Source organism: Panthera onca, chromosome C2 (genome assembly GCF_046562875.1).
Source record: "Panthera onca isolate mPanOnc1 chromosome C2, mPanOnc1 haplotype 2, whole genome shotgun sequence".
NCBI lineage: Eukaryota > Metazoa > Chordata > Mammalia > Carnivora > Felidae > Panthera > Panthera onca.
This window is the reverse complement of record NC_138347.1, coordinates 44656413-44900205: the sequence shown is the minus strand read 5'-3', so window position 1 is coordinate 44900205 and position 243793 is coordinate 44656413. Positions and strand designations below refer to the sequence as shown.

The 243793-nt window shown below is 34.7% G+C and overlaps 1 long non-coding RNA gene and 1 pseudogene across 2 annotated transcripts; both read left to right on the top strand.

Moving 5' to 3' along the window:
• Positions 1-286: 286 nt before the first annotated feature.
• LOC132683813 (uncharacterized) lies at positions 287-204041 on the top strand. 2 transcript variants are annotated; one of them, XR_014138147.1, is made up of 7 exons: positions 287-452; positions 902-1054; positions 5085-5231; positions 128701-128791; positions 129885-129951; positions 201642-201739; positions 203886-204041. It is a non-coding gene; the product is annotated as an uncharacterized LOC132683813 (long non-coding RNA). The 2 variants fall into 2 exon arrangements; XR_009612393.3 differs by lacking the exons at positions 201642-201739; positions 203886-204041 and adding an exon at positions 131996-132081 and having other exon boundaries at positions 290-452.
• A 170-nt stretch (positions 204042-204211) lies between these two features.
• On the top strand, positions 204212-205359 carry LOC132684335 (microtubule-associated protein RP/EB family member 1 pseudogene; annotated as a pseudogene).
• Positions 205360-243793: the final 38434 nt, after the last annotated feature.

The following is a 243793-nucleotide window of genomic DNA, read 5'->3' as shown; positions in this document are numbered from 1 at the left end:
TGTATTTCTTTCAGTAGATATTCCTGGTCAAGTTAAATTTCAACCATAACTATTTTTTCAGCTTAACTGTTGAAAATTTTAAATTGAAAATCCATTCTGTTTTGTTGTTGTTTCTTCGCAAATTATTCTATATTTGATATCCTTGATAGACTCTGTTACTTTGTCTCTGTTGACTTCAGTTCCACTTCCTGTAAAATGGCTCATTTTTGTTTCCCCCTTTGTTTTTATTTTCTCACTGGCTTTCTTTGCTTGCTCATGCTTTCAACCACAGTGATGTCACAGGCAATAATCATCCCTGCTAGCTTACATCACCCACCATAGGAATGGGAAATAACTCAGCTCACCTGAGCAGCTATATTCATGATCCTCCTCAATGTCAAACCATATCTGCTCTCTATTGTTTGAGAGTTATCTTGACCTCTGACACATAGCATCCATTCACTCTATTTCTGGTAAGTAAACAGAAATGCTTGTTTGTTTGTTTGCTTGCTTTTTTGTTTTTAGAGATAGAAAATCTGTTTCCCATTTTTCAGTCCAAATAATTTGGAAGAAAATGCCCCCACACTAAACTCTGGGTGAATATTTGAGTGAAACAATATTCAGCACATTCTATTTTAGGTAGCTCTGTTGATTGGCTCAAAGAATGGTCACATAGCTGAGTACAGGCTGTTCAGGCACAAAGCATTTATGAAATGAGAAATTTATTTCTCCACTGAGTTTATATTGGAAAGGAAAGACCTGTAGTGGCTGGAGGTGCTCTTCACATCATGCATAGCCTCACAACTCAACACGGATGAGAAAAGAGCTGAAAAACAGGCATACTTTGTGTACCTGAGAAACAGGTTGTTTGAAGCTTGTGTTACATCTAAAGTTTGTAATAGATGCCTCTTTGTTGAAAAAGGTCATCAAGAGAGTATGACTGCTGGTTCATCGCGAGCTCAAACCAGACAACACATCCAGAAGCTTCTCCTCACCCATCCCCCACCCTAGGAATATATGTTCTGTCCACCATTCCCACAGCAGGAGCTATTTTCAAGGATGCAACTTTGAGAGAGTAAGTGTTGTTGAGACCATCTGAACAGTATACTTGCCTAAACCTAGTTAAGGCCTCTGTATAAACATTTAAGATTCTGTTGGGTAGGTGCCGAGATCTCATCTTGTAGCTGTTGAAGACAAACCTCAAAGGTAAGTTCCCTTGATTGTTAAACCTGCCACCTACCAATGGAGTGGTCTGCTTCTTTCTTTGGTTTCTTCTTGCCCTCCATGTACAGGGGCCAGTTTGCAAACCAACACTCTTTTGTTAATGAATTTAAAGTATAATTTTTGAGTTATCATAAATAATGAATTTTCACCATCTGAACAAATTTGTGTAACTTAAGCCTAGGTCAAGAAATAGAACATTATTATTACTCCAGAAGCTTCTCTTATGCTCCCCACTAGTTAATCAGTAACATCCAAGGGCAACCCTGTCCTGTGGTCTCATAGTGTAGATTAGCTTCACCAGTTTTGAATTTTATATAAATGGAACATATATGAATTTTTTGGTCTGGATTCTTTGGCTCAATATTTTGTTTATGAGATGCATTAATATTGTCATGTGTAGTTATTGTTTGTTTATTCCTGCTGATATTCTGGATTCCATTGTGTGACTATACCTCAGTTTATTTATCTGCTTTTCTGCCGATAAGCATTTGGGTAGTTTCTGTTGGAAGCTATTATTTATAGTAATGCTCTGAACATACTGGAACTCGTTTTTCTTTATTTTTATTTTTTTAATGTTTATTTATTATTTTGAGAGAGAGACAGAGCATGAGGAGGGGAGAAGCAGAGAGAGGGAGACACAGAATCTGAAGCAGGCTACAGGCTCTGAGCTGTCAGCACAGAGCCCGATGCGGGGCTAGAACTCACAGACTGGGAGATCATAACTTGAGCCGAAGTCAGACACTCAACTGACTGAGCCACCCAGGCGACCCTGGAACTCGTTTTCCAATGAACATACGTATGCACTTCTGTTGGAAGCATACCTAGGCATGTAATTACCAGGTCAAAGGATAGGTACATACTCAGCTTTAGTAGATGCTGACAATTTCCTGTAATGGTTGTAACAGTCCACACTTTTAGCAACAATACATGAGAGTTCTGTTTCTTCCACAGTTTTGCTAATACTGGTATTTTCATTAAAGAATTTTAAAATGTTGAGTTTTCTGTCACTTGCAATAATTTTTTACTATTATAAAAAACCTGCCTGTTTTATTAGCTTTCCTCCTCTGGCTACTGTTTTATGTTACAGAGGGAAGATTGCTCATTCATGTCAAAATGAAGCTTCCATCTTTCTGAAAAATTTCTCGTATTTTATTCCTTTAAATATAAAAATATATATTCTATGTTGTATACTTTGCTGTTATTTTCAAATAACAATAACTACACAAAGGCAATGTTCCCATTTTTGCTTTAGTTCTTTGAAGTTACACTGTCATGTGATGAAGGGAAGTTTCATCAATCAAACATTGACTCTGTCCTACCTTTGAGGATAAATTTAGACTATGTATTCATTCTATTTTTAAACAATAAATAAATGAAAAGGAAAATAATTGTGCCATAATTGTTTCTTATACAAAACTGTGATAGTAAAAAATATATATATATGTGGGTATGGATGTTAAAAAAGAAAATTAAAGACATTATTCTAGTATACTTTTTATTCTTTTAATTGAAATGATGTTATAGATGTTGTAATTATTATAAACTAACATGTAGTTTCATTATTGTTGAACATGGGAATTCACAAGTAGATTTTTAAATCTGTTGCCTACGATCAAAGTTCGTAGACTTTTCAGTGATTCTGTCTCATTTTGGGGACTTAAATAAATGTTTTTAAAGAAATTCTGAGTAAATGATAAATATGGAATGGAGATGGAAACCTCTAGCTAAGAGTCTTCAGCCCTCTTATCAGCTCTGCTGTAGGCCAAATTAGAGTTTGGAGGTGTGGTCAGAAGAAATACCTGTTTGATTGTGGTTCTTGCTAAGTGTGTATTTGAAACCAGCAGATGGAAGAAGTACTCCTTATCTTGTAAAGAGTTAGATTCCGAGGAGTTCAGAGAGAGTAACCACCTTAGCTCCAGTCCTGGCCATCACCTCATGTTCTTGTTTCTGAGTTATGATAATGAACTAAACATCTTTTACTGTATCTTAGAATTTACTAATTTAATCTTTAGTGTTGATGCCTTCCCAGAGAGGTTCTAATAAATTGAATTAATTTTATCAGATACCATAGGCTCAAAGGTTTTGAAGGAAACCTCTTGTAAGAAATAAGACAATTGTAAAAGGGACTATGCAACAGTTAAAAAAGACTTAATCAGAAAAGATTAAGGGTAGAAAGATGATAGTATATTTCTAAGCAATGGTGATTACAGTTTAGGCAGCTAAACTCATACCTCCTTCATGACGATTTTCATGATATAGCCTTCATGATATTTTCAGACATACTATTATTTATTAATATTTACTTTGATCATGTTTAATTTGTAATTTTAAAATTAGGAGCTTTATTTTAATGTATAAAACATTACAGTTTCATGGGGCACCTGTGTGGCTCAGTCGGTTGGGTATCCGACTTCGGCTCAGGTCATGATCTCACAGTTTGTGGGTTCGAGCCCCGTGTTGGGCTCTGTGCTGACAGCTCGGAGCCTGGACCCTGCTTCAGATTCTGTGTCTCCCTCTCTCTCTGCCCCTCCCCTGCTCACACTCTGTCTCTCTCTCCTTCAAAAGTAAATAAACATTTAAAATTTTTTTAAAAAACATTACAGTTTCGTTAGAGATCGTAAATAATTTCATTTTTACTTTTTAATCTACAGATATTAATTATTGCTTGAAACTATCCCATTTTCCTTTCTTTTTGTGGCATAAGGGAGACTGAATTTCTTAGGTGCCTTGCTATTAGGTAGGATCATGTGCCTAGTTATAAAATATATAATGAAAGTGGAAGTGACATTTCCCAAATTTTTCTTTTTCCTCACTGTATCTAGTGTGTTGGGCTTTCACTGAAATTCTCAAGATCAAAACAAACTAATTTACTGAGTCACCTTAAAGAGGACAATTGTGTGGGCCAGTAAAAACTTGTTAAAAATTCAATAATATAACTTCTGTTTGTTTTATCCTGTAATACTTTGAGGTTGTTTCAGTATACCTTAGCCTGCCTCTTACTAAATATATAATGTACAGAATTACTAATAACTTTTCAGGAATTCACTTTTTCCTTATATTTAGACTTTTATGTGTGCAACACAGTGAAGTTCTCTGTTTCTTCCAATTTATTGTTAACCTATTCCTGTATTGATGATATGGTATTCAAGCTAAGAAAATTTTATTAAATTCCTTTGGTTGTTCATTGAATTTATAGAGTTGAAATATTTGAATATTTGCATTGATATTTGTTTTAACATTTTCTCTTATTTAAAGGGAATATCTTATGCTCATGTTGTATAGAAGTGCAATGAAAAGATTCTCAATATATATGGTATAAAATTCTAATTAATTAAAGGCAATGATAATCATAGCTTCATTTATTGAATATACTATACGCCAGATGTTACTAGTGCTTTACATATACTAGCTTATTTAACCCCACCCTGTGATGTACACACTATTATCTCTATGATATACATGAGGAAACTGAGGAACAAATATATTAATTTATTTACTGCTATGTACTGAATGTTTTTGTCCCCCAAAATTCATCTCTTGAAATCTAATCCCTAGCATAAAGGTATTAGAGATATTGAAAGTAGGGTCTTTGGAAGTTTATCATGTCATGAGGGCAGAGCTCTGATGAGTGTGATTAGTGCCTTTATAAGAAGAGACCAGAGGGGCTCCTGGGTGGTTCAGGCAGCTAAGCATCTGACTCTTGATTTTAGCTCAAGTCATAATCTCACTATTTGTGAGATCAGGTCCTGCATCAGTCTCCACACTGACAGGATGGAGTCTACTTGGGATGCTCTCTCTCCCTCTCTCTCTGCTCCTCCCCCACTCACACTCACATGTTCTCTCTCTCTCTCTCTCTCTCAAAATACTTAAACTTAAAAAAGAAAAAAGAAGAGGCCAGAGGGCCAGTTTTCTCTCTTTCTACCATGTGAGGATACAACAGGAAGTCAGCAGTCTGCAATCCAGAAGAAGGCCTTCACCAGAACCTGATCCTACTAAAACCCTGATCTCTACTTCCAGCCTCTAGAACTGTGAGAAACAATTTTTTCTTATTTCTAAGTGTAAGTCTTTACACTTTGTTATATCACTTCAATTGACACACTTTGCCAAGGTCAGCCATTAAACAGCAAAAGCAGAATTCACACACAGAAAAGATTCCAGAGACTAAGATTTATATGTTATGTTGAGTTTCTAAAAATGAGTACAAAACCTTACTTATTTAATAAATAAGTTTCGTCTTTAAAAAAAAATCAGTCAGTATGCTTTATTTCTCAAGATACAGTAAACAAGCCTCATATTTTTTGGCTCAGAAAACTTAAAAGTCCAGGGAAACCTCTGACTTCAGGTATGTCTAGATTCATACTCGAGAGATATGATCAGGGCTTAGTCTCTCCTTCTCAACTTCTTGGCTGTATCTTCTCTGGATTCATTACGTTTTCATGCAGGTTTATTCTGGGATCAAAAAGGAACACTGTAGGGGCGCCTGGGTGGCTCAGTCGGTTAAGTGTCCGACTTCGGCTCAGGTCATGATCTCACGGTCTGTGAGTTCGAGCCCCGCGTCGGGCTCTGTGCTGACAGCTCAGAGCCTGGAGCCTGTTTCAGATTCTGTGTCTCCCTCTCTCTGACCCTCCCCTGTTCATGCTCTGTCTCTCTCTGTCTCAAAAATAAATAAACGTTAAAAAAAAAATTTAAAAAAAGGAACACTGTAGGTCATATCCTCTTTTCCATGTAGTGAGAGTCTATTCGAGTGTCTTCCTCAAAAGACTAATCTTTTTTTCTCCTAGAAGCACCAGTAAAGATTTCCTTGGTTGTATCAGTAGCATAATCTGCTGACAGGCTAACGTCACTCAAGAACCTCATTCTCTTCCTTCTCTGGAGCCAAGGGTCAGGGCCATCTCTGAAACCTGGTGGCTGAGTAAGAAAAAGTGAATTTGTCAATAGGAAATTCAAATATCAGTGGTGGAAGAGTAAAGAAACCTGTCAAGGAAGAACCAGCAGCTGTCTATACCAGAAATTTTGCTTGTTTTAAAAAAATTTATTCCATTTCAACACTTAGAAAAAGCTAAATTAATGGATAATCACTTTTTAAAATGTGATTTTAGACTCTTGGTTAGAGTTTCCATTTCATTTTTGTAGCCATTGTTTATTCAAAACATCTTTTAAAACACTCAAAATGAATTAATATTTCACAATGTAAAGTGCCAGAAAAACTCAATAATTCAAAATAAACATCCATGTGTGCATTTCTAGAATGTCTGTCATGTTGGCATTCAAATACAGGCATGGTTTCCTTGATTTCCCAAATTATTCATACATATGGGATAAGCCAGCATAATCATACTAAAAATATACCTAGACAAGTCTAACAAAAATTAAGATAGAGGTATCAAAATGATTAGGTCTCTTCTCTCTTCTTATGAGAACAAAAGTTATGAAGCTAGTCATAATACAAATATTAGTGTTTAGTATTATTCTTCTTTAAATATAGTGATAGGAGGAGTAGAAGAGGGGGGAAATTCAGCATAGATTGAATGCCTGTTGTTTTTCAGATTCAGTGATATGTAGTGTGGTATGCAAATTCATGTATATCTCATTATAAACTCACACCAGTTCTGTGGAAGTTGGTATGATTATTCCTGCTATACAGTTGGAAAATTATATCTCAGTGAGTTATATAGTCGGCTAAAATGAACAAACTAAACAGTTGTAGATCAAACATTTAAAAGTAAGTCTCTAGAAAACCATAGTTCTTTTAAATTCTATCCAATCATTCATTCACACATCTATCTATTTAGTTATTTTTTGGCTGATTAGCTATTTGGTCAGAATCTGAAATAAGTTAGGCAAAATGATTGCTAAACTCTCATTCTGTTGTAATATATGCTATTGGAAAATTAATTTTTATGGGAATAGTACTTCTTATAAACAGTGACCTACAGATGCTATGTTCTAGATTTATAGACACATTAGTTCGGCAAATATTAAAATAATAAAATCACCAGACTCTTGGGAGAAACTATGAAATTATATATGCTAATTTAATAGCTCAGTTTCTGAAGTGAATACTATTCTGTAACAGTCAGCTGTTGCGATAATATTGCTGCATGACCAGCCATTCCCAAACTCAGGAGATTTGAATACTAATTATTTAATTTTACACCCAGTGGTCTGTGAATTTGTTGCTACTCATCTGATCTAATTTTGACTAGCTCAGCTCCAAACTCTGAGTTGGGTTCAAATCTGTTCCATGTATATCTAATTCCACTGGGACCAGGCTACCTGGAATCTATACAAGAAAGGTGACTGAAAGTTCCTAATGTCTCTTAAAACATTAGATCATAAATCTTTCCTCATTCAGGCAAGTCTACTCATTGATTGAAATTAGGGGCGCCTGGGTGGCTCAGTCGGTTGGGCGTCCGACTTCGGCTCAGGTCACGATCTCGCGGTCCGTGAGTTCGAGCCCCGCGTCAGGCTCTGGGCAGATGGCTCAGAGCCTGGAGCCTGTTTCAGATTCTGTGTCTCCCTCTCTCTCTGCCCCTCCCCCGTTCATGCTCTGTCTCTCTCTGTCTCAAAAATAAATAAACGTTAAAAAAAAAAATGAAATTAAGCAAAGTAGGGGTGCCTGGATAGCTCAGTCAGTTGGGCGTCCGACTTCAGCTCAGGTCATGATCTCACAGTTTGTGAGTTTGAGCCCTACATCAGGCTCTGTGCTGACAGCTCAGATCTGTGTCTAATTTTCTCTCTGCCCCTCCCCCACTTCTGCTCAAAAATAAATAAGTGTAAAAAAAATTTAGAAATTAAGCAAAGTGTTCACATGAAGGGGATACCTTACATGATGATGCTTGTGGTCCTCATGTGTTACCTCAGACTGTTTTCATTGCTTCTAGTGGAATAACTAGGTTAAATCTTTGTAAACCCTAAAGAGAGGGGTACTGTCACTACTGCTGAAAGAAAGTGATCATTCAATGAAAGTACTACTGCCTCTGGCTAACATACTTGCAATAACCAACATAATGTATTTGGGAATATGGCTTATAGAGATACTGGAGGACCAGGGAGGAAAGAATTTATAGTTGGATAAGATAAGGATTTTTAAAAATGAGAGTAGTCTCTGATAACTCTGGAAAAGGAACATGTTTTATATGTATATGCTGTTGGCTATTGAAATGGGACAGTTGGAAATTTAAATTGGAAAAATAGAAGGCTTATGCTTAAATGGGTGGGATTGCAGGACTGCCTTGGTAGTGTATTGAGGAAGGGCTCACAATGTTCAGAAAATTAGACTTGATAGAATTGACTTATTATATAAGACCAAAAAATGTACCATTTCATTCTACTCCCTAGGAAGGTCCAGAGAATTTGCCCATGTCTAAAATTATAAAATGTGTGAATAGAGTGGGGATACTCCATTGCATTGTTGAGTAGCTCAGTGGTGTATTTCTTTTGTAGGCCAGGGTTGAGGATAGGAAATGTTATGGAATGGGGCTCTCCGTTGTCATTGTGGCTTGTAAGTTTACAGAATAGCAGAGACCAGATGATAGCATTTAATTCAGTGGCTAGGTGAACATAATTGCGTAATGTCTGTAAGATCAGAAAGGCCTTGACATTAGCTAATAGTTCCTAAGGACAAGATAGATGAACAGTCATGAAGTATGTTGCTTGACTTGTATAATGCAAAGTGATCAAGACAAGCAGAAGGTTGACGTCAGATAACAAAATAGAAAATCATAGTCTCTTAGTTTGCGGAACTGAGTCAGTTCTTAGACATACAAAGTCCATTGATTAAAAGGGAAATTGTGACCATTGAAATAGAAGCCTGAAATGACATACAAATATATTCAGTAGTTCTTCACCCAATGCTTTGCCAAATGGACATAAATATATTTATAGAAAAATGAGAAATATAAAAGGAAAGAGAGATACTAATATCTTTTTAAGGTCTTTGGATACTGGATATTAGTTGACATTGACAACAGAGAACACAAAATGCCATCATATCTCCTTGTTAAAATGAGGTTGTAAAAAGTCTAGATGATAAATGAAAACCTGGCCTCTGTTCATGTCATAGTGGCCACAGATCTATAGTGTGGTCACTTGCTGGGTTCCAGAGTACAAAATTAGGCTGGATATAATTTTTGGCTGGTAGGCTACTTGTATTGGTTCTATGCCTTGTAAAGTAAGAGCTATTGTAGAAGGAAAGTCTGAGAAAAAGCAAATGACTCCATTGCTACTGGACAAGATAGTAAATAAGAAACCATATTGGAACCCAGGAAGAAGCATAAAAGTACATGGCACACTCAAAAATTTGAAGGATTCAAGTCGTACTCTTAATTATTTAAAGAAGGTATCCCTAATAAAAATTTTAATTCACTGTAATGACGCCTGAGAAAACCATAAGTACCATGGTCACTGCTGATGGACTATCATAAATTGAACCAAGGGTAGTGTAATCAGTCTCTGTGAGGAGGTGGTATCTTTACTAGGACAGACCAACATAGCGTCTGGTACATGGCTAGTCCTGTTGATATGGAAAATGTATTATTTTCTTATCTTGGTCAAGGAGGAGGATCTAATGCAGTTTACATTTATATTGAACACAGAGCTTTAGGGCTGTGCTAATCTCTTGCTCTTTAACATAGTAGACACAATATACATAGAAGGGATCTTGAATGTATTGACATTCTAGAGAACTTCATTCAGGTTCACCATTTCAATGCCAGTATTTTCACTGGATCTATAGAGCAGGCAATTGGACCTTTGGATGGTTAATATAAGTATCCTACCACATTTATTTAATATATACTAGCTATATCACAAGTATGTCTACATGATTACTCTCAAACAGGCTTACTCCCCTAATGAACCAGTATAAAATGATTAAAAAGTAAAATAGTCAATAGCATATAGTAAAATAGGTGAAGGAGATAAGAGGTACAAACTTCCAGTTATAAAACGAAAGTCACAGAGATAAAGAGTAGAGCATAGGGAATATAGTCAATACATTTATCATAGTGAGCACTGAGTAACGTATAGAAAAAAAAAGGAATTGTAGTCATGTTTTATTGATAGGTCTTTGCTCTGGAATAAGTCAATTCCAATATATTCCAGCCTATATATGTGTGTGTGTGTATATATATATATATATATATATATATATATATATATATATATGCTTGAGGAAAGTCTCTGTTCTTTTCTCTTCTTACTTAATGACCCACAGATATTTTAAACATTTTAAGTTTATTTATTTATTTTAAGGGAGAGAGAGCATGAGTGGGGAGGGGGATAGAAAGAGGAAGAGCGAATCCCAAACAGTCTCCATATTGTAAGTGCAGACATGAGGCTCGATCCCACAAATGGTGAGGTCATGACTTGAGCTGAAATCAAAAGTCAGAGGCTTAACCAACTGAGCCACCCAGGCACCCCATTGACACAGATACTTTAATCTATGAGTTAGATTGCCAAATAATATACATACTCTAGAAGTTTTGACTATGTTCAACTTTCTTCTGTCCAATGTTAACATTACTCACATAAATAATGTGAAGCCTTGTTTTAATATAGAGTAGAATTTTGGACATAATTTCTGATAAAGCACCCTTCAAAATAATTATTTATGTTGATCTGAATTCACACTTAGCTTATAAAACACATGCATTATCATTGTACTTAAGCCATGTGTTATAAATTAGTGGTAAATAATGGTATTTGGCGGTTCATTGGAAAATGGATTCTTTGTCCAAATTATGGTTTCATAAGTTATATTACATTAGTAAAAATCAAAATTAATTTTTAATAAAAGTCTACAGAATAATACATTGAAAAATGTTATAATTTTAAACATGTGGTACTTTAGTGTAGCTGTCTATCACTACAGAATTCATAATAGAAATGTAATTAGGCTTCTAAGATTGAAGAGGCAGAACCTTGGAGAATTCTCTCAGGATTTCAGCAAATATTGACCATTAGCAAATTCTCCCAACCTGAAAATTTCATTATGACTATTCAAGACATTTTTATAAAGCTATATAGTTATTAAAGCAGCACTGTGAATAAAAATGTCCCAGTGAATAAAAGTCTCTCACTGATATAATTCCTTCTATGTGCCTGTATCATTCAGAATTCTTGGTTGAGAACAATAGAGACAAATTCTGTTTGAATTCAGCAAAAAATGAATTTATTGAAGGGATATCAAATAGCTCTAGGAATCAATGGAAAGGCAAGAGGATTAGGCTCAGAAAACCACTAGGATCTGAGAATCTAGTTTGCACAGACAGCCAAATAATAGTTTTTTGGATGCTTGGCTGGGTGGGCAGTCAATATGGTCAAACTCTCAACTCCATGCTGGCCCTACTTTTGCCACAGTCACCATACTGAGTCATTCTTTGACTATTATTTTTGTGTTATGCATTATTTCTTCAATATATAAATTCCTGAGAGGTTTATCTGAGGGCCTAGTCATGTTCTGGCTGCCATAAAATAGAAAGGCATAACATGGACAAATAAATATACAGTTTTCTGATCTTTTCAAAACATCAGCTTGTTTGATTGAATTGCAACACAAGTGACAGATGTCCCTTACAGATATGTCAGAAAGGAGAATTTCGCCACCCAAATAATTCAGGTAGCTGACATTATGCTCTGAATGACACCACATTATGTAGGTCTAGAATTGTCTTCTTGATACTAAATACTACATACCATTTGTGTTGGTGGCACACAGCAGCTGGTTATCATCATGAGGTCTGACACTGAATGAATCTCTTACCTGGAAGTTAGGATAAGAAAAAATGACAGTTTATTATATTAAAATGTAGAACAATATAATTTTATAAGTGAGCATAACTGGTTGACATCATTTACTATTTTATTATATTTTCTATTTTGGCACACCCTTTCGGTTTTTGTCTTAAGTAATAGTACTATTGTAGGGTTCATATTAATCTTATGAGTCAATATTAAATCATGAGCAGGTATTCACATAATTTTTTTTTAATTTTATTTTTTATTTTTTAAAATTTACATCCAAATTAGTTAGCATATAGTGAAACAATGATTTCAGGAGTAGATTCCTTAATGTCCCTTACCCATTTAGCCCATCCCCCAGCATAATTTTTAATAAGAGATAAGTATTATAGAAATGACTTACATCTAGAATTATATTGATGAAATTCTTTATAAAGAGAGGGGCCTAAGTAAAAGTTACCATGATACTTAAAGCTTGGTCTATATAGGAATATAGTCCATTTATTCTGTATCTAATTAACACAATTCTGTGATACAATGGGCTCAGATCAAACACTTAAGCAATAGTTCCATCAACGTAGAAGATGCAAAGCTGCTGCTTTTTGGGCCCAAGGCTATCCCATATGGTTGTACAGTTTGTTAATAGCACAAAGGAACCTGGCTGAGAGAACTAGCAAAGGCTGACCTGTATCCCACTGTTTGCAAAGTCATGTCTGTCTGAGGAACATTCATTTGACCCAAGTGGGAGGTGTTGAAATCATTCCAGGGTGCTCTATGTACCAGTGGTGGACTAACAACTCGGGCTTCTCCCCAAGGTGTGAACTAATTTCATGTGGGTTGTGGCTGGACAAATAAGCATGTCAGGATTCCTTCCCTTTTTTCATGATGTTGACGTTTGACAGAGATCCATGGTAAAAAATTTTGTCCTAAGTGACTCCTTTGACATTAGCAAAAGAGTTCTTTTACAGTTGATCCTTTCCAAATGAGACATTGATAGAATGATATTGATTTATGTAAATGAAAACATTTGTGTGATCCTTAGAGAGGTTCTTTTATTTGACTTGGTGCCTCTGCTCCAGAACATGGGGACTAATTTTTTCCCTTTCATGATTTCCTGAAAGCAAAGTAACAATTCCAAACCTGTCAAAAGAGAGAATTGTGATTTTTTTAGTGGAAAGGACCTTGTTTCAGCAGAAATAACTTTACATATCAGTGAATATATATAGCCTTACTCTTTGTTGGTCTTTGCAGACTTGAAAGTATAGCATTTTTCCTTCTTTCAGCATTGCTGCACAGCCTTCTATGATCTGATATCTATGATCTGATATATTCTGCTAGAGTAGAATCAAGAAATGAATGGTTCTCTAATTTTAAGTTGAAACCCAAATCCATAGTCTTAGGTTTGGTGGCTCTAATATTTTCTTTGAAAATAGCAAGGCTACTGTCCAAAAGACTTTCAAAATGAGTCATATTTCCTCTTTCAAATGTTTGGAAGCAAGGAGAAAAGCAATGGTGAAATCATTTGCCCCTCAACTTTTGTGAAGAGGTAAAATATTAATATTACACAATTCTGGGAGACCTATAAAGACTATGAGGGAAACGTACTTAAGAAACAATTATTTCCTGACTTTTACCTTCTGTTAAGACATCTGACAAGGCTTATTTTGTTGTTTTTGTAACCCCTGAAGTATTTAACCATTTTTTCCTTAATGGGATAAAGAGCAGGATAATAGTGCCATGCAATGAGACCCTGTGTGCTGGGGGGATAGTTTTAAACATTTGGAATATGACTTACAGATCACTCCAAAAAGAAACTAACTTATTCTAAAAACAAAAACAAAAACAAAAACAAAAACAAAAACAAACCACTTTTTTATCTTATGTTGGACTGGCAATCAAGCTAATAAATTTCTTTTACTTTTAGCAGTAATAAGAAGTAAAGAAGTAATTTTGGAATCTCAAATTACTCAGAGTGAAGCACACATAAAGGCATTAGTAAACAAATGCAAATATATGCATCTGGGTGACACAGCCTTCTACAAGAGCAAATTGTGGGATATCTGTAATTGAAAATGAGTATCTTAGGTCATGCAATTGTCACAGATTTTCAAAATTCTAGTTATGCATTGAATTGACTTGGAGAACTCAAAGATTCTGACCTCTTAGAATTTATAATCCAAACAGACTACTAAAATAGGTGGTAGAAACAGATGTAAAAATAATTCAAACTGTATAAAAATATTAACATATAGCAGAAATATGTTTTATATGTATATAAATATATATATAATATATATATATTTGTTATATGTTTTATATTTATATCACATGTATACATGTGGTGTTTCACAGAATCTTTTTGCTATATAATATTAGCAAAAGGCAGTGCTCTTCCTTGCATGGGGTTTTTGTGATGACAAAGGAAGTAGGACAGTGGGGAATCCTGCCCAATCTAGGCTCATCACTGTGGGTGCTGTAGCAGAGGGCCAGCAGAAAGAGGTATGATCCCCATCAGGCCAGTGGGACACTGAGCCTTCAACTTAAAGATGTACAGTAAAGATGAGTGAAGTATTTCCAAATAATTGATGATTATTTTTGTAGTGTCATCATGCTGTCTTTCCCTTCTATGCAGATTTGAGCCATTGCCATTGCAACTAGCATTGCATTTTATCAGGAAAATAAGGAGAAGGAATCACAAATATTAAGAAACTAGATTGAATAAGTTGAAAACGGGGACCAGAGCATTCTTTAATTGACCTTCTGTTTCCCCTATCTCTGGAATTAAAATTCAGTGGGTTAAGACTCTGAAAGAAAAAGAAATAGTACATATAATTACATTTAATCAACTCCAAAATTTCCCATAAAAATAACCAAATGTTACTTTCATAAGACCATTTATTTTCAGAAGAAATTTTAAAAATTGTAGAAAATTCACATTCAGTGCTTAAATGTTAAAATTCTGATTTCTATCTTCCAAAGGGTGAGGAAAAAATTAATGAAAGTAACCATTGATGCTGCCAGATTGGAGTCATCTGTATGTGTGTATATGTATATATATATATACATATATATATGCAAATTATATCCTCTTAATCATTTGTGTAGTCATAATTTATAGAAGTTTACAACTAAAATGATTCTTTGCAGGTATGTGAATACATAAAAGGGCTTATAAGCTGTTGTATGCTGGCTCCCCAAATATCACCAACACAATCTCTTCATAAGACAGATTTGAGTTCATTGTTTACCATGGTAAGGGAGAAAACCATCTCAACAGAACTTTGTGAATGCCCCATGGAGGGTAGACAAGATTCAATTTTATTGAGTATTTGCAGTTTGATTTAAGATGGTATTTCCATGTGGAGAGTGAGGAGGATTGATTAGGGTTAGGTAAGAATCAGGGTATATCTGTCTAGAATTGGTAGAAATAGCAAAGCAAGGATTTGAGAGCTAAATGTTCAGAGTCGTAATAATGTAAACTGTTGATGATTATATTGAAGAATTTATGAGTCTTTCATGAAATTCCTCCTGTAAACAATAAATATATCTTCCTGTATAAGAAAGAGTCTTATGGAATAGTAAAGTTATGCTAATGAAGGTAACGGAATAATAAAATCATGTTATTATAAAAAATATGTTGCGAGAGAGGATAGTTTCAATCCTCAGTGTCCAAACTGTAATTGTTTCCCATCATTTCTTATATATGTTTTATTATTTTCTTTTTTTTTTTTTTAATTTTTTTTTAAATGTTTATTTTTTATTTTTGAGACAGAGAGAGACAGAGCATGAACGGGGGAGGGGCAGAGAGAGAGGGAGACACAGAATCGGAAGCAGGCTCCAGGCTCAGAGCCATCAGCCCAGAGCCTGACGCGGGGCTCGAACTCACGGACCGCGAGATCGTGACCTGAGTTGAAGTCGGACACTTAACCGACTGAGCCACCCAGGCGCCCCTGTTTTATTATTTTCTAATATGCCTGAAACATCCTTTCTAAATCCGTATTTATTTGCTTATTTACTTATTTGAAGTATAGTTGACATATCATTATACATTAGTTTCAGAAATGCCTAAATCATTCTTACTGTTATATTTGAAGCTGCTATCAAGCTTATGTGGTATGAAGCTTATATGATGTTGCTTTCTCTCATTAGAAAAGAACACAAAATCACGGAAAATAATTAGTTACATGGTTTTGAATGTTGTCTTTACTGGTGATATTTATATTTCGTTACTGTCAGGGTAAATCCATTTCTGAGTAGAGTGATACAACACAATAGTTAGAATTGTCCACTTGGGTTGCACCTTTATAAACGTAGAGTGAAGAGCTCCACCTAGGGAGAATGTAGGATGGTTGAAAACACAGGGCTTGTATTAGCCTTGGGAAAAAATAATCTAAGATATTTCAAAGATGTAGAAAAATTATGTCAAAGCTGAAGTGCAGGAGCAATTTAGAGTGTATTGGTCTCAGAGTCAGAATTGAAAGATGAAAACCAATTGACAAGCACAATGGCCACAGGTCAGACTGGGCAGGAAATCAAGATCAGAAAATCTTAAGAAAGGTGAAGACAATAAATTTGTTATTTGAACAAGCAGTGTGAACTGTAGAGATTGAGGAAGGAGAATTAGAAATTCCTTTTAGGACAATCTCTTTGTGGTCTTTATACAACATCATGAAGACCTTGATCCTAAGGTCGGACCAAGCTCTGGTCTTGATATCTCCATTATGCTTCAAGACAAATAATGAACCAGTTTTACCTCCCTGGATTTTAACTGGTGTTTTCTAAATTTAAGTCTTTTTTTATATCATCTTTACAACTTTAACACTGTCCAAGTATTTCCTGTCAGAGTGTTTAGTTTTCACTAAATCAACTAACTTTTTAAAACATAGATAAGTATTTTTAAAAATTTTGTGTCATTATTTTTAGAAACATTATCACTTACTATAATAGAAGATAGCTATGCAAAATAAATTCTAAGCAAACAAGATTTTAAAATTCCAGTCAAATATTGTTGCCTAACAAAGGCTGTAATAGCAAAGCCTGCTTTCTCTTCCATAAAAGGAGATTAGCAAGTATAAATGAGGTATAAAAAACATAATAACAGCACATTGACATTATCTTTGATGTAATCAGAAGATTGATAGTTGTGTGGATAGCTTTTGTCTATGTATTTCAGTGTTACTTAATGCATGTCAATTTTTTGCACATGTCTCTCATTGCAAAAAAAATTTTTTTTGTAAAGTGTCACTGCATTATCAAGCGATAATAGCACAGTACAATTTTAACCTCTCCACAAAATAATGTACTTTCCTTCATGCTTATAGCCCATATGGCTACCAGAGACATGATAATTTTCCATGAGCTAGCAAAATAAGTGATGTCAAATCAGACACTACTTCTGGTTTTACCCTTCAAAGATGCATTTCTCCGCATATAGCATTGACAGGTAGGGGGTAAGAAAAATCTGATAATGGAGCCCTACTCCTGCTGTTACATGAAATAATAGTCAATGAATATTTATTGTGCATCTATTATGTTGCAAGCATTAGCAATATAGCAAAGACTAAAACTGAAAAAATGCCTGCCTTATATACGACATTGACATACAGCCACAAAACAGACAATAAATAAATATCAAATGAATAAAATACATAATAAAATTTAATACATATAAATATAATCACATAAATGTGTACATAATAAACTGCAAAAAATAAATATAAATAAAATGATGGATGCCAACGCTGATGTTATATAATATCATTACTGTATAGTGCAATTATGAGGATCAATATCTACCCCAGACAATTTTGTACAATCTACATTATTCCAAACACTATCTTCTTTTAGCCCCATATCTAATAATGTCATGTGCTGATTGACATGATTTGCAAAAAGCTTTTGCCTGCATGAGGCTAAGGATATATACTGAGTTCTACTGCAATTACATCTCTAGAAAGACAACAAGTGTTTGAGTCTGTATCTTAATGTACTCAGAAGTTGTTCTTAGAATCTTCTGCTTCTGTCTCCCCCCATCTTTTAAGACTCCTTGGGATTTAAAAGTAGGAAATCTTAAAAGTAGGAAATCTTTCTCATATATATTTGTATTCCTAATAAATAGAAAATAAAGCTCTTGCCACACTGTAGGCCATTAATAGTCTTTGAATAAAGAAGTGAAGGAAGAATAATGATCTATATTACTTGAGTGAGGTCAAAACTTGACTGTAGACAAGTAGAGTAAACTATTTAGGCCTCATTAAACTACAAATGCCCCAGAATGTTAGAAAACTGAATGATTTTCAAGTCCAAATGTCCACTGCTGTGCCTCTGAACTCATGGAGATATTGTCTTTGGAAATCAAATATTGCACTGCCCAAAGTCAGAGTGTTTCCAAAGCAGCTGGTAATCAAACCATACTTTTATTTTATATGCTGTATTTTATAGCATGCTTTTAATTTGAGGGTAAAGAAAAAAAGGTAAGGAGTATGAATCCTAGGTCTTTAGAAGAGACATGTGGGAACATGTAACAGTAGCTCAGTCTTATTGCCTAATATCCAACCTTTGGTCAGATGGTTTCCTTACATATCCCATGATTACATGGTCCAACATATTAACTGAGAATTCTTCACTCCAAATGCATCATTTGGTTCTACAATTTTGTCTGTTCCCATCTTACTGTGACATCAACATATAACTCCTCACTTGATCTTAGTTTGAAAGTGATACTCTGGTGCACTTGGTGATTCTTTTCTCTTATGTCCTATTTGCTTTTCTCCCAATTTCATATCCTAATGCTTATCTTTGCTAATCTTCAACACTTTCATGTTATAACAGCCTATGGATGCCCCTCACTCATAGTGAGGCAGTGTCTTCTAAGGGCTTCCAGTTGAAGACTGCAACACAGGCAGAGGATTAGGTCTTCTGGGTTTTCATAGAGGTCTAATTACTTCTTGTGGCTGACCTTTATTAGTAAGTATCAATTAGTGTGGTTTTTCCTTGATTCTAATCTCCTTGATGTTTTGCTGGAGTATAGAAAGATAATTTGAGGTTAACAGTTGACTTCAGGATGTGTTTGCTTCCTAATCCTATCCTCAGAGACATCCTTTGTAGATTTGATTACTGACATTTACAACAATCTTTGAACTCTGGTAATGTCAGATAAAAGAATTTAACATTAGCTCCTGATTACTGAGAATAAGTTTTTCAGGGCTTTCTTTTCCTGTAGATCATAACCACAAAGTTTTAGTATCTGCCTTAAAACAAACACGTATTTTCTTGTTTTTATAGAAAAAAAATTAAAGGATCCGTAGTTTGGGAAAAAGATGTCTTTTATCTCTCTTCCATTAAAAATTGTGTTTTTTGGTTTTTTTTTGGTTAAGAACTTTCAGGCTTTGTAAATCCTTCATAAATTTTCAGAATGTACATATTACATATTTATATACAAATATACTGTGTATAAATATTTATAAATATTTTCAATTTGAAGTTATTTGTTATTTTCTCCATGGAAGGAGAATGAATTGATAGAAGAAATGCACATAACTGTAGCTGTAATGTCAGCATAATATTCACATATTTGGCAAATTCCTTCGTATTTTAGAATAGAGCCCATGTGGCAGAGCATAAGTGCTTAGATAGGTAAGAAAGAATTCTGAATTGGAGGAATGGGTATGATCTCTATAAGAACAAAGTGAAATATGGTATGATGGGATTAGACATTGTGCCAACTTCAATAATTATGAATAATGTTAATATTAATGGACATGAGCTGGCAGACTCATTGACCAACAGTTTTGTGGAGAGAAAGTAGAAGCACTGCTTGGCTAATAATTATTAAGATAGTAATGAACTCAAAGTTCCAGCTGAATGCTGGTCTCTATAAAGTAATTTTTTCTATCCTGAGCTTTATCACTGATAGTATCTGATATAGTGGAATTTCCGTATATGAAAAGATTATGTCTGTCCATATGGTTGGGGCAACTAGGGCACTGGTCTTAAAGTTGTATTTATACAATAAGCATACCAAGTTGTGTTTTCACAATAAGTATGCTATTTTTACTTATATTCTGCATTTGCTTGGGTATTGGTGTGTTTTGGGGGGTTATTGTGAAGCTTATGGCAAAAGCTAAGTCCTTTCTAAGTTAGCCTCTGTGAGCCACCTGATGTCAATAAGGGAAGCATTCATCGCTGACTAAATTTAACAACCAGCCTAGTTCTGGTTGCAGTAGATACAAATAGTCCTAACTTTGTAGTTTGGATAAGAACAAATTTCATTCACAACACTTTAGTTAACCCCGGCCCTTTGAAAATATGATTCAAATTTCAGTTACTACAGTACATTATCTGTGAATCATCACATAAAGTGCAAACATTGCTCCTACCTCTTCAGCCCACAAATCTCTATGTAAATAATTGGTGCATATCAGAATCAGTGACCAATCACATCACTTCTTTCAGAGTCTGTTAGTGATTGGCCACTGTGTGTGTGTTATTCAGTTCACACACAGAAAGCAAAGCTATAGTCACATTGCCTCTTTGTTTTCCCTGATAAACTCAGATGGCATTTTACAAGATGGATAATCAAAAGAGGAAACTGGCCAACAAAGATAATGCAGCAAAACAACAAAAAATGATAATGCTGGAAGTAGAATATTGTATAAATAAAATTCTAGAAAAGCCTGAGAGCCTTTAGGAGAATCTAGTGAGGCAAACTCATCAATGCAAATGAAGAAAGTGGTTGTGATAAAAAGAATCAAAATATCTCAAAGGAACTGACACTGGCCAATAACTTCACATTTAAAGGAACTTTGAAGATATTTCATGACCTTGAAAATAGAAAGGATAAATGTTTGAAACTGATCAAAACTTAGAAGGGAATAAGACACTTTTCCAAGTCATAGAAAAGATACTTGCTCCATACTGTAAGATACATGATGAAAAGAAGGCAAACACTATTCAAACTCCTGACATTTTTTTGTAAGAGTGAGTGGGGGCAGAGGGAGAAGGAGAGAGAGAATCTCAAGCAGGCTCCACATTCAGTGCAGAGCCTGATGCTAGGCTTGGTCCCATGACTCTGTGATCATGACTTGAGCCGAAATCAAGACTCGGATGCTCAACAGACTGAGCCTCTTAGGTACCCCTTGACGTGTTTTTATGAAGAAATAAAAACACTTTAATTCTTAATGTTTTACAGCATATAAAATAAATATTGGTTTTACTATTTTTTACTATTTTTTTACTATTAGTTTACTATTTTTAAAGGTCATGGGCTTATGTACTATAGTTTTCCCCATTTTTAGTAAGATCATTTAGCACAGTTAAGCTTGCAGAGTATTGTACTGCACTTTTACATACAGCAAGGACTGCTGATACTTTTTAAAATGTATAAATACTGGCTAATATCTGGTTTAAATTATGTTACAAATTAAATCTTTTTCTTCCAAATCAAATATTAATAGCTAGTGTTAATGAGTTGGATATTGGCAGATAAATATCTGGAAGAAAACATATTAGAAATACCCCTATGTACTACAAGTACTGAAACAAATTACTATGCTTTACCTTGGAGAATACATTAAACGTAATTATGTTCTTTTTTTTTTCACTATTTCCCAACACAATTTGATTAAATAATTTACTTTTCCTTATGCACAATTTGAAAACACTGGTGATCTTTCATAAACTAGGACAACAAATACATGCACTTAGTAATGATTTTCCGTTTGTACTGTAACACAAGCTGTAGTGGCAAAATATAATTGAGGGATGAATACAAAATATAGCAACTTTTGTTGCCCTCTGAAAACTATGCTATTATGTGACTTTTACTAATACCACTATTCCTACACCATGGCTGCAGCTATTTTTTCCCTTTCTCAAGTGGTAGATAATTCTATATTTTTCTCTGAATATGATTCTGATAGGAACACCAAAATAATCATCAAAAAATTCCAAATGGAAAAAGTCAAAGAAAAACTTCAAGAACATGTACCTGAATTCTGAATTCTTTTCCTAAATATCAGTTTAAATAGCCAAAGAAGCAAGGTTTTTCTGACTTTGAAACTTTCCCCACTATGAAATCCTGAACTCCATTCTCTACAGAGGCAAAGGACTAGAACAGCAACTTAAGCCTTTGTTTGTTAGAGTCAGAAAACTGCTTTTCTTTTTCTCTTTTCTTTCTTCTAAGATTGTATTTCTTTATTTTTAATGTTTATTTATTTATTTTTGAAAAAGAAAGAGAAAAATAGTGAGCTCATGAGCAGGGAAGGAGCAGAGAGAAAGAGGGAAAGAGAATCACAAGCAGACTCCACAGCATCTGTCCAGAGTCTGATGTGGGGCTGGATCTCATGAACTGCAAGATCATGACCTAGGCCAAAATCAAGAGTTGGATGCTTAACTGACCAAGCCACCCAGGTGCCTCTCAAGATTTTATTTAAATTCAAGTTAGTTAACATATTGTACATAGTGTAGTATTGGTTTCAGGAGTAGAATTTAGGGATTCATCATTACATATAACACCCAGTGCTCATCCCAACAAGTGTCCTCCTTAATGACCAACACCCATTTAGCCCATCCCCCCACTGACCTCTTCTCCGGCAACCCTCAGTTTGTTCTCTTTATTTAAGAATCTCTTATGGTTTGGATCCCTCTCTCTTTTTATCTTATCTTATTTTTGCTTCCCTTCCCCTATGCTCATCTGTTTTGTTTCTCAAATTCCACATGTGTGACTGACTCATTTCGCTTAGCATACTACACTCTAGTTCCATCCGTGTCATTGAAAATGACAAGATTTCATTCTTTTCGATGGCTGAATAATACCTTTCTCCCTAATTCCAGACCTGATTCCCATGATGGAAATCAAGAACATCCAGAATTAGGGTCATGATTCTGAAGGCAACCAAAGTAGCTTCCCCACTGCCTCTCAAAATTGTTCCTAATCTTTGAGCCCAGTCTTCCAAAGCATCTGAGCAGTGATAGGAGCCATTCAAGGAAGCGTCCCCGTTCTTGGATCATGATAGGCTTTGCCAGAAATCACATTGAAATTTTAAGATATATATGAGTTTATAGCTGTAAAAGAAAACTGCACTGCATTCCATATATATTCTTTAGAATTTGATCCAGCTCCCTGTTTGTGTAGAACCTTTGATTCTTATTCTGTACTCTAGGTGTGCATGAAATGTCACCTTATGAACTGATCTAGTTCTATCCCGCTAAGATAGGCCTATCACACAAAATGCAGAATACTTAGTTAAATTTAAGTTTCAGATAAGCAACAAAATATTGTTAAGTATAAATATGTCTTATGAAACATATAGGACATACTTATAATAAGACTTTGGGTTTGTTTTCACCAAGCCCTAGACTATTTGAGTAAAACAGACTCATACTTTTTGTTATAAACTTATTCTGATCATCTTGCCTAATTGAAAACACAGTACTACAGTGGTGCCTGACTGGCTCAGCTGGTGGAGCTTGTGACTCTTGATCTTGGGTTGTGGGTTCAAGGCCCACATTAGGTATAGAGATTACATAAATAAATCTTAAAAAAAAAAAAAGAAAACACAAAAATACAAACTGTGGTGAATTTGAGACGAAATAAATGTATAGGACCTCTCTCTTTCTTTCTCTGTAAGTGCAGGTGTATGTATAATATATATTATATAAGTAAGAACTAAAAGTATAAATTTTCTTTAAAGAGATGGTCATTTCAGATGATTTCTATATGTACATTCTATTAGAAATTGTATGAGAAGGGGTTAAAAAAAACGGAGATAGGACCGGTGTAATAGCAATGAGGAAGAAGTGACATTTCTCTGAGTATATCCTTTTTTGTGGCTCTGGACTCTTAGAACCATGGTGGTATAGCTCATAAGTTTCTTTATGTTTCTAAGCAAACAAACAAAGCCAACCAGATTATTGGGGGAATAAAAACAGAATATGAACACTAAAAAATAAACCTAAGTAAATTGAAAATTAAAAACAAAACCACACTTAAGTGGGTAGGGAAGTGGTGCCTGGGTGACTGAGTCAGTTAAGTGTCCAACTTGCGTTCAGGTCATGATCTCTTGGTTCATGAATTTGAGCCCCACATTGGGCTCTGCTATCAGCACAGAGCCCACCTTGGGTCCTCTGTGCCCTCTTGTGCTCTCAATCTCTCTCTCTCTCACACAAATAAATAAACATGAAAAAAAAAAAAACTCCCATAAAAAAATGAAGTGGGTAGGGAAGAAAACAAAAAAACTTTATTAACTTTGGAAAACTATCTTAACTGGAAACCTAAATGCAAAAAGAACTATACATAAAATGCTGTAATCTAGTTAGTAAATATGCTTCTCACAAATAGACGGATAGGTAGGTAGGTAGATAGGAAGGCAGATAGACAGATAAAGAAGTATAGATGTGTGCTTATGCATGGATTAGTGTGCATGCATACATTTCCTGGATATGTTTACTGAAAGTAGATAGAAGCAATGACATCCCAGTAGTGAGCATAAAAAGAACCCAGTAGATTCCAATAAAAGGAACTGTGGATTCTTTAAGAAGTAGTTGATTCCAGGGCTCAGGCAGGGAAAATATAATATGAGCTTGATATATCTTGTCCAGAAAGTATGAAAACTCTTAATAAAATATGGAAACCTGTTGATAGAACACAGGAGTCAACCACAAGGAGTTCCTCATGATCAAAGCTAGAACAATTTGAGCAATAAAATGCATAATAATGGAATTTTATTTTAACCATAAAACAGAATGAATATCATCAGTATATTCATAAGATATAATCAATATATATTATTTATAATGGCATAAATAAGTAATTAAATACATAAGTGAATTAGGTATCTCAGCCAGCCAGTTAAATTCTCCTTGTTTTTTCCATTTGGAGATGATCTTTGTTGATTATTGTCTCCAGTGGTCATATCTGATTGGAATAGTAAAGTGTCTATATCCACTGTAGAATATTTGGCTTTTAATATTTGACTGAAATATCTAGTCATATTTTCTTTAACATGGACAGTTACTTAAATGCATACAGGCATACAAATAGGTAACTCCAAAAGGAAATTGTCTATTGCCATTTAATCAATGAGACATATGGCACTAGTATTTCTAGAAGTGTCTGATATGATTCTATAATAAATAAATATAACTCTATAAGAGTTATATTTTATATACTGCATGATTTGAAATTTGCCATTGCAAAGGACACTCCATGTAATTCAAGAAACTGCCAGTATATGGGGAAGAGCTATATGGACATAAAGGCAGAGTAAACTAGCATTATCTTAAGTTCTCTTTAATGAAACTTAAAATACCATCAATAGTACTATTTTTTTTAACAAAAAATCATCCTGTAATGATAAGCTTTAGGAAATATTATAATTTAAAACCAAAATTCAAAAAAGCAAGATATATATTGTAACTGTTACAATTCATCTGCTTTTACTGTAAGTATCACAACTAGGTCAAAATCATAATTTTTTTTTACTATTTTTCAGGGTCAGAAGAAACTTGAGACATGTTTAGGTTCACTCAACAAACACTTGAAATCTCTGTTGTAACTTGGGGGCTCTGTTTTCGGAAAATTCCATGTTACTTTGATTATTTGAGAATTATAAGTTTTCGTTTTCATACTTCTGGTTTTGTTATATCTTTGTTACATTTCCCATTCTTAATTTATTTTGATGGCCTCATTTCTTAGCTTCTTAAAGCTTTGTGACAGATTGTTTATTGTCATCAACATCCAATCTCTCATTTTTCCATAGTAACAGTTATAAACAGGCCACATGGTTGACCAAATTAGACACTGTTTTTCAGCTTCTCATGCATTTTATTTATTTTTTTTTTTATTTTTTTTTTTTTTAACGTTTATTTATTTTTGAGACAGAGAGAGACAGAGCATGAACAGGGGAGGGGCAGAGAGAGAGGGAGACACAGAATCTGAAACAGGCTCCAGGCTCTGAGCTGTCAGCACAGAGCCCGACGCGGGGCTCGAACTCATGGACCGCGAGATCGTGACCTGAGCCGAAGTCGGCCGCTTAACCGACTGAGCCACCCAGGCGCCCCTCTCATGCATTTTAGGTGTGGACATTTGACTAAGCTTTGATCAGCAGAAGTGAACAGAAGTGCCTTCAGTCATCATCAGGTCTCCTTAAAAGGAATAAGCATGAACTTCTTAATTCCTTTTTTCCCTTCTCCTTGGTTGGCAGGTGATTAAAAAAAAGGAGTAGCTGGTTTGGATTCACACATGGAAGTCATATGTTAAGAATGACAGTGCCACTCTGATGAGGGAGCATAAAGCAAGCTGAGGGCAAAGCATAAGCTAGCCCTCCCCATCCAAGGTGGGGGGTGTGATACTCAGGCATTCCTGGCTGCCCAAGAACAAAAGAAAGGAAAGAAAACAAATGGGTAGCTGATAGACATCACTGTCAAACAGGACATGAGTTTCCATCAGTTTACAAATATTTTAGTAAGTTACAAGAAAAAGGCAATCTTAATCAATAGCCTAATCTCCAGAAACCTATAGACTCAGTTTCCTGGGGCCCCTAATATCACCTTCCCCTCCATAGTGATGCGGGGAATAAAGGCAAGAAGTAAACGGCAGGTAAAATTAAATTTCTTTATAACCTGCATCTCATTGACAACTACTTGAGGCAAATACAGTGTATAACATTTCTCCAGGAACCCCCTACTCTCTTAATGTTAATGCATGCTAGAGGAAAAACAACCTTAGCTTGACAATAGCAAAGCCTCAGGTATCTCATGAGTCCTCTTTAGCATATGAAAGTGCTTCTGGAGGCATCCCTTTTGCTTTTACCTCCCACAACTGCATAGTATATTACCAGTCACTCCTCACAACCCCAGTGCAGCTCTTTCTGTCCACAGATCCTGTCCCCATGCTTTAAAAAAAATTACCTTTTTTGCACCAAAGAAATCTCAAGAATTCTTTCTTAGCAGTCGGCTGTGGACAACCACCACTCCAAAACCCATCAACTCTACTTTGTCTGTACCTCTTACTAGTGTACTCTAACATTAGAAATAATATTATAACATTAGAAATAAACTTCTATTTAATTAAAGTGACTAGTATATCATCCCTGCTTAAAGCAGACTAACCAACACCCTAATAATTTACCAAATATTTAGCTAGGACTATTACAGTACTTGAGTATATGTTTGTGTACATACATTGTGGAAATACATGGTGATGAAGTTTTGGAGTGATGGTGGGGTGGTCCGGAGCTGACAGCCAAGAAAGAATTCTTGAAGAAGTCTTTGGTGCAAAAAGGTGATTTTATTAAAGCATGGAGACAGGAGCCATGGGCAAGAAGAGCTTCACTGGGGTCATAACTGGTAACTGATTACATACCCTCAGGTTGGGAGGGGTTAGGGAGAGATTAAGTCTCTAAGGAATTTTGGAAGCAAGGTTTCCAGGACCTTGAGGGGCTAGCTTTTGCTAGGCAAATGCCATTTATTATTGTTTAGTAAAACCTCAGTCATGAGACCCTTCAGATGTATATCAGGTGGCCATAAGTTTGGAGTATGATGACCGTACTTGGGAGAGTTGAGATAAAGGAAGTTTCCAAAGGAATTTTTATATGTTAAAGTAGACTAACAGGATCTTTGAGGTAGGGATAATGTTGAACTAAGATTCTCTTTTGCCCCCAGCAAAGTGTCATCATGAAGGCATCTGAGCTCCTAAAGGGAGGTCACTCTGCTGGTTTCAGAGACTTGTCAATGGGCTATAGGCAGTAAGGGAATTTAATTTTTTATTTGCCTTAGTTTCCCACATTGCCATGGCAAGCACTTAAACCCCTTTCCTTTGCTCTTGTGTAGCTAGGACTGTCTGAGGAATATCACACATATTCTACCTGTGGGGAGGAGGGGTGATGCTAGCTTATACTTTGCCCTCAGCTTGCATTATGCTCCCTCATCACATGGGATCTGAGTTAGAGAGAGGAAATTATTTTTCTGTATACACCATCTTTTCTTATCTTTGCTCATGGTCTGAAGATGGTAACATTGAACAAATGATTAAACATTGCCAGCTCTATAGTAACTACCATTTAAGATAGCTTCTGGGAGTTTAGCAACTCCCTCTTCTTCCCTTGACACTCATGGTGTCCCTGGCAGCCACATCTCTGCTAATGTGACCCACCCCCACGTTACAACAAGTTACAAGAATGACCCAGCTGGGAACTCTTGCCACCACCTCATTCAGTCTGTTTTCTGGTAATTTGAAATTTTGAATAGAGATCTGAACACAGAGGTGTTGAAGCTTGGTTTGTGAAATATTTCCTTGGATTAGTGAGCTAAGTGTATCATCTCCCACTGAGATTATTGGTTTCAATGACTTGCGACCAAATAAAAATCAACATTTCCAAGACCCAATTCTATGTTTTGTGGTGCTTAGGAAATCCTCGCTCTTTGCTAATGTGTGTTTTCTATAACAACGGAGATCAACCTCTAAGTACTCTCAGATTCCATCTCCTAAGACAAAAAGGCTGTCCAAGCAAGTATCCAACTATGTTTTCATTCTGCTCCATTCTTTCATCAGAAAGCGAATTATTACTATTGTCATTATTCTTTGTCTCCCCTTGCTCCCGTTTTAGGGGTCTTTATTTTGTCTATCTTATAAGGTTGTTTTTTTTTTAGATAGACACTGATATTTCATTGAAAAATAGTATGAAAGAATAGATATTTTTAACTTTCAGAATAATAGTTGCATGACATCAGACATAGAATTTTTATTCATGTTTTTATTTTATTTTGTTTTTTCATTTTTGAGAGAGTGTGCATGTATGTGTGTGTGGGTGCATACAAGCTGGGGAGGGGCAGAGGAAGAGGGAGAGAATTTTAAGCAGGCTCCATGCTCAGCACCTGTAAGATCATGCATGACCTGAGCCAAAATCAAGAGTCTGGTGCTTAACTGACTGAGCCGCCCAGGCCCTCTCAAATATAACATGTTTTTCATATTAGGCTATAAATCACTATGTGTAAGTGCATACATGTGAAGAAACAGAAATAAACCCAAATATATTCACCTATATCAGTAAAAAAAAAAAAAAAAAGAAAAGAAAAGAAAAGAAAATCAAATACCTGGCACATAAATAAGACTCATTTAAATAACATTCTTATAATAAAAAGATGAGGAAAATATTTTGTGACTTTATATGTAATTTTTCTTTCAATTAGGGGACCGTACAAGTTTTTTGCATCATTATAAGATTAGTGTATATGAAAAGGAGTGTGATGTGAAAGGATCCCAAAGTCATAAACTTTAAGAACAGCACCAGCCACAGATACTTTATACTATCTTGGATAAGGACAGGGCTTCCTTTTTCAGAGCGTCTAATGTTTCACATATAAAATGGGTTAATTTTTCAGCTAGCTGTTACTTTTATTTTAGCTTTCAGTAATGTTTATCAGTCTTTTATTTTTTGTAATTTGGGAAGCAGAAAAATAAAGTAGCAGTAAATGTGTATACTTTTATTCCATGGTAATAGTGGTAAAGATGAGCAGAATAATCACTGCACTTAAACTGGTTACTGTATTACTGTATTCTCGTTTTGTATAAGTTATTAGAAACATGGGGCGTCTGGGTGGCTCAGTTGGTTAAGCGTCTGACTTCAGCTCAGGTCATGATCTTGTGGTTTTTGAGTTCGAGCCCAGCATGGGGCTCTGTGCTGACAGCTCAGAGCCTGGAGCCTGCTTCAGATTCTGTCTCCTCTCTCTCTGCCCCTCCCCCACTCACACTTTGTGTCTCTCTCTCTCTCCCAAAAAATAACCATTAAAAAAAATACCTTCTATTACTTAGTGGAATCTTTGGGGGATGATGTGGAATTAAGTAGTGTTTTAACTGAAGATACATACCATCTCTTTAATGGGGACAGGTTTTGTGTATGGGTATTTAAAATCTTCCCCAGAAATACTTGGGGTGTTATAAGTAAGTTGAGATGTTAGGTGGCTTTCATATCTTTCCTCTTGGTTTACAACCTCCTGTTCTCATGGGAACTGGCCCTTCCTGGACAGGCTTAGGGAAGAAATGAGAATATCATTCTCTCTTATCTCCGAGGGGAGTATGAGTAAAATCTGTGTCTCTTTTAAGCTTTCAGGAATTATGGGAGCCTTTCTTGAAATGAAGGGATCATTGAAATTGTGCATAGAAGAACTGATTTCTGGCACTTTCTCACATGTCTTCTTCACCCTCCACCTCAGGTTCATTTTGTTAAGTGATGAGAAACATGTCCTTCTTCCTGTCTGAGTGACTGCCTCTGAGTACTTATTTGATGTTTACCAATTGAGCTTAAGGGTGGAGGAACAGATTATTCCCAATAATTGTACAAACCATAGAATGTTTTAGAAAATCAAATTCTCTGCCTAGGTTATCACTATATTTCAAGTACACACAGTAGTGCCTGGTTACAAAAGGTACCGAATGTTAAATTTATGAATAAATGAATTAATGGAATCAGATGTAAGAGAAAGAAAGTATTACATGATTCAAATGTTAATTGGTATCTTATTGTGGTTACCCAGTATTATAGAGTATTAATAGTATTAAAGAGACACATGCCAGGCAGAGTGTGAAAGCCATGAAACTGCCCCACTATGAAATTCTGAGCACTAGTTACACATCTTTTCTCTGACTACCTCCTTAGCTCCCAATTTTACTTACCAATCTTCTCTTCTGTTGGTAAAGGCTTTGTTTAGGTCTATTACCATTCTCCAGTCTAAATGAGATGAATTTCACACTCATGTTGCCGGGCCAAGTGTCTCCCACCCTGTTCTCTCATTGATTTCATCTCACTCTCTTAATTCATTTATTTTTCAATAATCTGTTTAATCTATCTGTCATCTGTCTGTATATAGTTAGGGAGGCAGCGTATGATAGAAGTAAAGAGCAGATGTCCTGGAGCCTAATAGCTACTGGTTCAATTTCCAGCTCTGTCATTTACTACTTGTTTTGGAATTTGGAAATATCTATGTGCTTCAGTTTTCTCACAGGTAAAATGGACATAACAATAGTATGTAGTAAGTAAATTAGTTAATATATATATGACCCTCTGGGGCACCTGGGTGGCTAGTCGGTTGAGCATGCGACTTCAGCTCAGGTCATGATCTCACTGTTCATGAGTTTGAGCCCTGCATTGGGCTCTGTGCTGACAGCTCAGAGCCTGCAGTCTGCTTTGGATTCTGTGTCTCCCTCTCTCTCTGCTCCTTCACTGCTTGCGCTCTCTCTCTCTCTCTCTCTAAAAAATAAATAAACATTAAAAAAATTAAAAAAATATATATATATATGACCCTTAAAATAGGGTATAAATGTATAAGTCAATGATGTTAGCTACATCTATTTCCAGTTATTTGGTATCACTCTTTGTAAATTGTTTTTCTAATTTAATTAGAGAGGTTTGGGAAGATTTCTGGAAACTCTGGGTACTGCTATATTATTTCATAAAAATGCTAATAAGAGTCATAAAATAATATTAAATATGCTTGAACTTATTTAAAGTTCTGGACTTTATATAGTTTTCCACTTAATCCTCCAGAATGTCTTATGAGTTGATACTATTATTTATATTTTAGTAAAGAAACTAACAGTTATATAACCAAACTCATGATGTATCTGAAACTTAGGCTCAGATCTGTCTTATTCAAAACATAGGTTAAGTTATGCTTAATGTAGTATATTGTTATGATAAAGCATAAATAATAATTTGTTAGGGATAACATAAAGATTATTTCCCTATTGCAAGGTAGATTGGAGAATAACCTGTAAGTTTTGAACATTAAACTTTTGTCATAACCAAGTTTATATAGATATTCATGTGTGCTATAGATCAAGTTATATATCATTTTCAAAATATAAATACACAGTATAAATTTTCTATAATAAGTTAAATATGGTTCTTTGTTATCTGATACTATAGCTATGATGAAATTCTATTGTTCTAATAATCAGTGTATCCATATCTACATGTCTGTCCTTATATTTATCTGTCTACTTATCTTGTTTCTTTACATATCATAGTTGAGAATTAGTATAATCTGTAGATCGATATTCTTAAAAATAACTTCCTCTCATTCATTTGTTTTTGCAATTTTGCTTTTGTTGCAAATCTGCTTGCAAAATACACTTTTATTTGCAATCTGCTTGCAAAATACACATAATCAGTAGTATATATTCAGGGAAGTTTTCTTCCCTCAAGTGTGTGCTACAAATAAATCCAAATAAATTTCAGAAACTTTTCAGATTCACAAAGAACATTACCATGATGCATATTTTAAGAAGTACTGCAAAAAAGAACTATCTAATTCCTTTATTTTCAACACTTCTTAAACTTAAGACTGTTTCAGAGTTTCATGTTCACTAACCTATGGAACCTTAGGGAATTTCAGTTCAGATATTTGTTACTCAGGCTATATTGTCGCCATGAATTTACTTGAGTATTATTGATTTGTAAAGTGCCTGAAGTTGGTTAAAATCATAATTTTGAGTTTTAATGATATAATTACATGTTTAGGTTATTTATTTATTTATTTATTTATTTATTCATTTTGCTCTTTGGTATATGAAAATATAATAAAGTTAGAGGTATTTGAACCAAGTAAAAACTATCACAGAAGGATCTCGGGTATAAAACTACAAATCATTACTTTCTGGGCCATTAAAGCACAGGTGAAAATTATGTTAATGTAACATCATGAATTATTGATACTTTGTCTACTCTGAAAAGTTACTGTTTCAAATTTATAAACAGAGCATAGAAGCATTTTAAGGTAAAATCAATGTCTTCTTGAAGGTCAGTTTATTAAAGATATTACATATTAATGAGATGTTAGTTAGGCCTATCAGTTTTGGTAGATCTGCTGCTTCCCCAGGTACCAAATTTCATAGATAATTTATAAATTCACCGGAATTTTTTTTATAGTAATGTTCTGAGGGTACTAAGCCTCTCTCATTGAAGACTTTATAGTAACCTCACTAGGGCCATTTTTTGGCAAGGAGAACACATATTTTTCTTAAAACCAACTACCTTTTGTGGCAATTTGACCAATAACTGGTGTAGTCTCCAAAATAATTGTGAATATGATCATACTTAGCTCAGTGACTTTAAATATCATCCATAAGCATACTATTTTCAAATTTTTATTTTCATCCTGGGCATGTCTCCTAAGATCCAACTGTGCTCTACTTGAATGTACATTAAATTTCTCAAACTTAACATGTCCAGAATAGAACTCCTCATTTCATCCACCTAACCTGCTTCTCCTGCAAGCTTTCTCATCTCAGCATATGGGAACTTGTTTCTTCCAGTTGGCAAGGGGGTGGGAAACCCCACTGTATCCATCCTTGGCTTCTTTTATACTTCATCATTAATCCATTAACATAGCCTGGATATATCACCATCAAAATAAATCCAGAATCACAGCACTTAGCACTATTAACACATACACTTTCACAAGTCACCAGCACTTCTTGCCTGAACTGCTGGAGAATTCTGCTCACATCTCTCCCTGCTTCCATCATTTTTCCCTTTCAGGCTATTCCTAACTCTACCCAGAGAAATTCTTTAAAATTGTAAGACAGATCATGTCTTTCCTCAGATTAAAACCATTCACTGTTTTTCATCTCCCTTAAAGGAAAAGACTAAGACTTTGACATGGCTTTAATATCCTACATGATATGCCCTTTCATCACCATCCCCTCTGCATCCCCAGGATTGCTAAATTAGCAAAAACAAAACAAAACAACAAAGAAAATAGACTCTCAGTTAAATTTGGGTTTCAGATGAACAAGAATTTAAATACAGATGTGTAACTATGTTTAACTATTATGTATAATATATTATATATTACATATATATATATTCAGAATAAACTAATACTAAAAAGTTTTCATTTATCTGAAATTCATATTTAACTGGATGTCTCACATTTATTTGACAACACTATTCCTCCCATTCTCCCACCCAAAACCACATTTATTTGACCTTATCTTTTAATATTCTCTTTGATCACTTTGCTACTTTACTGTAGCCACAATGGCTATGATGGCATTATTTGTAATCTGTGGATTTTATTGGATCATATAATTCAGTATCAAGCAGGACTCTCAGAAAAATTCAGAATATTAGGGTTTGGTCAACTTGATTTAGATTTTAGTAAAGTCCACATGAAGAGATATATTTAGCCTCACGCAAAGCAGTATTTCTAACATCACTAGGAGAGCACTTTCTATTTAAGGACTGTAATCACCAAATGGCTGCAAACCCAAAACTCTGGAGTTGAGTAGGTTTGGACCAGTTTGTCTCTGCCCCCAAACAAGGTGTATGGAAGCAAGATAATGGAGACAATAGATAGAAGAATTTGTGATTTGGGCAGAGGAAGAACAAGCTCCTACTCCTATCCCAAATATTGTACTTTCTCTTAAATTTTTCAATAATGGTTAAAATTACTATAGGAGAGATTATCAGAACACTGAAATTTGTTAGTAGTAGATTCAAAGACAATATGTCAACATGAGCGCTAGCTTTGGTTTGGGTATCATGGGATGCGATTGATAAATCGGTACCAAATTTTGAAGTAAATATATTACTCAGTTTAATCTAAAATTTTGTGACGTAACAGATTATTTTTTCACATTTCAGTGGTGTACAAAAGTCCAATTGCTTACCTTGAAATGAGACCAACTTCAAAAGGCTAATTTATGCATAGAATATGTACCAAATTGAATCTGAGACTTAAAATTGTATCCCGCTTAGTTTCATTCATTTCCTTATCTACTTTCTACACTTCATTGCTAGTTTTCTCTGAAAGTGTTTTCATGATAAATCACTTACACCTGAAACATTGACTCATTGTCTGCTCTGGAGAAGCAAATCCAATAAGCACCAGTTGAATTCTTTTAGAAGGAATAACCATTCCACCTTTGATTTGAGCTATATCTCTAGATGAATTTATTGGACTTTCATAGTATTTATATTAAACTGAATCTTTTATTAGAATTGGAAAATGTTTTTATTTTCCAACCTGCTACGTAAGTTCTAGACTTTCTGAGATTTCTATATTCTCTGTCAATTTTGTTTGCAAGCTGGACATTTTTCCACAGAGCTTTCTCCTTTTTTTCCCCTTTAATTTTATCAAATGCAGCTGTAGGGGCTAGCTTTCAGCATGCTTCCTGGTAATCCTCTTTCCTAAAGCCACAGATAATTAGGTATATTTATTATTTTCCAATTTGTTGTAGGTGATAGTTGTTACAAATGGTTGGCCATTATTTAACACAAATTTCTGGTTTTCGAGTTTAAGGTTTTTTTATCCTTTAATTTTATTTTTTTAATTTTTAATTTTTATTTTTTATTTTTTAATTTATATCCAAGTCAGTTAGCATATAGTGCAATAATGATTTCAGTAGTGGAATTCACTGATTCATCCCCTACATATAACACACAGTGCTCATGCCAACAAGTGTCTTCCTCCATTCTCCTTGCCCACTTAGCCATCCCCCCCACCACAACCCCTCCAGCAACCCTCAGTTTGTTCTCTATATTTAAGTCTCTTGTGTTTTGTCCCGCCTCCCTGTTTTTATATTATTTTTGCTTTCCTTCCATATGTTCATCGTTTTCTATCTTGTATTCCACATATGAGTGAAGTCATATGATATTTGTCTTTCTCTGACTAATTTCACTTACCATAATACCCTCTATTTCCACCCATGTTATTGCAAATGGCAAGATTTCATTCTTTTTGATTGCCAAGTAATACTCCAGTGTGTGTGTGTGTGTGTATCTTCTTTATCCATTCATCTATAGATGGACACTTGGGGTCTTTCCATACTTCAACTATTGTCGATAGTGCTGCTATAAACATTGGCGTGCATGTGTCCCTTCAAAACACCACACCTGTATCCTCTGGATAAATACCTAGTAGTGCAATTGCTGAGTTGTAGGGTAGTTCTATTTTTAATTTTTTGAGGAACCTCCACACTTTTCCAGAGTGGCTGCACCAGTTTGAATTCCCACCAGCAGTGTAAAAGAGTTCCCCTTTCTCCACAACCTTGCCAACATTTGTTCTTGCCTGAGTTGTTAATTTTAGCCATTCTGACTGGTGTGAGTTGGTCTCATTGTGGATTTGATTTGTACTTCCCTGATGATGAGTGTCGTTGAGCATATTTTCATGTGTTTGCTAGCCATCTGGATGTCTTCTTTGGAAAACTGTCTATTCATATCCTTTGTCTGTTTCTAAGTGGATAATTTGTTTTTTGTGTGTGTTGAGTTTGATAATTCTTTATAGATTTTGGATACTAACCCTTTATCTTGCTGGCACAGTTGGACAGGGCTTGGTGTAAAGGCTCTGTACTCCACAAGGTGGCGTCGCTTAGCTTACTGGAGTGGATTGGTGTGGTGTGTGTATGCACCTGTGCGGGAGAGGTGAAAAGGGAATCACCTACCTTCCCAATCTCTAGCATCAGAACTCTCCTTAACAGGCAATCAAGTACCCCTCCTTTAAAAAAAATTGTTTTTAATGTTTTTATTTATTTTTGAGAGCAAGAGAGACAGAGCATGAGTGGGGTAGGGTCAGAGAGAGAGGGAGACACAGAATCTGAAGCAGTCTCCAGGGTCTGAGCTGTCAGCATAGAGCCCGATGTGGGGCTCAAACTCATAGACCCTGAGATCATGACCTCAGCGGAAGTTCAATGCTTAACCGACTGAGCCACCAAGGTGCCCCAAACACACCTTCTTTGTCTCCAGTTTCCATCCATTCTCCACTTCTACACTGTCCACCACCAAGCCATCAGCCTGCCAAGCAGCACCTCCCTCCCGAATTTTATCACAGATGGGGCTATTTCCAAACCCCTCACTTCTAAGGCCCTTGTGGCTTGACCCTGCTCTGACCCTCTGGGGGAGGGTCTCCCCGAGCAAAGGACAGTGCCAGCCCCTCCCCCCTCCTGGAATGCTCATGCAGCCATGTCGTTGCAGAGGCCCAGAGTCTGTGACTGGTGCCAGCCCTCTGAACCAAAAATTTGCATAATCGTGTAGCAGCAGTGGTTCGGGGACTGTGGTAAATCCCAACACACATCTGGCACTAGGCCTCTCCGTACCCTAACATCTTTTTTTTTTTTTTTAAATTTTTTTCAACATTTATTTATTTTTGGGACAGAGAGAGACAGAGCATGAACGGGGGAGGGGCAGAGAGAGAGGGAGACACAGAATCGGAAACAGGCTCCAGGCTCTGAGCCATCAGCCCAGAGCCTGACGCGGGGCTTGAACTCACGGACTGCGAGATCGTGATCTGGCTGAAGTCGGACGCCCAACCGACTGCGCCACCCAGGCGCCCCCCCCTAGCATCTTTGATCCAACACAGCTAACCTGGCTGTAATCGGGTCTGCTGCGCCCTTTACCTACCTTCCTTCATCCTCTACCAAATTTCCTCCCAGCAGAAAATGCCTCTTCCCATATCTGTATTATTTTTTTTATCATGATAAGTGTACTCTTTAATCCTCATCCCTATTTCATACATTCTCCCCAACAATCTCCCCACTGCCCCCGTTGCATCAGGGGATATAGCTAGAAAAATGGCGCTACAGCCCATGTCAGAGAGATTACTGCCTGATCTTTCTTCAAGGATTTTTATGGTTTCAGGTGTCATATTTTGAATTTGTTTTCAGGTGTCTTTTGAATTTGTTTCTGTGTGTGGTGTAAGGAAGTGGTCTAGTTTCATTCTTTTGCATGTTGCTGTCCAGTTTTCCCAACACCATTTTGTGAAGAGACTTTCTTTTTCCCATTGTATATTCATTCCTTCTTTGTCAAAGATTAATTGCCATATGATTGTGGGTTTATTTCTGGGTTTTCTGTTCTATTCCATTGATTTATGTATCTATTTTTATGCCAGTACCATACTGTTTAAAAAAATTTTTTTAATGTTTTATTTATTTTTGAGAGAGACAGAGACAGAGTGTGAGCAGGGGAGGGGCAGAGAGAGAGGGAGTCACAGAATTGAAGCAGGCTCCAGGCTCCAAGCTGTCAGCACAGAGCCCGATGTGGGGCTCGATCTCACGAACCATGAGATCATGACTTGAGCCGAAATTGGATGCTCAACTGACAGCCACCCAGGCGCCCCAATACCATACTGTTTTAATTACTACCACTTTGTAATATAACTTGATATCTGGAATTATGATATCACCAATTTTATATTTATATTTTATTTTATTATTTTATTTTATTTTATTTCATTTCATTTCATTTTATTTCATTTTATTTTATTTTATTTCATTTTTAAAGAGGGGGAGAGAGAGAATCCCACAATGGGCAGAGAGAGAGAGAGAGAAGAGAAGAGAGAGAAGTGGGGCTCACCCAAAGCGTGGCTCATGTTCAACTGACACTGGGCTCAAGCTCACCCAATGTAGAACTTGAACTCACAAACCATGAAGTAATGAACAGAACCAAAGTCAGATGCTTAACTGACTGAGCCACCCAGGTTCCCCCTGCTTTTTAAAAGTAGTTTTATAATCTAATTTATGAATGCCACTGGATATAGGAAAATAGCACAACCTCACATAATGAAACATAGAGGCTTTTCTGAATTATAGACTTATAATAAACCAGAGATGTAGACACAGACAGAATTATAATTTTAATTTTCAAATATTAGCCATGAGTCAACAATAACCACAAATTACAAAACTCATTTGTTCATATCAAAGAACTATTCTTGTCCAAGTGGTACAAATTCTTTTTTTTTTACACAATGGTTACAAATTCTTGATTTAAGCTCAAAACAGCCAATATACAAACAGAAAATACTAACAGATTAGATTCTTTGTCATCTCTCACCCAACAGACATGATCTTTATAATCCATTAGTCTGTTTATAGAGTTCAGCAAGTGATGAGAGATTAAAACTACACTCCCAATTTCAAAAAAAACAACCATATTATTTGTTATATCTCATCCCACCTACATAGATGTTTATAAAACATTGTCTTTTTTTTGTTTTTTTAGCTTCAATTTTTATTTTAATTCCAGTTAACACAGTGTAATATTAGTTTCAGATGTAGATTTTAGTGATTCATTACTTAATATAGAACACCTAGTGTTCATCACAACCAGTGCTCTTAATACCCATCACCTATTTAATCCAGGATCCTTACCAATTTGGATCCCTTTTATTTTTTTTATGTTGTATAATAGCTTAGAGTAGGACTTCCTTAGAGTGCCATGTTGAATAAAATTGGTGAGAGTGGACATCCTTGTCTTGTTCCTAACCTTAGTGGAAAAGCTCTCAACTTTTCACCATTGAGTATGATATTGGCTGTGGGTTTTTCATAAAAGGCCTTTATTAGGCTAAGGTATATTCTTTCTAGACCTGTTTTGTAGAGGGTTTTTATCATGAATAGAAGTTATACTTTGTCAAATGCTTTTTCTGAGTCTCTTGAAATGATGACATGGTTTTAATCCTTTCTCTTATTGTTTTGACATATAACGTTGATTGTGAATATTAAACCACCCTTCTATCCAGGAAATAAATCCCACTTGATCATGTATAAGCCTATACAGAGAGAGACAGAGAGAGAGAGAGAGAGAGAGAGAGAGAGAGGACCCAAATCAACAAAATCACTAATAAAAGAGGAGAAATAATAACCAACACTATAGAAACACAGATAATTGTAACAGAATATTATAAAAACTTATATGCCAACCAATTGGACAACTTAGAAGAAATGGACAAGTTCCCAAAAGCATATAACCTACCAAAACTAAAGCAGAAAGACAGAAAATTTGAAGAGACCAATGACCAGCAATGAAATGAATCAGTAATCAAAGAACTCCCCCAAAACAAAAGTCCAGAACCAGACAGCTTGACAGGTAAATTCTATGAAACACTTAAAGAGGAGCTAATGCCTATTATTCTCAAACTATTCCAAAAAAATAGAACTGGAAGGAAAACTTCCAAATGCGTTCCGTGAAGCAATATCACCCTGATACCAGAACCAGATACCAAAGAAAGAGAGTTACAGGCCTCTCTCATGAGTACATGAATCTCATGAATCTCTCCTAGATTATATTTTCTGACCCCCACAGACAATGTTGTATATTGAACATTTTTAGTGTGACTGTACCCCAGTTCTGGGTACTAATTTTGGCACTGCCATCTATATTCTCAAAAATCTTTTGTGAGAAAACACTTCCACACTCAGTAGCATACAATGGAAAAACCTGTGTTCCTCACTCATGTCTCTGTGGTTTGGCTTAGGTAAGGCAGATAGATGTAAGCTACACTCAACTAGGTTGTCTCCAAGTGACATACTTCTGTCTTGATTATTCTGTGACCAGCGGACTTTCTAAGGTATGATCTCCTGATGGTGGTAGAAGCACCAGAAAGCAAATTCAAATAGGCACATTACAATCCTCTGTTTGAATCACGTCTATTAACATATGATTGGCCAATCAAGTCCTATTTCTGGACCAAATTAGTGAGGCATGAATATATATATGCTGCATCATGTGGGAGGGCCTGTAAAGTAATGTGACCTGTAAAGTGCGCAGATAAAGGAAGGAGTAAAGAAAGGGAGAAAATAATTTCATCTTACCATAGTAGTCTACATTGCTAAAATATCTTCAAGCAAGAGTGATACAAGCTGGATGATGATTTCCATTCCTTGGATTAAAGCACTCTTTTAATAAGAGTATTGTTAAATTGATCCAGTTCCCAGAAAGCATTTGTGTCTGTGCCTATACCAGCCATAGATATGGAGGACAGTGAACAAGAGCAGTTCTTCCAGAAAGCAAAACTAGAAGCTACCAGACTGACTGACCAAAAAAACCTTACTAAACTGCCAGAGTAGAGTCCTTGTATTACTGTCTAGTTATAATATGTGCCATAGTCAATGGATTCTATATATTCTACACAATTCTTCTCATTTCCAAAGTTGAGCTATTAATCATTTAATTATTATGATGAGATAATGTAAATGTTGTAGAAAGATAAACCTTCATTTAACCATATATCACTAGGCCATAAAGAGGCTTATGAAGAGGGCCTGAAAAAAATAATGATATATCCCTGGGGAGTCTGGCATAGGTATTAAAATTTTGGGGTTGGGTTGTCTCCTTTTGGAGAGAAAATGGATTGGTTTTATAATAGCTCAGGAATTTCAAATTTTTCTTTTAATGTTTTATTTATTTTTGAGTCAGAAAGAGAGCATGAGCAGGGAGGGGCAGAGAGAGGAGAGAGAGATAGAATCCGAAGCAGGGTTCAGGCTCTGAGCTATCAGCACAGTGCCTGATGTGGGCTCGAACTCACAAACGGCGAGATCATGACCTGAGCCGAAGTCGGATGCTTAACCGACTGAGCCACCCAGGCCCCTCAATAGCTCCAGCATTTCAAAAGGCTAATATATCTTCCTGTAAATTCTGTATGTCTTGATACCTTCATAAACCTTCATAAGCTTAAGAGCTATGATTAGATGTTGGGTAGACCCCAACATTCTACTCTTCTCTAATAAATCAGTAAGTAATAGGGTACAATTAATCCCACCCTCAAATTCAGAGTTGGGTCCTTATTGTTCTAAGTCAGTTAGGTTAATACCACCTATCTTTCCATCATGCTAAACTCAGAGTAGGCATTATCACAGAGAATTTAAGGTGGATTTCAGATCAAATTTTGTCTGAAATCTGACCTACACCTTGTCTTTTTAGTTAACAAAGCCAATAAACATCCTTTATCCTTAAGGCATGTTTCGTTCCTTCAAAGCATCTAAAAATGAATGAGGGGCGCCTGGGTGGCTCAGTGGGTTGAACATCCAACTTTGGCTCAGGTCATGACCTCACAGTTTGTGAGTTCGAGCCCCCCATCAGCTTTGTGCTGACAGCTCAGATTCAGATTCTGTCTCCCTCTCTCTGCCCCTCCCCCGCTCACACTCTATCACTCTAAAAAATAAATAAACATTGAAAAAATTTTTAAATGAATGAAAATGGCTAAGTACTTATGTTTTTATGAATTATAGAATAAAATCTTCTCTACTTGTGAATTCAATAGTTTAGGGCAATGTAGAAATGTATCAAGAACAGGAAAAATTAATCTGTACCGGAAAGTAACACAAAAGATAGTAAGAAAGTCCAGCTGTATGTTTTAAGATCGTGAATTGGCTGAAATCTTAAATGGAAAGCTTATTGCACAGATATGGTCATTTGCGTCCTGTGAGATGTAGCCTGTGAGTGATGTTAGTATTTACAATGAGATATTTATATGAAATGAAGAAATGAATAGTAAATCAGTCAGCACAGCAGGTGACCAGGAATTGAGAGACATAAGGAAATCAGGGAAGGTTTGGAGAGATCTCATATCTCCGTTATACATAAGCCAGACTCCCTACTGGGTCACAAAATCAGGGCCAAGTGGCAGCTGGCTACAGACATACATTGTTACATTGTTGAGTATAATTTGTTATTACAAAATGCTGTGTAGTCTGTGTGGGGCAACTAAGAAACAGTCTTTTTGCTATTATTTGATGTGATACTAGTTATTCAGTCCTTGAAGCAGCATGTTATTTCCCCAACTAGCTGGTAGGATTCACGACTAGCCAGTAGGATTCAAGTCTTAACAGAGTCAACCCTTTCAATGTATATAATGTACTATATGTTCTCTGGAAGACATTTCTGCTTCAAATTTACTACTGATAATATGTTTGTCTAGTTCACAAATCATTAGCATAGAAATCAAATGTAGTCCTTATAGCTTATATATTATCCTTATATATATAGCAAATGAGATAATTAAATACAGAATTTATTTTCATAGTTTATATATTGTCAGGTTTTTACATTGTATTAGATTTTTCTAGTTATTGAATGACTTGCATGAAGAGAAACATGAGATGATTTAAGTAAATTAACTATAACCACAGATCTTTTTAATAAGTTAAGTAATTTGGACATATCAGGAGCTGTGGCTGTATTGTGGTATAAACCTTCTTAGGTTTGCCAGTTTTTCAATCCTGACATGTAATCTATGGGCGTATGTTACTCCAGGGACCAATCAGTGCTTTGTTACTTAATTGCAGTGCTAAATTTGATGTCAGATTGCTTTTGTGCTACAGGATCCTGTTCTCTGCCTTTAAGTGATCTTCTGTCATGCCAGAGTTCACAGGGAGCAGACTCATGAGATTACTAATTTTTCAGTGTGAAGGAAAATATCTTCTTAATAGACATGTTGTTATATCTAAATAAGATTATTCTAAAAAATCTGTGTTTCTCTACCATTAGAAAAAGCTTTGTTGGATTTCTGACATAACTATTAATTATTAACACAAATAATAATTATTATATAGTGACCTAGATTCAAAATTGCAGGCCTCAGGCTTCATATATGTAAAAATGTGGCAACGTTTTTAGGAAAAATACCTAATTTTGGTCAATTCCAGGCAAACTTGGTCATTTTATATTTATACTATGTCAGTTCTTTAGTTCCTATAACCAGATTAGCTTTTAAGATTTATTGGGCTAAGAGAGCTTTATGTCATTATGTTGGTTAAGAGTTTAATTATTAGCCATGCTTACAAATCCAGTTAGCATGCATTGGGATGCCTCTGTTCTCAACTAGCCCTGAATATATTGCCCAAATGGGCTACTCTTTGTTCATGTTCTTTTCATAATTGTAAGATCCTTTCAGTCTGTAGGCACTTGACTCCTTTCAACTTACATCCATTAATTTCTTCAGAAATCAGAATATTGGACTGCTCTTTAAAACAACTCTCCTAAAACAACTGCTCCTAAAACAACTCTCCTAAAACAACTGCTCCTAAGATGTTCACTAGGATATCCTTTCCCTGCTTCTCTTTCAGCATCCCAAACAGGCTTGTACATAAGAAGATTTATTTTAGTACCCCTGTGATGGCCTGGTGACTATAGTTAAACTGCCGCCTCCTAAGGTTCTAGATGGGAAGAAGGCACTGGTTCCCTTCAGTCTCAGGTACCCAAAGACTTTAACAGACCTCTCGCATTTTGCTTGCCTTTTAACTTCTTTTCCTATCTAGTCTCAACATGAGCCTTTACATTCTTACAAGTGAGAAACACTTGTATGATAAGCTTTCTTCCAAACCTTTCTGTCTCATATCTTAGCCCTGGCTTTTAGTAATTAATTCTTGCTAAGTTACAATAATTTAATGCCTTTGCTTTAGTCAATTATATCAAGTCCTTTTTAGGACAACAGATATTACAGCCTGAATGAGGGAGGTATCTATGAGCAGACAGGGGATAGTTAGAGATGAGGCAATAAATACCTCACACAAAGATCTTGTCTGGAGTATGTTCTGTGTGCATCGGGCTAAGCATTTTGTAATCCTTATCTCAGCCTTCACAATCACACTCTGCATGTTGAAGGTGGTCTCTGAGAGGACATGACCTCTGGTTGTCCTGCAAGCTCGACCCAGACAATCAGAGGCTCCTCCACCCCCTTATTTTCCTTGGAATGTACATTCCGCCCATTATTCCCACACTATAAGGCACTTCGAAAATGCACCCTTGAGAGAGAAATTTGTGCTTGAGAATATCTAGACTGTTGTAACTGAAACTTGTTAAGGTCTCTGTATAAACTCTTAAGATTTTGGCAGGTGGAGACAGAGATCTACTCCTATTACAGCCACCTATGATAAGCCTTACATGTAAATTTGCTTGGTTATGAAAACTGCCACCTACCAATCTGGAGTGGTCTACCTCTTTCTTTAGTACCTCCTTGCCCTCTGTTTACAGGTACCAGTTTTGGATTTCATGTGGGGAACTCCCAACAATTGGCAAGCCAGCCACAAGACCAAGGAAATGGGTCTTGGGAAAGAGGTGTCCATTAAGGAAATCTCAAGTTGGCCATCAAGCTCCAAGTAAGGAAGGGTAGCCTGTATGTTAGTTGCTTATGGATTACTGTGTGAGTAAACACTAGCTGGTTTGATGAACTTGTTTGAGGACTGCATAAAGTGCACTGGGGCAAAGAAGGGGAATGAGTGGCTGCTGGGTTGGCTGATTTCTACTGTGGCAGCTTGGGTGATCACTGATGCCCCACTAGAGGCTGAAGCTTACCTAGGAAAAGCTGAGGTTAGAGAAGAATGTGTGGCTGCTCACTTCTTTGCTATCTTCTGGTCTGGCAGACAAAGTAGAAATAAGTTGGAGATTTTAAGATGCCATTTTGCAAAGCTAGGAAGGCACAAGCTGCCTTGGATTAAGATCTGAGTGCCTGATTGCGATGCTAACAGGTGGAATCACAGGGAAAGTAGTGAAGAAGACAGTGATGGTGATGACAATGAAAAGGACAAAGCACCTCAAGCTGTCTGACCCCTAATGCAAAGGAAAACAAAAGCCAGTAACAACCCAACTCCCCCCAGCAGGTCAGCCCCTAATTCAGGACATGTTCATGATGAGAAAATATAGGCCCACTGAGTTTATTGATGTAGCTGCCCCTTCAGTAGGTATAGCAGATTGAGTACACAGGAAGAGTGACCATTGTAGAGCTTAGATGGAGTGGCATATTGTCAAGGATGCTGGATTTCCCTGGGAAAACAGGGACTTGGTTAATGCAGTAATAGCATGTCCTGTGTACTCTAAATAATGCCCAAGGCAATTGCCAAAGGAGTCTGGAGCCATCCCCTGGAGTTCCCAACCTGCAAAGGATTGGCAAATTGATTACATTGCCCCCCTTCCTCCAAGAGAGAATTCTAAATATGCCTTGGTTGTGTGCACACTGTGGCTGGTCTAACCCAAGCTTTCCCCTATCTCCACATTAACCAGGCTGCCACTATTCGGGGATTAGAAAAGTTGAATACCACGTCCAGATACCCTCATTGAATAGACAATGCCAGGGATCACATCTATAAGGTCATTATATGCAAAGACTAGGAAAAAGAACATGTCATTGAATGGAGGCTCCATCTCCCCTATAACCTGCAAGCAACAGGGTTGGTACAAAAGAAGAATAAAATACTAAAACAGGAGGTTAAATTACAAACAGGTAAAACTACCTTGACCAGTTTGGACTAAAGTACTATCTCAGTCTTTAGTATGTTTGAATGATCAACCAGTAAGACTATTGCCCCATATGCCAGACTGGGGACTCTGCCAAAAGTCCCAATCCCATGAAGGTATAGAAGTCATGAGTGATGGCCATTGCTCTGATTCTCACCAGTATGAATGTGCTATGCTGCTGAGAATACCAAGCTGCATCATGCCTGGGAAAGGTGTGATTTACTGGAATTTGGATTGGGACATCCTGAAATGGGTGAGGTACTTTGCACCCTTGAGTGAAGAGGAACTAATACTCAGTTTGCACTGGATCTTGCTGTCCTTCAAGCTGGATCTGTTGAAAAACTCTATATTTGAAATGCCCCTCCCCTGTTCATGCTCTGTCTCTCTCTGTCTCAAAAATAAATAAACGTTACAAAAAATTTAAAGTTAAGAAAAAGAAAGAAAAAAAAAAGGAACAGAATGAGAGAACATTTGAAATCACATATCTCCGGAACAACTTGCTTCTACATATGTAAGAAATGTTTACAAGTCAATAATTAAAAGAGAACCTAACTTTTACTTATTTCTTCAACCCAACTTTCAAAAAATGGGCAAAGGATCTGAATAGACAGGCTTCCAAAGAAAATATACAAATGGCCAATAATCACATGAAAAGATACTCAGTATTATTGCCCACCAGGGAAATGCAAAGTCAAACCACAGTGAAATACCCCTTCATAGTATGATGGCTAAATTTGAAAAGGCAGAGATTAAGTGTTGGCAAGGATGTGAAAAAGTTGGAACCACCCGTCAAATACTGCTGGTAGAAGTAAAAATGGTGTGGTCTCTTTGGAAAACAGGATGGCCCTTTTTCAGTATGCTAAATACAGTGTTACCATATGAGCCAGCAATCCCTTCCTAGTTTTATACCCAAGAGAAATGAACACCTATGTCTACCAGAATTGATACATGAATGTCCATAATCTCATTATTCATAATAGCTCAAAGGTGTTAACAACTCAAATGTTCATCAACTGACAAATGGAAAAATAAAAATGTACATCCATAAAATAGTGTGTCATTTGGCAACAAAAAGGAATGAATTACCAATACATGCTACAGCATAGATAAACCTAGAAAAGTAGTACACTAAGTGGAAGAAGGCTGTCAGGAAAGGTCACATACTGTATCATTCAATTCATGTGAAATAGGGTGGGTAGGCAAATGTATAGGATTTACAACTCTGTGAATATACTAAAACCATTGGATTGTAGCCTTCCGTAGGTGAATTATATGTCATATGAATTTACTAAAGTGGATATATCCTGAAATTTCTTGTAGGATTTAAAGCTTCTCACTTCTTACATGATCCCATGCCATAAATAGGTTAGGAATACTACTGTGTGTTGTGACCATTCCACAGGTATAACAATAGAACCTATCGAGTGGATGCTATTAATTGGGAGGAGACTCCCAGAAGTACGTTTAAGAAATCAGGTGGTGAGGAAATCACCTTCATAGACTACTACAAGGAGGTAGGAAATGTCCTGAAAAAAAAAAAAAAAAAAAAAAAAAAAAAAAAAAAAAAGAGGAGAGAGGGTAGGTCTCTCCATTGAAAGAGGAGACAGGGTAGGTCCTGGTTTGACATATCCTTCCCCCAGTCTTTCTCCTGTTGCTGGCCAGTGCTGCCTCCCCTGGCCAACATGTATGGTATGTGCAACCAGGTCAAATTCCTAAACCTGCAGCCACATGTAAAGGATCAGGCTGCAAGTGTAATTCTTATAGAGGAGGAAGACTTTCCTGTATAATTTCCTACCAAATATATGTCTTTTCAGATATTTGGACTTTTTAGATTTTCTGCTGCTCCTATAATATCTAGTCACAGGATGAGCATCTGATGGAACTATCTTTCTATAGTGAACCCCATTATACACCTGTCAAAGGAATCAATGTGGACAACAGTCCTTCTCTGGCTCACCAGGATTTCCATGATGAGTATCAGTATTCCAGGGAGGGAACTTAAAGACACTAAAGGTACATTAAGGAAAAACAAGCTAGGACTGGTACTCTTAATTCATCTGATATTACCAATACTGATCCAGAAACCTGGCCTATAACATATATACTGTCAATAACACTGGTATTCTTTTTCTATCAAATTACATAGGTAGCTTGTCAAAATGTTAACTGGAGCGGTCCTAAAACAGCACCATTAGAACCATGGGAGTCTACACCCAGATTTGATATGGGTTCATGTGGCTTATTTTAGGCTATAGACTTTAGAGAACCTAGGCAATCCTATGTTGGGAATAGAAAAATCACTCTAAACAGAACCAGCTCAACCAGTTCTAAACAGAACTGGGAATATGGGATGGATATCACTGGAACACTGGAGTCATTCTGTCATATGAAAGGATAGCATCTATTTGGCACTTCCTGGTACCCCTACCCAGGCATTTATTGGGCAGCCCCTGATGGATTCCAGTGTTTTGTGGCATGAATCTTTGGCCATGGCTTCCATCTGGGTGGTGTGCCACTGCACCCTGGATATTTTCTGTGCACAGGCAAGAATCTTTCCCATAGTAACCACAATTGCCAACCTCCCTCTCCTTAAGGCCAGATAAGCACATTCTGTTTTCCACCAGTATGATCATTTGGCCACCTTCTTTGTTAATCCATTGGCTTGGAGAATGTTACAGCACACATACAAGCCTTTACTGCATTCACCCATCAAGCCCTAAATGATAGCTGGCAAAATCTGTCTTTACTAAACCCTGAAGTATCTCTAATGAGAAAATCTGTGGTCTTGGACATTATTAATGCCTCACAAGTGTGCTGTTTTCTGAAGAAAATGTTGCGTGCTCATACCTGATGAATCTACTAATGTATCATCGTTATTAAAACATGTAAGGACACAAGTGAATACCCTAAGTGATCTGATTTCGAGCGCAGGGGACTTAGTAAATCAGTGGTTCAGATTATGGGGTTTTTGGTGGCGAAATTTGTTAGTTGTACTGAGAATCGTTAACTTAACCTGTTGTTTTGTTTTGTTTTGTTTTGTTTTGTTTTGTTTGTATGTGCTTATATTGTGGCTGTGCCATTGGCCTCTGCTGCAACCAGAAAGCAGCCAAATAAGTCACCTCCATGGTGATAAAATACTTTGATGACTGCTCAGGGCACATTGCTGAAGAGGGGGAGCATGTAAGATTGCAAGTAGTCTCCAGGGTGCAGCATTGGAGGAAATTATTGAGAGGATGTGACTTCTAGTTGACCCGTGAGCTCCATCTGGCTATTGGAGGCTTCTCCCCCCACACCCTGTCTTAGGATCCTACCTTCTCCTGACTGTTCCCACAATGGGAGCCATCTTTAAGGTTGCAGCCTTGAGAGAATAATGTGTTGTTGAGATCATCTGTGTGGTATATGTGACAGAACCCAGTTAAGAATTTTAAGATTCTGGCAGAAGGGAGCAGAGATCCACTCATCTTGCGGCTGCCCAAGAGGAGCCTTGTATTTAAACTGCTGCCTACTAGTCTGGAGTGGCTTGCTTCTTTCTTCCATCTCTCCTTGTTCTCTCTGTATGGGAGACAGTTTCAGATTTTACCCAGGAACCTACAAAGAATTGGATAGTTTTACAAATGACAAAAATTCTCTTTCTCACAAGTGCGGGAAAAAAATCACCTTAAATACTTCCTATCAAATTTTCATTAACTATAATGTACAGGCAACAAAAAACCCCAGTTACCTTCTAATTGTGTGTTATTTCTTGTATGTAGTTTCTGTCTAAACTGTTTGAGTTGCAGTGTGGTATCTCTGGCAGCAGTTGTTGAGACTGACTTTGGATTCAAGATGTATGTTAAAGACGGAAACCTGTGAGAGCAAAGCACAGGAGTCAGACTCAGTTTTGCAAAAGTCAGACTAGACAAAGCTTGGACCAAACCAGCAGGGGCTCTGGAACAACACTTGCTGGAGTGTCATGCCTTGGGCTGAACTTTCTGTACCTCCCCTCACTTAGTAATGGCTTATAGGTTGCCCTGGAAAGAGTGTGACCTCAGACAAAGCTGGTCTTTATAGCTGAGGCAGATCCTGAAGAGGATGTTAGCTGGACAGTGTCTGGTGAGCATATTCCCCACATCAGGTCCTTCCCTTAAGGAGGGTTTGGAAGGCACATCTTCACATTTACCCTTGTGTACCAGGATCCACTCCATACATATTCAGATAGCAGCTCTATCTCACATGCTGGGGTCCAAGGTTTTCCTATTCAGAGCTCTGACTGCAGTGTAACTGATGTGCCTTTGGTCTTCTCAGTTGTTGAGCATTTAACTACTTGGTCTATTAGGTCCTACACTTGGTCTTTGGCTTTTTCTGCCCTGCCATGCAGATGATGAGAGTGACTTTGTAGGCAACCAAACAGGCCTCTGGCTTTCGTACTTGGCTTTGGGTTGCCTGGTACCTCAGCTGTTTGTTCCCTTTCTAAATGGAGCATCAGTGGCCTTAGCCATAGCCATCTTGTCCTGTTATCCTTACACCTGCTAGTTCCTCTCTAACCTGTAGCACTTGATCTTCACCTGTGTTAATGTACTCCCCTATTCCCTGGTACACCTTCCCAGTTTACCACTGGTAAAGCATTAACTGTCACTTTTCTGGGGAAATGTTCTTAACTTGCCACCAATGATGTGTCCTCATTGTCTGCAGGTTGCTTAGTCAGCTAGCCCCAGTACTCCATCTTAGGACCTACTTACTTGGACCCCATTTCTGGGTTCTCCAGGAGCCGAGATAGAGCTTGGGGTGCAAAGTGTTGATTAATTATCAACTTCTGTGAAGGGAGAAGAGGAAACACCTGGCCATAGAAGTCACTGAATTGCACTGTAGGCCTCACAAAACCCTAGCCAGCTTGGCAGGGAGCTCTGGAGTGAGTAATGCCCACCAGAGTGTCATATCCGGCCCAAATTCCAGGAACTTTGTACCTCACCTTGCTCAGTCAATAAATATGGGCTCAAAATGATGTGACTTCTGAAACTGACGCAGCCCCTGAAGGAGCGAAGAGCTGAAGCCTACCTGCTGAATATGCTGTAGCTTAGCAGCAACTTCATTCTTGAAGAGATTGTCTCTGGGCAGCACCTATCTGTGTCTACCACAGAACTCATGTTTTGTTGGTCAATAAATACATTTGTCCGATATAAGTAGACTTTTGCTTTTAATATTTATCATTTCAATTTTTGGAATTTCTGTTTATCCTTGCCATTCTAGTCAAATGCCACCTTTTCTAAACTTTCTTCTGCCTCTAATATTAATCTGATCTTTCTCATTTATGCCTTCACACATGAACATTGTCCTCCTCTGCCACATTTGTAATGAGATTATGGCCTAACAAGGATAATACTTATGAGAAATCGCTGTATGTGTTTTGCTTACTGGACATTTGAGTACTGATACCCTAGGTTTTAAACATTTAATCATTTATAGAATGTCTTAAAAATTTTTCCAAGCAAGATATTAGCTTTCCCTTTATAAATCTCTACATAAAATGAGAAAACAAATCAAGGCATTCAAGTTTCCTTTTGTTCTCCATTTTTTAAATTAAGTTTTTGTTTTAATTCCAGTAAATATACAGTGTTATGTTAATTTCCGGTGTACAATATAGTGATTCAACAATTCCATGTATCACCCGGTGTTTCTTAGCATTTTAAATAAGCAATTCAATATGTTCCTTATTTTCACTTTAGACAGGTCATCACTGTCAAGGTTTGACTCTTTTCCTGCTTTTTGAATCCCATTTTGAAATTTAGTGACAGATCTATCAAACTTGAGATTACTGGTCCCCAGCTGGAAGCAACGTCTACTGTGTCTGGAGTGCCAGCCACACATCCTCTCTAATTATGGGGACTCAAAAAAAGAGAGATACAGGTGGATGGTGAGATATTCAGCACATTCTATATTTATTTAATTTATAAGCAGCCTTACTGCTCTATGATTACATATTTTAAAAATGAAAATAGATTTTTCCCGGAAAATAGCTCTCTGGCTCCTGCTTTTTATCAATATTCTAAACAATTGAAAGAAAAATCCCCAAAGCAAAGGCAATACTATTTTTCTTGATAAATGACAAAGGGAGCCCTGGAAATGTACTTTTTCTTCCTTTTGAGAGATACATTCAAGTGCCTATCACCAGGGGATGAGCTATGTGAAGATATCTGACATACATTTATTTATTTATTTATTTATTTATTTATTTATTTATTTACTATAATTACCATTTTTAGCTATATTTGTAATTAATAAAGGGAAAAACATGGAAATTTATTTTGCTTTGTTTTTAACATGAAAATTTAAAAAAAATTGTAACTTGTTTTATTTTTTATTTTTTAAAAATTTACATCCAAATTAGCATATAGTGCAACAATGATTTCAGGGGTAGATTCCTTAGTGCCCCTTACCCATTTAGCCCATCCCCCTTCCCACAACCCCTCCCGTAGCTCTCAGTTTGTTCTCCATATTTATGAGTCTCTTCTGTTTTGTCCCCCTCCCTGTTTTTATATTACTTTTGTTTCCCTTCCCTTGGGTTCATCTGTTTTGTCTCTTAAAGTCTTCATATGAGTGAAGTCATAGGATTTTTGTCATTCTCTGACTAATTTCACTTAGCATAATACCCTCCAGTTCTATCCACATAGTTGCAAATGGCAAGATTTCATTCTTTTTGATTGCCGAGTAATACTCTGCTGTATATATATATACATATGTATATATATACATATACATATATATATGTATATATGTATATATATATATATACCACATCTTCTTTATCCATTCATCCATCAATGGACATTTGGGCTCTTTCCATACTTTGGCTAATGTTGATAGTGCTACTGTAAACATGGGGGTGCATGTGTCCCTTCAAAACAGCACACCTGTATCCCATGGATAAATGCCTAGTAGTGCAATTTCTGGGTCGTAGGGTAGTTCTATTTTTAGTTTTTTGAGGAATCTCCATACTCTTTTCCAGAGTGGCTGCACCAGCTTGCATTCCCACCAACAATGCAAAAGAGATCCTCTTTCTCTGCATCCTCGCCAACATCTGTTTTTGACTGAGTTGTTAATGTTAGCCATTCTGACAGGTGTCAGGTGATATTTTATGGTGGTTTTGATTTGTATTTCCCCGATGATATGTGATGTTGAGCATTTTTTCACGTGTCGGTTGGCCATCTGGATGTCTTCTTTGGAGAAGTGTCTATTCACATCTTTTGCCCATTTCTTCACTGGATTGTTTATTTTTTGGGTGTTGAGTTTGGTAAGTTCTTTATGGATTTTGGATACTAACCCTTTGTCTAATGTATTGTTTGCAAATATCTTCTCCCATTCTGTCGGATGCCTTTTAGTCTTGCTGATTGTTTCCTTTGCTGTGCAGAAGCTTTTAATTTTGATGAAGTTCCAATAGTTTATTTTTGCTTTTGTTTCCTTTGCCTCCAGAGCTGTGTTGAGTAAGAAGTTGATGTGGCCAAGATCAAAGAGGTTTTTGCCTGCTTTATCCTCAAGGATTTTGATGGCTTTCTGTCTTACATTGAGGTCTTTCATCCATTTTGAGTTTATTTTTGTGTATGGTGTAAGAAAGTGGTCCAGGTTCATTCTTCCTCATGTCACTGTCCAGTTTTCTCAGCACCACTTGCTGAAAAGACTGTCTTTATTCCATTGGCTATTCTTTCCTGCTTTGTCAAAGATTAGTTGGCCATACATTTGTGGGTCCATTTCTGGTTTCTCTATTCTGTTCCATTGATCTGAGTGTCTGTTCTTGTGCCAGTACCATACTGTCTTGATGATTATGGCTTTGTAGTATAGCTTGAAATCTGGGATTGTGATGCCTCCTGCTTTGGTTTTCTTTTTCAGGATTGCTTTGGCTATTCAGGGTCTTTTCTGGTTCCATACAAAATTTAGGATTATTTGCTCTAGCTCTGTGAAGAATGCTGGTGTTATTGTGATAGGGAGTGCATTGAATATGTAGACTGCTTTGGGTAGTATTGAGATTTTAACAATATTTGTTCTTCCTATCCAGGAGCATGGAATCTTTTTCCATTTTTTTTTGTGTCTTCTTCAATTTCTTTCATAAGCTTTCTAGTTTTCAGTGTATAGATTTTTCACCTCTTTGGTTAGATTTATTCCTAGGTATTTTATGGTTTTTGGTGCAACTGTAAATGGGATCGATTCCTTGATTTCTCTTTCTGTCACTTCATTGTTGGTGTATAGGAATGCAACCGATTTCTGTACATTGCTTTTATATCCTGCAACTTTGCTGAATACATGAATCAATTCTAGCAGTTTTTTGGTGGAATCTTTTGGGTTTTCCATATGGAGTATCATGTCATCTGTGAAGAGTGAAAGGTTGACCTCCTCCGGGCCGATTTGGATGCATTTTGTTTCTTTGTGTTGTCTGATTGGAGAGGCTAAGATTTTGAATACTATGCTGTATAACAGTGGCGAGAGTGGACATCCCTGTCTTGTCCTGACCTTAGGGGGAAAGCTCTCAGTTTTTCCCCACTGAGGATGATATTAGCTTTGGGTCATTCATATATGGCATTTAGGATCTTGAGGTGTGATCCTTCTGTCCCTACTTTCTTGAGGGTTTTTATCAAGAAAGGATGCTGTATTTTGTCAGATGCTTTCTCTGCATCTATTGAGAGGATCATATGGTTCTTGTCCTTTCTTTTATTGATGCGATGAATCACATTAATTATTGTGTGGATATTGAACCAGCCCTGTATCCCAGTTATAAATCCCACTTGGTCGTGGTGAATAATTTTTTTTAATGTATTGTTGGATCCAGTTGGGAAATATCTTGAGGATTTTTGCATCCATGTTCATCAGGGAAATTGGTCTAAAGTTCTCCTTTTTAGTGGGGTCTCTGGTTTTGGAATCAGGGTAATGCTGGCTTCATAGAAAGAGTTTGGAAGTTTTCCTTTTATTTCTATTTTTTGGAACAGTTTCAAGAGAATAGGTGTTAACTCTTCCTTAAATGTTTGGTAGAATTCCCCTGGAAAGCCATCTGGCCCTGGACTCTTGTTTTTTGGGAGTTTTGATTACTACTTCGATTTCCTTACTGGTTATGGGTCTGTTAAAATTTTCTATTTCTTCCTGTTTTAGTTTTGGTAGTGTATATGTTTCTAGGAATTTGTCCATTTCTTCCAGATTGCCCATTTTATTGGCATATAATTGCTTATAATACTCTCTTATTGTTTTTATTTCTGTTGTGTTGGTTGTGATCTCTCCTCTTTCATCCTTGATTTTATTTATTTGGGTCCTTTCCTTTTTCTTCTTGATCAAACTGGCTAGTGGTTCATCAATTTTTTTTTTTAATTCTTTCAAAGAACCAGCTTCTGATTTCATTGCTCTGTTCTGTTTTTTTTTGGTTTTGATAGCATTAATTTCTGCGCTCTTTGTTATTTCCTGTCTTCTGCTGGTTTTCGGTTTTATTTGCTGTTCTTTTTCCAGCTCCTTAAAGTGTAAGGTTAGGTTGTGTATCTGAGATCTTTCTTCCTTCTTTAGGAAGGCCTGGATTGCTATATACTTTCCTCTTATGACCGCCTTTGCTGCGTCCCAGAGGTTTTGGGTTGTGGTGTTATCATTTTCATTGACTTCCATATACTTTTATTTTCCTCTGTAACTGCTTGGTTAGCCCATTCATTCTTTAGTAGGATGTTCTTTAGTCCCCAAGTATTTGTTACCTTTCCAAATTTTTTCTTGTGGTTGATTTCGAGTTTCATAGTGTTGTGGTCTGAAAATATGCAAGGTATGCTCTCAATATTTTGTACTTACTTAGGGGTGATTTGTCTCCCAGTATATGGTCTATTCTGGAGAATGTTCTATGTGCACTGGAGAAGAATGTATATTCTGCTGCTTTAGGATGAAATGTTCTGAATATATCTGTGAAGTCCATCTGGTCCAGTGTGTCATTCAAAGCCATTATTTCCTTGTTGATTTTTTGATTAGATGATCTGTCCATTGTTGTGAGTGGGGTGTTGAAGTCTCTTACTATTATGGTATAACTATCGATGTGTTTCTTTATGTTTGTGATAAATTGATTTATATATTTGGGTGCTGCCACATTTGGCACATAAATGTTTAAAATTGTTAGGTCTTCTTGGTGGATAGACCCCTTGATTATGATATAATGCCCTTCTGCATCTCTTGATACAGTCTTTATTTTAAAGTCTAGATTGTCTGATATAAGTATGGCTACTCCAGCTTTCTTTTGTTGACCATTAGCATGATAGATGGTTCTCCATCCCCTATTTTCAATCTGTAGGTGCCTTTAGGTCTAAAGTGTGTCTTGTAAACAGCATATAGATGGATCTTGTTTTCTTATCCATTCTGTTACCCTATGTGTTTTGATTGGAGCATTGAGTCCACTGACGTTTAGAGTGAGTACTGAAAGATATGAATTTATTGCCATTATGATGCTTGTAGAGTTAAGGTTTCTGGTGGTGTACTCTGGTCCTTTCTAGTCTTTGTTGCTTTTGATATATATATATATATATATATATATATATATATATATATATACACACACACACACATATATATACACACACACACATATATATATATACACACACACATACATATATTTTCATCTTTTCTCCCCTCAGAACGTCCCCCTTAAAATTTCTTGCAGGGCTTGTTTAATGGTCACAAATTCCTTTAATTTTTGTTTGTCTGGGAAACTTTTTATCTCTCCTTCTATTTTGAATGACAGCCTTGATGGATAAAAAATTCTTGGCTGCATATTTTTCTGATTCAGCACATTGAATATATTCTGCCACTCCTTTGTGGCCTGCCATGTTTCTGTGGATAGGTCTGCTGCAAACCTGATCTGTCCTCCCTTGTAGGTTAGGGACTTTTTTCCTTTGGTGCTTTCATGATTCTTTCCTTGCCTGAGTATTTTGTGAATTTGACTATGGCATGCCTTGTTGATGGTCAGTTTTTGTTGAATCTAATAGGGGTTCTGTGCTTCCTGGATTTTGATGTCTGTGTCTTTCCCCGGGTTAGGAAAGGTTTCTGCTATGATTTGCTCACATAACCCTTCTATCCCTATTTCTCTCTCTTCCTCTTCTGGGATCCCTATGATTCTGATGCTGTTCCTTTTTAATGAGTCACTGATTTCTCTAATTCTTAAATTGTGCTCTTTTGCCTTCATCTCCGTCTTTTTTTCTGCTTCATTATTCTCTGTAAGTTTGTCCTCTATATCAATGATTCTTTGTTCTGCCTCATCCATCCTTGCCGCCACTGCATCTGTTCTGTGATTGCAGCTCAGTTATAGCATTTTTAATTTCATTCTATTTTTTACTTCTTTTATCTCTGCAGAAGGGGATACTAATCTATTGTCGACTCTAGCTAGTATTCTTATTATCGTGATTCTAATTTCTGGTTCAGACATCTTGCTTGTATCTGTGTTGGTTAAATCCCTGGCTGTCGTTTGTTCGTGCTCTTTCTTTTGGGGTGAATTCCTTCATTTTGTCAGTTTGAGGGGAGAAAAGGAGTTAATGAGGTAGAAAAATTAAAATTAAGAAAAGTAAAAAAATATATTAAAATTAAAAAATTAAACACACACACACACACACACACAAATCTAATAAATGATGCTGGATCCTAGGTGTGTTTTGGTCTGGGTGTTGAAAGTGGTTTGACAGATTAGAGAAAAAAGGGCGGGCAGGAAATCGTTTGATAATTTGAAAAAATGAATACACTGAAGTACACTAATATGAGATGATGGGAGTAAAATAGAATTTGAAAAAATTTACGGAAAAGTACAGAATATAGTAGAAAAAAATTAAAGAAAAGTATTTTTAATAAAAAAATAAAAAATGAATTTTTTCTCTTTCTGTATTCAAGAAAAGAAACGAAAAAGAGAAAAGATAGAAAAAAAGAAATCATTTGAAAATTTGAAAAAGTGAATACACTGTAGTAGACTAAAATAAAATCATGGAAGTAAAATAGAATTTGAAAAAAATTACATAAAAGCAAAAAATATAGTAAAAAAATTAAAGAAAAATATTTTATAGAAATTGAAAGAATGAAGTTTTTCACTTTCTGCATTGAAGAAAAAGAAAAGAAGTGAAAAAGAAAAAAGGAAAAGGAAAAAGAAAACAAGGAAATCGTTTGAAAATTTGAAAAGGGGAATACACTGAAGTAGACTAAAATAGAATGGAAGTAAGGTAGAATTTGAAAAAATTTACACAAAGGTAAAAAATATAGTAAAAAAATTAAAGAAAAAAATTTTAATAAAAATTGAAAATAAAAATGATTTTTTTCTCTTTCTGTATTCAAGAAAAATAAGTGTAAAAGAGAAAAAAAAGAAAAAAAAAGGAAAGAAAATTGAATAGATGGACCTCCTAACAGATTTAAATAGGACTACAATTACTTCATTTCCCCCAGAAGTCAGACTATGTACCGATTTATAGTCCATAAAGTATGTAAGGGGTGAGACTTGTGTTCTTGAAGAGCGAGGTTGGCCCAGTTGGGCGGGGCTCAGTGTAACAGCTCCGTTCTCCACTAGATGGCGATGCTAGCCACTGGGGTGAAGTGTTGTAGTGCTCGTAGATGTGTATGCGCATGCGTGGGAGTGGTAAAAATGGCACCATACAGCTACCCATTCTGTTCTCCGGGAACAGCAGTCACGCAACCGTCTTCTGTCGTCAGCTTTCCTCCACTCCCCGCTGTTTCACTCTCCCTGACCAGGCCCTAGGCAGTACCTCTCCCAAGTTTTGCCTCAGATGCGGCTGTTTTCCCCGGCCCCTTATGCGGCTTTGACCCGATCCGCCCCTCTGGGGGAGGGTCTCGCCAGGCAATGGCTGAATGCAGGTTGCACCCAGGAACACCTGCTGGGCCTTGCTGCTGCCGCCGGTGCGGCAAGACTGTGGCCAGGTGCCAGCCCAAGCCAGAAAAAGTTTGCGAGATAGCATAGCAGCAGCTTTTCAGGGATTATAGAAAATCACAATACACATCTGGCACCAGGCTTCACAGTTAATGACCGTGTTCTATCACCAGCAAATGTGGCCCCTTTCTGGGGTCTGCTGGGACCAGGTGGCTTCAACAGTCTCTACCAAATGTCCTTCTAGCAGAGGAACTGCTTTTCCCCGTGTGGCCCGAGAACCTCCCAGACACCACTCTGTTCCTGGGGATTCGCCCTTCCCACCAGAGCACCGCCAGGTATGGAGCTGCGGAGTTGCAGCCATTGCGCTCCCCTTGTTTACAGTCTTAATGAAATTTAAACCCTTTCCTTTCTCCTTTCTCCCTTTTTACTTTAGTCCCTGCGTCTGTTTCCAACTTTCCACTTTCTCTCCAGCTGCTTTTGGGGAGGGGTGCTTTTCCTGTATTCTCCCCTGGCCCAGTCTCCATCCTGTCTCAGCCTGCAAAGGCGTCTCCCTGCCCGCTGCCGGCTTCTCTCTCCCTAAGTTCACCTCTCTGCACCACGTACCTGCTGAATTCTGTGGTTCAGGTTGTGCAGATTTTTGTGTTTTTAACACTTACTTATTTTTGAGAGAGAGAGACAGAGTGTGAGTGGGTGAGGAGCAGAGAGAGAGACACACACACACAGAATCCGAAGCAGGTTCCAGGCTCTGAGCTGTCAGCACAGAGCCCGACACGGGGCTCAAACTCACGAACAGTGAGATCATGACCTGAGCCAAAGTCAGATGCTTACCGACTGAGCCACCCAGGTGCCCCAACATGGAAATTTTTAATACCAGAGATAAGAATCCAAGCTCAAGTAAGAGCAGGTGCTAGGGAGTGTCAGGGCAGGTGGAAGAGATACTGATTCTCAGGTGACAGAATGTCCTATTGTATACACTGTACTTTTGATAATTCTATCATGAAAGAAAAATACATGAAATCACTTCCACATTGTTTGTTGACCTTTAAATTACATATATGTTAAATTATAGCTCAAATGACATTTATTTAAATTGAAATGTAAGCATTGTGATTTCAATTTTTGTTCAATTTTTCTAAAAATTGCTTACTTTTCTTTTGTAAAAATAAGCAAAATGCTCTCTTTCTCTTTGGTGAATATTACACAAATATATCTATTGTATTGAAATGATACATGTTTTTATTTTTTAATTTAAATTTTAAATTAATTTATTCCACTGTGATTGGATTATTATTTCTCAGTCAACCTCAAATCTTTCCTCTCTCACTTTGGTTGAAACCATCTAATTTAAGTATGAGTTTGGCATGTGTATCTATGTAGAGTAGAGTATTACATGATTATTTTGGGGAGATGATTCTTTGCTGGGGGGCCTGGAGGCTGTCTTGTGCATTGTAGAATGTTTAGCAGCATATCTATTCTCTCCCCACTAGACACCACTGGCACCCTTTGAACTAGTTCTGATTAGCAAAAATGTCTCCAGACATTGCCAAATGTTCCCTATGCAAAATCTCCCCTAATGGAGAACCACTGATCAAGAGATAGATGATAGTAGTAGTAACATGTCTATTATGCTCTAGAAGCTCTCCAGAAGCTCTCCCATTATCCCCCGTGATATTCAGTTGACAAGATCTCAGTAGACCTCTGAGAGATGTTGTAGTGCTGATGTATTGAAAGTACTCACCTTACTTTCAAATTCCAGTTGTTCATTGCTGATATATAAGAAAGCAATTGACATTGGTATATTACCCTTGCATTCTCCAATATTGATATAATCATGTCTTAGAACCAGAAGGATTTTTTTGAGTATTCTTTTTTTTTTATAAACAAATGTGTCATCTGTGAACAAGCACAATTTTATTTCTTCCTTCCCAAGAGCTATACCTTATATTCTATTCTATTGTTTTATTGTATTAGCTAGTATTTTCACTATCATGTTTAAAAGTAGTAATGAGAGGAGCTATCCTTTGTCTTGTGTTCCCTAATCTTAGAGGAAAGCATCCAGTTTTTCAGCATTAAGTATACTGTTAGAAGGTAAGGTTTTACTGTGTGTCCTTTATCAAGTTGAAAGTTCCCCTCTAGCCCGTTTGCTGAGTCTTTGTTATAAATGGGTGTTGGATTTTGTCAAGTGCTTTTCCTGTGTATGATCATATGCTTTTTTTTTTCCTTTAACCTGTTGATATTGTGAACTACATTAATTTTAAATTACATTTGAACATTGTCCTCCTCTGCCACACTTGTAATGATATTATGGCCTAACAAGGATAATACTTGTGAGAAATTACTGTATGTTTTGCTTACCAGACATTTGAGCACTCATGCCCTAGTTTTTAGACATTTAATCTTTTATAGAATGTAGATTAAATTACATTAACTTAAAATGTTGAAATAGCTTTGCATAATTGGAATAAATTCTACTTGGTCATGGTGTATAATTCTTTTTATGTATTATTGGATTCAGTTTGCTAATATTTTGTTTAGCATCTATGTTCATGAGAGATATAGGTCTGTAGTTTTTCTCCCTTGTATGTAATATCTTTATCTGGTTTGGGTATTTGGGTAATTGATTGAATTAAGAAATGTTCCTTCTGCTTTTATTTGCTAGGAGAGATTATAGAGAATTGTACTTAAATATTTGGTGGTATTCACCAGTGAATCCAAATGGGTCTTTTTTTTTTAAAAGGATATTAATTATAGATCTTATTTCTTTAATATATTTAGGCCTATTCAGGTTATCTATTTGTCCTTGTGTGAGTTTTGGTAGTTTATTTCTTTCAGGAATTGTCAAATTATCAAATTTGCAAGCATAGAGTTGTTTATAATATTTCTTTAGTATCATTTTGATGTCCGTGAATCAGTAGTGATCACCAATATTTCATTTGTAATATTGATAATTTGGGTCTTCTCTCTTTTTATTTTGTTTAGCCTGACAAGGGATTTATCAATTTTATTGTCTTTTCCAAGAATCAGCTTTTTGTTTTGTTGATTTTTCTCTATTGTTTTCTTGGTTTCGATTTCATTGATTTATGTTCTTAATTTACTTTTATTATTTTGTGATTTCTTTATAGTTAAATTTCTATATTGTCCTAAGGCAGAAGCTAAGATTATTGATTTTATATCTTTCTTTATTTTTAATATATACATTTAATACTATAAATTTCCCTGTAAGCACTGCTTTCACTCTATCCTGTAAGTTATGATAAATTTTCATTTCAATTGATTACAAATATTTTAAAAATTTCTCATGAGATTTATTTGATTGATATTTACTGGTGTTTTATTTCATCTCCAAATATTTGGGGGAATTCTGACTATCTTCCTGTTATTGGAAGGCGGCTCCCTTCCAATGAGTCTAGTATAGTTTCAGTGTGGTCTGAGAACACACTTTATATGATTTCTCTTCTTTCAAATTTGTCAGTAAGTTTTATGTCCCCAAATGTGGTTTACAGTAGTGAATGCTCTTTGTGAGCTTGAGAGTAATGTGTATTCTGCTATTTTTGGTTGAATTATTCTATAAAGTTAATTAGGTCTAGTTGATAGATGGTACTGTTTTATCAACCATATCCTTAGTGATTTTCCACCTAATTGATCTATCATTTACTGGAAGAAGGATGTTTAAGTCTTTAACTATAACAATAGATTTGTTTATTTCTCCTTATATTTTTAGACTCACATATTTTGACACCATTGTTAGGCACATACACATTAAGGATTGTTATGTTTTCTTGGAGAATTGACCTCCTTATTATTATGTAATACATCTCTCTGTCCCTGATAATTTTTCCCTATTCTGAAGTCAGCTTTTTAAGAAATTAATATAGCTACTGCAGCCTTCTTTGGATTAGTGTTAGCATAATTATATTATTTTCTGTCCTATCATTGTTAACCTACCTGAGTGTTTAGATTTAAAGTGAGTTGCTTGTAAACAACATTTAGTTGGGTCTGTTTCTTTTTTTAAACCCATTTTGTCATTCTCCATCATTTAACTGATATGTTTAGACCATTCACATTTAAAATAATTATTGAAATAATTGATTTATATCTCCTATGTAAAGTTTTCTATTTGTTGTATTTGTTTTTGATTTTTATCTTCCCGTTTTTATGCATTTTTGGTTTTTTTAAAAATTTATATTTAAAAAAATGTGTAACATTTATTCATTTTTGAGACACAGAGAGAGACAGAGCATGAGCGGGGAAGGGGCAGAGAGAGGGAGGCACAGAATCTGAAACAGAGCCCGACACAGGGTTCGAATTCACGGAGTGTGAAATCATGACCTGAGCCGAAGTCTGACACTCATCTGACTCAGCCACCCAGGTGCCCTGCATTTTTGGTTTTAACAGACCATTTTATACAATTCCATTTTTTTTCTTGCCATATCAATTATAATTCTTTAAAATTTTTTTTTTTTGGTGGTTACCTTAGAATTTGCAATGGACCCTTGTAACTAATCTAAGTCCACTCTCAAATAGTACTACTGCTTTATGCATAATATAAGTATCTTATAAAAAATATTACTAATTTCTCCTTCCTGTCCCTTATAGCATTGCTTTCATTTATTTCACCTATAGGTGAGCTATAATCTCTCAATATATTGTTACTATTATTACTTTGAACAAAAAACTTAGCTATTAAATGATAAACTAAGAATAAGAAAATATTTTACCTTCATTTATTCTTCTCCAATGCTCGTCCTTTATGTCAGCTGAATTTCTGACTTATATCACTTTCCTTCTTCCTGAAGAACATTTTTTAACATTTCTGACAGGGAAGGTCTACTGGTGAAAAATTCTCTTTTATTATTTCTCTGAGACATTTTTTTCTCTGAGACATTATGTCTCTGAGACATTCACTTTTGAATGATAATTTCACTGCTTAAATCATTCCAGATTAGTTTTTAGAATTTTCAAAAAAAAAGTTTTATTGTTTTTGTTTATTTTTGAGAGACACAGAACGAGAGAGAGAGAGAGAGAGAGAGAGAGAGAGAGAGAGGAGAGAATGAGCAGGGGAGGGGCAGAGAGAGAGGGAGACATAGAATCCAAAGCAGACTCCTTGCTCTGAGCTGTCAGCATAGAGCCCAATGCCAGGCTCAAACTCGTGTACCACAAGAGCATGACCTAACCTGAAGTTGGATGCCCAACAGACTGAGCCACCCAGGCACCCCTGGGTTAGTTTTGTTTGTTTGTTTTCTTTCAGCACTAATATTTCATTTTAATGTCTTCTTACTTGCATGGCTTCTAACAAGGAATAAGTTTAATTCTCATTCTTGTTTCTCTATGGGTAGGATGTTTTATTTCTCTGATTGCTTCCAAGGTTTTTTATTTATGTTTCATTTTCTACAGTTTGAATGTAAACCATCTAATTCAGATTTTTTATTTACTCCATTTGGTATTCTCTGAGCTAGCTTCCTGTTTTGTGGTTTGGTGTTTGCCATTAATTTTGGAAAAAATCCTTCCAATTATTTCTTCAAATACTTCTTCAGCTCCACTATTTTTTTTTTTTTCTTTGCCTTCTGGTATTCCAGTAACATATAATTAAACATTTTGATATTGTTCCACAATTCTTGTATTTTTTTTCATAACTTTTTCTCTTTAATTTCAGTTTGGGAAGTTTCTATTCATCTGTCTTAAAACTCACTGATAGTTTCCTAATGAGCTCATCAAAAGGATTTGCCATTTCTGTCACACTGTTTTTGATTTTCAGTATTTTCTTTTGATTTTTTGAGTTTCCATTTCTCAGGTTATATTACCCATCTGTTCTTGCAAGTTGTCTGCTTTTCCACCAGAGCTCTTAGCCTGTTAATCATAGTTATTTAAATACGAAGTTTCATAGATCCAACATATCTCTATTATATCCACATCTGATTTTGATTCTTATTTCATCTCTTTAGAATGTATGGTGTTTTGTTGTTGTTGTTTTGTTTTGTTTTTGTTTTTGTTTTTTTGTTTTTTTCTGGTCTTAGCAGTTTTTTTTGTTGAAAGCCAAGAATGTCAGGTAATAGGAACTGAGGTGAAGAGGCATTTCAATGTGAGGCTTTATGTTAATCTTGTAAAAAGTTGGGCTGTGCTTGATGTTTGCTGTAGCTTCTGGTGTCAGAGGCTTCAATTTCCTCTAGTGTCCTTGTTTTTTGTTTCTTTAAAATTCTCCCTGTGTTTTGGTGTTTTCCTAACATTCCTTCTTTAATAGACTCTGAGCTTTGTGGCTCTTTTAGCTATAATCCAATGTTATTATACTGAATCCCTGTTGATACGGTAGCAAAATGTTGGAAGAGAAGTATTGTCCTCTGTTTCATTCTCCTAGTGGGTGTGTCCATGGTGGTCTCACAAGTGTTTCTCAGCTTTTTCTTTTTCCTCCATTAGGTGAGACAGAAAGGCTAGAGGGGCTGTAGCTGGTTAATTTCCCTTCCCCCATAGATAACTTATTGTGGATGACCAGTCTCATAGTTTTTCTCTTGTTGGGTAGTCCTTTACTGTGAAGAATAACATGTCAAAGTGGTTTTCCTCCCTATCCTTGCTAGAAACACAAGAGTATTTCTTGCTTCTTCAACATGAAAACCTAGTTGGGTTCCTGGACATTAAAATTATAAAAATGTGGGGATCACTAAGACTCTGAAATGTGAAACCCAGGAATTTCTTATTGTCATACTAGTTTATTCTCTGCTTCTAGCAATTCATCAAAATTATCATTTAAGCGATTCTATCAGTTTATGACTCTAGTGACTTCTGATCCAGGTAAGTTAAAGTAGCCTGTGCTTCTGTATATTTTCCTGTCTCTACAGATTTTAGGTTGGGCTTTATCCTGTGACCTCAATTCTCAGATGAGTCTAATTAAAGTCATTGATTTTTGTTTTATTCAGCTTTCCTTGGCTGTAAGAGGGAGTGATGACTTCCAAGGTCTTTACATGTCAGAGCTAAAACCAGAAGTCAATACTATTTGTTTTGAAAGAAAAAAAAAAAAAGAAACAATATTCTGCTGAGGCATGTAGTCTGGTATTGTAATTTAATATTACTCTAAAACATAATTTTTCCTTCAAGCAGACGGAAGAACAAAAGTGCAGCTAGCTGGGTCTGTGTAAAACCTTTGGTCTGCAAAACCTAGTCTGCAAAAACCTTTTTTCATGGATTGCTCAAAAGCAGTTATGATAACATGCCTATATAATAATTCATCCAGAGTTTACATATACTTTTAGACTGACCTTAACTTTGGTGTGTAATATTATAAAAAAAAATTGAAACATTTAACAGAATCATTCATTAATCCTGTTACATTATAATTTTTTATTAATAAACATCAAAATACCAAACTCATTCATTTTTCTATTTTAAATGAAAATAAGTGATTGAGAACATAGGTTAAATTGAATTTTGAAGTTAGCATATTGAGTGATTTGTTCATAGTATAACATAATTTTGTTATAAATGTTATTATACAAATGGCTCTGTATAATCATATTATTATACTTATTCATCCAGTTAATTAGAATTCTTTAACAAAGCATCTCTTTGGAGTTCATTTTTTTCTTAACTTTTTAAAATTATGAAACCATCAATTTAATTTTATTGATTTTTACATGGTTATCTCTGAAAATCATAATCCTATTCGTATCTTGGTATTATAGTATATTTTTAACATAAGACAATAAAAAAGTAACCTTGATAAACATGGTAGAAAAATAACCAAAATGAATTGAATTTAAAATGCTTAGAAAGTCATTTGATGTACTTCTTTAAGCTTTGACATTCAGATGTCAATGTTATCTATAATTAGATAACATTTCCAGATTATAAAATACATAACTGTTTTATCAGAGAAAGAATTCTGCATGATGTGTTTTCATTGTATAATATCCAACTAGTTGTATCCAAGTTATTTAGTTGCCCAAAGTTAATTACTGTCGTGAAGTATATAATAGATGTGTCCATATCGTGTTTTTCTGGCCTAGACTGCCTTTTGGAGGAGATTATAAGTCTATGTTTTTATGCTTATGATTTATGATACATTGAAGTTCTGCTGCTTTCATGTAAGCATTCTTGAATAGAACTTCTTTTATTCCTGTTGCACAAAAATAAACAATGATATTTTTTGCAGTATTGTCTATATTAAGGTGTTGAAAGTTTCTTTGCAAAGTTTAGATAGATCATAACAGTGAACATAAAATAAGAAAGGGAATATTTTGCATATGGTATTTACTTGAATGAAATATAGAGTTACAGCAGTAACAAAATTTTTAAAAATAAAGCATAAAAATCTTTATTACAATATGAAAGGCACTGTGGCAAAGGATTCTAGATTGACTGAAGAGAAAAAGCTTTCACAGGAGTTTTGTGGTACCTCCCTATTTTGATTAGTTGAAAGCAGGAAGAGGCAAACAACAAGAGAGATTTGTATCCAACACATATAAAGATACACAGTTATCTTCATTTTGCAGTAATATGACCATGAATATCACATGAAATAAGTAAGCTAACTCATGGCTGTGATGCCATGAGCTTAGAAGTATGGTCTATGGTGTACAGAATTCTAGGAGGATTAGAGCTGCAGTAGCAGTACAAGAGAGGACAAATGAAAGAATGGTCACATAGTCCATCATCATAGACAATGTTAGAAGCTGAATTATGAGGGTCTTCTTTTACACACATGCACACACACACACACACACACACACATGCTTTTATAGGGGTATATATAAGGAAGTCTATAAACTTGTTATTCATTAAATTCATGTTATTCTTGTTAATTGAATGGAATTTATTCAACAAATAGTTACTACTTATATTTTAAGTCATATTCCACCTTCATGGTGCTTATATTTTAGTGGAAAAATAGTTAATATTCAAGTAAACACAAAATACATACGTTTATTTCAATGCTCTAAGAGAAATATAAAGAACAATTGATTGGAGAGTTGGATATCTTCCAATTTCCTATTTCCTTCAAAGAACAGGGAGCCATGATATATAGGGGTTAAAGGCAGGATACTTTTGCATTGGTGCCATGACCTCTCTCTCTTCTTTGGATTCCACCATTTTGGGGTATTTTCTTGTTTGTGCATTAGAAGGATTTAAATAATCATGACTTGCTTCAGTTCACAAGATTTACCAATGTAGAAAGAAGTCATTGTGCAAATTAGCTCCTTATGCTCCAGGTTTTAGAGACGGATACTTTTTTTCTCATTTGCTTTCCCTTTCCTCTTACTGGTTTTCCTCTCCCTCATATGACTGTCATTTGTGCAGTAAGGAATGTGTGCCTGGAAGAAAGGGCAGGTATTGCTCAGTCATGTCTAATCTTGGCAAATGATGTTCCACATATACTGTAGGAAAGAATCTAGTTCCAAATATCTGGCAAACAAAAAGTATAGCAACACATTTTATGGTATTCAATGTTTTCTTTTTAGAATTTTAAATTCTGTGAAATAATTAAATAATTTTCCATCTTTTAGCTTATTAAGAATACATATTTCTTCTTATTGAAAAAGGTAACTTTTGCCTGTTGTAGAAACTACAAAAAGTATCACTAAACCAAAAGAAAATATCTAACTTATATTTCTACTACCCAATATTAAACCTCGGTTGAATTCTAGCAAACATCTATATTCATTTTTGTATCTCTTCATCAGGTTGAGTTGGAATGTTATCAGTTTTATCATGCACTTCTGAAAAGAAAAAGCTGGGAGGCCTAACTTTCTTCTGTTACCCAGGATTGTCCTGAGTTTTTTCTTGGCCTGATTACCAGTAGTACAAGTTTCCTAGAAAAAAACAGTAATTTCCTATTTAATGAAGTATTTATCAATATTCTAGTATATGCAGAAACTGTCAGATGTTGGGGATACTGCAGTGAACAAAAAGTCGGTGCTCTTGTGGAATATGCATTATACTGGAAGAGGACGTACAATCAACCAATAAATATATACATATGGAAATGATTAGGAAGTCAAATAGAAGTAAAATTAATATTTTATTATCATGTGGAGTTTTGGTATCAAGCAACAATATGGAACTCAATTAAATTGAACTATTGGAAGACTACACTATTCTAATATAGTTGGTCCTAAGTAGTCCTCTTTGTAAGTAATAAAAGAACAATACATATTGAGCACTTATAGTATGCCAGTATTTTAAGCACTTTACATGAGTTCATTTTGCATAGTAATTCAGTAAGGAGGGTAAATGGAGAAGTTAGATTGTTTGATTTCAAAGTTCCTGCTTTTAACCACTGAGTATTATATCTCTCTAGATAGCAAACTGTGTTTGGTAATAATGTTCAGAAGGTGAGACATTTGTAACAGAAAAAAAGTTGTATCAGGCTTAATTCATAGAAATTTAAATTATACTGTTGAAGCCTAAATATAATAAAACGTAACAGGAAGAGAATGATGTGATCAGCAAGATTGTCCTAGTAAATGAGATTCCAAAGAAGTCTGTGTTATTTTTACATGTCTGTGACCACTAGAGTTGGGTCAGTGAGCAAAGTCAACTTAGAAATCAAAGATTTAGGGCAAACATTGGCAAAGATTGAACGGTAGCGCACCAATCTCTGTTACCCTAACGATAGCCTGCCAACAACCTACTTTAAGTTAATGGTTGGAGAAAGATGGCATTATGTTACAGGATCACACATTTTTGGGCCAGTCTTTTATAACATTTGTAGTTCCAGACATAGAATACATTAAAAGTCTTTTTAAGGGTTGTATAGTGTATTTCTTAAGTGTCATATTTAATCAATTCAGATCATGAATATTTAACTTTTTTCAGAACAAAGAAAATTGAATTTGATAGTAGTATATGTAGGATTTTATCCTTAGAGAGTTTTTATTTCCTTTTGCAAATAGAAATATTGCTATACTGACTTTGGGTTTCAGCTGGTCAGCATATTTTAACTGAATATATGTAACTCAGAGTTAACAATGGACTGGTCAGTACAATCCAATAAATAAGTGTCTAGATATGCCATTTGTCCACACAGTTCAGCTAAAATAGCTAATATGAATTAGAGTCCCACTCTTTTGATTGGATTTTGGAAGATAATGAACCAGTGAGTGGAGATCCCCATGTTTCTTAACCAACGACATTTGGGAATGAGGACCAGTAAGACATTAGCAATACTGTAATGGGGGTGATGTGCTGTCAGTCACATAGAGAGCATCATAAAAATTCATTTCTCTAACCTTATACCTGGACTGTTATTGCCAGTAATCTATTTATCTAGAGGGAATGCAGCACAGAAACTTCACCCTATTTCTCTGGTTTTCTACCAAGATGAAAGATTAGGTACTTGAAGTTGAGTCTAAGGAGACATTATTTCCATGGAATATTACCTACATCCTTTCCCTCGTGAGAAAAATGCTTAACTAGGTATGTCTGGAGAGACTGTGTTCTTAGGGCCATATCTACAACTTTTTTTTTTCCTTTTGTCTATTGAAAGATAGGTTTCTCTTTTTAAAGTTTTAAAACACTGTTTTAGGGGTTGCCTGGGTGGCTCAGTCGGTTAAGTGTCCAACTTCAGCTCAGGTCACGATCTCATGGTTTGTGGGTTCAAGCCCTGCATCGGGTTCTGTGCTGACAGCTCAGAGCCTGGAGCCTGCTTAGGATTCTGTGTCTCCCTCTCTCTCTGCCCCTCCCTCACTCATGCTCTCTCTCTCTTTCAAAAATAAATATTAAAAAAAACTTAAAACATTGTTTTAAGTGTATAAGGGTTTAATGGTGTTGAAAAATATGTGCAAATTTAACAAGTGTATATAAATCACTCATTGCCTAAATTATCTAACACATACTAAATGAACCATGTAGCATGGGTTTGTATTTATTTATTTATTTTCTTTTTATGAAAAAACAAATTTTAACTTTTATTTATTTTTGAGAGACAGAGACACAGACAAAGTGCGAGTGTGGGAGGGCAGAGAGAGGGAGACACAGAATCCAAAGCAGGCTCCAGGTCCTGATGCAGGGCTCGAACCCACAAACTGAGATCATGACCTGAGCCAAAGTCAGACACTCAACCAACTGAGCCACCCAGGTGCCCATGTAGCATGGGCTTTTAAAAGCTTGAAACCTCTTTAATTTATTTACATTCTACCTAATACCAAAATGGATTTAGTATACCTGCAATATTGTGATTTATAGTAAGAAATATATATTTGATCTTTATCCCTGCTTCTGGCACAGAGCTCCTAAAACCCTTGGAATTTTCTAAATGAAGAGAGTGACAAAGCTGTCTTTTGTTCTGTTGATAAGGAGATTTTTGGACAGCACCTAAGGATGGGGCTTGTTTCAGGGGATCCAAGGTGATCCTTGGAACTTTTAGTCCCACCCCCCCTAATTTCCAGAGAGGAGAGAGGGGATGGAGTTTGAAGTCATGCCTATGTAATGCAGCCTCCATAAAATCCCAAAAAGTGAGGGTTCTGAAAGCTTCCAAATTGGTAAACACATGAAGATGCTGGGAGAATCTCACTAGGAGTGTAGAAGCTCTGATACCTTTTCCTGTACCTTACCCTATGCTTGTCTTCCACCTGGCTGTTCCTGATTATATGCTTTGATAATAAACTTGTAATGTAGTGAGTAAATTATTTCTCCTGAGTCCTGGGAGCTGCTCTAGCAAATTAATTGAACCCAAGAAAGGGGTTGCCGGGACTTCCAACCTATAGCTGGTACATCAGAAACACAGGTTGCAAACTGATTTTGTGATTGGGGTCTGAAGTGTGTGTGTGAAGAGGGGGGCAGTCTTGCTGATCTGAACCCTTAAACTACGGGATCTGAAGCTATCTCTAGGTAGATAGTGTCAGAATTCAGTTGAATTCAGCTGGTGTCAGAGAAATAGTTGGTGTGGGAAAACCCCACAGCACACATTAGAATTGGGTGCAGCACTCTTAATACCCTAAGTATATTTAGTTCTTGGAATATTTCAGTACTAGAGAACATGCACACACACATCTACACTCACACATAAAGACCACTTTATTTGAACACAAAGTTTAGAATTTTAAAAAAGAGGGCCTCTGGGTGGCTCAGTCAGTTAAGCGTCCAACTCTTTGGCTCAGGTCACGATCTCATGGTTCATGAGTTCGAGCCCTGCATCAGACCCTGGGCTGACAGTGTGGAGCCTACTTGGGATTCTGTCTCCCTCTCTTTCTGCCCCTCCCCTGCTTGCTATCTCTTTCTCAAAATAAATAAAAATAAACTAAAACAATTTTTTGTAAAGAAAATACTTTAAAATTTATTTGTGCAATCCCTCTTGCTTTAATTTTAAAATTGTGAAAAGTAAGTTTTAAAGAGTTTAACATGAAAGGATTAACCAAGGCTGGTTTCCTGAGCCCGTTCGTTGCTCTTTTCTCCCCAACAGGCATTTATTGCATGTGCATTTTTCCTTTCAGTCCCTATGGGAGCCACATGTGCTGCTTGTATCCTGTTTTCTCCATTTCCCCTTTCTCCACATTACTTTGTTTCTTTTATCCACAATTTATTATAACATTCTTCAGAAAGATAAGTCAGGATATTGTAGCAGTTCTTGGGTGCTACAGTCAGACTAAAAAGATATAAGGAAAAAGGAAACTACCTCTGTAATCATCTGTATGAATGACAGCTACAATTCTACTTTACCTTTCCTATTTCTTGCTGCTATAAACCTGTGTATGGGTATGTTAGTAAATCTTCCTCTTCTAGGTAAGTATATGTAAGGATTTATTAATGCAAGAGCCTGCCTCTAGGCAATTGACCTTATTTATTAAAAAAAATCTATTTTATAAGTGGAAGAATACCAACAAATTATTTTCAATGTCATTTATTTACTCATAATGCTAAAATTCATTATATTACAACTGACTTACCATAAATCATTAGTTATTACCTTTCTTACTATTTCCTTAATTGTGCTTTTTCGTGTTTGCCGCATTTATCCACATGACTGTACCAGTATTCAATGTTAGTTCTCAAAACTAATAACATTGTGTTTCACTGAAATAGCTTTTTCACTCCAGGGTAATTTTAAACAATACTACTCTCTATAGCTTGGTTCATCTAAATGAGATATGCTGCTATGATGGAGGTAGTCAATTATCTTTCCAGAAATTTAAACACATTTCTTAAAGATTATGTAAAAAGGCTCCTGAATCTATTATGAAGACCTACGCATTTCTTATACTTAGGCAACTTCAGAATGAATGATTTAGTTTTGTTTGAGATCTTTCTGTGTGACAATAAAACAGCTATGTCTAGGATTTGAATACATTTAAAGCAACCTATGGCCTGTGGCTATATAAGTTTTATGTCATTACTGTATAAAGTAAACACTGAGGTAAATTTTTGCAGACATTCAAGCTGAGAAAAGACTTAATAATCGTCTGGTTGAATGGCTTCCAATCATTTCCTGACTCAGACACTTATTAAGAAAGTGGATATCCAATTTCTTTATGACCCCTTGTCACCTGTGAACACCAAGACATTGAATGTACTTTAGGGATTACCCAATACAGGAATCTCTCTCTCTCTCTCTCCCTCTCTCTCCCTCCCCCCAGAATACTCTTTATATATTTTAGAGGGAACCATTCAGCTGCTGTTTGAAAAAGGTTCAGTAACAGAGAACGCTCTTTCTCAGTGTGGTCTGTTTCATTGTTTAGTTAGTGGAAAGTTCTTCATACCTTTTATTTTTCTACAAATTCAAGTTAACTTTAAGGCTAAAGAACTAATGATAACATTCAGTTGTTTGAAAGAGATAAAATGCTTCATTTTGTTGAAAAAGTCAGATTCATGTAAGCTGCGTTTAGATCTTAGTGAAAAATATTAGATTTTAGATTTTAGTGAAAGCTGAAGCATAAAATTTTACATAAATATCTTAATGTCTATAAAGGTCAATTATTTTGTAATTTCATTAATTTTAAAAATATTTGGCATGTTTATTCATGTCTGCATCCAGTTAGAAGTACATTGTTTGTTTATTTACTTATATACTTATTTATTTATTTATTTATTTATTTATTTATTTATTTATTTATTTTGAGAGAGCAGTCAGGGGAGAGGGGCAGAGGTAAAGAGAGAGAATCTTAAGCAGGCTCCATGCTCAGCTCAGTGCTAAGCCCCATGTGGGGTTCTATCCAATGACCCTGGGATCATGATCTGAGCTGAAATAAAGAGTTGGGCACTCAACCAACTGAGCCACCCAGATTCCTCAAAAGTAGGCTTTAAGACAAAATTCAGAGGTTTATAGGGGGTTAACAAAAATTAAGTTTCCATTATGAAATAGATTTGGGAAGGACACATGCTCTTGCTGACATACCCTATACTCACTAATTCATAAGATACATTAGCATATAAGAGGCTTTGAGAATTCATATGCGTATGAAAACTAAATTGATTTAACCCAAGTTTCCCAAACGCCTGTGGCCAAAGACCTTTTTAAAGATAGGAATAATTGTTAGCAACTGGAGGGACACTCATTACAGTGTGAGAAATGATGCTTTACACATCAGTGCTTACTGGATTGCTTGGACTGCCCACTCCTGGCCACAGTACCTTGACTTTAGGTTTTAGTCCTAATCTACTAGTTCAGATCTTTTCTAAACACTATAGAATGAGATTGCTTAAATTGGAAATTTGTAAAGATATTTAAAAATTAGATGAGGATGGTTGATTCTGCACAATAGACGGAGAACAATGTATAGTAATTTTCTATTTTGTTAATGAAATATTGAGACATGGTACCAAGGATGTTATCAAATTAGAAAGGAACTTCATTAAGGAATCAATGAAATTCATATCCAGCTAAAACTAAGGGAATTATTTCTGTTCCATCCAGCCAATTTTTTTTATAGTATCTACACTATATAGAGTAATGTATAAACAAATGTCCAACATAGGCCTTTGCTATTTAATGGGAAACATCACAGTGTTTGCTTTTTGACAATTATACCTCCTCACAGACAAGTTTTTATTCTTTTAGTTATATAAAATGTATGGTAACAACATTTAAAATTTAAGTATGGATTATTTATAATCCATGAAAATGTGCCCATTATTTTCTTAATAATACAATTTCAAATATGTTTTAGCCCTTCTGTTATTCCTTTCTGAACACATTTCCTTCTTTACCCAAACCGCCCCCCCCCCCCCGCCCCAGAAATAGCTAAGACCACAGATTTGGTGTTTATAATTCACATGTATTTCTTTGTAATTTTCTCTATATGTATGGATCCCTATGAATTCTGCAAAGTTGCATTTCTTTATATGAATGTGTTTTATATACTGGATGTATTTTTCTTCAAATTGCTGTTTGCATAATATTATGTTAGTGAGATTCATGTTTATGCTTTTACTTCTAGTTTTTACTTTTACTTCTAGTTCATTTACTTTTCCTTCTATATAGTATTAAGTTGTATGTATATGTCAAAATATATTTAACTGTATTCATTTTGATGAGCTTAAATTTTATTAAGATTTGTACTTTGTCCTTTCTTTTTTTCACTGGTTTATATAGTTTTTCTATTTGCAAATACTCTTGCTCTATACTCTCGTGCCTATAACCTTCTGTACATGTGAGAATGTTCTGGTTTAAAGAGCAAAATTGTGGGATTGTAAGGTATGTATTCAAATTCATGACATATGTTCAAGCTGGCAATATCATTGCTAAATTATTCTCTCGGTGATTTTATTTTATTGTCCAGATCTAAAGTCTGGATTTAACTCAGAAAGAAAGGGCTCATAGTGGTCCTCTCACTCATTCCTTCCCTACTTGGATATCTAAAAGAATGAATGTCCTGGACCAGACTACCTTCTAAAATGTCAATGACTTTGACAAGAAATATATAAAACCAGTTCAATGCTATGTTAGAGGATTATATTAGCAGGGTACATTTAATCTGTATTTTTATTATCAATAAAATATATATTTATGAATTTGTAGATTATGGATGGTCAGATTACTTACCTGTATATCAAGAGAGAATAAAGCAGAGGAGCCTCCAAACCAAAATGAATTCCCCAGAGAACATTTTTTACATGCATTATTCAAAACTGGCCTGTTAATCTGAAACCAAAATGCAGTATACAGGAGAAAGGGAACATTTTTGTAAGTTGCATCTGAAAGTTTCAGTTTCCTTCAAAAAGAAGTTTAGTCTATACCCAGTGCTTGCCTATGTTGAGTTCTTAGTCAAGTTAGGTGTTGGGTAAAATCTATGGTTTGTGTGAGTTTGCCTTGGCTATTCACTCTTTGCTATTAAAAAATCTAAACCTGCGTTTTATTAAATTTCTGCTGTCTTCTGCTTATAGTGGCTTACACTTTATTATGTGTTATGGAATGTTTTATTGTGAAATCAGAATTGGCTAATATTTGTGCGCAAGAAACCTAGAAACTCTGATTGTCTTATATTTTAACCAAATTAAATTCACAATTTCATGAATAATTTTGTGCAAAAACAAACCTAAAATAAAATACAGGTCTAGATGGATTCTGTTATGGAGTGAATAGTTGTGTTCTTCCAAAATTTATTTGTTGAAATCCCAACCCCTAAAGTGATGGTATTAGGAGGTGGGGCCTTTAGAAGGTGATTAGGTCATGAAAGTGGGCACCTCATAAATGGGATTGGTGCCCTTATAAAAGAGACCACAGAAAGTTCTCTCAAACTTTGTGCCTTGTGAGGACACAGTGAGAAGAAGCCATCTATGAACCAAGAGGTAGCCTCTTACCAAACATCAAATCTGTTGGCACTCAATTTTTGACTTTCTAGCCTCCAGATCTGTGAAAAATGGAACGTTTGTTTTTTAAGCCACACAGTCTATGGTATGTTTGTTGTAACAGCCTGAACAGATTAAGGCAGATTCCCTTATGAATCCTTCCAAATATTTTAGCAAGAAATGATACCAGTCTCAAAAACCTTATAATTTATAGATTTAGTTAAGTACTCAGAATAATCTTGCTTCAGTAGTGGGAAATAACTAGCCCTCAACTAAATTGTATTCAGGTCCTTAGTAACAAGTCTTAAAAGTAAGACCCAAATAAAAAGTTTTTTCCAAGTAATTTATCTCCAACACAGAACTAAGCTAAAGAGTATTTTATATGAATGTGAAATAGTATAGCACACAATAAGGTTGAGATTCCACTTGTCTGACATTCAGGTATGATTACCAGACATGCAAAGCAGCAGTAAAATGCAACGTAATAAGCCCCAAAACAACTAAAACCAACCCAGAACTAGAACTAACAAATGTTAGAATCGGCAGACAAGGACATTTAAACCTAATATTGTATTCCATATATTCAAAGAGTTAAGTAGAGCCATAGTGGATAAAAAAAAGAAATTCCAAATCCAATTTCTAGAGATGAAAACTACAGTATAGGAGATGAAAATATACTGTATAGAATTAATGGCTGACATGACATCACAGCAAGAGTGTTAGTACATTTGAAAAAATAACAACAAAGACTATCAAAACAAATATGTAGAGAAAAACAGAATTTTTTTTAATATATGATATTTATTTTCAAATTGGTTTCCATACAACACCCAGTGCTCATCCCAAAAGGTGCCCTCCTCAATACCCATCACCTACCCTCCCCTTCCTCCCACCCCCCATCAACCCTCAGTTTGTTCTCAGTTTTTAAGAGTCTCTTATGCTTTGGCTCTCTCCCACTCTAACCTCTTTTATTTTTTCCTTTCCCTCCCCCATGGGTTCCTGTTAAGTTTCTCGGGATCCACATAAGAGTGAACACATATGAGAAAAACAGAATTTTTAAAAATGAAAGGTATTAGTGAGCTGTTGGACAACTTTAACTGACTTAATATATGTGTAATTGGAAGACAGAAAGGAGAGGGAGGAACAGAAAAGAATGTTTAGAGAAATAATGTTGAAATATTTCAAAAAGTGGTGAAAATTATAAACTCAAAATCCTAAGAAGCTCAATGAACCAAAGCACAAGAAAAAGGAATTTAACTACACAAGGCACATTATGATCAAATTGTTTAAAACTGCTGATAAGAAAAATCTTAAAGCAGCTAGAGAATAAGGGCATATTATACATAGAGAACAAAGATAAAGATGCCAACAGATTCATCATCAAAAACAATGCAAGTCAGAAGACAGTGGTTTAAAGTACTGAAAAACAAAACAAAGCTATCAGCCCCAAATTCTAAACAGCAAAAATATCTTTCAAAAACAAAGGTAAAAAAACAAAAAAAAACAAAAAAAAACAAAAAAAAACAAAAAAAAACAACAAAAAAAAAACTTTTTCAGACTTACAAAAACTGAAAGAATTTATCACCAGCAGATCTACCCTACAAGTCCTTTAGACAGAAGGAAAATGACACAAGATCACTGGATAGAAATACAGTTTTTATTCTTAGGGATGTGGGGATAGTGACTTAACTGAAGCATGAGATGAGTTCCTATAGTGGTCCTGGGATTCCCTGAACTCCCAAATCATTTTTTAAAATTTTGGTTTACTCTTTGTGCTGTGAAGTCCTATGGGTTTTGACAAATGCATAGTGTCATGGATCCACGACTATAGTGGACCATACTGAATTGGTTTCATCACCCTAAGAAATCCTCTGTGATTAACATATTCACCACTCCCACCGCATACTCTTGACAACCACCGATCGTTTTTTCATCTCCATAATTTTGTTTTTTCCAGTATGTCATATATTTAGAATCAAACAGTATGTAGCTTTATCAGACTGGCATCTTTCTCTTAGCAATGTGAATTTAAGATTCATTACTGATGCTGCACAGATTGCTAGCTTATTCCTTTTTATTGCTGAATAGTAGTTCACTGTATGGATATACCAAATTTGTTTATCGATTAACCTGTTGAAGGACATTATGGTGGCTTACAGATTTTGGTAATTGTAAATGAAGCTGCATTCTCATGTAGGTTTTAGTGTGGAAATGTTTTCAAATCGAGTAATTATCTAGGAGTGCAATTGCTGGATCACATGATAAGATTATACTCAGGTTTATAAGCATTGCCAAACTGTCTTCCAAAGTGGTTTGTTGTTTTGAATTCTCACCAGCAATTGGTTTTGTCAGTTTTTGGATTTTAGCCATCATAATAGATGTGTAGTGGTATGTCATTGTTTTAATTTAAATATCCCTAATGACCTACGATATTGAGCATTTTTTCATACGCTTATTCACCACCTGTATAGTTTCTTTGATGAGATATCTATTCAGATCTTCTGCTCAATTTTTAATTGGGCTGTTTTCTTATTGCTGATTAAAAGAGTTCCATGTGAAAAATAGAATATAAAATAAAATAAAATGAAATAAAATAAAATAAAATAATAAAATAAAATAAAATAAAATAAAATAAAATAAAATAAAATAAAATAAAATAAATAGAAGAGTTCTGTGTACGGGTGCCTGCGTGGCTCAGTAGGCTAAGTGTCACTCTTGATTTTGGCCCAGGTCATGATCTCATGACTAATGGGATGGAACCCCGTTTCAGCCTCTGTGCTGACAGCACACCACATGCTTGGGATTCTCTCTCTTCCTCTATCTCTGCCTCACCTTCCCTCCCTCAAAGTAAGTAAATAAACTTAAAAACAAAAACAAAAAAAGAGTTCCTTGTATTTTCTGGATACAATTACTTTTTTTCAGATATGTGGTTTTCAAATATTTCTCCTAGTCTATGGTTTCTCTTGATTCTCTTAATAGTGTCTTTCACAGAGCAAATATTTTTAATTTTAATAAAGTCCAATTCACCATCTTATCCTTTCATAGACAGTACTTTTTGTGTTGTATCTAAAAATGCATAACCAAACAGAAGGCTACACAGATTTTCTCCTACATATTTTCCTTGAAATTTTATAGTTTTGCATTTTACATTTAGGTAAATGATCCATTTTAATTTAAATTTGTGTAAGATATGAGGTTCATATTTTTTTCCATATGGACTTCCATTTTTCCCAATATCACTTATTGAAAAGACTATTATTTTTTTCTGTATGCATTTTATACTTCCATAAATTTCTTACAAAGCAGTTAAAACCATAAGCAAAGATTAATTGATTTAAAATTTTTATTTAATAAAGTGCATCATGAACATTATGGAAAAAGTTAATAGAAAATGGAAAGATAAATATATATATTGTCTAAAACTGACAAAGGGTTAGTGTCTATAATCTAAATGGAATGTTTATAAATTAGAAAGTAGAAGGCAGGAACAGCAATAGAAAAATTGTCAAAGTTATATGCAGAAATTCATGGAAGTGGAATCTCAAAATGTTAAATATAATAAAGGAAGTGATAACTAAAATAGCCATGTGATATCCCTTTACCTCTAAGCCTGAATACGTCAGAAATCTGGATAATTCCAATTGTGTGGGGATAGGGCATTAGAAGTAATCCCAGGTCCTGCAAGTTGCATTTGAATTTGGAATAAACTTCTGGCACCTACCAAGTAATGTTAGAAGCATATCCCAACTAAGACTTATTCAATACAAATTCTACTCCTGGGTAGTATTTCATGGAAATTCTAACATAATACCATAAATGGGCACATGTACAGTTGTTCACTGTTCTCTGATTTGTACTTTCAGTAAGTTAAAAGGCAATCTGCAGGGAACTTGTACTGATTTCAAACCTTAGAGTATTATGCAGAGGTTTGAAACAACCCATTATGTGTTATTCCAGTTGTAAACAAAATATGACACATAGGCTTTAATGAAAACAGCAAAAAAAAATGGGATGCATATTTATATAATTAGTAATTACAATACTAATTATATAAATTCAATTTCATGCTCAAAATAGAACATATATTTTCAAGAACAAATAGAAGCCAAACATATAGAAGCCAAAACTAGAGTAGTTGCCTAGGGGATGGAAGAAGGGACTGAGAGTGGGATCTGAGAATAAAATATAATAAATAATAAAATATAATAAATCAATTAATTAATTTAAAAGGACAGTGAGGCAAGGTAGAAAAAATGAGGAGTTTCTCCAGGAAGCAATATGTGTGTGTACAAGCAAGTGTTGATGGGGTTGTGGAATCTTTGTATTGTTAATACCAAATACAAGACTGTTCAAAGCCTCAAATCAATTTCATGCTTTGAGATGATCAACATAATTGAGATTGGGAAGCTGGAGGATGCAAACACAAATACTATGGAAAAGAAACCCATACCTTTTTGTCCCAGTAGCCTTTTACTTTAGGAGTAGGGCAGCTTCCTTTTGTATTGAGCCAAGATCTTCAGAATATTTTTCAAACCTTTACTTAGCCCTTAAGATGAAACCCCATTTACTCTAGGATGATTTCAATTCCATATCATTCAGTAGCTAAACCAGGATTTTTCCAACATTTTAATTTGGCAATGTGCTTTTTATGTTTGAGAAGTGTTTTAACACACATTATGATTGCAGGAAAGATTGGCTTTTTTGTCAGATTGGAGTCCAAATTTCAGTACCCATATTTACTAACTTCATGGGAAAAATATAATATTGCTTAAAGTTTCTCATTGATGGTGTTATCAGTGTTGTGAAAATAAATGATAAGGTCGATGTTAAGAGTGAAACCTCAGAAAATGTTAATTCTTTTCCTTTATTCTCAAATTGAGTGGGTTATCCTGAAGCAGTGACCGTTATTTAAAACAACAACAAAAACAACAACAAAAGGTATTGTGAAATTCAACATGCAAAAACAATGTTTCTATACACACAAATGAACTATCTGAAAAACAGATTTAAAAAAAATCTCATTTACAATTGCATCAAAAACAATAATAATATGCTTAGGAATAAATTTAACCAAGGAGGTGATGGATCTGGGTTTTTTTTTTAATTTTTTTTTTTTTGTGTTTATTTATTTTGAGACAGAGATAGACAGAGCATGAATGGAGGAGGGTCAGAGAGAGAAGGAGACACAGAATCTGAAACAGGCTCCAGGCTCTGAGCAGTCAGCACAGAGCCCAACGCAGGGCTTGAACCCACGAACTGCGAGATCATGACCTGAGCTGAAGTTGGACGCTTAACTGACTGAGCCACCCAGGTGCTCCAAGGATGTGATGGATCTGTACACTGAAAACAATTGATGAAAGAAATTGAAGAAGACACAAATGGAAAGAAATCCTGTGTTCATGGGTTAGGAGAATTAATATTGTTAAATATTAATTTAACTAACCAAAGTAATCTATAGACTCAACGCGATCTCTATCAAGATCCCAATAGCATTTCTTAAAGAAATAGAAAAAATAATCCTAAAATTTATATGAAATTGCAAAAGATCTTAAATAGCCAAAGCAATCCCAAGAAAGAACAGAGCCAGAGGCATCGTATTTCCTGATTTCAAACTATATTAGAAAACGATAGTAATCTGAATAGTGTGATGCTGTCATCAAAAGAGACACACAGACCAATAGAACAGAATTGAGAGCCCAGAACTAAATCCACCATGTATATGGTCAACTTATATTTGACAAGGAAACCAAGGAGACTCAATGGAAAAAAAAGTCTCTTCAATAGGTGTCTTGGTGGAGAAAAGCTATTAGAAAAATATTGTGGTCAAAGAAAGTTTATCTTTTGAATATAGTATTTTAATTTTTTTGTGCTGGGAATGAAGCTCTCTTCCAAGATAATTACATTCTTAGTATTCACTAGAATCTAGTAAACTAATGTTTCATACTTCAACATTTGAAAAAAAAATCTCATAGCTATTGTATGCATATATTCAATACATTTCTGTTATCGTTATGCATTAGCAGTTTTTATCTAATGAACATATGTAAAAAGGATTAAAATTCTCAATTTTAAATATTATTTTGTAAATAAATTCCTAAATAATTTCCAAAGATTTTTTTTGTTTTCAGTTTGTTTATCAAATTTTGGCATAAACTACATTCAATCATTATTATGTTTTTTAGTTTAAAATTTCATTAAAACTTTTTATTAGTAGACTCCAATTTTATAACAGTTTTATATACACAAAAAATTGAGAAGATAGTATAGAATTCCCATATGCTTCCTCCCTCTACACAGTTTTCTGTATTATTAACATCTTACATTAGTATGGTACATTTGTTACAATTAATGAACTGGTACTGAAACATTATTGTTAGCTAAAATCCATAGTTTATCCAGATTTCCTTAACTTTTTATCTAATGTACTTTTTTGTTCCATGATTCCATTCAGGTTACTAGATTACATTTAGTTGTCATGTCTCCTCAGGCACCTCTTAGCTTTGACAACTACTCTGACTTTCCTGGTTTTTGGATGACCTTGACAATTTTAAGGAGTACTTATCAGGTATATTGTAAGATGCCTTTCTGTTGGAATTTCTCTGATGTTTTTCTCATGATTAGAATGGGATTATAGGATTTTGGAAGACAGCCACGGAGATAACATGTCACTTTCATCCTATTTTATCAACAGTATATGCTATTAACATGACTTAGCACTGTTCATTTGGCCTTGATCACCTGCTTGAAGTAGTGTTTGTCAGGTTTCTCCATGGTAAAGTTACACTATTCTCCCTCTTTCTGCAGTGTATTCTTTGGAAGGAAGTCCAATACTTAAGGAGTAGGGAGTTATGTTCAATCTCCTTTAGGGTCAAAGCATTATTATTTTTAAAGCATTTATTAAAAAACATACACAAAGTTTTCCCCTATACCTCAGAAAATCATATAAATTAGGATTGAAGGTGAAGTGAACCAGGGCCAAAAAGAGTAATTCTTTTGAGGTTTTTAATTCCATTCTCTTTTTGCTTTAGTCTCTCTGATCACTTCTTCCTGTTGATTTTCATCTATAGCTCCCAAACTAATCCCCAGGCTAAGTTTTCTCAATTTTGGCAGTATTGGTATTTTAGACAGATAATTCTTTGTTGGGGGGTCATGCCCTACACACTGTAGGGTGTTTATCAACATCCTGGCCTCTTACTAGATGCCATTAGCACATCCTCTATATTTTGCCTCCAACTGTGACAACCATAAATGCCTCCAGACATTGCCAATTGTCCCATAGATGGCCAAATGGACCTGGTTGAGTACACCTGCTATAGATTGTCACCCATCTTCTTAATTGGTGTCTAATTATTTCACCTATACATTTAACAAATACACTCAATTGTCAATAAATATCAATAAATATCCTAACACGCTTAAATTTTTCCCAGATTATTTATGCTGTCCAGTTATTTATCTTATTTGAAACTCTCACTACATTTTAGAAAGGGAGGATTCTGCCTTATGTCCCAATATCCTGAAAAAAAATATTAAAAATATTCTTCTGAACCTTTACAGCATTTTCCAATCCGTTTTATTTCTCCTTTGTTTAAAAATTCCTCCTCTAGAAGATAAAATTGTCTCATTATACTACTATTTTTCTACCTTCTAATAGCCACTAATTTCCAAACTCTTCTTTGATTCATTGAAGGGTTTGGCACGTGGCTCTCTGCCTCAGTCTCTGCTTGCTCTAAAGGAATGTCAATAGTAAAGATTATGTGTGACCAGGAACCAAAAATGCCGCAGCCAAATTTCTGAGTAGGTAGCTGCTTCCTTGTACCACATCCATTCATTTAGTTTGTCCTATGAAATCTCCTCCCTGTATGTCTTTAAACCTGTCTCCCAACACCCTCATGCTCTAGTTCATCATCTCACACTCTCTCACTGAATACATCTAGTAGCGTCATTTCTAATCTTTGTCCCTAGGCTCTATCCTCTATCCTCTTTAATTTATCTATACTACTCTGTCAGGGTAATCTTTTAACATTAGATTGGTTTTTAACTACAATGCTTTAAAAATCTTCTGTTGCTTCCCATTACCTGAAAAAATGAGGCATAAACACCTTAGTATGGCCAAAGGGCTTTCTGATTTGGTCCTTAGGTGATGGTGAGTTCATCTTCTGTGCATACTCTCCTTACACATAGAAACTCAGCACTGCAAGGTTTCTTTTGTTTGTTTGGTTTTTTGTTTGTTTTGTTTTTTGTGCTTGTGTGTGTGTGTGAGCAACTTTCCAACGTTTATTTGTGCTGTAATAATATGGTTTTGTTGCATAAAGCATAATTTCCAACATTAGTTCAGAAATAAATAACATTTAGCAATTTTACTCCGTGTTTGTTAAAATAGTGAACTGCGTCACAGTTGGCTTTCTTTGGAGAGATGGGTTGATCTACGATAACAAGGATAAGGAAAGAAAGTGAGGTGTGATGCAGTGACATTTATCACTGAGATCATCGACTAGGTCTGTAGCTAAGGTGAATACTAGTTACAGTCTTGGGAACACAAGATAAAAAATAACAAAAAAGTAAACTACTGAATTAGTATATTATATACATGATACATTAGTTTCCACTTTTATTTTCAGAGTTTTCATGCCTTAAAAACTTTACACTCAAATGAGAGTGATTTTAAAAGAATAACCAAGCTTCCAGAGGTCCTCATTAACAATAATAGTATCTAGATATATACGATGTATTTTAAGTGTATTCATTATCTTTATACCATTTTGTTCTATTACTTTTCCTAATAAGGCAACAAAAATTTCTTCCTATTTTCAAATCTTAAGTAGTAAAAGAACATTTACACAATGTAAGCTGTTTTATTTGAATAATGAATCATGACAATGACTAAACAGATTATAGTCAGGCTACAAATCTATCATATCAGTAAGTAAAATCGATAAGAACCATGAAGTTACTGGATTTATGGTTCTAACTAATTTATAATGAGGCACAGGTGACTAGTTGCTATTGTGAAGTGTTATATTTACTTGTTATAAAATGGATATATTACCATTAGTTATTGATTTAGTCAAACTTTCATATATTATTTTCTTTTGTTACAAATGAGGCCTGTTATGATCTTTCTCTCTTCCTCAAACCCATATATAATATTCTTACTCTTCAACATATTGTTCCCTAGACCCATTTTAGTATAAATGGGGAATGAAGAATTTTTCAGAATAAAATGCTGAATAAAATTTGCAATTCATCATAAGTATCAAAAAAATCCAATTTACTAAGGCAAATAAAGTATTGATACAAAGCAGAAGCATCTCATTAAATATAATTCTGAGGTTAGACATTTGCTATAATAGTTACTTTTATGATCATCGTCATGCTTCCATAGGCAAAATTGTCTAATTCAGTAAGAACTGACAAAAGAGTCTAAGATGTTGCACATTCAAGTGTAAATGAAAAACAAAAGAGACACATAGTGAATTAGATCATTACATTGATCAACATCCTTGAAATTTTACTGAACCTCACAGACAATTCCTTTCCTATGAAATAAAGGACATGTAGTTATATATATATTACTTTAAATTTACTATGGTTGAATGACTTAAGAGGAAAAATATCCTTGTAATTGAAAAAAAAAAGTTGGCTATTTCTTTCTGATACATATGATTTCTATAATGATACTTGCTGCTTTGGGTAGATTCTTTTTATTCAAACTTTATATAACTATACTTGCTATAGAAACGTAGTTTCAGTTAGCCAGGATTTTACATAGCATATCTTTGTCAAACACATGTAGTTCATTTGAGCATATTACATGCATCTAATCAATTCATCAAAAAGTTAAAAAGTAAAGGTTCTGTTGCTACTGTTACTTTTGATCTTTTGTTTCTTTTCTCCTTTCAGTGTTCTTATAAATATTTAGATTTAGGGGCACCTGGGTGGCTCAGCCGGTTAGGCGTCCAACTTCGGCTCAGGTCATGATCTCACTGCTGGTGGGTTCGAGCCCTGCCTTGGGCTCTGTACTGACAGCTCACAGATTGGACCCTGCTTCGGATTCTGTGTCTCCCCCTCTCTCTGCCCCTCCATGCTCGTGCTCTCTCGCTGTCTCTCAATAATGAATAAATGTTAAAAAAAAATAAAAAAATGAATAAATGTTAAAAAATATATTTAGATTTATGTTTAAATATTTACAACTTAAATAAATTGCAGCATGTATAGTTTAATTTTACTACTTATTAACAATAGTAAATGAATTAATACAGTTACCTGAGGAATAATTAAATAACATTTACCAAGGAGTATATATTTCCAAGGAATAAAGTAATGGCTTCATAATAATTTAGAGCTCATCATTTCAGATGTTCTTAAATTATATAGAACTAAGCATTGAGAATGTGAGGTAATTTTAAGGTATAGAGTTCAGTAAATCAGTATAGTTCAAGGTATTAGTTATGTAGGAGGTCATCTGATAAAGTCTCTAGCCTCTAAATAAGCCTGCATTTTAAGAACACAAGGCAATATTTGTAAAGTGTCTTTACTTCTAGGTTTTCTGCCAATGCCTCAATTAGGATCATGATGCTTCTGAATATAGTAACATTAATGGTGTCCTAGAATTACTCAGCTTGCTCTCAAGTACCTGAATACATTTCCTCAGAGTTCAACTGGATGGAGATGCCTCCCCTAGGACATACTCTAGTCAGGTGATAAATAGTGACTGTTTATAAGAATCACTATAGTTTTAAGCACTGGGTTATTTAATATTTAAAATGTTAATCTAAAATTTTTCTTCTAGTATGAAATATAAGAACCAATTTTTAGTCCATGGATTTATCCAGAAAAAATAACAAGAGAAATAGGCCAGGTTATGTGATGCCTGATCAGGTGTTTAGTCCATTCCTTCCACTCCCTTTCCATTGGTAAAAACTAACAAGGGCAAACCCCACTTCACTGGCCTAGGAACAATTCTCCTACTATAAATCACATGGCAATGGGTCAAAAAATGTCATATGATTATGCTTGAGTTCAAATGGGTAGAAAAGTGCAAATATTCTTGGAATAAGAGGACTGGATATTTGTGAATAACAAATTATAATCTTTGAGTTGCTGGCAGAAACTTTTTATTAAGGATGTTAGTTGAAAATTTTGCTTGGAAACAATCCTATAGTAGAATAGAATTTAAGTCACATAGTGTTTGTAGATTAGCACCAAATTAAGACATTTTTGTGGCAGCATAATTAATACTGTTGGAAAAATAATAATTTTGAAGGGAGTTTCGTACAGAAATTAGTTGTGAATTGAAAAATGTGCTCAGAGGCACCTGGATGGCTCAGTTGGTTGAGCTTCTGTCTCTTGATTTCGGCTCAGGTTATAATCTTGTGGTTCATGGGTTCGAGCTCTGTGCTGTCATTGTAGAGTCTGCTTGGGATTCTCGCTCCCTGTATCTCTGCCCTTCCCCCACTCATACACTCTGTCCCAATTATTTTGAGCACAAAAAGGAAAATGTGCTCAAAGTTATTCATCAGAATATTTAAGATTTATTTCTCATGAATAAATTAAATTATATATATGATTATCAATTATTATATATAATTTATTATATATTATTATATATTTAATTATAAATTAAAATTTATATATATGCTTTGCAATTACCCAATAGTTTCTTCTTTCATGGTACTTTTGCTAGGCATTGTTGGGTACATAATCCAAGAGCTACCTATTCCCAACATCTCAATTGCTAATCTTTAAACAGTAAAGCAAAAACATAAGACTAAGTATATTGTCATCTGAGTTGCAGCTAAGGTTGGCCATGGTTCCAGTTCTGGCAGATTAGAAGGACATGTAAGTGGAAGTCAGCTTGAGAGGCTTATAGATATTTTTCTTACTCTCACTGATAAATGAGATAAAAGTCCCATTTGCTTCTGACCCCACCCCGTTCCTGCTTGTGATTTTCTTCTCATTCATCATGCTAGGACCTGGAGAAATCAACTTGCAATCATAGCACAAAAGATACTGGAAAAGAAGACAAAGAGAAAAATGTAGAATCTTAATGATATTGTTAAGAGACTGAAGAATGTTTGGAACAGACTACTTCCTAATTCCTTTTTGTATCAGGATAAATTCTACCCTCCTCCCAACCTTGTTTAAATCTCTTTTAATTTTATTCATAAACATTGCTACATGGTACATTGTTCTCAGGAACTATCAAAACTAAAATTATGTTTGTGTCCATCAAAATTAAAACCATCTCTGTGAGCATTTTTTTTTTTAATGTTTATTTCTGAGAGAGAGAGAGTATGAGTGGAGAAGGGACAGAGAGAGAGGGAGATACAGAATCTGAGGCAGGCTCCAGGCTCTGAGTTGTCAGCACAGAGCCTGATGCAGGGCTCTAACTCAGGAACTGTGAGATCATGACCTGAGCCAAAGTTGGATGCTTAATGGACTGAGCCACCCAGCTGCCCCAAGCATTGGTTATTTTGCTAAAACAGAATCATGATTTACAGAAATTTCTAAGAAACTATAACGTAGTTCAGGTTCATGAATCCGTGTTTTCCTCATATTTCACTTGTATTACAAGTTTATATATATATATATATATATATATATATATATATATATATAATATAAGTCATAGCAAGTCACTTCTATAGATAAAAGCAAGTTAATTTCAAAGTATTGTCAATATAAATTATGTTTACTCAGAAGTGTTTAATTTTCTTACTAGTTTTGTATACAAAAAGAAGCATATGCTCCTTTTCTAAAGAATGATCAACATGAATAGAAGGACAACTTTTTAGAAACTTCTGGCATTTTTGATAATTGCATTGGTAATATTAAAATACTCAATAAATCCTCAAATGCTTGATTTAGAGTTTATTGATCTAGTGCTTGTTCAACTATTACTAATATGTTTTCTTTGCCTGTAGTGATGTTCAAACTGTCTTTTTAAAGAAAGAATGATCATTTTTACAATACAATACAATACAATACAAAAAAAGCCATTTTTTCCAGTTGTTTTCTCCATTAGGGTGGGTTTATGTAACGAAGCAATTCTAAAGGGTGACTTGGAATAATCTAGTTGCTTAGCTTAAGCTCCCAAAACATTTTCACTTGAAAAAAAACATTTTAGGGGTGTCTGGATGGCTCAGTTGGTTGAGCGTAAGACTTCAGCTTAGGTCATAACCTCATGTCTCATTAGTTCAAGCCCCGCATCTGGCTCTGTGCTGACAGCTTGGAGCCTGGAGCCTGCTTTGGATTCTGTGTCTTCCTTTCTCTCTGCCCCTCCTCTGTTCACACTCTGTCTCTCTTTCTCAAAAATAAATAAGACATTAAAAAAATTTTTTTTAACTTTTTATATTTGCTTACATTTCTTATTTTCAAAAGGCTTTCATGTATATTAAATCTTTGAATTTAAAATAATTTATGTTTGTCTAAAACATAAGGAGACTGGAGGCTCAGAGATGTTGAGTAATTGCTAAAGCTCATCTGGTTAATAAATGGCAGATCCAAACTTGGATTCAGAACTTTTGACTTCTGTGCCTGTGATTTTTGTTTTGTTTTGTTTTAGCTTTCATCATTTTCCCTGAGAAGTGGGTCAACAACACTGAAGTGGGTCTTCATTCTGTCATGTCATAAACTGGTCCACTGTACAATAATTTTGATGTTTATTATTATATTTCTAGATAGGGCTAAACTGAAATGAGAATTACTAATTTTATTTATTTATTTATTTTTAAACATTTATTTTTGAGAGAGAGAGAGAGAGAGAGAGAGAGTGTCAGAGTGCGAGCAGGGAGGGGCAGAGAGAGAGGGAGGCACAGAATCCGAAGCAAGCTCCAGGCTCTGAGCTGTCAGCACAGAGCCCAATGCAGGGCTCAAACTCACAAATCTCGAGATCATGACCTGAGCCGAAGTCAGATGCTTAACCAACTGAGCCATCCAGTTGCCCAGAGAATTACTAATTTTTAACCTAAAAAAAAGCACCGTAAGAATCAGAGTCATATAGTTTTTGTGTGAATGATGTAATTTGTTCACTTAGATCTGTTTCTACACTTTCAGTGCAAGTGAAGTTATGTGAAATATAAATAGAGTTTTAATCTCTAATTATAAACATAAATATGCAAATTTCAAACTATTTGCAGGAATTTAATATCCTGTAATTTTTTTTGGCAGAATGATGACTAAGGTAGAACAAATTGATTTAAATAAAGGAAATTATTCTAAATGACAATAGATATGAAAATCAAGGTTTTTTTTAAATGTATAAATTTGGTATTTTTCTTTCTTTTTCCAAACTTCTGCCAATTTTTTATCTTTAGCAATGATAATTACAGTACTGAAGTGCAATTACCAGAATACATTTTTTTTTAGGGTGAGATTAAAATTTGGGAAATATAAACGTTTGTATAAATATTAAATCTATTCTGTTAAATACCCCAAAGAGACTTGTCTTTTGAATAAATAAAAACAACAAAACTCAGAGTAATTTCTTAAAAATTATTGCAGAGAATAGGATCTAATTTACTTACAGTTTCTAGTTACAAATTTATTTTTATAAATCGGTGTCTCAGCCATATTTTAGATTGCTAACATAAACGTGTGCCAAGTGATTGCATGATAAGAATGAAGTGTAGACATAATATTTCTACCAGTTTTTCTTTTCTAGTTGACTTTTTATTTGAAAACCAACTGAAAATATTACATAAGAAATTAATTACAGAGTAAAAAATGAGTGATGCAAGTACAAAATAGTCTTCTATCTAAGATTCTTCCTTCTAAAAGGTACCCAACATGGTGCTTTCCTGCTTAGAAAATGGGAAAAATGAATAACACCGTAGACAAAAGTACAAATCCTCTCTTGTAAAAACATAGCACTTTGAAACTACATAGAATTTAAACAGATGTTTCCCCACTTGAGTTCTAAACATATTGTCATTGTCATTACAGAGCCAAAGCATCCAATAAAAGACTGTATTTCCAACTTCCCTAATATTAAAGTTCCACATAAAAAAAAAATGTTTATTATTTTTGAGAGAGAGTGAGCCCAAGTGGGGGAAGAGCAGAGAGAGGAGATAGAGGATCAAAAGTGGCTTTGTGCTGACAGCAGTGAGCCTGATGCAGGGCTCAAACTTGCTAACCATGAGATCATGACCTGCACCCAAGTCAGAGGCTCAACCAACTAAGCCACCCATGTGCCCCGATTAAAGTTATGCTTTTTAAAATCAGAATCAATAAACACATTAAAACATTATTCCACTTTAAATCCAGTACAAATACTTTATCAGTCGTGATGTAGAGAACAAAGGCAAAAGGCAAAAGGAAATGTAGACAAAATTAAATTTTCTTATAACTTGCAGCCATTGACAAGTATTTGAGAGAGGCAGAATATGACATTCCTCCAGGAACTACAGAATTAACATTCTGCCCTTGGGCCCTGTCCCTGTGCTTTAATAAGTCCATCTTTTTTGTGCTGAAAATGTATCAAGAATTCTTTCTTGACCATTTGCTCCTGGACCCTATGTCAAATCACATCTTGTCACACTTTTTGAGACTATATTAAATTAGTAGCTTTTTTTATTTGGTAGAATCAACTCCTGTAGTTGTAAATTTTAAGGGAAAAAGATTATGGTAGATCATTTATTTGAGAATCTGAGGGCAGAATGTGTTTTTAATAATCAAATCAATGTCTAATGAAGGGATATATAAAGTAAAATTAATAAATTATAAAACATAATTCATTAAGCAAGTACTTATTGAGTGTTTACTCTGTGTAAGGTACTGGTCTACATGCCTTCCTTTATTAGTTTTTACTCTCATTTCCATACATTTTGGAAATTTTTATGCAACTCCATACTGTAGTTTGCTCCATTGAGATCTCTGAACTCAAGAAATAATTGACCTCTAATCCCAAATTCCTCCTTTGTCACATCAACCTATGCTTTAGGAATAGTGTTCTTTTGGGGTCTAATGTAAACAAGAAGAAAATTGTGAATTAAACAGTGAAACTTTTTTCTTTACTTTCAGGAAAAATACAATTCTAGCTGAGAGTTAAATGGCTGTTTCTATGTGCCAGATATTGTTCTAATGGTTTCACAATTAACTTGTTTAATAAGGACAGCCAGCCTTATGCTGTAGGTCACCATTACCCTCATTTAAAAGGAGATGCTATGTCACTTTCCCAAAGTCACACAGCAGAGAGTCATTAAACCCAGTCTGGCTCCAGAGTCCCTGCTTCTCCTTCTGCACTGTACAACCTGTGATCTGTGACACAATATCTGTAGTTCTGGATGCTTCCATTTCTTATTGCTCTGGAAGTCATCTTTTCATGACTCACCTCTCCGTTTTGTATTTGATAGTCTTTTTAAACAAAAAAGAGGGAAGAGTTTGTCTCATTTTATCAACCACAAAACCTAACTTTACCAACCGCCTAGCCTAATTCCTCCTGTATAGTTTCTAAGGGAGGAGGTAGGCCGTTTTTACACCATTCTCATGGAAAACAACATAGGACTCATAATTATTTCTGTGAATTTTATCAGTATAGCTACTTAATTGGATTTTTTGACTTTGTTTATTATTCATGTTAGCTACTTATGATGATGAAAATACCCTTTTCTGCGCCCTTCTGGTGCTTTAACCTTGGTATAAGCCACCATCATCTTTTGCCTGTGGTCATATTGTAATTGTGTCCTACTTCTTCTTACTTCCACCCCAGTCCTTTTTAGTCTACATGCAACACTCTTTCTAGTATAATCATGTCAGGGCAGATGACATCATTTTAGCTCACAACTCCACAATGAGTTTGTGTGTATAGTAGATCCCTCATCCACAGGAATAGAGTCCAACACTCCCGTGGATGCCTGAAAACATGGATAGTGCCAAAACCCTATGTATGCTATGTTTTCTCCTATATATACATACCTATGATGAAATTTAATTTTCAAATTAGGCACAGTAAAAGATTAACAATAATAACTAATAATGATACAGAGAAACTATAACAATGTGGTGTAATAAAAGTTGCGTGAATGTGGTCTCTCTCAACATATCATATTGTACTGTAGTCACCTTCTTGTGATGATAAAATGTTCACATGGTGAGATGAAGTGAGGTGAATATCATAGACATTGTGACCTAGCATTAGGTCACTCTTGATCTTCTGCTACCAAGTCTGAGGGAGGATCATCTGCTTCCGGACCACGGTTTTCTGTGGGTAACTGAAAATGTAGAAAGTGAAATTGAAACCGCAGATAAGAGAGGACTAGTGTGAATTAGAGGAAAGTCTGCCCCTTCTCCTCCACCCTGTTCCTCTCCTGCTGTCCTCATTACAATTCCTTTGTGTTTGCCAGGCCAGCTCAGGAGTCAGGGCATTCACTCCTGGCTCTTTCATCTGCCTGGAGTGCATTTCTCTCCAATATCCACATATTTCACTCCCTCTTTGCCTTCGGGTTTTAAACTTATTGCCTCAGCAACGCCTTCCTTCTCCATCTCTGCCTAAAATATTATACTGCAATTTCTCTCTCCCTTCCTGATTTATTTATTTATTTATTTATTTATGTATTTATTTAGAAAACATCAGTATCTGATACACAACATATTTTGTTTATTTATCTTACTTCCTTATGTATGATGTCTGTTTTAGCCATAGCTGGAGCTTTAGCATGAAAAAACAAACACCGTCATATAGTAAGGACTTCATACATATTTGCTGAGTGAATCAAGAAGGAACTTTAGACGCAATACTGAATGAGCTGACTCACTCTGAGGCAAGCAGGGGAGGGTTAGAGAGAGGGAGAGAGAGAATCCCAAGCAGGCTCCACAATGTCAGGGTGGAGCCCTATGTCAGGCTTGACCCCATGAACCATGAGATCATGACCTCAGCCAAAATCAAGAGTGGGATGCTTAACGGACTGAGCCACCTAGGTGCCCATAAGGCAATATATTTCCAATCAATTTGAAACAAGTCAATGTTACCCATTCAGGTTAAAAAAAAAAAAAAAACAACTCAGACTAATTGCTAAATTGTTATTTAACTCTTTTTTTTTTTTTTTTTTTTTTTTTGTAGTTGTTTGGCTATTGTATTGTTGCTGAAGTCTATCAGTCCAGGGAACCACTTAGGAACTGTGAGATATATGCCTATAACTCCTGAACTGTACCATCCTGGACTATCACTGTCCCACTTGTGATCTCCTCTCTCTTTAACTCTGCTTATCGAATTTGCACAAGTAGTCCAAGTCACTGGCTGCATATAAGAAAAAACAAACAAACAAACAAAACAAAACAAACCCTATTTCCTTCACCTTATAGAAACACACTTAAAGAACAGTCTACTGAATAATTCTCCAGTTTTTTACCTTTGCATTATACTCCAAGTTCCCCACCACCCTAAAGAAAAAAGCAAAGACAAAACAGACAGAAACAAAACAGATTTTTCTGTTTTCTGTATATTCCATACCTTGGTCATGACTTCACAACTCTGAATTTGTCCTCCCCTATGCCTTCATTTTCTTCTTTTTTTTATCTCCCATCTCTCCAGGTAAATATTCCCTCTCAGACTGTAGAAAATGTTTTGGTCTTGTTCAACATTGGTTTTGTTTTGGTCTTATTTAACATGTTTACCAATTAGCCTGGGGTTTGAAAGGTGCTGGTGATTCATATTTGCTGACAACCTTCAATACATCTTTCAGGCCTCAGGAGGATTTGGAGGCCAAGGTCCTTTTTTTGAATTGTACGGATCTTGGTGTAGCAAATATTCACTACATATATTTTCACTTCCTGAACTTGAAACTTTTGAGAACAGCAATTTTTTTTAAACAACATTCCTGGCTTTACACTTTGTGACCAGTAAATATTAGCTAAGTGAAATAACAAATGTTAGAATCATATACAAAAACCAGAAATGGCAAATGTGAAAGAGAATATATTTTCCTAGATGATAGAGCTTTAAAACTATTTCAGATTGTGACAGGATATTTATTATCAGGCTATCTTAAAAAAGCCATTTTAATAACATAAGCTTTTACATAAAAATATCACCTTATATAAGCATGTGTGATTTTCCAAAAAGTAACTGATTATCTACATACTGAGCATGAAAGAGGAAAAGAAAAGTGGACTAGATAGAGCCAAATAGAGTGGAGAGGAGAGAAAACACTACAGGTATTAGAATATACCAAAATTTTAAAGTGAGACAAAAAAATTACGAGGTTTGAGAATAAGAATCAAATGCATAGGGTTTGACGTAAGAGAAGTGTGACAATGGTTCATCTGTCAGAAATTAAAAAAAAAAAAAAATCCCTGTCCATGTTTTTTAAAGTTAAAAACAGGGAGTAAAATAGAGGTGATTACATTTTATTTTAGTGTAAGTCTTGGCTTTACATAACACCAAAAGTTTGTCAAAACTACTTTATATTGTTGAGACTAAAAGTTACAATATTAATTATTTTACCTACAAAATAAGAAAAGCACTATTTTTTTAAAAAACAAAGACTAAGCTTTATGAATATCATGTTTTATTTCAGCAATATTCATAGCATGAATGTTTAGAACTCAGCCCTCAGCTCATTTTCCACTGAGTATTACCTGCATTATAGAAATTCTTCAGAGTACAGAGGAAAGATTTTTCACTGTGTAGATTTTCAATTATATCAACTCATAGAAATGTCAGAACTATAATTCTACGTAACAAGGTTTAAATTTGCATATGCTTTACACAAATGTTTTAGATAATCAAAAACAAGTGTTTATCCTTAATCCAATCATCTTTGTGTACAACACACTACTAAACACAACTTTTATTTCTGTTTTTCATATTTTTTTATTTCAGAAAGAGAGAGTGTGCAAATGGGGGAGAGAGGCAGATGGAGAGAGAGAAAGAATTTTAAGCAGGTTTCCCGATCAGCATGGTACCCAACGCGGGGCTCAATCCCACAACACTGGGATCATGACCTGAGCTGAAATCAAGAGTTGGATGCTCAACCAACTGAGCTATCCAGGCGCCCCACTAAATACAACTTTTAATTCAGCTCTATGATGAAATCTAAGAATCTTCATTGGGGATTTATGGTTTTTAGTTAACACTTTTGATGTGCAAAACCCTGGATTAGGAACTAGGAATATAAACAAAAATGTGTTTTGACCCTTGACTGCCAAGAGCTCAATCATTATTAAAAGAAGAAATATGTAGACATATAATTTGCAGTATAACCTGGTATGTATAAACCTTTGGCAAAACTCTTGTAAGAGTGGCAGGGAGAAAGGGAGGGTTTCTGGCCAAGGAATTGTTCAAAACAACTGAGTAAGGAAGGATAAAAATGGAGACTGGTGCAATTACACTGTGGCTGAATCTCAAGAATGATGGAGTTGTAGACGGAAAAGGTGCCCTGAAGATACATTGGAGCAAACTTTAAAAGGATGAGTGCCATGTGTGTAGTGCTCAAATGTGCTGAAAGCAAGAAAGTTGAGTTGTCAGATATCCAAGTAGCTGGTTAAAGGATTAAAGCTACAAGCCCAAAATTAAAGAGTTAAGCTTTTAATCACTTCCTGTGATGATATAAGCAAGAAGCTAAAACTAGAGAAAGTGTAGACTCCCTCTGTTCCATTTTTCCCCATGGAATGGTATACAGGTCAAGGGTCAGGTGGATCAGTGCAGATGTAGGTGGGAGTCATCTCACTATCAAGGGAGTCCAAACAAAAGATTCCTACAGTCAAGGGAAGGGTGGGAGGAAAGGGTTTGGATTGTAAAAATACTGGGAATAGGGTTAGAATAGAGGAAAGTGTCTTCAAGTTTTCCCCCTACTCTTCCCCATAAGGAGGCTTCTGCAGAGGTGCCTGAAAAGGATGTTTGTCCAAGGCCTTACAAAAAGAGATCTAGGATGAAAACACTTGGGCTAGGAATGCAGCAGTACAAAGAATGTGAACAGCCCTGGGAAGGTGGGGTGGAGGTTGACTCTTTGACTAACACTCTCTTCAACAACCGCAATGCTTTGGCTGTGCACTGTTTGGCTGTGGTTGAGGTAGGTGAAAGCAGTTTGGTCCTATGAGGCCTGCCAAGTAAAGTCTTTGTAACTGCCCATATTTGGGTCTGAAAAATAATGCAGAGGTTGGGCTCCTCATTATGGTAAGACAGTGTATACATAATGATACAGACAGTGGGGAAGTAGGAACAATTTTGAAGCCTAGGATTTACCTGATATGATAAAAGTTTCTGGAAAACAACCCTGATGAGAATTTGAAGAATGCACTAGTTGGGGGTGCTGTGGACAAGAAGAATAGTTAGGAGACCATCTCGATAGTTTAAGTACATCTTTCATTTGTTTGTTTGTTTGTTTTTTAAAATTTTATATATTTTGATAGAGACAGAGACAGTGTAAGTGGGGGAGGGTCAGAGAGAGGGAGAGAGAGAGAATTCCAAAGAGACTCTGCACTGTCAGTGCAGAGCCCGATGTGGGGCTTGAGCTCACAAACTGTGAGACCATGAGCCAAAACCAAGAGTTGGGTGCTTAACCACCTGAGCCACCCAGGCACCCCAGGTACATCTTTTAAACCTTAGGAAAATCCTTTCTCCAACCAAGAAGAGCCCCCTAGAACAGTTTGGAAGGTACTTTTCAGTCAATAAGTCCAGACCTGAGGTTTCTAAGGCACCATGCTTTCAATTCCCTTGTATTAAATAATAGGAAACTTGGAATTACAGTACTGGTTTTCTTCTTTGCTCACATCTGTACATGTTGCTGCCACTTTTTCATTAATTAATGATTGAGAAGTAGGAATTGGGTTCTAGAGTTCTCACATAGTTATTAAGGATTCCTATTTGGTATATATATACATATATACATATATATATATATGTATATATGTATATATATACATATATATATATTATATCTCTCAGAGCTTCTTTCCATACTTGATATAGAGATAGTAGAATCAGTGGAGTTTTTGTATAACATTGGGGTACTGAGATTAATTGTACTGAGATTAATTGGCTTTCTAGATACTTGTTTCTGCAGTTGAAATGATTAAAAGTATTTGTATCAGGATATTGTGTTTATTTTAAAAAGCAATAAAGTTACAGATGTTCAAATATAAGTTGGATGAGTCAATGGGTTTAATCATGAACTGATATATTCATACATGTATTCATAGTTCAAGAAATATTCATAGTTCAAGTAACTAGTAATAGTCTAAAATATATATTATTTTAGAGTTGCTATGGTAACTTGTTTTCTTGGAAAATCCAATAGATGTGTAGAGACCTACAGTGGTTGTTTATTAGCTATTGGAGAAATAGCACTGCATTTATTTTTTTTAAGTTATGTTTATTAATTGACTTTATTGTAAATTGTCATACATTTTCTCGGTATGAAGCATTTTCAATTGGCATTCATTAAAAGGAAAATGCAAAGCATTAATAATTAGTGTCAGTAAAAGTAATTTTAGAAAATTGTATCTATATCTATAAAATATTTATTGTTAAAATATTTTTGCAGGAATAAGTCCAAAAAATAGAAATGCTATATACAAGTTTTGTTTTTCACAAAGGCAGAAAGCTATTCTCTAATTGCAGTTATTATCAGGGTGAAGTATAGAGTTTGGGTTACATCAATTAGCTTTTACTATGTAAGGAATTATCCCAAAATTTAATGGCTTAAAACAACCATCATTTACCAACTCATGACTCTTTGGTTTGGGAATTTGGTCTGAGTTTAGCTGGGTTATTCTTCTGTTTTCTTTGCCTAGCTCACTCAAGCAACTGTAGTTAGTTTCCTGGTTAACAAGGGGCTTGTTTCGTCTTGGATGACCTCACTTATGTGTCTTACGGATGTCTTGAAGTATCTCACATGGTGACTGCATTTCAAAGCTACAAGAGAAGCAAGGCCAATGAGCAAACATTCTTTGTTTCTCCTTGTGACACATTTGATATAGTCCCGTTGGCCAAAGTATGTCATGCAGCCAATCTCAGCCTGTGGGAGGAAATACCCAAGGACAAAGAGCAACAAGTGAAATTATGATGGCCATCTTATGAATGATGTGTCTCATTCGTTCTCTGGATGCACTAATTTATACCTCTTTCATGTGGAAAATGTACTCACTCTCATTTAAAAATTGAGTCTTATGAATTCATCATCTAAATCAAGCTCAGATGCAGATGAAATTTCTTGGACAAGTCTCCTCAGTGATCTTTTCTGGTGTGACTACACTCTCTGAATGGTAGCTAGTTTCAAATAACTTCAAGACAGGGCAATCTCCAATGTACAAGAACTTTCATATTTCTGTTTATGCTACGTTTTCTAAAGTCCAGTACCCAAAGCAATCATATGACTAAAGTTGAATCACATAGATACTATTCAAAAATAAGGATGAAAGAGTAAGTTATGGTGGCAATTTTACAAACAATTTGCTAAAGTGAAGGCGGAGGAAATAGGGAAAGTCAACGGACTAAAACCATGAACTTAGGAGACTATATTACAAGGATCTTCTATGTATCATTTTAATACATTTAAGATATTTTTGTACACTTTAGATTTCTAGAAGTGGTTTAATTTAATTTTTTTTTTTTTTTTTTTTACTTGAGAGAGAGAGAGAGAGAGAGAGAGCAATCAGGGGAAGAGAAGCAGAGGGAGAGACAGCAAGATTCTTAAACAGGCTCCAAACTCCATTTGGGATTAAAATCCTAGGATCATGACTTGAGCCAAAATTAAGAGTCAGGCGCTCAATAAACTGAGCCACCTAGGTGCCCCTAGAAATGTTTTTAAAATAGAAAGAAGTAAATATTTTCTAAGAGGAATTTGTAGATGGGAGAAGAACACCCCTTTTTGGGTATTATGTGATAAGAGAGATTTACCTTTTTTGAATATTTTCTTCTCTTGGTTGCTGACTCCGTCATTGCATAGCATTACTGATACTGTGTGTTCCACATTTTAGTACCCATGAATTTTTCTCCAAATAGCTTTATCTGGAGGGCACATCTAGTTATAGTCCCGATGCAGACTTTGAGTTTTCTTATTAACATTCCAGCACAAGCAGCAAAGTAAGTGCAGCATTTGCCTAAGTAAAGAAAAAAGACAACCTATGAAACGGAAGAAAATGTTTGCAGACCATATACCAGATAAGGTGTTAACATCCAAAATATATAAGGAACTCATAACTCAGTTGTAAAAATACCAACAAAACAAAAAACAAAAAACAAACAAAGAAAGAAACAAACAAAACAAACAAACAAACAAACAAAAAACCCCCACAAATAATCCAATTAAAAAGTAGGCACCTGGAGAGATTTTTCAAAGAAGGCAGACATCCAAATGTCCAGCAGGTACATGAAATGATGCTCAACATCTAATCATCAGAGAAATGCAAATTAGAGCCACAATGAACTATCACTTCACACATGACAAGATGGCTACTATGAAAAAGAAAAGATAACAAATGTTGGTGATGATGTGGAGAGAAGGAAATCCCAGTGCACAACAGTGGGTATGTAAATTAGTATATGGCTATGGTTTAGCCACACTGGAAAACAGTATGGACTTTATTCAAGAAATTAAAAGAAGAGCTACCATATGATCCAGCAACTTTGCTTCTGTGTATATATCTGAAGGTAATGAAATCACTGTCTCAGAGATATCTCCACCCCCTTATTTATTGAGGAATTATTTATAATAGCTGAAACATGGAAACAACCTATGTGTCCATTGACAGAGGAATGGATAAAGAAGTGGTATGTGTGTGCCACCCAGGTACCCTGAGATTATTTTAAATTTAACAGAAGTTTTCCTATTGTTTGTATAAATTTTTGAACTAAGTTAAGCACTAGAAAAATATATTTTTTCATGAGAATATATATAATCCAGATTTTTCAGAGAGAAAAATAGGGATAAAGTAATACATGAAAGAAATGAAAAATTTATAAAAAAATATACTCTTTAAAACAACATAAGGATTAAACAATTTACACATCCAGATTACTTTTAAGGAAAGATAGTTCATAATGTAAAATTGTTTTAAAGAATGGAAAAGTTGAAAAATTAATCGTTTATTTTTTAAGCTATGATAACTCTGAAATCAAAGTTCTATAAAGATAACAAAAGAAAATTAAAATATAGATCAAATTAATTTGTGTATATAGATTCACCATTCATAAATAAAATATCCACAAGTTCACATCAGGAATACTTAAAACTGTGTCCTGAAGAAGTAGACATTTATCTGAAATGCAAGATTGATCCACATTAGAAAGTGTTATCAGTGTAGTCCACTGCAGAAGAGATTAAAAGAATAAAACATGCGATAAATTCCATGGATTTCTCAAGAAGTTAACAAAATTAAAGTCACATTGGTAGTGTTCTAAGAAACAAGGGTTCTTCAAAAACTTGAAAATAGATCTATCATATATGATCTATCTACTCCACTTCTGGTATATATCAGAAGGCAACAAAAAACACTAATGTCAAAAGATATCTGCACCCACATGTTCACTGCAGCACCACATCTAAGACATGGAAACAATCTAAGTGTACCTTGATGAATGAATGGATAGAGAAGATGTGGTGTATACATACAGTGAAATATTATTCAGCCATAAAAAAGAAGAAAATCCTGCCATACCATAACATGGATGGACCATGAGGGCATTTTGTTGAGTGAAATAAGTCAGAGAAAGACACATGCCATATGATCTCAATTATATGTGGAATCTGAAAACAACAGGAACAACAAAAACTGATAGATACAGGGAACAGATTGGTGGTTATCACAGGCAGGGGGTGGGCAAATGAGTGAAAGTAGTCAAAAGTTACAAACTTCCAGTTAGAAAACAAGTACATTTTGGGAATGTAATATACATATAAAATGGTGACTATAGTTAATGATACTGCTTTGTACATTTGCAACTTGCTAAGAGAGTAGATTTTAAAGGTTCTCATTATAAAAAAAAATAATAACTTGGGGTGCCTGGGTGGCTCAGTCAGTTAAGCTTCCAACTTCCGCTCATGATCTCACAGTTTGTGAGTTTTGAGTGCTACGTCGGGCTCTGTGCTGACAGCTTGGGGCCTGGAGCCTGCTTTGGATTCTGTGTCTCCCTCTCTCTCTTCCCCTCACCCACTCACACTCTGTCTCTCTCTATCTTTCAAAAATAAATAAATATTTAAAAAATCACTATGTGTTATGATGGATGTTAACTAGATTTTTTGTCTATATATTTTATAATATATACATATATTGAGTCATGTACACCTGAAAATAGTATAATATTATATGTCAATTATCTTTCTTTTTTTCTCGTAAAGTTTATTTATTTATTTTAAGAGAGAGAGTGTGAGCAGGGAGGGGCAGAGAGGGAGAGAGAGAATCCCAAGCAGGCTCCACACTGTCAGCCTGAGCCTGATGCAGGGCTTGAACTCAAGAAGTGAGAGATCATGACCTGAGCTGAAATCAAGAGTTGGATGACTGTGGCACTTGGGTGGCTCAAGTCAGTTAAGCATCTGACTCTTGGTTTCAGCTCAGGTCATGATCTCATGGTTCGTGAGTTTGAGCCCTGCATTGGGCTCTTTGCTGACAGTGTGGAGCCTGCTGGGACTCTCTCTCCCTCTCTCTGTCTCTCCCTGACTGGTACTGTCTCTGTCTCTCTCAAAATAAATAAATAAGCTTAAAAAAAAAAAACAAAAAACAAAAAAACAAAACAGAGCTTAACCAACTGTCACCCAGGTGCCCCGTCAATTATATCTCAAAAAAGGGAAGCTATCAGAATGGCTAATAAGTACATGAAAAGGTGTTTATTAGTCATTAGGAAACATCATTAGTCATCATAAAAATGCAAATTAAATTCATAATGACATATTTCATACCCACAGAATGTGAAAGAAAGGAAGGCAAGAAGGAGGGAAGGAAAGTAGGTTATAAATAAACTTGCACAATTTTGAGAAAACATATATAGCAGAAGTTTACATCAAATGTATTTGTCAAATAGTAGAATAATTCTAATTAAAGTCAGGAATAAGAAAAATATGCTACTGTTTTTACCGACATTAAAGATGATAGCAGAGTTCCTCACAGACACATTAAGGAAAGGAAAAGACATGTGAAGTATAAATATTGGAAAGAGAGAGTTAAAATTATCATTATTTTCAGATAATGTGCTTATTTCCATAGAAAACTCAATGCTCTCAGCTAATGATGTGATTTAAGATAATCTAGGAGGGTGGCCAAAAACAAGATCAAAATAAGAAAATTGTTAGTGTTTCTATATAACAAGAGTAACCAACTAGAAAATGTAATTGAATGGACATCCCAAAACAATTGAGAAAAAATTCTGGAATCTTTAATAATATACCCAATAAGAAATGCATAAGGCTTTTATGAGGAAAATTAAAAGCCTTATTGAAAGGAATAAAAGTAGTTCTAAATGAATAGAAACTAAATCAATTTAATAGATACAAAACTTTTAGAGATATCATTTGTATTCCATGTTAGTCTATAAGGTTATTACTATCCAAGTCAAAATTGCAACAGTTTCTTTTTTGGAAATTGAAGGGAGTCTTGAATACTTCTTATATCTGTAGATAGAAGTGTGATTGTGCAAGTATAGGCCAGACAAATTTTAGAGAGAAGAAAATGCAGGGCTGGGAAGAGGGGGAAGTACTTGAACGTTTCCTTCCAGCTATCAAAAATTTTTGTATTGTAATGTAAACAATATAATATCAGATCTGAAGGACAAATCAAGCAATGCAGCATTATGGAAAATCAAGAAATAAACACATGAGTAGATGAATATTTAGTATGGAGTGATAGTGGCTTTTAAACTGAGGATAATGATAGAATATTTAATTATTAAAATTGGAACAATTCTTAACTCATTTATAGAAACATTAAAATAAGTTCTTAAGTTCAACAAGTATTCAAACATACATTAAAGAAAAACCTGTAAAGTATTTAAGGAAAAAATTAGGATGTATTTAGGATCCTTATATTTTTCTCTATAATTTCAAAGATGGAAGAATAAATTTTTACCTCTATTATAGGAGAGGCCTTCTGACATAGGACAAAAAACTCATAGTAAAAAATTGAAAAGTTGCGAAGGCAATACAACTTAGAGAACAGTTCATTTTGAGAATAGGATTTTTAGGACTTAAGACAAGAGGCAACATTTGAATTAAGCTTTAATTTGGATTTTGAACAGAAGACAATCTGAAACAACTCAAGAAAAAAAATGGAAGCATAAAATTATAGTCAGGTTTGAAAAATTGTTCAGAGTGGCTAGAGTTCAAAATGTCCACGGGGTGCCTGGGTGGCTCAGTTGGTTAAGCAACCGACTTTGGTCCAGGTCAAGATCTCAAAGTTCGTGAGTTTGAGCCCAGCGTCAGGCTCTGTGCTGACAGCTTGGAGCCTGGAGCCTGTTTCGGATTCTGTGTCTCCCTCTCTTTCTGCCCCTCCCCAGCTCATGCTCACACTCTGTCTCTGTCAAAAATAAATAAACTTAAAAAAAAAATGTCCAGTGAGAGTCTGTATGTTAAGATTTTATGAGAGGAGGAAAGTTTTTCAATTTTGCATCTGATTTCTCTACTAAACAGTTCTAAAACTATATGTATTCAATTTAATTTTGTAGTACTACTTAGTAATACACTAAACTAGTCCAGTGCTAGTGTTTAGTAATACACTAAACATTAAAATGGACCCATTTATTTAGACTATAGGTTTAGTTGGATGGTTTGCTTGTGCATAAAAACAAAACCAAACAAAAGCGATCATATATGATTTTGTATGGATTTGGTAATCAGCTTGAAAATAGTCCACTGATCAATTGGGTTAGTCTTTGATTATATGTCAAATTATTTACCAATTAGCATAGTTAGGCAAACATTTAGCAATAAGTCAAGATTGGATTGGCCTATATTTTGATATTATTATGTGCAACATGTGTCAGCCTTATGACTCATGGTTCTGCTACCTTTTCAATAGGCTTCTTTGGCATTCTGCTTCTTATATTACCTATCTATATTTATATTACCTACCTACCTATATTACCTTCTTTATATTACCTAATTGAGTTAAACTTTAATTTTTTGTGGTCTTGGAAATATTAAATTTACAGAATTCTACAGAATCATGAGTTTACAAATATAAAATCTTAACATCACCAGAAATAGTATTTGAATGCCATTATTTTGTAGGCAGGTTTTGGAGTTATTTCTATTCACTTGTTTATGATATACTTAGGCATAAAAAAGTAGTATTAATATCATAAAGTAGAGGCTCCTGCGTGGCTCAGTCGGTTAAACGTCAGACTTTGGTTCTGGTCATGATCTCGTGGTTTCCGAGTTTGAGCCCTGCATCAGGGTCTGTGTGGACAGCTCAGAGACTGTTTTGGATTCTGTGTCTCCCTCTCTGTATGCCCCTCCCCACTCTCTCTCTCTCTCAAAAATGGACATTAAAATTTTTTTTTGAAAATATCATTAAGTCTATTAATCTTAAATTTTACATACCAAAACACATCTAGCAATTATTATATGCCTGTAATTATTCTAAGCACTTCACAAATATTAGCCCAGATAATTCTTGTAAGGTATGTATGAGATCAGTTCTAGTATCCTGTTTTCTGATGAGGAAGCTGAGGCACATAGAATTCAATAATTTGCTTAATTCTTACTGCACTGTAAGTGGTGGAGCTTGGATTGTAGCCTAGTCAGCCTGGCTATCTATAATCTGTTCTTAAACCCTGCCATACTACTCTGTCTTTTATTCTGTGAGAGAAAATTTGTCTGTTACAATTATTGGCCAAAAAAATGCATACATCCCAAGGAAACAACAATTACACTCTTTTATTTCATTCAAAAGAGATTATATATATATATATATATATATATATATATATATATATATAATTTTAAAATTTTAAACCCTTATATACATTTATTTCAATGTCTCTTTAGGGTTAACTGCATTATCTACTGGATACTCTAGAGGTCACTCTGAAAATTTGATATAATTCAGAAATACACAAATTTCATGAGCTAATTTTATTTTTTGGGTAATAAGCCAAAAAATGTTTTCTAATGTTTTCAGAAAATTTTATTTTCTATTTAATATGCTTTCTTTCTTTTTATGTATCCATAAGGTATGCTAAGCTAAGTTTTAAACAGTTTCAAATGCCATTCTAAAATAAATGCAGTAACAGATAACCTGCAGATACAGATAATGCATGTTTAAAAACCATTTAAAAGATCTAGCAACTATCATGTGAAATTCTGAAATTAAAATGGTGAATAGTGGGGAAAATTAATTTTATTTTAAAAGTTGTATGCTAAGATAAGCCTTATAGTCTGTGGATCTTCCCAAGATTAGGAAGGTAAAGTCAAGGCCACTAGATAAGTCCATTCTAGAACCTAATTTTTAGTCTAAACCTATAGGTATCTGTGAGATTATTTATGTAGCTAGAGGAAAAGATAGCAGTAAACACTTGGGAAGAAACAGCAGAGAAATATATATTAGGATATTTTTTACTTTATCCCACTGATTACAGGAAGGGTACAGAGAGAGTCAGCATGTTGTATGTGTAACAACAGTCATACCACACCTGGATAAACAATATATTTATCCTCTTGTGCTCTCTAAGGATGAGATACTAAATGAAGAAAAATAGCAGAATGGAAGCATCAATGTGTTTAAGTCCCAGGGGGACAAAGCTTGCTATAGAAAATGTTGTTGGAAAAGGGAGACATCTCATTGATCAAGCAGAAACACTGCTAAGCTTTATACAGTACTCTACTGGGGGAGTAGGAAGGGGGATAAAAATAAAAAGAGGATAGAAACCAACAAGTGTATTTTTGTCAACTGTGGACATCCCCAGAGAAGAAATAAAATAAACTTACTCTTGTAATCAATATATCGTGACCACTAAAAATGCAAGAAGATTAATCGGCAACAGACTGCGTAGCACATTCAAATACATTTTTTAAGGATCAGAGCTGATAACATTATTTGAGAGATCCAGTGCAAAATGAAAACACAGGGCCATTTGTTAAAAAAAGAAGGAAAAAGTTTCATTAAAGGTACAATTTGAAACTTTATAATTCCTTCCATAGTCTTTCTCTCAACCTATCTTGGTACTTTTATTTAATTTCTAAATAAAAAAAAACCCTACATATATTTGTAATATAATATATATGATATATGTGATATATATTATGTATATATAATATATATAAAATGTTACATATATACATGAATTATTACCATGGATTTTACCATTGATCTTTATAGTGTGCGAGTTTAGTTTTAATTTTTTTTAATGTTTATTTTTCAGAGAGAGAGAGAAAGAGGCAGAGTGCGAGTAGGGGAGGGGCAGAAAGAGAGGGAGATATAGAATCTGAAGCAGGCTCCAGGCTCTGAGCTGTCAGCACAGAGAGAGATGTGGGGCTCAAACTCATGAGCCATGAGATCATTACCTGAGCTGAAGTCAGATACTTAACTGACTGAGCCACCCAGTCACCCCTAGTGTGTACGTCTAGTTTTAAACACAAATATTAGAACATTGAACTCATATGCAGAATTCCTAAAATTGCACAGTTTGTATAAGATACCTTGTACATGCCTATATATTTCATTTTACAAGAATAGTGAAAATGCTGCACAAAACTAACTGTTTTCATTTCACTTCCTGATATATGCAGATTTTACTTAAAATATCTACCTTCAGCTTACTGGTAAGTAAGGAAGGACTGAAAAGAAAAGGAACTATGGGTTGCCCTATCTTTCTCTTCATTACCATGTGATTATTGTCAGCATAAGTGGCTGACTAATACAGAGAAATAACTAACACACATAAGAAAGGATTCTTTTACCATTAACATACAATTGCTTTCCTGTATTTGGAGCAAATTCTGGTTCTGATGGAAAGTGTGGCCTCTCTGGTTTATAGACAAAACAAGCTTATCTTTTAGTCACTCTGAGTCTCACTGAAGTCCCACATGTCATGTTTCCAGTGGAATTCTGTGCTCTGGGACCTCAAATATTATATGGAAATAGGGTGACAAGGAACAGTGGATGTGCATATTGCAGGTAACTTCTCTGCTGATGTGTACTGCCTATTCATCTATTGGAATTCACTCCAAAACCCAAGTTTAAAGATGAAATTATTAAGAATTTCAACATGGTGACAGCATAGCATTAAACCAAGCATGGAATCCTTCTCATCACGGGGGTCTGTGTTACTGCCTAGTGTCATATCCATGAATCTAGTTGTGTTAAAGGGAGTATTACCTTTACATAAGTGTATGAGATTGGATTACTTAATTTTTTAGAGTAGGTGTTTTATGCAAATACACCTTCTTCAGGGAAGAATTAAACTGTTAAGGAAAGACTCACTTGCAATACCTGCACAAATCAAAATAAATGCAGATATAAATTGCAAATCAGAATTTCTCTTAAAGCTAAAGCTAAAGAAGGTGGCACAGCTATGATGGGTCATCAGCAACACTAGATAATGAAGAGAAAAGCCAGCAGTGTTAGGGCAGAAGAGAGGAGATGGAGCAGGAAGTCTAAGGCACAGAGGGAAAGAGCCATCCCTGGAGTCCGGATGGGCAATCTGAAATAAGGCAGGACACAGCTGAGGCAAGGCTAGCTTATCATCCCTGGGAGCAAAATGTGGAGAGAAAGTAATTTCTGATGGATCCATTTGTTAAAAACAGATCCAGGGGCAAAAGTGAGGTTATCAAGACAAAACTGAGGCATTGAGGGAGAAAGCTTAGTGGGAAGTAATTGAGGTACATTAGCCTTATATCTGGAGAGTGATTGATCTACTGGGAAGAAATACCAGATTGTCAAAAGGGTGGGAAAGCAGTATAAAATTATAATTCACAGTAATGAGTGATGTGATAAAGGGAGCGTGGAGTTCTGTAACCGGGAGCTAAACTAGGGCCTAGAGCTCGCTGAATGTGGCACAGACTGGGTATGGCTGGAGTCAGACCCACAGGGCAGTGTGAGGTTGATTGTGATAGCTGCTCATAAGCATTGGAGTCAAAGCTAACCTACTAGCCTTTAGATTTAGGGAGTGAACTTAAATTAAAAAGCACAGGGTTGGTGTGTATGAGGCTCCTTTTTGTGTTCTGCTTAAACAGAATTGTCTTGAGACTGGATATTGTTGTCTTCATAAGGGTGTGTTACATGTGGATATCACTAAGAGAATGATGGAGGACAGAGATGATGGAAAAAAGATAGGTTATATTATCAAATATTGCAGTCAAATTTTTCTGGGACTAAATTATCCAACTAAATGCTTTATGTTTCTCTTCTCTTTTAAAAGTAGACCTTGATTTAAGTATACTAGATATTCAATTAAGCAAATTAAAAAAAAACATGTTTTAGAAAATGCATGAAATGTGTTAGAGGTTTTACAATGCATTTAAAAAATTTTGCCTGATAACCATGAAGTAAAAATAAGTAGGGGACTGTCGAAAAGGAAGATGTTTTCATATAAACAGACACATAACATTTTCTAGCCATCTGCTTAGCTCCTTTAAGACACCAAATTATAGTTAGAGCAAATTAAGTTACAGTACAGGAGGAAGTCCTTAACTTCTTAAAGGTTAGGTTATGCAATAAAGACATTTGCATATTGTTATAAATATTTACTATTTAATTTTCATGAAATGAAGAAATTAGAATATAAACTGGCTAATATGTAAACACTGTTATAGTATCTGCAACTACATATTATACAAGTTACTACAAGTTAAACATTAATTTATATATTATTTTATATGAGTATTGCAACTTACTAGTAAGGAAACTAAAGATAAGTTACATTATTATCAAAAACCAGAAACAGGATTTATGTCTGCTGATTTTAGAACCTAATAACTGTTAATAATATTATACTTTATGTATTTATGATAATACATAGAGCTTTTCAGGTTAGATTTATATGATTTTTTAAATGGATATAAAATGTGCACACAGTGATATAAGATTCTGTAAGGAAGTGTTCCATCCGCCTGGTCTATGCCAGATAGGAGAATGTTGTAGCCATATTGAATCAGAGTTCTGTGTTTTACCATTAAAAATCCCTAGTGTCCTAATCTCTGCCATATTAGCTTAAAAGGTGTTTCTGTTCGAATGTTTAGGCTATACCCCAGTAGTCTCTTCATTGTTTAGTATAAAGAGAAGACAACTGTGTTTATGCAATTAATAGAGTGCTATGGGACTTTGGGAAGTTTGGGCAGGACAACTGCTGAGGCATGTTCTTGAGTTACCTAATTCAAATTCACATATTTTTTTCCCCAATGTTTATTAATTTTGAGAGAGAGAGTGTGAGTGGGAAAAGGGCAGAGAGAGAGGGAGAGAGAGAATCCCAAGCAAGCTTTGTGCTGTCTGTGCAGAGCTGGACGTAAGGCTCAATCTCATGAACCGTGAGATAATGACCTGAGCTGAAATTAAGATTCGAACACTTAACCAACTGAGCCAACCAGGTGCCCCACACTTGTTCTTTTCAAGCATTTGTACTATTCTTTTGAGGAGAAAGGTAGACCTCTCTAATTGTTTAGATTATAGAAAGCCAATATTTTGGTGGGGAAAACTCTCTTCCATATAATCAAAGAGAACAGTTTGGAAGAAGCATGTTCCTGACATATTTCTCTAGGGGAACACATTCCGTTGCTGAAATACTGTTGCTCAAATGTTCCCTTTCAAAACATTCTTCAATATGTAGTCACAACCAGAGGAATATCCCAATACTCAAAAACCTTACCCATATTAAAAGAATTGGCATTTAAATTCAATATCTTTACAACTTCATTTTTAGAGTAATAGGTCTTATGGCTCAGAGATAACCAAGGGAAAATTTGCAATTTTCCTGGAAGTTAGACTAAACTAACCGGAAAGGAATCACAATTTCATAGTTCTAAAATAAGAATATATGTGATAAAAAGTAATCTGTTTGACAAATTCTATATGCTATTCTATATATGTATTTTAAATTATGAAGTAATTGATTTTCTAGATTATTTTGAGAGATTTAGAAAGTCAGTAACACATTTGAGAAAAGATTTATTGGATAATTTTAAAATATTTTACTAAGGGCATATACAATGACTAATGCCATGACTACAGAGGTTATGTATAAGAAAAATTCTATTTCCAAAATAATTCTATAGGAAAGGAAATTATAGGAAATAAAAAAAATATGTTGTGAGTTTATGAGCATTATGATGATAATATTTGCCTTTAAGGTATATTACAAGTATTAAAGTATTTGATCTGATTCTTAAAAACTACTCATTCTTACTCTCTAGGTGAATCAGTCTAAATCTTAAAACATGAGCAATTTTAAACTAGGAATTTACAAGTACATTTTCCAGAATATGTCTACAATTATAAAGTCCTTGAGGCGATTCTACATTCCTCAAGCTTGTTCTGAAAATAATTGACATTTTCATAGGCCATTGAATCAGATTAGTTATGCATTTTAATGCATAGTAAACTCTTGTTCACACAGAATAGTAAATTGGAATTATTTTGGTTAACTGAGAGCTATAGTGTAATCCATATATACATTATGAATTTTCAAAGAATTAGAATACATTGAAGTACATTTGACATAAAATCTAGGCTAATATAATCTGCCTTTTTTGACTGCTATTTTGCTTGTCTGATGATACAATGCATGTTGTATTTGGCAGAAGACTAATAATATACACTAGAGTATAAATTTATTTTAAAAACAAAACCATGATACCTTATTAGTTACATTTTTTTACTCAAAAATGTCCATTGCAAAGTTGTTTTGCAGTTTTGTGTAGCCCATTGTATATGTTCCTATTCTGCTCTTTTTTAGCTCTTTAGTGTATTTTCCTCAAGCATCATATATCTACAAGACTCTAACTCTCAGCCTTCATTGTAGCTTTCATCCTACATTGTATGTGTATATATGCATATATATTTGTATGTCTATATGTGTGTGCATGTCTGATCTTCTTTATTTCCTTTCATCTTTTACACATCTAACATTTCTCCCACCATGTCAAATTTACCAGTTTTGCATTATACTACTCATTGTTTCATTAATTCTATCCTTCCTTCTCATATAATATAACTTTTTTCCTCTGTGTTTTTTTATTTCCATGGTTTATAAATGCTTTCAAGCCATCCTTATTCTAAAAACAAAGACAAAACAAGGTTTTCCATCATCCCTGCCTTCCTGTGTGGTTAAATTCTTAGTTATATTTCCAGACTACAGAACTTTTTGGAAAAAAAAAAATCCTCCCTGCACCCAATACCAATACTCAGTTCCTGAACTCTTTTTTATGACTGCATAATGGTCAAATCCAATAACCTATTTTCAAAGACGAAGGGGAGTAAGTAAAATCAATTGAAGCACTCCACTTTCACAAACGAGTTTTATATTAGGCAGGTGGCCACTGTTGTAGTAGTAAATAAACCTGAGCAAAAATAATGCGTTCAACATCATAAATATTAATTTGTCATTCTTGTAAAGCCCCTAATGAGAGTTCTTGTTTGGCATGTGGCTTTCCTCGTCCAAGTCATGAGACAGGGACTCAAGTCAATTCCATCTTATAGTTCTACCATTTTTAGCATATGGACTCAATGTCACTCTGTTCATCTGTATAAAGATGCTGGAAATGTAGAGGATGCGGTATTGTATATCTAAGTTTTTTATGGTCTGACCCCAAAGTGATTTCCCACTTCCACTCATACTCTATTGGCTCGAACTTAGCTTTGGACACATTTAGTTGCAAAAGAAGGTGAGAAATACAAATCTACCCGTGTCCAGAAAGACGAGAATGAATTTTATGAGCATGTGCCAGGTCTCTGCCATACCACATCAAGATTTTCCCTCAGAGATTTCTGTTTCTTCCGTCCACCTCCTTAGTTTTAAAATTCTCTTTATTTCAAATGGAACCCTATCTATGGTTGACCCACCCATCTCTAACTCTGACTCTAATACTGATGACAAGAAAGAGCTATCTATTACAAAGTGCAACCCAAACCATTAACTTCTGCTGATCATCACAAAGGGCATAATATAAGTTTTGCAAAATAGAGGTTAATTTTCAACTCAAGTTATCATATGCAGCCCAACATTGTTTGAGGAATCCACTGGGGGCTCCTTTTACGTTCTACTCCTTAGTCACTAACTGAGCATGAAGACTTTATTCTCAAAACCAGGGACTTTCAGAATGATAGCCTTTGCTCTAAAGAGACCCATTTTACCTACTCCTCTTCTTTCACACCTCTTATTCTCAGTTCACATATATAAATTTTTATGGTTGACATGCTTAGAGATTAATAACCATTTACCATATTTTAGTGTTACTATTTTCCAACAGCCAGAGAGAGCAGAGTTGTCTTTTCAATACACATATTTAAAAATTTTTACTGTGGTATGAGTTCATTCTGAGACACTTCTCCATGGACAGATGATTCTGTTTATCATGTTTCTTATAGTCTTGTTTGCTTCCCTGTAGAAGAGAGGCATGAATCATATTGTAGCTCCTTTTAGTGTTAGAATCTTATAAATGTATATTTATTGAATAAATTTCCTGTTTCAATTTTTTAAAATTATTATATATATATATATATATGTGTGTGTGTGTGTGTGTGTGTGTGTGTGTGTGTGTATATATATATTTTTTTTTTTTTTTTTTGAGAGAGAGAGGGAGAGAGCCAGCAAGCCAGGGAGGGGCAGAGAGAGAGGGAGATAGAAATCCCAAGCAGGCTCCATGTTGTCAGCACAGAGCCTGATGCAGGTCTCAAACTCATGAACTGTGAGATTATGAACAGAGCTGAAACCAAGAGTCAGATGCTTAACCAACTGAGCCTCCCAGGCGCCCCTCAATTTTTTTGATTATTTAAACACTCATGAATTATTGAAGCACAGATAATTTTTATAAAATGCATTCACTATGACTGTACTTTGTTAATTACAAAGAAAAGAAAAGGCAATCTAATTAACTTGATCATTGTAAAAGTCAAAAATTACCTAGGACCAAAGTTATATTTTTGCATAGGTAATTAAAGTTTCTCATTGATTTTTTCCTGTCAAAATTTACAAATCTTTATTTCATTGTTTAATGAACAAAATACATTGTTCGATTTTATTTCATTGAGTTTTTTTTTTAAATAAATGATGTATCTCTATTCTAGGGAAGTAGAATTTATACAAAAGTTAATTTACTGTCCAAAATTACTTTAAAAATATATCAGCTTGAAATACCAATTTTATTTAGGATTTCAAATTTGAAGAGTTAGAGTAAAAAAAGCACATTCTCAGTGATTAGTGAAAAATATTTTGTGTTGTTTCATTCCAATTGTATGGTAACTTTTTTTTCAAGAAATTGTTCAATTCACTCTCCGTTGCATCTGATATTGCTTGTAGATTAGCACTAAACAAGGAATGAGTATAAGATAATAGAATGGTTCTTTTTTTTTTTCAATATATGAAGTTTATTGTCAAATTGGTTTCCATACAACACCCAGTGCTCATCCCAAAAGGTGCCCTCCTCAATACCCATCCCCCACCCTCCCCTCTCTCCCACCCCCCATCAACCCTCAGTTTGTTCTCAGTTTTTAAGAGTGTCTTATGCTTTGGCTCTCTTCCACTCTAACCTCTTTTTTTTTTTTTTTTCCTTCCCCTCCCCCATGGGTTTCTGTTAAGTTTCTCAGGATCCACATAAGAGTGAAACCATATGGTATCTGTCTTTCTCTGTATGGCTTATTTCACTTAGCATCACACTCTCCAGTTCCATCCATGTTGCTACAAAGGACCATATTTCATTCTTTCTCATTGCCACGTAGTACTCCATTGTGTATATAAACCACACTATGGTTCTTAAAGTATTAAGAATACAATGTGAATTTGTGAAAAGTGTCTTTATTGAGTTAAATAATTCTGTAATTTTAGCAGGACTGGAATTAGGCAGACATAGCATTGTAATTTTAGAATGTGAACAGAATTTAAATTGTTATCTCTTCAATGAATTCAATTTAGTGGCAGATTAAGATAAGGCATCAATGGGGTATGCTCATCTATGAGAGGTACCAATTTCCATGTGATTACAAGATTCAGTTTAGCTATGTAAAATTTATGACTGAAAACCAACTTAATTGTGGATAAAGTGATTATACAAGTTCTTTTCTTTGGAAAGTATAGAATTATACCATGGTAATTCTGGTATAATCATTTATAACCTCCCCCTTTAGTCTCAGAATGTCCTGATCTGAATAAATTATATACTTATTATTGGATGACACATCATATAGTTATTCTAATTATAATTTTTTAAAGTTATAAATATTCTACTTCGCATATGATTCGTGAGTTACTAAAAGTTAATGAAAGATGTACTTTATTTTTTATAGATAAAATTGAAAATAATTTTAAAATAAGAGTTGTTAATACTTTTTATGGATCTTTTTTTCTCATGACATTGTGCCACATATATAATTTTATCTACCTAATAACTCTATTAATGCAGATATTATGAATAACCCCATTTCATAATTGATATAGCTGAAGCTGTGAGAGTTTAAATTATATTCTCATGGTTACCCAGTTGGCAAATGGTGAAGCAGGGATGTGAATCCCTTCTGTTGGCACTAGAAGTAGACACCTTAACCATGTATATAGTTGCTTCTCTGAGAGACTAACTGAATCTAATTGTTAATTAGATACATAATGCTTCATAATACTATGAAGAATTTGGCCACTAGTGGCATTGAATTTGAAATGTTCTTTTATTTTTCTTATTAAAGAAAAAGTCTATTGTTATAAATATATCCAACTTTCAGGCTAAAGTGGGTTTTTAAAATCCTAATTTGAACATCAATGCTTTTTTAAATCTGGTATTATGCATCAATCCAATAATATAAATCAATTTAAATCCAGAATTTTCAATTCTGGAAAATTCGGTTGTTGTTTCTTCAACATTTGTTTTCCTTTATTTACTCTTTTTTCTTTCCTTCTGAAAATTCTGTTAGTCATATGCCTATTTTCTACAGTTTCTTCTCATCTATTTTTTCATCTCTTTTATGTCACTGCATTTCTTAATTCATTGTTAGTTACTATTTTATAATTCTCTTTTTAATCATGTATTTTTTAGTGTGTAGCCTATATATTCTATTTTATATATTTTGTTTTCTATAATAACGTTCATTTATGTATTCTTTTTTTTTTTATCTCTTTGAAATTGATATTGGCTCAGATTTCTGAAGCTGCATTTTGCCTTGTATTTCTCAATAACAATAAATTAAATGCAGTGTGTTTGGGTTGATAAGTCTAGTAAGTCATTGAAATGATCATCAATCAGTTCAAGACAGTTCAATCTGGGAGCTTAGAGTAATGACCATAATAGTCAAGGCAAGTAAATGAAGCACAATGATAGAGTTTAGCAGAACATTTGCAACTTGATGTCAACAAAGGAAAAGAAACTATTACAAAGTTCCCAGAGTCAAAAAGTTACCAGAGGATGAAAAGAGGAAAGGAGGAGAGGAGAGAGGCAGAGGAAGAGAGAGAAAGAGAGGATGAATTTGTGTTATAGAAGCAAACGGATGTTAATAGGAATAAGGGATAATAAGGGAAGGAGATGAAGATGTGGTTGGAGACATGAAGTGGACTGAGGAGCAAGTGAAGTTTTTTTTCTGGTTTTTTGATGGTTGATTATCTGTTTTATATAAATACAGACACACACCTATAGATTATATACATATATGCATACATATATATATATGTGTAGATTATTATTTATCTTTGAGAATACAGTTTGAGTAAATTGCTGTCATGGAAGCCATTTTGTAGGTTGATTTTTTGGAGTTCTTTTTTTTCAATCATTCATTATGAATACTATTAGATGTCTATTTGTCAAATATTATTCTAAGTGATTGGGGATCAAAGTGAAGTGTGTGGCTCAATGAGCTTACAGTCTAAGTGGAAAGGCAAATGATAAGCAGGTATAACAAAAATATACAATGTATTATCCTTTAGCAAAATGCTATTGATATATAATATGATTACACTTCATAAAATACTGTTTATCACTAAACCCTTGGAAGGGAATAGAAGTGGAAAAGAAGTTGTAAAGTATACAAAGTCCAGGTAAGACATTAAAATTCCGGGTAACAGTGGTGTGGATGGACTCAAAACACTGAGGCAGTCAGATTGCTATAATAGCAGATAAAAGCAACTCAATACTTCATTGAAGTTTTTGAGTTTTGGAGCATTCATATGGAAAATGATGTAGAAATATAACAACTTAAAAAAAAAGTCAGTACAAGCCACTGTCCTAAAGGAAATTGAGAAAGGACAATTAAAACAAACAAAGAAACAAACAAACATATCTTGCCCATGGAACCCATGAGCCTAAGAGATACACAACTTTGAATGTTTCTGCTGCCAGTGCTCAGGTCCTTTGACATCTGTGGCCAACCCCTGTGATAGAATCATTTAATAGACTTGGGTTACGGAGGAGGCACATCCCCAAAGCAGGGTTGTGTTAGAGACAGAACTTACATTTGGATGGCTTACACTTGTGTAGCCAAATGAATGCTCAAATATCGAACTCTTTCAGTATTAACTCCAAGCCATGTTGCCCCTATTGTAGAACTGCCCCGTTGTCCATCAATGAAAGAATTAATGGCACACATCTCTATTCTATCTCTATGGCTTGTCTTCCTTCTGTTTGGTCAGTATCTCTGCTGGTTTTAAAATATTTTATTATCTCCTGTATTAAATTTCCTTGGAAATCTGTGGAGGTAATTCTAGCAAACTCTTTTAAGGTATCCTCATTTAGAGGGATGAAAGTTGTAGTCTATGAACTATGGAGTAGATGTAATTTGTTCAATTTTGAGTCAGTTCCTTTGCCACAGAATAGTGTTATTTTGATTTTGTAAGTGATGGCAAAGTGGTGTAATAAATTCAGTTTTTACCTTTGAATGAAATAAATTGCTTGTTGCTTATTTCTTTTAATTTTAATGTTGCTATTATTGACATTTTACTTTTATGATTAGTCACATTAAATGTCAATTTAAATTAGTGGAGAAGAAAACATAATTACGGTATTTAGCTTCATTTTTACTCTGTCATCCTGGAATGCTTTAATTTGAATTACATCATGTTTAACCTTTATTGGCTTAATAGTTGCACATTGAGATCGATTTATGCTAGATCCTGATTGAAAAATTAATAATAATAAGCAAAATGTGTGCTTAAATTATGCTTGCACTTTACTTATTATTTAAAGACTGGTAAATTGAAATAATAATTGTAACAATTTTAAAAATGATTCTTCTATAAATATAAATATCCATTTAATTGAAACTAATGATAAAAACATTAATTTATTGAAATTAGGTTTATTCCATATTCCAAGACAAAAATACCCAACAATTGCTTGTTCTAAATGATAGGACATACACAAACAATGAACAAAATTAATAATGAAAAACTAATAGTGAAAAAAATACTGATTTCTCAATAGAAGAAAAAAGATACTAGTGTCTCTGCAGATAATCTTTAATAAAAACTGATTTTCCTAGGAGATAAATATGCCTATTCTTGCTTTTGATATATTTTATACTTGGTTCACATCATTGTTCCCAGTTCTCGTATTTTCGATTATGTTCATAATGCTGACCTTAAGTGAATAATATGTTTTAACCACAGGAGAGGGTTAGAAAGTTATGATATTCTGAACTGAGAATATATTAGTTTTTCTTCAAAATTTCAGGCAGGGAAAGATGTCAGAAGAGCAAACACTAGAGAGATCTTGCAATAAAAAAAATCCCTAGAAAACTAATCTTTAATAACATTCACTCAAGAACTATTCTTCAGGGCTCGTTTATTCAAATTCCATAGAAAAAGAAGTGATGACTAGACTTTTGTTTGACTATAATAGTAACCTTTGCTCAATGTAGATGCAACCACAGAATGCACCATTGGATTTTATCTCTTTTCCAGGACGGGCTACTAAAATTTTAAGTATGCACTGGAAGGCAGATAAAAAGAATGATAACTCTTCTAAAATTTGTCATATCCAGGGAAATGCTGCTAACTTTTTAAACAAATCACCCTCAATTAAAATACGATAAAAATCTTCACTATTGGAAACACTGCCTGTGTTTCTACTGGAAATAATTTTATCGTGTACTCCTGGCATTTCACCCTTGTAGTATTTATTGGCTTTAGAATATCTTGCAGGGTTATAGATTTTTAGAAAAGTTTTGTCTTTCCATTTCTGCCTCTCTCCAACCCCTAATAAAGATACGGTCTCTATAACTTCAGGTATGTCTTTTTTATAATTTGAAACTGCTTTCAGCAAGCAATCACTTTACTTACCCCGATCTTTTTGAACTGTTGCATGTACCTATTGAGAGCTGAAGTTACTAAATGACTTCTATACATGTATTAATAAGTTCGATCCTTGATTTTTCCTTTTTATAACTGAAAGCACAGTTTTATATTTATCTCTTTTTCTTGTCAACTTTATATCGATCAGGTATGTAAAACTGTAGAACATAGACTCATTTTCACAGTTTTAATCATCACTTTTACACCAGTTCAGAAGTAAGTGATATTGTTTTCTGTGTTAGGCTATTTTTGTATAATGATTTAAGGCAGATATGCATCTGTGATTTGCTCATGTATTTTAAGGAAAATAAGCCCTTATTACTGTAAGGTAGAACAATCAAAACAACAACAAAAGTCACACTAGAACTAATAAATCATACTAACTTCAAAACCTCTGTGACCAATATATAATTCATTTTATCTGCACCATTTAAAATGTAATAGCTACATATTTAGGATAATTTACTTTCATATTAAACACAATTAAACACAATAAAACACAATAAAAGTTAAACACAATTAAAAATTAAATTTCTCAGTCATATTAGGCATCTTTCAAATGCTTAATAGTCATCTCTGGCTACTGGCCACCATATTGGATAGTGCAGAGTTAGGACATTTCTATCATCTCTGAAAGTTCTGTTGGAAAGCCACTGCTCTAAATCATTGTGTGAGCTTTGGATAAGTATCAAGTTTGGAGTAGATAACTTTTTAAAGAATGGCCACATTAATACATAACAATTATAATTTATTATACTTTTTAATATACATTTTCTTTCAGAACAGTTGCAGATTTACATAAAAGTTGCAAAGATAGTACCAAGAGCTCTCTTATACTTCCCACTCAATTTTCTCTTTTATTAACATCTTGCATTAGTTTAGTATATTTATCACAATTAATGAACTAATATTTATACCTTATTATTTAATAATATTTAATAAGGAACCAAAGTTCATCCTTTTCTCAGATTTCCTTTGTTTTTCCTAATGTTCTTTTTCTGTTCCAGGATCCCATCCAGGATCCTACATTACATTTAGTTCTAATGTATCCTTAGATTCCTTCTGACTATAACAGTTTCCTGGTTTTTGATGACCCTGACAATTTTGAGGTATACTGGTCAGGTATTTTGTGGAATGTCTCTCACCTGGCATTTATCTGATGTTTTTCTCATGATTAGACTAAAACGATGGGTTTTTCAAAAGAAGACACATCATAAAATAACATTTTAATCATATTAAGGGTACATTCTATTAAATTGTCTAATATTCTTGATGTTAATCTTGATCACTTGGCTGAGGGTGTCAAGTTTCTCCAGTGTAAAATTACACTTTTTTCCCCATCCCCATACTGTACTCTTTGGAAGGAAGTTACTAGGCACAGCCCACATGAAAAATGTAGAGTTATGCTGTACCTCCTTGAGAGCAGATTATTTCCATAAATAATTTGTAACCCTGGGTGGCTCAGTCAGTTAAGTGTCAGACTTTGGCTCATGTCATGATCTCACAGTTTGTGAGTTGGAGCCCTGTGTCAGGCTCTGTGCTGACTGCTCAGAGCCTGGAGCCTGCTTTGGATTCTGTGTCTCCATCTCTCTCTGCCCGCCCCCCGCACCCCCCCCCCCCCCGTCTCATGCTCTTTCTCTCTCTCTTTTTGAAAAATAAACACTTAAAGTTAAAAAAATAATTTGTAATTCTTTTAGAAAAAGATTTGTCTAGACTATCAAAATGAGTTAACCTTTTCTACATGAAAGCAGAAATAGCAACTTTCATTTTTATTGGCTATGTGCTTTCTTGAGAAGAATTTAGGTATAGGCTCTAGGAATTTATAAGGGATACATCTGACTTAATGAATATCAGACATTGAATATGGAATTATTTGAAGAAATCCTTTCCATTTTTCTTGGATCAAATTTCTACGGAGACTCATTTATCTATTCAATTATTTTAAAAATATTTATCAAATCCCTAATATTTACCAGGACCTCTTCTGAGTTTTGGAAATACATTATTAAAAAAAAAAAAAGATGGTAATGCCCACTCTCATAGAATTTACATAATAGTGGAGGGGGATACTAACAAAAAATAATGAAATATATATTATAATATATTAGATGGTGTTAAGTGTTATGGAAAACATAAATCAGAGACAAGGACTTTGGGGATGCTTTTTTAAATAATTTGTGTTGAGATAACATTTATGCAGAGAATGTATACAAGTGAAGGAGAAAGCCAAGGAATATCTGGAGAAAGCATTTCAAGCAGAGAGAACAGCAAGTGCAATGACCTGGCATTTTCTATCATTAGTTAGGTGAAAGTATGGCTACAGCAGTATAAAATAAGCAAAGAAAATGACCTCTTTAACAGAGGTAGTGGAAGGGTGGTGGTGGCTAGATCATCTGAGCCTTTAGGCAATTGATGAATTTTGAATTTAAGTCTAATAGAGATGGGAAACTCTTAAGTGGTATTGAGAAGAGGAGAGATGGGACTGGCTTACATTTTAAGTGCAGGGTGCTAATTAAATGTACAGGGAGCGGGACACCTGGGGTGGCTCAGTCGGTTAAGGATCCGAGTTCAGTTCAGGTCATGATCTCTTGGTTCGTGAGTTTGAGCCCTGCATCAGGCTCTATGCTGACAGCTCAGAGCCTGGACTCTGCTACGGATTCTGTCTCCCTCTCTCTCTGCCCCTCCCCTGCTTGCACTCTGTCTCTCACTCTCTCTCTCTCTCTCAAAAATAAATAAACACTAAAATAAATAATAAATGTAGAGGTAGCAGAGATATCAGTTAGGAAGCTGTTGCAACTGCATAGGCTAGAATTTGATTGTGGCTCTGGCTTAGGGTGACAGCCTTTGACCACAGTGACTTTCTTTGATAGAAAAGTCCCAGTTTATTCCTGTTTTTCTGGTGGATTATTCTCAGTTTTTTCATTCCTGAAAGTGTACTAGTTGAGATAATAACTTTATGGTGACTTTATATAGACTAGTGTGATAGTTTAGAAGTGATAAGAACCGGTCATGATCTGTATATATTTGGAAGATGATACTAAAAGCGTAGGCTAATGGCTTGGGTAAAAGCTGTAAGAGAAAGAAAAGAATCAGAAATTACTTCTGGGGGCACCTGGGTGACTCAGTCAGTTAAGCATCTGACTTCAGCTCAGGCCATGATCTCAAGATTTGTGAGTTCGAGCTCTGCATCGTGCTCTGTGCTCACAGGTCAGAGCCTGGAGCCTGCTTCAGATTCTGTGTCTCCCTCTCTCTCTGCCCCTCCCCTGTTTGTGCTCTGTCTCTCTGTCACAAGAATTAGTAAACATTAAAAAAAATTTTTTTACAAAAGGGCCGCCTGGGTGGCTCAGTCAGTTGAGCGTCTGACTTCAGCTCAGGTCATTATCTTGCAGTCTGTGAGTTCGAGCCCCACGTAGGGCTCTGTGCTGACAGCTCAGAGCCTGGAGCCTGCGTCGGATCCTATGTTTCCCTCTCTCTCTCTGCTCCTACCCATCTCAAGCTCTTTCTTTCTCTCTGTCAAAAATACACATTAAAATTTTTTTTTTTTGTAAATTAAAAAAAAAAAAGAAATTACTTCTGGATTTTTGCCCTGAGCAACTGAAAGTTTAAACTTGCCATTTATTGAGATGCGATAGTCATGTGAAGGCAGGTTGAATAAGAATTTTAGCTCTGGCGATTTGAGATGTCCATAAGGGTGCTAGATAATCAGTTGTGCATATTCATTAAATCCAAGAGTGAAAGGTCTAGTTGGAGATGAATATTTGTCAACACTGTGTTGTGGAGAAAAGGAAAATCAGCCTTGGAATTGATTTAATAGAGAAGTGAGTGAGAGTAATTAGAAACTCAGAATAAACAGTGCTTTCAGAGAGTTTCACTTTCAGGGATTTACTTCGCAGGGTTTTTGTTAGTATTAAATGTTTTCTGAGAAGTGTGAGAGTATTAGAAGGTCACCACATTAGGTATTTGATATCACTAAATATTATTATGATTGAGTTCAGCATTTGACATGTAATCAAAGATGACCACTCTTTAAAGATAATTTTTCTGGGGTCCCTGGGGTTTATAACATAAAGCCAGTTCTTGCTTCAAAACAGGAAGAAGAGTGAAGATAATATCAAATGAGAATGGAAGTGATTCTTGTCATAAAGGACTGTTGAGTTACAGGAGGCAAAGTGACAGGGTAAGAAGTTTGGGAGAAGTGATATTGGGAGTATGTATGGACCAGGTCCCTTTGCGGGCAATGACTAGACTAATGGGCATAAAGAGAAAAGTTTCCATGAGCCCAAAGTGAGAGGTGGATATAAGGTTGTTGGTGGGGGGAGAAATGGGGAGAGTTCACCAGGTAAAAGAAGACCCCTTATGTTTCTTTCCACTTTTGCTGCTGTAGAAATGGAGCCAACCAATGGCAGTCTTACTCAAAGTAAATGGAATCCAGACATTCTGACCTTCCTCTTGCTGATGGGGATATGGAAGCCAGAGTAGGTGCAGTGCATCAGAATTGGTTTCTTCTTCACAGAGGAGCACATAAAATTGTGGGGTTGACTTTTTATTAATGCCAATAAAGGAACAGAGGCCAGTAACATACATAGGAAGCCACAGGAACATGTGTTTGTTGTATAGAGCATATCAGCATTCAGTAAGCCAACTGCCTCATCAAATGTCTCCAAATTTCTATTATATGAAAATAGTATTTCCAAGACCTTGTGAGTAATGAGGATATTATGATGGTAGAGGTGTCTCATTCTCACAAGAAAATCAGTAGAATGGAAGGAAGTACATATTTTCTAGAGAGCTGAACATGGCAGGTAGTATTTTTCAGGTTTTGGATATATATACCAAGAAAGAAGAGGAAGAAATCCTTTGATCTGTAGCAATGTGGCAATTAATGAACTGTACTGGTATAACTGAGAAATAGAAATTTTAGTAGTTGCTATAAGTTAGAAATAGTGGAAAGAGAAAGATTAAAAAAAAGATTTTTACGAACATTTGATATGTAATGAGCCCTGTAAACTCTACTCTTTCAATGAAAACCATAGTAAAAATCTGTATTATTAAAAACTTTCAGATGTTGCTTTTTAATGGTGGCACTCAGTTCTATGTGAATGATACTGAGTAACTTATTTATATATATCCAATATCTATTTCAAGGGAGAAATTCCTCTTTCTCTTTTTCATCTCTCCATGGAAACCATGTGCCTATCATAGTTAGCACATAGAAGAATCCTATTAATATTTTCAAATGAATGGATAAATGGTTAAATGGTTTCCTCCTGTCATCTAACTTCCATTTCAAATACATGCTACTTAAACAGAAATCGCTATTTGTGATAGAACTTTATGTGTTTTGCTTAACGTTTAAATAGGAAACTATATATTCACACAAAAAAGTAGAATGCTTAAACCTCAGGGTCATATAATAGTGTCAAAATTTCACTGAAAAGAAAAGAATACCTAGAATTTTCAAGTGAGTTAACAATGATTCTATCTCACAGTCTTACATTTTGCTTATTTAAAAATAATTTATTATCAATTAATAAAAAGTTATTCAATTCAAAAATATATTGGAAATAACATTTGCTTGAGGTAAAGAAAACAAGGTTCTAAAGTCTTTATGGCATTTATTACATCCATGGATTTGGGGATATTATTTATGAAGTTGAGAATCATTACAGCCCAATGTAATTGTGGTATTTTTTTAAGATGCTTGATAATCCGGAAATGCTGTGTCAAGGATAAAGCTATAATTGGCTTTATCCTTCTTGCTCCTTCTCACTCCTTCTTGCTCACCATAAACTAGACGACTTAAAAGTCTTTACATCATAATTTTATTTGAAATACTGAGAAGCTATTCTTTTTTTAAAAAAACATTTATTTATTTGTTTTTGAGAGAGAGATAGAGTGTGAGTTGTGTAGGGACAGAGAGAGGAGAGAGAGAAAATTCCAAGCAGGTTCCCGGTTTTAGCAGAGCCCAAGGCAGGACTTGATCTCAGTAACCATGTAATCAGGACCTGAGCTGAAATCAAGAGTTCACTGCTTAACCAACTGAGCTACCCAGGTGCCCTTGAGCAGTTATTCTTTTGAAAAGACACACTAAATTATAATGTAGTGATTTGTGTGTGTGTGTTTTAATCTTCTGGAAACAACATAAAACCAGAGCATCATTCAATGTTTCACTTTTTATGATATTTATTAGATACACACCCAATTAAAGTGTATACACAGTGGTTCAGATGTTGACAAAAGAAAGCCCTTTGGAGCATTAATTTCCAGGCAATACATTCAATAAGTACTATCTATATGTGAACACCAATGAAGAAGTATGATTTATATTCACTTCTCTTAATTGGTGCTATTAAGAAGAGAAATAGAAGCTTAAAATATCTAAATAGCTTAATAAGGCATTAAAGCAGAAATTCTATAAAATTTTCGAGTTCTAGGAGTCAGCCTAGACTTCTTTATAAGTTAAAAGTAAAAAGAATTTACATTGAATAGGCTATAAGCGAATATGAGATTATTCTCTGATAATGTATATGTTTGGCAACTGTTTATCACTGAAGATATGTCAGCTTATTAATGTCTTTCATTCTTACTGCTTTCGCTACATTTTTCTAAGTGAATATTTAGCTTTGGAGTAAAGAATTCCTTGCCAGAGACTAATGTAAATAAAAGTAAGTAATTATTAGATATACCTTTAATACTTTTGAATAATGAGATCCTCCACATGTAAATAAAGATTCTTGTCACAACAGACCCTAACATAGACATTTCAAAAGGTTGTGCCATTTCCTTAAAAAGAAAAATGATTAAAGCAATGAATATCTGAGTCGTGGAGAGGACTATGTGTCATTTATGCTTCCTTTTGATGCTTGTTTGTATTTTTCAGATTTTTAAAACTTTTCATGAGTTATTTAAATACTAAAGAAAAATCTGGTTTGTAAATAAATAAATACTTGTTTTCAAGAAAGAAACAAATGTTCCCTTTGAGCTCCAGCTGAGATTTTGAGGTTACTTTTCCACTGCATGACATTAGTGTCGTCAATTTTTTTTTTTTCAACAGAGCATAGCAAAATCTATCTAATTTCTTTTTTCTTCTCCTAGAATTCTTCTCCAGATAAAAATGGGTTGTTTTGGCTACTGATCTAGGGAACAATGCATGCTTTGAAGGAGCCTTCAGGGCCAGATCAGGGCTCTGTTGCTATGGTGATTTTACAACCAGCATAAGTATTGTTGGATTCTCCAGCAAGTGTTTTGTTGTACAATCTTAGAAGCATACACATCACTCATGTGTGAAAGGCAAATACCTTGGGTTCAAAGTAGTGGTATTCATAAGACTACCTAATACACCTAGGCTAATAGAATGTGATTGGCAAATAGTTTTAATTCTTTTAATTCTCTCCTAAGAGAGGTGATTTTATATTTAAGAGAATATATTGCCCTTTGCATGCATATATATATATATATATATATATATATATATATATATATGTGTGTGTGTGTGTGTGTGTGTGTGTGTGTGTGTGTATGTGTGTGTGTGTATATATATATATATATATATATATATATGTATATATATATATATATATATATATATATAACAGAGGGAAACAAAGATTCTGAGTGCTTGAGGGAAGCTTGGAAACTATTCAGTAAAATTTATTTGTCTAAGTGAGGAAATTGAGTCATAGACACTTAAATGAATAGTTTGAACTCGAACAAATGTATTAATTAAAACTGAGTTGCAGCAGTGATAACAATTCAGAGCAACTTAAAAACAAATAAGCAATATATTAGAAGGATACTAGGAATCACAGAAATAAAGGATGCATTGAAAAATGAAGTCAGCATGAAAGAACTTTCTGGAAGCAAATTAATCTGACATATTTACAAAAAATCTTCCCGCAGTAATTTTATTATTAAAAATTCAAATTATACAAAGGTAAGAGCAGTAACAGAAGTTAAAGATTCATTTTGGGATATATTATTATCTTTATGATAATGTCTTTTTCTATATATGAATATAATTTATTAGTCTATTTGCTGAGGTCTCTTTTACTTTCTAAAAATAATTTTATATGTAAAGATTTTGAAAATTTAGATTTATTCTTTTATACCATATGGGTTCTTGTTTCTATGAATTGGGTTTTAAAAATTTCATTTAAAATTAGTTTGCCAAAGCATAAAAACTGATGATTTGTACATTGATTTTATGTATTTTAACTTTGCTTATTCATCTTATTATTTTGTCTGTGGATTCTATTGACTTTTCCATGTAGAAAATTATTGAAGAAGATTATAACATTTAAAAACAACAAAATTAAAATTAAAACCACATCATTTTTATCTATTTTTAATTCCTGTATGCCTCATTCTTTTTTTTTTTTTTTTTAATTTTGCTGGCCTGCATAGGACTTCTAGTAAATATCCTATTGAATAGAATCCATGATAGTGGGTAATTTTGTTTTTTTTTTCAAGATAATATATTTACATGTTTTAATCACATATTTGCTAAAGAGTTTTGATAGGTAGTTTTTATTAAATTAAATTTTTTTCTTATAATTTTGTCTTAGTAAAGTATTTGTAAATGAGCTTTAAATTTTATCTATCATTTTTCTTCTAGCTACAGCTAAACTCATGATTTTCTTTTTCCTGTAACGATTCATTTGCCAAAATTCATAAAAAAAGATGTTCTCTACATTCCTAAGAATAATCTCACTTGATCATGGGGTGTATGTGTATGGAAATAAACATATATACATCCATATTACTGGTTTTCTATTATTTTGTTTATGTTTTTTGCATTTTTTTTCATATGGAGAATCACTCCACAATTTGCTTTCACTGCTCTATTACTCAAGGTTCTCCAGAGAAACAGAAGTAATAAAAGAGATTCGTTGTAAAGAATCGGCTCACACTATTATGGAGACTGACAATCCTGAGATCTGTCGGGTAAGTCAGCAAGCTAGAGTCCGAGGAAAGCCAATTGTATAGTTCAGTCCGTGCTTGAGGCCCAGAATGAGCTACTATTTGTTTCAGTTTAAAGTCAGGAAAAAGCTGATGCCCCAATTCAAAGCAGTCAGGAGGAGCTGTCCCTTACTTAGGGAAAGGTCAACCTTATTGGTCTATTCAGTCCTTCAAATGATTGGTAAGGGTTACCCACATTAGGGAGGACAATCTTCTTTATTCAGTCTACTGATTTAAATATTAATCTCATTCCAGAATACCCAGACACGCCCAGGATAATATTTGATAAAATATCTGGGTGCTCTGTGGTATAATCAAATTGGTACCTAAAATTACCTACCACAAATGCTTTTTTCTGTTATTACTATTACACTAAACTAGATGTATAAAAATACCTGTAATTTTCTTGCCTTTTAAAACAGTAAATCAATACTTTGAATGTTACAGTTTATCCAGTTTGTAAAGTTTCAGTATTACCTTTATATTATATAATCATGGTATTATCTTTGTGAATAGATTCTTTGTGTGTGTTCCATTTTCCATATATATATATATATATAATATAAATATTATATATATATATATATCTAAATATATATCTAAATATATATAATATAAATATATATATATATAAATATATATTTGTCTCTTCAGGTTTTCTTAATTTATTTGCCTTCTCAAAGAACTAGCATTTGACTTTGTTGTTAGGTTTGGAATACATTTCTAGGCTCAAGATGGAGCCACTCCTGTCCAGGATGCTAGCCACATCAGCAAACCAAAACTTAGTTAACTTTCTTGTCCCTATAAATGCTCTGCCTTACCAGAAACAGTATATCCAGCTAGCCAGTCCTCAAATGCTAACCAACTCTGGATCTTTTCACTCCAAAGAAGATTGACTATGCATCTCAAGCCTTTAGATATTTTCTGTCTTTCTCTTTTTCCTTATTTTTTATCCTATAAAAGCTTCCTGCCTTCTGCCCCATTTTGCAGTTTTCTGAAAGGAGACTGTCCACTTCCTGAATGTTAAACAAAGTTTGTTTATATCACCTAATTGTCTTCTTTAATTATTTTTTAACAGCTTTTGGTGATGAGGACTGGGATCCGAAGCACACCTCTAATACCCTACAGGATAGCAAGATACACAGGTATGGTGCCACTGATCCTTTTGAGTTTGATTATCGTGTCATTATTATTGAGGGCTGTGGGTAAGTCACTCTGGGATTTGAGCTCTGTTTCCTTGTGTGCAGCTCTCCAAACAAACTTTATTTGAAATACATATATATATATATATATATATATATATATATATATATGTATATAAATCATTGTTGGACTTCAAGAAATAAGGCAAGAAATCAGAATGTTTTGGCCAGCATAATCAAAATTTAACTAGGCACAAGTCAGACATTAAAAACTCTCAAGGAATCTGCCACTATAAAGAAATCTTCTTGTGATAAGAATAACAGATCTATTGCTAATGTATATCTTGGAAGCTAAAGCCACAAAATTGGTGGGCATGAGTGAGCACTTGTAAGCTATTAATGTGCTCACCACCTACTTCTAAGTTTCCCATGCTAGGATAAGTTGGCCATGGAACAACCATTAGATTGACATTAAATCACCCGCCAAACTCAAGAAAATTTCCATGTGAAAAGGTTCACTGTACTGCAAAACACCACAAAATCCCCGAGGCAATGACATATCTCTCTTAAGTATTAATTTGGCTCCCAGAGCCCTAATGTTTAGCTAAAGAAATGGGATTTTCAAGTTTCAGAGAATTTAGTGCTCTGCATTCTGCCACACTGGCTTGCTTTATATCTGAGGACTGTGGTCTTCAAGGGTGTAGATACCTACAAAAATGCAAAATCTTACTAGGAGAACCTAGAATTACAATGGTCATTATGGGAAACCTTCTAATTAGATAGGATTGTTCATTTAAGAAATGCACTTGAAAACAAGGTTTCCCAAATCAGTAAACTACTCTGTAGTAGTAGTAGTAGGATACCTATTTTAATTGACATGCGGAAACATCCAAGAGGTTTAATATTCCAAAATAGCTTCATTAAAAGATTCATTGTAGGGGCACCTGGGTGGCTCAGTCATTTGAATGTCTGGCTCTTGACTTCGGCTCGGGTCATGATCCAAGGGATCAAGCCCTGTGTTGGGCTCCATGCTCAGCATGGAGCCTGCTTGGGATACTCTCTCTCCTTCCCTCTGCTCTTCTCTCCCACTCTTTCTCTCTCTAAAGTAAATAAATAAATAAATAAATAAATAAATAAATAAATAAATAGATACATACATACAAACATACATAATTACATACATACATAAAAAAGATTCATTGCAAAAGGCTAACAAAATATTAAAGACACAACAGTTACCTAAAAAACTATAAAACTGATGCAACTCACACTACTCCTCTGTATCCTCCTTTACTCGAGTACTCATTTTACTGAGTTGTCTTTCCAATCTGAAGAGACTACAAGAGTAAACAAATGTCCACCAAGTTGGTGGTCTTACAGCTACGATAGTTACAAGACCAGAAGCCTAAAATATTTGGGCCTCTCCTATTACATGCTCCTAAGGGACCATTATCAAAACACCAACCCAGAAATGGGTGTGTCATTTGCAATCAACTGGGACACCACAGAAAAGAATATGTATTTCCCTTTGCATATATATAACAGAGAGGGAAAAAAAAGTTTCTGAGTGCTTGAGGGAATTTTGGAAAATATTCAGCAATATATTTTCTTACAGGTGGAGAAATTGAGTCATAGATGCTTAAATGAATAGTTTGAGCTTAAACAAATCTATTAATTAAAATTCTCTGAATTGCAGCAACGATATTGATTCAGACCAACTTAAACAAAAACAAGCAATATATTAGAAGAATACTAGAGAGTCACAGAAATAAAGGACGCATTGAAAAATGAAGGCAGCATGAAAGGCCTTTCTGGAGTGCTGAGAATTAATCTGACATATTTCGAAAAAATTTGTAGTTTTCCTCCTAATAATCTTAGGATCAAAATTCAAACTCAACAAAGATAATAGCAGTACAGAAGTTAAAGATTCATTTTGCAGATATGTTATTATCTTTATGATATTGAATCTTTCTATATATGATTGTCCTTAAAGGTTTTGTCAAATCCTTCTACACTAACTCAAATGCCCATATGTCTACCCTCAAAGGTGCATCTTCATCTGGACACCTCCTAAGATTGGCAGGACTTGGAGACTCTCTGGTAAACTGCTACCAGTTACTTCTTAACAGTCAGGGGGAAACTGAGATTAAAATTAATGGAAAATCTTGTGAATTCTGGTAGATACCTGGGCTACACTCTCTACTTTAAACCTACTAACTCAGACACCAGCAGATGGAATCTTGGGAAAACTAGCAGAAGCCAGGGAAAGGTGAGAATTTCTACCTGAGTCAGTTCTCTTGGATCTCTGGAGTGTCAGGCCAAGAAAGGAAGGTAAAATTTCATATCCCTTCCTTTCCAAGTCCAGACTCTTAAAATTTGGTTTTTCTTTCAAGGATAGCTATTTCCTTTTTATTTATCTCTTTTAGTGTACTGAGAAGTTGGCTTGGCTTCCTGTCTGTCTGGGGCATGCACATTGTCTGTTCTTGTGCATGCAGGTGGATCTACTCTTGTGTATGCAGGTGGGGGGCCCCCAAAATATGGCTGGAAAGAACTGTGGGCTGCACTTCATTTGTGGCTAGGGTCTTCCCAACTGTTGATAGCTCTCAGGGGGATTGTGTAAGTTCTTCTGTCTTTTTTTTTTTTTTTTTTTTTTTTTTTTTTTTTTGAGAGTGGCTCTCTGTCTTGGGAAGGTAGTATCTTTTGGAGTTATTCAACACTGCCAGGAATATTTACTTTTGGTCCTGGCTGAAACTTGATAAGATATTTGAAAAAAAATTTTTTTTGGCCTTCTCCCTTAAGTTAAAATGAAACTACACATCCAGAGGGAAGGAAGAACATTCCAAAGACAAAAAGCTCTAAATCTGGGACATAGGAATCTTCAGATTTCTATCTCAGTTAAAGATCTTTTTCCTGATATAAAGAAACAAATTGAAGATAATGTAGTCAGATGGGTGGGTCAACAACATTTGTATCATTCAGGTTGGAATCTAGTTCTTGGAGGAATTAAAAACAACTATCCTACAAATTGAGGACAGCTTGTATAAGTTGTGTAACAAGTTGAATCTTTACAAGAATAGAAAAAGTCCATCTATCCTTTTTACCAATCACAAAACCTCCTTTTATAGGCATATATACCTGTCATATTTATTTGGATTTTGAATAATGACAGTAATATTAAATACATTCATCAATTTTATAAAAAAGAAAAATTTACTCGCTTCAACATTTATTTACATATTGTGTGACTAGGATTTGCAAGTCGTATCTGTGCTTTCAAAAATTCAAATTTAGGGACACCTGGGTGGCTCAGTTGATTAAGTGTCTGACTCTTGATTTTGGCTCAGATCATGATCTCACGGTTTGTGTTTTCAAGCCTATATTGGGCTCTGTGCTGACAGCCTGGAGCTTGCTTGGGATTCTCTCCTTTCTTTGCCCTTCCCCTGCTAGTGCTTTCTCTCTCGTGTATTTCTTTCTAGTGTATTTAATATTACTCTCATTATTCATAATCCAAATAAATATGACAGAGAGAGTGCTTTTGTAAATAAACATTTACAAAATACTTTAAAAATTCAACTTTACACAGTCATGCTCTGACTGGATAGAAAGATAAGGTTCCTACCAATGTAGTCTCATAAATAGGTTTGTTAAATACTTGTTGGAGATACTCTGGACTGCATGGAAACTCTGAATTGAGAATTAAATTAAAAGTTTCAGGGATGCCTGGGTGGTTCAGTTGGTTAAGCATCCAACTTCAGCTCAGGTCATGATCTCACAGTTCATGAGGCCAAGCCCTGCATGAGGATCTATGCTGTCAGCACAGAGCCCAATTCAAATTCTCTGTCTCCCTCTTTCTCTGCCCTTCCTCCACTCTCTCTCTCTCTTTCTCAAAAATAAGTAAACATTAAAAAAAAAGAAGTTTTAGAGGTTCCTTTTATGTCTCAGAAATGATTTTATTAATACTTGGATTCCTATATTCCTAAATTCATATGTGTATAAATGACTATTCCAGCTTACAAAGATGAGCTAAATTCCAGGGTAAGGTCTGTAAAGTCCACCTATCAATAAAATCATCCACAGAATTTAAGTTTTCAAAATATTTTGGAACTATTCAACACACACACACACACACACACACGCACGCACACACACACACACACACACTTATTATGTAAGTTTGCCTGATGCTTAAAATGTAGTTGAGCTCCTGATCATATCATTGGTAATATATTATTCTTAGATAGGAAACATGTTTTACTGATTTTAATATGCTGCATGGTTTGTTATATTAACTGAAAACATGAAGTGTCATATTGGTAACTTTACAATTGTGAGGACACTTTACACTTTACATCTAGTGCATATGTGAGTAGAATTCTAATTGAACAGATGGCTGTTGCAGGTGAAGACTAAATAATGAAAAAGTCTTTTCCATGTATTGAAGAGATTTATGCTACAATATTTGATTAAACCCCTTCCAGGAAGCAGAAAATATTTAGAAGTATGTACCTTTAAAAGTTTGTAGAAGCAGCTTTATACATGAAAAAAACTCAAATCTCTTATCACTCATTCATTCAGTTGGTACAGGCAAATTCTGTAGTCAATTAACATAGCTTAAATGAAGTACTCATGTCTCAGCAATCATTATATTACAAATTAAATTTTAGTACAATTCAATTTGTGTAAATGCCATTGAAGAATGAAGTCTTATTGGCCAAAAAATCATTGCCATCTCAAGTATCTTTTTTTCCCTTTGATGATGTGAATCAGCCTCTTTTTATGACGTTATATACAAGAGAAAGATAGATCAAAGAATGATTCATTTTTCTGCATTTTTGAGTAGTTCACTTTAATAAATTTGATCTCAAATATAATCTTACACTGGTGTCTGAATAATCACAAATATGTAATAATCATGGGACTCTTTTATGGTGAATCTAATTTACAATTAAAGAGCACATATATCATAATTTACATCTTAAACCTGAGGAAGCCTTATGAATATATGCTGCATTGAACAAAGATCATACAGATACATTTAAATCACTTAATCTTACTCTTTTATGGTCAAATTCTGAATTACAGTCATTTTGAAATTGTAATCTGTGAGTAGAACAGATGTGTAAGACTTAGCTGGAAATAAAATGTCCATAAAAGTAATCTCAGTTGTCAAGTGACTGTTCATCTACTAAAGGAGCAGTGGACTTAAACCCTAGTTGAAATATTGAAGAAGCACCTTAAGTATGTGTTCTTAAAGCATGCATATAAAGTCAAGTGATTTACTAAGAATGGATATATTCCTTCACAAGCAGTGTTCATTACTGACCTGAGAAGGAAGGAATTTGTGAGATAAATATGCACACAAATGATAATCTCTTAGGGTTGAGTCTTCTCTTGCTAAAATAAATAAATAAATAAATAAATAAATAAATAAATAAATAAATAAAATAAATACACAAATAAAAAACCATAAAAGATTCTTTAAAAAACTTGACCAAAAAGGAAATAAAACTTAAATGTCTTTGAATGTTCTCTTTTTTAAACATCAGTCCTGTGCCCTTCAAAAACTTGATTAAATATAACTGATAATTGCCTTTAATATCTAAGAATTTTCTTAATTGTCACATTTTCAATTAAACTATCTTGTTAGGCCAAAATAAATAGAATTAAAAGAAATTATCCAATTAATTGTACTTGAACAATCCATGCAATTATTTAGTGATCAAATCTGCTGAGAGTCACACATTTAACTCTTTAAGGTATGTAGTAATTTGAAAGGACAGGAAAACCATTTTCTGAGTACTTTTCCTGAGTATTGGATAGTTTACACATTATTTATCTCCAAACACCCATGTGAAGAAAATAAAGGTTCTAAGTAATAACCAGTGTTCAAACTCAGGAGTCTGACTCCAGAGTCTTTGACTTTTAAAAACTATGTAGTTTGTAAAAGTAAGACAGACCAGGGGAGAAATTTTTGTCATGAAAGCTATAACCCTGAATGAATTAAGGTTTCCTGAAAAAAAATCTAAAATGTCTCAGTAAAGTCAAATGGACATTTAAAGTTTTATTTAAGGCAGAGAAGAGAAACAAGGAAGAAAAACTCTACATACAGTTTGGAATATATGTTATGATATTAGCAGACAAAAGGAGAGAGCACCTTTATTGATCGTTTGCTCTTAGATTTTGTAAAGAAAACTATGTTTATTAATTGCTTATGATTAAGTGAGAAAAAGAGAACATCATCCTGTTTGCATTCCCCAATCTTTCTACCCAGTCTCCACTCACACACTACTGGTAATCAATTTAACTTCTTTGTGTCATTTTTGTTTTAAATTAGTGGATAGATATATATTTTCTTATTTCTTCATTTTCCTTACATGAAAGGTAACTTATTATACATATGAATTTGCATTTTGCTTTTCTACTTAACAATATATCCATCCTGGATATCACACCATATTTGTATGTAGTGATATTCCTCATTCTTTTTACAGAAGCATAATACTCCATTGTGTGGGTTCTATAGTTTATTTAATCGTTCTTCTGGGTATGGGCATTTTTATTGTTTTCAAAATTTTGCAATTATAAGTACTGTCGCAATGAATAGCCTTGTATATATGCATTTTTATCTTGGAGTTGTGTATAAATGGAGTAAATCACTAGATTTACTGGATCAAAAATAAGTGTATCTGGATGAAAAAATAAGTGTATATGTAATTGTGCTAGCTTATTGGAAATTTATTTCCAGAAGGGTTCTAGCATTTACCTTCCCAGAAGCAATGTATGAATGAGAGTGCTAGTTTTCCCAAAGCTTTGTCAACAGAACAGGATGTCATTCTTATTAATTTTCACCAACCTGATAAATGAGAAATGCTGTCTTATTGATGTTGTCCTTTACATTTCTCTGTGAGTGAGAATAAATACCTTTGCACATGTTTAGGGCTATTTTTATACCTTTAATATTAATTGTTTTTATATCCTTCTCCTAATTTTCTTTTGGGTTTTTGATCCAGCATCCTCAACTTTTAAGAGTTCTTTACATGTTAGGAAAATTAACCCTTCATCTGGAATATGTATCACAAGCTTACAATACATACTTCCAAGCTTGTCAGTTGTCTTATGACTTTGTTTATGGTGGATTTTCTTATTTTGTTTTGTTGCAGTAAAATTAGCTGCCATTTCTAGGTCTCTGGCTTTTAAATTATGGTTAGAATGTCTTTTCCTGATGCTGAAATTAAAGAGGAATTCATATATGTTTTTTTTTTTATGTTTAAATCGATGATCCATTTGGAATTAAGTTCTTGAGTATGTGGTGAAGTATGGATCTAATTTTATCTTTTTCCAAATGGCTAACCAGTTGTCCCTGTGCCATTTATTAAAATGTCCTTCTTTGCCTTATTAATTTGAAATGCCATCTTTATCATGTGATATATAATAAATTTCTATATACACTTGGATCTATTTCTGGACCTTTATTCTATTCCAACAATCTGCTTGTCTATTCATGTGTCAGTACTATACAGTTTTGGTTCATAGAACTCGTAGCATAATACTTTTCATATTGATCCAGTTTGTTGCATGTATCAATAATTTGTTCTTTTATATTCCTGATAATATTCCATTGTGTGAATACAACATAGTTGTTTAGCCATTCCTTGTTGATGGACACCTGGAATATTTCCAAGTTTTATTATTTTGAATAAATCTGTGAGGAACATTCCTGTAAAAATATTTTGGATTATATGTTTCAAATTCTTTGGGTAAGTACCTAGGACTGGAATTGCTATACTTATAGGATAACAATTTTTTTCTTAGTTTGATTGTTTTGCTTTAGTTAGAGTTTTGAAAACAATTTTGAAAAGAAACTGCCAAATTTTTCTAAATGTGGTTTGCCATTTTACAATTCCACCAATGATGTATGAGAGTTCTTACTGCTCCACATCCTTGCCAATATTTGGTAATGCTTGTCTGCTTTTATTTTTTGCCTTTCTGATAGGTGTAGAGTGAGACCTCATTGTGGGTTTATTTTTTAACAAATACTGTAGGGCATTTTTCAGATGCTATTGACAATGTGTATGTCCTTTTTGAGGTATTTGCTACAATAATTTTCTTTTTTAAAAAAAGTATTGAGGTGTATATACCTATATATATGTCCTGGATATCAACCTTTTGTCAGCTATATGTCCTGTGAACATTTTTTTTCCAGTCTTCGGATTATCCTTCATTTTTTTAATGTTATCTTTTAATGTCATCACTCTGACGTTTCTCTCATAGAACTTTGCCTATTCTCAATAGATAAGACATCTCATACGCTTTCTTCTAAAAGCTTTACAGATTTAACTTTCAGATTGATGACCCATTTCAGATGTTTGCTTATGGCCTTCATTAGGAGTCAATGGTCATTTTTATTTTACATATATTCAATAGTTCCAGCACTACTTATTGTAAAATCATTTATTTAAATATTGTATTGTTTGGCATCTTTGTTAAAAAACAAATAACTGGGGAAATGGGGAGATATTGGTCAAAGAGTACAAACTCCAGCTTTAAGATAAATAAGTTCTAGGGAACTAATATACAACAGGTCAGTATATTTAATAATACTGTAATATATACTTGAAAGTAGCTAAGAGGGTAGATCTTAAGTGTTTTCAACCACATGCGCGCGTATGTACGTGCACACACACACACACACACACACACACACAGAAATGGTAATTATGTGACATGATACAATTGTTGGCTAACACTCTGGTAGTAATCATTTTGCAATATATGCATATCAAACTGAAAAGCTGTCTACCTTAAAACTTATACAATATTATATGTCAGTTATATCTCAATAAAGCTGAAAAAAAAACCCTCAAAAGACTATAAAAATATAGATGTAGTTCTGGTCTCTCTATTCTCTTCTACTGACCTGTTTGTCATTACTTATGCTGGTACCACATTGTCTTGATTACTGTAGCTTTACAATAAGTCTTATAAAGCCAGGTAGTATAAGTTCCCCAACTTCATCCTTTTTTTTTCAGGATTTCTTTAATATTCCTTTTTATCCATGCAAATTTGGACATCAGTTTGTCAAATTCTTGGGGAAAAATCTGTTGGCAGTATGATTGGGATGGTGTTACATCATCTATAGATCAATTCAGAATTTGTATCTTAAGTTTACTGTTTCTACTAGTCTCTGACTAGTACCTCTTTGACTAATACCTTTCCATTTGTTTGTATTTATTAATTTCTCATAGGAATGCCTTCTTTTTTTCTGTTTAGAGATCTCAGCTATATTTGATTAAATTTATTTCTAAGTATTTTATTTTTTTTTGGGGGGGGATACATACTCCTTGTAAACGGAAATTTAAAAATCATCTATTTTCCTATCGTTAGATACTGAAAGTAAGTACAAGGTTTTTCTTTTTGCATTGATTGTGTGCCTCAAGACATTGTTCAATTCACTTATGAGTTTTAGTAGCAGTTTTGTTAATTTCTAAAGATTTATCTCATAAAGAATTGCTATTTGTAGGGAGTGAGTTCTGTTTGTTGGTTTGTTTGTTTTTTAGATTGCCTTTTAATTCTTTTTCTTGCTTAATTACAATGCCTAAAGACTCCAGTACAGGGTTGAATAGAAATGGTGAGAATGGGCACCCTTGCTTTGTTCTTAATCATGGGAGGAGAATTATCCAATATTTAACTTTTGACTGTGATGTTGGCTGTAAATTTTGCATGTATGTTTCTTTATCAATTGAGGGAGGCTTTTATCTATTCCTAAGATTCTGAATTTTTATCATGGATAGATAATGCATTTTTACAAATTCCTTTTCTTAATTTACTACAATAACCATATGACTTTTCCTCTTTACTTTCTTAATGGTATACCTCCTGAACACAGATTTTCAAATGTTAAAGCAGATTTGCCTTCATGATTTCTTATCCGTTTTATTTTCTACTGGATGTTTTTGGTTATCATTTTGTTAAGTAGTTTTGCATCAACACTCATGAGGGGTATTGGTCTGCAATTTTTAAAAATTTTAATGTCTGTTGACATTTTGATATTAGGTCATATTGATAGCATGTAATAAGTTTGGAGATATTTCCTTATCTTCTATTTTCTGAAGAGTCTGTACTGTTAGTGAAATATGTTCAAGACATGCTGGTTAGAATTCATGAGTGGAATCATTTGGACCTTCAGTTTTCTTTATATGATCATGTTTGATAGTAAGTTTGTTTTCTTAAATAGTAAATGGGCTACTCTGGTTTTCTATTTCCTCATGTGTCAATGTTTGTAACTTGCATTGGGAAAATATTTTCCATCTCATTTAATGTCAAAATGTTTTTGGGATAGAGTTTTTCATAGTATTTACCTTTTATCTTTTTAATCTCTATATGAGAAGTAGTGATATCCCTGGTTTCATTCTGGATATTATTAATTTCAGTTCTTGCTCTTATTTTCTTGATTATTATAGCTAGGTGATTATTAATTTTTGTTTGTATATTTAAAAAAGAAAATTTGGCTTTGTTAACATTATCTGTCATTTGTCTGTTTTTTATTTCAACCATTTATGCTCTTTATTATTTTCTTCCTTCTACTTATTTTAGATATACTTTTCTCTTTTTTTCTGAATCTCCTTAAGGAGAGACTTAAGGTATTTGATTTTAGGCATTTCTTTTTTTTTCCCCCCTTTTAATAGTTTTATTTATTTATTTTGAGAGAGAAAGCAAAAGTGCAGAAGCGGCAGAGAGAGAGGGAGAGAGAGAGAATCTCAAATAGGCTCCACACTATCAGTGAAGAGCCTGATGTAGGGTCAAACCCATAAACTGTGAGATTATGACCTGAGCCCAAATCAAGAGTTAGATGCTTAACTGACTGAGCCACCTAGGTGCTGCTCTTCTTTTCTTATACAATAATTTTAAAGCTTTGATTTGTGAATACCTCAGCAATATGATTGACTCCCAGTCATATTATTTTAAAACAGGGATTGCTTTACACCAACACCATTGACATTTTGAACAGAATAATTCTTGTTCTGTGTATTTATCGTGGTGTGTTTAGCAGTATTCCTGACCTATACTTAGTAAATGTCAGTAGTTCCCCAACTAGTGGTAACAATGTTGCTAAATATTGCCAAATGTCCCCTGGGAGGCAAAATCACCTCTAGTTGAGTATCAGGGCTTTAAAGTATTCTTCATGCTCCCAGAGATTCCCATAAATTTTTATGGCATTACTTTAGTGTGAACTGACTACCAATAGCCACCTGACATTTGGGCAAAGACCCCACAATAGATAGTGTCTTAGTTTTAGGTTCTACCTGATGTAAACTTGAGACAGAGATTTCAGTACAAGTAGTTTGTTTGCGAGGTGCTCACTAGAATTACTGATATGGAATGGCAGGCTGAGAAAAAAGAGAAGAGTATATTGGCTAGATTAATGAGTAGGTTCTGATTATGGACAATTTTGATGTACTCCTGTTGAAGATCTCTGGGAACTTTCGAAATATAAGTGTTGTCATACCTGAGGTCAAAAAAGCTGATTTATTTATCTGCCAACTTTCATTGTTTGGGGATTGTTTTCTGAGGAATTAATTTGTTGGTATTTCAGCTCAGCTTTCTCCATGCATCGACTAAGGACTCAAGCCCAGAAACTTAGAATGAGCAATGAGAAGGAATTAGAAGAAGTGTAATGTAATGAAGAGATTTAGAGTAGGCTTCAGTGTGGAAGAAGCATTTAAGCTAAGGCATGCAGGATAAAGTCATGGACGATTAATCATTTGAGAAAAAAAAGTGCATTCCAGGTAGAAGAATCAGCATATACAGAATCCTTGAATGATGCCTGGAACAATCAAGAAATTAATGAAGATTAAGCGTGATGAAGTACAAAATGTAGGTAGGACATATTGAAAGATGAACTGACAGTGATAAACAAGGGCTAGATGCTTCAAGATTTTATAGATGATGTTAAAGATGTTAGTTTGTATCCTAAGGAAAGGCATGAGGATTGAGGATGATTGCATTAACTAAATTAAGTCTTTAAATAGGGGTGACTGGGTGGCTCAGTCGTTTGGGCATCCAACTTCAGCTCAGGTCATGTTCTTGTGGTTTGTGAGTTCAAGCCCCTCAAGGGGCTCCGTGCTCACAGCTTGGAGCCTGGAGCCTGCTTCAGATTCTGTGTCTCCCTCTCTGTCTGCTCCTCCCCTGCTTGCACTCTGTCTCTGTCTCTCTCAAAAATAAATAAACATTAAAAAAAAAAAAGAAAATGTCTAGATGGTTTCAACTATCGATTAAAGATTGATATAGAGTGAATAAAAATATCTAATTGGGTTGCCATAACTGTGGATCAGGTAAAGGACCGTGAGGGGTACATATAAATTGGAGGCATATTATCAGTGAAGTGGAGGGAAAGATGTAGAAAAAATGAGTTTAGAGATACTTAAGAGGAAAATTCATTGAATTGTAGTGGATATAAGGTTTTTAAGAGCAGTGTCTTGATTTCTGTCTTGCAAAACTGGTTGTATGATCGTGGTGTGAACTGAGATAAAGAACACTGGAAGAGGCAACCTTGTGTATATGTGTGTGAGTGAGCGTGTGTGTCTTTGTGTATCTGTGTGTATGCTTGTGTGTGTATACATATACCCAGGGAGCAACTGGGAAGACAAATTATATATTTGTGTTTTAGAAGTATATCATTGAAGGTCCAGTTAGGAGAGGGAAGTAATACTAGTTATATTAACTCAGTGAATTTAATATAAAGTAAAAGATAATGGTAACTAGATATTGAAGAACTGAGAAAAAGGACAAAAAAAATGAATGCTGAGATATCATGGAGATAGTAACTGCAGAAAGCAGCTATCCCTCCTGGGAGTTGTGGAACTAATGGAAAAGTTTGGAATTATTAAAAATTAAAAGCATAAGGGGACACCGTGAAGCTGGATCTCAAACTTGCAGATCTCAGACTTGCTGGACTGGTCCTAGTGTTGTGAAGTTGGGGGACAGGCAATGTGAGGACAGGACCACGTAGAATATGCTAGCTGTGGTACTGTTGTTTCTGAAGGGACCCAAAGGGACTATGTCTGGGGTTTCTGGAAAGACAACAGACTGGGATCAATTGCTGCTGCTGGTTTCAGTTGTCATTACCAGGATGAAAAACCAGTGTGAAGCTGACACTATCAGGAACTTGAAGGAAAGAGCCTGACATTGCTTAGTCCTCTATTTTTCCAGTCCTCTCTGGCATCCCTGATTCACAGGGGCTACTAGAAAGTCATCTATCCCTTAGCCAACTCTATTTCTTTACAACATTATTATTGCCAGATATTATATTATATATTTGTACATTTGTTTACTTTCTCTTCAGTGTCATGTAACCCCCCTAAGAATGTATTTTTTGTTTTATTTACTATTCTTTCCTTAGTACTTGGAGAAATGAAATGCACCCAGTAGGTGTTTGATAAATATTTGTATGTTAAGGAATAAATGAGTCCTTACAGCTCTCTTTGATGCCAGCTCTTCATTCTGGGATCCTGACCATTGCTTATGACAGAGTCCCCACCAGTACAAACTACTACCTGTTGCTGACTTTGGCTTCATATACCATCTTGTCCATAGGGGAAATAAAATTATATTCCATAATCTCATTTCACCTTTAGGTACTTGTTACTTACTATTAGATCTTTCTCACCATTTTACTGAAAATAGCTATGCAAGAATGACTGAACAGTGATTTTTTTATGTGTACATATACACACACATGTGTATATATGTATTTATATATATATATATATATACATGTATATATGTATATATGTATACACACACAAACATATATATGTGTATATATATGTAAACAATCAATTATAGCATTCTTTAATTATAGTGTCTTAAAGTGGTAAAGATCATGGGCCCCCCAAAAAAGGAATTTTTCCAGATTTCATTTTTTATAAACTAAAAGCTTTGGTGATTTAGGCTTTTGTGTTTTATGTTGTTATAATAATCTCATAAAATTTTAAATATGTTTGGAGAGAATGAATGAACCTACTTTCTGCCAAAAAGACAATATATAACATCATGCAACATAATTTTATTGTTTCTAGTATTAGACAGTTTCCCTTGAAATATAATCTTCACTTTGAATAATAAACCAAGTACTCCCCCTGAAATACTCAAAAAATACTTCACTACTAATCATAAGATGTTTTGACAGTTCCATGTTTTATGAGCTGAACTGAGGCCACAGTGCACAGGAACTATAAAGGAAAGCATTCTCTGTGGGGGTCCATATATTTCACATAATGGTGGCATAATTTATTCTTTTCCGTTGTGAAAAGATATCCTGGCACAACTACTAACCAATGTATAAAACATTGAAACAGGCAAGTTGACATTTTTACTAGAGTTCTATGATCTCATAATTTTTTTCCTTGGCAGTACTTCCACTCGAGATCTTTAAAAGGTCCATTTTTTTTTCTTAAATAGTCGCTTCCCCTTAACCTATTACTAATATTGGAGCATAAAATAATGTATAAATAATTTTGACCTTTTCCTGCAAGGTCTGATGGGACTTGGCAAGCCGTCCTAGAGTTAATAATGTTACAACATTTTTTGTTATAAAGTGGTAAATAGGAATACTTTTTCTATTTCTAAAACTTCTATAATTTTGAAAGACCCGAAGAAACTATTGGATCTAAGTAGAAAAATTCCTTTTTTTTGTTCCCTCTGGAAGCCACGTCTATCATTCTAGTGAATTATATTATTACAAAGTATTATCAGTGAGAAATATTTTAAATTGGAAATATACCACTGATACAATCTAATTATCATTATCTAAATTATACAGTTTAGAATGTTGGAGAAACTATTCAAAAAGTATTTTGGTATCTTTTTGCTGCTGGCTTCACAGTTTCTCTTTCAGTTTTAAGTGGCGTAGTTTATAGAATTCATTTCAGCTCAAAATGTACCTAATAGGTGTAAGGTATTGTCAGTCATAAGCAAAACAGTGTAATATTAGATAGAGTAAAACATCGTAAACCAAATAGATTCTGAATAATTTAACATTCTATTTGGTTAACAGAGGCCAGGGCATTGAAAGGACAAACTGGTGGCTGACTGCAGTCAGGTAGGATGCGTCAAGAGAGAGCTTTAAGAGGGGAACCATAGAGCACAGAGAGAAATAATATTACGGTAAGATACAGCAGGCAGATAATGCCAAATTAGGATAAGGTAGACTGTAAAGGGGGAAAAGCAAATTTCAAATAATTGAATATAGAAAATTATACGTAACAGAAAGTTAATAACAAATTGGTTTTAAGCCAGTTGACTGGAAAAACAGCAGTGCTAGTAGCAGTCAGGAGGATGGAGAAAGATGTTAATAGATGTGTTCAGCAGGAAGTGGGGGGTTATCTGGGGTTTGAGAGAGATCAGGGATTGATTTGTTAATCCCTGCAAAGCTTATGATTGCTTTCATTAGAATTGTTGGGATGGAAATTTAAAGAAGGTAATTTTTTTTTAGAAGATTGGTTTTCAGTTTTTCTTTTTTCCCAAATTAGAAGTGTTCTCTGTGTTCATTTTCTACATCACTTTGTACCACATTTACTGCACTTTCTATTGTTTGTTTTGATTCATGAATATTTGTGAATTTAACTCACCATTCTATTTGTTTAAATGTTCCTGAGGGGAAGAAACATTTATTTAACTTTATATTTCCTTCAGTGCCTTTAGTAATGCTTTCCACATAAAAAGAAGCAACAAATATTTACAGAACATAATAGAATAGAACACAACAAGAGCATTCCAAGCTGGAAATTCAAAGATAAACTGCCTAAATCCAACTTATCTTAAATTCACCAATAAAAGTGTGAAAATTCTAATGTGTTTATTTTGATTGCACCAGACTGAGAATTAAACATAGGACCACATAAAAACAAACAAACAAACAAACAAAGAAACAAAAGTGGAAATATGAGAAATCATAAAATAAACGTGTAACTTTAGTTTCTCCATTTCTCCCAGCATATTTTCCTTAATTTTATATTGTGATATTTCTCACAAGACTACTTGTGCTGGTTAGCATGGTTCATAGTACAGGCATCAGATTTTTCTTTCCCCCTTGGGCCACTCTGCTTTTATTGGATAACGATGTCTCCCTTCCTCCTGTAGATATGGCTGCACCTATAGAGCTCAGCTGTTACTCCAGTAGTGTTCAACTTTGTACTTTAACCTCTGCCACTGCCCTCCAGAATCACCTGCTAACCTAGTACCCATTGCACTCTGAGAAACATTGCTGACACCCTGACACCTAATGCTGAAAGTAGACATTAACCTGCATCAATGTGGCAGATTAGTGTGAGGCCAGCTTTCACCAAATCCTGTTATTTATTTATTTATTTATTTATTTATTTATTTATTTATTTATTTATTTATCTATCCATCCATCCCTCGGCTCCGGAGAGCACCTTCGCTTCTTAGCTTCTCTTGAAGTTAGCTGAGACACTGTGATTGAATTATGAGATTGAATTATGAGTGGAGGTGATATGCAGCACTTCTGGGCCAGGACAGTTAAGAGCTAGTATGCCATCTTTCCTCTCTTCCTCAATATTATGGCCCAGAAGATCATATGATCTAAACATTCTAGCTGTAAATTGGACAAAGACTTCCCAACTCACATCAGACTGATTTCTGTGTTTATCTGTTACATAGCATAGCCTACTTCTTGAAAGATATATGAGGAAGCATTTTTTAAAAGTATTATTAGAAAGATCTCAAAAAAGTTCTGAGTATACCCAAAGGTTTTAGAGAGTTCAGAATATAATCTTTTTCAACTTTTCATTCCTATGCTGCTTACTACACAACTGAGAGGTAACTCCATTGAGGGCTAAGCTAAATATTAAATCTGTATGATAGTGGCTGTATCATAAATAAAATTTCTCTTTAACTCAGAAGACTAAGGCTTGATATTAGGTCAGGTTTTGTCTTGTCTGTCTCTTTCTGCCCTAAGACTTCTGTATAAATAGAAGCTTCCTAAGAGATAAACATGTCCAGACATGCCTGGATCTTAGCAGCAACAGAACCTGGATATACATTATCCTAGTGTATAAAAGACAAGCTGATTTATGGACACGAATACTGGTAAATGAAAAGTTTGAATAAATGCATATTATCTAGGTTTTGAAAGGCTTCTCAGTACATGTGAAATTAAGAACTACGTGTTAAAGTTTTCATGATTTCTTCGTTGGGATAACTTAATATTTTTTATCATTCTTTGAATAACACAGTAGATGGAAAATACTGAAAATAAAGAGTGACATATATGTTCTAGAATTATATGGATTATTTTACTAGTAGTTTTTATAGCATATGTTAACATCTGAGTTATATTTATATTCCCAGATTTAAATCCTATAAATTCCCAGTATTCATTTCTAAAAATATAAAGATACATTGAATTCAATATTTCAAAATTTTATGTTAATGTACCACATTTCTCCTTGTTAATAATCATTTGAATATGGTATTAATCAGCACAGTTCCAGTAATTTTCCTGATTAGGATAGTTTTCAGATAGTCAAAGCATTTTCTTTTCCCCTTGATTAAGAGGATTATGGGTTTCATCTTAATTGGTGGTTTTAAAGTCCATCCTTAAAAAATTTTTCGGGAGTAAAACATCTATTTTTCTTTCTCTTTTCCTCCAGTTACTTTAGAGAATGGAGCTCTCCTTGGTATCCCATTCCTCGATTCTACTCCCCCATCTTTCTGCTACTGTGTCTCATGTCTTCTGCCATAATAATATCCATTCTATATATTTTGTTCTTTCAGAGAGAGACCATGTCATATTATTTTTGTATCACTCATGTATATAACAATGCCTGACAAATAAGATCCTTAATACTTTTTTTTTAAAGGATGAGTGGGTGAGTTATCACGTACATGAGTGAAACTTTAAACACCAGTTTAAAGTGTTTCTAAGTCTATTACTGGAAAATGGAGCATGAAGAATCTAGGGCTAGATTAAATTTTTCTGACCATTTCTCATAGAACCATTCCATTACAACATTGGTTAAACTTGGATAAGCCTAGAAAAGACACATTAATACTTTCACACAGTCCAATTAAATTTGAATGATCTTTATTCACATGTCACTTTAGCAAGCTCATTCCTATGGTCACAACACAGAATTCATTTCTTGAAATCTCTCCAGCTCTGAAATGAATATTGCTTTCTTTGAACAAAGTTTTGCTTCTCTATCACTCTCTCAATATTAATAGCCTTCTTTTCAGATCTACCAAGTTCTCCACTTTCCTTTTCTAGTTGTTATTTCATTTTAAACTTCTTTTTCTTTTCTGTCCAGCCCAGATCCCATCATCTATGACATCAATTAATCTTTTTGCCATTATACGCAATTCTATTGCCTTTCCTATCCATTTGTTCAGCTGTTCAGGGTTTGCAGAACATACTGCATGTTTGTTTCAAGGTAGTAACTCAAAGTTCCTTTTAGATAAAATAAAGTGACTAATAATAAAGTGCCTAGATGCAAGTAAAATTTTTGTTCTCCAGTTTCAAGAGGACTAGCAACTCCATCATCTATTTAGTTTCTCAATACCTTCCACTCTTTCTTTAAGATTTTTATCTCATCATTTCCTCTTTACTTCCATTATGTAATCTTTCTTCCTGATTAGTTCATTAAGCAAGTGTTCTCTCTGCTTACAACTACCAACTTTTCTCCATATTTACCCATTGCTCTGTTGGTAAAAGAAATGTCCTTTTCCTTTATTCAAAACAAATATATCTACATTTTCGTTTCCAGCTCTTCTGGCATTACATCACATACTTCTACAACATTCTCTCCATGAGAGAAATTCAGCCTTTTTACTATTAAATAATTAAATAACAAAACTAAACTTGAAAATTAGAATGTGTGAATTTCAAAACTAGACCTGTCATGTGAAGAGACAAAAATTATTTTAGGGAACAGCTGTATGGGGAATACTTGTGCAACTTACTGATAAAGCTCCACCTCCAAACTGTTTCTGTAGAACAAATGAACAAGGCTTCTGTCAGCCCATTAATTGGCTTCTATATTGCCATTTGATCAAAAAAGATGTACTGTGATGTTTGCTAAATATTCTGGGGAAGAAATTCTTATGATTTTCTAACTGAACTTCAATGGGGAAGGAAACAGGATATTATGTTACAATATCTACCTTGAATGGAAAACTGGCTAAATATGGAGATTTATGGAAGGAGAAAGGAGATGAGAAAGAGAGATAGAAAATCTCTTCCTGGTGGCATAAGATATAATTTGAGCACCCTTTAAACCTTGCCTTAAATCCTTCTTAACCTTACACTTGAGTTATTTTGTGTTAGTCATTTGGAACTGGAAAAGAATTGAGTGATATAGTACTTAGTATGTATTTACTTGAAATTATTTACTGATTATTTCAGTTGAATCTAATTGTGAACTATTACTACTCAATTACTATAATTTTAAATACTCTTTTAGTATGTCATATAGTAAGACTCCTTTACAACATTTAAAACATAAATTTCCTGGCTACTTACAAGTATTTATTTTACTAGATAAAATTTCATACTTAGATGTTTCCAAAACCTAGAAAAATAACAAAAATTAAACTAAGCAAAACAAGAAAGTAAACACAATGAATTCTGTTAAGGATCACGATGGATTTCCACACTCAGCTGTTGGGATTTTATAATTTTATATTTATGCTGAAATATCTTACAGAATGATTTAAAAAAATTTTTAATGTGTATTCATTTTTCAGAGATGGAGACAGACAGACCATGAGCAGGGGAGGGGCAGAGAGAGAGGGAGACACAGAATCTGAAGCAGGCTCTAGACTCTGAGCTGTCAGCACAGAGCCTGATGTGAGGCTCAAACCCACAGACCATGAGATCATGACCTGAGCTGAAGTCAGAAGGTTAACCAACTGAGCCACCCAGGTGCCCCCAGAATGATTTTTTTTTAAGTTTATTTATTTCGAGAGAGAGAAAGAAAGAGAGAGAGAGAGAGAGAGAACGTGTTTTCTGGGGAGGGGCAGAGAGACAGGGAGAGAGAGAATCTCAAGCAGGCTCTGTGCAGTCAGTGCAGAGCCCAGTTTGGGGCTCAAACCTATGAATTGTGAGATCATGACCTGTGTCGAAATCAAGACAGATGATCAGCCAACCGAGCCACCCAGGTACCCCCAGAATGATTTTCATATACTTATTTTATCCTTCTTTATGTCTCTCAGTAGAATTTTATGATCTGTCTATATAGGTATTTATATTTCTAGTTTTTTTTGTTATTGCATTTTCATATTATTGTCATTTTAATTTAAATACATTTAATTAATTAAGTTGTTGAATATAGGAAAACTGGAATTGGTAGGAGGATATATGAAAATTTGTGAGTGTCAGTGGATGGGAGGCTGCAGTGTGTTCCCATATTGAGAGCTCACAGTGAGTGGCCTTAAGGATATAGTTCCAGATTGCACCATAGAGTGTTCAACTAAAGCCAACTCTGTTAGGAATTCTGTCCTCATCAGTGGTATCATATGGAGCAAAACTGCTCATTACTCAGAGAAAGTAAACAGGAATCAGTAATGAATGATTCTGCATGGGGCAGGGTTGGGATGGGTGAGGTGTTGTATTGCTTTTTCATTGGAAAAATTATAAGATCAAATGAGAATGGATATAAGTTGTGGATAATTGGAATCATACCAATTCTGTGAGATTTAAAATTAAAACATAAGTGTGACATATATTTCTAAAGAATGTGATCAATAGAAGTTTTATACATGTCAGCCTAATTCTCATCCCCATGTATGTTGTTGGATGCTTTTATCCTAAATTCCTAAATATTAAGGGGAACAAACTAAAAGTTAACATAAAAACCATGCTCATTCTTTAAAGAAACTCATATTTACATTGATTAAACATCTAAGTCACAAAGTGATGATATTGTGAATAAAATGGATGAGATTACACAATAGACAAGTTATTTTATTTTTACTTATTAAAGTAGAAATGGGGAATTATTTCTTATGGAATAAACACCTTTTAGAAGCTAGTAATCATTAAATAAAATGATGTTAAAATATTTTTCCAGTAATTTATAAAAGGGAATGAAAAATAATGATATAATATCTTGAGACACAAGAACGTAGTATACCGATTTGAATTATCTCTTGGTTTTCAGTTGAAATAACCTTTAGCACAGTGATATTTAATGTGAGAAGTATTGTAATATGATAATTTTATATGTGAATAGGTTAAAAAGGCTTCTTAAAAATTATTTTGTTATCATTTTCCATGGCTTATGCACTTTGATAATTCCTTTTTCTTGAGTTTTGAGTATAAGAAATATCTTATTGCAAATGGGAAACTAATTTTTTACTCTTTCACATAAAATAGCCAATTTTGCTCCAAATTCTCAATATTTCACCTTTTATTTTCTCTGAATGAGTGAGCCTGAGGCATTTTTCTTGGCTAATTTGCAACAACATAAAAGAGAATATGTGGGGAGATGAACATTTCATCATGAAATCTAACCTTTAGAATTTCAACATAATGTGGAAACATGTTATGGAGGTAATTTGTTGATTTCAAAGTAGTATATGGAAGAGATTCTAGTGAATAGAGAGCATGAAACTAAAATCATAATGTCCTTATGTTTTTGATTTCTTGAACTTTATTCATAAATGTAACTGTACAAAATAAATTGAATTCATGATTTATGTGATATTAGTATAATCCCTCCTGCTTTTCTAAAGTTAATGTCTTTGTGATATCTTTTTCTGATCTTTCATTTCTTTTTTTTTTTTTTTAACATTTATTTATTTTTGAGACAGAGAGAGACAGAGCATGAACAGGGGAGGGGCAGAGAGAGAGGGAGACACAGAATCTGAAACAGGCTCCAGGCTCTGAGCGGTCAGCACAGAGCCTGATGCGGGGCTCGAACTCACGGACCGTGAGATCATGATCTGAGCCGAAGTCGGACGCTTAACCGACCGAGCCACCCAGGTGCCCCTGATCTTTCATTTCTTTTAAACACACATTTTAGTACAGTTTTAGATTTACAGAAAAATTAAGAAGATAATATACAGGTTCTTCTATTCCACATCTAGTTTTTTCTTATTAACATTTTGTATTAATATGGTATATTTGTTACAATTAGTGAAACAATTTTGATATACTATCCTTAATTATGGTTGATACTTTATTAAGATTCTTTTAGTTTCTCCCTAATGCTCCTTTCTCTTGTCTAGTATCCCATTTAGGATACTGTATTACAAGTAGTTTTCACATATTATTTGGAATTCTTCTGCATGGGAGATTTGTCTTTTCAATCATTTATGTTTGTTCCATATGGACTTATGGATATTTATTTTATACTTTGGGTATTAGCTTAATATTGTTTTATTTTGTTGATGAAACATTCCAACACTGGCCTTTGGGAAATGTGCCCTGTGGCTCCTATGTCTTTTTCACACCCCATCAATGTAGGTTTTATTTATTTATTTTTTGATTTGACTCAACAAGATGCTTCAGTCTCATCACATGTATTTCCTGCTCAAGTCCTATAGTCAGCCACTTCTCCAAGTAGCATGGTTTCTTTTACTGGGAAATGGTGTTAGAAACGAAGGTATTGGTATTAGGTATATTCTTTGCTACCAAGGTGTCCTTGCTTCTAGGCCAGCTCAGCTGACAGAACAAGAAGGTATATATGTGTATGTTAACATGTGTATATATACACATATCTATAAATATTTCTTTTTTTAACAATCTACATGTATATAAAACTGAATATGAGTTCATACTGATGGTCACAACTATAATGTATCACCACATGGATTGTTCTAGCCTCCTTTTGCTTATCTATAAATTCTCACCTCACCAGTAAGAACCTGGCTTCCTCCATCCACCATACATTTGGTTATTTGTTCAATTTCAACATATGTGTATAGCAGTATAAGAATTGCTTTCCACTGGAAAACTTTCTCAAGTAGAATACAGTGCTTATTTATAGTTTCTTTTACCAACTTGTTTCCAAAGTTACTTTGTCACCGCATCTCCCCATGCACACATCCTGATCTCTTCAGTGAGGTTGTTTCATACATATGAAATGCACTTAGCTTGCTGTATTAGAGTCATTATTCCATCCTGGCATCCTTCAACTTCCTAAATAATTGCATACATTTAGTTTAAATCCGTGTGCTGTAAAGTTCTATGGGTTTTGACAAAAGCACAATGTCATGCATTCCTCATTGCAGTATCATTTGGAATAGTTTTACATTCCAAAGTCCCCTGTATGTCACCTATTCAACTCTCCCTTACTTCTACCCCCAAATCTCTGGCAACCACTGATATTTCTTTAATTTTCAGAAATTTACATAATTGGAATCATATACTACGTTGTATTTTCTGGCTGACTCTTTTCAGTTAGCAATATGCAGTTAAGATGCATCTATGTTTTCCATAGCTTGATAGTTCATTTATTTTTATTATTGAATAAAATTCCATTATATGGATGCATAATAATTTATTTACCCATTCACCTATTGAAGGATAACTCGGTTGCTTCCAGCCTTTGGCAACTATAAATAATGTTGCTGCAAACATTCACATCTAGGTTTGTGTGGGAAGACGTTTCAACTCAATTGGTTAAATATCTAGAAGGATTATTGCCGGATCGTTTGGTGTGGTATTTAGTTTTGTAAGAAACTGTGAAATTGTCTTCTAAATTGGCTGTACAATTTTGTATTTCTATCAGCAAAGACTGAGTGCTCCTGCTGTTCCAGATCCTCAAAAACATTTTGTACAGTCAATTTTTTGATTGGATGTTAGCCATTCTTAAAGGTATATAGTGGTGTCACGTTATTTTAATTTGCTGTTCCCTACTGACATATAATGTGAAATATATTTTCAAATACTTACTTGTCATGTTTGCCATATATTCTTTTTTGAGACATCTGTTCATACATTTTGCCCATTTAAAAAAATTGGATTGTTTGTTTTCTTACTGTTGAGTTTTAAGAGTTCTTTTCATATTTTGGATATTTGGATATAAGTCCTTTATGGGAGACATATCTTAGATATTTTCTTCCAGTTATTGCCTTGTCTTTTTGTTCAGTGTCTTATAATAACAAAAATTTTTACTTTCAGTAAAGTCCAATTTATAAATTTTAAAAAACAGATTGTTGTTTTGATGTTGCATTTAAAAACTAATCACCAAAACCTAAATCATTTACTTTTCTTTTATATTATCTTCTAATTGAATATATTTTACATCTTACATTTAGGTCTTTGATCCATTTTGAGCTAATTTTTGTGAAAAGTGTAAAGTCTGTGTTTAGTTTCTTTATTTTCCCCTTCCTTCCTTCCTTCCTTCCTTCCTTCCTTCCTTCCTTCCGTCCTTTCTTCCTTCCCCACTCTCTTTCCCTTTCTTTCATATTCCAGCACTGTTTATGTAAAAGACTATCCTTTCTTCTTTACATTGCCTCATTCGTTTGTCAAAGATCAGTGGACTGTATTTGTGTAGGTCTACTTCTGGGCTTTCTACTCTGTTCCATTGATCTATGTGCTTAGTCTTTCACTAATACCATGCTGTGTTGATTATTATATACTTTAATAGATCTTGAAGTCATATACTGTGTTAAGCCTCCAATATTGTTATTGTTTAGTATTATGTTGGGCATACTGCGTCTTTTCCTCTTCCATATAAGCTTTAAAATCAGTATTTCAATATCTATAAAATACTTTGCTTGAATTTTGATTGGGATTGCATTAAATCTCTTGATCAAGTAATCAAGAATGACAGTCTTAACAGTACTATGTTCTAATCCATGATCATGTCATTTCTCTCCATTTATTTAGATATTTGAATTCTCTCATCAAAGTTTTACAATTCTCTGCATATAGATCTTGTGCATATTTTGTTCAATTTCTGTCTAAGAATTCCATTCTTCTGATCTCTTATAAATTGTGATTTCCTAAAAAAATTCAAAATCCAGTTTTCATTGCCAAGATATAGGAATATAACTGACATTTGTATACTAACATTGTGTGCTGCAACCTTGCTATAATCACCTACTAATTCCAGGAATTTTGTCATTATTTCTTTTGGGTTTTCCACATGGGCAATCATGTCAGCTAAGAACAAAAACACTTATGTTACCTCCTTCCAAATTTGTATACTTTTATATTGTTTTCTTGCCTTATTGTGGTAGCTAGGATTCCAGTATGATGGTGAATAAGAGTGATCAGGAGGGGAATCTTTGCTTATTTTAATTTTTTAAAAATGTTTTTGCTTTATTTTTGAGAGACAGAGAGACAGAACATGAGTGGGGGAAGGGCAGAGAGAGAGGGAGACACAGAATGTGAGACAGGCTCCAGGTTCTGAGCTGTCAGCACAGAGTTCGATGCGGGGCTCAAACCCACAAACTGTGAGATCATGATGACCTGAGCCGAAGTCGGATGCTTAACTGACTGAGCCACCCAGAGGGCCCTGCTTATTTTAGATCTTAAGGGGAAAGTGTCCAGTTTCTCACTATTAAATATGATGTTAGTTTTAGGTATTATCAAGTTGCTGAAGTTCCCCTCTATTCCTAGTTTTCTGAGTTTTAACATGAATGGACATTATATTCTTAAGTGACTTTTCTTGTAACAATTGATGTGCCTATATGATTTTATTCTTTAGTCTATTGATGTGGGAGATTACATTAATTGGCTTTTGAATGTTGAACCAACCTCGCATATGTGGTATAAATTTTACTTTTTGTGATCTCTCTCTCTCTCTCTCTCTATATATATATATATATACACACATACATACATATATATATACACACATACACATATATATAAAAGACATTGTTAAATGTGATTTGCTAATATTACATCGTGGAGTTTTCCCATCTGTATTCGTGAGAGATATTGGGCTTTAGTTTTCTTTTCTTGCAGTGATTTTATCTGGGTTGGTATTAGGGTAATGTTACCTTCATAAATGAGCTGGAAATTTTCTCCCTGCTTCCTGAAATAGGTTGTAGAGAATTTGTATCATTACTTTCTTAAATATTTAGTAGAATTCATCAATGAAAACATCTGAGCCTGGTGCTTACTGTTTTGAAAGGTCATTAATATCAATTCACTTTATTTAGTAAATTTAGTCCTATATAATTCAAGTGTCATCTGAAAATTCATTCTAATTATTTTTTTTACTTTGCCCATTTCTGTTTCTCTCTTTTTCATGAGCATACAACAAACACATAAATACATGTATGTGTGTATGCATGAACAAACAAAAAACCTACCTTACATCCTATACCTCCAAAGTGGCACCCACATAGCAATGCATCTGCCCCAAGAACCTCAAATATGTTCATTCTATTCCAAATATGCATCAGATTATTGTATTCAAAGGTGTCAGGCCAAAGTTTTCTTAAGATAGGCCTCAATGTTATTTCTACTTTTGTTCTAGTTTTCTGTAATTATTCTTACTTTGTAGATTTTGATGATTATGCTTTGCAATGCCAAAATTTCCTTTTGGTCCTTTATATATATTTCTTATAACTTTACTGGTATTCTATATTTAATGAGACATTTTCATAACATTTTTCTTTAATCCTTTAAACATGGTTCTACATACGTCTCTGATCATAGTAGTGGATGCTTCGAGATCTTTGTGTGAGTCCAATATCTGGGTTTCTCTAAAAGGCGGTTTTTATTGTCTGCTTATTTTTCTGTGAATAGCCCATACTTTCTTTTTTCTTGTGTGTTTTATAGGTTTTTTTTAACGATGTTTTAGATAATATATTGTAGCAATATAGGGGCCCCTGGGTGGCTCAGTTGGTTAAGTGTCCAACTTCGGCTTAGGTCATGATCTCGCGGTTTGTGAGTTTGAACCCCGTGTTGGGCTCTGTGCTGACAGCTCAGAGCCTGGAGCCCGCTTTGGATTCTGTGTCTTCCTCTCTCTCTGCCCCTCCCCTGCTCATGCTCTCTCTCTGTCTCTCAATAATAAATGAATAAATGTTAAAAAAAATTAAAAAAATATTGTAGCAATATATAGTATCAGATCACAGGTTAAAGGCTCAGTCATATGGTTAGGTAAGAACTAGACATGAGCAGTAGAAGGAATGCCCTAGGCAGAGTCCCAAGTCATTGAAGGGGTATGATAGAGACATAAGCTGGAAGTGAGAATGATGATACTTAAACTAGACATCATAAGCCCAGGAGCACAACACCTTGAAATTGTGGTTTCCAAGACTTGGGCCTGACAGACCAAAGAGGCTCAGGTGAAGAACAAGTGCTCTCCTCTTCCACCTCCGCTCCAGGGTAACCCCTAGACTCATTGTAATGCATTTGCATTGTAGGTACAGCCCCACCTGATGGAGAAAGACATCCAGGATGGTCCAGTACAAACATGTAGAGTCAAAAACACCCCCTCCCAAATTGTGGGAGGAATTTCCCAAATGATTGGAAGCAGCCTCCATTAAAGACTACCCCACTGTACACAGCTCCCCCCAGCCCAGAGAGACCCAATAATGTCCAATCCCAAAACAACCTAGGGGCTGGTTCCACCTCACAGAACCTGTCTGCTCTCCCACCTTGAGAGTGTACTTTTACTTGAATAAACTGCTTTGTGTTTGCTACTTTCCTTCTGGCTGTCTTTATTTGAGGGCAGAGCACTACACGAATCTCATAAGTCTCAGGGAATCCAAGGACCATGACCTTCATTCACACAACTCAGACTCTCTCACCCATAACAATACAGAGTGCCTGCCCTCCTCCTCCCTATCCCCAGAGTGCAGTCACAAGTCCACATTGTCACCTGTGCTTCTGATCTATCTGTTATAGATCTGAGGTTACAATTAATTTGTTAAAGTGGTTCACATAACTCAAGAGAAACATTTTCCTTGCTAGAACACAGGTTTATTACAAAATGTCTAACTCAGGAACATCCAGATGGAAAAGATCCATAGGACAAGGTATGAGAAAAGGGCTTGAGCTTCTGCTCTCTCTCTGGGCATCCCATTTTCCTTGAATCTCCATGTGTTCACCAACCTGGAACTATCCTTTTTGGGTATTTACAGAGACTTTATTACAAAACCATGATTGATTAAATCATTGGCCATTGGTGATTGAATTCAGTCTCTAGCCCCTTTTCCCTTCTTATAGGTCCCAGGGTGGGAATGAAATTCCATTCCTCTAATAGCATAGTTGGTTACACTAGTAATCAGCCCCCATCATTAGGAGCTCTCCAAAAGTAACCTCATTAACATATCAAAAGATACGTTTTCATTCTCACCACTTAAGAAATTTTAAGGGTTTTAGAAGCTCTGTGTCAGAAAAGAGGACAAAGACCAAATATATACTTCTTATGATAAATCACAATATCGCACTCTACAGTCTGATCTAATTAAAGTTAGATCCTTTTTCAGAGACAGTATTTTCAATTTCAGGCTTTCTTTGTCTCCAAGAAGACTCTTGGCTGTCTTCCCTCATTTCCTCTGTTAAACTTTTAGCTGGCCTACCATTTTTCTTATTGTGAAAATAACTTGGAACTATCAACCTCCTTTTAATTTCTCACCTCTGTGATTTCTTGTGTTTTCAAGAATGCCCTTAGGTCATGAATTCTCCAAGCTCTGAATTAGTTTAGAACTCTTAGAGTTGTGGAACTGTCTGTTCGTAAATTCTATCTATCCCCTACTGGCATTATCTTTGTGTTTTAAGTCTCCCAGTTGATAACCATAATCTACATGTCAGGTGTGAGATTTAGCCACTTGGTCTTGGCTTGCCCCTTTTGGCAAGGAATCTCTGTTTCACAGGGAGCTGAAGTACAGGTGATTGGACCCCAGTACTCTCACCCTGTCCTGCATGGGGTAGAGCTTCTGTCCTTTGAATAGAGGCTGAGTGGGAAACCTAGTCCTTTGGGCTGCAGGTGGCTGTAATAGAGATTCTAAAATATAGATATGGGAGGGGTGTGAGAGATGCTAGTGTCCTTATTCTTGAAGGTGAAACCATAGCCCTTTACTGAGAGCTTGGGAAAGCTGTTTTCTTAGCTTTACCCACCTGGAGTAGAGCTTCTCTCACAGTAAGCTTGCAAAGATGTATGTGTTAAGGGCACTGGGGAACAAATAGGAGTGTATTGTAGTCTAAGTACCACCGATTTTCATTCTTCTGAGATTTAGTTGATTTTTCTTGAGTAAATATTTATTTGCTATATTCCATTTAAAAGATTTGGTATTTATGATTTTCACCAGTTGAATGAATTCTACTCTGGGGACATGGTCTGTCACACTCCTTACTCCAAGATTCTAGAAATCAGCAGCACTTAGGATTTTCCATGGACACAGGATATCATCTGTAGATAAAGACAGCATTACTTTTTTTTATTTTTTAATTTTGTAAGTTCTTTATTTCTTTTATTTATTTTCTTTTCTTGTTTAATTATACTGACTGGGGCCTGCAAACAGTGTTTCATAGACTTCATGACAGGTCACAACCTTTCTTTGGTTCCAGTCTTAGGAGAAAGGCCTCCATTTATTTTTCCACAGTCAAGTATGTTATTGCCTATAGTTTTTTGTATATACCTTTTTATTAGGTTGAGAAATTTCCTTCTCTTTCTAATATACTGAAAACTTTTAACTTAAAGGGGTGTTTTCTTCAAATGCTTTTTCTCTATCCATTAATACTATGACATGGGTTTTCTTCCTTATTCTATTATCATGGATTATATTTTTTGATATTTTAACATCAAATCAACTTACCATTCTTGAAGAAATTGCCACTTATTGAAATGTATTATTCTTCTATACGTCGGAGTTTGTGTGAAATGTTTCATTAATGGTTTTTGCATTATGTTTGTAAGGAATATGAACAGTTTTCTTTCTCTTTGTGAAATTTTGTTGGTTGTGTTGCCACTTCAGAATATATATCTTCATATTTTTAGCCTCTGAAATAAATTTACTCAATTCTGATATGTCAAGGCAGATTGATATATCATTAATGATGGTAAACCCAGGGGTGCCTAGATGGTTCAGTCCGTGAAGTGTCTGACTCTTGATCTTGGTTCAGGTCACGATCTCATGGGTTTGTGAATTTGAGTCCCACCTCAGGCTTCATGCTGACAGTAGTGAAGAGCTACTTGGGATTCTCTCTCCCTCCCTCTCTGCCTCTCCCCCATCTGTACTCGCATATGCTCTCTCTCTCAAAATAAGTAAATAAACAAAAAAAAAATTAAAAAATGATAGGAAACCCAAATCTTAGGGGATAAAATAATAAAAGTTCATTTCCTGTTTGTGTACCATTGATTGCATAAGTTTTCCTGGGTTGTCTTCATACAGGAGTGGCTAAGTGATCCTTGATCTTTTCATCTAAGATTCCTCAAAACCCCTTACTTCTGAGAAATCTCACATGAGATAGTCTACTTCAAAATATGTAAGTAAAACTTCTGGGACTTAAAGATAAAGTTTTAATTCCATAGGTCAAGGTGAAAAATTGAATTAATTAACAAGGGAGGAAAAAGATCAAGTTGGCATCAGAATTTTGACAGCAATGTATAAACCTGGACCAAAATGAAGATGCATTTTCAGGAAACTCAAGGGCACTAAAATGTAAGCCAAGAATTGAATAACCATCCAAGATGTCCTCATTTAACAAGTCTCCAGAAGATCAGTTTTTTACAGGCAAGAACACAAGAATTACTGTAATCTCTCATCTCTTAAGAGGAAACTTGCAGAAGATGAGCCTTCTTCAATATAGGAATAATTGGAAAAGAATAGCTTTGTGGGATTCTCAATTTTCAGCTTGGTACTTAGCCATATAAAAACTACATCTCTTAGCTTCATGCATAGTCGTGGCTCTGTTCAAGTCAGTGGAAGTTAAACAGAGGTAGTGTGTACTAATTCTGCAATGTGTCTTTAAAGTGATAGGTTGTGCTCTTGTCTTCCTTATTTCTTCTTCCTTTTGTCTGGAATGTTGGTGTAATAGCTAGAACTGCAAGAGTTTTTTTTTTTTTAACTAGGTGGGCAAAGAGGCTGTGCATTATGGAGAAACAAGTCAAAAGGAGCCTGGCGTTATAGAATTTGACATACAGACTCAAAAGTATATACATGAATATGAGAGTTAAACACATTTCTGACTTTTTAAAAGACACTGTTACTTTGGTTTCTGAGATTAGAAGTCAAATATAATCCTAATTAAAACAGAGCTAGTCCATACATTCCTTGCAAGCCATTTATATCATGTTCAAAATTATCCTAAGTGTAAGCACAAGCTTGCATGTGATGGAAGAAAGAGCCATTTACTAGGCCAGGGAACAGTGAAAGTGGATCAAAACCATTGTAGTGGAATTTGCATTATTACTTTGACTATGCCTAAGGGCTCTATCCTTTGAGTTTCTTTGACAAACTGGAAAAGTCACAAGTTTCCCCGGGTTCCTTCAACTGACAGTGGGCATAGAGCATGGTCAGAAAGGAAATATTTTACTGTCAAATAATTATAGTAATAATGTCTTTTTATTGGAAGTTTTAACATTTCAGTAAAATCATAAATCTCATGGGGTTCTATAGCAATATATATGGTTGCGATGCAAAAAATAAGGAACAGAGGAGGATTCTTTCATTTTTAATTTTTGCAGGTCTTTTATTTTATTACTTATTTATTTATAATTTTTTTAATGTTTATTTATTTTTGAGAGAGAGAAAAAAAGAGACAGAGTATGAGTGGGAGAGGGGCAGAGAGAGGGAGAGACACAGAATCCAAAGCAGGCTCCAGGCTCTGAGCTGTCACCACAGAGCCCGACTCAGGGCTCAAACTCATAAACTGTGACATCATGACCTGAGCCGAAGTTGGATGCTTAACCAACTGAGCCACCCGGGCACCCCTTATTTTATTATTTATTTATTTTTATTGTTTGTTTACTCTTGAGAGAGAGAGACAGAGTGATATTCGGGGAGGAACAGAGAGAGAGGGAGACACAGAATCCAAAGCAGGCTCCAGGCTCTGAGCTGTCAGCACAAAGCCTGATGCGGGGCTTGACTTCATGAACTGGGAGATCATGACCTGATCAGTTACGTGAAGTCAGACACGTAAACAACTGAGCCACCCAGGAGCCCAGTAACCCTTTTAAATATAAATGTAGGATCCTGAAAGTGAAATGCCAATATAATGTTTCAGGGAGGAATAATTTTCAGAAATTCAACTTTAAAATGGTCACTTTCTAAATGGCAAATTTCATAGTAATGGTAATCAATTTTTTTTTCACTTTTTTAAAGTTCAATTTATTTTCAATAATTTTCTGAGTTGTCCTTCTTGCAATATTTGTTTTAACGTTGTCTTCTGTGCTGTTTCTTCAAGTTTGCTATGAAACGAAAACACCAAAAAAAAATTTAGTGAAAAAACAAATTGGCTTTGGATAAATTGACATTTTTTCTAATCTCAAGACTGGAAAAGTTTCTTTTAGGCCAAATCAAGGTTCTAAATAAAGCTTACCAGGGAAGGCAGCTCCTTTTTCAGAGATCTTGGTTTGAAAAAGCATACATGGCAAAGCTCTAAAACAGAGGTCATAAACATAACCATCTATCCAATGTGATGGCAGATGGATTTCAAAAAGCTCCTAAACAGTAACATTTTATTTGGATTTTTTTTTCTATTTTGTGTTAGTCTGGAGACAAATATTTATATAAAATGTGAAAATATTATTTTAGACCAGCAAGGTAGCATGATTTGTTCCTCTATAATCTTTATGCCTCTAATATTATTATGTTCGGAATGTTTCCCAATTGATAACCTTTTGAAAGTCATGCTTTGCAGTTATAGTTGTAGACTTTTGTTTGTTCATAAATTTAATTATATCAAATAAAAGAAATCTTTATAAAAATTATATGCTGTTACATTTTCATAACTAAATGTGATGGAACACAAAAACTCCTTTTTTGGCAAGGTTCTGATTTATGGACACTTGAAGTGTAGAATTGATTATAATAGATAGAATGGTTTTGTTTTGTTTTGTTTTTACTTTCTTTTGGTTTTTTTTTTTTATTTTTTGTTTTTGTTTTTGGCATGAGAAAACATACTGATTTGAAATTGTTAGGATTTTAACAAAATTTAGAAGCTTCAAGTCTGCCGTTGTGACCAGAGATATTAGTGAAACAAAATAGTAAAACACAGAAAAATAAATAAAAAAAAACAAAAATCTTGGTGTTCTCTGAAGGGATGGAGAACTTTAATGTTGAACAATAGATATGGTTTTCTTTCTTTGGTATTGAAAGAAGTGTTACAGTACTTTCAAAATTGGTGATAGCAACAAAATCACACAAAAATTCTCAACAAAATCTTTGTCCTACTCCTTATCTCCTTATCTCTCTTTAAATTTTCAATGTCATACTGAAATTTTCAAGAGCCTTTATTATGCAATGGGGGCTAAATGTACTATTATTCCATAAACCTATACATTAGGTACTTTGGTGAGAAGCTTGCGTTGTCATTGTTTCCTACTATCGTGTGTTATTTTCTTCTTTAAAACATAATTTGACCTCGGAAAATGACACTGCTTATTGATGTGTGTTCAAAATGAATAATTAAATTATACATTGATAGGAAAATCATAAGAATTTTCATTTTCCTTCTATTTTTATAATAGCTGGAATACATATTTAACTGATTAGACAATGCATCTCCTTTGGTTTTTACATATGTAACCATGTGTGCTCTAGAGCACCAATATATAGTGGCTCTATAAAGTACATTATATTGTTTTCCAAAATCCATGTATTATCTCTAAAATAGAAGGCCTCACTTGAAAATGGAAATCTCTTTCATACAGTAAGAGGAAACTTTCTCTAAGACCATACTCATAAAAGAACTAATTTTGAGGTATATACAAAGTGTATTTATAACAAGATCATACATTTTAAAATACGAAAAACATAGGGGCACTTGGGTGGTTCAGTTGGTTAAGTGGCCAACTCTTGATTTCAGCTCAGGTCATGATCTCATGGTTTGTGGATTTGAGCCCCAAGTTGGTCTCAGTGCTGATGGTGCAGAGTCTGCTGGGGATTCTCTCTCCTTCTCTCTCTGCTCCTTGCCTGCTTGCACTCTGTCTCTCTAAAAAATAAATAAACATTCAAAAAATTTTAAATACAAGAAATGAACTAAAATATTTATAGAGAGGAAACTGTTTTAATTTGCTGCCATATTAGCATTTGTAGATGGCTTTGTTAAGAGTTTGGAATTTGAAACAGAACAGATAGTGCTATTTTATACATATATTGTTAAAAGGAACAACTTATAAAAATTATTACTAAAAGGTAATTTTAATGTACTTTGAATGTATTTGATTTCCTTTTCTTAAAAAAAGTATTTATTTTTGAGAGAGAGAGAGAGAGAGAGAGAGAGAGCACAAGCAGGAGGGGGCAGAGAGAGGGAGATGCAGAATCCAGGCTCTGAGCTGTCAGTCCAGAGCCTGGTGTGGGGCTCAAACCCACAAACTGTGAGATCATGACCTGAGCTGAAGTTGGATGCTTAACCAACTGAGCCACCCAGGTGCCCCTCAATGTGTTTAGTTTCTTATAGCCATTAAAGGTAAAGAGAAAACAAAAGCATAAACATTTAAGGGTGGCTAGTCCATTAGTGTCCTACTCTTGATTTCGGCTTAGGTCACAATCTCACGGTGGTGAGATCAAATCTCATATTGAGCTCTTTGCTAACAGCATGCCCCCTTCTTCAGATTCTCTTTTTCTCCCTCTCTCTCTGCCCCTTCTCCACGTGCATGTGTGCTCTCTCTCTCTCAAAATAAATAAACATTTAAAAAAAGCATAAATGTTTATTCTTTATGCCTTTAAGTAGTTAAATTGTGTATCACAATATACCATTCAAAATGATTATTCACTGATAACATATTTGGGAGAAAAACATTTTGCTCTAGAAATCACACAAGATTAACAAGAGAAAACATAACATTTTGAATAATTATTACACAAATTAATTCTAAAATGTATAGAGAGCTTATGAAATGTTTTATTCCTTTTATATGTACTGGAATTTTGTTGTCTGAAAACATGTAAAAGATACTTATGTTACTTTGCTACATGAGAAAAAAGGACTTACCTTGTTTATTGGCCTAGTATCATTGTTAATGTGTCAACATATGACTTATTGAATCATTATTATGAAAATTAAGCCATTTTATAAATAAGACAATTAGAGAGGAAATAATACTGAAAATGTGAATTAAAAGTGAACATTGGGTTCCTGGTTGGCTCAGTCAGTTGAGCATCTGACTTTTGATTTCAGCTCACTTTATGATCTCATGGTTGTGAGATAGAGCCCCACATTGGACTCCACACTGAGCATGGAGGCTGCTTAAGATTCTCTCTCTCTCTCTCTCTCTCTCTCTCTCTCTCTCTCTCCCTCTCTTCTCTCTCTCTGTCCCCTACTCGGCCCTGTGCTTGTGTGCTCTTCCTCAAAATAAATAAACATTAAAAAATTGAATGTTAAATGAACGAAAAGGTATATAAAAATGAAAAACAATTCTGATTCATAATCACTGCTATTTACTTCATTTTTAGTCTAAAAATATTCTTAAATTAGAAAACACTGATTTTATACTAAGAAGTCCATTCTTTGATGAGTGTAAGGCTATTAAAGTCTTGAACAAAGTGTGTAGACTGTTAGAATTGAAGAGATCATGAACATACCTGCCCTGACCCCTATTGTAAAGATAATTGACAGCTGCTTGTTTGGCTGCTACTGATGAAAATGATGACGGAGATTCTAATGATGATAATGTGGAAGTATTGTTGATGGAGCCAAAATTTGAAAGAAACTTTAAGAATACAAATTTTTAAGCTTTCAGAAAGAATCAAGCTTCCACGAAGCATACAGGGAGCATATGAGCAGGAATGGTCTTGGTATATAATCACTGCTTCCTGAAATTTATAGTCTCAGAAATCTGTCAGTAAAGCCAAAGGCAGTGGAGGGAAATATATGAAATCAAACGACCATTGGATAAATTCACTGCCGAAATTAAGCAGACCTCAGAACTTTGCCTGACTAGCCCCTCTCTGAGTAGGAATGTACTTCGGGAAATTAACTGAGTCAGTGAGGACAAAGGTTAAAACTAAAAGTCTAACGAAATTTTATTATACAATAGCCTTGTGTATGTTGACCTGTAATGAGGTTTCTGTAGGACACTGATAGCAGTGATGGCAACTATTCACTGCTCACAAACATCATAGTGTAGGACAGAAAATCTTATATCCAATATCCTATTTTCAGCAATGACTGCCTTTAGTAATGGCTCGCGCAGCATGTTATTGGTAGTTGAGATGTCTACCAACCTCAAAGGGCAGAGCTAAGTTCCCACTCCCTGTTTTAGAGCAGAAGTTCTCAGTGCTGGCTCTTGGGCAGGGGCAACCGTGATCCTGGCAGGACCAGAGTAATGACAATAGCAGCACTTGAGGGATATTTCTCTAGGTAGTCAACATTGTGGATGCCTCCAAATTTGTCACTATGCCAGAAATGCAAACCATTACTCTGAGCTACCTGCTTATGGTAGTAGTTATGAACTTCCAAATTTTCAGGAAGTGACTATTCTAAATCTTGGTGCAAACAATGAAACGGATGAAATGACATTTGTCATTTTTATAAACACCTGGATGACTTTTGCCAAATAAGGAGGAGGGAGAGGGTCTGAATTTTCTTCAATTTGAGCACGTAAAAGATATATTCTTTGCATCACTGGGTGAAGGTGGTGATTGAGGTTTTTTTGTACCTAAAACTATAAATCAGGACATGACACTATGAGAATAAGAAATTAAATACCATTAAGTGGTTAAGGATGCAAAGCTGCTTCTCTTTTATTCTAAAGTCTTTATATTCTCAACATTTCATCCTGTCTTTGAAATGAAAGAACAGAAAGAAAAATGACTTGTTCAACTGATAGAGCTTGAATTTTCAGAAAACTTTAATACTTTAGATAGAGAACTAGAAAGGGGCGTGGAAGAAACTTTGAAAGTCACTGGTGCTTAGCAGATGATAATGATGACAAAAGAGCAACAATAAGTATTTCAACCTTTCAAAATGTGTTTATGATGAAATGAAAGCCTAGCACCAATGTCACCTAGTCTATTAAAGTCTATTCAAGGTCTGTGCTGAAAGGTCTATTTGAAATGGGGCAGACTGTAATTGTTTTCTGGAAATGTCTTGTTTGTTACACACTGGTTATAGTGCAACCTATATAGGAAATTTAGATTATATCAGTTATATTATACTACAGATCTGGTGTTAAATAATTTTAATTTATTTAATTTTTTGTAGCAGTTTATACAGGACATTTCTTCTTTGATTCTGCTTGCTTGCTTTTCCATGTCATTTTAGGTGTCATACCATCATACATTTTCATGTTTTTAATTGTTACACTAGAAGCTTACATTTGTGTGACAAAACTATGTTAAACTATCCTTCTGCATTTCTTTTCTTCCCTAATTTTCCTTTCTCTTGCTCTCAAAATTTGTGGGTCTTGTTATATTGCAGCTACCGCTATATCTGGACCTTTCTTGCCTACAAGTTACTTACAGCTGATTAAGTCCCTGTTATTCCAGTGATGGATTTCCATCACACTGTAATTATTTTACTCTATTATAGAACAGGCTGAATAGATTAGTTGTATTGAGTGAGCATATGATTATTGATAGGCTACAGTTCTCCTATATTCTTTCTATTCACATCTTGAGAATTCCATTTGACCATTATGGGGAAAAAAACCTTGAGAGCTTTTACCAACTCAAATTCCAATATATCTCAGTAACTATTTATCAACAACACTTCAATTCTAGCATTGGACGTAAACATCACATTGAAAGTGACAAATGAGATCTCAACTATCCACTTTCTCAGGAGCAGCCCTTCTGTTAGTGATAGTTGGTTTTTGCCATACCTGATGTGGGTTCATCCAACTGTACTCAGTCCATATCCAAAGGAGTGTCGAACTGGATTCTATATTACTTAACTAAATGAATTCAAAATTAATTAGCTAGACACATCATACATGAAATTAATATCTATTAATAAATATTAATAGATATTAATATTGTGTTCCATGAAGAATTGTGCTGGATGCTTTTGAGTAATTTGGAGTAGTTTATTCACATGGTCTAGGAGGAGATCTTAGAGTGTATCTCAACTATTCCATGTAATTTTTTCCTTTGTTCTAAATATTTTATCTAAAATGGTTGATCATGTTATAATTATTTGGCAGTTACATTCAAGAAAGAATTTTGAGAACTATTTAGGGGAAAAAAAACTTGAAAGAAAGATATTCACAATGATTCTGCCACCATCTTTATCTCACCTAAAATAAATATCAATCACAACAAGTGTAACTCTTTTCTGCCAAAAAGATGATTATAGTAAATCGTCTGCGATCATGACCACCAACAATACTTCCTATCCTTATCTATTCCTCCCATGAATAGGTGGAGGATAGATCTCTTCCTGTGAAACCGTGCTGGTCCTTGGACTTTGTTTTGGCCAATAAAATGCGGTGGAAGTTATCCTGTGTGACTTTTTTAGTTTTAATTTTTAATTTTACTTTTTTTAGAAAAAATTTAAGTTTATTTATTGATCTAGAGAGAGAGAGAGAAAGAGAGAGAGCGCATAGGAGGCACAGAGAGAAAGGGAGGGCAAAAATCCCATGCAGGTTCTGCACTGTCAGCTTAGAACCCAATGAGGGGCTGGAACTGTGAGATCATGACCTGAGCTGAAACCAAGAGTCAGACACTTTACCGACTGAGCCACCCAGGCGCCCCTCATTTTACATTTTTTAAAAACGTTTATTCATTTTGAGAGAGAAAGAGAGATTGCACCTGCACATGTCGGGGAGGGGCAGAGAGCATCCCAAGCAGGCTCTGCGCTGTCAGTGCAGAGCCCAATGAGGGGCTGAAGCCCATGAACCATGATATGACATGACCCAAAATCCAAAGTTGGAAACTCAACAGACTGAGCCACCCATGTGCCCCTCCTTTGTGACTTTTATACCAAGGTCTTTAGAGGTCTTATAGATTTCACCCTCTTGGGATCTGGGCACCATGTAAAGAAGCTTGGGTTAGACTAATGAATAATGGGAAGCCAAGGGGAGAGACAGACAAAGAGAATGAGAGAGAGAATAAACCAGCCAGATTCCAGATATTCTAGCCACTCCAAACTGGGCCAGACCTAAGAATGAAGTCTTTTAAATATTACAGCCCCAGCATTTTTCAAGTGGTTTCATAAGAATGATTTCAGCAAACATAACATGGAAGAGAACTGTGTAGCTGAGTCCAGTCATCCTACAGAATCATTAAGAAAAATACATTTTGAATGTTTTAAAATGATAAATTTTGAGGTCTATTATCACACACCAAGAGGTTAACAGATACCAAATACAATAATTCTCTCTCTGTCTCTCTTTCTCTGTCTCTTTGTTTTCTACTGAGGATGCCAATTTCTATGTAATAACCATTATCAAACTTTTAATTCTTTTCCCACCAAGGGAATGCTTCATTTAGCAACTTCTCCACATCTTGAAGTATGGCACAGAGTCACTGCTATGTCACCTTATTCAGAGTGAAATCCCACATTTCACCACTCTCTCCCTGCATAACTTCTTGTTAGTTAATATTGACTTATTAGTTCTTTTGCTTTATTCATTTTCATATATTTATGGACACCTACTGAATGCCAGTGTTGTGATTGGTTTTACAGATCAAAAGGATAAGTTATTCCTGACCTTAGGAATATTACAGCTTAATGGAAAAGACATGCCAACAGAACTGTGTGAGAATAAAGATAAAAAAGATAATGATAATAATAATAATAATAATGCTAGTATTATATAGTTCATACTAAGTTCCAGACAATTTTATAACATATTTACATCTATTTCATATATCCTACAAGTTATAGAGATTAAGTGATGTGATCAAGGTCAGTCAAACCAGTATATTACATGATGGTAGAAAGAATCTTCCTGGGAATTAGAGAAGGCTCATATTCAGAAGTGAGATCTGAACTAGACCTTAAACTGTTTCATATTAAAGTGGTAAAACACTAGGAAGAAAAATATTATGTGATTCTGAAATGCATTCCTTATTCTGGGAACTGAAAAATCAGCCAAAAGGTAATTTGAAATAAGGAATGGAGGTTTTTGGGTTTCATAATGATGATTCTAATATTATGTGAAAAATTACTAGAACAATATGAAAGAAATACTTTAATTAGGATGACATTAAAATTGCCCTTAGGAAGAATCAATGTAAGACTAAATTAAGGCAGGAGCAGTGGAGCTGGAGAGTGGAGATTGGTTTTACGGATAATTATGAGGTTACCAATTGGATGGAACCGGAAAGCGAGAGGACTGAGGAATAAATACAGGGCAAGGGAACAAAACAACACATTTGAAATATATACAGAGAAACAATGCCTAACATATAATTTTGTATTAATGCATAATGAATTCTAAAGCTGAATGAGTTCTAAAAAACCCTTTCTAAAACAAGAGCCAATGGTTGTTACCTACGTTATTGGCCCCAGCATGTCTCACAGCAGCCAATTTCTTAAATTAATACTTGTGGTATGCATAATCAATGAATATATAGTGTGCCTATGGCTTTTGTGGGGGGTTTTGGAGGTTAGATTTTCACTGATTGTGAAATTATCTTAAACAATATATAGTGAAAGAAATTTCTCATTTGGACATATAGCTGACTTTACAATGACTATTTGAAATGTAGCTTTGATATTTCCTCAGTACTACAATGAACTTAATGAACTTAAAAATGATAAACTTTTTGACTCTAGCGAATATTATTTGAAAAATAAAATTAATTTCAGAAGGTAGCTAGTTAGCACAGTGTCAAAAAAAAAAAAAAAAGGTATTAAGAGGTTTACCCAAGCTCCGACCAAAGGGCCAGAACACCTAGAAAGTTATTTTCAAATTCTTAGTTAAAATGGAGACATAAAAATGCATAAGCTACTCATTTTTCTTGACTGTTAGCTCAGTAATTGCTTTTGCCTCCCATCAATGTATGCTTTTCAATAGTTCTGGGGTAATATTTAGGTTTCTTACGACAAATTAGAATTTTGTTTAATCATTAAGCTTTTGTGTGACTCTGTTGTTTTATCTCTTGAGCTAGTATCTAGTGATACAAATTAATTATTTAATAAGATTGAGTATAGGGACTGGATACCAGATGAGAATTAATTTTACACATTTTCAGACAACCTTTCTTTAAAGTTTTTAAAATATTTTTTAATGTTTATTTATTTTTGAGGGAGAGAGAGAGAGTGCGAGCAAGCACAAGCAGGGGGGGGCAGAGAGAGAGGGAGACACAGAATACAAAGCAGACTCCAGGCTCCAAGCTGACAGCCCCACACAAGCCTTGACCTCACGAACCATGAGACCAAAACCTGAGCTGAAGTCAGGTGCTTAACCAACTGAGCCAACCAGGTGCCCCTCAGCCAACCTGCAGTTTTCCTTCCCACAGTAGAAAACCATCTCTTACAAACACAAATAGCTAAGATGTAAATAAACATCATGTGCTGCCATCAATGAAGAAGAAAGGGATATATGCTATATTTTAGTGAGCATCCCCTCAGCACCAGATACTGCACTTACAACCAGAACATAATGCAAATGATGCTATTCCTTCCAACAGGAAGTGCAGGTAAATGAAGTTTACAGGTTTAATAACAATTTGTTAAACTTACTCAAATAGCCAGAGGCAGAGCCAAGGTTTTCAAACAGGAGTTCAAAACCAATATTCTCCCCCAAGAATTTAGGAGTTTCCCATACAATATTATTGCTAAACAATCACTTCCATCAATAACACTAGACAGGTTCACAGTTGGGCAAGAGAAAGGAAGATCCTGGAAAGACAACTGTAAACCCATAAAAACTTTTTCTAAGAGGGAAAAATTTAATCCATTTTAAGACTAAGAGTGTGGTATAAAAGAAATGCATTGTATTACTTTATACAAATAGTTAAAAGTAAGATAAAAAATAAGCAGTCTATGACCTAATGGGCTTTCGTATCATGAAAAATTAGTAGATCTAGCTCAGAAAAAGACAATATTTTTCCCCGTAATTTATACATCACTTAAAGACTTTTGGAAATTATTAATAAAAACACAAGCATATTTAGAAATAGCATTTAAAATGTTATATTAACTAAGGTTGTTAGTTAAAATAATAAATTTTGACTTAAAACAATTTTTCCACAAGACCATGAATTAATTTAACTTTATTGAGATTCTTATCTAATTGTCAAAAATGTGGAATTCAAATAGAATTTTTCCTTTAAAAATTTATTTTTTATAAAAGTAAAGTCTCTTTTTGAAGTGTTCATTATTCATTAATTAATGCATTCTACAAATACATTCAACAAATAGCTATTTTCTTCAGCATGTTCTAAGGCATGAACTGCTCACTGAGTAAAGAAGAAAGATAACATGACTATTCTCCAACACATACAGTTCAATAGAAAAAACAGGCAGTAATAGGGGATAAGGATAAATTGTGTTACTTTTGATTTCTTCTTTAACATGTAAAGAATTTGGAAGTTGTCAAACTCATCCTTATAACATTTGAAAGCTGGACAAACAGAAAATCAGTTATTTTTCCTAGAATCATCAGAGAATTAAGGTTTTAGGGCAAACCATTGCCTACAACATACTGAGAAACAGGCAAATCTAGAGAATCACAGCTGATATCTGGTTACCTGGTATAAAAGCCAGTGGATCCAGAAAATGGTAATATTGGTCATTTGCTGGAGGCTCAATATGGACTAGAATCCCTCGAGAGTGGGAATATCCTGGGGACCATATCTTAAGGGTAGTCCTAAATTCTTATGAGTTTCACTTTTGGGAATTCACTAGATTCACAGTGAAGATCCAAAAATATACCTTCATAGCATGCCTTTATGGAAAAGGTATGAGAAGAGTTATTATTAATGAATTAAGCCCAGAATATTCTCTTTGACAAAGACCTATTCTTTAGGGGTAAATCTCTGCCAGACCCTTATTCCAGTTGGGGAAGGGCATTCCTCACATTCTAGTACCGTCTAGTTTTTCTGTAATATCTGAGGAGTAAGGACAGGAGCTATACATGGTAGAAACACTTCTGAAAGTTATAGCCAAGACTCAGGCCTCCTGAAAGACTTAGATTTAATCAGAAGACTATACTGAACACATTCCATCTCATTCACCTTCCCACAATGCCAGCAGCACTTCAGAATAATAACAGTGGATTATAGATGGACAAACATATGTACATATGTACACACACACACACACACACACATATATATATATATATATATATATATATATATATATATATATATGATTATATATATACACAGCAGAAGCTCTTAACCTAGTCAAAGATAAAGCAAGATCTTAAAAAAAAATTATAGAAGTTAAGAAAGCTGGACAAAGAGGTGGGGTCATTCCAGGCAGATAACACTGTATATGTGAAAATACAGATGTATGCAATAGCCAGTTGGAAGACCAGAGAGGAATTAGGCACATTTGGAACACAATGCTGGAAGATGGTGTAGAATTTTGCATTTTACTAATCAGTTTTTATTTTAGAATAAGGATGTTGAAATTGTTAAATAGGATAGAGATTATATTAATGCTTTTAAGATTATTCTTCCTACAGTGTGTACAGCGAATCCAAAGAGACCAAGGAAAAACTGTTATGAGATTGTTGGAATGGTCCATAATTATTTGAAACAGGGCAGTGCCAGGGGACATATTTTAGAGTTATTGAAGAAATAGAATTGGTCAGGCTGGTAACTGATTAATTTTGGGTTAAGTAAAGGGAGAGTTCTGAGATGACTCTTAGGTTTCTGTTCTTGGCAATTGGAGATATAAAAATATAAGAAACATTAGAAGGAATTCAGGTGTCAGAGATGGAGTGAGGGGTTGAATTAATTAATTTAATTTTGATCAAGTTGAAAAGTGGTATTTTGGAGTCACTTCAGTGGTAAGAACCAATAGAAAAATTGTACATACAGCTGGAACTCATATTGGGTCTGAAAATATTTTTAGTTTTTTTGTTTGTTTGTTTCAAGGTTTATTTAAATTCTAGTTAGTTAACAGATAGTGCAATATTGGTTTCAGGAGCAGAATTTAGTGATTCATCACTTACATATAACACCCAGTGCTTTTCACAAGTATCCTCCTTAATAACTATCACTCATTTAGCCTGCCCCCCCCACTCACCTCCCCTCCATCAACACTCAGTTTGTTTTCTATAGTTAAGAGTCTCTTATGGTTTGCCTCCCTCTCTTTTGTTCTTCCCCCACCTTCTCCTTTGTTTATCTATTGTTTCTTAAATTCCAAATATGTGTGAAATCATATGGTAGTTGTCTCTTAACATAATATACTCTAGCTCCATCCACATTGTTGCAAATGGCAGGATTTCATTCTTTTTGATGGCTGGGTAATATTCCATCATATATATAGACATCACATCTTTATCCATTCATCAGTTGGTTGATATTTGGGCCCTTTCCATAATTGGGCTATTGTTGATTATGCTGCCATAAATATTGGGATGCATCCATATTTTTGGGTCATAGGGTAGTTCTATTTTTAACTTTTTGAGAAACCTCTATACCATTTCCCAGAGTAGCTGCACCAGTTTTCATCCCACCAATAGTGTAAGAGGGTTTCCCTTCCTCTGCATCCTCACCAACACCTGTTGTTTCCTGTGTTGTTAATTTTAGCCATTCTAACAGTTGTGAGGTGATATCTCATTGTAGCTTTGATTTATATTTCCCTGATAATAACTGATATTGAGCATCTCTTTGTGTGTTTGTTAGCCATCTGTATGTCTTCTTTGGAAAAATGTCTATTCATGTCTTCTGCCCATTTCTTCACTGAATTATTTTTATTTTTATTTTTTAAGTGTTTATTTCGATAAGTTCTTTTTAGATTTTGAATACTTACCCTCAAAACCATCAACATCCTAGAGAAGAACACAGGCAGCAACCTCTTTGACATCAGCCATAGCAACTTCTTAGTAGACCATGTCTCTGGAGGCAAGGGAAACAAAAAAAAAAATGAACTATTGGGACTTCATCAAGGAGTCCCTTGATGCAAAAAGGAGTCCCTTTTTGCTGTGCAAAAAGCTTCTGCATGTGAAGGAAGCAATCAACAAAACTAAAAAGTAACCTACAGAATGGGAGAAGATATTTGCAAATGATATATTTGAAAGAGACATAGTCTTGTTTGACATTAGCATACTTAGAGTAACTAAGAGAGTAAATGGCCCATGAGAAAAGTGAATTTTGAAAGATTAGTCCTCAAGGAAAAAAAACTTGCACTTAGGGAAAGCTTAAAGGGAGAGGAATGACAAACAGACTAGAGAATCAGCAGCCAGATTGTCAATGAGGGACAGGATAGTGTGATGGAGCCTATTAAAGCCAAAAAAAAAAAAAAGAATGCATTAGGAGGAGTGAATTGTCAACAGTGTCGGTTGCTCCTGAGTGGTTGTACAATATTGCCAAAAAATATTTTGTGCAAATTTAGTAGAGCTAATTGGTGACACTAATTAGATCTGTCTATCTATCTATCTATCTGTCTGTCTATCTATATTGGTAACAAAATGATGGAAGGCAGATTGTGGTAGGTTGAACAATGATTTTGAGATATGAAGAAAAAGAATAAAAAATATAAACAATTTAGTAAGGAGCTTGGAAAGTAAACGAGTACTGAGAAGAAATATGGTTTAAGTGGAATATTTTTTCCTTTTTTTTCATTAATTGTGAGAAGAACTTATAGATATTTGAGCTGGTGGAGAGTAATCAACAGATAGATGAAAAGTAAAGATTAACTTATAGTACATAGAACCTCAGGTAGCAAGAGAGAGGGGCTCCTAAGTAGATATTGTTGGATTGGGTGCAGACAGGTCAAAGAACTTTCCAGGTTCAATTTGCAAATATCATATAATTACATGTAAAATTATTTTTATGGAAAATTTTGACCTAAGTCAATGAATAGCCATAGGTCCTAATTGTTAAAACAATTCACAAGGTCTGGGAAATCTGTTTTTATTTATTGTCAGTCATCATCTTGGAGAAGCTAGCTTTCTCTTTTAGTGACAAAATTAAGAAATATTGGCCTTAAAATAAATACACAGCTGAGCTATAGATATGTACTTCAAATCCATGATTTGTGATCAGGGCTCTAATAACACAGGAGACATCTTATGGAGAGATATTTATCACTGAGATATTTATTTACTAGGCTTTCTGAAGATACGTTCATTTATACAGAAGCATTTTACTCAGGCACCATATTTCTTGCTACTAAATATGTTTTCAAGGTAATGTTATAAAATGCATAAATTTTTCATTCCTCATGTAATAAAAATATATTCATAATGGATACATTATTAATAAATAGTGACTATTATTAATTTATCCAATAAATAATTTGAGCATTACTATTTTTCAGGTTTAAATAATATATAAGGGTCCCAAAAGTAAAAAAAAATGTATTCCATATAAAGGAAAAAAGCAATAACTGAAATTATACTTATAATTGAAATCATTAATAACTGAAATCATACTTAATAACTGAAATCATACTTATCTGATATAGTTATAATTTGAAAATTATATGAAAAAAATTTAAACTGCATAAAGGAGAAGAATAGGTCTGGGCAAGATACTTTCAAATAGGTGATCAGCTCTGTCTCACTGAAAAGGTACCATTTAGAACTTGGAGTAGGTGAGTGAGCAAGTCAGGGTTATATCTAAGGAAAGAGAATTCTAGGCACATGGCACAGGAAATGCAAAGTCCTCTCTATAAGCGGAAGCATTACTGACCTGTTCAAATAGCATAGGGAGGCCAGTATGACAAAAGTGTAGTAAGCAAGATGGTGAGTTGTAAGAAACAAATCAGAGAAACAACAAGGGCCAGATACTGAAGTGCTCTGGGGATCATGGCTTTTACCATGAATAAAAGTGGAACTCTTTGGGAGTTTTAAGCACACAAGCACATGGTCCAAATTCCATTTTAAAAGGGATACTTTGGAAGCTTGTTGAGAATAAATTGTAAGGTGGAGAGGGGTTTGGAAAGAGGAAGAACAACTAGGTTATTGCTATAATCCCATCAAGGGGTGGTGGTAGTTTAATGAAGATGATAACGGGGGAATTGATTTGAGCAATTGAATTATGGATATATTTTCAAGGTTGAGCCAATATGATAGCCTGATGGATGGGATGCAGATTATAGGAGCAAGAAAAAAGTCAAGTTTGACTTAAAGACATTTGTCTCGAATAATTGTAAGGTGAAGTTGTTATTAAGTGAGAATGGCAAGATTGTGGATGGAGCAGTTTTATGAAGGAATAACATAACTCAAATTTAAACATTTTAAGTTAGAGATATCTGTTAGACATCCAAGTGGATTGGTGGAGTAGGCAGTTGTATATGTGAGTCCAGAGAATGAGAGGAGGCATGTTGTCAGATTATAAATACATTTAAATTCATGAGATCTGTAATATGGAGAGAATGAAAAAGGAACATTCTAGAGTCTGAGTGCTTTAAAAGAGGTTACAGAGAAGAGGAGGACTTAACAAAGTAGAATTCACATATGAAAGCTTTGTGAGAGAAGCCAAGTGAAGAAGGTATTTCAAGGAGGAAAGAGTGACACATTTTCTAAAATGCTGTTGATATTTCAAATAAAATAATGATTGAGAACTGGCCATTGAATTTAGCAGTGAGGATGTCATCAGTGACATTGATAAGAGCAATTGCAGTGGAGCTCTAAGAGTGAAATCTTGACTGGAAAGGATTTGAGAATGGAAAAAGTAAAATTGGAGAGGAGTATAAACCAGTGCTTCTCAAACTTTAATGTACATACCAATCACGTGGGAATCTTGTTAAACATAGATCCTGATTTAGTTGGTCTAGCTGGAGTTCTGCACTTCTAACAATTTTGCAGATAATGTTGATGATGCTGGTCCAAGGACCATTATTTGAATAGCAAAGGTATAGAGCACTCATTTAAGAAGTGTTCATATAAACGGGCTACAGAGAGAGAGTGAGTTACTGAAGGATAATTTCTAGAGATGGATTTTTAAGATTGGAAAATAACACCATGTTGATACACCTATGAAAAATGTGATTATGCAGTAGAGATGACAGAATTCCCAGAATGTTGTGTTTCATTGTGAAAGAGGGAATGAAAAGGTGAAGGGAAAATGTTGGCTTTAGGTAGCAGTGAACAGTTCAATTTGAGTGACAGGAGAGAGTTCGGAAAAATGAATAAAGGTGTGAGAAGGTGGTAGGGATATAGCAGTGGGACCTTATATTTTCCTATTGCTTTGATTTTCTCAGGCATTAAGAAATTTAATTTAAACAAAAAATTTAATGTTTATTTACTTTTGAGAGACAGAGTGTGAGTGGGGGAAGGAGCAGAGAGAGAGGAAGACAGAATCTGAAGCATACTCCAGGCTCTGAGCTGTCAGCACAGAGCCTGACATGGGGTTTAAACCCACAGACTGTAAGATCATGACCTGAGCCCAAGTTGGCCCCTTAAGCAACTGAGCCACCCAAGCAACCCTAAGAAGTTTGGATTGAGGATCAGGAGGAGATGACTCAGGTTTGAAAAGAATGTATAAAGTAATGGTTAATGCTCTAATATATGAACAAAGTGGTTGGATTGGAGAAATGTAATTCAATTTCCAAGCAGCATTTTACGGGCTCATTTGAGATTTATGTCATGGTTTTAACCATGTGTCAAAGTAGTTGTGTTTTTTCCAACTATTTTCAATTTTGTGGGTACAGGTTAAGAACCAGAGGAGAATGAGTTAAATCAGGATGGAATTTTATTCCATGATTACGAACAAATGACAAACTTAAGTGGCATACAAGATGATGCTTATAAAAGTTTGTTTGTTTGTTTTTTGAAAGGTAAGCTAGAAAAAGAGAAGGGAAGATATAAAGCGAAGTAAAAGATAATGAAAAGATGAGAGGATTAACAGACTTTAGTAGTGAGGTGAAAGTTATTTTAGAGTTAGGGTACCAGAAAGAGTAAGCTGGACAGATAATGGTTAGCAGTTGAGACGCTTGATATTGAGCTTATAGAGACATTGATTTAGTGGCACTTAAAGTGTAGTGTATAACCATAGAAAATAATGGCTAATTAAAGCCAGAGGAAAAATATGATGTGATGAGAGAGCTCAAGTACTAACGATCAAAATGTTAGAAGAATCATTTGTATGAATATCGATATCACTAATAAGAAAATTGAGACAAAATTAATGAGTGAATAGGAATGCGACTAGACTAGACTCCTACAGATAAATATAGGAGATAAGGATAGGCAAGGTCTTCTCCAAATATGTAGGACTCAATCTTGATTCTTCCTAGGAAAAGAATAATCTTATCACAAGTGTGAGAGCCTGTTAATCTTTTAAGCTAGAGGGCAGAAGATGTAGACAGTGAGAATTTAGCACATGAAATGATCCTTCTTGATCAGTGTTGTTTAGATCAAGAAGACTGAAAGATATGCTTGTATTTACCTGTTGCAACCTTTATCAGGGTGGAAATTAGTAAACTGATCAAATTTATTTAAGTACAATGAAAGCAGGGACATCTGAGTGTCTCGGTTAACTGTCCAACTCTTGATTTTGGCTCAGGCCGCCATCTAAAGGTTCGTGAGTTCTAGCCTCACATTGGACACTGTGCTGATGGTGCAGAGCCTGTTTGGGATTCTCTGTCTCCCTCTCTCTCTGCCCCTCTACTGCTCATTCTCTATCTCTTTCTCTCAAGATAAAAAAATAGGCATTAAAAAAATAAAGTTAGTTTAAGTATAATGAAAACATGTTAGCTAACACTTATAAAGCATTTATTATATCCTAGGTAATGTTTAAGTGCTTTGTATATAATAACTTCTTTAACCTTCATAACCTTTTGATTAGGTAAATAGTATTACTATCCCCATTTTATAGATAAAGAAAATGGAGGCACAAGAAATTAAAGAAATTGGTCAATGTCACACATCTGTTAACTCATGAAGCCAACATTCAAATCCATAAAATTTTGTTAATTAATATGTGCTTATAATACTTAGGAACTGTCTTGTCTTCTGGAAATTGTTTTACAGGGAAAATATATAAACTTATATATATACTTTTACATGTTATGTATATGTGTGTATATATACATTTTCATAAAAGTATACATATACATATATTTCTAAATCATTTTCAGAAACAAAGTTGATTTATAAGATCAATTTATTAACAAGATAATTTTCACATATAGCCACACTTTAAGTATTCAAAGCTTTACTTGGAACACATAAACTATTCTAATTCAGGAGGTGGAAGAGTGATCCTTAATGATTCTTTAATCTAAACTCATATTTTATCAATGAGACTGAACCTTCTTTACTGGTTCTTCCCGGAACATAGTACAGGGCCTGGAACAGAGTAAGCACTGCAGTAGTGATGGTTGAGTAAAATACCCTCCCCGCCCCGCCAAAAAAAAAAAGCCTTAAGATGCCGAGACTCATATCCATTCCCTCAACCTGACACCTTCAAGAGCTTGATTTTTTTTTCCTTTTTTATTTTAAATATGTCATATATACAAATAGAACTTGGCTGCAACAGCATGTGAAACTGAATTGGATAAGAAAATAAGAAATCCTGGTTTGATAATAGGACATGACTGCTTCTTGATTGGATAGATATAAATCATTGCACCTGTGTCTACATGTGTTAGAAAGTGCAATTCTTACCTAACTACTCAAAGTTGTTGAGTCAAGTAAAAAAAAATAATGATAACTAACATACTGGCATTCTGATAAGCAATTACCTGTGTTAACTCATTTAATCCTCAATGTAAGAAAATTGAAAGCACAAAATATAACTAATTTGTCCAAGGTTCAGTGGCTTGTAACTAGAGAAGCATTAACGAAAGCCTAGTCTAGCTCCAAAGACTAATCTCTCACAGATGGACTGTTTCTGATTTTTACAGATATAATGACTTTAAATTTTATATCTCTCAAATTCCCATATTTACATAAAATTAAACCATAATGAAATGAAACATTCACGGGGCGCCTGGGTGGCTCGATTTGGTGTCTGACTTGGGCTCAGGTCATGATCTCCTGGTTCATTAGTTCAAGCCTTACATCTGGGCTCTGTACTGACAGCTCAGAGCCTGGAGCCTGCTTCAGATTCTGTGACTCCCTCTCTTTCTGCCCCTTCCCTGCTCATGCTTTGTCCCTCTTTCTCTCTCAAAAATAAACAAACATTAAATAAAAAAGGAAACATTCACTAATCCAGAAATCTACTCTCTTCCTACAAAAGAAGTGCACAAAATTAAGTTTAAATTGAATTAATATAATATTTTCTGAAACAAAAAACAGTTCACATAGTGTGGATTATAAAATGAAGAAAAATCTGGACTTGATTGGAATTGAGACTTTTCACAAACCTTGTCAGTTTTTTTCACCCTTTTCTTAGGAAGTGAAAACTTTTGTTAAAACCTTGCAAATAACATTAGGTAATAGTCATAGATTGTCAAGAGTATATTTGGCTATGAAGTTAGATTATCAAAGGGCTAAAAAGGCTTAATGGATAACTACTGTAATTTTTTTTATTTTAAAAGAGATAAAGGGAGTGTTGAAGGAAATATAAAGACTTTTCATACAATCATGAAAACTGGGTTGGTACCAGTGATCCAACAAATGATTAAGTAAAATATTTGTTTTATAAGGCAAAAATCTTAAATGAGATCTCTTTACCCAGTTGGTAGCCTATTAAAGTAACTTTAGTATAATCCCCATAATATATTTAACACAAGAACCCTTTCTCATGGAAATTCTGAGTTACCAGTGAAATGTGTATTTACTTACAGACATTCAGAGTACTCTTTTTGCATGCTCAACTGTCTATTTATGAGCACAAAGGATGATTTTTATTTTGTCATCATTGAATCATTCATCATCACATTTGACACTAATAGTTTTTTTGGGAATAGTTTCTTATATCTTGGGAAAGTTCCTGACATATAATATTTGAAACATAGTGATTCCCATTGATCAGGGCTGAGTTTACCCATGACCTTGGAGGTTTTTAGAAGCTGTCCCAATGTGGGGATGTGCAATAGAATTTGGAAGTACAGATTCTCAGAACTTCACCTACAGTCATAGTGCCATTTGTATTCTATCTAGAACTTCTAAATAGGTGATTTCTATAAATATCCTTAGGTAGAAAGACTAAATAAAAATGTGAATATTTCTTAAATTATTATTTGATCAATTTAATTCTATTTCAAATGTAATGACAATAATGTCTTTTACATTTGAATAAAATATTAAATTTTATACAGAAGGAGATATATCTGATAATATGTACTAACTCAATGAAAAAGTTGAATAATGTGAGGAGCTTGCCAGATATTATATTGCAGTAAATCTACCCAAATTAAAATATAAGGGTATTACATTATGAAGAGAAAAATAGATTAAAAATATAGAAAAATGTTGACTATTTTATCTGATTATGTATGACGATTTAATATATGACAAGGTTGCATTTCATTTCAGCAAAAAAGTGAATTTACTTATAAACAGGGCCATAATAATGGGTTATTTACTGGGAAGAAAAAGAATTCAGTTCTACAACAAACCCCAAGTAAGTTGGAATTTCAGATAAATAGTTTCAGTTGTCAAATGTAATTAAATAAGTATAAAATAAACATCTTAATATTTTAGTTGTGATAATTTTAGCTAGTACATACAACTCTGGAAGATAAATTTGGTGACAATTAGAAATTATTTGGGAAAATACAATGTAAAATAATTCAGAAACATGATAAATTAGAATATTTTCAGGTAATATAGGAAATAAAGGTATACCATCTATACTTTACAACAAAGCTTACAGATTAATTAGGAAAAGACACTAATAGAAGAGTGGGCAAGCATATAAATAAGCATTTCAATAAAGAAAATACCAAAATGGCTAGTAAATATGTGAATAATTGCTCAAATATACCAGTAATCAGGGAATTACACAGTAAAGAAATGATGGGATATTATTTTCCACTACTCAGATTGACCAAAAGCATAAATAAATGCATGAATGGATGCAGATAGGAATAAATAAAATTAAAATACTTTACGTTTAGTGGCATGACAAAATTAATAAACTCATAGATTATTATTAGGAATGCAAATTTTAGAGTCATTTTGGAAAACAGCTTTTTAATATATATTGATATAAATATATATATTTTGATCCAACAGATACACTCATGAAATCTGCTTCCTAGATGTGTACACACCAAAACATAAGAATATATACAAAACAATGATTTTTGCAGCATTATTGATAGAGGCAAAATCTGGAAACATAGTGAATGTCCATTCATTAACTGATGCTTGAGTAAATCCTGGTTTATCCACTTAGTGAAATATTATGTAACCCCTAATGCATTCATAATGCCATGGTACAAAAATGATCCCATTTTTGTAAAGTGCAAAGTGACAAAAATAAATACAAGCGTATGTACACATTACTATAAGATTGTAAGTAGATTTGCTTCAGATTAAAATATTTACACACTTACAAATATGTACATACACAAACATTAAAAATATATGAAAGGTTTTTCCAGAATGTTAGTTGCAAATATCTTAGTATTGTAGCATTTCAGGAAATGTTAACATTCATTCTTAAAATTTTTTAATACTTGAGCTCATTTAGCATAAAAGATGTAATATATGAAAAATTAGAAAAAAAATGCTATTTTTGTAAAAAAAATAATGGAAATATAATAGGTAAATCTAGTCTCTGTGAGCTGATGTGACTGTGAGAAGTTACCCTTGGTTATCAAGAAAGACAGCCATGATGGAAGACCAAAAGAAAAAGATCTGCTGAAAAATGAGTTCATAAACAAGCAGAATTAAAGCGGTCACATAATAATTGATTCTAAATGCTGAAGGGTTCAGGGGCACATGGATGGGTTAGTCAGTTAAGCATCTGATTCTTGATTTCGGCTCAGGTCATGATTTCATGGTTATGAGATTGAGCCCCATATCTGGCTCTGCACTAACAGCACAGTTCATTTTATATTGTTACTTATATAAACTGACTCTAATTTTAAAGACTTTTAATTTCCATAGTTTAAGTTAAAGGGAAGGAAGAGAATAAGTTTTTTTTAAAAACAGAGCTGAAGTATATACCAACCTCATTTAAGAAAGCAGGCTGATTTTATCATCTCTTCCTCCACTGTGATCTAATAGTCAGGCTATGAAATACATTCAAACCTGGCCATCAGTCAGCTGGTAAGCTCTGGCCATAGCCAGTCACAGAAAACACAGCTTACCAGTGGATCTCTTTTATTACCTAGAGAAGCATTTTTCTTTCCAGTTCAAACAGAGAATGAGGTTCTCATCACACATTGAGAGTCTATCTAAGACAACATATAAAATAAAACAAACAGAGAAAGTTGACATAAAAAAGTTCAAATAGATGTCGGTAAGAATCAAGAATTACTCTGAAGGGTTTATACTCCAAAGTTCAGCTTTTAAAGTTTTTATTAGAGAATAGTAAAAAGTCTCTTATATCACAGTTGACTTGTGGTGTTCTAAGATATTTGTAGCAATATCTGTAAGAAATGAAGTTTATTATTATTTGTGAAATATAATAACAAAGGAAAACTTTATTTGAAATATGTGAATGTATCATTTTTATTATTTCATTTATTAATAATGATATTATAAATATGCAAAACATTGTCACATATTAGAGGTTAATGAAAATAATGCCCTGCACCAAAAACATATTTAACATCCATTTTATTTGAAGACATATAAAAATAAGGTATGTAAATGAATATTTGTGTGCTTTTCAACAAGATGTATTCAAAGAGAAAACTATCACAGAGGAGAAAAGAATATGGTTTAAGTGGTTAAAAAAAATCCCGGAAAGATACAGGTTTCCAATTATGGGTTGAATAAGTCATGAGAATAAAGATTACAGCATAGGGAATATAGTCAATGGTATTGTAATAGTGCCATATAGTAATAGATGGTAAGTACACTTGTGGTGAGCATAGCATAACATACAGAGTTGAATCATTATGTTGTACACCTGACACTAATATAACATTATGTTTCAACTACACATCAGTACAAAAATTTACAAATAAAAAAATGCAAAAATATTGCTGTAGTTTGACTACAAATAAATTAGTAATGGAAAAATGGGGGTAATATAGCAAAGTATTAATGACAATTTGATTTAGATGGACTAGTAATGCCATTAATAATTTTTTCTATATTTTTGATATTTGACAATTTTCTTAGTCTTATTTTCTAAAATAGTCATTTAATTGTGTAAACAGTAATTTAATTATGTATGATTTTCTGTTAAAGTGTAGCTGCCTAGCAACTAGTCACAGAGCAAAAGTCCTGCAGTGGTATGCAACTTAAAATGATTAAAACCTTTATATAATTGCAACAACAGAAATCCTAGACTATTTACCTAGATAAATTCAGATAAGTCATTTAGCAGCCCTGAGGGAGTTTTATCTTTAAAAATTGGTTGTGGGGCACCTAGGTGGCTCAGTCGGTTAAGCGTCCGACTTCAGCTCAGGTCATGATCTCGCGGTCCGTGAGTTTGAGCCCCGCGTCGGGCTCTGGGCTGATGGCTCAGAGCCTGGAGCCTGCTTCCGATTCTGTGTCTCCCTCTCTCTCTGCCCCTCCCCCGTTCATGCTCTGTCTCTCTCTGTCTCAAAAATAAATAAACGTTAAAAAAAAAAAATTGGATGTAATAATAATGTTCTATTTCTAGTTTAAAGGATTATCATTGGCACAATGAAACTCTGCAAAGAGTTGTACAAACACATAAGTATGTTTAAGACAGCACAGAATTGTGGTTTTTATCCCTGACTTTAGAGTTAGAAAGATCTTCATCATTTTCTTTATATGTAACATTGTAGAAGAAAAAAAGGGGTAACATATGTATAGCAAAAAATAAGAGCCAGTAAATGAGGCTTTCTTCCTTCTTCCTTTTATTTAATGACTTGAAGTATTCAGTTTTAAAATAATCTTAAAGTGGAGAGGTAAATTATGCCCATAAAATTAAAATATACTTAATAATCATACCTTTATTCTGTTTGATTTGAAGGAATGTTCTCGTTACCAATATTTTATCACTTGTGCCATCTTTGTTTTTATATATCTCACTATTCTTTTCCCATTGTTGTTTTGAATACATTTTTACACAAGCAGTTGGAAATGTAGTCTCTTTCCTTTTTATTTATTTATTTCCATTCTAACAAGGAAGTTCAAAATGTGACATGTTGCCAGGTAAAACTTTTATTCTCAACAACCTCAAAATTTTAGAAGAAGTTCATATGTTGTTGGCTAAACAGGGCTGAAACTTATATTCACTCTGATACACCACTGTATAGAATCCAAGCAAAAATTGAAATAGCCCTTTAATTGGTCTTTTAACCTACCTAAAATAGGAAAATTGAGGTACAAGGGATCAAAACTGAAGAGGTTGTAGATTTTTAATTTTGCTGAATTTTAATATAACAATTTCCTATGCACTTGAAAAAATATATATGAATATAATTTGCTAGTTTTTATTATAATCATATATAATCAATATGCATGTTAATGTACTTTTAAATTGCATTTCTTAGTCTCTGAGAATGCTGAAAGTAAATGATATAATACTATTTTCCATGACTGTTAAAAAACATATCAGCATTTAAATATGACCTGAGACTACCTTGAAAGATTCAAAAAAACTTTCAAATATTTTGTTGAATAGGATATTAACAAATGTCTAATTCAATTTGCTTGTAAAAATCACCAAACTTACTGGGATAAACTGATTTAAGATTACTCGATATTTTTCTTATTTGTATAAGTTTCATAGAAAATTTTTTATTACTTATCCTTAGCAGAAAAAAATCCACAAAAACTCAAATACATTTAATATATTTTAGGTCAAAATACACATTTTATATACTTTTATCATTTAAAATATTTAGTATCACAAATTTAAGATTACCTTCCAAACTTCAGTAGGAGTATTTACTTGGAAAATACTCTTCGATATTTTAGTTTGAATATAAAAGCTAAATAGTAGTCTAAATTATCAGTTAACACTAACTACAACATGTTTAGTTGAAAGTTAATAAAGAGTGATACTGTCTCACCTAATCTGATCATTTTGTTTGCCTTCAACCTTTACCTTAAAAGATTTATTGACTTTCCAATGGAATAAATATATTCATTGACCTGAATATCATAAATGTGATAATTTTAATTAGGAATAAAATTTGGCTGGTTGACCTTTATTTTTAAAGAAACTGGTGGTCCTATAAGACAATAAATATTAAGTACTTACTGTAAATAGACCATAATACTAAATATAAACAAAAACAGTGTTCAAACTACATTCTCTGACTTACATTGGCAAATAGAGACTCAAAAAACACATGACCATGAAAAACCTATTATATGGGAAAATACATCAAATATTTAAAATTTGCAATCTTGAACTTTGGGGATTAACATGGTATATTGTTACAAACAGATATGTGACATAAATATGAAGAACAATTTCATCTTTGAAATGAATCTTTCAGAAGAAAAATATTTGCTTTAAATATATTATTGTAGCTTTTACTTGGAGGAGAATCTTTAATGCTAGAATTTGAATTTAAAAGTTAAGAGCTAGTTTAACAGTTTATTATTGGTATAAAATTCAGGGTCAGAAGAAAATATTTTCAAATTTCAAGTTTTATAATCAAGCATATATCTATCTATCTATCTATCTATCTATCTATCTGATGAATATTTGGCCTATGAAATTTTTTCTAGATTTTTAAATTTACATAAACATTGTCTGGAAACAATGATTGAATAAAATTCCTTTTAATCCAAACAGCTTCTAGTTTATAACTGAATTGTGGTAAGTTGCATAAATTTTTGTTTTCTTATAACTATTTTAGTATTTGCTCCCAATAAATTTTATTTTATTTTTTTAGAACAGAAGCTTAGCTTTCTGTTCTTTGTTGCAAGGCTTAGAAAGAGAGGTTTTCAATAACTGTTCCTCAAATTGACCTCTTTTGCTTGAGCACACAAAAATAAATATTTTTAAATAACTATTTTTCCATTTCTTTGACTCCTCTTCAATTTCTTTCATAAGTGTTCTATAGTTTTCAGAGTATAAATCTCTATCTCTTTAGTTAGGTTTATTCCTAGGTATCATTGTTTTTGGTGCAATTATAAATGGGATAGGTTCCTTGATTTCCTTTCCTGTTGGTTAATTATTAGTATATACAGATGCAACAGATTACTGTATGTTGATTTTATATCTTGCAACTTTGCTGATCATGAATTCTAGCAATTTTTTGGTGAAATCTTTTGGGTTTTCTATGTAGAGTATCAGATGGTCTATAAATAGTGAGAGTTTGACTTCTTCTTTGCCAATTTGGATGCCTTTTATTTCTTTTTGTTGTCTGATTGCTGAGACTAAGAGTTCCAGTACTATGTTAAATATTAATGGTGAGAATGGACATCCCTTACATAATTATTAAGAGGGAGTAGTTAAGATGGCCGAGCAGCATGGAACCCCCCAGCTTGTTTTGTCCCTGAAATGCAGCTAGATCAGCACCAAACCATTTTGAACACCTAGGAAATTGATATGAGGATTAATGCAACAATCTGCATAACTTGAGCCACACAACTAGGCAGGTACATTGCGTGGAGGGGGACACTGGGGGAGAGAAAAGCCAGAGAGGGTAGGGAGCTATTTTCATGGAGAGAGGACAGAAAGAAAGAGAGAAAAGGGGAGAGTGCCGTGCATCAGGAGTGTGCAAGAAAAGCACTCACCCAAAAGTAGCCAGAGAGAAAGAGAGAAGAAGAGTAAAAACACTCACAAAGGACTGAACAAGAAATCTGTTCCCCTAAACCATTGATGAGGAGAAAGGAGAGAGTTTCAATACCACTAGGACTCTATAAACTGTGAAGCACAGAGTCTGACACTTGGGGGCCTTCCAAGCACATCCCCCAGAAGACCAGCACAAGTCACTCCATCTGTTTAGTGTACAGACTATAAAATGCTTCAGAGTTTCAGTTCTAGGAGAAACTGGATGTAACTTCATGCAGGTTTCATTCTGTTTGATGGTTCACTTATTTGTTCATTTTCTTTGCTTCTGTTTTTGATTAAATTATTTTCTTTTTCTTGGATACAAAAAGAGAAAATTTTATTTTTATTTTTTTACTTAATTTAAAAATTTTTTTAATTTTATTTCATTTTCTTTATTTTATGTTATTCTCTATGTATTTTTTTTAATTTTTAAATTTTTCTTACCTTTTTTTCTCCCCTTCCCCTTTTTTCTCTATTCTATCAAGCTTCTTTCAACTTGCAGACTGAAACACACCTAGGATCTACCATCCTTTATTTGTTTTTTTGTTTTGTTTTTAATTTTTTAATTTTAATGTTTTATTCTATTAACTTTTTTCTTCCTCCAAAATGACAAAATAAAGGAATTCACCCCAGAAGAAAGAACAGGAAGAAATAACAGCCAGGGACTTAATCAACACAGATATAAGTAAGATGTGTGAACTAGAATTTAGAACCACAATAAGAATAATATCTTGGGTTGAAAAAAACATAGAAAACATCAGAGAATCCCTTTCTGTGGAGATAAATAAAATCTAGCCAGGCCAAAATTAAAAAATGCTATAACTGAGATGCAATCTCGAATGGATGCCATGATGGCAAGGATGGACAAAGAGCAGAGAATCAGCAATATAGAAGATAAAGTTATGGAGAATAATGAGGCAGAAAAAAAGAGGGAAACAAAGGTAAAAGATCACAACACAAGACTTAGAGAACTCAATGACTTATTAAAAAGGAATAACATCCAAATCATAGAAGTCCCAGAAGATGAAGAGAGAGAAAAAGGGGCAGAAGGTTTATGTGACCACATTATAGCAGAAAACTCCTAATCTAGGAAAGGACACAGACATCAAAATCCAAGAAGCACAGATGCTACCATTAGATTCAACAAAAACTGACCATCACCATCAACTGTTTATGACCATATCATAATCAAATTCACAAAATATGCAGATAAGGAAAGAATTATGAAAGCAGCAAGGGAAAAACATCCTTAACCTACAAGGGAAGACAGATGAGGTTTGCAGCAGATACTAATCTATCCATAGAAACTTGGCGGGCCAGAAAAAATTGGCAGGATATATTCAACATGCTCAATGGGAAAACTATGCAGCCCGAAATCCTTTATCCAGCAAGGCTGTTATTCAATATAGTAGGAGAGATAAAAACTAAAGGAGTTTGTGACCACTAAACCAGCCTGCAAGAAATTTTAAGGGGGACCCTTTGAGTGAAGAAAAGACAAAAACAAAAGAAAAAAGACCAAAAGCAACAAAGAATAGAAAGGACTAGAGAACATCACCAGAAACACTAACTCTACAGGCAACACAATGGCACAACATTTACACCTTTCAATAATTATTTTAAATGTAAATGTATTAAAGACTCCAATCAAAAGACATGGAGTATCAGAATGGATAAGAAAATAAGACCCATCTATATTCTGCTTACAAGAGACTCATTTTAGACCTAAAGAGACCTGCAGATTGAAAGAAAGGGGAGGGAGAACCATTTATCATGCTAATGGTCATCGGAGACAAGCTGGAGTAGCCATACTTATATCAAACTAGATTTAAAAATAAAGACTGCAATGAGATGAAGAAGGGCATTATATCATAATTAAGGGGCCTATCCACCAAGAAGATCTAACAATTGTAAATATTTATGCCCCCAACATGAACCCCCCAATATATAAATCAGTTTATCACAAACATAAATTCATTGATAATAATACTGTAATGGTGAGGAACTTCAATACCACACTTACAGCAATAGACAGATCATGTAAACCAAAAATAAACAAGGAAACAATGACTTTAAATGACACACTGGACTGGATGGACTTACAGATATATTCAGAACATTTCATCCTAAAGCAGCAGAATACACATTCTTTTTAAGTACATATGGAACACTCTCTAGAATAGATCATATACTGAGTCACAAATCAGCCCCCAACAATTACAAAAGATCAAGATCATACCGTGCATATTTTCAGACTGCAACACTATGAAACTCAAAATCAACCACCAGAAAAAATTTGGAGATTAAAGAACATCCTACCAATGAATGGGTTAAACAAGAAATTAAAGAAGAAATCTAAAAGTACATATAAGATAAAGGGATAGTATCAAAAATATATGAAGAACTTACCAAATTCAACACCTAAAAAACAAATAATCCAGTGAAGAAATGGGCAAAAGACATGAATAGACACTTTTCCAAAAAAGACATCCAGATGGCTAACAGACACATGAAAATATGTTCAACATCACTCACCATCAGGAAAATACAAATAATAACTACAGTGAGATGTCACCTCACACCTGTCAGAGTGGCTAAAATTAACAAGTCAGGCAACAACAGATGTTGGCGAGAATGCAGGGAAAGAGGAACCCTTTTTTTTTTAATTTTTTTTAAATTTTTTTTAATGTTTATTTATTTTTGAGACAGGGAGAGACAGAGCATGAACGGGGGAGGGTCAGAGAGAGAGGGAGATACAGAATCTGAAACAGGCTCCAGGCTCTGAGCTGTCAGCCCAGAGCCTGACGCCGGGCTCGAACTCACGGACCGCGAGATCATGACCTGAGCTGAAGTCGGACGCTTAACCGACTGAGCCACCCAGGCGCCCCAAAGAGGAACCCTTTTGCACTGCTGGTGGGAATGCAAACTGGAGCAGCCTCTCTAGAAAATACTATGGAGGGCCTCAAAAAATTAAAAATAGAACTACCCTACAACCCAGCAATTGCACTATTAGGTATTTATCCAAAGGATACAAAAATGCTATTCAAAAGGGCATGTGCACTCCAATGTTTATAGCAGAACTATCAACAATAGCCAAAGTATGGAAAGAGCCCAAATGTCCATCATCTGATGAATGGTTAAAGAAGATGTGATATATATATATATATATATATATATATATATATATATATATACACATACATATATATGTGTATATATATATACACACACACACACACATACACACACACACATATATATAATACATATTAAATCTAATCTAAATCTAATTATATCTAATAATATATATTATATCCAATATATTAAAAATATTGTATTAAATATAATATATAAAATATATTATATCTAATATATTATATATCTATATTAAAATTAATATATATTAAAAAGAATGATAGCTTGTCTTTTGCAACAACGTGGATGTAACTAGAGTGTATTTTGTTAAGCAAAAGAAGTCGGAGAAAGATAAATATCATATAATTTCATTCATATGTTTAATTTAAGAGACAAAACATATGAACATAGGGGAAGGGAAGAAAAATAAAATAAGATAAAAACAGAGAGAGAGAGCCAAACCATAAGAGACTCTTAAATACAGAGAACAAACAGGGCTGTTGGCAGGGTGTTGGGTGGGAGGATGGGCCTTAAGGAGGGTAATTGTTGGGATAAGCACTGGGTATTATAGGTATGTGATGAATCACTAAATTCTATTCCTAAAATCATTATTACACTATATGTTAACTAACTTGGATTTACATTTTTAAAAAGAGGAAACATTTAGCTAAACATTTACTAAATAAGAGGCACATGCTAATGAACAAGAAATATTATTTAATTTCCACAATAGTTCTTTGAGGTATTATATATCAAATTAAGATTTTGTGTGGATAAAATTTACAGAAAACTAAAAGTAGCAGTGGCTTAAAACAGATGCTTATTTCTTTCATAACTGAAGAATATATATGATGGTTCTATTCCATCAAGTCCTCATAGACTCAGGCTCATTCCAACTGACTATTCTATGGTGAGGGGTAGGATGGTGGGGTGGGGTGGTTAAGGTTGAAAAGGAAGGGTAGGGAGAAATGGATTAGGAAAAAGCAAAAGGAAATAAACCAGAGATATCCAGAAATACATGACAGATTTCATTTGTTAGAGCTCAGCCACATACTAAAATACAAAGGAGGGAAAAGTTAAGAAATATAGTCTTCATTTTGGGAGATCCTATATCCTGAAAAGAATTTTCTCTTTGGAAGAAAAAAATAGATACTGTTGGATAACTAGCATATTTATCAATATATTTTAGGGGACATAATCATGAGGTGGAAAATTATAATTTGCAGTCATTTGTACAATTAATAAATGGTCTAGTGCATTCAAACATAATGTTTACAGAAAAAAAATTTTTTTAACTTAGAAATTTTGATGACTTTACATTTGGCTTAATTTTAAACTATATGTTATGGTTACCAACTTTATTATGGGAAAGAATGATAAAAAGTGAGACAGAAGCAAGTACAGAAAAATGTCTCCAAGAGGAATAAATACCTTAATCCTCCCAATCAGAAATGACAGTTGTTGCTGATTTGGAGTGCATTACCTTTGAATCCTTTTTTTTTTTTTAATTCTGTGTATTATTCCTAGCCTATCAGGAATAGAGAGAAACAAAAGCTTTGGAAAATCAAGTCATAGTTATAAGTTGCAATATGCAATTATAACCTATATCATTATTATGTATTCAGATCTTGCAACAAACTCCATTTGTAGTGCTTAAGTAGATAATCAATGAAGAAATGTAAATTATAAAAAATAGTTTCCAAGGAAAATGTGAGTACATGCATTACTCAACCAAATCTGAATAATAAACTGAATAAATGTTTTGTGGCTTCTTGACATAAGACCTTGCATAAATTCAAGGTAGTTGTGTTAATATCTACTTGTTCCAACAGAACCTCTTTGAAAGAAATCTGTGGACAGTAAATAAAATCAGTTTATTATACAAGAACGCTTCAAGGCATACAACTTGAACAAATTGTTTTAGTTTATTATAGTAACGATGTGATATTTATAGTTTCCACTTTAAAATTTGATAATTTAATTATATTTCTTAGTAATTTGGCATATGTAATTAATGCTTATGGGTATCCAGATTCTCAGTAATCTTTTATGTACAGTAATCTATCATGACATATTTAAGATATTTTTGTTAAGATATCATATTTTGTCTCAGGTAGATCCTTTTTCTAAACACGAGGGAGTGAGAAGTATATTTAATTTGATATTAATTTCAAAGAATCCAAGCATGCTTCTCTTAAGCATGCAAGCATGTTTTCTTGCAGCATGGTGGATTCCCATGGCTGAGAGAGTCAGAAATGACTATTTCTGTAAAATAGTCTGTAAGAAAAAAAAAAAATTAGTAGGAGTCATTTCTAGTCATTTCTAGATTATACAACAATAGTTGGGAGTTTTTTGTATTCTCTCTTCCCAAGTTGCAGAAGATGGCAGTCACATTGTTGAACCCCAGTCAACCTGGATTTATGGGTTGGTACTTAGAGCATTGTCCCCAACCATTGTCCAACTCTCTTGCACTGGACATATAGTATTGATGAAAGAAGAAAAAAATACAAGCTTTATTGATTTAAGACATTGAGATTTTTGCAGCTTGTTAATTTTTTTGGCAGAAAAACTAACATTCTGATTAATACAGTTTGAAATAATTGAAGTTTTAAGTTTTATTTATTTTTAACTTTAGTCTCTGATACTATAGAGAAAAGAGTTGTTTTTTTTTTAATTTTTTTTAACATTTATTTATTTTTGAGAGACAGAGTGAGAGAGAGCATGAGTGGGAGAGGGGCAGAGGGGGAGGGGGGGGGGACACAGAATCTGAAGCATGCTCCAGGCTCCAAGCTGTCAGCACAGAGCCCAGTGTGGGGCCCGAACCCACAGACCACGAGATCACGACCTAAGTTGAAATCAGATGCCTAAACTGACTGAGCCACCCAGGGGCCCTGAGAAAAAAATTTTGAATATAACACTATCTTATCTATGGTTTGTTTCTGGTGTGGATCCAATAATTTCTCTATTATTAGTTTATACAAATATAATGAAAATTTGAGGTATAAATAAATGTTACTTACATAAATTTTATTGTTCTACATGTAGCTACTAATTTGTTTAACATAGTATTTTGGCATAATGTTCAAATAACTATTATGGAATCAGAGAGACAAAACAGTCACGTGTTGACTTACCAAAAAAGGTTGCAAATTTTGTCACAGTTATATTCAACCTAAAATTGAAATTCTTTTAACAATGTCACCCTGCTGTTCCTCATTCAAAGTTTCTGGTTACCCAATTTGTATAGACAAATTTCTATAGAAATCAAACAAGGAAACCAAATAAAAAAACAAATTTCTCATATGTTGTGTAATTTTAAGGGACAGAATTCCAACTTTCAAATCACAGTCAAAAATTTGATTTTAAAATACTAAGTTGAACATAATTTATGAAACTATGTTTGTGTATGAGTTGTTGCTTTGAAGGTTAGATGCATAATTAAAAAGGAACAGCAGAGATGAACTCCTTCCTCATTATTTCTGGCAGTAGAGTAATTTTTGATGACACATTTAAGATATTTTTGTTAAGAATTCTATTTAGTCTAAGGTAGTCTAGTTTGATCATCTTTCTGAACATGAGGGAATGTGAAGTACATAGTCTCATTCAATTTGGTATTAATTTCAAAGAATTCAAGTTTAAGTAAAGAGTGGTATGTTTAATCTAAAGTAGTAGTAAGATACATTATGAAACCCTTAAGCTTTTCTCAAATCAGTTTCTGTTAGAAGTAAGTCCTAATGTCCTTAAGCATCCATTAAATATAATAAATTAACTGCTTTCCTGTGCATCTATAATGTTACTTGTTATGTTCTGTCTTGAAAAAATTGATAAAATAATCAAATCATTTTCTGTATTTGGTAGCATTGTAAAAGTCTTCAAGAATCACTCCATATTACCTATAGGATAAAATCCAACCTTCTTAAAATGACACGTAAAAGCCTCATTGACCTGGCCTTGGACACCTGGTCCAGATCTGTCACCAGCCCCTCACTCTAGCCTCCAAGGAATTGCTTATAGTTCTCCCCCAACACAGTGAAGCTTCTCACTTGTACTATTGAAATGTTTGTTTTTGTCAGTTCCATTTAACAGCTTAATATGTACTCATCTCTTCCAAGTAACCATCAGGGATCTTCTTCTCCAAGAGGAGGCTAGCTTATTGCCTGTCTGTCTTTCTTGTTAAGACTTGTCCAGAAAATACCAGTGAGCTCCACCATACTTTTTATTGTCTTATGCTTTCCAAGAGCTGGAGAATTTGTATATGACAGTGTGCTTCCACCTATACTTCATCCCTATCTACTATGGTGAGGATCTTAGTCATTTGGGAAGCTACACCTTGCCAAAAGTTAGCACTCTGCCAGGGGTTGTCACCATCCTATTTACCACTAACAGTGTAGTCCTTGTTGACATCTGACCAAGTGACACAATTCCTAAAGCTCATTCTGAAGGCTGCCCTCTAACACCACCTCTCATTACAACTCTCTTACTTTGTAATCCTTTTACCCCTCAACCAAAGCAAAAAGGATGGTGAAACAGACAAATTTAGGTTATTAATTTGGGAGGCAGTCTTAGGAAGCACAGTGAGTGAGTAGAGTAGTGAGACAATGAAAGTAAAGAATGTGTCATCATTTTACCATGTGGAAAACAGGGCTGCAGTTAATAATGGGGGCACTCTAAGAATCTCTAGAGGACACACGTCACAATGTTCCACAGAAAACAGGACTACCAGTACCATCCCTTATTGGTTGAGGGTTTCTGCAGGTGTTGGTGTGCTAATTCCCCGTTTCCACTTCAGGTCTACAGTGGTAGGTGGAGTAAACTCCCAAAGTGCTAGAAAGTCTTGAGATAAAGGATTTCACATGAAGCTATCAGCCTCATTTGGATACTTATGATCGTAGCTCTAACTGAATTTAGATGGGTTGAGCTGATATAAGGCATAGAATTTGCAGTGTCTGCTGTATTGTCTCATGACTTCTTTGCATAATGTCACATATTTATAACTATCTGTATTTATATTTTCCATGCTAGACTGAGAAATTTGAGAGAAAATTATGCATGACAGCCCCTGGCACATGTTGTTCAGTGTGATAACTGTCAACAAATTCTATTGATTCAATTTTCCAACTAGTTCTTGAGTTTGCCTTCCAAACTCTCCCCAGAACTCTACACATTTCCCTGTTTTTTCCCCACCTAAGTGCCAGAGTACCTTCATAACTGAATTTTCTATTGCTTCTCTTACTTTCCCTTTTTCCATCTTTCTGATTGCTGCAGTGGTGAACTCCCTAAAGATTCCACTGTTTAAACTTCTTAAAATATCATGCAAGATCCTCACATTGTATAAGAGCTACCGTTTAGTAAGTGTCTTTGTATGAGACCAATTCAGAACACTTTGAAAAAGTCATTTTATAATTTTACCAACTGAAAAAAATATTCACAGGAAAATACCTGACTTTTGGGAAGAAAAAGTTACAAGGGCTGTTGTTCTTTGTAATATTTATATATAACATGGGCCACCCCAGCCTTCAGTAAAAATTGAATTTCTGTAGCATAAGTAGCTCATATTTCTCTGTTTCTAATCCCCATCTTTAGGACCTTACTTAACTGATGTGGCATCCTCCAAAATGTCCTCCAGTATTTCTGAGTATTCTTCAGGAGTGACCCATGTGAGTTTATGAAACTAATCTGTCAGCTCCCATGGGACACAACAGACTATAGATGTTACTGCTGAATTATAGTCCTCAAAGTGCCCACTAAATATGAGAATGTGGAAAAATCAGCATATTTCTTGTTTTGTTTTGTTTTATTGAAAAAAAATCACTATTTTATACCTGGGAATTTTATAGCACCTTTATCTGAAACTATAATTTTTTTTAAAAAGACTTTTATTTATTTATTTATTTATTTATTTATTTATTTGTTCATTTTTGAGAGAGAAAGTGAGAGTGAGCAGGGTAGGGGCAGAGAGAGGGAGATAGAGGATCTGAAGCGTGCTCTGCACTGACAGCAGAGACCCCGATGCAGGGCTTGAACTCAAGAACCATGAGATCATGACCTGAACTGAAGTCAGATGCTTAAACCAACTGAGCTACTCAGGTTGCCTTGAAAATAAAATCTTTTAAGCTTTTATTCATAGACCTCTCTCTTTTTTTCTCGAAAAAACATGTTAGTCCTTGAGGGGTTGAATTTGAACCACTGTGAAAGGCAGAGTTCTGCTTTTCTCAGAGACAACATTCCTTTTTCATGCTGAGGATGTTGTAACTCAGCCATGCCCTTCCATGTGCCTATCAAGAGGCTCTGCTTCGGTTGGTCCACCAGGTTACATGACATGGTCATATCTGCATCCCAGGAAACAATGTGCTTAAATTTCAATTGCATTTTCTGCTGAAAGTGTATGTTCTTTATAAATATTTTTAACACAATAAAACAAGAAAAATGATCAAAAGTATAATTCTTATATAATCTCATAATTTTTATTTTACCTTCCAATCCGTATTTGAATGTATACAAAATATAAATTACTTTTTTAAAACTAAAAGGCGTAGAAATTTTAAGAGTAAGTTGATTTAGGTCCCATATATTTAAAAGTCTTCTAAATGTATATATTGTTTTATAGTGTATAACATCATATATGAAAGAAACATTATTCTCTGCTGATGTGCACCCTGGGAAGGTCATGGATTTTTTAAAAGTAGAAGAGGCGAGGGTACATGACTGACTAAAGATCAATTCAGAAACATGTGTTCATTTTGAGAGGATTTAGAGTCATGGTTGAACAATGGCTTAACCTCTTCAATAAAAGCTGTTCACAGAAACCCACAAAGTCACATTTGCCACATTTCTGCCAGGAGTGGCATAGAATTTAGAGAGCTGGGATTTTGTCTTTTAGAAGTCAAGCTCTCCAGCACAGTTAATAGATTCTTTTTGAAATTTCCTCTTCCTACTGTGGAATAAAAAAAGATATCCTTCAAAGAGAAAACCTATAATGGTCCCTTGTCAGGAAGGTCATGGAGAGGATTTTTGCTTTATAATATATAACCCCAACACCCCTTGCTATCTTAAGGTTTTATGAATTAATGCTATTTTTTCCTCTCCATAGTTCATGTCTCTAACATGATTTATGATCAGTTTACCTCCATGTTTTCTATAGAAGTTGCTCCAGGTTACCTTCAATAAAAGAAAGGTCAGTTGATAAAAAATGAGGTTAAAATTACAATGAGATTTTTTAACACTAAACACTAAACCCACTGAGAGAAGAGAATATTACTGAAACTAGCCAGAAATATAACCATGTAACAGAAAATCTGCAAGATGGGTAATCCACAGTCAGGTGATTAAAGCATTACTAGACTGGACCTTGGAATTTGAGTAATAGAATTTAGTTTCTGTGAATGTTTTTATATGATTTTATGATTTTTCCCAGCAACATGTATGTGAGATACTGGAAAACTGATGTTATCAGGGTGATCCTGCTGATGAGATAGACTAAAAGAACTGAAGAACTCATCTGGAGTCTGTTAGATCTGTCAAATTCAAATTTCTATCAAATTATTAGGGACATTTCAATAATAATAGGAAATGTCCTCACAGATGGTGGTACTTAAAGGAATGAATACTGGATTTGGAGTAAGTAGTCTGGGTTCAGTCACTTTTTAAAATGCCTTTTACTTTAAGCAACTGATGTTACCTCCTCATCTGCAGGGTGAGGTTATTAATACCAGTTTTCTAGGGCCATTGTGAAGATTTCAGTAATAAATGTGAAAATGTCTGGTATATGGTAGGAAACTCAGTAAGCCTTAGGTAAGCCTGAAACTGTTTGCTAAAAATTAAGAAAAATATTATTGCTTTATCAAAAAGGACTTTTAACTCCTTCTTGACATGCTTGCTGTAACACAAGCATTAGGATATTTTGTCTCTTTAGAAAGAAATAATTTTTACTTACATGAAGTTTGCTCAGTAATACCTTAATCCATCTGTAAATCTTGTGATATTAGTAGCATTTCCACATCTCCTTCCTAACTTTTACCACAACCCTCTCCTAAGACTTGCACCCCATCTGATCCTGTTTCATTATTTCCTCAAGGTACATCCTGCATTTAATCATCTTGGAATTCATCCAAAATCTGGCCACTGTCAATATACCCTGATGATCACATATATGGAAACAAAAAGATGGTGATGGAGAAATGGGGTTTGAAACAAAGATAAGATTAGCCTTTCCCCAAGCTAACTTATGCATTTTGATTGTATTTTCAGGGGAACAGTACTATTCTCTAAAGGGGCAATTCTCTGTTGAAGAGGGCATATTTTGCAGAGTTGACGATTCTTCATGTGTACAGAAAGTACACATGTAGACTTTCATAAAAATAAATCATGCCCAATTTATAACTGAATTTCAAAGTCTTAAACATTTATTTTCAGTAGTTTGCATATGACATGTTTATTCCATTCTGTTTAGTAAACTAGTGAGACATAAATGGGTGTCTCAAGACTTTTCACTTCAAACTGAGAGAATTCAAATTCAAAGACAGGAATTAAATGTAGATTCTGGATGTTATTATTTGTGCTTCTTGGACAAACCACTTATACCTCTAGGTCTCAATTTCTGTCTTCTCAAAATGTTTAAAATATAGTTTACCAAACAAATATAAATATTGTTTAGAGAATAAAAAGGCCTAAGATTGGTATGTACTGGTCATATATTAGATTCCTTCAATAGACAGAAACGAATTGTTTCTTAATAATGATGTTTTTCACAACTATACTGAATTAAGGTTCATTAGCATGCCTTACAAAGTGGCATAATTTTGATAATATTAACAATAGTCATACCTAAATTTATTAGAGCTCTATTGTATACAAAATAATTGTATGTACATTATTTCATTTGATTCCCAAAGCTTATGAGGTTAATTAGTAAAATGAAAAATCATTACATAATTTTAGAAATGTGAAAGAACTGAAGTTCTTAAAATTATTTGATTTAAATCACAGACATAAAGTTAGGACAAGAACCCTGGCATTTTTGCCTTCAAATTTCAATATTTCTACCAAACTATGCTATATGTTGTATAATTTTTTAATTTGGGGGAAATAATTATTAGAAACTATGTTTCTCTCACTAAATAAAGATAGCAAAATGGTAAAATGTTTAAGTTTTGTGAAGTTTCTATTAGTCATCAATTACAAAGAAATAATGATAGAAGTAAGATAATCCTTCTCTTCTTACTATTATTCTATACTAACCCAGAAATGTTTTTATTTTTTATGCTTATTATTCATTTTTTGAGAGAGAGAGAGAGAGAGAGAGAGAGAAAGAATGAGGGAGGCACAAAGAGAGGAGAAAGAGGAAATCCCAAGCAGGCTCCACACTGTCAATGCAGAGCCTGATGTGGGACTTGAACCCATGCACCACAAGATCATGACCTGAGTTGAAATCAAGAGTTGGACGCTTAACCAACTGAGCCACACAGGTGCCCCCAGAAATATGTTTCCAGTTCTATATCCTGAAATAAATTTGTTACATAGACAACCTAAGAATTCTGGATTATTTTCTAATAAATAACAATTTTCATACATGAATTGGTATTTACTTTACAAGTCAACTTTTTATGTTCATATAGGAGATCAGACTGGTAACTGTGAATCAGAGCTCATGACCTGAAATGGGTAAGGTGATCCAAATTGAGATGTTTAAATCGCAAGACAGAACAATTGAAATGTGAGTGTATGTTGAATGCCTTTATCATATAAGATTCAACTCATATGTATCTAACTAACAAGATCTTGGTTCCCTTGTATTGTATTCTTTGACTGTATTCCATGTAATGTAATAAAATGGAAAGAAAAACGGCTGCTTTACACACTTTAAAATAAAAGTAGATCTTAGAGACAAAGCCAAATATTAAAATTTTTCTGAATTTCCTTGTCCTCAGGAGAAGTTATTATAAAATCTGAATGGCATACCTATTTTGTATTTTGTAAATCTTCTTCATACGTAGGATATTTTACATCTTTGCAGCTATTATTGGAACCCCAAATTGAATCTCTATTAACAGTTCAATCACTATACCACCTGACAGTGGCCACGGGAGTTCTTGTGAGAGAACTATTTCGAGAGAAATAGCATTATACATGCAGATTTATATATACATACATAACATGTAATAGACCTATTCATATTGATGCACTGTCATTTGTGCTGGATAATCACTATGATTCTATTTCACTTAAAGTTATGTTAGTAACAAAAATTAATTAAAAGTTATGAAAACAGACTTGTTTGAATGATATTTGAATTATATTTATTGCTTTATATCAGTTCCAAGTAGATGTACTTGACTTGGGAACAAGTATATAGACTTGGGACCATCTCAACACAAATAGAGCAAATAAGTGAGAATTATTTCCTGAAACAACGCATTGTAAGAAGCTTCACCCCTCTTGTTATACAAAATAATTTCTTACATTTCTTACTATGTATGATTTCTTACAAAAGTGTATTAATTTACTCTATCTTTGCTCTAGTATAGTTGCAGTAGTTCCCATTAAAAAGGAATTTTACCATTAGAATATCCTTTTGTCTTCTAAAAAAAAATACAGATGTTAAGTCATTAGTATTGAACAATAACAGTAGCTTCTTACAACCACAAGATGGAAGGTAATGGTGTTCCCAGCACCGTCAGGAATATTGCTCTCTGTGATAGGTAGAATTGCAAGATATCCTCTAAGATTCCCATTCTGATATGGACACATTATATGATCCCTTCTCCTTGAGTGTGGTGAGAACCTGGGATATGTTTATAGAGACTCAGAAGGAGAAGAGAAAGAATGTGGTGACAAAATTTTGAAGATGGAATGGCTGAAAATTTCCAAAACTGCTGAAGAAAATAAACCATATGTTAAAGAAAACCTAAGACTCCAAAGTAGGATTTTAACAAAATTAATCTATGTAGTAACACAACAGACTAAAATTGCAAGAAGAGCAAAGACAAAAGAAATTTTAACATGCCCCAGAGAAAAACAACATGATACCTTCAAAGGAACAACAATAAAACTTAAGTCTATTTTCTCAACAACAATGATAAAAGCTAGAAGACAAATTATATTTTTAAAGTGCTGAAATAAAATAACTGTCAATCTAGGAGTTTAAAGATTGAGAAAAAATTCTTTTGTAATGAAAATGAGAAAAGCCATTTACAGACACACAAAACTTGAAAGAATTTACCATAATAGAAATGAAGTAAAGGAAACACTAAATATTGCTTTTTTAAACAGTGAGAGAATAGAAGCTTGGAGATACAGACAGAAATTAAGGCTATAAATATATTGGTGAATCCAAATATTAATTCTATCAAAATAGTAATAATAGTAAAGTGTTGATAAGTTTAAATTCATAATTAATATGCATAAGAACAGTGTGTTGGGAAGGGTGAAGAGAGTTAAAATGCCTGAAGTTTCTTGTTCTGTCTGGAATAAAGCACAAAACTTGTGGTTAACTTAGACCAAAATAAGTCAAGATTCATATTTTCATCTCTGCAATAACCAGTAAAACAATGGTAAACAAGTTTAAAAGTTCTATGTTGTTTACTCTGTGTTTGTCATGTTCTAGATAGGTGAATTGCCTTTCTTTGTCCTGTTCTTTATTCCAGGAGGCTGACGTTACGTGGACATTCTTGTCCTTTGACCCTTGTTAGCTTCGGCTAACTGGCATTGGCATGAAATATAAGGTTAAGAGAATAAAGATTGGGTATATCCCCCAATTCTATCTTTATGGCAGTTATTACATCCTACTAAAGGTACACACTAGAGAGCTGTATTCAGTGACTCCAGGCTCCATTGTCTCCTTTTCCTTTTTTACCCTTTAGCCTACTGGAAGACAGGGGGCCCCACAGAAAATAGATGTGCTCTAGGGGCAATGAACCAGTCCTCCACTACACTAGACACTGACTGCAGGTACAAGAGTGAGCCCAGCTGAGAACATCTGCGCCTGGCACAGACCAGCAGTACAATGATCTGAGTCCAAGGCAAGTTGTTAACCCACAGAATGACCAGTTAATAAACTTCGGATCTCTAAAGCCATTCACTTTTAGGTACGTTGGTGCATGATGGGTGTGGGGGAATGCATGTGAAGTCATCAAGGCTGGTGGCAGGCAGGATCGGTTGGTTTGAAGGAGAGGAAACAAAGACTGAACCCAAGCTGGGCACAGGTGATGGCTGCAGTACCGCTGAGAGCCAAAGACAACAGTGAAGGTATTCCCAATGTCAGTCACCAGTGACAACCTGAGTCCACATGACAGACTGGACTGGATCAGGGAGTCTCTCTCTGCAGGTGAATCTGACGAAGATTAAACAGTTGCCCTCAGGGGCTGCCTATTGTCAGTTTATGGATGGCCTGTTCCCTGGCTCCATGGCCTTGAAGAAGGTGAAATTCCAGGCTAAGCTGAGTACATCCAGAAGTTCAAGACACTACAAGCAGGTCTTAAAAGAATGGGTGTTGACAAAATAATTCCTGTGGACAAATTAGTGAAAGGAAAGTTTCAGGACAATTTTGAATTTGTTCAGTGGTTCAAGAAGGTTTTTTTGGCCTTCGTTGTTTTGTTTTTTGTTTTTTGTTTATTTATTTATTTTGATAGAGAGAGAGAATAAAAGAGAGAGATTTCAAGGTGGGGGAGGAGCTGAGAGAGAGGGGGAGATAAAGAATCCCAAGCAGGCTGGACATGGGACTCAGTCCCATGAACTGTGATTGTGACCTGAGCCGAGATCAAAAGTCAGAGGCTTAACCGTCTGGGCCACCCAGGCACCTCTCAAGAAGTTTTATGATGCAAGCTGTGATGGAAAACACTATGACCCTGTAACTGCCAGATAAGGAAGAAGAACTTCAGCGGCTTCCTCCCCTGTTGTTCCAGCTCTGAGCAAACCCAGGAAACCTCTCAGCTCTAGCAGTGCAGCTCCGCTGAGGCCCATTGCAACACTCAGAACTACCACAGCCCCTAAGGCTGGTTGGGGCGCGGTATGAAAGGATCCTGATGCAGGCAACAGGGATGGCAAGCAGTTGAATTGATGCAGCAGGTCAGTGTATTGAAACTTATCATTGAAAACTTGGAGAAAGAGAGAGACTTTTGCTTTGGAAAGCTAAGGAACATTGAATTGAGTTGCCTGGAGGTTGAGGGGGAAAACAACCCTGTATTGCAGAGGATCATGTACATTCTCTATGCCACATTTGAAGGCTTTGTGGTACCCGATGAAGGGGGCCCACGGAAGAACAAGAAGAGTATTAGCAGCCTGGACCAGCAGAGGAGCATTCAAAGTCTTCACTCTAGGTCACATACTTCACTGTAAAATACTCCGTTTTATTATTCTTAGAAGACTCACTGTTTGTTTTTTTTCATAAGCAAAAATTACCTCTTTTTAAAGGGCACTTCATTTTCAATGAGTTTAAGTTAGGAGTTGTAGCAGAGCAGTATTAACATCCAATTGGTTCATCCAGGAAACAAAGAGGCTGGCCATGGGGCTCTCCATGTGGACCCTGGTAATACTGATTGCTGGAGAAGGTGTTTTTATGTAACACACTGAGGTTGAGACCTTGGTAGAGAAATATAAAGACTGGCTTGAATTCGAAGCTAATGTGAAATCTTGGCAGAGAACGTTTTAATAAATAAATGACTTCAGAGTATTTAAAATATGCTTCCATATTTCAAAATATAAAATATAACACCACAGGAGATTTTATATGGTTGACATTGTGTCTGGGAAGGAAGGGCCAGACCTCTGGATCTTTGGAATCTGCTGTTCATAGGCCTTGCAGGGCTGTTTGAAGCTGCAAAGGCCTAGACCTTAGCCCAGAAGGAAAGCTGAAATAGTGGCTCTGTAAAGCCATTTGGTGTCCTTACCAATCATACTGCTGCTTTAAGAAGCAAGAGGCATTGTTGCCCGAATGAATAGAGGGCATATTTCAGCCCTGAGATCTGAGTTGGAGAGCTTCAATTTCAGTGGACATTTCTCTGATGATTTTTCCAGTTATCCCTGAAATTTCTATGTATTGTGCTTTTTGGGAAATGAGGTGTGTCCACATTTTAAAGACTGGGCACATCAGCTACTTTTGGAGACTTGCTCACATCTCTTGGATTTGAATAGGGCTGTGTCCCATTTTTCTGTCTTTTAAGTCTACATTTAATATGTTTCTCTTCCCTGTTTCCCTTGCCTATCGGGGATTCCTCTTTGGCTCCTTAAAGTTTGCCACTTAGAGTGTAAGTTCATCAGGCAGATGGTCACATTGAAAGTTCTTTCTGGACCTCTGGCAAAGACAGTGACCAGTGAAGCCACAGCTACCTTGGGACCTGCAAAGCTGGGTATTCTCGGTATCTGCTGTCCACAGCCATCCACTGTTACTGGAATACTTAGCCAGTGCACTAATGTCTCTGGAGATAAATTCATTAGTGTGTTACTAAGTGTTCATTTTCTTCTGTAGAAAATATAGTACTGTGTCTGAATTGCTTATTAATATTTAAACTATTCCATTTCTTAACAATTCCTCATTTGCTTTGCCCCTAGCCTATTCAGTTCCTTTGTTTGGCAGAATTCTGCAAAATGTGTGTCACCCACTACTGATATTGTTCAGCCCCCGATGTATTTGTATTGATTTCTTTCTGGTGGTAGATTCTCCTAACAAGTGTGTAGAAAGCAGGTATTTTATGATAAAATTGTTGTGTAGTGTGTGCTCTGATAGAATTCACAGATTCGGTGATTGACAATGCCAAAAAAATGCAAGTAACTAGCCATTGTTCAAATAACAGTGGTGCTGTTTCTCTTTTGTGGCCTTTTAGACTTTTGTTGCCCTAAAATTCCATTTTATTGGAAACTCATTTTCCACCTGGTCTTTCTTGACAGGGTTTCTTTTCCCACTTTAAGCAGTTTCTAAATAAAATTCTGTATTTCAAGAGAGAAAAAAAGCCACTCACTTCTAGAGACCTTTATTATGAAACTAAAGCTAACTGAGAGAGTTATTAATAATACTCATAAATGCATTTAGAATCCTTGTGACAGTAGCAAAAGTGAAGAAAATCTAATAGATTTTAGGAAGCCAAAGGTCATTTCCAAATTGAAAATATTTTTTCTGAGTAGATTGTAGATTAAGTTTATTACATAAAGTTTAGGCGGTGCCTCTCTGGATAATTAAATATCTCTAGAGTCTATTTTTTTCATCTTTAAAATGAAGAAGTTCAAGGAAGATGATCATCATCTCTAAAATTCCATGCAGTTTTATTGCAGCAGATTCACCATAGATGTTGATTTTTATGATGGACTTGTAAGTCACAGTCCACTTGGAAAAGGTACAGTGTTCCTGTGTCCCAGCTCTCTCTCTCTTGAATATAACTGAAGTGTTGTACCAAAATTTATGGTAAGAATAATTCTTTATGACTTCTTTCTGCTAATAAAATAATACTCTAATTCTTAAACATTTGTACCAATTTTTCAATTCCAAATAATTAAAAATCTGTGGACTTGAGATATGTTAACGGCAAGGGCAAAGAATATAAGAAAAGAGAAACTAGGCAGATACCAGACCTTTCTTGGAATTTACGGGAATCTTTGTTGTGTTAATTTTTATTGTGCTTTGTTGTGCTACTGGACCAAGTGTATTCCATTGGTTACTTATATTAGAATCACCACGGTGTTGTTAGAAATGTAGATATCTAGAGTCATTCTTTGATTTTCTGAATTGACTTCTTTGAGTTTTCAGAATTATCATTGGGTTTCTGAACTTTTAGTGCACCTTGAATCACCTATATTCTTGAAATTCTAAAACTAAAATACAGACATACTAGATATAATATGTGACTTTTAATCTATATTTCTGTGAAGAATTTACAGGTGGTCAAAAACACATGCTATGAAGAATATTGCTTCAAAGAGCTCTTTATTAGTTTCAATAATTGATAAATCCTTGGTAATATACTCAGTACAGTGCCTCATTATAGGAGGTGCTTAATTGATATTTGTCATTGATGATTCATTTAGATCTATTATATTTTTCAGAATGGGCAAGATAATATTATTTTTAGTTCTTAACATCGAATAATTTAGGATAGATATATCAACTATGTATATGTGTGTGTGTGTGTATATATATATATATACATATATATATATATATATATACACATACATATATATACAGTAAAACCTTGGTTTGTGAACATAATTCATTCCAGAAACATGCTTGTAATCCAAAGAACTTGTGTATCAAAGTGAATTTCCCTATAAGAAATAATGGAAAACCAAAAATATTCATATAAAAATTATTACAATACTATTATATAATACAAAATAATAAAGAAAATACAAAATATAAAGAAAAATAAATAAATTAACCTGCACTTAACTTTGAAAACCTTTGTGGCTGGTATGAGGGAGACAGGAGAGAGGAGGGTTATTGTATAGTATAACTTTCACTATCACGAAAAGAATCGCTGCCATCTATTGGTTCAATAGACTCTTTTTCCTTTTGTGTAACTTTAACAAGGAACCTATCCAATACCACTTGCTTTTACCCCCTTTTGAGGATTTCATGGAAATGGGCCATTGTATTGTCATTAAATAGATTCATTGCTTGCACTGCTACAGCCTTATTCGGGTGGTGCTTTTTACAAAATTTGCACTGTTTCCTACATTTTATACATCTCCCTAATCTCATTTGAAGTGAGGGATTCCTCCACCTTTTTCTCCTTTTCCTACACAGATGAGATACAGATGTAGACTTAAATCTTGCAATTTTGGCCACTCACATACCTTGTTCGTACTTCTCAATGATTTCCCTAACTTCCGCCATAATCATCTCCATCTTACTGCCTTTCTCTTCAACCTTTTTCTGCATGGGGGCCATTGTATACACTCACAGCCATGTTGACTACAGTCCAGTATTGATAAACTCTTGTCATATACTGTATTTAATGTAACTGACAATAAGGCAGCAGAGGAAAAGGTCTCTATCTGCAGTAAGCCAGACCTACAATGAAGCAAAACATCGTAAACTTACCCTTGAATGGAAAAGCAAAGGACTGTCGTAGGTGCTTTGAAGTGACAAAAAATACACTAGTATCAGTTGTGGGCACCTTTCAGTGTTCTGAAAAATCACTGATTTTCAGATTCTCAGGCCAAACACTGTGGCCTGAGACCAGGCATCTAAGCATGGGAGATGATCACCCACAATCCAACAGAGAGAGAGAGAGAGAGAGAGAGAGAGAGAAGACCCATTGGCTCAGTTGTGATCATGTGACTTTTGGCATCATGCACTACTCATATTGCAAGACATAGCTCGCTTATCAAGTTAAAATTTATTAGAAATGTTTGCTCGTCTTGCAAACACTCTCACAGGACAAGTTACTTGCAATTCAAGGTTTTTCTATACTTGATAAATTTGTTGAAGAAAAATCTATCTGGTGATACTTATTAAGGATAGTAAGGCAGATTTTGTTCAGCATCATTGCAATAGGTATAGGAACCACTACAATGAAATTTTACAGTGGGGAAGAGAGATTGGGCTTAATACCAAATACAGCATAAGCAAGTGGGTATTTATAGCTAAGGAGCAGGATAGAGGGTGGTCAGTGGATAGAAAATTAGTAAGAGGAAACATCAGGGATAAGGGAATTTCTGGCTAAGTTTACCTAACAGGATTCTTGCTGAGGACAGGCCAGAGTGATCAGACATCATCTGGAAGATGTGGAGAATGAGGAACTTGTTAGGGTATTCAGGGTAATCAGGTATGAAAAGTGAGAGGTTCTGATTAAACTGACTTATCAGGGTTCTTGCTAAAACTAGATTTTACAAGGAAATGAACAGATAGATGTGCCTAGGAGAAGGTTCAGGAGTCTGATTAAAGTTTGGTCAAGCAAAGAATCTTTGTCATATTTCATATATATGAGGATATTAAATTTTATTTAATCTGGTTGTCATGTAAAATGAGCTAAATTATGCAGGTAAAGTGAATTAAAGATTATATATTAGTCTTACTGAATGATTAATATTGCTATAACTTTAAGAATTTCTAACAGATTCAAACTAAGAATTGATTTTATGAAGGCAATTAAATCATATCTATAGTGATTGAGGCAATATTTATCTCTCATTCTTTTTTCATCAAAGTGCAATATCCCTACTTAATGTATACTTAGTGGGTCATGTATTCCTTGCTGACAAGAATAAATAGAGATAGCTATGTTAAATATAAGAATTTCTGGGGAAATTTTTAAATGTTACATAAATTTGTAAGTTGATATAATTGTTTTGCTTACAAATTTTTAGGCTGCGTAAACAATTTTGAAAATTTTAAAAACTTAAAAATTTAAACAAAAAAATGTGTCACAGCTTCACTTTTGTTAGGAAGTGTGATAACCTTATTTTGCTAGGAAAAGATTCTTTTAATAATGCTTTCTTCTTAGCCTTAGATTTTTAAGCTGCTTAAGATAAAAAAAATATCACGGAGATCAACTGGTTATTTACAAAAATGTGTAATAGGTCATATCTTGAATAAATAGCACCAAAGATGTTGGTATAATCTCAGCTAACACTGCAATTCATATTTAATATGTAATTAAAAAATCTAAATCTTGAAAAAAGAAAGGTTTTATGGAAGCTAATAATAAATTATGTCAGTTTACTCACTAACATACCTTTAAAAACTTGTGCCATTAACAACAGATTTGACTTTTAACTATATAGGGTTCTCATTTATTACTGTACTACTACTTTTTAAAGTAGGTGTCATAGAATTTAGTAAATCTTATAATTTTCTTCATCGTAGCATTTTACTAGCCAAGTGCTAAGAAAGTGTATATGATGAAGCTAAATATACTTAAAAACACATGTTTAAATCTCTAATTCTCCTAATTATTTATATTATTTAGGGTATTCTTCTGTAGGAAACTCCAAGCAGACTATGAGGATGAAGTGATTCAAGATATATAATTAGCAACGGCCAAGATGGCCTCTCAGTCACAAACTAATATGTATTTCAAATTTTTACAAAGAAGAGACAGAGTCAACAGAATAAAGAAATAATATACATAACTGGGAATTGGGTTTGAATCCATCATCTGAAGATTCCTTGACTTCTGAAACAAAATTTAAATCAAAATAACAAAATATTATTGAGTTCTCAATATAATCCCAATAATAAATGAGTTGTATAGTTTTCTGCGATTTATATACTTCATGTTTAAACATAGTAAAACATTTGCTTCATTGCATGAACTACTTTAAGTATTTTACATACTTTAAAACTACATCATTATATTGTCAAAAAATAAATCAAAAGATTCACTAGACTTTTAAAAATCTCACTTAATGCTTTCCATGGCAGTTCCTAAGTAGCTACATCAGGGTGGAGCTTGCTTCACCTTCTATACAAATTACAAAAATGTGGTTTGAAAAGTTTATGTTTTCCCAAGGACTTTCGGATGCTAAATTCTGGAGTTGGGTCTATTAGATATTGCTAGGACATGCTATAAAATAAACAACCTAAAATTCTTGGTGACTTAAAACAGCAAAAAGCTATTTTTCTCTGTCAGTTGTGTTTGTTATAGCTTTGCTTTGGGATGCAGTCCAGGTCGGGGTCTGCAAGATATGCCTTCACATTTTGCTATCCCAGTGGACAGAGCATCTGGGACATTTTTTTCCCGTAGTAAAGGGCACAGGACCAAAAGAGCAGTTGGGAATTTGCAATGCCTCTTAAATGTCAGCTTGGATGTGCCATACGTTCCATTCCATTAGTTAACACAAGATAATTGTGTGGAAGTAAGGAATTCATGATTGAAGTCAATGGGAGCAGGATTGTATAATCTGCCTATAGAGAAGGAAGACAGAATACTTGAGGACAATAATGCAATTTACTGTTCAAAGTTTCATGAGCATATTTTCATAAACCCAGTCTCCTCTTTTTTATATATTCGTCACTGCTGTCTTATCCTATGTGTAGTGTGTAAAAGAAAAAGATTTGGAAATTGTAGGGGATGCGAATTAGTTTTGCAAGTAAGTATAAGGAAATTATCTAAGAAAAATTAAAATGTTGGGACCAAGCAATTTAGAAGCATGGCAAAGTGTAAATTCCCTAGGAATTCAGAGAAAGAAAAATTAGTTTGTCTGTAGATGGAAGAAGATGATGCATTGAAACTGGGGAAAAATCTTTAAGAAATTATATATATATGTACATATATGTACATATATATATGTACATATATATATAAAGTTTATTTATTTATTTTGTGTGTGAGAGAGAGAGAGAGAGTGAGTGCCAGTGGGGGAGGGGAATAGAGAAAGGGAGACAGAGAATTCCAAGCAGGTTCCATGCTGACAGCGCAGAGCCTGATGTGGAGCTGGACCGAACCATGAGATCATGACCTGAGCCTAAATCAAGATTAGGAAGCATAACCAACTAAGTCACCCAGATGCCTCAAGAAATTACATATTTTTATTGGCAGAGAAGAAATATGAGGACATTTCATTGTAAAAAGAACATGGACATAGGTCATGTGACCTTGATAAATATTGATAGTATTTTGGAGTTTTACCTCACTCATAGGGAAGGTTTCTGTTGTATAATTAGGAGATGTGATTGGATAGGTAAGGTAAAATCAGTTACTGCAGAATATTGAAATACAGATGGAAATGATATGACTTAATTCATAGATAATAATAGCCTTCCTCTCCAAAAGTATAGCCAATGTTATGACATAATTTTAGAGAACACACATGCCCTGATATGTGTGTGTGTGTGTGTGTGTGTGTGTGTATACACACACACATATACATATATATATATATAAGTTTTAACTTAAATTCCAGTTAGTTAACATACAGTATAATATTAGTCTCAGGTATACAATATAGTGATTCAACACTTCCATATGGCACCCAGTGCTCCTCACAAGTGCACTCGTTAATCCTCATCACCTATTTAGCCCATCCCCCTCCCCCCGAAACATCAGTTTGTTCTCTATAGTTAAGAGTCTATTTCTTGGTTTGCCTCTCTCTCTCTTTTCCCTTTTGCTCATTTGTTTTGTTTCTTAAATTCCACATATGAGTGAAAACACATGGCATTTGTATTTTCCAGACTGATTTATTTTGCTTAGCATAATACTCCCTAGCTATATTCATGTCATTGTAAGTGGCAAGATTTCATTCTTTTTTATGGCTGAGTAATATTGCACTGTGTGTGTGTGTGTGTGTGTGTGTGTGTGTGTGTGTATACGCAGTATATATACCAAATGTCACCTGACATTATTAAAGTTTTCCATCTCTGAAGATAGTAACAACAAAATATGTAACCTGTAGATAATTTTAAATCCTTATGAGTAATAACAGAAAAATGGAAATAATTCTCTAAGTGTGCTATATCCATGGAGGACACAACATGAATTAGTGTGATTTTAACGATGTTAAAATTGGTGTGATGTTCTATGTGGCTACTCATTTCATAAAAGAAATTTCTACAGAGAATGATAGTCAAATTAACTGTTGTAGTATTAATCCTTCAAAATAGAACCAAGAGAAAAGATAATTTTATTTTAACACCTGGATGCTTATGTCTGCCCTCATCTGTATTTTGCATCTGCAAACAATCCTAACAGAAATACAATTTACGACATCACTTAAGCTCCTTGAGCTTTAGAATAAATGATCCTTATATCTTCATTTCATCTGGAATGATATATCAAAATACATAATTGACATATCTAAGTGATAACAGATTACACTTGGAGATATCAGCATGGACTTATGTTGGACTTAAACTTAAATATGTATGGTCACACATACAGAAATACTGTATGTATGTAACCATATGTATTTAAATTTAAGTCCAACATGAGCCCATATATGTATATATGTGTATAATAAGTTAATATACCCACATATGTTTCCTTGTTCTGTCAGCTGACAGACCTAGAAACAATGACAGCCCACTAGCACACTTAACACACATGTATTAGTTTCTAAAACCATTTTCCAATAAAATATACTGAGAATCCTTATGAAAAGGACTAGGGCAAGGAATGTACAAGATGAGCTTGGAGTATCTTGTAGTGTCAGAAAATAAGGAAGAATGAATGAACGAAAGAAAGAAAGAAAGAAAGAAAGAAAGAAAGAAAGAAAGAGAAAGAAAAGAAAGAAGAAAGAGAGAAAAGAAGGAAGAAAGAAAGAACAAGAAAGCAAGAAAGTAAGAAAAAGAAAAAGCAAGAAAGCAAGAAAAAGAAAGAAAGAAAGAACAAGAAAGCAAGAAAAAAAGCAAGAAAGCAAGAAAAAGAAAGAAATGAAGAAAGAAAGAAAGAAAGAAAGAAAGAAAGAAAGAAAGAAAGAAAGAGAAAGACAATGAAAAGAACAACACACACAACTTATAATGGGAATATGTCAACAGGAAAAAGAAACCTATTGAAAAAGGTATCAAAGGGCAAAGCTGGAACAGTTTGAGAAACAAAAACAACATAGTATTGGAATGTAACCCAAAGTACAAAATAAATAGGGTCCACACTGGTGTACATAAATTATTGAATATGTGTAGGAAAGGAGACAAATTTCCCATGCAGAAGAAAATACATACAATTTATATATCTACATAGATAAATCTTCATACAATTCTGCCCTCAAAGGGATGAAGCATAACTTACCACTCCTTGAAAATGGGTTAAGCATGGTGACTTCTTGCCAAGTAGTCTAGTATAGAAAGGAGGAAAAAAGTAGCTTTATAGCGGAGACACCTGACAAACAGCCTCACTCAGCCAGGTGATCGATTTATATCAATAGTGTTAAATCATGTTGATAATCTTTGATATGATCTAATAAAAATGGCACTTTTCCTCTATTATCATCTTTCTAAAAACATATAAGCTTGTTTAATCATTACAAAAACCTCAGATAAATCCCACTCAGGGACATTGCAAAATATACCCTTTGGTTTCAGTCTACTATTTTCATTACTGGGACCCTCTTGATGTGGTGTTAAAATGAGAGAGGGGAAATGTTCTACATAATTATGATTATATTATCTCAGTCTTTTGCAATCCCTGTGTTTCTTGGCTATTGCCTTCGCTGTGGTTGGTAGAACATTTTTTTTTTTGCTCTTCTCGTTTAGGTGAGACGATAAGCTTAAAGAGGATAGGGTGTATGGAATTCTCTTCTCTCTATGTGGATAAGGTTCTGTTAAAATCTCTTTGGAGTATAGGGCTTTTAAGGGAGAGTGCTCTTGGAGATTTTCTTTAATTTTTAAATTTTTCAATGATTAGCATTTACTTCTTCCTTCCACAGCCAGGAAGAGTTCATTCTCAGATCTTTACAGTGATAGCTTGGTGGGGAATTTGGAAGTAAAACCCATGGAAGTTGAAGGACTCCCTATTCTGCAGTCCCTGGGTTTTTCTCACTCTCATGGTACTCCACACTTAGCTTCTGGTAAGTCATTAAAATTACCATTTAACTGTTCCTCTTCATTTATTTCCCAAGATGATCCAGTTTCGGGTAAATTGATCTCAGTTGTGATTGTCTATATTGCCTTTGTTTTCAGATTTCAGATTTGCTTTTGCAAGCTCAGTTCTTTGATAAATCCAAATAATGTTGATTTTCAGTTTGTTCATCTTTTTCTTCTTGTAAGGATGGGCGTGACCACTTCAAGTTACTTACCTGTCAGCGGTTCTATTATTTTCTTATAATCTGAAAAACTTTAAGTTCTTGCAGTTAAAATTTACCTTTGATGACTTTTCTAAGCATTCATTTTTCTGAAACCATCTGTATTTCACTTTCAATTTGAAAAGTATTTTTGCTAGATATAGCATTTTAGTTGCATTTTAATACTTTTCCTTTACTATGTACTTTACTGACGTTCCATTTTCATGTGTCTAATTTCTGATAAAGATTTTTCTAATTTTTTTTGTTATTTGTATATAATACATCTCTTTACTCTGTATTCTGGCTGCTATTTATTTATTTATTTATTTATTTAAGTGGTGCTCAGCAATTGGATTTTGATGCACTCTAGTGCAGTTTTTTGTTTGTCCTGCTTGGGTTTTGTTGACATTCTTGGATGTGTAGGTCTAAAATTTACCTTGACATGGAAAATTTGTGAGAATTTTTCAAAGAAATGTTTTCTATCCACATTTATCTCCTTTTACTACTCCAAATACGTATATGTTAGGTGACTTAATACCGTTCTGCGGGCCACTGAGACTGCTATGTCTTCAAGGTTACTGATCTTTTATTCTGTAATATGTAGCTGTTACTGGTGGGAGAGTCTATGTTGTGTGAACGGAGGTCTGGCCCTTGGATTCCCTCCCAAGAGAAGATTTATATGGGGATCTGCACTCAGAATAAAGATAGCCAGAGGAAAAGTAGCAAGCACAAAGCAGTTTATTAAAGAGAAAGTACATTCTGAAGATGGGATAGAAGGTAGGTTCCCTGGGGTGAAACTGACTCCTAGGTTGTTTGGTGATTGGATATTATGGGATCTCTCTGGGCTGGGAAGAGCTGTTACATACAGCAAGGTGGTCTCTAATGGAGGCTGCCTCCAATCATTTTGGGGACTCTTCCCACAGCATGGGTGGGGGAGTTTTTCATCCTACAATGTTTGTACCAGAACCATCATGGCAGCCTTTCTCTGTGGTAGGCTGCAATGCAAATAACTGCAATGCAAATGCATTTTAATGAGTCTAAAGGTTACCCAGGGACAGAGGAGGAAGAGAAGAGTGCTTGCTCTGCACCTGTGGCTCTTGATCTGTCACTCTCAAGGTCTTGGAAGGCACAAGGTCAGGATGCTGTACTCCTGGTCTTTTAATGTGTAGCTTATTTATCACCATCCTTCCCTCCAGCCCATGTGTCTATCATTCCCCTTCAAGGACTTGGGACTCTGCCTTAGGGCATTCCTTCCACTGTTCATGTCTAGCTTCTACCTAACATAACCTGTTTTTAAGTCAACCAGTAATTTTTTTTTTAATGTTATATTTTTTTAGGTATAAAATCTACATGGTTCCTTTTATATCTTTTATTTCTTTCCACATTAAGTTCTGTTTTCCTTAAGAATTTTGAGGTTTTAACCTGCTTTAAAGTCCTTTTCTACTAATTAATTCTATCATCTCTTCCATTATTGAATTTGTTTCAATGGTTGATTTTCTCTTGGTTATGGGCCATCTTTTTTAATTTCTTTACACATCTAGTAATTTTTTATTTCATCCTGGCGTTGTAAATATTAGGCATTTTGGTTTCTGGATTCTTTCTTTATTTATTTTTTTTAAATCCCACTTTAATGAGTGTTGAAGTTTGTTTTGGGAGGCATGCAGGTTACTTGCATATCTGCTTGATTCATTTGGGACTTATAGATTTTGTAGAGAAGATTCATTTGGGACTTGTAGGTTTTGTAGAGAAGGGTTATTTCAGGGTCTCTATTATGTTTAACCCTTTAGGTATCACTAGTGAATGTTTTGAGTTGTCCATGGAGTTTCTTTAGTGGCAACACAAACATTTTATAAGTATGAGCTCTAAAATAATTCAGTTTAGGGGTACCTGGGTGGCTCAGTCGGTTAAACATCTGACTTCAGCTCAGGTCATGATCTTGTGGTTCATGAGTTCAAGCCCCACGTCAGGCTCTGTGCTAACAGCTTGGAGCCTGGAGTCTGCTTTGTATTCTGTGTCTCCCTCTCTGCCCCTCCCATGCTCATGTTATGTCTCTCTCCGTCTCTCAATAATAAATAAATAAATGTTAAAAAATAATTTAAAAAATAAAATAAAATAATTCAGTTTGCAGATCTGGTTAGTTCTTTGACTGATCTTGTGAACTTTTACGCTATGAATTTGCACTGTAGATTCAACCGTGAAATCAAGGGGACCCTAAGCAATTTTCTGACACTCTTTTCCTGCATTATTCCCTACTCTATGTTATTCTCTCCCACCAATTCCAGCTGCTCAGTTATTCCAAACTGGGTTTCCATCTCTTCGAATCAGAGGGTTCACTGCATACTGCTTAGTATTGCCCTCCCTGGTCTTCATTCTAGAAAATGACTCCAGCCAGAAAACATGGACAGATGTATGTTTCTGTCATTTATTTCCCTGTTCTCCTGGATCACAGCTCTCTGTCATCCATTCTTGGAAAAATTCTGTTTCATATATTTTGCTGTTTTCCAGTTGTTACAGTAAGAGAGAAAGTCTGGTAACATTTATTCCAACATGGCTGGCAAAAAAGATCCTGATAAGTATTTTTTAAACAATTTATAACTAAAATTTTCAAACATATAGAAAATTTAGAATTTTATAGTTAACATTTATATACTCATCATCTGGATTCTATCATTCATATTTTTTTCGCACATCTATTCATATATTCATCCTGGTATTCATCCATTGATATATTTTATTTTGATGTACTTTAAAAGAAATTGCAGACATTTATACACTTTCTGCTACATACTTCAACAATGTATACCATTAATTAGGATTCTGTATTGGTTTACAGATTTATTATATGCAGGTTTGTATATACAATGAAATGGGCAAATCTTAAGTATATATTAATTGAGCTTTGATAAATACATACATGTGTGTATTTGATCCCCATGTTGATATAGAATATTGCCATCAACTTAGGGAACTTATTTACTCTTTCCCAGTTAATTCCCAGCCCTATCCTCCCAGAGGTCATCACTGTTTTTGTTTTTTTCATCATAGAATAGTTTAGCATGTTCTGGAATTCAAGTAAATAGAATTGTATTTCATGAATTATTGTGAGAATTTTTCACTCAGCATAGTGATTTTTTTGAGATTTATCTATGCTATTGCATGTATTTTTAGTTTATTCCTTTTATTATATAGTATTATTCCATTGTGTTAATACACAATAGTTGTTTATGCATTCTATTACTGATAGACATTTGGTTTGTTTCCAGTCCTTGGCTATTGTAAGTAAAGCTGATATGAAAAATTTTGTGCAGTTAATCCTAAGGACATATATTTGTATTCCTCCTTCACAAACCTAGAATTCAAATTGCTAGGTAATGGGTGTGTGTTCAGTGTATGTTAGTTTTATAAGAAACTGCCTGAACTTTATTCAAGTATTTCCATCATTTTACATTATCACCAAAAATGGATGATATTTTCTATTACTCCACTTCTTGCCTGTGTTTGGTAAAATCATACTTCAAATTGTATTTTGTGTTGAAGAGATGCAAATCCATTTTGTAATAACTGAGGCATCTGAAATTTGTGGGAAAGAATAACAGAGAAGAAATAATGTAGAAAAAGAGTTTCAGAAAATTGCTTGGGGAACCTTTGATTTAGTATTGAATCTAAAGTGCAAATTCATATGGGGAAAAGTCACAAGCTATTTATGAAAAGGTAAATTTTGTAGTGATATCTTATTATGGTTCTAATTTGAATTTCCATGATGACTTAATCATATTAAGCATTTTTTCAACCCGTTTTTGAACATTTTTGTATTTTTTGTGAATTCAAAATTCATAAAATTTTCAAAATTTTGCCCTTTTTATTACTGAGTTTCAAGAGTTGATAAGCAGATGTTTTTAAATTTGACAATATCCAATTTATCAACTTTTCTTTTATAGTTCTTGCTTTCTATGATCTAATATTTGTTTCATTTTCTTAAGTCAAAAGATATTTTGTTTTCTTTTATAAGCTCATGGTTTTAGCTTTTTGCATAGATATAGATCATCTTAAATTGAATTTGATATAAGATGTGAGGAATATGTCAAAGTTAAAGTTTTTCAAATGAACATTCAGCTATTCTGGCATCTTTTTAAGAAAAACTTCCCTTGGTAGGGAGCTAAGATGTTGGCATAGTAGGAAGACCCTAGGCTCATCTTATCCCTGGCAAACAACTAAATAACTATCAAATCATTGTGAATACCCAAGAAATCGACCTGAGGACTGACAGAACAAACTTCACAACTACAGGGAGAGAAGAGGCCACATCTAGGAGGTAGGAACTTTGGAGATGTGGTTTGGGGGAGAAATGGATCATGGGTACTGCAGAGGGTAGGAATCCCTGGTGACAGTGAAAGGTGAGAGAGTAGCACATAGAGTTATCACACAGGGATAGCACTTCCCCAAAGCCATTGGCCGGGAAAATAAGAATGTCTTATTTTCATGAGTTTTTGCAACCAATGGGGCTTGGAGACTGATGTTTTAAATGTCAGTGGGCTTGGCGGGGATAGAGCTCTGAGGCACTGCCTTATTTCTGGATAGAAGACAGGGAAGCAACCTGGGGGCAGATGGTGCAATCTGAAGAATGCCTAAGGTTTACAGGGGAGAGATTGTTCACCCTTTTCAGAGAACATCTGTGTGAGGTAGTATTCCCCCAGATGCCTTTCTGGGGATAAGAGAGCCAGTGGGCACCGTTTCCTTCCCTTGCTCCTTAACCTTGACACAGAGATACCTGTTGAGGATGGCTAACCTGAACACTGGCCATTTAGCCTGCTTCCTCCTGGTCCCATGCCCCTGCTCTCTGATGGGACTGCCCTTACTTGTCAAACCTGCATCCATCCCAGTGCTGCAAGACCCTCCCCCAAAACACCAGCACAAGTCTTTACCACATCACATCTCTAAAGTTTAGAGTTTTAAAAATCAGTAGTCTTGGCTGGGATACAGCTGAAAGTGCACAGTGCTGCTTCTGGCAGGCAAGCAACCTGGAAATAGACAGCATGAAAACAGCAATCTGAAAAACACCTGGGATGAATTGGGGAGGGGGAGATTGTTCGCTCTTCTGGGAGTTCTTCCCTGAGAGCTGCAAGCATGGAGACCCCTCTCTGGAGATAAAGGAGCTGGCTGGTGTCATTTCCCTCCCCTGCTCCTCAGCATAAACCAGCTTCAGTAAACAGCACAGTGCCAACACTGGCTACCCACCTTGCTTACACCAAGTCATGCTCTGCTGGTACTGCTTATCTCAGGCAAGTATGCCTGAGACTCAGCACTGTGCATCCCTTCCCCAAAACACCAGAACCCCCCCCCCCCCACACACACACACACCACATGTCCTAACAAGAGAGTTCTTCAGTGCTTCAGTTCTAGTGGAAGTAGCATCATTTCTCATTTAACAATAACAGGCTTCTCTAACAGAGAAAAAGACAGAGACTTAGACAAAATGCCAAGACAGAGGAATTCATCCCAAGTAAAACAACCATAAAAGTTCATGGCCAAGGATATAATTGAAACAGATATAAGTAATATGCTTGATGGAGAATTTAAAGCAACAATCATAAAGATACTCACTGGGCTTGAGAAAAGAATGGAAGACTTCAGGGAGATTCTTATCACTGTGGTAAAAGAGTTAAAAATTAGAAATGAAAAATGCAATAATTGAGATTCAAAACAGCTGGATGTAATGAACACAAGGATGGAAGAAGGAGAGGAATTAATAAGTGATATAGAGGTTAAAATAATGGAAATAATGAATCTGAACAAAAGAGAGAGAAAAATTATGGATCATGAAAATAGATTTAGAGAGCTCAGTGACTCCATCAGATGTAATAACATTCCTATCATAAGATTCCCAGAAGAAGAAGAAGGAGAGAAAAGAGGGAAGAATATTTATTTGAGGAAATAATAGCTGGAAACTTCCCTAATCTGGGGAAGGAAACAGACATCCAAATCCAGGAAACATAGAGAACTCCCATCAAAATCAACAAAAGTAGGCAAAACCAAGACATCCTGTAACTGAATTTGGAAAATATAGCAATAAAGAAAAAATCTTAAAAGCAGCAAGACAAAAAAGTCCCTAACTTATAAGGGAAACCAATAAGGTTAGCACAGATCTCTCCACAGAAACTTGGCAAACCACAGGGAGTGGCATGATATAATCAATGCACTGAATGGGAAAAATCTGAAGCCAAGAATACTCTGTCCAGCAAGGCTATCATTCAGATTAAAAGGAGAGATAAAAAGTTTCCCAGACAAACAAAAACTAAAGGAGTTTGTGGCCGCGAAACAAGCCCTGCAAGAAATATTAAAGGGGACTCTTTGAGTGGAAAGTAAAGACCAAAAGTGACAAAGGCTAGAAAATCTCCAGAAACAATGACAAAACAAGGAATAAAATGGCACTGAATACATATCTATCAATAATTACTCTGAATGTAAATGGAATAAATGCTCCAATCAAAAGATACTGGGTGTCAGAATGGATTAAAAAAAAAAAGACTCATCTATAGGTTGCATACAAGGGACTCATTGTAGACCTAAAGATACCTGCAGATTGAAAGTGAGGAGATGGAGAAACTTTTATCATGAAAATAGATGTGAAAAGAAAGCCAGAGTAGTCATACTTATATCAGACAAACTAGATTTTAAACCAAAAACTATAACAAGAGATGAAGAAGGGTACTATATCATGATAAAGGGGACAATCCAACAAGACAATTTAACAATTGTACATATTAATGTCCCCAATATGGAACCCCAAAATAAGGAAAACAGTAACAAATCTAAAGGAACTCACTGATAATAATACAACAAAGGTAGGGAACTTTAATACCCCACTTATAACAATGGATAGATCATCTAAGTAGAAAACTGACAAGGAGACAATGGCTTTGAATGATACACTGGACCAGTTGGAGTTAATAGATATATTTAGAACATTTCATCCTAAAGCAGCAGAATAAACATGATTTTCAAGTGCACATGGGACATTCTCCAGAATGGAGGTCATAAAACAGGCCTCAACAAGTACAAAAAGACTGAGATCATACCATGCATATTTTCTAACACAGTGCCATGAAACTGGCAACCACAAGGAAAAATCCGGAAAAACCACAAATATATGGAGGGTAAACAACATGCTACTAAAGAATGAATGGGTCAACCAGGAAATCAAAGAAAAAAATAAAAAACACATAGAAACAAATGAAAATGAAAACACAATGTCCCAAAACCTTTGGGATGCAGAAAAACAGCAGTCATAAGACAAAATTATATGGCAATATAGGCCTACCTCAAAAGCAAGAAAAATCTCAAATAAACAAGTAAACCTTACACCTAAAGGAATTAGAAAAAGAACAACAAAAGAAGCCTAAAGTCAGGAGAAGAAGGGAAATAATAAATATTAGAGCACAAATAAATGATACAGAAACTAAAAAATAGTAGAACACATCAATGGAACTAGGAGCTGTTTCTTTGAAAAAAAAATATTAAAATTGACAACCCCCTAGTCAGACTTACAAAAAGAAAGTAAAAAGGACCCAAATAAATAAAATCACAAGTTAGAGAAGAGAAATAACAACCAACACCACAGAAATGAAATATTATGAAAAACTGTATGCCAACAAATTGGACAACCTAGAAGAAATAGATAAATTCCTAGAAACATATAAGCTACCAAAACTGAAACAGGAAGAAATTGAAAGGTTGAACAGACCAATAACCAGCAAAGAAATTGAATCAGTAATCAAAAACCTCCCGGTAAACAAAAGTCCAGGACGAGATGGCTTCACAGGGGAATTCTACCATTTAAAGAAGAGTTAATACCTATTCTTCTCAAGCTCTTCCAAAAAATAGAAATAGAAGGAAAACATCCACATTTAGTCTCTGAAGCCAGCATTACCCTGATACCAAAACCAACGACTCCAGTAAAAAAGAGAACTACAGGCCAATATCCCTAATGAACATGGATGCAAAAATTCTCAATAAAATACTAGCAAACTGAATCCAATAGTACATTAAGAGAATCATTCAGCATGATCAAATGAGATTTATTCTTGGGTTGCAGGGGTGGTTCAATATTCATAAATCCATCAACATGATATACCACATTAACAAAAGAGTGATAAGAACCATATGATCCTCTCAATACATGCAGAAAAAACATTTGACAAAGTACAACATCCATTCATGATAAAAACCCTCAACAAAGTAGTGTTAGAGGGAACATACCTCAATATAATAAAGTCCCTATATAAAAACCCACAGCTAATATCATGCTAAATTGGGAGAAAGGAATAAGAGAGGGATGTCCACTCTCATCACTGTTATTTAACATAGTACTGGAAGTCTTAGTATCAACTATCAGACAACAAAAAGAAATAAAGGGCATCCAAACTGGCAAGGGAGAAGTCAACCTTTCACTATTTGCAGACCTCATGATACTCTGTATACAAAGTTGAAAGAACTCCAAAAACTGCTAGAACGAATACACTAACCCAGTAAAGTCACAGGACATAAAATCAATGTACAGAAATCTGTTGTGTTTCTATATACCAATAATGAAGCAGCAGAAAGAGAAATCAAGGAATTTATTCCATTTGCAATTGTAAAAACTGGAAGATATCTAGGAATAAACCTAACTAAGGAGATAAAAGTTCTGTGTTCAGAAAACACAGAAGACTTATGAAAGAAATTGAAGAGGACACAAAGAAATGGAAAAACATTCTATGCTCATGGTTTGGAAAGACAAGGATTATTAAAATGTCTATATTATCCAAAGCAATTTACACATTTAATGCAATGCTTATCAAAATACCAACAGCATTTTTCACAGATCTAGAACAATCCATCATAAAATTTGTATGGAACCATAAAAAACAAAAAACAAAAAACAAAAAAAACAACAAAAAACTCTGAATAGCCAAAGCAATCTTAAAAAAGAAAAGCAAGGCTGGAGGCATCACAATTCTGGATTTCAAGTTATATTACAAAGCTGTAGTGATGGAGACAGTATGGTACTGGCACAAAAACAGCCACACAGATCAATGGAGCAGAATAGAAAACCAATAAATGAATGCATACCTACATGGTCAATCTCCAACAAAGCAGAAATGAATACCTAATGGTAAAAAGATGGTCTTTTCAACAAATGGTGTTGGGAAAACTGGACAGCAACATGCAGAATAATGAAACTGGACCACTTTCTGACGCCAGCCACAAAAATAAATTCAAAATGGATGGAATTCCTAAATGTGGGTCAGGAAACCATCAAAATACCACAGAAGAACATACGGAGTAACCTCTTTGACATTGGCCATAGCAACTTCTTACTAGACCACGTCTTCAGAGGCAAGGAAACAAAAGCAAACATGAAGTATTAGGACTTCATCAAGATAAAAAATTTTTGCACAGTAAAGGAAACAATCAACAAAACCAAAAGGCAAACTTTGGAATGGGAGAAGGTATTTGCACATGATATATCCGATAAAGGGTTATTACCCAAAATATATAAAGAACTTATAAAACTCAACACCCCGAAAATGAATAATCCAGTTAGAAAATGGGCAGAAGACATGAATAGACACTTTTCCAAAGAAGACATCTAGATGACCAACAGACACATCAAAAGATGCTCAACCTCACTGATCATCAGGGAAATACAAATCAAAACTATAATGAGATATTATACCTGTCAGAAAGGCTAAAATTAACAACACAGGAAACCAGCATTGAGTAGGATACAGTGTTGGTAGAAATGAAAAGTGGTATAGCCACTCTGGAAAACAGTATGGAGATTTCTCAAAAATTTAGAGACTATAGACAATAGACAATAGAAGTACCCTGTGACCCAGCAATTGTACTAGTAGTTATTTAACCAAAGGATACAGAAGTATTGATTTGAAGGGATTCATGTACTCTGATGTTTATAGCATCATTATCTACAATAGCCAAATTATTGAAATATCCCAAATGTCCATCAACTTATGAATGGATGAAAAATATGTGATGATATATATACTCAGCCATAAAAAATAATGAAATATTGGTATTTGCAACAATGTGGACAGATCTAGAGAGTATTATGCTAAGCAAAATCAAAGAAAGACAAATATGATATTCCACATATCGTATGTGAAATTTAAGAAACAAAACAAATGAACATAGGAGAAAAAAGAAGACAGGCAAACCAAGAAATAGACTTTTAAGAATGGAGAGCAAATGATTGTTACTAGAGTGTAGGTGGCCGGGGGCATGGGTTAAATAGGTGTTGGGGATTAAAGAGGGCACTTATTGTGATCCACACTGGGTGTTGTATTTAAGTGATGACTCTATAAATTCTATACTTGAAAGTAATATTGCATTGTCTGTCAACTAGATGGAATTTAAATACAAACTTGGAATAAAAAACAGAAGCAACAAAGAAAAAAGAAAGAAAGAAAACAAATACCTTATCGTTTCCCGTTGGATAATATTAAAACTTTGTTTCAAATAAAATAATTGTAGGGGCGCCTGGGTGGCTCAGTCGGTTGAGTGTCCGACTTCAGCTCAGGTCACGATCTCACGGTTCGTGAGTTCGAGCCCCACGTCGGGCTCTGGGCTGATGGCTCAGAGCCCGGAGCCTGCTTCTGATCCTGTGTCTCCCTGTCTCTCTGCCCCTACCCCATTCATGCTCTGTCTCTCTCTGTCTCAAAAATAAATAAACATTAAAAAAAAAAATTAAAAAAAAAAAATAATAATTGTATAAGTCTGGATCTAGTTCTGGATTCTTTATCTATTGATCCTTTATCCAGTAGCACACTGTCTTCATTACAGTAGCTTTGTATTATGTCTTTAAGATAATATTAAAACTTTGTTTCAAATAAAATAATTGTGTAAGTCTGGATCTAGTTCTGGATTCTTCATCTATTGATCCTTCATTCAGTAGCACACTGTCTTCATTACAGTAGCTTTGTATTATGTCTTTAAGACAGGTAATGTAAGACTTCCAAATTTGTTCTTTTTCAAGAATGCTATTTATATTGTATGTTTTTTGCATTCCATTTACATTTTAGATTAAAATTTGAAATTTAAAAAATAAATACTGATGACATGATTTTGGGAATTGCTTTTAATATATAGAGAAATTTGCAGAGAATTGACAGCTTAAAAATATTGAAATTTCCAATTTATAAACATGTATATCCTTGTTTTTTTTAGATCTTTAATTTCTGTTAGTGATATTTTGTAGTTCAGTGTGGATCTTGCTCATATTTAAAAACTTGAATTCTGAATTACTTTGGTTTTGATGCTATTGTATATGAGTTCTAAAAAATATTCATCCTGGGGCACCTGGGTGGCTCAGTCGGTTAAGTGCCTGACTTCAGTTCAGGTCATGATCTTATGATCTGTGAGTTTGAGCACCGCGTTAGCACAGAGCCTGGAGCCTGCTTTAGATTCTGTGTCTCCCTGTCTCTCTGCCCTTCCCCTGCTAGTGCTTTGTCTCTTTATCTCTATCAAAAATAAATAAACGTTAAAAAAACCTTTTTTAAAAAAAATTTCATCATACAGTTTTTGTTGCTAGTACAGAGAAATGCAGTAGATTTATGTATTTTTACTTTGTATACTGCATTTTTTCTAAATTCACTTAGTACTTCTATGTATATGCATGAGATTAATGCATACAAATGGCCACTAAAATCATGTACAAGAATGTTCACAGCAGCATACTTTTGTAATAGCCAAAGATGAAACTATCCAAATGTTCATCTACAGAAGAATAATTATATAGTCAATGAGATATGCTATAACAATAAACAAAAATGAACTACTACATACAAAATTATATTGGGATAAGCCTCCCAAATAAATTGTTGAGTGAAAGTACCTAGACACAAATTTTATTTATATAAAATTCAAAAGCAGATAAAACAAATCTATCTGATTTTAGAAGTCAGAATATGACTAAGCTTTCAACAGGAAGGAGGGAGGTAATTGGAAGGTTTATGTGAGAAACTTCTGAAATATAGGTAATGGTCTATTTTCTATCATGTTTGGAGGTTAACTGGGTATATGACTATTGTCATAATTCATGTATGTGTATACTTGCTATTTGTGTATTTTTATGGGATATATTTTAATACAAAAGTTTATTTAAAATTTTTTCCTACTTATTTATGTATAGATTTTATAAACCAAAGTATTAGAATTCAGTATTGTTTCGGGGAAACTTATTGATGGAGAGTAAAACTGTAGTGAGGAAAAGATGAATGACTGTAATAACAACCATTGAACCAAAAGGTTTAACAATACTCTAAAAATGGGGAAGGTGGATTCACCTTACAATTATTCAAACCATTTCTTATTTAATATATTTTTGCATATGGAAATAAAATTCATTGTTTATTGGATCACTAATAAACTTCTGGGTAATTTGTATTCTTTAAATAATTCACACTTTTCTAATAAAAAAAATTCACCAATGGGGAACATTTATAAAAAATAATTGGGCTGGATACATGAACAACTGTGGAGAAAAGAAATGTAGCCTCTTTGATTTTCTACTTTCTTTTACATCTTTTGTAAAGCCATTTAATCCTGAGCCTGATGATTGGGTAGAATAGACAGGTAACTGCCTTAGGTGACTATATATAAAGGTTTCTAAAACATCAAGGGGATGGATTACAATCCAGTGCCATTTAACTGTAGGTTTTAAAAGTAATTCTTTATATAAGGAGCAAAAAGAAAATTGAAAATGCTTAAGCTGCAATAAATACATACACATCTATACACATACACACACAAATGGGAATAATCAGGTATTACAGAGAAGTGTGAAATGTTTTACTAATATTTTCTCATGACATTGTCTATGAATCAATTAGGAGTTAACTGTTAAATTTATTTATGAATATAGTTTTTATTTATACATGTTGCGTTCTTTTCATTCTTACAGTATTGAATACATTCAGTATAATATTAAAAAATAATTAAAGAATATCTGTTTCAAAATAAACCTGATTATTAGCCTGCCCATGGCACCTACCTACAGACTTCCATATCATACTTTTTAGACTGTTTGATGTATATTCTCTCCAGGTACTTGGCTCTGGGCATAGCATGCAGAAGAATGAAATGGGGTGCTTACTAGCCTCAAAACCATAAATAACTTTTCAAGCTTGTGATATTAGCTGCACCTTTGCTTAGAGAGTTATTGTTATTGCCTGAACAAGAAATAAACTTCTCTTAACAGTATTGTTTATAATTAAGATCCAGAGACATCAGAGAGTTTAGTGAAGGTGTCAGCTTAGAAGAACATAAGGGGATTATCATCTCCAGCAGAGGATAACAAACAGACCACATGGAAGTGATAATGCTAGCAACAGCCCCTGATCCTATAGGATCTGTCAAGCAGATTCTAAGGCAAACTTGGGAACCATATAAGAACTGTGGATATTGGACCATTAGCAGCCATTTTGGGGCGATATTACAAAGCCTGGCTCATAAGTATAAACAATGCATTCATTTTTACCACATTAAAGCCAACATCCTTGCTAATAGAAGAGAACTGTACAGATCTGAAAACTGCTGATACAGGTGTGCATAAGGTGACACAGGTCACAGAGATGACATACTAAATTTGAAGAGAATCAAAGCAGAGACCGAGCTCTGAAGTGTTACCAGGGTTTTATGGATTCAAATTGTAGGTAATGAAGGGAGGGTGACATCCTCAGAAGTACAAACGTGAGCATTCCAGGAATTTGAATTTGGGGGTTCTTTCCAGAGTGCTAAATCGAGGTGCGTCATGAAGAAAGTCCCCTTATTGGTAACTCATATACTCAATTAAATTTTTTTTTACGTCTTTATTTATTTTTGAGACAGAGAGAGACAGAGCATAAGCAGGGGAGGGGCAGAGAGAGAGGGAGACACAAAATCTGAAGCAGGTTCCAGGCTCTGAGCTGTCAGCACAGAGCCTGACACGGGGCTCAGAATCACAGACTGTGAGATCATGACCTGAGCTGAAGATGGACGCTTAACCAACTGAGCCGCCCAGGCACCCCCCACATACTCAATTTTATATGATGCCACCCTTATTCCAGAAGCCTCATGATTCACTCCTAGGCATATGCTCTTGGTTCCTGTTGGTACCTAAAAGCCAGAACCTATGGCTTGCAGTGTTTATAATACCCCTCCTTCCATACTAGTCTCAGTTCTTCCCCAGTGAGTCCATGCTAGTGGGCAGGAGGACAGGTAGGAGAAGATCCTCCTACCTCTCTCATTTGAAGTTTTACAGTAATCTTCAACAAGGGAGAGAGCTTTTTCCTAATGAGAAGGGTTTGGCCATTTCTCTATTCTAGAAGACTCATGAAAATCTCAAGAGCATCTACCCAGATATTCCAATCCCAAGGTTCCTACTTTCTTATCAGGGTCCTGCTATTGGACACTTGCCAAAACTGTGATTTCAAAATTTTCTATATTTCTGCTACTTTGAGGATTGGGTCCTGATCCTGGTCCACACGTTAGCTGCCTCCAGGCTATATTCTATGAAGTTTACTTTAAATTCTTCCACAGCAGCCCACACTTTCATTTAATTGTTTAAACTGATAACTTTCTCTTTTCAAAGCTTTGGTAGTACTCCATAATAAGCACCACTTTAGCAATCATTGACTATCGTTTGCCCTATACCTCTGAAATGACAGAGATAAGCCAGTTCATCTTCTCCCACTCACCCTAGTTCATCACAGATAAAAATCTTAGCAATTGCCTGCTAGGGGATGTTAAGAAACATCAATATCTAACTATGCAGTGAGGGGATTCTCGTTGTTCACTAGCTGGCGAGAAAACAAACTCCAGAATCCCTAGAGTCTTCTTATAGCCATTCCTGGTACCTAAAACTGTCTTAGAATGGGTTCCCTAGAAGCAGAGGCTGAGACAAAGATTGGGAACATATGATTTAGCAAGGATTTACTCTTAGGAGAAAAGGTTTACTCTTAGGAGAAAGAAGGATGACACAGTGAAGATGTATGCAAGGATGTGGTCTCAGCTGAAGTCTAAATTGCATGAATTGGAAGACAAAGTTGATCCCATTTTCGGGCAAGTGGACTGGGATTTTGTGTCCGCCTTTAGTCAGTCCTTGGCTGTAGGCTACCCCTGGGTGGGCAAAACCAATCAGATGATGCAGGTTCTATTTTGCCCAAGACAACTTTCCAAAGAGGGAGGAATCTATGAGGCATTAGCCATCAACACTCACAACAGCTGGGGAATGGGTGTATTGGCTCAGAAAATGTGACTGGTAACTTTGCTACAAGTGAGTTATGGCAAGAGTGAAGAGCTGAATTTTGAAATTGATATACAGTTTCAAATTTGCAATCTACCTAGTAATTGATATTTTATTTTATCAGAAAGGGATAGAGGGGTGCCTGGGTGGCTCAGTCGGTTGAGCGTCCGACTTCAGCTCAGGTAATGATCTCACGGTCTGTGAGTTTGAGCCCTGCCTTGGGCTCTGTTCTGACAGTTCAGAGCCTGGAACCTGCTTCAGATTCTGTGTCTCCCTCTCTCTCTGCCCTTCCCCCGCTCATGCTCTGTCTCTCTCTCTCTGTCAAAAATAAACAAACATTAAAAAAAAAAGGGATAGAAATATTTATACTGGATATGTTTTATTGCCTGTCAACTCAGAATTGACCAGTGAAACATATTTTAAAATGATATTATATAGTAATTTTTTCCTCTTTTTAAAAAATGTTTATTTGCTTTTGAGAGAGAGAGAGAGTGAGCAGGAGAGGGGCAGAGAGAGAGGGAGACACAGAATCTGAAGCAGACTCCAGGCTCTGAGCTGTCAGCATAGAGCCAGGCTCCGAGCTTGAACTCACAAACCAGAATATCATGATGTAGGCCGGTTAGACATTTAACAACTGAGTCACCCAGGCACCCCACCCTTCTTTGTATAATCCAAGGTTTTTATTATCTATATTATAATTAACAAAGAGAATATTTAATTCCAGTAAGTGCATAAAAAATTGGTAATATTGAAATCATCTTGAAATTGTCTACTTTGGGTACAAAACTAAATAGTCTACATAATGAAAAAAAATTTGCATGGATGCTAAGAAATACTCTTTTAAAAGATTTTTTAAATGTTTATTTTTTGAGAGAGAGAGAGAGAGAGAGAGAGAGAGAGAGAGGAGAACCAGTGGGGGAGGGGCAGAGAGGGAAGGAGACACAGAATCTGAAGCAGGCTCCAGGCTTCAAGCTGTCAACACAGAGCCCAACGCGGGGCTTGAACTCACGAACCACAAGATCATGACCTAAACTGAAGTCGGGTGCTTAACCAACTGAACCACCCAGGTGCCCCAGAAATATTCTTGATTATAATTTCATATTTATATAATTATTGTTAATGATCTTATTTGAAAATAATATTACCTTATTTCTAAGGTTTATGTTAAGATAAACTACCTATAAAAATAACATAAATGAAGTTAAATATAAATTCTTTGGAAAATCTTCTGGAATGACTAATAAAGAAGCAGTGTAGAGGCTGGACTTCTATAAACTCTTCAGTCGGACTCAGCTGTCTATAAGCAGGAGTCCCTACTAACAGCCTCTGTCAGTATCCTGATGGATTTCCCTTGGTTTTATTTGTAATGAGAGACTGACAAGATACTCGATTGTGAATGAAGGTCCTTCTCCGCTGGATTTATCAAGTAGGCACTCGTTACCAAAATCACACCACTCATTATTTCATCCATACAGTGTTTGCTGATTTGTGTTCCCAGAGCAATTTCTAACAATGAAAGAAAGCCCATGAAATGCTGATAAAAATGTACAATCTTTCAACCACTGTCACATTTTTCCTCTCATTTGATTTTTGCAACTGCAGGATGAAGTTGGCAGGGCATACCATATCTGGATTTTTGGTTTGTTTTATGTTTTTTGTGTGTCTTACTGTTTTTCCTGAAAAAAAAAAAATAGACATTAAAACATATCCAAGGCAATATAGAAAGGAAGTGTTAGATCCAAAACCAAGCTCTAGCCCATTTCCTGCGATCTCCAAAGTCTTTCAGCATTTCTAGTGGTACACTGTTTTCTCTCTGTAGATAACAAAGCATTTTACAAATATATTTGTAAAAAAATACATAGCGGTATTTTCATTTTATTAATGAAATATATCAGCCACATAATCCTAGAAACTTAAGAACACTTACAAAGTTAATCAGGCCCCATGTGATACTTCTCTGTATGTGGGAATGACAATTTTGTTAATTGTTGCCTTTTCAATTGTTAGCAGCAGGACTTAGGCTTGGCTGAGGATTTTAGCAATGGAATAATAGCCCAATAATGGCCCAAATTCAAGAAGCAAGCTAAAGAGTATGGCAGTACAGTTCAAAATACCTTCCCGACAGGAAACAGTTTAACATGTTTGCTGTGTTCAGTTTACTGTGCAGCGCTGTTTTGTCAGCTGCTTAGCTTAAAGATGGCCCATGTGCTTCTCTCCTCCCCTCTAATGAGGAGGCAGCAGGGGCAAAGATCAAGTTCCTTTCCTGATGTGGAAACATGGCATTCTGCGGAGTGGACAGGGACTCCAATCAAACAATAGATGTCAAGAGCATCAGCCCTACAGAACAACTGCCTACCTCCTGCCCTCCTCAGATCCCAACCTCTTCACCTCCAGTTTACTCCACCTTCCTGTTCAATTTGATCCTCAGGAATGATTCCAACAGTGGGACGGACAATAAACAGCAAGCGTTCAAGAAAAAAGGGAAAATGAGACAATGAAATATTTTTCCTGCCCTTTGAGAAATCTGTATGCTCGTGGAGGTGTTATATTTATTTGGCTAATGTACCACAAGGCAGAAAAGGGAAATCTGAAGGGGTTAACACCAGCTTCATTATGTGGCAGCTGGTTTGTATCTGAGGCTTTGTGCTCATGCCAGTCTCTGGCCTAGGTAATTTATAATAGCCTCAAGTTCCAATATAAAAAGCACATAGCTGCGGGGAGACATGTCAGCTTCCCTTACATAGTCTGTCATTTCCTTGGAAACATAATAATTAAGATGTCTGGTATAACTGCTTCTGCCAGGAATATTTTTAGATTTCAGCCCATTTCAAGAAATTCTGAATTCAAGGAGGGAATTATTAAATACTGCATGACAAACTAAGGCAAGGACTCTTACAGGTTTGTTCTGTCAAAAGGAACAGATACTTCATCTAAATCTCTTGACAGTAAGTAGAGGGATACCTAGACTTGAATTAAAAATAAAAGAATTGGCATCAGTTTGATTAGAGCGAAAATCACTTCAGAGATGGGAGAGAAATATTCACTCTTAATCAAAAGCAGTTGTTCAGTCTAAAAGACTGATACAGTTTTAAAGTTAGAATGACACCATCCCCCATCCTTAAATTAATGCAGCTGCTTCTTCTGATTACTCACATTATTCATAAACAAGCTACTTATCATAGTATGGGGGCACTACTGAGGATGCTACTCAGGATCCATTTGCTTGCAACTATCAGAAGAGGCAGTGCATGGCATTTGTATGGTGAATTAACTTCCTGGAGATAGGGTAAAACTGTCTACTGCATTAAAACAATTTAGCTTGCAGTATGTTTAACTCATAGATGAATATCATTAGTTAAAAGGAAGATTTGAATTCAGTAGGTTAAAATAATTTAAAAGAGGGTCTGGAAAGTACTCTTTAACAGAGAATGCAATTTTTCTGAACTCTTTTAGGTTTTGTTAATAATAGCTCCTATTATAGATGAGGCAAATATATACATTCAGTTCAATTACAACAAACATCCAATAGGTATATGATAACAAAGGTTGTATTACATTTTTATGATGAATATTAAGAGAAAGAGTGAAGAGGTATTTATGTTCCACTAATGTTTGTTTAGAACCCACTATGTTCCAGATAATGTGCTAGCTGGCTACCCTCACATACACTATCTGGTTGAATCCTCTCAACCGTCTACTGAAGGGTCCATTCTGTCCCCATTTTCAAGTAAGGAAGCTGAATCTCATCATAGTTATTAAAATGCAAATCTGTGACTTTTCTCTACCACTGTTAGTCAATGACTCTGTTTTTAAACTACATTTCTTTAAAAACCTGAGGTCTAGGTGTGCCTGAGTGGTTCAGTTGGTTAAGTCTCCATCTCTTGATTTCAGCTCAAGTCATGATCTCACAGTGATGAGATCAAGCCCCAAATAGGGCTTCATGCTGGGCGTGGAGCCTGCTTAATGTTCTCTCTCTCTTCATCAAAACAAATAAGCTAAAACCCTTATATCTATTAGTTTTCATAGACCACCATTAAAAATAGCATGGTGAAATCTTTCTTTCTTCAAAAATAAACATTAAAAATTATAGCTCTATCAGATATTTACCATAAGTCATTGCACAGAAGGGTCCTCTGAGAATGATATAATTCATTTTGAGGAGCCATTTAAGTTACAGTAATACTAGGTTAAATAGACTGACTCCACTTCAAAATATTACTTAAAGGCTTATGTAGATTTTGCCAACACAAATCAAGGAAGTAGAACCTTAATGATGCAACATTTATTTTCCTTATCTTACTGTGTTTCTTCACTGTACTTGTCACCTCTCTATCTCTAGCTCTACTTCTATTGTTCTGTTTCTATCTGTATACCTCCCCGTATATGTATCCATCCTTCTGTCTGCCTATCTATATTTGCTATTCCTCCCTCCACTTTACTAAAATGTGAGTAGCAGCTTGAGAGCGGAGAATTATCTGTTTGGTTCACTGGTAAACCAGTAACTCAATAAATAGTAAGCTCAATAAATATTTGTTGGATGAAGAAATGGTGAATTTATTGACATTAAAATAGAAATGTCTGATTTACAGGTGTAGTAGGTTGAATAGTGTCCTCCTAAAATTCATGCTTACCTAGAACCTTAGAATGTGACCTCATCTGGACATTAAATCATCCTGGATTTAGGGTGACTTTATTTATTTTTTTAACATTTATTATTTTTAAGAGAGAAAACATGAGTGGGAGAGGGGCAGAGAAAGAGGGAGACACAGATTTGGAAGCAGATTCCAGGCTCTGAGCTGTCAGCACTGAACCCAACGTGGGGCTCAAACCCAGGCACCGTGAGATCATGACCTGAAGTCGGACACTTAACTGGTTGGGTCACCCACGTGCCCCTAGAGTCACATTAAATGCAATGACCTGTGTCCTTATAAGAAAGGAAAAGACATGGATACACGAGGAAGAAGGCTGTGTGAGGACAGAAGCAGAGATTGGAGTGGTGCTGCCACAGACTAAGGAATTTCCCGGGGCTCCTACAAGCTCAAGCGGCAAGGAACGTTCTTCCTTGGAAGCTTCAGAGGGAGCATGGCCCCCCTGCTGACACCTGATTTCAGACTTCTAGGACCCAGAGAAAATAAAATTCTGAGTTTTAAGCCAACCAGTTTGTGATACTATGCTATGGGAAGCCCTAGGAAACTAATACAGCAGGAAAGTTTTTTTTGTGTTTCAGCATGTGACCAACTTGGAGTATGAGAAGAATTTACCAGAACCCACTCTTCCCAAAGAATTAAGCAAGACATGTGAGATGCAGAGGTGAATAAAAATTAAGTGGTATCTGAGGAATTTACAGTTCCTATCTCCATGGGAGATCGGAAAAGCACATAGACAATTGCAAATCACACAAAATAAGCAAGTTTGCTAAATGATATTGAAGCAATAAAGTCAGGAGATGTGAAAAAATCAATATTTTATTGGTTGTGAGAATCTGAAATAAAAATTGATTCCTCTTTAATATATATTCTGGTTGTTCTTACCTTAAAATAAGACAGTATGGCTACTATGAGTACAGACACACTTGTTTTGTATGTGAGTGTGTGTGTGTGTGTGTGTGTGTGTGTGTAAACATACATATGCCATATATATGCATACATGTATATGCATATATATGCCACGCATATATTGTATTTGTCAGTTGCCTGTTATATTTGCATTTATGTGTATGTATATGCACACACACATAGCCATACATGTGTAATAAATATATGTATATATAGACAGAAACAGATTACTGGAATGCCTGACCTAAACTAGAGTTTTAAAGTGGACGGTTGTTTCTTTGTTCTGACTCACTTTTTAATTTTCCTAATTTTTAATTATTCTGTTTTGGTATGAATGATTTACTTCCACATCCCCAACTAGATTAATCACTTGCTGATATGTGAACCGAAGAGTGTTTAGTGCCTCTTTCTCTAACTTGTAACAATCAGTCCTAAAAGAGTGGCACACACACACACAACCATTCTTTTCTATTCACCGTTTTGAATTTCTTTTTTTAAATTTTTTTTTTTTTTTTAAAGTTTTTTATTTATTTTTGGGACAGAGAGAGACAGAGCATGAACGGGGGAGGGGCAGAGAGAGAGGGAGACACAGAATCGGAAACAGGCTCCAGGCTCTGAGCCATCAGCCCAGAGCCTGACGCGGGGCTCGAACTCACGGACCGCGAGATCGTGACCTGGCTGAAGTCGGACGCTTAACCAACTGCGCCACCCAGGCGCCCCTTTTTAAATTTTTTTTAACATTTACTTATTATTGAGAGACAGAGAGAGACAGAGCATGAGCATAGGAGGGGAAGAGAGAGGGGGAGACACAGAATCTGAAGCAGGCTCCAGGCTCTGAGCTGTCAGCACAGAGCCTGATGCAGGGCTCAAACTCACAAACCTCGAGATCATGACCTGAGCCGAGGTCAGATGCTTAACCAGCTGAGCCACCCAGGCGCCCCACTATTTTGAATTTCTAAGTTCTACTGAGCAAACCTGCACAGAGCACCAAGCACACTTGTCAGCTGCACCTTTTTGCAGTTTTTGGCAGGTCCCTGTGCCGAGGTTGCGTCTAGAGGGTGCTTGCTTGACTTTTATGGCCTTCAGCAGGGAGGTTATCATATTCTGGCTTGACTGCTGCCTTGGAGATTATTTTCTAAAACACCTGTCTTTTCTGGTGTTTTACCTCTCCCTATCAACTGTAATAAACTTCCTGTCATTGGGCCTGTGTTTAAATTGTTACAGTCTTATGTGGCTTCTTTGAACAAATGTATATCATCCCCTTGCACGGAAGGACACGGGCATGCTCCATCTGAATAGGTGAAAGCAGATAGCCCCATTTCCCAAGGTTAAATCCCTCAGGGATTATCCTTATTAAAGTCTTTTCATTCTTTTGTCAAAGATGATGTCAAAGGTACAGTTAACATGAAAGGTAGGCACTGAATGAGGATGAAGAAACAATTAAGTGGAATCAGAATGTTTCCCTTTTTGGTGTTGAGAATGCAATTCTGATGAGGATCCTTAGTTCTTTGGTCCAATTCACAGTATTTTTCATATAGAAAACAAATAAGTGCCTCTTAGACTATATATCAGATCACCAAAATAGTGCTTGGAATGGTAGTCTATCAGTATTTCCAAACAGGTAAAAATTAAAGTTAGTTTTTTTTAATGTTTATTTATTTTTGAGAGAGACAGAGTGTGAGCGGGGAGGGGCAGAGAGAGAGACACAGAATGTGGAGTAGGCTCTAGGCTCTGAGTTGTCAGCACAAAGCCCAGTGCAGGGCTCGAACTCGGGAATGGCGAGATCATGACCTGAAGTCCACCCGAAGTCAGACGCTTAACCGACTCAGCCACCCAGGCGCCTCCCAAATTAAAGTTATTTTTAAATCAATACTGCTAATGCTAGGACCCAATGTTTAGATGTCCTGCCATCTTCACTATATCAAACTGAAACCTACCACGGTGCTAATTATTTACATTTAAACTTGCTTTTGGAGCTAGTGATTCTGGGAAGAAAATCCTTAAAACTTTTATTAGAGGCTCTTAAGTTAATGAGGCCTTGAATTACAGTATTTGATATTGTTGTGTGCTTGTGTTTGGGGGTATAATTTTAACTTACAGCTACAATATAAACTCTGGTTTAATTATAATTTATTAAATTATTTCTATGGGGGCATCATGTCTTGGTTTCATGGATTCACTTATATAATTCCTTGACGGCCACTGGCCCAGTACAAAATCAATACTTTTGTATATTCCCTCACTCTGTTCCTAGCTGTACTCACAATTCCCTTTTGGATCACGTTTTACTTCCTTTCTACAAGTTCAAATCATGACCCCCATTTACAAACTGACTTAACTGTCATTCTTTTTTGATATTCTTTTGATTATAAAGTTAAGCACATTTTCTATCTTTTTAAACCCAGAAATACTTGACAAAACCCAGATTTTTAATCCACAATAATAAAGTCATTTTAAGGAACTATCTGTATAATGGTTTCACTCCCTAATTATTAAACTAAGATAGGACTGACCAACTGTTTAACTGGTATTCCTATACCTACATGCTATGCCTGTAAAGATATAGTATAATGGTCATATCTGGAATATTAGTGTGCGTATTTGAGAAAATACTATTGCTGAAGAGAGCTATTTCAAATTTTCATTGCAAAAATTTTGAAATGTGTGGCCAATTTATAATCAAATTTGTCCTAAGTGGCAAAAATATCACTAATCCTTTTTATTGGGAAGCACCTAGGTCACATGCTCTGCATTATTATGCCTCACTGCTCTCAAACTCTTTGCTTACACTTTTTAGCTTAGACCGTACAGTGGATTGCAAATGTCTACATTTCTGCCATTCCCCAGTCTGTGAATAGCATAAGGGCAACATCTGATTTATTTATTTCAGAGTCCTTCGTAACTGGCACAGCTGTAGAGTTCAACTAGACAACCCTTGCATTTTATGAGGATGTTTGAGTTTAAAGAGGTTAAGTGATTTGCCTCAGAAAATAAAACTGTCTCTTGACAACAAGCTAGACCTTTGCTTTTTTTCTAAACCAAACATTGATAACAAAGACATTGACAGAAGACTATGAATGATTTTCCACTTATGGAAGTGGATCTTTTGCCTATGGTAGACAACATCACTCAACAATATTTAATAAAATTTGTATTTGGCACTATAATATCCACACTGTGGATTGTGCATAGTAAATTACTCTTTCAACAATCACTGTATTCTAATTGAGCTCACCTTGCCTTCAATTGCTGTGTTAGAAGAGGAACTGATTAATTTTAATTATACAATATAAATGTATTTCTAAATATCAGTATGAACCTAAGTTTTCCTCCTTGAATCTCAGCCATGTTGAATAAAGCTGCATTCTAGTTCTGAATGGGTGAATTATCATTTGATAGTTTTTTTTTTTGAAACATTGACGAGAAGGAATAGTATTCTGCTGCCTATCTGAGATGTTTAAATTTGATTAATACATGGTTATTTCATGAAAAAGTTTCAGTTTAGACAATTCTACAGGCCATGAATATTTTTTTCTTTCCCAACTGGCAGCATCCAGTTCAGAATGTACTTCTTCTGTGATTTAGCTATACAATCTTTGATGCTATGCTTAGTTTTATTCAGTTGTACTTCCTTGGTCCTCACCCAGAAGGAAGTATAGAGGTGGATAAATTTCAAGTTGCAAAGTGTGGGCATGACTGTTCCCCAAGGCCTTCTGTACTAATTTTTTATAAGGACTCCAGCACTGTTGAAAAGATCATAGGGGTAATAGAACATGTTAGAATTCAGTTTACTTTATAACCCACCTCTTGTCTACTTACTTAGATCTGTAAGGATGGTATTACATGCCATTAACAGAAGTGCTTTTTTTTTTTTTCCGTTTTAACATTACCATTTTCATAATCTCATTCTTTTTAGTCCCTTATGACACTCTCTGGAACTGGAAGCTGGACTATCTGCTATGGTTGGTGTCTCTTGTTCTGTTCTTCCCCCTCTGACTTTCACAAAATGAGTGGATATGCTGATTAACTCCCTTCAAAGAGACATCACACATTGTCATTAAAATCTCATCAATGAAGTAGTTTTCAGAATTGCATTTGTTTCCTATGATTTTCCCATGGGGCTTTTCAGTAAAAGGAAGATTTCCCATTTTAAGAGATTGTAAAATTGTCTCAAGCTTCAACTCCTTGATGACTTTAATCTAAAAAAAGGTCACTACTACCCTATTATAATAAGGTTGCTGAGAAGGACCAAGAGAAAACAAATTTGCAATGGAATCTTTTGCCATAAATATATTCGTAAAGGTTTATTACTTCAGTTGAAAACTCAGGGTATTACTATTTCAGCTGTGCTAATAACAACAGCAGTCTGAGCTGGTGTAGATCCATGTTCACACGGTCAGCACCTATGTGGCAAGACATGAGCTTTGTAGCTTTTCCAAGAATTGCCAAATGGCAATGACAACAATAAAATAAAGACATATTTCTAACAAAAACCAAGGCTATGATCATGTCTAGTAGGAAAGTTACCAGGAAATTTCATTGGGACCAAACATAGCTTCTAATGATTATATTCCTTAGAAAGAGCCATATTTTGACATTACAAATGTTGCAAAATAAAATAAGTTTATCTATATTCTCAAGGATAAGAGGATAAATTCTGAAATAAAATTAAATAATATAATCTGATTAGAAGGAATGCATAAACAGAAGTTAATGCACCCTTCCTCATTTACCTTAGATTCCTATGAAATTGGGGAACTCAGAAGTTAAGCCTGTTTTATCAATATGATTCTGGCTACAAATTTGAAAGATCTTTGGTGTGGTCAAGATGGCATACTGTGGGATAAGTTCTGATCCTTGGATTTTAAGCAGGTTATGTTAGGAAAAGTAAAGTCTTTCATCATATTTCCTACACACTTGTGCTAATCGGTACTTTAAAATTCTAGTATATTAGCCATAATTAGATGTCTGTCTTTACTATACATTGCAGGACAAATTGTTATCTTGATGTGTATTCTTTTAGAAAATTAAATGTTAATTACATCATTATGCCTTAAAAAAACACAACAACACACAACCCTTGTATTACGTTCAGTTGCAAACGTTGAATATGGATTTGGGTTTCCTCTTCCTAACATTTGTATTTCTCACAAGATGCTATCATGTAAGCCATGTCATGTGAATGATTTTTAGAGGAAAACACATTTAAGAAAGCAAGTTTGATCGTGAACTGGCAAACATTTTATTCACTCTTTTTTTTTTTTTTTTGAAATCAGGGAATGGAGTAACTATCAAGTATCTGAACATTTTCCTTTAAGCCCCAAGTTTAGTGTTTATATAGACATAGGCATTTTTCTTAAATTGCACTATTTTATGCCATTGTGGAAAGAATTTACTAATGAAAACCTTTCCTTGATGCTTTTCTTAATTATGGATGCTATTGCATTCTTTTAAATAAAATACCTCTAAAATTACTGAGGTATGTAAAATTGTCTATTCCTACACTTAGCCCTAAACTTCTATGATTTGCACATTCTGTACCAGTTTTTCAGAATCTCTGGCATTTTCTTCAATTAGGAAATACCAAATTAAATTTCTCCTTGTAACTAAGAATTAGTATCTAATAGTCACTAATGCAACACAAGCTTTGCTTCAGAAAATCTGGGTTTAAGTATAGGAGGTATAATGGAACTCGGTTAAATTAATAACCTAATGAAGCCTCAGCTTCATCATCAATAAAATGGCAACAATAACAGAATGTAACCTATGGTGTTGTACTGAGATTTAATTAAAATAGAGCATGTAGAGCCAATAGAGTAATAATAAGCAGTCAATAAATGTTATCTATTGCTAATTCTATGACTCTAAGAACAACGCTTATTCAATTGGGCCTTTGAGCTGAAATCTAAGAGTTGAAAAGTCAGCTGTGCAAAGACTGGAATAAAAGCATGCAAGTAAAGTTGCAGCTGAGATGTGCTTGAGTTACCAAGAGCATTTCTGAGTCACAGAGATGAAGTTAGCATACTGTTAGTAAAAATTTGAGATAAAGTAGGTGACACAATGTAAAGATCATTCATGAAGGACATGTAGAACGTGGTAGAAAACTTGATTGTTTTCTTAGTGTGGCAAGAACCATTGCATGAGTTTATGTAGTGGAGTGGTCATGATTTGATTTAGGTTTTAAAAAATATTACTCTCAGGGTGCTGGGGTGGCTCAGTTAGTTAAGTATCTGACTCTTGATCTCAGCTCAGGTCTTGATCTCAGGGCTGTGAGCTCAGGCCCTGCACTGGGCTCCCCAATGGGCATAAGAAGCCTACTAAAAAAATATTACTCACATTGCTTTTTGTATGGGAAACTGTGTAGATAAAAGTAGAGAGATAGCAAGAGGTGTAGTGTAGGTAAAAAAAAAATGGTGATGCAGATTAAGATGATGATTCATAGAGATTAAGAGAAACAGATGTTTCTCTCTTAATGTTTCCTTACTTGGGTACCATAATTGATTTCTGGTTCCCCATGAGAAGTAGAGGCCTGCTTATATTTTCAGCTGGGTGCTTTCCACATGCCAATGTTCTCCTATATAAATGTGTATATATTTATACATTACCATTTTATGATTATAACATCCCCATGAGTTCATTGTGGGTTGGATTGTGACCCTCTCATAAATTCATGGCTTGAAGTTTTAACCCTCATTGCCTCAGAATGTGACCTTATTTGGAAATAGGTTGTTGCGGTATCTAGTCAGGTCTAGATCAGGTCATTGTGGAACAGGATGGGCCCCTAATCCAATGATGACTGGTGGTCTCATAAAAAATCACCATGTGAAGAGACTACACACACACCGGGAGAACAACATGGGCAGATTACAGTTTTGTGCCGTAGATAAGGAACTACAGGAATTTAATAGAAAGTCCTGCACCAGATCTTTCTTTTGTACTTTCAGAGGGAGCATGATCCTGCTAATACCTACAATTTGGACTTCTAGCTCCAGAACTATGAGGCAACAAATTAATCTTGTTTTAAGCCACCCAGTTTGTTGTACTTTGTTGCAGAATAATAGAGTTATATGCTATTACTATTATCTTGCGGAAACCAAGGCAGTTAGGCTATATAATTAATCTAAGATCACAAAATACTAAATATTAGAGCTGAGACTTAAATTAAGCCAATATGACTCCAGAGACTAAATTATTTTTTTTAAATTTTTAAAATGTTTATTTATTTTTGAGAGAGAGACAGAGCACGAGTGGGGGAGGGTTTTTTGAGAGAGAGACAGAGCACGAG